This window comes from Astyanax mexicanus, chromosome 18, assembly GCF_023375975.1.
Source record: "Astyanax mexicanus isolate ESR-SI-001 chromosome 18, AstMex3_surface, whole genome shotgun sequence".
In the NCBI taxonomy this organism is placed as follows: domain Eukaryota; kingdom Metazoa; phylum Chordata; class Actinopteri; order Characiformes; family Acestrorhamphidae; genus Astyanax; species Astyanax mexicanus.
The window spans coordinates 20,770,209-20,974,386 of NC_064425.1; the positions used below are offsets into that span (position 1 = coordinate 20,770,209).

Here is a 204,178-nt window from a genome sequence, read left to right on the forward strand (position 1 = left end):
ATGGTTTTAGGTTAAATGCAAAAATAAAAAACTGATTTAACAACCCAATTATTTATTTCTTTTAATGTAGTGCAGTGTACAAGAAAATAGTTTTCATCTATTTTTCCAATTTTAGTTTTTTCATCTCTGCCCCCACAATCTGAATTTTCGGAAAATGAAAAAATGTATATTTTGTTTATTTTATGATGTTTTAGTTTTCACATCTTGCAAGTTGGGTTGTACCATCAGATTTGTGTTACAAAATACTGATATGGAAAAAATAGAAAATCGAGAGAAAATTCAACTAGATTATTGGAAAAAATAAAAACATATTTTCATCTTCACTAGTATAGTGAAGATGAAATGTGTTTTTATTTTTTTTTCCACATTTTGGCCCAGTCCCATTTCTAATTGTACCCCTACCCCTTGTTTTATTTAATTAAGTTTTATACCCAATTTTCTATTTTCAAATTTAGCTTGATACGGTCAGAAAATTAAACTGCTAAACGTCACACTGACCTAAATAGATGCTTTTATGAATATGTTGGTAATATAATTATGTACGATTCAATATGGAACACCCCTGCTTATGAGACATATTTCCATACATTCACTGCACACCAAATTCTGCAGTGTTCTGAATTAATAACCATAGCGTCGAACAGAAGCTGGGCTTGGGAAACTCTGCAGTTAAACTAGCTGCAGTCGTGTGAATTATTTATCAGCTGGAGAGCTCAGCCATGTTAGCTAACCAGGACCATGCAACCGTGGCTGAGTTATACGAGTTGTAGATAGGTTAGATTAGCTAGGTTACTATAAGCTTGTCTGTCTTGTGTTGTGAATGAAGAGCTTCAATGGCTCCAATAGAACTTTTATGGAGCTTTCAGAGTGACACAAACTCCCTGCAGTTAGGAGTTTGCACCACTTCCTTTCTTGAGGATGACCTTGAGGATGAAGAGCACTGTTAAATGGGTCACCTGCCAGAGGGGTGTATGTATGTATGTGTATATATATATATCACCTGCAGATGGACGGCAGCCTTCAGAGTACTAATGGTGGCGTCAAGACAGAGTTGGACGACATCCTGAGCCAGATAGCTGAGCTGGATAAATGGAGGGAAATATTCAACAGGAGAGGGTGAGGCATGGAAGGTGTTTTGATCTTGTTTAGCCTCTTTTGCTGGCTTGTACTCATCTTATCTAATGCTTATTTTTGTTTTGCAGGATGGAATTACAAGGCTGTTTTGGCATGGTAGGTTTAAGCAGCATATATTATTTATATTTATATTTATATTTGTGTGTCTTCCTTTTACAGGCCAGTTATGTATTCCTAGATCATCAGTGAGTAGAGAGGAGCACAGCTTTTGCTGTCATATCAAATGACTCTTGGTCAAACCTTGTGTGTATGTGGTTAAGCCTTACAATATGATAACTGATCCTTCAGACAGAGTGGGCTCAGGTAACTCAGTGACATTTCTGTCCAACCGGAGGGGCGTGTTTATATATATGTGTGTGTGTGTGTGTGTGTGTGTTTGTGTGTGTGTGTGGCTAGCCAACCTGATATCCCCTGGGTAGACCTGGGGCCACACAGCTAAAAGGGTGGACGTTCCTGCCGCTTCATCTCATCAGATCAGCTGCATTTCCTACCATCATCTCCCTCTGTACCAGTTTTTCCTCTATATCTCACTGAACCTAGTTCTGGAACTAGCTAGCTATGTGTGAGAGTGAACCTACATGCGAGCACCAGGTGCATGTAGCCAAAACAGTGGCAGATTATAAGCAGCTACTGCAGACCATCAGGACTCTACAGCCTTCCAGGCTCAGTTACATAGAGCTCCTTCAGGAGGAGGTGAAGAGGAGCCAGGATGTGAGTGATCCGCTTAAAGTTTCTTCTGTTGTCATGTGGCTGACAGAATCTCTCTGTGTTCTGGGTTTGCTTTTGGATTTTATTATGTTTTCTGTTGAAGTAAGCTGTGTAAAGTTCCTTGGGACGGCACTCTGGAATACTGAACATCCTGAGAGCATCATCACAGGACAGTGTGTGAATCTGTTCATTTATCTCACCTTGTTGTGTAGGTGTTAATGTAGGTGTGCTGGGTTAGTTCTGTAAATAAAACTAGTTCATTTTAAAAGTGTATTATTTGCTTCTACAGCTCAGTTTCAACCCCTTAACTATTCAATCGCTTAAAGAATGTTTTATATTCCATAGAACTAATTCTGACCTGACTTCTAGAACAAAATGTTAATAATAGTCAGGAAGTTGTTGTTGTGCCATGTATGTTACATCATGGTTTTAACCTTAAAATATCTACAGTCATATGCTGGCAATAAGAATCAACATAAATGAGCTTCTCACTGAATTAATCTAATTCAATTTTGAAATTGGTATCAATATTTATATTGTGATATTGTGCTTTTTTAAGCATTTGAGGCATAGTGGACTTACACAGTGTAAGAAACCTAGTGTTTTTCTAATTTGCTACTTTGCAATTGTGTTTTACCTATCAAGTAAAACTAAGGTATTCTGAAAGACATTTTCCGTGAGTGTGCCAAAAATGGTTTAAATATATCTGTATATATCTGTATGTATATATCTGTCTCTACTGTCCAGTTCTTACTACTAGGTTTTGGAGTATTGCATTCAGAAACAAGTGCACCACCCCTCCTCATCCTCAACTCCCCAACTCATCCAAGTGTACTACAGTATATTGTGCTCCATCATTCCAGAGTAAACAAATCCACTTTATAGAACAGAATACTAGAAGAGATGGTTATTGGTCTAGTATGGAGCCTCTAAGATGACCTTGTATGTGACCAAAATATAATATATTCTATTCTACATTCACATATTGTATTTTTATTTACCTCAAAATAATATATTAAGACCACAAGATGCTTAGGATATGAGATTATATTTTAAGATACTTTGATTAGATTTGTTTCATGGCCCTAATATAGCTCTGGACCATTTCAGTTTCACATCATGTCATTTAGAACATTTATTTGCAGAAAAAGAGAAATGGCTGAAATAACAAAAAAAAGATGCAGAGCTTTCAGACCTCAAATAATGCAAAGAAAAGTTTTAAAAGTTTTAAAAGTTCAGAAATCAATATTTGGTGGAATAACCCTGCTTTTTATCACAGTTTTCATGCATCTTGGCATGTTCTCCTCCACCAGTCTTACACTCTGCTTTTGGATGACTTTATGCCTTTACTCCACGTACAAACATTCAAGCAATTCAGTTTGGTTTGATGGCTTGTGATCATCCATCTTTCTCTTGATTACATTCCAGAGGTTTTAATTTGGTAAAATCAAAGAAACTCATCATTTTAAGTGGTCTCTTAATTTTTTTTCAGGAGCTGTATATTGTTTTAGCCACACCTTATTAAACACTTTATTGGGTCTGTAGTATTGAACTGTTGTCAGATTAGACACCATAAGCAAATATCATCATAATAACTAATCTAGTCTTGCATAGTATACAAACTTACAGCATGTATTTTTCTTATGTTTTTGTTTTGTAGGGGAGTAAAAGTGGTCAGTACTTTTGTTTTGTCCCAAGTAAAGCCCAAGAATAGAAAAAAATATTTATTTTAAATTTATTTTATTTCTTATTTACAGATCTCTTATGATGTTGTGATTTTCAAATATCAGCACAGTGATGGTGATGTTCAATGTGTTTACTGATTAATCCAACTTTTTTTTTTTTTTTTTTTTTACAATTTTGTAAAGAGCTGTTTCATTAGTCATAGTTTTTATTCTTTCTCTGCTTTAAACCCCCATTTCCTCTTTTCTTCAGAGACCTCTTGAAAGGCTGAAAGCTGATGACGAGACTGAGGATGTTTCTAGGTCTCCTACCAAGACACCCCAGGCCTACATCAGCCACCTGACAGTGCCCTACTCCATCCCACGCTCACTTGCTGTCTCTCAGAGTCTAGGTGGACACCCCGTGTCGTTTGAACAGGCCCTGGTGGGTCTGCCTTCCCCGGCTGTCTGCCTCACAGCAGATGTGTTTCTAAACTGCATCTCAAACAAAAGCATAGAAATACAGACTTATTGATTGGTCATTAGGCTCCAGTGAAATAGCTTCAATTAAGACTCAAAAGTACGGTAATTATAACAGAAATCAGTCTACAGCACAGTTAATGTTACTGTAATCTTTGAGGCCTGTTTTTGTGTTTTTTGTACAGAGTCTACGAAAGATTTTGTTTGGAAACACATTTCACGTTTTCAACTATGAGTGGAAGAAATCCTGCTTTAAGTTCCGGGAGCCTTACTCAAACCTGTCATACGCCCTGGAAGCAGAAAGAGTGAGTACTGGAGATACTGTTTCCGTATTGAGAAACCTGGAATAAACCTGATCTATGAAATTCAGTCCAACAGTAATGCAGTCATGTCTGTGGTCATGGCTATGACCTAGAGCTGCTAAACAGCAGTAACTCTACAAGATCAACAGCTTGTAAATATACTATTACAACACAGAAAGATAAGACAATAAGGCACACTGTGCCAAATTGTCTTATTACAAGTGACAATGTAAAGGAAAACATCTAAAGGTTTCAGATAGTTTGACTTGCCATCCAAAATTACAGTTTAAATATGTGGCGTACACTCACCCAGTACTTTATTAGGGACCTAATCAGCAATCAGCCAATCAGGCGACAAAGGGAGGCCCATCCCTTTTAGAATTAGATTTAGGGTGTATAATTATATTAGAGCTTCACTTTATTATGTTTTGCAATACTGCATCTATTCCCAAAAACACAGTATATAAGTTTATAACTTATAGTTGAAGTGTTGTGTTTAGACTCAGAAGGCTTGATAGCAGTTCAGATCCCACTGTTCTAATAAAAGTAGATTTTCTTATGCTCCGATTGTTTGCAAATTGTCAGTCATACAAAAACATTCTCCAAAATGGTAACTTTACAGGATAAAAAGAAAAACATTCTAAATGTTTTAACATTCTTAATATTTAATTTGCAGCAATTTTTGGAGAATTTCTTATGGGTATATGTGTTGACACAGTGTAAAGAAAACTGATCCCAATTATGTAAAAAAATAAAATGTTGATAATTTGGTCGATATGAGGACATTTTTAGGGATGCACTGATGTGGGAATTCTGGGCCGAGGCCGATATCTAGACACTACACATGTATATATCGCTATACATATTCATAATTTACAGAAAGCCTAGTCACCTGGTATAACTTTAGAAGCAGATTTTTATACCTTACATTTTAGCTTTCAACCAACAGTATGCTAATAATAAAATACAATTTACATTTTTTGGTTTCACATTTATTTAGCTAACTGGACTTACATAGAATGCTCACAGCTTAAAACTCTCTTTTTTAAATTAGCAGGTTAAATAAAACAATGGATATATTGTAACTAAAAAAAAAATAAAATAGTATAAATTATAATAAAGTAGCACGGCCAAGGCTGGACAATTGTAGTAGCATTGCCATCATCGCTTGGTCCTTTTTCAGCATATAATAGAAACGTCAGCAAGTATCATTTTAAAGCAATTGTCGGCGATACAGATATTTCCAATTTCACTGTTAATCCCTACAGTTTTCTAGAATATAACAATATATCACCTTGTATACAGCCCTAATTAGTAGTGCTAGGTAATATGAAATTCATTGTGATTAATTGAAAATATTTAACTCAATTCTGATTATAAAGATTTGGTAAAAACATTTTCTTTGGTACAAGCTGCAAGATTTACTCAGTTGGCTCAGTGTTCTCCATGTTACTTCAATGTTGCAGACTGGACAGGGCAGAATTACATGACTACAGACTTAGTAGTATGTTTAAGTGAACATAATAGTATGTTTTTAAGGGCACAGTACATAAACACACAGAGTGAGGAAAAGTATTAACGAAATAAAACCAAACAAATCGAGCAAAAATCGAGATAACCAGCTATCAGCAACATTAATACAGTTAAAGGTTCTGAATGTTGGTTTGGTTTGCTAAGTCGCTGGTGAGTAAACAGTAGGTTTTAATGTGATGAACTTCACTACTAATTAAAAGACAGAATGCAATTTTCCTAATCATGGCAAGACATGTCTTACTGTGACTATCAGGATGCCTTTTCTTATTATTAAATAGAAACTGAGATGGAAGGTCTTATGTCAGACTGACATGGAAAGTCATATGTCAGACACAAGCGCAGGTTCCAGTAATCAATCAGATAACCCTGTTCTTGGCATACTGCTAAATATATTGCATAAGAGATGTGAGGTTGTGTTGCACTTTTGAGTAGATCAGCTCTTCTCTTCTTTCCCTTTGTGGTTGTCTCTCCTCTTATCTTGATGAACTTAATCAAGTCCATCAAGAACCAAATCCTCCTTGGCTTGTGAATGTGGTTATTCATCTAATTATTTTTGAATGACGTTAATGTGCTACCTTAAAACCTAACTACAGATCAGTGGCATGCTTAAGCTGGGGCGTCTTGGTATTTTCCATTTCTTCAGTTAGCACGTCTGCATGGCGTAACAGGGGAAAAAGCTGTGATGATGCCAAGAATAAAGCTCACCAGATGTGGTTATCACAGAGAAGCATTTATCAAAATTAGTCTAGAGTCAGGAGCAGATGGCAACCCATAGGGTGAATATGTAACCATTTGTTGAAGAACTGCTATGATTAGAATGGAGTGAAAAGCTCAAGGTTTGATGTTCTAAACCTAGATTATGTTGAATGTTCTTCATGCCAGAGTCAACTGTGTATTTGACCTGGCAATTCTAGCCAGATGCCGCCGGTCACAATCATTACCACTATGGGTGGTAATGTCTTCTGTAATATATGCATCCTGGTACCCATATGACCCTTGGATTCAAGACATCAGTTTGCCATTAGCACTCTGCAAACCTTACTCACAAGATAACACTGCACAACTTATACAGGTGAGGGAGATTCCAAGTAGTCACCTAAGGAAACACATGCTGATCAATATGCAGACTGCTGAGAGTCCTAATGAGTGAGTTGGGTAATTGGCCTTGTAAATTGGGGAGAAAATGGGAAATAATTTACAAATTAAATAATTTAAAAAATGTTCAATGTGAATGCATTTTAGTACAATATAAATATATTAAAGAAGCTTAGTTGGGACATTTTGCTCGAGTTCTCTTGAGTCTCTGCACAGACTACATACGTCTGCTATGTTCTTGTGCGTGACGTGTGCAGGTGCGATGGGTAATCACGTATAAACCAACAGGGTGTCAGAATGCTATAAGTTTCCATCCACAATCCAACCACAATCAGATTCGCTCTATGTGGATGGAGAGATTTATCTGGATAGGGTTTTTTTAAACAATGACAAGCATGAATGAAAACAAGCTAAAATGAAATAGGAGTAACAATGCTATTCTTAAAGTGTAAAGAGCAGAAAGTTCAGATATCTGTGTGAAAATTTTAAGAGTAGAAGTAAAAATTTGTCTGAAAAATAATTACTCCTGTAAAGTATAAAACAACTAAATTCTACTTAAAGCCCCACTAGGTAGGATTTACTTGATTTTTTATTTTTTTAAAGAAGTAAAATTACAGCTTGGAACTCACTGCAGCGCTGCATTGAGGTGTAATAGGAGGAATATCGGTGCTCTTGTCTCTGTGTCGGAGCTCCCCTGAGCTCAAACCAGACAGTAAGTTTTCCGAGGCGGCCGCGACCAACGCTCACGAGAACTGCGACCTGCTTTCCGACCTTTAGTTCTAACAGGACAGGACTACTGGTTCATTCTTTCCAAACTAACATACAGACACTTTGGCAGAAGCTGGAAAGAGACCGAATATGTCTGTGAAACTAATCGGCCTAAAACATTTATTACACTCTGCAACTGTAGGGGGAGCCCACAAGCACAAAATCTCAATCCTACCTAGTGGGGCTTTAAGTAAGCTCCTGTATGCAGCTGTCTTAAATAAATTAATATAAAGCAAGATAAGGCTAAATAGAGCAAAGTGTTATGGATTACCTGTTTTTTTTGTTTAATTGTGGAAGTGTGTGGAAGTGTGGAAGTCAAGTTGAGGTTTAGAGAACCAGTAAAACTTTGGACGATAGTTGCTGATATGTAATAATGCTGAATCATTCACTTTCAGGGAGGAGCCCGTGCTATTCAAATGGCAGTCCAAGCCCACATCATCAAGTACCTGCTCTTCACACGACCAGCGGAAAGCTGCACGATGGAGAGGTGAAGAAACAGTGCCAGACTGGCAGCATTATACAATTTCAATTAAGTTTTAGCTAATTTCTTGAACATGTATATAATGTTTGTTATCCTCTGCTCTGCCTCCAGTTTGGGAGAGGTGGGGGATAAAGAGCAGGAGAGGGCGTTAGCTGCTGCTTTGGCTGATATTTTATGGACAGCTGGTGAGGAGCGCAGTGCCACCATCTCCTTGGTTACGTCTGAGCGCTGTTTTACCCCCCACCTGGACTACAAACTGGACAACTTCACAGAGAGGGTACTGTGAACCATCCAGTGTTCAATATCGTGTCTCTCACACAACATATGGTCCCTGAGTCACATAAAACCAGACTGTAATGTGCAGAATGGAGTGTACATCAATAAAGGAGCACATCGGGGCTTCTTTATGCAATCCCATAGAAGAACCAATTGTTTCCATGAAGTATCATAAAGCAGTTAATATTATAATATGATAATAATTATGGCCCCATGATTTCTGTGATGTGGAGAATATGGACGGAATAAAAAAAACAGACTTCAGATACATACTGTGAAGACTAGCTTCCAGTAGCCAGAAGCACTAAAAAATCTTAAAAAATCTTAACTTTAAAATTTAGGGCACAGCAGTATCCATGTGGTATATTTAAGTATTTTTCCCAATGTTTTAAAAATATATATTTATTAAACAAGGAACCTCATATTGTTAGGGGCATTGACATGTGGATTTATTCCACTTTTTCATTGTAAATGGAACAGACTGAAGCTAACTGAGTGCTACTAATAAACAACAGATGCATTGAATTTAGAATTTAAGTACATTACTAAAAGGATCTTTGTTTAAAAAAAATAGCTACAAATAGCACTTTTATTTCGTTAAAAAAAATTAGTTTCATTCATATGTTTTGCTAGTGCTAAATGTAATTGCATTAATTTAAATATATACTAAGTTACCATTTTCTATTATTATTATTTCTATTATTTAATTCTTTTGATTTTCTTAAAAAAAATGTAAAAACTAAGAATCTGAAGTGTGACGAAAAAACAAACAAAAATAAAATAAAAATTTGCTAATTTTTTTATGGACTTCATATTTATAGGAATTATAGGAAAAGCCTGAAAAGCCTGAAAAATTATAGGAAAAGCCTGAAAAACCTTATTATGAATATTTTTTAGATCTCATGGTTCTTTATGAAACCAAATGTGGTTCTTCTATGGTATCACTCAAAAAACAATTTGAACACTCTAAAAAAAGAAGATTTTAATATCTGTGATCTACAGTACATAATATCATTAATAGATGCAGATAATCTAGAGGAATAATCACTGCATAGAGTCAGGAATTATTGTCAGTGAACACAGCTCACAAATCAGTCCATAGATGCAGGTTAAAGTTGTCATGCTGTGTTGAAAAAAAATAGGCTGAAGCAAAACAAAAATCTTCTGTGATCATTTTGATTAATCAAAATCTCTGTATTTGTAAGATTCCTTTTTCCTTTTTTCCTTTACAGTTGCATTTGTTTACCTTCAAAAAGAAAGACGATACTAGGAAATTCATTTATGAACATATTCAGTGTGTAAGTATTTTTTTAAAATTCTTCTTAAGATTTGTTGTTTTTTTACTTGATTATTTTTTGCAGTATAGCTTTATATATTCAATTTTTCACTGATTAGCTTTCTTCTTCTTTTTCTTCTTCTTCTGCAAGTTCAATGAGGAGGGAAGCCATGGGGTTATTCTCTTTCTGTATAGCTTGATCTTCTCCAGGTCTATAGTTAGGTAAGTCCACAGTAAACATTTTAAACAATTTGGCCCCAATTCCACTACACTGAATTTAGCACCTATGACACTGTTGTAAATACATTAATAAACTAGGTTATTTAACATTTTGATGTATATGTATGTACAGTGAGTCCAAGAAGTATTTGATCCCTTGCTGATTTTCTTTGTTTGCCCACTAATAAAGACACTATCCTTCTGCACTTTTAATGGTAGATATATTCTAACATGGAGAGACAGAATATCAAAACAAAAATCCAGAATATAATTTTAAAGAATATATTTTAATTAATTTGTATTTCAATGAGGAAAATAAGTATTTCATCCCTCTTGCCAAACACACTCAATACTTAGTGGCAAAGCCTTTGTTTGCAAGCACAGCGGTGAAAAGTTTGTTGTAGTTAACCACAAGTTTAGCACACACACCAGGGGGAATTTTGGCCCACTCTTCTTTGCAGATCCTCTCTAAATCATGAAGGTTGGTGGGCTGTCGCTTGGCAACTCTGACCTTCAGCTCCCTCCATAGATTTTCGATCGGATTGAGGTCTGGCGACTGGCTGGGCCACTCCATGACCTTAATGTGATTTTTCTTGAGCCAATCCTTTGTTGCCTTTGCTGTATGTTTAGGGTCGTTATCATGTTGGAAGACCCAACCACGGCCCATTTTCAGATCCCTGGCAGAGGGGAGGAGGTTGTCCCTCAGGATTGTGCGGTACATGGCTCCATCCATCTTCCCAGTGATGCGGTGAAGTAGCCCTGTACCCTTGGCAGAGAAACACCCCCAAAACATTATGCTTCCACCTCCATGCTTGACGGTGGGCACAGTGTTCTTGGGGTCATAGGCAGCATTTTTCTTCCTCCACACATGGCGGGTGGAGTTGAGGCCAAAAAGTTCAATTTTGGTCTCGTCTGACCACAAAACCTTCTCCCAATAACTTGGTTCATCTTTCAAATGATCATTGGCATACTTGAGGCGCGCCTCCACATGTGCTCTCTTCAGCAGGGGTACCTTTCGGGCACTGCAGGATGTGAATCCATTGTTGCGCAAAGTGTTGCCAATTGTTTCCTTGCAAACTGTGTTCCCAGCTGCCTTCAGGTCATTTGCTAACTCCTGCCAAGTGGTTGCAGGACGATTTCTGACCGTTCTCAGCATCATTGCCACCCCACGAGGCGAAATCTTCTTTGGAGCACCGGGCCGAGGTCTGTTGATTGTCATGTTATACTCTTTAAACTTTCTGATAATTGCACCAATAGTTGTTACTTTCACATCCAACACCTTACTAATCTTTTTGTAGCCCATTCCAGCTTTGTGAAGGTCAACAATTCTGACTCTGAGGTCCTGTGACAGCTCTTTGGTTTTACCCATGTTGGAGACTTGAAATCTGTGTGATCTGTCTGATTCTGTGGACAGGTGTTTTTCACACAAGTGATTAGTGAGAACAGGTGGCTTCAGGTCAGGTAACAAGTTGATTGGGAGTGTCTAACTGGTCTGTAAAAGCCAGAACTGCTAATGAATACTAAGGGATCAAATACTTATTTCACTCTATGAAATACAAATCAATTTATATATATTCCTTAGATTTATTTTCTGGATTTTCTTTTTAATATTCTGTCTCTCCATGTAAGAATACATCTACCATTAAAAGTATAGAATGATCATGTCTTTATTAGTGGGCCAACGAAGAAAATCAGCAAGGGATCAAATACTTCTTGGACTCACTGTATGTAAGTGAAAATCAAATCTATCTTTAATTGGGCTTCGTCAGTAAGCAATGGCATAGGCCCATGTTTAATTTTAGTTAGAACAGTATTAAAGTATGAAAAGTACAAACGAATGTAGCTAAATAGAAGTAATTTATAAACATGTTCAGCATATTTATGTTCATATATCCAAGGATACAAGAAGACCTGGATATCACCAGTACTCATCTGTTACACTTCAGCCTGGGCAACTTCAGCTGTCGCCAGGTATGTAAAGTGTGTCTCTGTTGCAACTGTAAGTAACTTTAAGTGCAGCATGTGATATTTTTTAGTTTTTTTAATGATTGTTTTAATCCCCTTTAATCATGTCAGTATCATTGCATCTCTGTGTTCATTAGGCTCTTTTAAATCTCCTGCTGACTGGTCGTGCGAGTCCTAACGTGTTCAATGGGTCTTTGTTGTGTGATGAAGATGGAAACCCATTGGTTCAGCCTCTTCGTGGAGTTTTGGCCCGCAGTGACGTGGGATTCCTGCACTGGAGCCGGGAGCAAGCAGAACATGCCAAGCTGCCTGTGGTACAGCATTCTGTTTTCTGTGAATGATCTATATTAATACAGCATTCCAGGTATTAGAAACACAACTGTATAGATGAGATAATAATCCTGCTGATGGCATTTCTCTATTGCTTCAGGTAGGAAGCATGCTAAAGACCCCCAAACTGCCTATTTGGGTGTGCAACATCAACGGTACCTATGGCGTTCTCTTTAGTTTCAACCGGTCTCTGCTCTCAGACTGGAAAATGGAGCATCTCTTTCACCTTTACTTCTACAATGGCCAACCAACTCAAGGGACTACAGCAATCCTGACCATAGGTAATGCTATTAGACCTATTGTATGAATTTAAGTGTTACCTGTTCCAGATACTGCCTGACCTTGGTGTATAAATGTACTGAGTAAAGCTCTTATCAGACTGTATTAATTTTACATGGGTGGTTGAGATATTATAATTATTACCAGAGTTGTGGTAGTGATTTTAGTCATGTCTGAATGCGCCACAGACTGCACACTCCCACGTAAAGATAAATATTCCAGTAAAGATTCCACCATCTTTTAAGTTCTACTTCAGGTTATATTAATAAACTTTTTCCACATTTTTACTCAAGTATGGAGGCACTTAAAGAGGCATTTTGTTTTGTCATGCATGGCACGGATATCTCAGATTTTCAAGTCTGTTTCAAACCTCATTTAAATCCAGAAGACAAGATATTTAGGCAGGCCAGCCACTGTGTAATGTAATCAGTAGTCTACGTACAGCTCTGGACACCACTTCAGTTTCTGAAACAGTGTGTCTGATTTAACGATTTATAGGTTTATGTTTGAGTAAAATTAACATTGTTGTTTTATTCTATAAACTACGGACAACATTTCTCCCATTTCCATTTAGAGCATTTATGTGCAGAAAATAAGAAATGGCTCAATTAACCAAAAATATGCAGAGCTTTCAGACCTCAAATAATGCAAAGAAAACAAGTTCATATTCATAAAGTTTTAAGAGTTCAAAAATGAATATTAGGTTGAATAACCCTGGTTTTTAATCACAGTTTTTTTGCATCTTGGCATGTTCTCCTCCATCAGTCTTACACACTGCTCTTGGATAACTTTATTCCACTCCTGGTGCAAAGCTGTACGTACACAGCTGTATATGTAATGAATGTAGCTGTTTTTGTTTTTTTTTTTTTACTAAAATATCAATATTACTATAAGTGGATTATTCGATAAGTTGACAGCAGCACATAAAACAAGTGGCCACTCCCATCTCAGTCATTTATGGCAAGTTTTTTTTATCCCATTCAGACCAGTCCATAAATTTTACAAACATCCTGTGGTAGAATTAGATTACCCCACTCCTCATGTAAAATTAATCCCATCCAAAAAGCGCTAAAGATCAGTATCAGGGAAGTGCTGCAGTTAAAAGTGTCAGGCAAATGAAGACCTAGAATATCTGAAGACACATATTTTTTTATTTTATTTGCTTTTTAAATGTTTTTTTCAGACACACATTCACATCACTGGGAGTCTGGAAGCATAGACAACCAAGGAGATCCAGAGAAGAGATTCCCATCACTGGAGATGACCATCAGGACCAAGTGGGAGGGAGCTGCCATTGACTGGAACGGCACTGCGCCGTTTTTCTAAAAAATCATTCTAAAGCTTTGTAAAACAAATTGTTTTTTACTACAGTGAATACCAGACTTTTATTTTATAATGTAAAAGTAGGTTAATCTGTTGATCTTTTCATTTCTTACCATAGTTCTTCCTTCTTAGTTTACAAAAAGAAAGTGAGTTTTTTGTATACAGTTTAAAAGCAGTGACATTTGTACATATTTGTCATATTTTTGTTTACATTTAAATATGTACAGGATAAGGATATTATCTTGACATAATTAAATATTGAGTATTTATTAAGTATCAAGATATCTCACCTCTCTACCTACCTGTCTGTCGAAACCCAACACATGCATTATTCATGATGACATTGCACATTATAGTGAACTAATTTTAATATAACTTTTTGGTATGACGTCATGTTATCTGAGTGTGCAGAGTAAAAACTCTTCCCCACCAGGAGAAGATCAACACATTAATGTCTGTGTGCTCATTTGCATTGAATTTAAAATACATCATGTACAGTAATTTACTCAGTCGAAGTGATACCAGAAGTTCCACTCTGTATTTTGTGAGGCTCGTATTGAAAGACATTTTTCTCCTGTAGGAAATAGAAGTAGGTAGATTTGCATGACAATAGTTTATTGTAATAGTCAGTATCCAAAGGCTAAATTGACATCAAAGGATATGCACATGTATTACAGTCTTATAGCGCACTATAGAAAAGACTAGTCATAGAAAAAAAAATGTAACAGATTATAAATACAATATTAGCAACAGGACCCATAAAGGCAATTTCAGAAGCATTTGTTTGCAATTTACTGAGCCAAATAGTTTGAAATGAACAAATATGAATTACAGTTGACTCTTGGATCAGATTAGAGAAATGTATGGGAAGCTACAGTGCAGTTTTTTAAAGATTCTTTAACATATAATATAATACGTTGGACTTATAGTAGCTTTGCAGTTTACCACACTATTGTATTGTGGTAGAGCATTTGGGGGATTAGAATCTCTCAGGGGAGCTCCCAGCATGCTCAGCAGTCACCATTTCTTCTTTGCTTTGTCTTTGAATCGTTCTGGGAGTTTTGCTTGTTTAGACAAATATGATTTAGTTGTGTTGTTGGGTTGAAGGGTGGATGGAGGTCTCCACCAGTGAGAGAAATACTACTTGTTTTATTGCTCAAGACAATGACGAGATGAGACAATGGCCTGGCCTCATTACTCCCCCCAGGTGACACGACAATATGTTTTTGATACAGGTCCATTAAGAATTAATGACAGCATATACCTGTCTTTTTTCGATTCCTGGCACCTCTCATACAAAATTAAACCAATGCATTTGAAATATGATGCTGCAGATTTGCTGTTGGCCAGATTGCTGCAGTGTCACACTATACCAATGGTGACCATTACAGGATATAAGAGGATATAAATGAAAAAGGCAAATTTATAGTCTATAGTTTGTATTCATAATTCCCGAACTCTCCATCATTGCAGGAGTTTACAGTGCTCACTGAATTGCGTGGGTTTACAAAGTTAGATGTAGATACATACCATACTAATCAAGACCATAAATACTGTGACCATGGAACTTTAAAACAGACTACATAACATGAACAAAAGTATAACCTATGCATGATGATTCCTGTAATATATATATAATGTTGTCCACATAAATACAAATACAGCAGAATAATAGGACAGTTTACCAGAATAATAGCTTTATGAAATCTCCTATTTACAATGTCAGTCTCTTCAGGCTCTTGAAAAAAAGCTTCATTCATTTACTAAACCTCTTAGTAAAATAGCAAAATAGTGATATTGGATTTCTCACTTGTGCTGTTCGAGTCTATTGTTCACGAGTGACCTCCCAGAATCTCTTCTAGATTAATGTCTTTCATCCAGTCATCATTGCCTGAGCCGGACTTCAGCAGAGAGTCAATGAAGTCCGAGTCTGCATTGATTCCTGGAACTGTGTTATCCCCGTCCTGAAGGAAATCAAACGTCAGTCGAGCCACCCGGCTGTTCGGATAAGTCCCTGGGCTTTGGGCTGTGCTAATGAACGTGCTCATGCACCCCTGCGGTTCAGGAGAAGCCTGGTTCAGCCCCGTGACCCCAGGAAGTGGGGGTATGTGTGGCTGGCTTGATCTGGGAGCGGGGCCCCTAATAGCAGGGTTTAGGGGGATCCGTCCAGAGTGAGGCGCTACCTGATTTGGTGGACCAATAGGCCTTGGTGGGAAGTGACCCTCAGTTTGTCTCTTTACTACATTTAGTCCTGGCAGTCCACTGTTTTGCTTTGTAGTGCTCACCCAACTTAAGCTAGTCGCCCTGCCCGCTGTGGTGGTCATTCCACCTCCACCCAGCCCCTGGCCAAGAACAGCATCTTGGCTTGCTGCTGCTGCTGCACTGGTCCTTACATGTTGTGTAGTCGGGACAACGCCTGACGGAAAGCTAGAAATCTGGCTATTCGCTCCCTGAAACTGCGCCTTGTTTTGATGCATCACGATTTGAAGCTGGCCGTTAGACGGCTGGTGCAGTTGGTTTGCACAAGTTTGGCCTTCCACAGATCCTGAATGAGGATCTGATCTGGTGTGGAACCTCCGGTCTCCAGAGCCGGCCACCATTTTCGCTCCCTGGCCGTTGGGTATGTGGCAGGAGAGGGATGGGATGTCGCTCTGATCTGATCCGTTACTGGTCATCGGAGAGGAGGCCAGACCTGAGCAGAGAAAAGAGTTTAAAACGCAGTTAGAATTATAATAACCACTTAAAAAATAATACTCATTCAGTACAGCAACCCTGGTTAGTCTGTATGTCCCATATATCAGCAAAACAAAAGTGACCCCACTTAAAAATAAAGAGTTTCTTTGATTTTACCAAATTGAAAACTTCTGGAATATAATCAAGAGGAAGATGGATGATCCTAAGCCATCAAACCAAGCTGAACTGCTTGAATTTTTTGCACCAGGAGTAAAGACATAAAGTTATCCAAAATCAGTGTGTAAGACTGGTGGAGAAGAACATGCCGAGATACATGAAAACTGTGATTAAAAAACACCAAATATTGATTTTTGAACTTCACAAATTTTAAGAAAATGATCTTTCTGTGAACTTTGCATTATTTGAAATCTGAAAGCTCTTTTTGCATATTTTTTGTTATTTCAGCCATTTCTCATTTCCTGCAAATAAATGCTCTAAATCAAAATATTTTTATCTGGGATTTGGGAGAAATGTTGTCTGTAGTTTATAGAACGAAACAACCATGTTCATTTTACTCAAACATATACCCATAAATAGCAAAATCAGAGAAACTGATCCAGAAACTGAAGTGGTCTCTTATTTTTTTTTTCAGAGCTGTATATATGTATGTATCTTGTAAGTTTTTTATATAACATGAACAAATCCAAATGATACAGGTTAAATACATACAATGAAATGTGTGACATGCCGAATGTCAATGGATAACAGTATGAAAATTAATTATGAAAAGTTATTTCAGAGGATGGCTTTGTGAGAACACCCACACTTTTATTAAAAAGTTATAAGGTGTTCTCCTTGTGAACTAATCAGATATCATCACATCCACAGTAAATGCAGGAGACCCCACACACATATCCCAAATGCAAGTTTTAATGTTAGCTTCAATGGGGCATGGCAGGGCTCTCCCTCCTGACTCTACTTATTGGAGAGGGGGGATTGGCTTCCGACAACAAGGAGAAGCAACCAAACTCCAGCCCAAAGTAATCAGAGTTCTCCCCCCTCTCATCATTCTCTCCAAGCTGATGTTTCAAACTAGTGTAAGTGTTCGCTATAAGTGTTCATATCCTCCAACATTCAAAAATAATCTGCCAATATTCCAGTGATAGAGAAATCCATCATCATCTATTTACCATCTATAATTTGAAAGTATTTTCTTGGGCTCCTAAAACACATTTGCACTTCACTTTATGTAACTGAAGATTCAGTCTGGCTCTTGTGGTGTGGGTCAAATATCCTGAAGTTAGTTTAAGAATGATGGATTAGCAGAAGGAACACGTGGTTTCCTCATTAGATAAATACTAAAGCAGATGTGTACCTGGATACAGGGTTGAATGTTGCACTCCAGCTACACCTTGTGGTTGTTTGTAGTCTGGTGGAGGTCTTGACAAATGGCGGTTAAACTGATCTTGTGTGTTGAATTTCTCCTGAAACAAAAATGAAAGATCAAATAAAAGATCAAATAAACTCTGCATAGTGTTTTACACTATTGGTCTGAAATGAAATTCTTTTGAAAAAATTGCATTTTTTTCTTTTTTTACATAAAAGATCTGATTAGATTATAGATTGTATATAGTGTTAGTCTGCTGGAGTTACTCACTGTATCGCTGGTGTGGTGCTGCGGTTGGCTCAGATGTCTTTGGCCTTTGCCTGTATTTTTCTGCTGAGTGTTGGGAGCAGGTGACCGCTGCTGTTGGGGCTGCCCAATGTCAACCATGCATCCATTTGCTGATAAACGTGGGCCAGGAGCCATTGCCTATAGAGGTAAAAAAAAAAAAAGCAAGGCTTACTGTATATGCAGTACAATGTCCATAAATTTCATAAAGATCTGGGTACTACGCTATAATTTAATTAGATAAGATAATTCTTTATTAATCCCACAGCATGACAATTTGCAATGTTGCAACAGCACAGAAGACATGGCAGACATATCAGGAAATGTGTAAAATATATACTATATATATATATATATATATATATATAAACTATAATATCTCGATATACAAAGAAACACAAGGAAGAAAAAACTTAAAAAGCTATAAGATTAATTAGATTAATTACTTCAACATTAAATAAATAAATAGCAATTAGATGGTAGATAATTATTGATATTACACATACAGCTTTGGAAAAAAATAGGAGTCCGCTTAAAAATGATGAATTTATTTGATTTAGCAAAAAAAACCTCCAGAATAAAATCAAGAGGAAGATGGAGGATCACAAGCCATCAAACCAAACTGAACTGCTTGGATTTTTGCACCAGGAGTGGCATAAAGTTATCCAAAAGCAGTGTGTAAGACTGGTGGAGGAGAACATGCCAAGATGCATGAAAACTGTGATTAAAAAACAGGTTTATTCCACCAAATATTGATTTCTAAAATCTTAAAACTATATGAATGTGAACTTGTTTTCTTTGCATTATTTAAGGTCTGCAAGTTCTGCATCTTTTGTTTATTTCCGCCATTTCTCATTTTCTGCAAATAAATGCTCTAAATGACAATATTTTTATTTGGAATTTTTTAGAATAAAACAACAATACTCATTTTACTCAAACGCATACCTATAAATAGCAAAGTCAGAGAAACTGATTCAGAAACTGAAGTGTTTTCTCTTCATTTTTTCAGAGCTGTACAGTAGTGATACTGTACAAGGTATAATACACAGTTTTTAGTGCAAAAGTTTCTTACATTTGTTTAATACAAAATCTAGATTGATCTACGTAATGTGCTACATAATATGGATGAAATACCTCAATACATAATACCTAAATAAACATTGTGATTGCATATGTTGTCCACTAGGGGGTAAGCTTTATTCATTTTTTTGTGACTGTTCGACTGCATGAATGTTTGGTATGGTTTTCTGTTGATTTTTCTATACTTCTATACTATGTTTTAATGTACTGTATATTTATAGGCTTAATTAAAGGTGTTTTTTGACAGTACTATGATCACACAAAACCACAAACCTCAAGCACACACACACACAGAAATATGTGTCCATACATTTCCCCAACCACTGCATATACAGAATATGCTCATACAGTGTGCACAGCCCCTACATGTACAGTGTAGGGCTTTTGAAGAAGGCAATAGCTGTCAGTGAGACAGGTTTTTATGCTATAATAGTAAGGATTACTGCATGACTTTGAAAGCCCTGCAGCATTTCTCCTGTCATACAGCTCCTGTGGGGTACAACCCAATTGCTTCCAGCAAATGACAGATTTTTTTTCTCATCCACGCTGCAGAAACACACTATGATAGATCAATCTTAAAGGCTTTCATGTCTTTTTTTATCTGTCTTAAATGTGCTGACGATGTGATATTCAAGCTGATAAAAGCAGAAGTCTTTTATTTGCGCAGTTAAAGCCTACCGCATAATTCATGGCTGTTTAAAGCCCTATTCGGATGAGATTAGTTTTACACGGGGAGGTGGCATAAAGTAATTATTACCACAGTTTTTCATGGAAAGTGCCAAATCAGTCATTTTTCAATGACTAAAATAAAATTCTGTTTTCATGGCTTCCCTCAAGTATTAAGACGCTCAGGGAGGTATTAAGTTTTATTTTACATGGTCGCTTAAGTCTGTGGCAAACCTCAGATTTTAAATGGAATACATACCTCTTAGTGGCTTAGTGACAATTTTACAACAATGTACAGTACCAGACTAAAATTTTGACACACCTTCTCATTTCATTTTTTTTCTTTATTTAAGTTATTTTTTACATTGTAGATTAATATTAAAAGACAAGAAAACAATTAAGGAACACCCAACTGAGATGGTGCTGGAGCATCACAGCATGAAGTAAAAACAAAACTTTTGTTCAGCATCTCCAGGAACTCCTTTAAGGTGCTGAGAAAACTATTCCAAGTGAATCTAAAGTATAAAACATACTCTGGATTGTTTAACACATTTTGTTGAAAAATAATTCTGCATGTGTTCCTATATAGTTTTAATGTCTTCAATACAGAAAACACATTGAATGAAAGGAAATGAAAGTGTGTCCAAACTTTTGACATGTACTGTAAGTCATTGTGTAACATGGCATATAGCCTGCATATGTGTTTTAAACACAACAGCTCATTTTCATCAAAGAAAAATCTACTATCATTACTACTATAAGGAGGTTTCACGATTTTTTGGAGGTGACAGCAGTGCATAAATCAAGTAGCCACTCCCATTTGAGTCATAACACTAAGATGTCTTATCCTGTGCAAATCAATCATAAATGTTACTGCCATATAGTAGTAAAATTACTCTAAATTACTCCATCTCCCCATCTCTCCGACTTGAGATGATCCACAGTTTTCTAAATCTTGAAATCCATGAATAATGATCAAAGACATCTTGACTGAAGAGTTGAGGTGATTTAAGACTTGAAATAGCTTCTGATTTCATCAAAGGATAGGAAAGGCTCTCCTTTGCTTGATGGAACTGCAGAGAAACCATCTGAAATGTTCCTATAGTGTAGAAATTGGCACCGCTTTGCTATTTGGTTGTCTAAGATTTTCCATTTTCTCCTCACCAGTTACTGATATTGACCCCTGAACCTGTGCAGAATACCAATACTGACCAACTGCAGCTGGATCCTCTATTGCCTCCTGGATTCCTTTTCAAAAACACCATCCCAGCCTAGAAGTTCATGCAACTGAAATTTCTTTTAAAAAAACATAGTGGCTGAAGTAGTGATAATGGAACTCTGAACATAAGAAGCATCCTGAATCGTTAGGAGGAAGGTAGAGAAGAAGACTCCATAATTGTGATGGAATTAGGCCACCTTAAACATATCTGTACACACGTGCACACTAGTGGGTTAAGGGTTAAGAGCCTTCATGGTATAACCATGGTATGAAAAGATGCATGGTTATCGTACTGTATATGTGTGTTTATTACACAGTATTATGAGGGGAAAAAAGCAAGTGAATGAAAACTCTCACCTGTACATGAGCATCTCCTTTCTACCTCAGCTGCTCTCTACACTCAAACAGACAATATTAAGAAAAATACATAGAGAAGCCAAACTGATTTTACCTTCATCCCCTAAAAAATATTACTAAAATCAGCAGTATGGGATTACTTTGGACGCCCCTAAATTAACCAGATGTTCATTTACACATTTACACTATTACCAATTAGCAGCAAGTAATCCAGTGCGGCTAACATGTTCCAAGCCTGCTAACACTACTAAGACTGTTTGCTGTGTCTGTTTGCATCGCGACTTTAGCCTGGCTATTAGTATAACAGCATAACTTGCACTATCAAACCAGCCTTCAGCCTGTCAACAACTATCAGCAAAAATCCAGCTCAAAAAATCAAACAAAGATACCCAGCAAAGGTTTACTTGCTCCTAGATGTTTTATTGCATAGCAGCCATCCCGTGCATGTGTACTGGAAAAAATAAGAGACCATTTAAAAATGAGTTTCTTTCATTTTACCAAATTTAAAAAACCTCTGGAATATAATCAAGAGGAAACCAAGCTGAACTGCTTGAATTTTTGCAGCAGGAGTGGCATAAAGTTATCCAAAAGCAGTGTGTAAGACTGGTGGAGGAGAACATGCTGAGATACATGAAAACTGTGATTAAAAAACAAGGGTATTCCACCAAATATTGATTTTTGAACTTCACAAATTTTAAGAAAATGAGACAACTGTGATTAAAAATCAGGGTTACGCTACCAAATATTGATTTCTGAACTCTTAAAACTTTATGAATATGAACTTGTTTTCTTTGCATAAGCATCTTTTTTTGTTATTTCAGCCATTTCTCATTTTTCTGCAAATAAATGCTCTAAATGACAATATTTATTTAAAATATTTGGGTGAAATGTTTGTAGTTTATAGAATAAAATAACAATGTTCATTTTACTCAAACATATACCTATACATAGCAAACTCAAAGAAACGGTTTCAGAAACTGAAATGATTTTTATCAGAGCTGTATTTATAATTTTGTTTACTATTGCTTAACAGTAATTGTGAAATTCCATCATATTTATGGAGACAGTTATGGAGACCTATCAGTGACCCATCAGGCTTCTCAAACCAGGGTATCAAACCCACAGACCTGTCATCAATACACCAGTGATCTAACCACTGAGCCACCACTCCCCCATCATCTCAGATTCCACGTTTTAACACCAAAAGTCCAAATACCATTCCAGCCACACATGGAACAGTCTGGAGTGCCTGAGAGGTGTGAGCCAGTCCGGAGCTTTTAAAAACCTGAAGGCCTTTCCCTGAGCAAACTCCGCTCAACTACGTTATTCCATTCAGTCAAACACACATTGTGTATATACTGTCAATCACTGTGTTGACACAAAACATTTCCCAGGGTAAAATGGATTCAACTGCAGCGTAGCGAAGAGCCATTTCTGTGAGAACAGATGTCTAAATGAGAAACTGCCTCCAAAGCCCCACTCTGGAGGTCCCATAACGAAAGCACTGAAAAGACCTCTCCTGCCACCCGAGGAATTCCCCGCTTTGGCAGGCCACGATGAGGAGAGAGGGTGTGAGAGAATGTGCTTTACAGCGATAGGCACTATTCACAAGCAACACTATCTGCAGAGACACAGACGCCTCCATAGTGGAGCTGATGAGGAACTGGCTGAGGTCACATGCTGAGATGGATCAGCCTTGGGAAGTCCAGTAATTAATTAGAGGGCAAGTGAAGAGCGTTGTCTCCCTGCTGCGGGTTCTGATTAACTTCTTCTATGACGTGAGGACAAAACTCGTATAGAAATTAGAGATGACACAATACCATGTTTTGTCCAATAATGATCTCGATATTGAAATCTTGAGCTTTAGCCTAGACTAATCCAATCATAATTTTTAATCATAATTTTTAATCATATATTTTTTTTCAATCATAATTTACAACCATTCATTTAAATGTATTTTATTGAGATTTTAACTGATACACCAACACAAAGTAGCATAATTATAAAGTGGAACAAAAATGATACATTGTTTTCAAAATGTTAATCAAATAAAAATCTGAAAAGTGTAAGGTGCAAAAGTGTCCAGCCCCTCTTTATCAATACTTAGTTGAGCCACCTCTCGCTGCAACTACAACTGCAGGTCTTTTGGGGTACGTCTGGGTTTTGTGGATGTTGTATGAAAAGCCTCTGTGAACAGCAATTTTCATGTCTTGCCACAGAAGCTCAATGGGATTAAGTCAGGACTTTGATTGAGCCATTCTAACACATTACTATTCTTTGATTTAAACCATTTTATTGCAGTTCTGGCTGTAGGTTTAGGGTCATTGTCTTGCTGGAAGGTGAATCTCTTTCCCAGTCTCAAGACTACAGCCTCCAACAGGTTTTCTTCTTTTTCTTGCCCTGTATATTTAGCTCCACCCACCTTCCCATCAACTCTGACCAGCTTTCCTGTCCCTGCTGTATTAAAGCACCCCCACAGCATGATGCTGCCACCACCATGTTTTACAGTGGGGATGGTGGGTTCAGGGTGATGTGCAGTATTACTTTTCCGCCACACATAGCACCTCTTTGCATTTGCACAGCACAAAATAAAAAAAGTAGTGTCAAAGGTTGTAAACACTTTTCAAGCCACAGTATAAGCTACTTTTCATAAAAAAAACATGAACACATTTCAACATCCACAAATATTTGTGGACACTCCTTTCAGTGTAATGCATCTAGCTATTTTAAGTTGTACCCGATGCTGACACATATGTACAAATGCACACATTTTTTGTCTAGTCCCTGTAGAGAAGCTTAAACCTTTTGAGAGATATCAAATTTTCAATAATTGGGCCTTTGATGTTGTGGCATGGTGATTATCCAACAACCTGACCTTGTTGCTGAATGCAATCAAATCCTCACAGCATAGCTCCACAAGTCATGTACAAAGAATTCCCTTAATAATTTCTTATTTACTTCAAAAGACACAATGAATGAGCAGGTGTCCCAATACCTTTGCCAATCTATAGCATTATTCAATGATTCAAGGATTCGAGGAAATTTTATTGTCATTTCACATCACATGTGGTACATAAGATGGAACAAAATTGTATTATGTGAGTTTATGCAATAAATAAAATCAGAAGGCTCGTAAAACACACGTTTCTGGTGCTTCTGGGTGGATTGGAGGCAGCTCATTTTGAGTAGCAGTAAATATGAACAGAACAGCCTGAACCAAAACATTTAATCTGGTTGTTTTTCAGCATGCGATGCCAAATATCACCATGTTATATAACAGAATAATGTCTATGTCCAACTCTCAAACACTAAACCTGGCTGGAGAGTTTGGGCACCTTTGGTCTGTGTGGAAAGTAAACAGGTCTGAGCTCTGGTAAGATCATTTAATGGGAATGGAAATGGTTTTCATTAAATTCCTTGTGAAAAAAAAAAAAACTCCAGTTGGTTTATTTTATGCTGGTTCACATTAAAATGCCACATTCTCCTTGTACTGCTGCCTTACTGCTTCATACTGTTTCAATCATTTGTTTTGGACACAGATAGAATTCAGCATCTGCCTTTAGCCCATCTGTGCAGTGAACACACACAAACATATATAGGCACACTGGTTATATAGTGAGCACACATGCCAGAAGCGGTGGGCTGTCATCGCTGTGGCACCCGGGGAGCAGAAAGGGTTAAGTCCTTGCTCAAGGGCTTAACAATCACTGGCGTAGGACACGTCCCTACCAATATCAGAAAAAGGTGGATTTGTCCTCCCCAAAAATGATACTGCAAAAAAACAGAAATTGTTTTAAAATAAACTTTACAAAATGGCTTTTGGATAATAGACAATGGATAATAGATAATAGGGGTTTGGGTTATCTAAAGTTTATATTAACTGCTGCCAAAAATCTCTATGAAACGTTAAGTTACATTCTTTTTATAAAAGGACACCATTGTAAGAAGTGTGTTCAGCAGAAAAAAAACAAAAACACAGGACCCAACGCTAATGATGTGAAGTAACATGTTTAGGTTGTAAAGTGACCTTTATTTGGATTTAAGTAATAATAAACAGAAGTACAGGAATATTAAATTTCAAACCTGCTCCTACACCTATGCTAACAGTGGCAGCTTAGCAAACAAAGCAAACAAAGAACCATCCTACCATCAATAATGCTGAAAATATGCCGTCATATTAATCCATTAACAACAAGAGATGTGTTAGTCAACATGAGTTGTTTAAAGTATAATTTAAAACCAACCTGGGCCATAAAAAGCTTTCCTACATGGGGTGCTAAATCTTATTAACAAAAGGCTACAAGTTTTTATTCCAAGCAAGCCAAAGCACCCCACTAGGCACGATGCCAGTAGGTTCATGTTTATCTGCTCCAGGAAAAACTTCCCTGAACTTCACACCGCTGCTTCAGTAGAATGTAAGTTTGATATCAAAATAAATGGCACCAGGTTGTCAATCTGTTAATAATATTTCTCCTAATATGTTGATTTATCAGCTGTAAAAATCAGCATGTATTGCTGCTGTTGTTATCAACACACAAGTTCTCTGACCTATTTCAGGCGTCATTTGTTACAGGAACATATTGGATTCATCCTTTTTTCCCTCCCAATATCAGACACAGCATTTTCTGTTTATATCTGCCTACTATATATATATATATATATATATATATATATATATATATATATATATATATATATATATACACAATGCTACATAACAAAACAAACAATACATTAGCATAAGTAAGGTGGCAGCCATGACCTAAATGGTAAAGAAGCAGCCATGGGACCAAATGCTTGCAAATTCACTTAGTTTTTCTGTGCTGCTCAGACTTTTCTTAAGGCTTTTCCTTACTCAACTTGATAAAAATGACTTTTTTAAAGTGTAAAGTATCAGTCAATACTAAAGTCCTGATTAACTGTCTTAAACTAAGCTGGTAATAATTTGTCTGAATGCATTTTGCTTAACATCTAAGCAACTAAATGAATGACATGATCAAATTCCAAATAAAAATACTGTAATTCAGAGCACTGATCTGCAGAAAATGAGAAATGGCTGAAATAACAAAAGCTTTCAGACCTCAAATAATGCAAAGAAAACACGTTTATATTCATACAGTTCTAAGAGTTCAGTAATCAGTATTTGGTGGAATAACCCTGTGTAATCCAGTGATTTTGTCCAGTATTGGACCGATATTGATAATGAGTATCAGACTGTTACACCCCTACTAAAGGGTAAATTGTACAAATATTTAATGAGGTTATTTAGAATACTACACAGATTAGATCACCAAATACTTTACATTCTTCTTGGTTAGCATTGGTTAGCTTCTTGGTTACATTCTTCTTGGTTACATTCTTCTTGTGGTCAGTTAATCCATACCATATTTCTAAAAATATATAAAAAATTTGGTGACATCATTCATTTAATATTCTAAATAACCTCATCACATTCCAATTTCTTGCGTAATTCTCCTCTCACACTGTTTTAAACTGGCCAATTCTTGACTCATCAATAGTACGCATTCTGAATACACAAGCTCTCAGAAAAGGAGTTCAAAGCTGTATTATATTGGGAGAAATAGTGGCACACACACAGGGTCTTTATTATACACTGGAATGGGCTTCCACGGCCGGTATGGTCATTGTGTGGGGGAGTGAGAATGAGTGCGAGTTCTGTTAGTGTGTGGACGGCTCTGTAATCCGCTCTTTTGTCATCCTGATGTGTCATAAAGCTGTTTTCCATCTCTGCTCCCCTCTTCGCTCTTCAGTGCGTTGTTAAATGAATACCACATGTGGCCACGGACTCCATAAAGGAGGGTTTTAGGCTTCCATTCTGCCCCGCATTACAAGCAGCTGACAGGGCTCCAGGCCCACTGCCCAAGCCTCTCTCTCTCTCTCAGTCTTTCTCTCTCTCTTTTTCTCTCACTCTCTTTTTCTCTCACAATACTTCCTGCAGTCTGGAGGCAGGGCTACCATCCCCAGGGAAAAGCTCGGCATCTGGACTTGGCCCCGGATCGCTTTCCCAGGAAACAAGCCCTCGCCTCGCTCTGCAGCTCCAACAACCTGGCACCCCCCAGCCCCCCCAAACTTATATACACACACACACACACACACTTGAAACAAGAATCCAGAAAGGCGAGAGTGAAAATTAATGGGAAAACTACAAAATGACAAAGCGTGAACTGTGAGAACGGTGGCCTGTGAACTGAAGTTTAGTCTTTTTTTTTTATCTAAAACAAGTTTAATACAGAAACCAAGAAACTGAGATCACAAATAAATGATTAATTACAGGATACAAACTTTTTTTTGTCTGATGGTTAAGCAGTTATTAGTTATGCACTTCATAATATCAATAAATACTTATACATTCTTGTTACTTTTTATACCCCCTTAGAATAGAAAAAATAACAATATGCTGTAGCAACTATGGCACTGAAGAGGTGAACCACAATCTCACAAATGCCTGGTGTAGAGACTAAGTTCAAGCCTATCTAAAAAAAAAAATCAACTTCTATTCTGGGTTTATATAATGGCAAAATAAACAATGACTGCTAAAAATTAGATAAATACTAAATATTAGGAAGAGTGCATTAATATTATGGAGAGGTAAACATGCTAAAAGTCATAGCACAGTATTTTTTAATTGATTGTGACATGTTCCCTCAGGGGATGGCTTGTCAGGTGTTATCTTGCGAGTAAAGGCTAATTTATACTTCTGTGTCGAACCTAAGGTCGAACCTAAGCCTACACGTACCCTGCGCATAGCTGGAGATCCTACACAATAGCCTACGCCAAAGCCAGAAATGTAACTACGCTTCATGCGGCACAGACAGCAGCAGCTGTGATTGGTCCACTGAGTCGTCCATACATCGCTGCCTTTGTGGTTTAAACTGCAACGCAATGGAGAGATGCGGATGTATAGAGCACTTGCGCAGGCTACCCTGAAGACAATGAGTTGACTCATTGCAGAAGTATACTTTGGCTTTTAGGCTAAACATTGGCCAGCGTGCTCATGGCAAGCCGACATGAATTATCAGCATTCGAGCGAGGCCTGATAGTGGGCGCGATGTGGATGGGACATTCCATTACCATAGTGTCACATGTTCCATTTACCAGGCATATGTTATAGTGAGCATTACCACAACAGTTAAGGCTTGTGATCGGCACGAATAATTGTGTCTGGCTAGAAAAATCCCAGCAAACAGATAAGCGACTCTGAAAAAAATCATATCCACATTCATTGCAGGATGCCCAAACAAGCATATCCCACAGATCAGTGCAGTGTACACACTTGTATACAATACTAATTCCTGTCCCATGACTTTTGGCATGTCATTGTATTTACAAATTCTCAAATACGGTACTATCCAGTCAATAATCAATAGAACAGCACCTACAAAACAGAATCTAAAATCTACAGTTAGGTTCTCTATGTGTTTCCAGACTCTGGAAGCTGATCCATGTATATGAATCTACAGCTCCAGACGTAGATGATCAGTATTCACAGAGCGAGACTGCAGACAGAGGGTCTGTTTTGTGTGACAGAGATAAAGTAGAGAAAATGCTAGATCAGCACTGCTACTGTGAGAACTTCCGTGACCACTAGCCACAGTTCTCATCTAACCGAGGGCGTTTTTAGATAATTAAGATGAACTTCTTCTGTCGTTTCAAATGACAAAGAACTAGATCCCATCTGCATCTCGTATAAGTCTCAAACATTTTCAAACATTTGGTTGCCAGTTCATTACAAGTCATTAGATTTTTACAAATTCCATACTTGACTCAGATTAGTGCCATGCTAGTTTAATCCATTAAAAGGTGCAGCTGAAGTTCGCCCAGAGCCATGTCCTTTTATCACACATTTCACTCTGGCAAGAAAGTGCTCTCCCATCTCATCCTCAACCCACAAGCACATGAATCACTCATTCAGATCCCGACTAGTCAGCATAACTTGGCTTTAATCAAAAGTATCAAACGTGCCTTAAAACGTTGCCTTAAAAAAAGTAGTATTGAAGTTTTTAGGTCAAGCTGGACTCTCCATGTAATATATCACCCTGTCAGTGTCGTTTCCCAAGCAGAGAATGAAGCACACTGCTTTCCCTCAGGACTCCAAAGATTTCCATTCGATTTCCACCATAGGCCTGAATACCACAGAAAATATGGATCCCAGTTTTGACATACTTAAGCTGACGACCAATCACCGGGCTGTGAGAACAAGAAAACAAGAAACAGAACCCACATCTTGCTCTCTTTTACAGGCGTTCTGCGAGCTGCTCCCGGTGGGAGGAAGTTCAGCGCTGCTTGTGAGGGTTCCACAGGGATCGTGGCACCATTTCGGGACCTTTATTTCCATGGCATTACTAATTCAGTTGACTGTGGGAAGAGTCTCGGCTCCCCCGTTTTTCTCCTCATTGTAGCAGAAGCCTGTGCGCCTTTGTTTCCACTTCAACAGCATAATTAACCCCGTCAGTGCTGAATCATTTTTACACTCAGACACATTTCCCTCAGATTATTTAATTACACTCAATTATTCTTAAAGAATACAAACACAGGTCTTCAGATCTTTCAAAGAAGAGCTTTAAACAAGAGTCACTCCAATGCATGACATGGACGTGTCAGTAGAAGATTTTTTTATTGGTATAGAGCTTAACCATTTATGCTGTGACTGCAAGCAAAGCAATGCAAACTGGCTGAGTTCTGTGGGTTGCAATGACTTTAATAGGTTAAAATAAAAACGTTAAATTGTGATTCTTTATCATTTGAAAGAGTTCTTCATAGTTGCTCACTCAAACTTCACAAAAGTGTGTTTTATAGGATCACCTGTTGAATGGTTTACAGCCTCACTGGTTCTTCTATGACAACACTCCAAAGAACCCACCCACCCAGAGAGAGCAAGGCCAATTGTGCTCTCTTAGGACAGGCAAGCTACATGAACAGGATTTGAACCGATGATCTCTTAAACATAGTGACAGCGCTTAGCCCGCTGGACCACTCGGAGCCCCAATAAAAAATCATTATTGTCTGCAGTTTAGAAATTGGTAAAATAACCCTGTTTTTAATTACAGTTTTCATGCATGTTCCCCTCCACCAGTCATACACACTGATTTTGAATAACTTTATGCCACTCCTGGTGCAAAAATTCAAGCAGTTCAGCTTGGTTTGATGGCTTGTGATCATCCATCTTCCTCTTGATTATATTCCAGAGGTTTTCAATGTGGTAAAATCAAAGAAACTCTTTTTTTTCCAGAGCTATATTCTCTCATCCATGGCAGTTTGTACTTCTGTGCTAAACTAGGGGGTTTGAACTTGCCTTGAAGTCTGAAATATGAAGTACACTAGTCCAAATTTGCTGTACTTTGTATTGAGAATCAACTTGCATATATCTTGTGTTGGGGGTGTGCTCAAGTTTTGTACCCTTTACCAGCAGACCCCAAATCTGTTTTACAGAAGATATGTGAATGTTAGTTTCAGTTAAGAATTACTCGTCAGGTAAGAACAGCTGTGTTTACTTTCTTGACCTAGAAGGTGGGTGACACAAACTGATTTGACTGTATTTTTGACTATTGGCCAGGGAAGTTAGAGTAATATTTTTTTTTTGTACTGTCCAATTTGATTTGATTGAGTTTTATTTCATATTTGTGTATTGTGAATGTTTGTTGTACTTTAAATAAACTGCTTGATAAAAAAAAAATCCTATGCCTGTATATTATTTCCACTGCTGTGTTTGACCCAAATAAATGCCCCATGTTGAATCAACAGTACCCTAGAGTGAAGGTGGGGTTGTAATATGAATAAGAGCCAAAGTTTATTCATTCAGAAGAAATTACCCTTTGAGGATGTGAGGTTCTACATGTTTAAAGGGCTGAACTGGATTTTTTTGTGTGTAACATTAAATAAATACAGATATTGTGTGTTCATTTTATTCGTGTTTTTTTCTCTTCCTTTTACAAACTGAATAAAGCAGTACCAGATATACTGGAACAGGATACTGTGTGGGAAGTGTAGCAAATAGTTAAAGTTAAAGTTAAAATAGACCAGACCACTGGCATATGCACAAGAAAAAATAAAAAAATAAATAACCTAATAGCAGAAATGATTAATTTAATCACATGTTACTAATTTAGTACAATGACTCATCAGTATTCATACTCATCTAAAAAATGAAACTTTTAAACTGGAATTTTTTTTTGGCCTATAAATTGTAGGAGTTATGGAGCAATGCTGCATTTTTCACTACTACATATAAACCGCAAAAAGGTTTCTTAGTCCCTTTCTGAAGTGCCAACCCCCCTAAAGAAGTTTACTGGTTTGTATCCAGTTTGTGTGCCCAATCCCTTGGTCTACTCTTATGGAAACAATTTAGATGCCTAAGAAAATATTAGTTTAATCTAAACAATAAACCACCTAATTTATCAGCTTATAAACATTGCAGAGATAAACATACAAACTGATGAGAAGCACTCCTATATAACTGCAAGGACCATTAAAAATCTATTAAACAGGCATGAGAGCAACCCTGAAAATAAGATGATGCATGAAAGATGTGGCAACTTGCTGAGGAATAGTAAGGAATGGGAAGCATGTGGAAAAAAGTTGCCGCTAGCAGCTGTTCGGTGTTCGCTCAGCGCCTGCTTTTGAAAACGGGTTGCGAGCGAACCCCTCTTGTGTGGCTCATGTTATCGTTTCACACAAAGCCGAGCGAGAGATACTGTTTGTACTAAACTGAAAAGGGGGATGTTCTAAAGCTCCCCAATCATAACAAATCAGTGGTTCAACCTCCGGCACCAGGCTAAGCAGATTACTGTCATTTTCCACAACTTGTCCCTCGCAGCTAACAACCTCCAATTAGCAAATCCCGCTGTGCACATCTATGCCCTGGTGCTGAGCGACTGTGACAGGCGGAGAAATTAGAAGTCTTGCATGTTAATCCACCACACTCTAGCAAACCAGGGCCTCCGTCAAATCGCTTTGAGGGGATATACATATTCACGATGCCCTGCGAAGGCTGACATGCAAACAACAATCGTGGCAGAAACAACAGGCTAGCAGTGAGCTGGAGCTGCTCAGAGTTAAAGCCAGATTTATGCAGGCTGCTAACAGCTAACAGAAGACTCTGGCAGACTGCGCTGGATGAGCTGGAAAAGATGGCCACTGGAAACCCAACAAACGCAGCCAAAACCTGTTCACATCTTGTTCCCACTGTATGAATGTTATAGGTTAACTGAAAAAAGCAGATGAATCGTGTTGAATCAGAGCATGTGCTAGCTCTCAAAACCACAGGAGGAACCATTCTGGATATTGGGATTAATTAGGTGGTCCCATGACAGTATGTTGGCATTACTTGAAAAGCAACGGATACTGTTTTACAGTCTTCAATTAACATTAGTGATTTAATCATGTTTGCTTCATCCCTTGAGACAACCTACAAAAATAAACAGTCGAGGAGGAGATAGCCTAAAGGCCCCACTACACTTAAGATCCAGCAAGACACACTGATTCTCCTGACAATGTGCTAAAATAACATGCTTGACAGATAATGCTTAAGTGCAATAATCATTAGAGACTGTGCCAAAAATTATACTGTTTGTTAAATTCTATTTATCTTCTACCTCTGGCGCTGCTCGAGTGTCAGCATCTTTCAGAGACTGCTGCTTACTATGAGTTTTTCTCAGTACTTTTTTTACATTTACATATTTTTTATATTGTAAATTATTTGTATTATTATTCCCTGAAACTTCTGTTCTGTCCTCTGTGCTGGTGTAACAATGCAAATTTCTTGCTTTGAGATTAATAAAGGATAACGGTATCTTATCTTATTACTGCTTCCACTGAAGGTAATTCCATTGATTAAAAAAAAAATAAAGCTAATCAAATGATGAAAATGTAAAAAAAAAAAAAATCAGATTCAAAGGTTCAAAAGGTCAAATAACTGAAATGCCTCTGAAAGGTCCCCACTAGCTGGGTATCCAAACAATAACTTATAACACAAATACATTTTTAATGTGTAATAAGTCCATTTACTACAGTTATGTAAATAAACTTCAGAAGACAAAACCAAGGGATTTTCAATCAGTCTATACTTTAAAAAGACACATCTTTAAATCTCAGCTTTTGTAATCTTTTAATGGTTGTTTTGTTGATCTAATAACGACTGGAATCTCTATGCCATACAAACAACATCCACAAAATGTCAGGGAGCACAAATGCACCAGACAGTTCTGGGACAGCAGCAAAGAGACATTTTATCAGTCCAACTTTTAATTCATAATTTGGATTTTGGAATGTTGGATGCACCCTTTTAAAAGCTTTATGTTTTACATATATAGAGAATAATAAGACAATAATTATTACTAGCTGGACACTTGAGCGGAGTATAGAGTAGTTGGGAAATGTTTTTTGTAAGTGTAACAACAGTTAATTGTTTTGTATAAACTGTATAAAATGTGTAGAATAGGCTATTCAGAGGGCAAAAGGTAATATGAACATATTGTAATTTCATTTGATCGGCACATGCATTCATATATAATGTTTTTACTACTGTTTCTTTGGTAGTAAAGTGGTGGATGGAAAACCCACTAAAAATACTTTGCATTCAATGGTTATGTATATACTTCATACAGAAAACACACTGAGGTATAACACTAAACAGCTCAAGTCTGCTTTGGCCTTTAACTTTCAAAGTTTTCTTACCTGTCTTTGTTGAGTCATTTTAAAAGGAATTCCTGGACCATGCTGGTTGAGTGGAGGCCTCTGGCTTAAAGGTTTGGGCTGCAGACATGACGATGACTGCATAGACAGCTGGAACTGCATGTTCTGGCCTCCAGTAGACCGCTGCTGCTGCTGCTGGGTGGTCTGTTTGCTCTGTGATCCAGCCATGTGGGGCATCTGCTGGCTTGTGGTGGAAGATGGTGCTTTTGGGGTGAAATGCAGCATGGGCTTACTGCTGAGAACCTTCATGTCAGGGGGATTAGATGGGTTGTATCCACCAGGCTTGAAGAGGCAGTTGGGCATTCCTTTGCCCTGACCAGCACTCTGAGGACTGATTCTTGAATGGCTGAGGGAATTGGAGCTGGTAATTGGTTCTTGACCAAAGGAGCTGGAATTGGGGTGGCCACCACCAATGGTAGAGGACCAGTTCCTCACCCCTCCAGCTTGGCTCTGTTGTTGCTGGTGGTGGAGGAGAGGATTGGGCTGCTGTTGGTTGGCTGCCATTTGCTTGAGTGTCTCAGCATGGGACATTTCAGGCCAGGGTGGATGTCCTCTAGAAGGCGTTCCTGACGCCTGCGACACGTGACCGTGGCCCATCTGCCCAATGGGAGATGTTGATAAAGCAGTGTTGGCCAGAGAAAACGAAGGTCCAGCAGATGCTGGTCTAAGCTGGGGAGAACTTCCTGAAGCCTGGCAAAAGTCAGGTGAATACTCGGTCTTGATTGGTTTATCCAAGTGTGGGCATGGATGGGCTGCACCAGCGGAGTTCGGACGACCGAGATCTAAACCAAAGTCATCGTCCTGCTTCAGCATCTTCTCCAGTTCTAGGTCATGGAGAGGCGGCACTGACTTGGTGAGCTCATCAAACAGGTCCTGAAGTTCTGGGTCTATCTGTCCTCCACCCTCGTCCTTGAAGTCGAACACCATCATTGCAGGATCTATAGACGACTGGCTGCAAGGCGGGATATCGATGGGTTCTTTCTTCATGTCTCTGAGAGTAATGTTGAACAGATCACTCCCTACACCATGAGGCATCGCAAACGGGTCCTTACGCCTTAGTGTGTGGTCCAGAGCTAAGCCTGGAGACTGTCCTGAGTCCATGCTGCAATGTCCAGGTCGAAGAGACCCAGGGTCCATGCGAAGACGCTTGAAGTCTGGGGCTCCACCTATGCAGGAGAGGCCATTCTGTTTAGGATTGTATGCAGGAGGCTGTCCCTCGATTTTTCTCCTTAGTGAACCCTGGAGCTGTAAAGACAAGAGATGAAGTGTTAATTTATCAATGCTTTGACTATTAACCATATTTATAAGACTTTAGACCTCACAGAAATCAAATTTTCAGCTCGATCACTTTATAGTTTCACTTGCAGTTTTTTAACTTTGGTAAATTATTTTGATTACCTTAATATTTTAGAAAGACAGGATATCCACTTAAGCTTTAGCTTAACTGAATATGGATACAATATAAGGAATATTATATAAAATTAATATTATTACTTAATAAACATGCAGCATGTGTCTTAGATCACTTAAAAATAAAAAAATAGATGTCAAAGTGATGTCAAAGTGGATGACAGAGTGGACAGGGAATTCTCAGACACATAAAAAAAACCCCTAAATTTTACGCCCCCATTTCCCCACACACATACACATACACATAGAAAACTGCATAAAATGTATGTTTATATAAAACTTTAAACAACTACGCCCCATAAACTGCCATTATGAGTCTGAGCCCGATTTAAACCCCACATTTGTTTAGTAAGTAAAACTGAGCTTTTAACTACAATTCTGAGTTGTTTAAATGAGTGAATTCTGTTTAGAATGAAGATAATCCACAGTGCAGCACGGAAGAAGCACCGGCCTATTATTTCGAAAAACTCTTTACTAATAATGCAACTCTAAAGTGTAATGTGGATGAGTGAAGGAGCTGGCATGTGTGCACTGTGGAGCCCAGAGCTGCATGATTACAACATTTCTAACTTGTGCAACTGTTTTATGATCACAGTGCGATTTGTTACTTTTGTGTATTGTGATTATCACTCCATAGCTTTATATTAAATAAAAAATAACATTAAAAAAGGCAGCCTACATCACAGACAATTTTCTTGAGCCTGACCTCACATGGCCCGAGAAAAACGGTGGGACATCTCGGCCCGAGCCAGCCCGAGTTCTGATTGGGCTTCAGATCAGGCGCGGGCTCGGGAAGAGAATCTATAAATCTATGCTCCGGACACAAAAGGCACGTTATATTGATACTGACTCTTAATTTTTTTTTCTATGTTCACTACAAAGATGTTTAAGTACCTATAAAGGTAATGACTAGCAATTAAAGTGGAATAGCGAATAGCACCAGATCATTCTTCAAAAGCCTGTGGTCGAGTTCTTTCCACTTAAGACCCAAGCGAGCCCTTTTTGCGAATCCTGAAGATGCCTGATGAAAAATGCACATAATGTAACAAGACCTTCTCTATCTAATTAATGAACTCTTATCAAAACACTCTTTGATGTTGCAAACCAATTAAAATTATGATGAGAGTTCTCAATATTAGAGTATGGCCCAAGAACAAATTATCTTTATGCAAATTGATCCAATTTTGTAATTTGCTGCCAGACTTCTTAGCCTTGTTCACTTGACCGTTTTGAATGAAAGAGGATAACATGAGCGTTATTAATCTTCTCCATTTTAGGATTGTGTTTATGGATTCAAGCCTTCAAGCCTAGGCAGTGAGATAGCTGGACAGCTACCTGCTGGTATAGATTAGAACATATGCTGTAGGGAAACAGTACACATGGGACCCATATGAGATAATCTGATTTGTATTGCATTGTATAATCTCATTTCTATAGATTTGCTCCAGCAAGATTCAAGCAATTACAGTTAATCTTCCATTTTTTTTTTACAGTAAGACTGCTCACAGGTATCATTTACTGTCAAGAGCACACTGGAACAATTGAGGTTTAACATTAACAACAGCTTGCAAAATCAGATTTGAAACCCCTGCATTAGCTGAGCAGATAAATTTAGCCATCAGATAGACAGAGAGCAGCAAGACAAAGAAAGCCTTTATCTGTTTGGCTCATTTGCATGAATTATATTCACCCCCCCCCCCCCTCCTCACGTTGGCTCACTGTAAAGATAGCTGCATACTCCTTTGTGTGCAAGACTGTTCTCTTTGTCTCTCTCATTTTTTAATTTATGTAGAAGAGACTAGAACAATGACTCATGAGTCCCATTTAAGGACGGAAGCATCGCAAATTGCAGCCGAGGACACAATCCGACTAACTTCTAGTCCAGTTTTTATTTCACAAGCTCTATAACTTAATTGGTGTAATATCGAATATGTGCTTGAAAATCTGTAGAAATAGAAAAATGATCCAAGCAGCATTATTTCGGTCCAGCTGCAATTTTACCCACACACTGAAGTGCGTAATTATTCAAATGCAGCCTGACATTATTACCCAGGGAGAGATAATGTGTTGGATACAGCATTAAATATTTGTGCAGCAGGGATGGGGTAACAGAGGCACAGTTCAGTGTAGTGGCAAATTGGAGGCTTTTACATTTACTGGAAATATTACACGCGGTGGCAGGATGATTCATACCTTCAGGGCTGGGAGTGAGCACCATTCTCTTTCTGTCTCTCTCTCACTCTCTCTCTCTTTCTCACACACACACATTCAACCATCACATGTCTAATCATCTTCCCACTGTCTGATTCATCAGGTTAGAGATGACTAATAGTGAAAATAGTGTCAAACAGGTTCGCTGGAATATAGTAAAGCAATACATAGCGGCACTTCTAAAAGCGCTTATAAAGACAGCCTCGAGTGATCATACTGGCAGTGTGGTAAACAACCTTACATCCCCATTTCAGATTTTTTGTGATACTGATATCAGCTGCCCTTTAAACTGTGTATAAAAAACACAAAAAAGTCTTGAGGAAAGTGAAAAATTACTACGGTTTGAATTTGGTCATTTATTTATTCCCACATTTCAATTGTGTTTTACATGACTTTTGCCAGTGTGGTTGAATTTTTTGGTTGTGATTTCTGTCAGTGTTGCTTGTCTGTTTACATGTAAAAATCTACCCATCTAAAAAGCTAGCGTGGTTAGCGGGTAATGCTATTGTTGCTCCAGCAGTGCTAGCGTGCAGAATGTCTTTACTGCTCCTTACAACCTGACTGGTAAAATTTATACAAAAGGTGAACCAGATTGTAAAGCACAATGATAATTTTTGGGAAATTAAAGGATTTTAAATGCACCTTATAATGCAAAAAATATGGTAGATCAGATGCTGCCGGTCACAATCATTACCCCAGTACTGCACTGTCCACTGTGGGTGGTAATGACCACTATGATGTGCTCCTGGTACATGTGTGACCATGTGGCTGGAGAAATATTAAATACAGCAATTCAGAAATGGAATGTCCCATAAATTACGTACAATCACCCACTATTCTATAACTCTTGTTGTGCTTGATAACCACTATTTAACAAGATATCATCTGACAATGTATACAGTGGGTATTTCCAAGCCATTTCTGAGGTAACACGTCTCAATTATACCGCTATCCTATGACTTCTGGCATGTGTATATAGAACATAAGATATAAAGGTATAAAAATGTATTAAAATATTAACTGGACAAATGTAAAAACAAATAAAAAAATTGCACATTCCACAGAGACTAATTTTATAAAATAATTCCAGTATTAAATATTGAATGTAATGTTATACTTTTGCAGATCATTTGTATAATTTGTAAACTGTTCCAATAAAACGCACTAAAATTAAACACTTTCCAGCTAAATGTAATATTTTAAGAGCGACACTAGAGTGAGATTATCTGTGCATAAAACTGTCAAAAGCAAACAAGTTTAATGGGAAAATATTTACGAGGAGTTCCCTTCTTATGTAACAGAATAAATACGCCTTTGTCTTTCATGAAATTGAATTAATTTGTTAGAAACATTCCATTGATTAGCCTTATACTGATAATAATCAAAACATTACGGCTGTACTATCAATAGCTGCAGTATAATTAACAATTTCATCAAATAAATACAATTAAATGGCTCTCTTACCTTCTAAAGTTTTGGTGGTTTATGTAATATAAACAGTGTGTTAGGCTACAGCACTTTAAATCACTTGCTCAGCTGTATTAATAACTGGTCCAGTTTAGCCAGTATATTTCTATTTGAGTTTGATGGTTTAGCTTAGTACCAGTATGACCAGGTTTGACTATGCTGGTCAACCAGACTGACCAAGATTATTAAATCATTAATAAATAATTAAGCATGACCAGCATGACCAGGAATGAAGAAGCTGGTCAACCAGCATGGCTAAGCCAGTTGAATAGCCTGACCAGCATCAATAAACTGGTCAATACCTGGGAAACGGATTAGTAAAGACATGTAACAAGTTTTGGTGTGTTGTTTTCATGATTTGAAAGTGAAACATATGTGGTGTGCATGGATACTGCTGAACATGTGTCAGTCTGGTTATATTCTACTGTCAGTAACTAGTGGGAGTGGCCCCCTTAATAGGGATTCTGATAACAGTGTAACAAAACGTTTAGCTTTCTCAATTTTACGCTTAATAAAAACCAAGTTCAACTCAGACAAAGCCAATAAGTAATACAAAGTGTTTCGAGTCATACGATAAAATCTGTAAAATCAGTGTTTTGAGATGATACCAGCAGTACCAGGTTTTCTTGTATTTTTTTTACAACCCTTCTGTCTACAGAGAGCTGTCCATCCATCCATCCATCAATCAATCTTCTCCACTGATTCTTCCTGATCAGGGTCAAAATGGAAACACTGGGCACAAGGCAGAAATTTTCTCTGGACAGGGCAACATATTATAAGGCAAGCCCAGCAAACAGGAAAGGTTCACACAACTTTCTCTAAAGTTGTCCCAATGTAAGGAGCAAATGTTCCCCCATAACGTTGACAGAACATTCTTTCAACAGTTCCCCCAATATTATGAGAAAACTTTTTTTTACGCTAACATTAATGGAATGTTTTAAAACCGTTACACAGCCTCAGTCAAAATTCCCCCAACTAAATTAAACATTCCTACATTAATAGTACAAACTAAAATGTTGCATAACCTTGTTCAGAGTCCCCACAACGTAAAAGAAAAAGTTCCCACACTACCTTAAATGGATCATTTTATAAATGTTAAACAGCCTCAGTTAAATTTCCACCAGTTTTAAAAGAAAATGTTCACACACTACTGTTAATGAAACATTTTATAAACGTTACACAGCCTCCGTCAAAGTTCTCCTAATGTTAGGAAAAAACATTCTCACATTAAAAGAATGTTCTAAAAATGTTGCATAACCTTATTTAAAGTTCCTACAATGTTGGGAGAAAATATCCCCACACTAACGTTAATGAAACGTTTTCTGAACGTTACACAGCCTCAGGCAAAGTTCTTTCAATGTTAGAAGAAAAAGTTCCCACACTAACTTTCATGGAACGATTTATAGTGTTACACAGCCTTGGTCAATGTTCTTCTAATGTTAGGAAAAAAACATTCCCACATTAACGTTAATGGAACATTTTATAAATGTTACACAGCCTCAAAAAAAAAAAACATTCCCACATTAATAGAATGTTCTCAAAATATTAATTGTAGGAAAAAACATTCCTACACTAACATTAATGGAACATTCTAAGAAATAATTTTGTTAGCTGGGAGGACAGAGATATGTTTGATGTGTTTGATGGCTTTAATATATTTTCCTTTAGAGCTTAATTATTTAAATGTACAGGATGTTTAATAAGGCTATACATAGAATTTGTTATCTAATAATAAGTGACTGGCTAGTTTTTAGCTGATTACGTTATTAGTAAAATTATGAATTTTATGAACTCTGCACACACTTGCTTTGACCACACAAATCTAGTTGTATCTTAAGCAACACATCCTAAAGTGGTCAAAAGCTGGTGGAGCTAATGCTAATGCTAATGTAAAAACACAGCACAACAGTGCAGGCAAACCCAGCACTAAGGCCACAACCCATGCTGCACTTGAATTGGTCCCAAATGCCCTTAACACCTCTGACTGTGGGTTTATGAGAAATAGCCCAGCTATTCCCACAGCAGCAAGAAGCACTGGTCTGACTGGGCTTAAACTGGTCTGACTGCACCAGTCTCTCTTTTCAAAGTAACCATAAAGATGTATCAAATATTCAAGAGGAAAAGTCACAAATATAAAAAAACTGACACTTCAGGACTTCTAATCTAAAGGAGAACTGAGCGCCTCTGCTAAAGCTGGAGAAACAAACTGTGCTCCACTGCTGTGCTAACCACATATGAGATAATTCCAGTGTGTTCTTTTTGGCAGAGAGGTCGTGCAGAAACAGTGGCCTCTATTCATGGGAAATCCTCCTGACAGATCTACAAGTGATCTGAAAATAGATTTTCTGATTAAGCTTTAATGAGCTCAGAAGCTCAGGATCACTGTGAAAGTGACTCCTGGTGAAGAGGAGAGGAAATGGCTCTTAACACGTATATGGGTGTCTGTAAAAAATGCATTATGCTACATGAACTCTCTCAGGAAAGTATGAGATCTGACATTAAGCCTGAAATTGGTGAAAACTAGTGAAAGATTAAAAGATTATATTATGTGAGATTTGAACAGAATCAGTGGAGTTTATTCAGACATTTCTTTCTTCAAAATGTAGTTTTGTTTAATGACTAAAATTCCTTTACATTAACTTACATTAAAAAAAAAATAAAAAAAATATTTTTCTACTAAGTGCACCAGATTATAAGGCACGCCATCTATAAATGGCTATTTTCTGGTCTTTTGTCATACACAAGAAGCACTGATGTTAACGTGTTGTTAATGAAGCATGTTCTTTTTAAAGCCAAACGAGCGCTGGATGTCAATCGACACATATTTATCTCCTAAAAACTCTTCATTTGGGTGAGTTAATGGTTAATTTTGTTTATCTACAGTAAGCTTAGAGTAGAAGCCTAGTCAGAGTGTTCTGGTAACCCAGGGCGATATTAGCAAGTGTTTTGTCCCACATAGTTTGTTTTAACAAAGTAAACAGGAAAACTACAGTCCCAAATGACTCACCTCTGAGCGCCGAAAGATCTAACTAGCGCTAATAATGCTAATGCTGCTCCAGCAGGTGCTAACCGACATTAGCAGCAGACTACAGGCCGATAATACCCACCTCTGAACGGCATAAGAGCTAGCGCTTAGCAAGGTTAGCAGCTAATGTTAATACTGCTCCAGTCTCCTTCTGGAGATCTAAACTGTAGAACTAAACTATAACTCTGTACTTCAGCTGAGTGGCTTTACTGCTCCTTACAACCTGACTGGTAAAATTCATACATAAGGTGCAACAGATTTAAAGGCACACTGACGATTTTTGGGAAAATTAAAGGATTTTAAGTGCGCCTTATAATGTGAAAAATACAATATGTCTTTCCTTGAAAAAAAAAAAAACAGTTCAGTATAAAGGCAAATTGGGCTCTCAAGTCAGATCTGTTAAAATAACGGTCTGCATTGTTATTTGCAAGTGATTAAATTGGATTTGCATGTCCGGACATTACAAGTGTATCTGCATCAGTTTCTGTGGTAACAAGATCGGCGTCAGGAAACTAACCTCTGATACTCTCTTTGCACCCCCATATTGTTTGCTTCTCATTATAAATGACACAAAAGAAAGCACTAAAATGTGTTTGGGGCAACCAGAGCAGACTGAGACACATCTGTATAAACCCAACTGTAAAATTGCAACATTTCAAACAACCTCTAAATGGAATCCAAATTCAATCCAGATTCCATGTGGTTTGTTACCATCCAGACTATACAACAAAAATCAGTCTAAATACAACCTAAATATGCCAGAAATATGACACAATATGAAATGAATACTGAAATCTGTATTATATTTAGGACAAAAAAAAAAATTGGCCAGATGTTGCCTACTTTTGTTTCTGTACATGGGATTTTATGGGAGTAGCTGGTTTTGGACAAAGATATCAATTCTCAAATCAACTATTAAAAATATATGTGATATTGTGCAAATAGAGATAATCTGTTTAGACAGGCAGTGAGAGTCTTTTCCATCATAATTTATATTAAAAAAAAAGCCAGAATGATGGAATCTCTCCCAGCATTCAGCAACTCTCTCTCCTCTACTTGAAACTCTAACACAATATGCCGTTTTTGACAACAGCAGTCTTCCACAAGACATTTCATCATTTCATGCTTCAGGCCCCTCAGCTGCTCACAACAACAACGGAAACAACAACATGTCATTAGACATCACAATACACCCAAGAAAAGGGCTATCTAATAAGATCTGATCTAGCCCCACATCTGAACCCTGCTTTCACTTTTGTCCAGACTGGAAGTCCTTTTCAGGATCAGTCCAGCACATATTTACTGTATTTGTACATGAATGTGTGCATTTGTGGAGTTTTGTAAATCATCATCATCTCAAATGTAGGAAGTTAACGACTGTACATACATCAAGTTCTGATGTTTTGATATAATAGTTAGAACATGCTTTTTAATGTGTGTTATTTTAAACATACCGTCTATTAATCACTGTTACATACAGCTTAAACAAGCAAAGTGTATATGTTCATATATAAGTCAATATAAATATAAAATTCCCTTGTTTAAATTACATACAAATACTGTATTACACCACATGTATCGGTAATTGCTCTAAATTTACAATTGCTCTATTACAATCCTGCACTTTAAAGTATTATTTGTACATTTTTATATAACATTCTTTTAATGTGGGGTGTCACATCCTTGCCCTGTTATCTGTCATTTACCTTCTGTGCCTGTGTTGCTCTCTGTGTTTGTTTACCTTTCCTCCTCTGTGCCTGTCATTCCCCACGTGGCCCTGTGTGTTCCTCCCGTGTCTCTACCTTAAATGTTTTCACCTGTGCTCATTTGTAGCTCCGCCCCCTCATTACTTTCCTCAGGTGTTCCCTGTTTCCTTTCCCCGCCGTATTTAAGCCCCTGTGTCTTCAGTGTTAGTTTGTTGGTTCTTGTATGTTCCTTGTTTTTGTAAGTTCTAGCTCCTATGTTCTGTTTTGTTTCATTGGTTTGTTAAATAAACACCTCACATTTGCGTCCACCTCTGCGTCCTTTATCTGCTGCAACACCTGATATGGGGGGGGGGCCCCACAGCTATGTCCACAGTGCTGCCTGGCTAAATTCTTTAAAAAAATATAAGTGGATAAATAACACCATTAAAAAAAAATCTTTGAGTTTTGAAGATGTTTTTGAAATCCTTTTGCCATTTTATTGGGAATATTATTAGTTTAGCTATTTTATACAAAATATCAAGCTATTTAAAGCTATAAAACCACACGAGCACATTGTCTCCTGAAAGCAAATATAGTGAGAAGATTCTGTGTTCCAGCATGAACACGTTCTCACCACAAGCGAACCGCTTCAGAGTTTGTTTGGGACCGGACCGAGACCGGTCTGGTTCTTTTGATCCGCACCCAAGTGCGATTTTTACACCTGCTCAATCAAACTGCACTACAGTTACAAACAGACCAGAGTCTGTTTTAACCGGACCAGATAGTGCTGGTGTGAATACGCCCTAAGTCACCATGAGCAATTCAACATGTTTGCAACTTCAGGTCAAACACATTTTCATCAATTGTTAATTTTTGCTACAATTGTTCATCCTATCATGCATAAGAGGATGTAAATGTGAAACTAAAAAGTGATCAGGCTGCAAAATATGATTCCTGTATAGCCTGAATTCTTAAAAAAAATATGACAAATAGTCAGTAAGTCATTTTTTAAAGTTAGGAGTAGCCAAAAGGCACAGTATTCTGATAAAGGCCCATGTGTGTGTTTGTGTGAAGCACTCCTACTCCCTTTAATCTACTGCGCAGACCCTTCAGAAATGTAACTCACTCCTGTGAGAATCAGAAGCCTCCTCTCTAAAACGCCAATCTCCAAAAACAACATGTTCAAAATAAAGAAATAAATACTACTATTGTGTTCCTAGGGAGACATAATATTTGTACGGTTGCACGGGTGCCATGAGGTGGAATTTCAATCGCAGTGAAAACCTAGAGCTCTGAGCCCCGAGCCTCATAGAACCGCTCTCTATGTGAACTAATTACATTCAGACTCTGAATACAGAATTAGAGAGAGAGAGAGAGAGAGAGATTTATCACACTCATAAACAGGATAAAACACACTGTACTGATGACTTTTTGACCCCACACATGCTAATACAACAAACACAGTTTTTTCCCTTGTTTTTTTTTTTATATGACATACGCAGCATAGGCTTTAATGAACATTCAACCCTCTATGCTTTTGGTATATTGCATATAAATGTATATCATGTGCAAGAGTGCACATTGTAATGATTCACCATCTCTAACTAACATGAGAAGCCACTGCAATGCAACACTGATAATGCAGGATCTGTCATCTGTGCTGGAATATTTACATAATTAATAAATCTACTGTTATTCAGCCAATTGACTATATTCTTCTATTTATTTTCTATTTTCTACTGCGTTCTACTGCTACTGCTTTCTACTGCATTTTACATCCATCAACAAATCACCATCATTAACAACACGTTAACTTTTTTTCCATAGTCAATCTAGTTAGTCTACCTAAACAGGATAAGAATAACAAGATGGATGCATAGATCCCAGCTAAAAACATTTTTCTAATATGTTTTTGGAATGGTGTTAATTTCTATAGTTCCTACTGTCCAACTTTTTCTGAACATCTCTGTTTCAAGTCGTGTTTACACCAAGTACACTTTTAAATAATAAAGAATTTTTTTGTGTAAATGCCTCTAGAAAGACTCCATATCTCTTTCCTTTTTTTCTTTCTTTTCCCCTGCTATCAGTCTCTTTTTGGTCTATTTAATTTCCCTCCTCCACACAAGCTTTTATTAACGAGTGAAGCAGCTATAGTTCATGGTTATTTGTGGACATATGATGAGGATGCCATTGAAATCAAACTCCAAGAAAAAGGCTGCATAAAGTCTCTGCAAAAAACCTCACTGTCATTTCAGCTCTTTTCTGATATATATTTCCTGTATATCTTTTGTTTTCTACTATGAACAAGATGAAAAGAATTGTTTATATAATTGATTTCTAATTTTACCTTACCACTAGTAATGCCCCTACATTGCCAAACTGTCGCTGATGCTGCATCGCAGGGATATGGCATCACATCAATGTCAAAAGTCTAGGGCGCAAAAATGACAGGTGAAAAAAAATTAACCAGTGTGTTTTAATTTTGCGTGTGTAAACTAACTTCTTGTGAGCACAAATGTGAAATTAGCAAGCAAAAAAAAGGCAGTCGTGTGTGCGCCAAAGGAAATGTTGCTCTCGAGCTTCATTTTTCTCCTCTCGGGTGCTTTTTTCCTTGCGCGCTGTGCGGGCTGTTTGGGTGTTAACATAGTCAGCTAGCCAACTCTCCTGCCGTCCTTGTTTCTCCGCCCTCCTCCGGCTTGTGGAGGTAGGCGGTCCGTCACGAACCCTGGAGATATCAGCCAATAGCGTTCGCTGAGGGAGGTGACCCCGGCCCCGTCCCCAAACCCTTTCAAAACTCGAGCGCAAAAAACTCAGTCGAGCAAATACAAAAGCCGCAGGTAATTCACACAGCGCGAGAGGAAAAAAAAGCACCCGAGAGGAGAAAAATTAAGCTTGAGAGCAATATTTTCTTCAGAGCACACGATTTACTTTTTTTCACACTTGTTTTACATTTGTGCTCAAGAGAAGTTAATTTACACACGCAAAATGTTAAAACACACTGGTTAATTTTTTTCACCTAGTATTTTTGCGCCCTCGACTTTTGACATTAATGTGATGCCATACTGGGAAGCCAGCAAACTCAGATGAAAGCACAGTGGCCAAGCTCTGATACATCAGATACAACAGAAGCCTGTGCTGATTAACACACTCATTACACTGGAAGTGATGTGGGGAGTGAGTGCCACCTTCTTATATACCCAACCACCCACCCAAAGACCAATTTTTAAGTAAGGCCAATTGTGCTCTTTCAGACTCTGGCTGCTGATGGCAATGGCAATGACAGGAGCTTATTCAGCTTATACAGACCTGTGTGTTTGTTTTCACACTTGATGTGGTGTGAATATGCTTGTATTCTAGTAAAACAAAAAGTAACGTTTTATTTCATGCTTTTCTGGGCAGTTTTGCTGCTCGTAAAGCTGTGCAATTTATCTATTTTGCACGCCACAAAACCACCGTAACAAACACCTGCTACAGCATCATCTGTTACATAGAGAAACAGAACTGTCTAAATAAGAGATCAGGCTAAACAGCCACTAAACCACAGACAGTGAGGAAGGAATTTACTCACTCTTTGGTGAGACCGAGTCATAAACAAGCCTGTTTTCATGCTGCTTAGAGTGCCTTGGCATCAACAGAGGAAACAACTGATTTTGCTGCGCTTTTCACCTTTCATTTCATTCCTCCCACAGCAACAAACAGCACAGTCTATCAAATCCAATCTGCCTGTAATTCATCTCTCAGACTGTGCTGGAAAAACAGAGAAGCGAGCAGGCCGGACAAAGCAAGGCCGTCTGCCGAGATTTAGGACAACAATTTAAAATATCACTCCAATTTTAGAGCTGGTGGGACCACAAGCATCAGGCTGAGGCATATCTGCTGAGTCTGCTAATTGTCCTGGCGCTCTGCGTGTGAGTGTGTGTGTGAGTGCTTTTTTTCATTGTCTTTATTCTCTGGTTGTACCAGTATGTTCGAGTGTGTGTGCATGTGTGTGTGTGTGTGATCACATTTATGCATGCATGTGCATTGTTCATAAAAGTGATGTGCACTTTTAATAAAAGCGAAGTGCACTGCAGTTCATGCAGTTTGCACAGGTATCATCATCAACTTCATCAGCTTTCTCTCCCTCTCCCTCTCTCTCTCTTTCTCTCTCTCTCACTCTCACTCTCTCTCTGTTTCTCTCTCTCTCTCTCTGTTTCTCTCTCTCCCTCTCCCTCTCTCTCTCTTTCTCTCTCTCTCACTCTCACTCTCTCTCTGTTTCTCTCTCTCTCTCTCTCTGTTTCTCTCTCTCTCTCTCTCTCTCTGTTTCTCTCTCTCTCTCTCTCCCTCTCTCTTTCCAGGAGTCTGTAGTAGCAGCACCCTAGGGAGCAGAGAGAACGAGATGAGGAACAGAATAGAAAGATCAGCAGTGTATGAAAAAAAGTGAGGAGAGGAGGCACACACAGCTGAATCATGAGAGCCCTACAGGGAACAAGGAGAGACGGGAGGAGAGGGAGAGAGAGAAAGAGAGAGAGGGAGAGAGAGAGAGAGAGAGAGAGGGAGAGAGATGGAGGGAGAGAGATAGAGATAAGCTCTTTGAAGATGCCAAGCATCCATTATGTTTACTGGCGCACATTATTAAACTGTAACTTCCTTCCCTCAGCAAAGAGATGAGCCCAATTTGACAATACCACCCCTCTCTCTACAACTGGACCAGAATTCACAGCTTAGCTCAACGTATTCACTGAGCCAGGAGCAAATGTGTGTGTGTGTGTAAGAGAGAGAGAGAGAGAGAGAGAGAGAGAGAGAGAGACAGAGAGAGAAATAGAGTGTCCTCAGTCCCTTTGGTTCCAGGGTATAACTCAGACCACCACATAGAGACTAAGGAGAGCTGATAAAAAGAAGGAAATGTTTGGAAGTGAGGTCCTCAGTAAGGCTAAGTTCAGAAAAAGGGAACTATTCCAAAAACAGATCAGCCCTCAGCAGGGAAGCAATGATTTCAGGGGATAGTGAACAATGTTGGTTTTCAGCTGCCGTCCTGGGATAATTTCGCAAAGCTCAGTTATTAGGGCTGTAACAATTAATCAACATAATCAGCAACATTGAATATAGAATTTCATTGCTGATGCATCATTAATTAGTGCCTGATTAATACACCCCAGTACAACCCATGGGAGGGGTAATAGGCTCACACATGCAGCTCGCTCTCTGTGTCTCCAAAAATGTAAACACACCAGATAAGGGACAAGACAACACCCATACTTTGTACAGTACATCAGCTCACTATACATTTAAACACGTTTACAGTGTTTAAATCCCACACTTAGAGCCGTTTGTTGACTTTAAAGTGATAGAGAGAAAGCAGAGGGCAAGTTACTGTGAGCTGCAGCCAGGGTTGCCAGGTCCAGGAGAAAATCCTGACCAAAGTCTGTCTAAAACCCACTCATTAGAAGTATAATCTAGCCCAATATCTAAAGTTGCCACAGACGGTTTTCAGAACAATAGTTTTTTTTTTATTTTGAGCGGTTTGTAAAGAAAGATAGTTCTGGCCATACATATAAAAGTATCATCAACATGATTTTGAAAATGTTACTTTACAATAAAATGACCATGCTCCTTCAAAAGGTTACCTCTTTGAAAAATATGTAGAAAGAAAAGCTAGCATATTGCTGTAAACATCAAGTGTTTGGTCAGATCAACAAATATGACCAATGGAATAAACAAGATCAAGGTCAAATTTGCCCTGCTGAGATGTAGCTTAATTAAATCCACTTTTAAAGAGCGTGTTGAGGCTCACTGAGGAGCTCAAGGACACAGGCAAGTTCTCATATTCAGTAGCCCAAAAGAATAAACCTGTGAGAAAGAATCTGAGTGAAGTTTCATGCTAACTGACCCAGGTTTGTCCAGGGTGCTGGCTACAGACACACGCATGCATACGCTAGTCATAGAGGAGTCCATCAGCCTGGCCTTGACAGACTGTCACTTTCTATGAGCGTCTCTATGCTTCTCCTACTGCCTCTGAATATGACACTGCTGTCATCCTCGATCCACATGTCACTCTCCACCACGCAGACAGTCAATGTGAAATCCCCCCATGGCAAAGCCAATAACACAGCACAACCCCCACTGTGGGTCATGGCTGCTGCTGGATAAATATGTTCAAAGCACCTATTGCTTAGCTGACTTACTTCTTTCGCAAAACTAATGGCGTTCAGGGGAAGCGCTGACAAAAATGCCCCTTGTATGAGCTCAAATTAATCAATATTTTTCTCTAAGTCCATAGTCACTTTCCAGCTGGACCCCAACATCAAGAGATTTCGTTAAATGGTTGAATGTAAACTGTGATGGCAGGTGACCAAAATGAATACCAGGAAAACATCTAATGGCAACGTCAATTCGACTGACGTTGATATTTTGTTACTTTAACCCTAGAACACTAACGTTAAAATGAGTAACACCATCACTTCTGTTGGGTATACACTGTATGACAAGTTCTGGAACCCTTCTTGAATTTTACAATGTACAACATCCCATAAAATAAAAAAGGTACCAAGGATGACCCAGATATATATATATATATATATATATATATATATATAAAACAGAAAAAATATTGGAAAATCAGGTAAGCCTTAACAGGTAATGTCCTAACAAAAAAAAATAATGCTGCTGGGAACTTGGCCTCTTATCCACCCATTCCTGGGACACGTGAGCGCCTGATTTAAACACACCAACATCAGATAAATTACACCAATAAAACCTGTTACTCTCTATCACTAACGTCGGATGAAAACCACGCAAACGAACGCCTTATGAAAAAAAACACAGGTGGGAGAAGGAAATCAACCATTGATTGATTTTTATCAAATGAATAACAAGGTATGAATTGGAAAAGTAATAACAGGAAAAAAAAATGTATATATATATATATATATATATATATAAATTTTTTTCCCCTGTAGTTACTTTTCCAATTCATACCTTGTTATTCATTTGATAAAAATGTTATCAAATAAATTATGTAAAATTGATGTTTCTTAATGCACCAAAATATGTAAATATGTAACCAAAAAATGAAAACAAGAATCATTAAGAAGTTAGAGATATACACCTCTTAGAGATTAGGCTCCAGTCTCCAAACAGTGGATTAACTCCTCAAAGGAAAAGTAGCTGGTGTGGTATATCTGAACTGTAGCGCTCCATTGGCTCCTAAATGCTCTCTAATGTGGGGGAACTGGTGGACAGCACCTTCACACACAAAAGCCCCATGGTATCTCCTTTACAATGCCTGCCACAAAAGAGTAGTGTTCTCCAAGCTTAGTGGGCAGTTCCTGCACTGTCTCTCTCTCTCTCTCTCTCTCTCTCTCTCTCTCTCTCTCTCCTTGCCCCGGTGTTTTGTTTCATTGTTTCCTCTCGCAGACAACGGACGCAATTTCCACAGAGCCAACCTTTGTCCCTCTTGCTCTCTCTCTCTCTGTGTATATATATACATCTCTCTCTCTCTCTTCTCTCTCTCTATCTACATTTATTTTCCTTTACATCGCTACATCTTTTACCTTTTCTTTTTTCCACTCTCTACATCTCTCCAGCTCTCTGGCTTTACTTCTAGCTAAACCCTCAAACAATGCTATAGAAGAACCACTTTTGGTTCCATAAAGAATCGTGATTGTAATACAAAAAAGCCTTTCAACTGGGACTGTTTTCATTTTTGATGCGATTCATTTGGGCAGGTGTGAACACGGTTATCTCACTCGTATGCAAACCAAAACAACTGTATCGAGACCCTGGAGAGGAGGTTGTCTTGAGGAGGTTCCAAATTAATTCTGGAGAAATTTATTTGTGGTGACAATGAGCTCAGATCTCGATCTGATCTAAATATCAGATGTACAGAAATATGCGCTAATCCATAACACAGAACCTTCTTCCTGTATTTACTTTCTTGCTCAGCCCCAGACAGATCCAACCTATGAAGATGAGAGAACGATCTTAAGTGGTTTGTTGTAGTGCTGGGCGATTTTCCCGATTAATTTGGTTAGTTCGAAGTACAATTTTAATTTGATTTTCAAAATGGAGTAATCATGATTTTACATACTGTGGCGTGAGGAGGCGGGGGAGTTGTGGGTCCGCCCCACGCCAGAGCGCAAAGCCATGCCTGACAGGCATATATACTCAGCCTCCGCCATCATTTGGGAGGAACTTACACTGGGGAGCTGAGGGCTGAGGCTGCGCGGACGCTAAAACCTTAAAAACTAAACTAAAAGTAGTTCTACAGACTCTAGAGCCCCATTGGGCTGGGCTATGTTTGTTTAAGTTATTCTGGGTGTGGTGGAGGGCAGTTAAAAGCCGAATAAAGGTATGCTTTGAGTTTCATTTACTCCCCGTGTCTGTGTTCTCTGTGAGCTTCCTCCTTCCGGGTCACAGTGGTCACGCCCCCCTACCCCAGGGGCCTACCACAGTGGTGGAGAATGCGGTCACCGCCCCTTTTGGGCGGGGTCCAGTGACCTGGTTGGAAGGACTGTGGCGTGAGGAGGCGGGGGAGTTGTGGGTCCGCCCCACGCCAGAGCGCAAAGCCATGCCTGTCTCAGCTGGCCCGCATGAGGGCTGATTGAGCCGCCAGTTGAGACAGGCATATATACTCAGCCTCCGCCATCATTTGGGAGGAACTTACACTGCGGAGCTGAGGGCTGAGGCTGCGCGGACGCTAAAACCTTAAAAACTAAACTAAAAGTAGTTCTACAGACTCTAGAGCCCCATTGGGCCGTAGATGGTTATTTAAGTTTATTCTGGGTGTGGTGGAGGGCATTTTCAAGCAAATAAAAGGTATGATTTGAGTTCATTTAATCCCCGTGTCTGTGTATCTCTGTGAGCTTCCTCCTTCCGGGTCACAGTGGTCACGCCCCTAACCCCAGGGGCCTACCACAATACAGACATTTTATCTTTTTAATGTAAAATATCCAAAAACGCAAAGACATTTCTGAAGTGTTTATCCGTCTTATCTTGGTTACCGGCGCTTCCCACAGACCAAAGCGTGCATATTTTCTAACTATTCCTGAGCTCGTTTCAGTTTCAGCACTGTTCCAGCTCTTTCGACACAAACACCCGGTGGGATAAAGTATATATTTAGCTAGAAATAAATTCTACATTTTCTAAAAACTGCATCGGTAAGGATTCGTAATGAATTGTGGAAAACATTAATAATTGCTCCTTCAAAGTTTCTTTTGTGACTTGTTTAGTGCATTATGTCTCAATCTTTAATCACAAACCCGCGTTCTGAAGTAAAATTCAGCATCCATCAGTGTGTGAGTTTCTCCACGGTCTGTGTGTGATATGAATGCATGGGCTTGTAAACAATGTTTTGAATCATTTATTCACTCAATGATTCGACTTAATCCAAAACGTCTAAACATCAAACACCATTTTTTTAACAGGTAAACCTAGTTTTGAATCATTTCCTCGTCATCTGTAGTTTGATTTTTAGTAGGGAAAAAATGATCGATTATCAGAATTTTTTTTTTAGGTCATAATCGCCCAGCACTAGTTTGTTGTAACAAATTTTGGTGAGCTTGGATTGTTCCCAATAAGGAAAGAATTTAAGCTTGCAAACTTGTTAACTGATTCAGACCAGTGCAAACCAACTATAGGTGTAAAAATGCCCTAAAAGGTTTTTCTGTGGCATCACTCAAAGAACCATTTAAAGCACTTTTACTTTTGAGAGCATATCTCTGTCTCTCCAAAGCTTTTCTATGTCTCGATTCAAGTCTCTTTCTCTTTTTTTTCCTGTTCCTCCTCTCCCTCATTCATGCTGAAGAACAGGATTAGTTGAAAAGCGCAGACAGAAGGGAAGAAAAGAAAGACCTCCCACTATTCCACAGACTCTGAGCTGATGTTCTTGGGTTGATCAGACTCGAGCCGTACTGGCTTACAAAACTGCTGAACAGGTTTCAGTCTAATAGGGATGTTTTCCTGAAGGCATCTCAGCAGGCTTTTATAGTGGGGCCTAATCCTTTCCCTCCCACACTAATCACGGCAAACTCTACCCCGACGAACGTGTGAAAACGAAGTCAAACCAGGGCTTACGAGGAACTGTGTACAAATGTGAAGCAGTTCTGTGAAGCAGGTGTGTGTGTCCCTGATCGAGGCAGAAAAACAAGAGTTTTCTAGCTCAGACAGCTTGAGAGTGTGGGAGGGGGGGATGCTAATCATATTTTTACCAGCACACTGACAGAGTGTCTAACAGATTACTGGATTAAACCCGCAACTCCTTCCATGTGGGAAACCAGCAGGGGTCAGTGCGCCCAGAGCGTTGGAACAGACTCTCAACATTGAGCACTGACAACTCTTTAATACACTACAGACTATAAACCATTCACACAAAAAAGAGGATTACAGCTGCTTGATACAATCACAAAGAATAAGAGAAAAAGAGAATATTCTTATTTATGTGCTTTTAAACTGTGCTGTGTGAACGAAAAACAAAGAATCTAAACAAATCTCTTTCTAATATTCATTAAGAAAAGTGTGAAACTCCAAAGGGAAATGTGTTTCAACACCAAAACAGTGTTACTGTCTGGGGTGGAAAATGTGACAATGTGTTATCTTTATTGTGAATACACTGATGATAAACATAGGGAATTGTTGTAAACTGAGATGCTGGTGCTGTTTTCCTGCTCAGTGCATGTGATCACTCAGATTTGTCTACGGTGAAGTGGGTGGATGGCAGTGTTTCAGAGTGTCTTCGTGTCTATGTTACCTTCTGTCTCGCTCCCTTTAGTTAGGCTGTTTTATTCAGATCTGCCATTAGCCACACTCTGATAATGTTGCATATTGTCTCTTCTCCATGAATCCAATCAAAACTAATTCCATCTTTCTGCCTTCCTCCAAGTTACTGACTGCCCACCTGTCCAGCATTATACCGATAGATGTTGGACCCTCAGGTTCTCCTGTTACCTCTCGGCCAGACTGATGTAAGTCTCTGAAAGTTAAGATTTTCCCATCACCCACCAGTTTATGCCACCTGCCTTGGACTAGTTGCTCACTCTCCACTAAACGATTACATCGAAGTTTAAATAAACTCTAGCTAGGCATTTTCTAACTGCTTCCACATATTTGTAAAGCTTCTCTAAAACAACATCAGTTGCAAAAAAAATGATTTGATTTGATTTGATCAACCATAACATGATGACCACCTCTTTGTTTACACACACATTATCTATTACTTGGTGGTAGTGTGTTAGTGTCTTTTGTACTGGTACAAATGTATCAGACACAGCAGTGCTGCTGGAGTTTTTAAACACTGTGTGCAATAACTGTCCACTGTATTCGATACTCCTGTACATCCTGTAGATGTAACATCAGAGACAGAAACACCATCTAGACAAGGATTCAAGGCCAAACGCAGATAAAAACCTCTGTTTTTTTTTTGTTTTTTTTTTAATACCTGCATATGTGTAGTAGCTGGAAATGAAACTGCAGAATAACAAATGGATTAATGGATATACAACCATTGCACCAAATAATAACCAAACGGTTTTGTTTTTATGGTCCTGTACTTTCATTGAATGCTATAGTTTTCAGAGCCCTTTAAACTTTCGCATTGTCCTAATTCTCCACATTTTAACCGCTGATAAATCACTTTTCCTAGAGTGACCCCAGCATAAAAAAAGAAAAACATTGCCTTTGGTCATACTTGTCCACAAGCTTTCCACCACCATATCAGACAGATTATACAGGCCAACTGCTGCTGTTATTACTACGAAATTTCTACATATCTCTTAAAGTATGATAATGTTATGTTTTCTCCTAAATCCCACTATCCTTGATCAACACATTTTATGTGCCATTATATCTCATAACTACCGCTAATCACCAGTTCTGCTACCCTGCCTGCCCATACATGGTCATTTCCAGTCCTTCAGTGAAAAGCACCTCTTCCCAGCAGACGTCAAAAGCCCACTGCCCCCAACTCCCTGCCACGGGAAAAAGCCCATAAGCAGGGAAGCTGCCTTCCTGTTTTCAAAGACGACTCCTATGGCATGCCGAGCTACTTCCTGTGCTCACTCACTCTCGCTCACTCTCTCGTTCTCTCCAGTTTCACCAACATCTGGCTCTCTTCCAAGAGTGCAGCTGTGTCCTATAGTCAGATTTAAGCTTGCTTTAACTGTGCCACAGTCCAAAGTTGTGAGACAGAGAAAACATACGCGCATATACTCTTACAAAACACTGCTAAGCTCAGCCTGCCTTATTTTATACTAAATTTAGACTGGTTTTAGAGTTTGATACAAGTACAAAGGTCTCATTGCTTTTTTTTTTCATTCATGTTAAAATGTCTAGTTGTGGTCTTTGTTTTTTATGAAAAAAAATGCTCCGGTGATCCGGTATAACTGTGCTTTAGAATTTCGCTAGAACATGGCACTTTCTTATGAAGATTTTAACATGCAAACATATCGCTTCTGATTGTCTAACAGCATTGCGACACCAGCTGATACAGACAACAGTTCGAAATGTTTTTAAAAAATAAATATAAATACATTTTTACACTAATAACAGTCTTTTTAATGTCATGTTACTTTACAACAACTTAGTCTTAGAGTTTCAGTAAAACACAAAATCCACCGGAGATCCTATGTAAACACACAGAGGTGGGTAGCCTAGGTCCACAAAGTAAAAGTCCAGCCACCTAGGCAATTGAAACAAAACACGGGGTGGATTGTTACATAGGGTGCACTGCTGATTAATTAGTTCTTTACACATTCCATTTTGGATGTGTGTGAAAGGTGAATATATATTTAATGTGATGTGAAATGTATTTGATAACAAGTCACACAGATGAAAATAATCAATATTTGATCCTGTAGCCTCATGTGATTGTGATTAGCATTTTGCATTAGCACCTTGTAAATATATATATCATGTGTTAAGTACCAGTAGTTTGAATGGACCACATTTTTCATTTTAATATTAGGTGAACTGTGATCCCATGTGACACAATCTGAATTACCTGATCCTGTTTGACATGTGAATTGACATGTGACCACACGAATGTGAAATCATGTGAAATGTGATGACATGCAACAACATAATGTAAATTTCATAATGTGTAATTGTGTAAACGTGACCTCACTTTATGTTACACAACATAATGTAAATGTGATAGTACATGAATAATGTGATCAAATGACAGGGGAAATATGTGATCACATATGACACTAAGACAGGTGTAAGAATTATGAAGGGAAATAAAAATATACATCATGTGAAAAATGTGATATTTATATATAATGTGAAGTGTTTAAAAACGCAAATGATTATTATCAAGTGAACATTGCTGATTTTCCTTTAGTAACTCTAAACAAACACTGCAGCAGCTCAACTTGTATAATTTGAATGATTTGGCATAAGGTAGAACAGGACTTTTGCCAAGATCCATCCTACCTGGCAACAGTTGCTAGGAATTAACACATTTGTGGATGGAACATGAAAAGATCAATTACTGGGAAACTGATTACATTTCAACCAGGCACATCTGAAACATAAATGAGGCTAAGTAAGTACTTTACAGTGAGGCTTGACTGTGATTTAGAGCAGCCACAGCAACAGGAAATCAACTCAGGAGGTAAATAAATAGATTGTTATTAGATAATGCTGACAATGGCAGCTTTAGAGACTATTATATTACTGTTATGATGTTATGGGATATGTGCGGAATGTGTTCTGATACATTTTGGTCCCATCCCAATAGCTGAGGTGATTCTGCTAATGTGCCTGTAATTGCACACTTGCCGTAATGCTCCGTGCAAATCTGTGTGCGGTTAGTCTCTTGTGGGAACGGCACTCATGGGGGTTAATACTTGGCTCATACTCTGTTGTTTGTGTCTTGAGAGCTCCCAAAACATGTTTTGACAAAAAAAGAAAAAAAGACATGGCAAACTGCAGGGGAGAGATGAGCGCTGGAGTCTGGTGTGCATGTTTTATGTATAAATTTAAAGAGAAAGCTTTTATGATTTGTGAATGCAGGCAGACGCTTACACACACAAGCCCTTGCGAGATACCTCGAAGCAATTTTCAGCCATAAAAAAAAGTCTTCCAAGCTCCTTCTCAATACTGGTAAAAATGCTTACTCTCGTAATACTCAAGTTTACAGTGGAGTCAGCTCTCAGCTCCCCTTTGGCTCCTTTCCCGAACACAGCAGCGACTAAATCCAATTCACTGACTTCAGGAGAGCCGCAACAATGCTCACAATACATGCTAGATGGGCTAATTCTGAATAGGACACAGCTTCAACAAAGGAACGCATTATGAGATGATTTCACAATGAGGAGAAAGCGAGGGAGCAGTAGGAATTGTACCCCAGTCAACTCCCACACACTTCTTACATTCCGAATATGGGCTGTAGACCAATATTGGCAGCCACATGCACAGGCCGCAGTGAAGGTCCCACCGAATGCAGCCAAGAACATGGGAAAATAAGAGGCACACTCACAAAACAACTCCGAACCCCATCATCCATCAACCTGCTGACATTTACCAGCATTAAGCAAGCCCAGCTAATGAAAAAGATATTGTGTTTAGAGCGGTTTAATGTTTGTGACCTGTCGCCATCGTGGCAAGCAGGATTGTTAATTTTTTTTAAAGCTGTCAACATTAACACAGAATAAATATGAAAACTGAAAGTGTGTTCTTTTTTACACAAATGAATTAATTTAACAAATTTGGCCCCAACTTCCTGCTAGAATTCACTCTATTTACAGAGCCTGGTGAGGTGTTTTTTTTTTTATTAGTGGTAGTGGCTTTATTTAGCGATGTAAACATGGCATCGCTACTGTCAAGTTCAGAAGGTAGATTAGGTTTAATTTAGGATGCAATGTGGATTAAATCTTTTACTAATTCTCACCACTCTCCTCTCTGCCACACACACACCCATCAAAGTTTTACAGTCCGAGCTTAGAGTTGCACTGTAGTAACATTAACATTAAGTTGAAGAGAATAGGATTCAGCTATTTTTCTTTTTTTAATTTAAGACAATTAATTAAAAAAAATGTATGATTAACTCGTAAAAAAATGCAGTTGTTTGACAGTTTATTTTTTCTTTGACAAACCCAGAGTGTGATTCAAAAGGCTTCACATTTGAATGACTGGGAGAACATCAGGGCTGGGTTTTACCACAAATCTACAGAATGAATTTGATTCTGATTCACAAGGTCCCAATTCGATTCGATTTTCGATTCACCCTGATATTGATTAATTCATGAAGATTTCAGACACATTTGTTTTTATTATTATTTAACATATTCATAACGCAACAGTGTATATAATGTAAATATATACTTGGCTATGATTCTCACAGACTTCCACCAGTTTTAGTGTTAGAAAAGACCTCGAAAAAAGCTTTGAATTTATAATTAAAAGTGTCAGGATTTTTTTTCTTTGTTTTTTATGAATGTAACTGTTGTCGTATTTTAGGTGAAACTAAAAACTCGGTAAATGTGAGGGAGATATAAATGTACTAAAAATGAGACATCTTGTTTAACTACTCTAGCAGGCTCTTGTAACTTTGTCACTAAAGTTAGCTTTTCTAAATCTATGTCATGTTTTGGAACTGCTGGTCTAAAACTGGGCATTGGAATAGATATCAGATAGATATAATAGATAGATATCAGAGAAAATAATATATATGTTAATAATAAAAAAAAAAGTTCTATAGTATGTCCCTTCATGACAGTTTCAGCCACAAAAGGACTTTTACAGTGAAAATACAGCAGACCTGTATCTCTGAGCTTGTATCACTCTATTAGCACACGCTAACTATTAGCGGTGTTTGTCGGTTTTGTACAGCTGTGTTTACACTGTGCCAAGGGAGGTTCTGACAGTGGCACCGAGAGTTCAAGGTTGGAGCAGTTTATCAGAGCGTGTTTGTGCATGTGGCACAGCCCTCCCTCTTTTCCCGGCAGGCGGACGGGTGGCTGCGTGTGGGCTTCATGTGAACCAGTGTGAGTATGTGTGAGAGAGAAAGAGAGGGAGAGAGAGAAAAAGAGAGAACGAGAAATCATGTGATCCCAATGAGGGCAGTGTTCAGTATAACGGTTCAGTTCAAAACTATCCGTAAAACTTTTTTTGCTAAATATGCTAATCATGTTTTTAACTCTTAAAAATGACAAATTACACCCTTTTCCCACAAATGAACACAGTTTTATATATTTGATATTAATGAAATGCATTTCTTATGAAGCAACTAGAGCCGATTAGGGACCAGTTTCTTTAAAAGATAGTTAATCAGTTGCTGCAGGCATATGAAACCTTTAAGTCAGTGACAGAGCCGGCAGGGTTCAAGGGCCAGCAAACGATAGATTTACATTTATTCTTACTCTATACTCATTTAAATTCAATTAAAAAGAGCAATCAGTGTTATTTATCATACTCCTTATCAGTTTCCTGCTTCTTCAAAAAATGTCTGTTCACCATTACAAAAAAAAACAGGCTGCAGCTACAGGACTATGATAGTTAGCATTAGGTAGCTGAGCTAACTAAGCATTAGCTTAGCATTTCTTCTTGTTTGTTTTAAACCAAACCAGACTGACAGCCTTTCTCTCTGTAAGTTCCAGGTTAAGTAGCTAGGTTTGCTAGCTGTGTAAGTGACTAGCTAGAATAGCATTCCTAGGGTACATTTAGGATTAGAATAGCACTGCTCAGGTAACTAGCTAGCTAATGCTTTGTTCATTTTTTTGCTGAGATGTTGAATAAACATTTGTAACAAATAATTTATTCTTGTTATAATAGTTTTTATTTTAAAAGTAAGGAAAAAGGCTAAGAAAGTTTTTTTTTTTTTTGGTAATCAGTATTTACTCTTCAGCAGTGTTTCAATGTTCCTTTTGTCTTTTACAGTTTTGTTACAGGGCCAGTGCATATTTAGCATCCAGTATCTAGTGCCAGCAAATCCTAGCTACTTAAAATCCAGACTTCTTCATAACAACAAAACTCAAACTTCCAGGGCAGCAAACGAGAAGGGCTGTGAACAACACCTCAATTCTCCCACTGGCACTCAAGAGTGAGTGAACGGAAGCTAACACTAGCACAGCATGCTGTGCTAAGCTGGAGAATCTAGTACTGTTCCCAGAATTCAACAAAGCAAAATCCATGCCTGTCGATATATATTCTTTTTTGTGATAAACAATGTTATTTTCATTTTATGCCACTAATATGAATAATATAACGCATAATAACGCATTCAAGTAAACACATGGGTTATATTATGGTCAGGAAAAATAATTGGGGTCATGTCCACCTATTGTACAAAAAATGATAATGTAGTGATTGTGAGAGGTCTGGCAAAATCATAACTGGTAACTAATTGCATTACCTTAGTATCTTTGAGGTTGATTTAGAACTTGTAAGGTTATGGTCTGAGTCAAATCTAAAATCTTTGAGATTGAGGTCTAAGTCAAGTCTAGAATCTTTGAGGTTGAGGTCTGAGTCAAGTCTAGAATCTTTGAGGTTGAGGTCTGAGTCAAGTCTAGAATCTTTGAGATTGAGGTCTGAGTCAAGTCTAGAACTTTTACGGTTAAGATCTGAGTCAAGTCTAAAACTTTTAAGGTTAAGGTCTGAGTCAAGTCTAGAATCTTTGAGGTTGAGTTCTGAGTCAAGTCTAGAACTTTTACGGTTAAGATCTGAGTCAAGTCTAAAACTTTTAAGGTTAAGGTCTGAGTCAAGTCTAAAATCTTTGAGGTTGAGGTCTTAATTAAGTCTAGAATCTTTAAGATTAAGATCTAAGTCAATTCAAGAACTTTTAAGGTTAAGATCTGAGTCAAGTCTAGTATCTTTGAGGTTGAGATCTAAGTCAAATCTAGAATTTTTGCATTGGATGTCCATGTAAAAACCTGAATAATAAATAGAATGGTGAAAGTCCAAACTAAGTCCTAAAAGAAAAAAATGTCAAATCTCAAAAAGAGTCAAATATCAAGTCTATGGGGTAAAAGTCTGAGAAAATATTTTGGATCTTTGAAGTAGAAAGCCCAGGTCAAATTTTGAACCTTTGAGGTGAGTGTGTGTAGAGATCTGAGTCAAATATAAAGAGGTATATGACTAAGTCAAAAATGAAGCCTTTGAGGTAGAAGCTTGAAATGAGTCCAGGTCAAGTCCCACACCTTTTAGGTGAAATTCTGAGTCACCTTTCAGGTTTTTAAAGTTTGAGTGCAAGCCAAGTCCTTTGAATCTAGTCTAGTAGTTAAGTCTCACATTGCACTATAATGAATGTTTAGCCACTTTATTTAAATATGTATCAGTAACAGTATTTAATCAAAATGAAAGCCATATGTATCCTCTTTTGGATTAAAAAAAAACATCTGTTGCATTTTGCAATGTTTTGGCAATGTGTGATTCAGAAACACAGAGATGTTTAGGGGTCAATTTGTGCAAGACTCAATTCTCAGTCTACATCCTTCACAATCAAATTTGCAACAGGAAAAATAATGATATGAGAAATGACATGTTCCGCCATGTTACTGATACTGAAAGAAAAAGTAAATACATTATTATTTGCTGAAAATATTGTTTTATGTTTGATTGGCTACATATGCTGCATTTACTACTTTTAAATTAATAACAGAAGGTATCATTTGGCCAAAGGTGTCTAAACAATTTCATAAGGAAGTATGGCCACAGCTAATGAGAAGCAGCAGCAAAGCATTAAATCCTCATAATATAAACTCATAATACTTGTAACCTCCATATTTATGCATTGTATCATTCATAATTATGGTGTTAAAAAGTCTATATGTTACTACTGCAAATTGTTCAGGACAACACCTGCATTTATTGATCTTAAGGAAAGAGACGCACAATAATATAAGTGTGCGCGTAGCAACAGCAATTACAATACACCGACATGCCAGAAGTCATAGGATAGCGTGACTGTTTATAAACTGACCATGTGACCAATTGTTACATCAGGGGATGGCTTGGGAATACCCAGACCTATATCATTTGTGAGGTGTTATCTTGTGACTGAGACTAATCATAAGTGATACTGATAGACTGATAGATAAGTGGGTGCCAGATGCAAGAGACCATCTATTTCCAAAAAAAAATGTGAGCATTTAACATTCCTTGAGTCACTGAATGTCACATGTGTACCGAGAACACATCATAGATAGCATTACCACCAACAGTAGACAGCGCAGTGGATGGTCATGATGAATCATGACCAGCAATGTCCATCTAGAATTGTCCATGTGAATAGGTGACTGTGGCAGACGTTAACTTCTTAAGTATGAGGCAAAAGAACTTCAAAACACTGTTTAATTCAAACAGTGATTGATTGGTTTTAATGTGCCCTGGAAACATTCTATACAACTACATCACTTACACCAGGCTGAATCCATGGATTCAGGCTGTTGACACCAAATTCGGACCATATAATCTGTATCCCTTAGAAGAAATCAACATTCACCATACAAGGTTACATATTTCCAGTCTTTAACAATCCACTTTTGGAGAGTTTTGTGTGCACTGCAGCCTCAGCTTTCAGGTCTTGGCTTACAAATTGAAACTGACATGATCTGCTGCTGTTTTAGATTGACAACAGGTCTTTACAGATGCTCTATTTCTTAAGAAAATTGTTATAAAGTGTTATAGAAAGTTACTATAGCCTTTATATCATTACTAATAAAAAGAGGGCCTGCAGTCTCCCTGTCTTTGCAATAGCGGGCATTAAATATTTACGAATCCTGGCCTATGCCAATCTCTGAATATGAAATATTAATGAGTTAATGCCCGAGTCTGACCACAGGGTTTAAATGGCCATTATCACTTAAGAACAACAGCTACTCGCAAAGATAAACATAAGAGCCATTGTTAACTGAGAAAATCCCATTACGAAAAGATAACACAAGGGTATACCCTGATCCAGAGGCCCGTCTATCTCAGTGCTAACAGCACCAGACAGTGAGAGAGGGCAAGCAGAGGAGCGTTCATCTGTTTTATGAAAATATTTGATCATGCCCCTGCAGCCTTGAAACGGAAGAGCATGTAGTTAGGATATGGCACAAGCCTCTCTTTGTTGCCGGATGTGGGGAAAAAAACATCCAACAGATGCTAAAATAAGAACAGGAAGGAAACAGGGGGTGGGGTGGCAGCAACGAGCTGAGGGGGAGAACTGGAGTGGGAGTGAGAAAGGAATGTTCCTTTTTGACTCGTTCACACTCATGCAAACACATACATACACACAAACACACACAATCCCTTACAACAGTTATGAAAGGAATGCAACATCACAATTATTCACTGTTTGAATGGGAGGCTACAAGAACATCAGCACAGAGCAAGCTTAAAGGGCCCATATCATATATGGATCATGATATGGATCATTGCCTTTTTGAAACAACCAGTGTAAACACTGATAAGGTTTCAAAAAGAGATATTTAGCAAATAGAAACTAGACTTTAAAATAAACTATTTTGCATTTATTGTTTTTGTGATTTCACAAAAAAAGCAAAGAGCTACAAAAGTTCGCCTGACCCGTTTACAGTAATCTTATAAGGCTGAGATGTTTAGTCCTGAGATCTACCACCCTGTAGATTTCAGATCTAACACAGCTGGATCTAGAATCATCACATATCCCTGAAGGCCGTAATGGTCAGGTGTGTGAGATTAGGAGAGAAGTTAAATTCTGCTGGAAAAGGAAGATCTCCAGGACCAGGAATAAGCATCAACTAAAGCAGACAATCAGAATATTTATATTTATATTATTAGGGCTTTGTGTGTTGGACGGATGGACAGACAGACAGACAACTTTATTGATTCCAAAAGAAATGTAGGATCAATAAGATTATATTTAGAGTATATATATATATATATATATATATATATATATATATATATATATATATATATATATATATATATATATATAGGGAAATTACAAAAAAGGGCAGGGGTTTTCACCATAACACACCAGAAGTGTGTCATAATATTAACCATATTCTTATTCATTAAATCATGTGTGTCTAAAGTTAAATAAAAAGTTTAAAGGTTATATAAAAAATAAACAATACTAAGCAGATATGATATGTCTCAGGTAAATATGTATTGGAAAATTAGACAAATCCAAACTTTCCTTTTATATTAAATGGCAAAAAAGTTATAAAAAAAGAAATTTGACATGCATTAACAATGCAGTGTAATGACTATGCACATAATATACACACTACATCCCTTAAATAATAATCCTAAAAGTAATGGTGTAACAAAACGCACAGTTCTAATTAGACATGATAAGATCACGTTTTTTGAATCACAGAGCAGCATTTTTTTGGAAACAGCAAAAAAGAAGCAAGACAAATTCTATATTTTAGTTTTAAAATATTTTGAGTTACTGCTTCATTTGTTTTGGTGAGTTTTGTCAGGTGTGTTTGTTGGTGTCTTTTATTTTGACACGTGTTCATTTGTATTAGTGTCTTTTATTTTGACACATCTGTTCATTTCTATTAGTGTCTCTTATTTGTGGAGCAACTGCGTGTCTCTTGTGCTCCACATTTTCTTTTATTCTGTTCCACACTAAGTCAGTAGTGCAGTAATATCTGAGGTTGACTTACTTGAAGATTTCTTGTTCTTAAACTGCAAGACCCAGTAACACTCCTCACACTAATATAACTCTGCTCTCCACTCACGCACGAGAACGATGGCACTGCAGGTGTGTAGCTGTGTGTAGATGTGTTTTGTCTAATGGCTCTTGTGGCACAAAGTTAACAAAGTGCTGGTTTTATCCACATGTTTCTTTCAGGTGACAGAGTGCTGCTTAGTCTGTATGTTTTACTGCAGCTCTGTGTCCAGATTGTAGGGCCTTGTATGGGCAAGAGTTTACAAAAATTAACTGAAAGTAAGAAAACAAAAGTAATGAAAAATGCAGAATATATGCTCTTATTATTATATATTGATTGTGAGGTACTTAGTACTACCAGATTTTTTTTGTAACTGAAGACAAATACATTTCAGATATGTTTAAACGTATTTAAGGCCTGATTGAGACTCTGATGATTCATTTAGCCAAGGATCTGCTTGCTGAGTGGGATATTCATATTAGTATAGGCAAACCGCAGCAGTGCAGTCTCACTGGGCTGCCTGCAGACTCCTGGCTCCAGCCCCCCATCCGTTACAGGTCTGACAGCTAGACAGAACAAGTTCTTTTTTTTTTGATGAGTCAACAAGTCAAACTGACGCTGGGGCTCGGGCTGAGGGCGCAGGGAGAACACACTCGTTTATCACAAAACGCTCTGCCTGCTGCTGTTCTCTCCCAGGCAAGCCACTGTGCAGCTACTGATACACAGTGTACCTGAACAAACAGTACGGGGTGACTCGGATGACATGAACAGAGCTTTTACGTTCTGCTGCTGAGACACAAATGTCTAAATCAGAGGACTGTTCAATTCTAGAACAGGAACTTTTCAAGCTATAAAGGTACATCTGGAGTTACAATAGACCCATAAACTAAGCAACCTCCCCAATATGTTTTATATTTTATTGTTTTATTTATGTCAATGGAAAGATCCCACAGTTTTGCACAATGGTTGGTAAGCTTAATTTATATTAAGCCCTGTATAATGTATCAGTTCCTGTAGTGAAGTGCTACCAATACAATAGGACTCTCTGGAGCAGATAAATATGAACCTATTAGCACCGTGTCTAATACCATGCATGGGCCAGAAGGGTACAAAATGCTCCAGCATTAAGCTGTGGAGCAGTGGAGCAATTCTTGTTGCTAAGTGCAAACAAATTCCTGCATCAATGGTCCAAAATCTATAACAAAGTCTTCTCTATACAGTAACCAAAGCAGGATAAGCACTCCTTTTTTATTAACCTTCATTTAAAAAAAAAAACAGTGAATAGGCAGATAACTCCAATACTATTTTCAATACACTCTATAGAAGTATTTAAACACTACTTTTGCTCACTACTACTGCTTTAATCTTGAATTTATTGTGTCCATTACCTTGTTTATTCATATCTTATTTGCAATCAGCTCCTGTGGAACGGCTCAACAATAACTTCACTGAAACTGAGAGGCACAAACCACTAAAACAGCCCAGATCTCTTCACTGTTGGAAGAAAGGTAACAATCTCCTACATCTGCCAAATCTATATTTCACCAGATGGTGAAGCATGACTCACCCCTACAGAGTTAATGTAGTGTGGTAATATGGGTTACATAACTCCAAGTCCACGTTTGGCACTGACCTGCTAGTATATGCCAAGTGATCTTTGGCTTGTGTGTGGCTGCTTGGCTATCGAAACCCAATCCATGAAGCTCCTGACTGAGGTGTTGTTGATACTAGTCTTTTCTTTTTAAATTACATTTACAGCACTTACTATTGGCTGGGGAAGCTCTAGCAGAGCAGAAATACTGTATGATGAGCCAATATATTAAAAGCTATTTAGTACCAGTTTAGTTCTGCTGCTAGTGTTTCTCTCTGGACAGTTAATAGTTTAGTTAATAGCAAACCGTAAATTGTGTAACTATTAATCAGGGATGTCCACATACACTATGTTGCCAAAAGTATTTGCTCACCCATTCAAATCACTTAACTCAGATTCCAATCACTTCCATGACCACAGATTTATATAAAAAAGCACCTAAGTATGCAGACTGCTTCTATAGTACAAACGTTAGTGAAAAAATGTGAATTCCAGTGTGGTACAGTGATGCCAAGATTCCACTTGTGCAACAAGTCCAGTTGTAGACCTTTCCTCACTACTAAATATTCCACAGTCAACTGTCAGTGGTATTATAACAAAGTGGGGTGACAGAAAAAAGCAACTCACACTGTCGATGTAAAATGACAGAGTGAGGTCAGCGGATGCTGAGGCATATCGTGTGCAGATGTCGCAGACTTTCTGTAGAGTCAGTCACTACAAACCTCCAAACCTTATGTGGCCTTCAGGTTGGCTCAAGGACAGTCCGTATAGAGCAGCTCCATCTAAGCCTTACATCACCAAACTTGTATCTCTTCAGGGTGCCTACACACTAGAGGCTGATGGAGCATAAAAAATGCAGCTATGTTGGACTAGAAACATGCCTAAATGCTTAAAAGAGTTTTGCTATGGATGGGTGGGCACAAGCAGATTACTGATAAAAACCCAAGATGAAAGTCTGTGCTGTTAATTCTTTGCCAGTTCTGTAGGATGACAGATTGGTACATTATGAGAATTTACTTATAAAAATACTTGACATAAATAGGCTTGGCATTCAATGCTCCATATTTCTTTCAAACGGTCCAAATATCTTGTTTCCTGCTATATCTTGCTCTAGCCATGTACACACCTTCTAGATGAAGGGCATCTACCACTCTGTCCTTGCATTTTTTAGTGTGTAGGGATCCGTAATAATGAAGTGTGCTTTGTTTCATTGTGTTACTTAATTTTTATACATTTTTGATACATATTAGTACGTCCCATGATAACAGAAACCACATATATCCAAGTCTGCATGATATCTCCTGATCCCTCAAACTTTGTTAAGTTCAGAGTTTAGTGTGTAATGATACAGAGTTTATACAGTGGTACCTGGTGGATAAGATTTATTTACTGTTAGCTACTTTTGCTTTTAGCCTTAAGGGGCGAAACTGAAGTATTAAAACACCAAAGATACTTGTTGCAAGCTGAGTTATTATGGTGACCACATCTTTGCTTTCACAGTTAATATTTTATTGTAACACATCACACACCAATCCACTACTTATTAAGTTCAGACACGGTATCTTGTGGTTCATCTGTGGTGAGGATTCAGGAGAGAGAGAGAGAGAGAGAGAGAGAGAGAGATCTAGAACAGCAGAGGGTCTGTCAGGGCAGCAGGCGCCAAAGCTCAGACCAGCCAGCTGCCAGGAGCCAACACAGTCACCTCGCACACACGTGCACTCACACACACAGACAGACAGACAGACAGACAGACAGAGTATTCCAGCTTCTACTCCTCAGCCATCTTTTCATCTTAACCCCTTAAGCCTTAAAAGTCACAAATATTGGCAAAAACAGAAGCAGGCAGGACTTTGGAAGTGCAGACTTGAGTGTTTATGTTGTGTGTCAAATTAATCCATTAAAAATAAAAACATTATTTTAATTATGTTTTGGACATAAAACCTGTTCTGATAGATTAATCATAATTAGTATGATGAACATGTTAATGGAAAATGACTAATTTAATCTTTGCAACCACCCCCATTCCCCTAAATTGTTTGTACTACAAACATGCTGTTTGGGCTGACAGAAAAACTGAGAAACAATAATCTGGTGGCACCATGCATAATGCCAGGCATGGGCTTAGGGGTTATAAATCCTCCAGTACTGAGCTGTTTGGCAGTAGAATTTCACATTTGGGGAGTTGAGGATGTGGTGAAATGGTGACCATCATGTAAGTCTTTTCACTAAATGCAATCAAATTCTTACAGCAATTCCTGGACAGGATAAAGTCAGGATATACACTAATATACATGTATAGTAGCTTTGATTACATAAGAAACATTGAATGAGCAGATGCGTGTACTATCTATATAATGTGCATAGTTTGCCTTAACCTGACTTTTTAAAATAATGTCTTTATTAATATTTTTTACATTTGCATTACAAACAAAAATATGCAGTGTAAGAGGTGATCAAAAAATTATAATTAGAAATATTATTATTAGTTTAACTTTTTTTACTCAAAAAGTGAAAAGAATATAGATGTTTTTGTGGGCGTCGCCCCCATTAAATCTAAAGGGCACGTCTCCCCTTCACATTTCATAATTACTTGTTTGAACCCGCCCAACATTTAACATTAATGTTTTGTAAACCCAGAATCCATTCCATTTGATAGGGAATAACGTACCACTACTCTGAAATTTCCAGGTGGCCTACAACAACTCACCCTATGCAAGTGAAGTGAATGGTCAGTTCAGTCAGTGCATAGACAGTAAAAGTGCAGGCTGTTGGAAACTGGAGGAGATAACATCCGCCCCATTGCCATCTCAAAATGTTCAGCTTTTGCTAAAACCGTATCATTTTGTCATTTGCCCTCAAAAATAGTTAGTGGGAGTTTTAGTATTTTAGAGTTTTATTATTTTCTGCATAAAACAGTGCTTGGTTCATTGTTCTGGAAAATATAGTTCATAAAATTTAGATTATAAAATTAGGTGTTTAACAACCTGTTAAAAATAACCACCCCCCACCCTGCACAATAAAAATGCCTGTCACCTCTAAATAATTTAACAATAAAGGCTATTAGCCTATTTATTAGTAGTCTTAGTAAGTAAGTAAATGTTTGTGTTAATGTTCATTAATATACACACACACTTACACACACTCAGAGTGCCATGTTCCTACAAGCCAGGTCTACCGGAAGCCACCCCAAAAGAAGCTCCTAACCACAACAGACTTCTGTGTCTTCTTTTTTTGATAAACACAATATGTTCACGTAACTGCTAATTTAGTTAATGTAGTCATGAGAGTGAGGTCTGGTTGTAGTGTTTAGTAAGAGCATTTGAGTGAAGACTTCCTGCAACCCCCTCTCTCGTTCTTTCTTTTTTTCTCTCACTCTCTCTTACTCACTCTACTCGTCTTTTCTTCCCACCACCTCCCGACTTCCTCAGTTCCTTGAATAAGACCCATTGTGTTCACAGGCTTGTGCAGAAAAAAAAGTCTAGGCCTCACTTTGAACTAGTGAGACATTCGTACTGGCTACGTGTCAAGACCTGCTCTGAAGTGGTCAGAAGTGGTCAGATGATGAACGCTGATGAATGTGGTTTCAAAGCTAGAAAAACGTTGTGCAACATCTGTGACCTTCTGTATAACTCAGTATAGCATTTTTCCTTCCCTCTTATAATTAGTTCATGTGAAAACAGTGTGGTAGAGAAAGTGTGAGATAAATACAACCCCATAAACAGACCCTAAACATAAACAGGTGAATTAAGCATGTACACTTATCAAGCATAACATTATGACCACCTCCTTGTTTCTACACTTAGCTATTTTTTTAGCTCCTCTGAGCAGTTTTATTTCCATAATTATTCACAGATTGAAAAACTGTATCTGATTCTTTGCACAGTTTAATATTTTCCTTTCACCCTGTTCTCTAATGGTCAGGACCTCATAGAACCACCACAGAGCAGGTGTTATTTGGGTGGTGGGTCATTCTCAGCACTGCAGTGACGCTAGCAAGGTGGTAGGTAGTGTGTTAGAAAGTGTTGTTCTGGTATGAGTGGATCTGACACAGCACCAAAATTGCATCATCTTGGCATGTTCTCCTCCACCAGTCTTACACACTGCTTTTGGATAACTTTATGCCACTCCTGGTGCAAAAACTCAAGCAGTTTAGCTTGGCTTGATGGCTTGTGATCATCCATCTTCCTCTTGATTATATTCCAGAGGTTTTCTATTAGGTAAAAATCATAGAAACTCATCATTTTTAAGTGGTCTCTTTTTTTTCCATAGCTGTATGTTTAGCAATAGGTGCAACTTAGGAAAAAGGGGTGTCCACAAACATTAGTCTATGTAGTATCCATAAGTGAATGGTATGTTCTAAAAAAATATTACCATACCATATCAAACTGTTAAATTTGTTTTTCTGTAATATGGACTGTAAGGGTTTCATGGTGCAGTTATTTGCAATTAATCACAATCAGTGGTAAAGTTTACAAAAAAAAAAATCCGTTCCGCTCTGTGGCCGAATCTGTGGTGTAGCACTAAAATGACCAAATTAAATTAAATCTAATTTATAGGTATATGTTTACTGATAAATCAAATGCTGTTGTGTTATCACACAAATAATCATACCATATTCCTTAACTATAGCAGCTGGGTCATGCTGGGTAAGTAGGCTGTATTTTGTGGAGTCTTGAGCAGCTTGTCTCTGAATATTATAGCACTGGGGTGGAACTTTCCAGCACCCCGTAAAGAATCCCACGCTTGAGCCCATTTTATGAGTTGTTTATCCAACTATGATAGTGTTTTTTCTGTTTCATTTTGCTAGTAAAACACTCAGCATTACTGTCAGATTTACAATATTAAAAAGAATTCTGCATATCTGTATGTAACTGTTAAATGTCTTCAGTATAAAAGTTTACTGCTGTTACAGTTACCAGCATGCTCACACTGCTGAGCTTTAAAGCTATGAAAGGCTGATTCTCAGTGTGAAAGAATTCTCTGTTACTTTAAAGTGACACTCTATAAGTTTTAAACATTTAGAGACCTCTGTGGTGAGAATCAGAGCATCTGGAATAGTACCATATTTTTTGCACTATAAGGTAAAGGAAGGTAAAGTATTATACTAGCAATGAACGTCTATTTTCTGGTCTATTTTCATACATAAAGCACACTGGATTATAAAGCGCATTTAAAGAGACTCTAGGTATTGCTGCTGGGTGGTGGTGGTCGAGGGTAGCTAACTAAGTTAAGTAAAGCTAAGCTAAGTAATAAAAAATACTTTCTTTTAAAGTCAAACGAGTGCTGGATGTTAATCTACACAGATTTTCTTCTGAAAATTGTTAATTTGGGTAAGTAAAGTGCTTCTGTTTATTTACAATAAGCATAGATAACCGAATTTCTTCATTACTGAGCGTTAGCAGCTAACTGCTAGCCGGGGTTAAGAGCAGGCTACAAACTGATAATACTCATCTCTGAACGGTGAAATAACGAGCACGGTTAGCAGGTAATGCTAAGGCTGCTCCAGCAGTGCTAGCCAGGTTAGCAGCAGGCTACAGGCTGATAATACTCACCTCTGAACAGGAAAACAGAGGTTAGCGGCTAATGCTAATGCTACTTCAGCCCTGGTGCTGGAGAACTAAACTAAAACTCCTGTATAACTCTGGTGAAATCTATAAATAAAGCGCACTGGATTAAAAAGCACACTCCTTTAATTTTCTCAAAAAATGACAGTGCGCCTTTTAATCCAGTGCGCTTCATGTATGAATTCTACCAGTCAGGTTGTAAAGAACAGTAAAGCCACTCCGCTGAAGTACAGAGTTATACAGGAGTTTCAGTTTAGTTCTCTTTTAGTGCAAAAAATACGGTACTTTAAATGCAGATTGTAAATAGTGTGTGAAATTCTGTGTTTTTAATTATGTTGTTTTATTTGTTTTGTTATTTTATGAAATATTGTCAACATGTACAGAGCACTTACATCAAACAAACCTACCAGACCGTTCTGTTTTTGGAGTGAATATATTAGACATAGAACAGTAAACAGAAAATCTGTTTACTGTTTACAGTATATGGCTTCATCTATAGTACATGGTTTCCTGTAATTATATATATATATATATAAATATTATATATATATATATATATATATATATATATATATATATATATATATATATATATATATATATATATATATAAACTACTGCAATATATACACAATATTATTTTGTAAATAAATATTGCTCTTGTGTCGCCATTTGATGCTCTGCTGCCAGTTTACAGGATCGTCTTTACAGTGATGATCTTGCTACTGAGAAACTTTAAGTGGCAGTGAGGTCCATATCTGTAGATATGTTGTTTGCTTTTAGTGAAACTTATGTGGCATCAAAAAGTCATGTTTACACCTCAACTAAACACAGGCTTGACTCTTCATCCCACTGTTTAACACTATTAAGTTCTTCCCTGATTCTGAAGGTAATAGTAGCATTTACTCTGATGGATTTAATGGCTTGTTATTTTACAAAGGGGCCGACTGTTGCGCTAAGTGGCCCTTGTCCAAGCTAACTATAATTTTCTTCCTACCAGGGGTGTTTCTTCCTTTTTTTCTTTTTTTTCTCAGGGCATAGTTCACAGTGGCCTTGCGCTGTACCCAGACTTAAACATAAGCATGTGTTTAAAGTATGCAGTTTATATTAACATGACCACTTGAATTTCACACTGCATCTGGAAAGATTTCATTAGAAAATGTAATGTTACACAAAGTTTAGACTCTATAGTGCTCAAACTTAAAGCACACTAACATCCCTAAAACGTCTAGCTGGTGGCCCAAGACCAGGTGTGAATGAGTCATGAGCAACTGTGCATAACTCGCCATAGCAGTCATACTGAAAAATCTGAATTGTTGTGTTCACTCTATATTATATAAATACATTATTGTTCCATGAATGTCATATTTTACATTTTGTCCCAAAATTCTGATTCAGATAAATTGACAAAATGTTAAATCATAAAAACATCTTAGTCTTTTTGAAAGAAACTTAAAATAATGTGTCATACACTGACATGCCAAAAGTCATGGCATAGTAAATGTAGCATACAGTGTTACCTCTATGACTTCTGAGATTTTATCTTGTGAGAGAAACTGAACAGTGGCCGGTGTGTTCATAGTAAAGTGACATTAATATTCTAAGAGAGGTGCCAGATGGATGGGACATTCCACAGTGGACAACGCATTTCAAGGACGTTTTGCACTCATATCATTCTTTTACACGTATGGATCTGTATGGAACCTAAAAGTGGCATCATTTAAAAATCCATTTGTAGAATTATTATTTTAAAGATTATACCACATCAACAGAATATTTCCACTTGTTTCAAAGATAAATAATTAATAGCAATTTACATCATGGTTTTAATGGTTTTATTATTAAATAATTCATCAGCAACAGTGGGGAACCTATCAGGGCCTAAAATATTCTTAAACATTTGTTAAAAATGTCATCAATTGCAATCTAATTGTGTCTACTTACAATTTGTCAATCAACCTATAAATAATTACCTTGCCTATTTGGCTTGTGTTGGAACGTGAGGGGTTAAATTAAGTGGATCCTGTGTCTCCTCCTATCAGGATTGTGGTGCCCTACTTGGCAGAAAGTTGGTGATTGGTGGTCCAGGCAGGTGTAATTCAGTGGGAGACCTGTTTTAATCACAGTAAAACTGACCAATAATATCTTCCCGCTAAGTAGACGGTTAGGTTTTGCTATCGCCATCGCTAACTTTGGGTTAATTGCCGGCCACTGTTGAAATATGAAGCCACAAAAATGCTAATAGATAGCTTGTTGGGTCACGGCGGAAGCTGAAGGTGGTACTACCGCTTCAGAGAAGGACAGCATTAACATTAACTTTCAATGAAAAGTTGAAGTTTGTCAGCAAAGGATGACCTACACCAGAGCTACATGAAAAAACTGATGCTTCTGAGAGGCATTTCTACTCCATCAATTACATGTGATGTCCCTGGATGATGGGCTCGAGCATGGAGCAGAAGCTATGCTGCTGTTTGGGACTGAGAGCGGAACATGTATTTTTGTGATGATCCTCTGTATGGCTGTGAGGATTAAAGAGAGGTTTGTGTGCGGTACTGGGAGCTCCACTGCAGTGGCATTGAATGCCGAACGTGCAGACTTCCAACCGCTTTAGTGACCACAAAAAGCATGCTGTCCTGGAGCTTCTGGATCCACGTCAGTTTTGGGCATCGCAGAAGCCGTTTTTTTCAATACTGCATTTTCAGGTGTGATGGAGAGCCTTGTGCGTATTTTGACCACCAGCCCCGAATTTACTAGTTTCTTCTTAAAAAGAACTGAAAGACAGTCTGGCACAGGTGTACACCTTCACCTGCCTTACTCAGACCAACCCTGTGCTCTCTGTGGAGGGGAGAGGTCATTCTCATTAAAACCTTCTCCCAGAACTTCTCACGACTGTTCAGATCCCACTGTCAGATTTGGCCTTGATTTCCATTGAGAAAGAACTGTTGATTGAAAAGCAAAGTATCAGTTGTCCTGCTGACATCTTTCACCTCATTCACCTCATCCTAAAGGACAGAGGGAAGGCCTGTGTTTCAGTAATGCACTGCTGATGAAAAGGTAAGTTAAGAAATCACTATTCACTATACACCATGACCAAGCTCAAAGTATCTCCACACTTCAATTGTAAAACAGGTAGCATAGAAGGGAAGAGATTCCAAAATTATTTCTGTGGAAATACATAAATATTAATAGAGAGATTAGTAAAATGTTATCTTGAAATCTTAAAATTAAGTCATATGGCGACTGATGAGCATAAACGAATAGTTAGGATGGGAAACAGATTGCATGAACTCCAGCTGTTGCTGAAAATTTCTCTATAAATATACATGCATTTCCACAGAAAGGGGGCGTGTGAGAGGGACAAGGTTTAATGGTCATGGTTTGCTACTGATCAGCAATAACTGTGTCTTTTAAATGTTACAGTAAAGGTACAAAAATACGATTAAGACGAGTCAAGCCAGTCAAGCTGTGCACTGTAACTGGAGAAAGTATGTAATGGATAGATAACTAGATACACAAACTCTTCTCTGTATGTAAACCATGAAGAAAGACTCCCAAAAAAAGACAAAAACGGCATAGAGTTTTTGTAAAAAGTGTAAAAACAAACACTCTCTCAATGTCTTCTTATCCCATAATGGAGTGCAGTGAAACACACAGAGCTGACTGCTTTGATAGGGTATCCAGATACAGAGGCATGTCTGTCATAACAAATTTGACCTCACAGTGACCCCGTTTCTCTACAAGAAGGCATCAGCTTCCCTCTCTGTCATGAAATAAATAAATATTAATGCAATATGCAAAAGCAGCTCTGTTCAAAAGCACAGGAGGCCCATTCCCTTTACCAGTGCTGTCCTCATTCGTAGATGGAACTGGTAAACACTGTGATAGACTAGTGCACAATTCACTGAGCACAACCTCTTCCCTCAGCGATGGATGAATTTACTAAAAATGCTAAATTAATACTATAAAACACTCCCACTGAGCATGAAAGGGGAGAATCTACTTTAACCCAGAAATCTGGTAAATAAACACAGTTACAAAATATGTGTTCAAGCAACAGATTGAATTTAACAAACGAATATAGTAAAATATAATATGTAATATTTACAATAATATGGGAGTAATATATTTTTATTTTATTTTTAACTTATAAAATATGGCTATACCTTGTGAAAAGGAAGTATACCTATGAGCATTAAAAGTATGTTCAAATTAGATACAAAAATACTAAAAGTGCATTTTCAATTTAATATACTTTATGAGAATACACATTAAATATACTTTCTCTGTATTTCCATAAAATGTATTTTTAAGCAATGCTTTAAATTTTACATTGTGTTGATAGAAATTATATAGTGCCAATAAATACTGCTTAAAGCATAAAGGTGTACACAACATTTACTATATATTAAAAAAAGGTGTTTTAAGAACACATACCTAATGTCACATCTTTTGCCTGTTTTCTGTCTATTCTCATGTCTGTTATTCTCACGTGACCCGGCTTCTCTGTGTTTCTTCCCTGGTGTTTTTCCACTCACCTGTGTCCATTTGTAGCTCTGCCCCTCATTAGTCAGTCCCCAGGTGTTACCTGTTCTCTTTCCCGCCTTGTGTGTGTATTTAAGCGTCTCTGTCAGTGTTAGTTTGTCGGTTCTTGTGCGTTTACACGTCTGTCACGGCTGTGTTAATTCCGTCTGTTAGTTGGTCTCCCTGTGTATGAGTTTCTGTTTGGTTTATGTTTTGTTTTCAGTTCTTAAATAAATATTACTTGCATTAGCGTCCGCTCTCCTCGTCCCGTCCTTCACACAGCGTTACACCTAAATCTACTTACGTTTGCAAAAGTTGTCCGAAAAAAGCGCTCAAAGCACATCCTAATGCTTTGATGTTGCCTTTAAATATAGCTTTATTACAACTGAAATATACTTAAGTTGATATAAGTTGTTCCAAAATAGTACATTTAGTATGTATTTAAGTACATATTTTAATTTTAAAAAGTATACTTAATACACTTTTATTTTACAAGGTAGAGTAGATTTTTTTTTTTTTTTTAATAAGATGTGTTGCGCAGGTATGAGTGGATCAGACAGTTTTTAAACACATCAGTGTCACTGCTAGACTGAGAATAATCCAAAAGAATCCAGAAATACCCAGCCAGCAATGTCCTGTGGGCAGGAGCCTCTTGTTCTTAATATGTTAAGCAAGTCTAAAAACATTTGATTAAACAGATAAAAGAGATGCAAACAGGTATAAATGCGTGCCTCATTTCCTTAACTGCTAGAATAACAACACAACACAAAGAGAGGTCAATCTTGGACAGCAGAGCAGCAAACCGGGGTCAGATGACACAGACTCACTGCTGAGAAACTCAATAGCTGGACCAAAGAACAGCAGCCTGTGTGACTGATGACCAAACAATACAAACAAGGGAAAGCACGGCCCAGAGGTCCATAATAGAGAATAGAGAGCATGTTGTCATTTTCTACAGCACTAAACAGGAAACCCTGTAACATGATAACACACACTGCAATTGCTGTGTTTACACTGTCAGCATTTGTAAACACTGGAGTGAAAAAATTCATATTGTTTCCGCACGTGTGTAAATTGCATTGTGGTGTGATACAGAAACATCTACACAGAATTAGTAAAAAATATTGTTTACATGGAATAGTTTAACAACACTTAATCATGACTGTTCTTTATGACACAATCTTTGTTAATATATGTTTTTTAAGGGTATTTAAAAATGGCAACTTTTTAAATTTTCCAATTCCAGTGTGTGGATATTCTTGATAATTAATGTCTGTTGGTCTTTAATAGTGTGTAAATGCATTATTTTGCTATTATATTATGCTATAGAGAAAACTGATATATTGAAGTGTCACAGTATTCTATTTTTTATATTTAAAACACAGTGACCATTTTAATTAACGATGGTAGCAGTGGTTCATTTTGTGTTGTGTTTAATCCTATTTTGTGTTTAAACCGTCTGTGGTTAGCTCCCACTGTTATGAATGCATAAAATGATATACATCTCTGGAAAAAATTAAGAGACCACTTCAGTTTCTCTGATTTTGCTATTTATATGTTTCATATATTTTGCTTTGTATATGTTTGAGTAAAATGAACATTGTTGTTTTATTCTTTAAACTACAGACAACATTGCTCCCAAATTCTAAATAATAATATTGTCATTTAAAGCATTTATTTGCAGAAAATAAGAAATGGCTGAAATAACTGAGCAGAGCTTTCAGACCTCAATTAATGCAAAGAAAACAAGTTCATATTCGTGAAGATTTAAGAGTTCAGAAATCAATATTTGAAATTTGATTTTTTATATTTTTGTTTTAAATACATTTTTAATAAATAAGAGTTATCCTAAAATTTAATTTAAGCAGTTACAATATTGACTTGCTTATATTGCATTATATTGCTATATATAGAATTGAATCTCCTCTACTGTGATATGTATAATATCAACAAGTTCTTGTCAATACACAGCCCTACATAATAAGTCTTGAATATTAGAAAAATATTGGTCATTAAAATTATTTCTGTGACAATGTTCCGTCCACGAACATTTATCCTGGCAGACCTACATCTGATAATTGCTGATTCGTCATGAAGTGTCAGGCCTAGCAGGAAGCTGTAGCAACTGCATGAATGTTAACATGAAGCAGGCCCTGTTAGCAGCTCATGTAAATTTATGGACCTCCATGATGTCTGGACTGATAATGTTCATGCTGTGGTTTTGAAATAGCTCACAACGTGGTTCAGTTTGAAGATCCCTAATCAAATCTCTCCTGCACACAGTTCTTTGAAACTCATTGGTAAACCCGGCACACACAAGTTCTAGCTCACACACACACACACACACTGACACTCTTCTGTTTCTCGCCAAAAAAAGAGAAAAGTTTCAGTCAGAGCAGAATCAGAATCAGAATGCTTGATCATGGTAGCTGGAGTGTACAGTTAATAACGTCTAACTCACAAGGCTGCCTGCACCAAAGAGGAAAATCACTACAACACAAATGACTTTGACCCCAGAGGAGAGGGAGGGAGGGGGAGGGAGGGAGAGAACACGGGAAGGAGGGAGTGAGAGAGAGAGGGGAACAAGAGAGGAGGGAAAAGGAGAAAAAGAGAGTGCTTGTGCTCCTTTTCAGGGCCCTGTGAGGCTGAGAGCTGCAGAGCCTGGGAACGGCGAGCCGTTTGGCCGGCCTGCGAGAAATATCCTGAGTTGTAGTGTAAACAGTGCTGAACTCTGATCTAGCCAGAAATGCCATTGACATCAGGAGCCCACTTTCTCATTTCCTGGCAAAGGCCCATGACCTGTAGGTTGCGCTTGAGGTCCCCAAATTATCTCCTTTCCGCTCGTCCCTCATCCACGTCCATTGTCACACAGCATTTGGGAAATACCACAACAATGAGCAAGATTTCTAAATCTTCTCATTATAGGAAATATACAGTAAATACTGAGTACTTTCACCTGCATGTTAACATAATCATTCAGTTTGCTTTACTTTTGTTTTCCTTTTATTGGATAACAACAACGTTTCAATACTACTAAGCTAGGGCTGGAAGGTTAATCAAATTAGATTAATTTGATTAATTGAATTACTGTTTTAATGCAATTTTCAAATATCACTGCTGTCCAATGACAGACAACTATCTCCAAAACTCCAACTTTACAGCAGAGAGAAAAACATTCTACACAGTTTAAGGGACAATTTTTCTGAAAATCGACACAAATGGAGATCACTTAATTGGACAGCAAAGATATATTTACATAAAGAAGCTGCCAGAGTGAATCTAAGTAGATAGACATTTGTCTCTGTCGGAACCCTGACAGAAGAACTCTTTAATATGGCAGTGATTTTCATATTTTACACTTTTCCTTAACTGAAATATATAAAAAGGTAATGTTTGCACCATGTTTTATATAAAGCTGCATGTAAAGTTTTTTTTTTCCATGATAAAACATTTTGAAATTAAGTGTAAATGAACTATAACTTGCACATTACTTTAAATGGTTCTGTCTGTTTACAAATAAAAAAAAAATGTAATGTAATAAGTACAAATCGTAACTGTAATAGAGAATTGCTCTTATATTTAAAGAGTATTATGATTATTTTATATTTGATTTTATAATATCACCCAGCCCCAACTACACCCCTAAATCAAACATGGTTGGTGTAAAACTGTTTCCTATATTTACTTTTTTTTGTGAATTTTTGTGCACTGCCGACAGTATCTGTAACAGTCTAAACGGTCTGTTTCGCCTTCAGTCTGGAACACACTGCATCCAATTCTTCTAAAAAATGCTGATTTGTTTGATCACAATACATATTTCCACTCTGTGTTGACCTATAACAGATATATCAGGGTGCAGAGAAGCTGATGTAAGGCTACCGAAAGGAAATGTATTATTAGTGCTCAAATGTTAATTTTTGCTGACTCAAATACATTATATTTAGATAAACTGATCTGAGACCAGTGTAAGATTTTACTTAAATCTGTATTAAAACCTCAGAGGAGACACATAAGTGTCTGGGGTGTTTATCTTAGGAAACATATTTGAGCTGCAGATGCTATTTTGTCTTTCCATCTGATCTTAAGATACTAAAATGATTTGCTTTTTGATTTGTCTTTTCTATTTGATTAGCAGATGTTAACAGTTGATGTTAAGTTTGTTAAGAATCATATGAGCACAATCACTGAGCACAGTCAACATGCACAGTTTAACAGGGTTTACTGTAAATAAATTTCTTGGGTGTCAATATTGTACTCAATTGTTAACAGCTGATACAACCTCATATCAAGTTTCTGAGTAACTCAAGATCAAAGAAAGCAAGGATAGTTACTAAAGAAATTAGTGAAGGACAATTACCCAGATTTACTGTGCTGTATTTATGTGTTTTTGTGAAGATAAAGAGAGATTGACACCAGTTCTCCTGAACCGAGATTCAGAGATTCAATCAGGCATGCGTGAACACATACACACCTGAAGTTTCCCACAGGGGTCGGATTTCTGTTAAGTCCGACAAAGCACCCTGCTTGTCGAAGGACACAGTGAGCCAAACCCTCTTTTCCCGCTCTTCATCCCTTTTTTTTCGCGCTCCTTCCTCCAATCCATCCTATTTAGTCGAGCAGGAAAAACCTGACGGACCTCAGAGCACTCTCTGTGCTTGAGAAATCACATCAGGCATGAATGGATAGCTCTGCTCAGCGCCCCTTCCTCAGGCTGACATACTGAAACATTCAGTGCAGCGCTTTCCCCCTTTACATTCACAGCTTCACATGAATATTACAGTTCCGTCCTAAGACAAGGAAGGCTATGTTCCTTAGCTAAGCTAAAGTCAATGGCTTGAAAAGGCTGTAGGCATTTCAAATTCTTAGCACTTTTGAAAGATCACATGATCCCTAACCCATGCGTATCAGTTTATTCTGGAATCTAGTTGATCAACTACATACAAGCCACAGTCTAGCTTGTTGTTAGTATCAGAGATCAGCACATTCCTGCTGCTGTCCACAGCTCTGGCTAACTGTCAACCACAGTCTTATCAGATTTTCCACCACTTTAACCTTCAAATTCATGCACTCACAAAACCATTTTTGCTCTTATCCCTTAAAGGGAATACACAATCATAACAAAACTGAATTTTAACCTCTCTTAATCCCTCAGACTTAAGCAGACAATGTTATCCTGCCATTATCTTTGACAAGCTTCGAAGGTTCTATAGGGTTAATTATAGAGTCATTAGTACTCAATTTGATTAAGGCTCAATGTTAAGTATAGAAACAGATTGTGACTAAGGCTTTTATCTATACTGTCCGTTCATTTAAATAACTACCTCTTTTATCTTTTTTCTCCATCCAAACTAACTTCCAGTGGATGTATTACCAACATCCATGCCAACGTAAAATACGCATGACATATGCGGACAGTGACATTTGAAACAGACACATTTATTTTTGTTAGTGAATCGAGTATAATTGTGCCTTTAAAAAAACTCCATCATATCGACAATCACTATAGTGCTGGTCAACGAATTAGAATAATTTGAAATAGTGCAATCATGAAATTCTTTGAATGCATTTTTTGTGCAGAAAGCAAATCAGGTGTTCACCGCACCTGTCCTACTCGTTAGACTAATCACAGAACTCGTTACCTGGAAAAAAATTTGCTCAGCTGAGCTTTCCAAAAGGCCCATTTAGGCCATTTAACTGTGACACTGTTGTTTTATTGAATTAGAATAATGGAGAAACCGTTTCATTGAATTAGAATAATTTTTATTATAATCACAATCATGACTTTCTCAGTATTTTGTGGCTGCCCCCTTGGCTTGTATGACTGCCTGAAGTCTCCGCGGCATCGATTTGACCTGCTTGTCGCAAGTTATCGCACTCACAGCTTCCCAGGCAGTGGCGATGTTCTGCTTCAGTTGGTCCAGCGTAGTAGGCTTTCTGTCGCGAATTTTCCGCTTGACGATGGCCCAAAGGTTTTCAATGACATTGAGGTCAGGCGAGTTGGCCGGCCATGCCAAAACTTCAAGCTGTTTTTTAGTGAACCAATCTTTGGTCGACTTTGCCGCATGAGCCGGTGCAAGATCCTGTTGAAATATGAAGTCTTCTTCGCCGAACTGTTCCTCAACAGTCGGAAATCAGGAACGTTTCCAGAACATCTTTATATACGGCAGCATTGACAGTCTTCTTGAGGAAGGTTGTAGGTTTCGCCACAACGACGCCAGACACGAGGACCTTGGTCACCGAAGGAGATGCAGAAGCGTGATTCGTCACTGAAGACCACTTTCTGCCAGTCTTCAGCAGTCCACTCGCCGTGTTCTTTGGCCCACTTCAGCCGTTTCTCCATTTGTTTCTTGTTCAGCATCGGTTTTACTGCTGGAACGCGAGATTTGAAGCCGAGTTCGCGCAGACGACGGTAAGTGGTTGATCTGGAGACGTCAGCGCCGGTCTGCTTGTTCCACAAGTCGGTGAGCTCGGAAGTGGACTTGAACCGGTTGCTGACTGCGATCTTTCTCAGCTGCTTGTTGTTGCGAGCAGAAGTTTTTCGGACGCCGGAACAGTTGGTGCGCTTGCTGCAGTTTTTCTTGAGAGCTTTGCAGACGGAAGACTGGCTGATGCCGAGCTGCTCAGCAATTTTAGTTTGGGTCAAGCCTTGTTGGCGAAGGGCTTGAATTTGAGCCACTATTCCGGTTGAGAGGTCGCGCTGCTTACCCATGATTGATTTTACAACTTAGAAATTCTACTCAACCCTGACTTTATACTGCACAGTGAACACTCTTCACAGAAAACAAAAATTCGAGCATTTATTCTAATTCAATGAAACAGTTTCTCCATTATTCTAATTCAATAAAACAACAGTGTCACAGTTAAATGGCCTTAATGGGCCTTTTGGAAAGCTCAGCTGAGCACATTTTTTTCCAGGTAACGAGTTCTGTGATTAGTCTAACGAGTAGGACAGGTGCGGTGAACACCTGATTTGCTTTCTGCACAAAAAATGCATTCAAAGAATTTCATGATTGCACTATTTCAAATTATTCTAATTCGTTGACCAGCACCTGTAGACTTCAATAAACAGAAACAAATCCTTGACAATGCATTATTGGTTTATGCATTATTAAAGCATCAGGAATTACATGCATCAACATGCAGACTTCAAAGGTCAAAGCCATTTGGGTTCATTTTTTTCCCTTTTCGCATTCTTAATAAGCTAGACCAAAGGTAACTATGGCACAGCTGAAACTCTTGGACCTGAATCAAGGATAGCTACCAGATGTCCACAGGATAAATCTAAGCCCTCGAAACACGACTGGTATTTAAGTCCAGCCTCATGCTGTCAGACGAGGCGGACGACAGTGCCGCTCCAGCCCATATGAGACGGCCAGACTGTGCTGCTGCTGAGAGCTCGCTTCCCATTGATTGCTTTCCATTGTGTGGAGCTGGAAGGAATCGGCCTTTAATTCTTATCTGGGTCCGGTTTTATCATTCCTCTCGTAACAACAGAGTTTTTGCAGATTTTGCAGGGAGAGCTGGTCCTGAATCAGATTGAGGTAGGGAATCTCGACCTGGAGCCATTATGCTGTGCAAATGGAAGCGAGGGATGTATATGCTGAACAGTTTCAGTGCTCTTCAAAGCCTCAGCCATCTCACAGACCGTGAATAAAACATGAGGCGTACACAGGGGGCGCCTCACAAAGATGCCGCTAGGAAAGCTAGCACAGATGAGACCGGAATGCCTTTGATTTTGGCAGCGCGAACAATCCTGCTGGAGTTTTCCACCAAACTCCCCATATGCACGTTCCTGTTCCTTAGCGAACTTTTTTACTCCTCTTTTTTGAGCTTTAATCGTGCAAGCTGCTTCTGACTTAAACCTTTTTTTTGTGGTCCAATTTGTACCTTTCTCTTTGGGGTGGAAACGCTTGGAGGAGAGGCTGTGTAAGATTGCGTAAAGTGAGGAAAATGAGATGGAAACATGTGCGGTGCGGCTCTTTGCAGGCAGCTGACATGTTTCCTGGAGCAAAGGAAAAACGAACTTTAGTCAGAGCATAGTCAGAGAAGCCCCGGCTCTTGGTTTACGGTTAACGGAATAGGAAGTCTGGGATTCTTCCCAGGCTGATTGGTACTCCATTTGGACTAATGTTATTCCGTGTTGAGATAAAAGTCTACCGTGAGAGCGTTCTTGGGATCCACTCTGAGAAGCATAGCATGTTTCTGGGTTGAGGGTGGCCTCTCAGGACTTCAGGACTGATCGCTTCACGCCACAGGAGAGTTTATCCAGGGTCGGGCCGAGATCCAGCTTGCTCTTGTCGAGCTCCAAAGCCAAGAAGCGCCCCCAAACACTTAGGCATTTCCTCTTTCCTTGTATTATGCACATGCTTGCTATGTTGTGCTTAATTAGAGCCAGTCATTTTATCATTTTAGATATTGTAAACATCTTAAAGAAGGAGGAATTTATGTTTAACAGAAGCATTGACTAATTTAGTTCATGTTTACTCAACAGAGAGGCTTTAAAAGTATTAAAACCCTTTATACGACTGAGCAGTAATGGGTCTACACTGTAAGATGGATGTGTCTGAAATGCCAGGCTTGTTGAGGCATCGTTTCCAGTGGCTAATCCAAAGGGATTGCTGAATTGCTGGGCAGTTAAAGTGTCTGTAGTCTCCTATCTGAGCCCTATCTGCTTATCAGGTTTTGGATGAGCAAACACAAACAGTTCACAGCACTGCCGGTCTCCTTCCGTGAGGGCATGCTCCGTACGCCCCTCCCTCTGTTCCCAGATCTATCACTACCCTGAAATTAGGAAATAACAAAATCCTCCCGATGCCTACGCCGCTTAATCACTGGGCACCCCCCCACCCCACCCAACACAACAATTGCGCTTTCAAGGCCTGTTTGACTTGAGTCACACACAGTAAACACAGCCAGGAAATGTGTTCAATGGCTCTAAACATGTATGCGCAGGGGCGCGTGCTTCAAACAGTTTTATGGGCAGAGCATCATTCAAGAAGGTGCTTTGAGAGCAGTTTGGTCAAGCACTGATAATAGACCATGACAATGGATGGCACAGGACAAGGCCATTTAGTCTTGTGTTTGCTGAACTGCAACATCCTGAGGTCACTGCTTATGTCTTTATGAGGGCTGTTTATGTCTTTCATAAAACACAGAAATGAAAAAAAACTAAACAAAAAAAAAAACAACTCTATCTCCACAAAACACCTCAGTGAAACACTGTACAGCTGTACAGTATAATGTGTCACACCATGCCTGTGAAACTCTGTGAGTCGTATGTCTGTAGTTTTGAAAGGTGTCAAACAGGGGAAAGTAGCGTGGGAAATATAAGCACAGGGAACAAAAGTCAAGCACTGCCCTTTTGACCTCAAGGGTTTCCTCAAGTTCTCATACAGTACTTGCAGCAATAGAAATTAACTTCTGCTTTACTGAAACAGGGATGAAGGATATTTAAAGCTCTGGAAAAAATTAAGAGGCCACTTCAGTTTCTGGATCAGTTTCTCTGAAACTCCAAATAAAAATATTGTCATTTAGAGCATTTTTTGCAGAAAATGAGAAATGGCTGAAATAACAACAAAGATGCAGAGCTTTCAGACCTCAAATAACGCAAAGAAACAAGTTCAAGTTAAGAGTATAGAAACCAATATTTGGTGAAATAACCCTGGTTTTTAATCACAGTTTTCATGCATCTTGGCATGTTCTCCTCCACCAGTCTTACACACTGCTTTTGGATAACTTTATGCCACTCCTGGTGGAAAAATGCAAGCAGTTCAGCTTGGTTTGATGGCTTGTGTTCATCCATCTTCCTCTTGATTATATTCCAGAGGTTTTCAATTTGGTAAAATTAAAGAAACTCATCAATTTCAAGTGGTCTCTTATTTTTTTGCAGAGCTGTATATATCACAACATTTTGATAAAGGTAATATGGTTTTTAAATACATTTCCACTAGGGGTGGGTGATGTGGAACTAAAATAGTATGACAATATTTCAGAGAGTACACTACTGCAGCAAAAAAAATATCACATTTTATTTGGTATATTATTCCATACAATATGATATGAGAAATATCTAATTGATATTTTTACCAGATTGTCATGATACAACAAATAATGCACTCCATATATGCAGGAATAAATTGTAAAATAAATAGTATTGGGCATCTATATTGTATCAACCAAATTTTTAAAATATAGTCATACAGTCATATCATCCAGCCCTTCACTGAAACACTGTAAAAAATGAATGTAGCATGTCTCTATACGTTATCCCTTATATTTGTATCTCCATTGTAGAGAGACAAGATTTCTTCGACTGTATGCTGAAAAAAATCCACAAGAATGTGTCCAACAGTCTGAGGAAGAAGAAGGTGAAAATTACATCATCTCCACTAATGTCTATAGGAAAATGGGGCCAAGCTATGTGTTTACAATGCTTTAGGACAGCTTTATATAGTCTACAGCTGAATTAGCCTATATATACACACTATGTCCTAATGTTTGTGGACACCCCTGCTAAGGAACCGTGCATTAATGTACTTTAAGTTAAACATACTGCTGACAAAGATGTGCAAACGCACACACACACTCCACTTATCTAGTTTTAGTAGGGAACTACTGCCATAAACCTTTTGGCATCATGCCTTAATCCAGGCGTGGGCTAGAGAGGTACACTTCCCCAGCATTAAGCTGTGGAGCAGTGGAACTCTGTTCTCTGGAATGATTGATGGTGCTCTATCCGGTACTTCTGGGATGAGTGTGGGAGTTGGAAATGAGGTGAGGTGATCATCATCCAACATCCTGACCATACTATTGGTCATGCATTGAGGCACTGAATGAATTAAATCCTCACAGCAATGCTCTAAAACAGGGGTGTCAAACTCATTTTGGCCGAGGGCCACATTGGCATATTGGCTGTCCTCCGAGGGCCAGATGTAACTTATAAATGTAATAAAATGTAACCAAATGTAATATATGTAAATGAATGTAATTACTGTAAATGAATGTTAAATAACTCTCAATATATTATTTATTCAAATATTACAGTTGCATGGAAAAAATGTTTGCTTGTTGCTCTATTAACATAAATCCTTTTAATTTGTCATGTCATGAAATCCAAAAACTCCATCAATCAAGAACCAAACTATTCAAGTGAATAGAAATGACATCAAGTTATATTAACTTTGAAATTATTAACTGAAATAAGGCTTAATAAATATAAAATCAAAAATTGTGAGCTGTTAAGAACATAGCATTTCCTCAGATTTAGCAGTTCCTCATCCAACCACTAGTGGGAGCTGCAGCAGCAGCACCACAAGTCCGCAGTCTTTACTGAGTCAGAGCTAAAGCCCAGCCACGGGCTACAGGGCTCAGCTCAGCCAGTCTGGAGCGTTTTTAAATTTTTTAAGTTCTTCTGTGTATGAAATAAAGATTTTTGTAACCGAATAATACAGCTCTCTACAGTTCATCTTTCAGCCCAATCAGCTAACAGCAGCCGTTTAGAGCATGAGTCACTGCTGGGATTACATTATAAACAGGTCAGTTATCGCGCTGCTAACCTCAGGATGTTTATAACTACGGAGTTTAGTGGACACACCACGGCTGCAAGGTTAGACTGTTGAAGGCTACTGAAGACTATTAAAGGCTATTGGAGGTTATTGAAAGGGTTATTGAGGGCAGAAATCAGTAAAGGCTGGTTAGATAAGTGATTCACGTCCTCGTACTTTGCTGCGGTGAAACTGCGACTAGCGCTGTCCCAGTGATGTTTATTAACGTCATTAAAACAGATTTTGTCAGCTATTGTCTTATAAATATTTACACAGAACTTATATCTCTCATAAAAAGCGTTTATTTTGGTCAGTAACACTCTTCGTAACACAAAAGGCATACCGGTCTTTCGCCTTGAAGCACAGCCGTCCGTCTGCATCAACTTCTCTTTTTCTGGACATTATGGGATAAACATTTATATGTCTCAATTCCACCCGCGAAGTTACACCTTCCCTCCGGCAGGGTTTCCACATCAATGACTACACTGCCGTGTAGTGGCAGTAAGCCGTAACTTTGCGGGTAATACAATCGACAAGCATTGTGGGAAATGTATTTTTTTGTCAAAGAACGCTTCTGACTTATTTATTATAGACACTAAGATCTTACAAGCTCTCGCGGGCCACATAAAAAGACGTGGCGGGCCACATTTGGCCCGCGGGCCTTGTGTTTGACACATGTGCTCTAAAAGCTAGTAGAATGCCTACACTGGCATGATGCCGGTAGGGTCATGTTTATGTGCTCCAGAGAGTCATATTCTACAGGCAGTGTTTCTCTAAAGGGACTAGGCAAGCTGTGTGTGTGTGTGTGTGTGTGTGTGTGTGTGTGTGTGTGTGTGTGTGTGTGTGTGTGTGTGAATTTGCATGTCTGTGTCAATGGGTGCAATGGGTGCAACTTAAAGTGGCTGAATGCATTCATTAAAACAAGTGTCCACAAACAGTTTTGACTTATAGGCACACTACACAGCATATTTTATAGCAATCAATAAGTAACAATACATTAAAAATACATTTTAGTCTAAAGCCCTATCCAGATTAATTTCTCATGGGGTACTGGGGTAATTTTCTCTTTAATGGGGGGATCCTCTGTGATTTTATTCCAGTCCGGAACGACCATGAATGTGTTTTTCTTAGATGACAATTTCTCTGAGAAAATTACAGGCTAAAATCTGTGGTCCTTCGGTAAATTTAGTCCCGTCCAGATGGAAATATCTGAGTTTCATCACCTCGTGTTTAATAAAATAGCTATTTGTCCACTGCCACGCACCAGAATTACACTTTGGGCACACGTTTCAACGGAGATCGATGTAAACACAACATGGAGTGGAAATGGAGGAGCTACTGAACTACTAAACGCGATGTCATGTGACCGAGAAAGCCAAAAAACTTACTGGTCCCCCTTTTTTTTCCATTGCAGTCTGGATGCAAGAGATTTATCACAAGTAAAAAGAGTAGAAGTGTGAAATATTTAAATATCCGTCCAGATAGGGTTAAGACTAGGTTTAATCTCTGTATGGGAAAACAGATCCATGATTAACAGGATTTGTGTATATACTGTTTGTTCCCAGTGGTCCTGGAGAACCCCCCCCCACAACCCCCCACCCCATCCCACAAACATTTAGTGCTTTTAACACACCCTAACAGACCCACCCAGCTCAGCTGGTGATGACGGGCTCATTAATGGGCTGAGTGGCTGGTGTGTTCCAGCAGATTAAAGACCATGCACAGATCAGACCAGCCCTGTGAACCCAGTGGTGTGTGAACCCAGTGATGTGTGTGAGTGTGTGTGAGCGAGCGTGTGTGAATGTGGTTGAACTCACTGCAATCCTGGTGCTGGCTTTGCTCTCTGCCTCCCCTCCAGCGCTCTGCCCCTTGTGCTCGTTGTTGGCCCTGCTCTGGTCCAGTGCCCGGCTGTTCTTGCCCCTCCTTGCCGTGCCACCCTGCTGCACAAGGCTCAGCAGCTGCAGGGTGCTCTCGCGCTCACGCTCCGAGCTCTCTGCACGGCCACGCTCGTAACGCCTCTCGCACGTGGAGTGGTGTCGCCGGCACAGTTCGATGCGTGCCCGCAGCCGTTCCACAATGGCACTGTGCAGAGGAGGAACCGCCGCAGCCGCCACAGCTGCTACAGATGTCCTGCTTGGGGCTCCGGGAGGCCCGGGGCCCACCATGCCGGGGCCCATCAGCGGGAATGGAGCAGGCCTGGTGGCGGCATGACTTGGAGCTGCCTCACCCATTTCGAACAGCACCTTGAAACTTCAAGCGTTCATATAACACGCTCAGCACGCATCAACGAGTCTTCATCCCTGACCACTGTCCACTTACAGCAAACACTGAACACTGATCAGATTAAATGAAACTGGATGGTGTTTCGCTTGACAGCCACAAGTGACCACTACAAGACACTCCCAGCCCCCAGCCGAAGTGCTGTCTACGGCTCTAATGTTACCATTAAATGTCTTCACTAGTGCTGCACGATGTTCTTTCTTCTATATTTAATTTAGACAATATATAGGGATTTTTTAAATCAGATTTCTCCTTAGTTTTCAATGAGTCACCATGTCATGCAACTAAATGCCCTCTATTCAATAAAGACTTAAAACAAGCAAAAAATAAGCGATACCGAGCCAATATGATAGTAGTTATTAATTGATATAATCAACAATGTTGAATATAAAAAAATCCAAATTGGTCCAAATTTTCTAATTTCAGTGTAGACTAATGGTTAATTTGTAAAAGGGCATTTAAATCCCACATTCAGATGTTTCCTTCATTTTAAAGTGATTAAGAGCATGCAGAAATAATCATCAGATTAGTTGACTGTAAAATTACAGTTGAGCTACTTGCAGTGTTAATATTAACAAAATATATGATTTTTTTTTACCTGATTTCACCAGAATTCATGATATTATACTAAAAATACACCCCATGTATTGTCGATTTGTGCAAAACAAATACTGATAGGCTGATATAATCCGCTTTGTTAGATATTAGATAAGTATTAGTAGATTCAGTCATTAAAACAGTAAAACTGAGAAACTTCCTATTTGTATCAAGCAGTTGGTAGCATGACATGTATAGTTTAATTTGCTTTACCTGACACTGCCTTGGATCACCTTTGATTTGTGATGTTAATATCGGATACGCTCACTCTGAATCGATATATCGTGCAGCACTAGTCTTCCCACACAGTCCGGGTCCAGTCCATACAGTGCGGTCCAGAACCAGCTCCATCCCCAAACCTCATCCTCCCCAAACCTCCAGCATGTTCTCTTCCCCTCGCTTCAGTTCTCCAAACCCAAACAAACAAACAAACAAAATAAAAAACCCTCCAAACAGGATTAAACAGGGCGCTCGAGCTTCACAAGTCACACGGGCTCCGGGCGCTCTGTGCGCGCGCTCCTGCCGCTGCTGCTCGCGGGACTCTCTCTCGTGTGCTCGCGCTCTGCTCCGCTCGCGCTGAGGACTGTTCGCGGGAGTCCACAGAGCTCGAGAGAGAGTGCGAGAGCGGGAGCGCTCGGGCGGGCGGGCGTTTGCGAGCTCTGCTTCACATTCCTCCGCGTTCCTCAACTTCAGCGGTTGCGCCGCGCACTCTAGCGGTGCTGAGAGGCAATATAATGAAGATTGATGATCACAAGCCATCAAAGCTGAACTGCTTGAATTTTTGCATCAGGGGTTATCCAAAGCAGTGTGTAAGACTGGTGGAGGAGAACATGCGAAGATGCATGAAAACTGTGATTAAAAACCAGGGTTATTCCACCAAATATTAGTTTCTAAACTCTTAAAACTTTATAGATATGAACTTGTTTTCTTTGCATTGTTTGAGGTCTGAAAGCTCTGCATCTTTTTTTTATTTCAGCCATTTCTCATTTTCTGCAAATAAATGCTTTAAATTACATTTTTTATTTTATTTGGAATTTCGGAGAAATGGTGTCCATAGTTTATAGAATAAAACAACAATGTTCGTGTTCAAAGCAGAATCAGAGAAACTGATTCAGAAACTGAAGTGGTCTATTAATTTTTTTCAGAGCTGTATTCATAGCCACTTGGTTCTAGCTGATACAAATTGTTTGCTTTCAGTGTTTTGTGTTTCTGATAATTTAAATCCTTTCAGACCCTGCATCCATTACAGTTGACATCATCTATTTTCTTGATATTTTTCAGGAATAATTCACCTAAGACCTTATATTATGTCAGTACTTAGTAAAATATTATTGTAAGTAAAATATTAAGATATTTAAAATAATTTTAGAAAATCATAATACCAGGTTTTCTAAAATTGTCCATGCATGCACAAAATAGAAAATAAATGAATAAGCTTGACAAATGAGTTCTGTTTGTTAAAACTCATGAATATGATGAATAGTGATTTTCTGATATTCTGATGACGACTCTTGTGGAAAATTTGGCTAGTATGGCTACCTTGTTGGCAATGTCCATATCTGCCATATTAATAGAGTCTTGAGACTTGATTGGAGGTGCAGAAGATTTAATATAAGCAACACTAATAAGTTCTACAAATAAAAAGCAATTAAAAAACATCTAACACAAATGATCATCACAATAAACACTCTCTCTTCCACTTAAGATTATCTTAACCTTAAACAACCTGCGAAAAAAACTATAAGCAAGAGAAGTTAAAAGTAAAAGTGAAAACTTGCTTTGCTTAACAAAACCATTAAAAGCAAGCACAGCTCCCCAGCACCACCTGCTGACTTCAAAAAGCCCAAGCAGAGAATGGGAAGTAAGACAAGGGGTCCCCCTTGAGGCCTTATGCAATCCTGCACATCCTGCAGAGCTCGCTGTTCTCTGTTAGGGACAGCACTAATCTGATATATCAGATATCCATATCAGACTGAAGTCAGCAGAAAATGCTGCACTGGATACAGAGGAGGGATAAAAAAAGTATCTATATCTAGTATCTATAATAAATCCAGCCTTAAATACAACACATGATGTGATATGTTTTATTTTTTTGAGTTTCTTTCTGTAAGTGAGTTAGTAGAGTGTTTAAGCAGTCTAATAGTCTACTTTTCATATCAACCCATTAGAGCTTATGGTGACATGTATTACATTCCCTTTAAAATACCAGTTTAGAAGTGAAAAGTTCCCTACAGCACTTTGACTTTTAGTTACATGCTGAACATCTTGGATACAGTCATATGACACATTCTCAGTTTATTTTTATTTCTAGATCTAAATTATAAAATACAATAAAATGTGTTACATCGGGATTTAACCTTTGTTTAACCTTTATTTACATGTATTTATATGTCATGTGTCCTCTTTATCACAAAAGAAATACATATTAATATGCTGTTCAGTTAAATTAATGTATTCACTTGTTTTAAATCAACGTTTAAATTAAAACTAGGTCTAAGTTCTTATGGTATATTGTAAGTGAAGTGTTCCCATTAAAAACATCTGTAGCCTAGATCAGGTTTTAACTGTCACTCACGACCCGTCGTAAAATCCATTTAGTCTACATGATGTCTTCACCACTACATTGCACCATTATACTTTTTTTTTTATATTGTTCTAGACAAAACTAGCTCCTCTATTTGCGTTGCATTGTGGGATAAGAGTTATTGTTTTCGCAATAAAAACGCATCTCATTTTGAAAACTTTTATCTACACTACTGGACCTGGGAGGGATGAGGGTTAATGGACCCCCTGCCCTTTTAGGAATAAAAGGATGTATCTGGAGAGGCGAGAGCAGGTGAGCTAATTAGTGGGAGAGTACCTGGGTGCCATTACGTCCTTGGACAACTCCAGCCAGAAAAAGAAGGTAATTAGTTTTTATATGTATTATTTTGTAGCAGCTTTACCCTGTTTGGTATCTTGGCTGACTTCCTGCAGTTGTTGTCGTTTGTAGGTGCTGCTGGGTAATGTAGTTTTAATGATTTGAGCCGCTGTTTGTGTGGGAGAGGAGTGGAGACGCAGAGCAGAGAACTGCGTTGAACAGGTGCTGCTGAGAGTCATACAGTGGAACAAGACCGGTATGTTGTAGTAAATGTGCATGAGTTTATAATTAATAGTTCTTGTTTTACCACACCAACTGCTAGAAATTGCATATGTTATGGTTATAAAACTATTTTTAACTTATTTTTAGTATTAATTGTCCAAGTTGCACTAGAATGCTGGGGCCCTCCTGATTTCCTTTCCTGCCTGTGCAAAGAGGATGTGTTCGGGCATCAAGGGGATCGTATTTTTTAAAGAGTGCATGTAATAAATGCTAATAAATTAAATAAATATTAGAATAATAATTTGTGTTTTGGCAGGACCTGCACATGGCTAAAGGTTGAAGATATTGGCCACAGCTTCTTTACTGTTTTTTGCATTTTTTCTGTATTGTTTTCTATGTTGATCTCTACTGTTTTCCTAGTTATAGTTTTTCTTTTTGTTACTGTTTCTTTGTTTCCTGGCAGTTTTTTCTATTCTTTGATTTAAGTTACTGTGGCTTAAGTTTGTATTTAGTTGTTTTTTTTGCGTTTTCAAAGCCTTACGGGTTGTTAGTTTTATTTATTGTTTTCTGTGGATGTAACTACTAACACTTAATTAGCTGTTTCCTTTTTTGTCCTGGTAGTTTGGGCTTCTATTTTGTGATTTCAGTAATACTCAACTGTTTTGTGCTTTCTTAATCTATTGTGCTTGGTAATCCATTTTATTTTTATCTGTATTAAATCTGGAATTGTTTAAACTAGCACTTTATAGTACAGAATGTTATTTATTTATGTTATAGTCAATAAAAGTGTGTTTTTTTTATATCAATCTCAGCCTCATTAGATTGTTTAATTACAGTCAGGATATGGGAGACAGGTGGTAGCGGCGTAGTCTGATTATTAGTGTAGTGCATGAGTAACATATTTAATGGCTAATTAATGGAAACCAACACTCATAGCTGCCACAATACATACTCAAAAACTAGTTAGTATTAGTAATTAGTTTACAATTGCCCAGCAGCAAGACCCGGGTGCACGCGATAGGTGCGGTATGGTACGCGGACTCCCACGGCATTCAATTGTTTCTCTAGCGGTAGAGCGTTTTTGCGCTGCGCTGCGCGGATCATCTTTCGTTTCCCCGCCCATAACCACGCCTCTATCGCGGTCAAGGTGCTTACGGTACGTTCACATTGCAGCGACGTGGCATCGCTCCCAATCGCGTTCTCCGCCTCTCTCTCGCCGCTTTGGGGCGTGTCGCCTGAGAAAGCAAGCAGTTTATCTGCCACCAGCAAGAATGTGCAGAGTTGTAGTTCAGTGCTGTATATGAACGAGACGCTGTTCTTTTTTTTGTGAACCCTACTAAAACATCCAGCTCAGGACCAGCTGGTCCTCCGTCTCTTAAAGCACAAAAAAAGCCTGAAAAAGCTCATAACCACGCCTCTACCGCGCTACTTCTCACCGCGGTCAAAGTTCCACATGGTTCAACTTTGACCTCACGGTAAGCGGTACCGCGGCAGAACTTACGCGACCAGAGAAAAACTGTAGTCCAAACAACAATAAACACATAGAAGAGACTGATATTTACTATTAGTGAACACCCTTAGCTGTACAACACTTCTCTACACTCATAGAGAGATAACAGGAGGAAGAGTCTGAGCTTTATTCTAACGCTGAGAGACTTTTTTTCCACCAGTCCTCCTCTCCTTCGTGACCCGGAAACTGATTTCGATTATTAGAGGAGTACTAGCAAAAGTTTCTGGACGCAGCCAGAAGCTGTAGCCACTCAAAACTACAAAACACCGGTAGCAGAGGTGACGAGTTTCAGGAACCCCCCTTCTTTAATCAGCAGGAGATGCTCAGCGTCAGCAGCAGCAGAACGCAAATGTGGAATGCAGCAGGTTAGCGCGTTCGAGCACCTGTAGGCGGAACGAAAAACGCATCGCGTCGCTGCAGTATGCCGCGCGACATTCCGCTGTGCTGCCGGTCTTCTGAACGCTGGTCACTTGTGGGTGCGTTGTGCCTAGTGACAGTGCCGCCTGCTGCTGATGCGGAGCGTCGCCTGCTGATAACAGGCTGGGTTTTCAAACACCCGTCACATCCATTACCGCTGTTTTGTAGTTTTGAGTCTCTACAGCCTCTGTAGATCTGTATCTGTCTCTCATCGTCAGAATAAAGCTCTGATTCTGAGCTTCCTCCTGTTATCTTTATATGAGTGTAGGGAAGTGATGTACAGCTGAGGGTGTTTATTAGTCGTTAATATTAGTACCTGGCCTGTGTTTATAGTTTTTGAAACTAAAGTTTTTCTCTGGTCGCGTGAGTCACGTCATGCGTTTTTTGCCGCGGTAGCGCTTGCCGCGAGGTCAAAGTTGAACAATGTTGAACTTTGACCGCGGTAGAGGCGTGGTTATGGGCGGGGAAACGCACCGCATTCCGCTCTGCTACGTGGCAGCGACGCATCACTCTAGAAACAATTAAAGGCGCGGAGCAGTGCGGAACGCGGCGTGTTCCCCGCCCAAAACCACGCAAAGTTCAACACGGTTCAATTTTGACCTCGCGGCAAGCGGAACCACGACAGAAAACGCGTGACGTGACTCATGCCACCAAAGAAAAACTGTAGTTTCAACAACTATAAACACACTGATATTGACGATTATTGAACATCCTTAGCTGTAGGCCTACATCACTTCCCCACACTCATATAGAGATAACCGGAGAAAGAGCAGAATCAGAATCTTCAAAAATAAAAAAAATCAACATGTGGTGTCTGGTGGGAAACCTTTTTATGACTGTCAACATTTAATTATAGAAAAATCCAGCTTCCTATAATAGTTCTCTATAGCATAGAGAAAAAAGCACAAATTCCTACTTCAAAGAAGGTAAAGTGTACTGTATTTTCTACTCTTTTGTAGCTCACTGCAGACCCAAAATGTTGTATTGATTGAGTTCCATGTAGTCATGCATTATTTGTTTTGTATTGGAAATCAATAGCTTATTTGTGTGTGTGTGTGTGTGTACTTGTAATCTGGTCATTTAGCTTGAACACATTCTAAGTCATTGGCTTCATAGAATTATCAGCTGATCAGCTGAGAGTATCAGTATAACGGAGTAAGGGCTTGGTCAGAGCTGACCGGCAGAAGTGAACAAAAGCATATTCTGGTGAAAACATGTTGACATGGTGAAGATCTGAGTCACAGAACAGGGAGATGTTTTGTAGGACAGATTGAGTCATGGCTGCGGCTGCCAGAAGAGGTCAGTGGGGGGCCAGTGATCTTGTTCAGACAGGGAGTGGCCCACCGCTATCTGCACCATCATGGACAAGGGGAGTGTGTTTACACCAGATTTGACATCTACAAGTGTTGAATAAAGCCAGATTCAAGTGTTGTTTTCTTTCAGTTGCTTGGTTTTCTCATTTAAATACGACATATGTATTGTTATATTATATGTGTTGGCCTGTTTAATTGGTTCTGCAGACTTGTTGACTTTGGAACCTGATTTGATACAATACAAAGCCATCTCACAAAGGGTTTTCTGTCAATCTGAAGAACCAAAGAACAATTTAAGCTAATATACCCACTTCATGTACTATCTGAAATAAATATACAAATAAACAAATTAGGGGTGTGATTAGAATTAGATTATTTGTTGTATATGGTTATTGTAAAAAATATCCTGATATTATTTTAGGGCCATAAATTTTAGCTGTTTGTAGTAAAAGAAAAAACTTACACTGTTCTCCTTTCCTATTGAGTATCTACTAGAGACAGATTTTATGTCCAGTATGATTTACTTCAATTCGAGATATATGGAGTGCATTATTAGTCATGACACATTGAATCTGGTACTTCTGTTTCAATCTGCTAAAAATCTCATTTAGAGGTGTGCCATATCATATTGTATAAAATAATATTGGCAAATAAATTTTAATATACATTTAGTTGCATTAAAGAATTCTTGAAATTCTTTTTTTATTATTATTATTCAGTTTGCTGTCATATCACCAAGAATATAATTATCCCAAAAATTCCCAAAAATATCATATTATTTTATATCAGCCACCGAAAATACAAGTATATCATTATTTTATGTAATAGCTTTTAGTGAGGTAGATTTTTACTGTAAATCAGTCTAAATTACCTATTGTGAATGTTTATATATATATATATATATATATATATATATATAAAAATATATATATACTTCATTTGAATTGTCCTTCCTAATCTTTCCATTGACTTTATGGTGATAAGCCTATTTATCAAGAAATATGGATTTTTGTATAAGAGACAGAAATGATAAAACGATAAAACCTGTTGGTTAATATGTGCATGAACTTAGAATTACTGTATATTTTTTCCCTTTAATTAAAGATCTTAATACCCCTCACAACACACTCTCTGACAATATTTTGTTTTGCACTGCAGTTTATTTCTGTCAGCATTGGGAGTATATAATATCATGGAATAACAAAAATGTATTGTGTATCCCAAAAGTACCACATTTGACCATTTGACTGGCTTTACTTGGCATATTGCTTCACAAAATCCAGACACATAGCATAAATTAATGTTAGTAGAGCCACAAACTGTCATCCGTACAGGTTTCCTTCCTGTGAACACACAATAAATTAATAAATTAATTCACAAGCGGTCAGAAATAGAAATGCTTTACAGTAGTAGTAGAAATAAGACAAAATGTACATTACTCAAAAGTGAATTCAGTAAATGAATCCTTTTTTTTTCTTTGTTTTCTAACATTTTTTTCCAAACAACAGGTCTTTCAACACACTACAGCATACACTCTACCACAACACAGATATTCAGTTCACTTACAAATACTCTCCTAGCACAGCACGTCACGTTTCATATTCATCATCGTAGACAAAGGCATGGAAATAACCCATTTCAGTCATTTAGCCGTTCAGTAGAATCACAGTTCAACAAGGGCAATGCCAGTGCAATGTTACCACAGAAGTTCATCCACAGAAGTGTAAAACATACGTGTTCTGAAAACCCAGGCCCATAAATCCACACTGACAGCTGGTTCTGATCCACATATATGGATATATGTAATGAGGGCAACTCATGAGTGGCTCAGAAACCCCGCTCTCCTTCACATGAAGTGTTCAACAATCAAAAGCCAACAAATAATAAATAGAAAATGGCTATTAATATTGTGAGCATGTAATGGCATCTTTCAAAGGCATAAATAATGTCTTAAAGAAAAAAATAAAACAAATTTATATTTCGGAGGTCCCAGCCTACCAAATATTAAAATAAACCTGACTGAAATGACTAAAAAATATTAAAAATATATATTTTTTCCTGATTGAAAAATTGAAATTCACCCATATCATGTGTCAAATGTGATTGTAGCAATCCATATCCTTCTCACGCCAGCCTGAGCTCAAAGCAGAGGGGGTTACAACAGCAGTTTTAATAGGAGCTTTTAGACAGAGGCCCCATTTATACCTGGTCCCAGTTTCCCCAAAGCATCTTAGCATTAAGAACTTCTTAACATTAAGAAGGAGAGAGAGAGCTCAGTGTGATGCACGCTTGCCCATCTTAGACTCATCTTTGTTCTAAGAAGCTTTTGGGAAACCCACTCCTGGTCACTTCAACATGCGTCATGAGTATCAATCAGGGTTATATCTGGATAAAACTAAGCCACATGAAAATGCATCCAAGTGTGAAAGCACCAAAGACACATTTAAGACAGTAACAAATCTGATTGCACAAAGCACTTTGATCTGAGGTGATCTGAGACACATTTGAGCATTATAGCAGTGTAAAAACGTTTTTTTACTCTAAAATAACTGCAACATCCAAAACTCCTCCTAGTCCAACTAAAATCCTGCCCCATGCAGTACGGTATTGTTTAGTTATTCAGTCTAAACTGGTTGCCATGTAATTAATAGATTCATAGATTAATAGAATCAATTCATGAAATTGATTTCAGTTCAACTAACTGGAGACACATTTAACTATCTTGTGTAAATATAAGTGGCTAAAATCTTATCAGGATACAATCCAGAAACTAGACAGATGAAGTGGCCAGTTGTAAATAGTCAGAATACCTCTAAAGAGAAAGCAAATGCCAAAAGCATTGCTTATACAGGAACTTCACAAAATTGGCACTGCTCTCTGTATTTTCCTGTGCAATGGAAATGTGACCCAGACATCAACTTCACTGTAAATATACAGAATTAAACTTTAATCTTCTCATCATAGCCTCATCATAAAGCCATTAAAAAACCTGAATTAACCTTCTAGTTTCTAGTAATTTTGGATGTTTTTAACAGCAGTGAGCCTCCAGTACTTGCAGACACACACAGCCTTGATATCTCCTGATCAGCTGGTTAGACATAAAGCATTAGAGCTGCACCAAAATTGATTGATTGGAGTGACAAGTAGGTCAGTATGGCTTTATTTCTGGTCCAGTACGATTACTGTGCTGGACTGGAAGCTGGAAATGTGAGAAATGCTTTTGAACCTGATTTAACTTGAGTCCCATTGAAAAGAAATATATTGTTTTAAATAAATCAAGTGTATTTCATCGCTATCTGTCAAAAAAAAAACTTTCATCTCCATTTTTGCCTATTTAGAGAATGTGAATCTAACAGCTGTCACAATTGTATGATGAATAGACCAATAGAAATGTTCCAAAATATCTTGATAAAACAAAATCCAAAATCCTTTATACTGACCATTCAATGTTAAACAAGTCATTTGCCTCTCTGTTAATCTGATATTGTGAAAACACAAGGATTTTGTATAAGAGTGATGATATATTACGAAATAACTTTGAAAACATGTAAATTAATGCATAGGTCGCATTCAGACGTTTCTTTGTACTACGGTATGGGACCAGTGTGGTCTAGCATATAGTTTAGTAAATGGCCCACTCATTAGGTAAGAGAAAATATGCATTACCTGGGCACCACATGCTCAAGAACCACTTTAATATTAGCTATATACTGTATGAGCCGTGTCTCTTTCATATTGTATCCCGAGATCATTTTGTCCATAAGCAAACATTTTGGCAAAGACAAGAAACCAACCTTTCCAATTTATTGCTGATCCTGTAAAGTGGGAATGTTTCAGCTAACCTAATCTCTTTATAGTCTTCCCCAACAAACATGCACAGCTAAGCTAAAACTGCACGGGCATCTGCATGACGGGAGACCTCTTAATGCGCGAGCTCAGCTGAAATGCTCTACTATACTATAATGAATCGAAAAAGCTTGTTCTTCACCTTAAACACAAATGGGTTTGAGTCTCCTGTTTACTGAACCAATGCTAATCTTATTCAGTGTTCTTCCCCTCGCGATCGATACAAGTCAGACTGCAGCTCGGTGTGACCGGCGAGTTGTCATTGTGAACTCACTCTAGTCTGAAAAGAACACGGCCGTTTAAATTCGCTGCAACACAAATTTAAATTTCGTCAATATTAACAGCACTTGCAGCTCTAAAGATGACTTTCCACGGGCTGATTATCTCAGATACATCCTGCACTCTGAAATGAAGCTGTTCTCATGCAACTACTGCACTAATTAAGATTCATCCTCTTGTGTTTTCACGTTGAAAAACCAGGCAATCAGCTCACAGAGAGATTCTGTTAGATTTTGCACAAGTGAAATCACATTAACGGAGAGATGCCAGTTATCAGGCAAGGCAAGTCTATGATGATTAATGGCTGTTTTATTCTCCTCAGAGGGCAGAGAGTGTTTGTTATGGCTTTGGGTTCCATCCTGTTCCAACTCTGTTCCACAGAAACGTTCTGCTGTTTCTTTAGTCCTTCAGTTTTGAATTGTTCAGTCGGTTCCTAAACATCATGGCACACAAGTCTACTGGGAAAGGAGGTGATGAGGCCCACATGCAGTGAGTGTCGTCTTGCTGCCAGCATTAAGCACATTAGCACATCGCCATCGTTCTGTCAGGACTTGATGCCTTTGGTTGGTTCGCCGGATTGCCGCACGTCCGTCCATTCCTGCATGGTGTTCTGAAGGGCCTGTGTCTTCTCCTTGTCCACTTGGACATAGTCCACCTTCTCATCTGACGTGGCGGAAGAGGTGGAAGGCTGTAGGAATATTAAGGAGAGATAAAAAAAACAATAATGTAATATAGTTTAAAGAAAAGGCAACAGAGCAGAGCAGATCAAAAAAAGAGCGAGCTCAATTACAACAAACAGCAATAGACTTTTTTAGAAGATATAGAAGATTTTATGAGAAGTACCTTTCTGTGTGGACCGGGGGAGCCAGGCTGGAAGTCCAGAGCCAAATAATCGACATTACCACATTTTCTAGGAGCAGGGCTGCTGGTACCACTCACTGCCGGCGAGGTAGATGCTGGGTTTTGCTACAGAGAGACAAAAACAAAACCAATGCATTCAATACATCTGTGGGTCACGATCCCCAAGGGGGTACTGATATGGTCCCTAAGGGTTGCAAGATTATTGCTAATTAAGGGATGCTGTCTCTGATATAAATGTTTTTATAATCATATCTGAAATGATAGAAAGAAAAAAAAAAACAATAAAAAATGATGAAATATTATCGAGTTGTTCTTGTTAGCAACATTAGTCATTTTAAGCTGCAGTACTTCTCACCATTGCCACATAGTTCTCCTCGCTGTCTGCAGAATCAGTGCTGGTGATACTCTGGGTGGAGATGGGTCGACAGTGTTGTGAGGAGATGGAGTTCATAATAGGCCTGTGCATTAAACAAACAAGAAAAACAGCTGATAAGTAAATCGATATCTTCTGAGAATATAAACCGTTCCTATACATATTCCCTGCTAATTAAAGGGTATGGTACATACTGAAACACTGCCAGATAAATCACATAAAGGGTCCTTTATATAAGCTGCATCTTATACAACAATTAAGCATAACATTCTAAATCCATTATCTATTTTCCACTTTATTATGCTCCTTTCACCCTGTTCTTCAGTGGTTAGAACCCCCCAGGACCACCACAGAGCAGCTACTATTATTGTTTTTTGTTTCGTGGGTCATTCCCAGCACTGCAGTGACACTGACGTAGTGGTTGTGTGTTAGTAGTGTGTGTTGTTCTGGTATAAGAGGATCAGAAGCAGCAGTGCTGCTGGAGTTTTGAACAGTGTCACTGCTGGATTGACAATGGTCCACTGAAAACTGATGAAAGATCAAAAGATGACCCAACACAAAAAATGCATAATGGGTATAGAAGTAAAAGTAATAATGTTATGCTCTATCAGTGTATACAGCTCTGGGGAAAAAAGAGGCCACTTCAGTGAATCATTTTCTCTAAATTTAACTATGTTTAGGTACATGTTTAAGTAAAATGAACCTTGTTGTTTTATGTTATAAACTACAGACAACATTCCTCTCAAATAAGAATATTGTCATTTAGAGCATTTATTTGCAGAAAATGAGAAATGGCTGAAATAACAAGATGCAGAGCTTTCAGACCTCAAATAATGCAAAGAAAACAAATTCATATTCATAAAGTTTTAGGAGTTCGTAAATCAATATTTAGTGGAATTACCCTGGTTTTAATGATAGTTTTCATGCACCTTGGCATGTTCTCCTCCACCAGTCTTGCACACTGCCTTAGGATAATTTTATGCTACTCCTTTAATGGCTTGTAATCATCCATCTTTCTCTTGATTATATTCCAGAAGTTTTCCATTTGGTAAAATCAAAGAATCTCATCCTTTTTAAGAGCTGTATATTTCACAGTAAAATTTTAAGATGCATATCTGATTGTGTAAAAAAAACCAAAAGCTGAGAAACAGAACATATCTAAATACAATAAATGAAGCGTCAGTTTGAAACTCACATGGGTCTGGTCCAGGACAAGGTTACAGGGCTTTTGAAAGGAAGCTCATCTATGATTCCGTTGTTTCTCAGGTCCAGAGGTGTTGGCTTTGCTTTAAATGAAAAACAAGCAAATACAGATTTAGAACTGAACATGTAACACTGAACCTGTTGCTATGAAGTTTTAATTATTCAACTGTACTCTACAAATAAACATGATTAGAAGCTTTCCATTTAAAACTGGACAGTTTTAGTAAATGAAAGTGGAAATTCTAGCCAGATGCCACCGTTCCCGATCATTACCACCCACAGTGGACAGCACAGTGGGTGTTAATGTCTTCTATAATGTATTCCTGGTACACACGTGACACTATGGATCAAGGAATGGTGAATGCTCACTCAACTTCGTAATGTGGCACCTACTATCAGAACTCAGTCAGATTCTAAGAATTTATGTTGCCATGTGATGTAACACTTCATGATCAATTTATATTTTGCTATCTGATGACTTGAGAATTTTTTAACAGTTTAAGTAATCCAAATTCACCACCAATATTTCACCTTTTCTGTTGGGTTTAAGGTTGCGGTTGATTGGTGGCGGCGTGACATCACTCAAGCGGCCCGGCCGGTGGCACAGTGATGCTGTGCTGCCTTTTCTAGCTGGCAGCGTGGCAGAGAACCCTGGGAAATCAAAATGATGCGGGCCAGGACTCATGGGAATGTAGTTGTTCTTAGGACTGTCTGCCAGAGCAGCGTTGAGAGGGGAAGAGGAGGAGCCAGGGTTCATGGGGACGTAGTTATCGTCTGAATTACCACTGTCTGAGCGGGTCAACGGAGCTTTCGCTCTCTGCCAAAAGAGTCATCAGAGGATATTGTTATCAGTGAACAGTCAATAACAGTTAGATTAATGAATGAAATGGTAAGAAGTCAGGAATTAATGTAGGTACAGAAAAAGCTTTACCAGGTAGGAGCTGAAGCCATCGTTGACCGACTCAACTGACTGACCAGAGTTATTGAAATAGATGGGACGCTGATGACTGCTGGTCTCAAATGAGGACCCTGGGAGATAAAAAGACCAGAAATAAAGATTTCTCCATTAAATTACAGTAATTACAATTATTATTGACTTAGAGTAGAGTATACGAACATGACTTTAATTATTGTTGTTTTAGCTAGGCATAAAACAAACAATTAAACAAAAAATGGTTGAAACCAAACCAATCACAATCAAATATTTTTATTGAACGTTAAATATTTTTACCATCCCAGCAGACACAACAAATCACATTATTGTATAATCTAAGTATAAGTCTTTTCCTTTCCGCTAAACCCAAAATGCTTTTTTTTATATTTTAGGATAAATAATTTGGGTTGCTAATTAGCTAATTATTAAAGATTAAACTCAATAGTTTAAGTTTAATTATGCTTCAGAAACGAAAGGGAAACAATAAGAAAGAGAAAATTAAATATCTGAATACTTCAGCAAATAATCACTTTTTTGGGAACATTGTTGCCATCTTGAAAGCCTCCACATTCTGAAATCCTCACAATTAATTTCTGAAATAAAATGTTGTCCTTTGATGTTTTACTTACCTCTAAGTATTCTTAGTAATTAAACCTTTTTTTATTGGGCTTTTAAGAAGATGTAACTGCATTAGTATGAAATTTGTTATTATATTAGTGGCATAAAAGTATCTAAAAATGACAATAATATTGTTTATCGCAATATTTTCATGGACAATATATCGACCATTTTTTTATTTTGACAAGCCTAGGTAAAATAAAACACATATTTTGAATTGGGTACAAATAAAACAACCTGTTCTAGGAGTCTTATTAAAATACATGCGTGTGAGTCCTGGGCTGCGGTATTTAAAAGGGATTTATTTGTGCAAAAAACTCAACTTAAGTGCCATACAAGCAGGATAATGCATACAACTATTCCATCATACACCCCATTGCTTTCTGATTAGCGTTTCTTGGAATATGGCTGCCAAGCACAGGTGCACGAACAGACTGTGACTGAGCCAACAGGGTCAAAAGGTCACTTCCTGTTACTCCAGACATGCTGGCCTGGCCTGACTGAGCACAGAGCCACCATGGAGGCCCAGAATGAAGCTGCTCATCTGTTTTTTTTCACTGCTTATCAGGCCGGAACGAGCCACTCTGGGACTGCCTGCATGGTTTGAATTTCATTAGCCTCCCAGCAGATCAGAGCAGGCCATGCCAGATTGCCTCTTTGTTTCAAATCTGATGCAAGCATTCAAAAGAGGAGGGGAAAAAAAACTGAGAGGGAGAGTTATAACAGCCAGCAAGCATGAATGAAAGTCTATGATAGAGGTGCAAGATATGGACAAAAATGTAATGTGTGATAATGCTGTTAAATTTATCGTCATTAGTGAGAAATTAAAAAACTTCTGTACTGTTTTTTCAACACTTTTTCTTAGCTTGATGGTACTTTTAAGACTAGAATAGTCTAATGTTTATGTTCACTGTGCAGTTTTAGCCCTGTCTACCTCCAGCCTACTTAAGTAAGCCACATTATCAGTCATCAGCATGAAGCGCTCCCTTTGCTGATACAATTTTATGCATTTTGCTATTTTTTGTTAAAACTCACATTACAATAATAACAAAATTAAGTAGTCGCACAGACCTTGTCTGATATCCAATAATGAGCAGTAAATTGTTTAATGGAATTGACGGAATGAGGTGAATTTTCAAAAAATACAAAAAAATATTGCAAGAAATTTAGTAATTTAGAAAACAATCTGTACGTTAGTAGTTTAATACCTCTGGGAAAAACTAAAACAAGAAATTTTAGTACTTTAGTAGTTCAGTACATCTGTGAAAAACTATTGAAAGAAATTCAGTTGTTCAGAAGTTCAGTACCTCTGCATCTGAAGTACTGAATTTCTATTGCAAGAAATTCAGTAGTTCAGTACCTCTGTGAAAAAACTATTGGTAGAAATTCAATAATTCAGACATTCAATACCTCTGTGAAAAACTATTGCAAGAAATTCAGTTGTTCTGAAGTTCAGTACCCCTGTGAGAAACTATTAAAATAAATTCAGTAGTTCAGAAGTTCAGTACCTCTGTGAAGCCTGATGTTCTCCACAGCTGGAAGTGTGTTCCTCCTTGGTATGACTGACACATTGGACACTTCTCCATTCTGCCCCCCGAGGGACTGAGGGCTGCCCCAGCGTGTCTCGGAGCTCTGGTTGGGTTTGGGTGGTCTCGGCGGAGGGCCGCCAGTCGAGTCTGCGCTGGACGGCGTCAGGGCGTTGTGGTTCCTGTCGAAGGTGCGGGGGATCTGGTAGAAGGACCCGGGCGTGGTGGGCAGGTCGTAGTTGTCGGGAGGGCGCTGCTCGTTGAAGTGCGAGGTGGCCAGGGCGTTACAGGGGGTCTTGTAGGTGTAGACCTCGTCAGAGTCCAGCTCGGAAGCCCCCTCTGAGCTGTAGCCGCGGGGCAGGACGTAGCAGCCGTCCCGGGGGGATCCGAGCTGCTGGCTCTTGCTGGGTTTGGGCAGACTGTAGGTGCCCGTTCCGTTGAGGCAGTGCGAGAGACCGTGAGTGAGGCGCTGAACAGCTGAGTCACTGCCCACCAGCAGGCTGCCACGCGAGGCCTGGGAGAAGCTGGCACTCCTGGTGGAGAAAATACATATATATATTAAAAAAAAAACATTTATAAACCCAGATTGCACCAGTACAGGCAGGGTGTGAATTACGGGGGCTGTTGGTGGGGGGGCAGACTGAACCAAATTAAGACCTTAACCCCCCCTAAAGGGGTAAAAGCAATAGTTTGTGGGTCAAAACATTTAATTATACTTCTTACATATCACGTTAAATACTACAACAACAACAATGCAGTATCTATGCCTGGAAAAATATTGTGATACGATTTCAGGCACCCCTAAAGTGGATCATACCATTCCATGTTATTGAGCATTCCTCATTTCCCTACCTGGATCATTATTGGTCACGTGGCTTCCGTCTAACTGAAGGTACGCACGCTGCTCAAGCTACTGCATTACGTGTAAGTAGCTGCTATCTACTTAGCTTTCTTAAGCGGTTCTTAGCTTTTTCCTTACATAAATAACTCACATGAACGTGCTATCCCACCTTAAATGCTGCTAATTTACCATTCCGCCTTAAATGCTGCTGTGGCGGCACGGCTTACAGGCTTCAGGCTTTTTGGGGCTTTTAAGGTGGAACAGAACATTCAAATGGGAATCCATGTTCTGTTTTTTTAATATGGACTGTTTGTGATTTCTGCACACCCTCAGCAGAAAAACACTTAAAACACTTTATCATCTACTACAGTATAAAAAGGGAACTGTGTTTTAAGGTGGAATGGAAATGTGTTTTAAGGCAGAATGGAATTGTAAACAAGAAATAAAAGCTTCATACGCTGCAGTAGACCTAGTGAGGAATGATGATGTTACTCAGATGAGTAGTTTTACAGTAAAGTGGTTTATTACAATTTTTTAAGGTAAGACCCATTTTCTATCTGTTTATTAGGCTACTTTGATAATTAACAATCACCAAGCTTTTTGAAAGGCATTAGCCAAGGTATATAAATGCATTCCTACATCTCCCCTTAACATTGAAGTTAATATTGTAGTCCTAGTGTCAAAATATGTGGATGATCTGGGACAAAATCCTTATCTACAAAGATTTTCAGCTAGACTGTTATTTTCTATTTATTTAGAATTAAATAACAAATGATTCCTGCTGGAGAGATCCAGTAGAATATGAATTAAAATTGAATGGCGTGAAAGCTGATGAAAGATAGCAGTTAATAGCATTGTGTGTGTTTTTGCAGGATTATCTGTGGATTTTGCTGTATAACATATTATTTATGACTATAAAGGTTATTGTGTGGTCTGTGTAATGGGTTTATTATTTACGTGCTGTAGACATTAAAGTAAGGAAGTGAGACACTGTAAGGATTGTAAGACTTCACTTTACACCATTTACACCCCGAAGAAGTACTAATAATAATACCCAATTATCATTGTATAATTCGCACCCTGGGTACAGGGTGTGTTTGTGTGTGTTTGTGGAATTCTGTGCATACATTCTACAGGTCTGTGTATGAAAACCAACATATGTACATAATTTCCTGGAAATATTTACTTGAGGAATGCTGAGAAGTGCCCAACCCTAGTTCCAATTAGTTCCATGCCCAACACACCTGCCTTCAGAGAATTGTGAATAGCTGTAAAAGGTGTGTTGGAACTACAGGTCTGGAACTATACGCTTCATTACTTCAGGGGCATAATCAAAATACGGTGCATTTCAGACCACAAAATGTTTAAAAATATGTTTTTGACTATTTCATCATATCATATTTCTAAGACAGATTTCCTCAGCTTACTCACTTTATGCGTCCAACCTGTCATGGCAATCTGCTTGACAGGGTGGGTAAGTCCTCGTGGAGAACTGGCATTAAATGAGGATGTGAAGATGAGTGATTGACCCAGAGTAGCAGATATGTTGTATTATTAATGGTGACCTTGTTCAGTTTCAAAGATACATTTGGTTTTGTAAAACTATTTTAATTATTGTAAAATGTTACCACAACACAACACTGTAAAGATAGAAAAGGAAAAAAATATATATCAAAATTTCATGACAACTTCCTGCACTAGATTTTTGGGGCCAAAACTCCAACACCACTTTTACCAACTAGAAATCATTAGTTAAGATAATTAATTTTTCATAGATACAAAAACATGAAAAATAAATCTTACCAACTTAAAAATTCACTTTATGTTTTTAGCTGGCCTAATTTAAGCTCTACGAAATGTGTATTGAAAGTTATACAGACTACATCTTGTGCCAATGACACAATGCCCTAAGCCTATATTGTTTGTTAATTTAAGTTAGAATATGGGAAAACTGGGAATATGGTGCAATTCAATATTTTTTGTTCCAATGACTTTAAAATCATATTAAGGAGAACGATTTTAAGTTTTGTTTTTCCAGGAAAGATGGACAGATTAAGTTTTGCTTCAGCCACATATGGAGACAATATGATAATAAATATTTAGTTAAATCAATATTAGTAATTACTGAACATAAAAAGTAAAAAAAATGGCTGCGCTCCCAAATACTGAATCCGCAGTAGATAATCAAAAATTGAAGAGGATCAGACAGCACTGTGCACTGTTTCACTGTTCAGGTGAAATGGTGGACAGGTAATTATCGGACATAAAATAGACCTAAATAGACATAAAATAAAAACCCACCCCACAAATCAAAGAAATCTATATAAAATGTCTAAATAGAGTAAAACTTAAACCTGTTTTGTAATGCAGTGTTTATATAAATAACACAAAAGGCACATTATATTGATCTTGTCTCTTAAATGTACAATGTATTATAAAGTAATGTTTTTTATAGTCCACACGGGGCAGTGTTTCCCATTCTTGTTCACTTTAAACTGAATGGCAAAATTTTGAGATACAATGTTTGCTACATTCCTTCAAAACACACACCTAACACTACATTAATACGTCAATACATTAATATATAATACAACAGTACATAACATGATAAGCTAAAAGACATTTAGCAGCAGATCTATGGCTCTGTGGCAGAAAAGGGAGTTTAGGTCTGCATCCAGGCGGAAAAGTGGGTGCCTGAATTTTCCCACAGTAAAATGGGCAGTGCCTGCACCCGTGGGACCTGGCTGGGTCAGTCTGCTCACACTCACTCCTCTGTAGGACCTCAGCTAACTAGCTGTACTCTTTAGACCATACAGTTAGTTCACTTTATTTTTGTCACTGAGTCCCTGTTTTGTAAAAGCCTGTATGTGGGACAATACTGTTCCTCACCCTCAAACCATACAAATAACACATTTCATATTAGTTATATTAGTTAATGAATAAATTATAATAGTTACCAAATAATTGCAGTTACTTTACATACATAAAAATATGTAGACAATACTAAATAACATCTAGAAGATGCTAAAATAACTTACATTAAAGTTCAATGGATAAGAAGGCAAATATATTAAAAACTGAATTCCCCATAATTTTCATATACAGCTCTGAAAAAAAATTAAGACCCTGTTTTTTAATTATAGTTTTCATGCATCTTGGCATGTTCTCCTCCACCAGTCTTACACACTGCTTTTGGATAACTTTATGCCACTCCTGGGGCAACAATTCAAGCATTTCAGTTGGTTTGATGATTGGTGATCATCCATCTTCCTTTTGATTACATTCCAGTTTTCAAGGTTTTTAATTTGGTAAAATCAAAGAAACTCATCATTTTAAGTGGTCTCTCATTTCTTTTTTTTTCAGAGCTGTATACTGTATTATTTCCTGTGATTGCAGTATTTGATCACTGTTAATATTAACAAAGTATTAACAAAGTCACAAAATCTCATAAATGTTCTAAATTGGCATCTGAAGGGGAAAAACTCAAAAACATAGAAGAAAAAGTAGGATATGTGCCGTTTAATGGATTAATGAAAAAAATAATGTGAGACAATAGGATGAATGAGATCAAATAAGGATGGATGCTGTGCACATCCTGTATGTGGATCCCTCTGCAAACATTACTCTACATCACTGCTCACGATGCCAGGATGTTCCTAACGCTTTCTTAGGAGTTTGTTTAAGGAAATATATTCTACCTGAAAACATAATCTGTGTAAATAATCTGAAGTTACTATGTGTACACTCTGCTGAGTATGACCTAACGTCTACTCAGCGCAGTACAGGAATGTCTCCACACTGGAATTTCTACTACTAAAAGCCAACAGTGCAATCTTCTTACACGCCATATGATCATTTTCACAAAATAGCTCTATCCTGAATATGATCAATGTCTCTCATACGCTGCCTTCTGCTCGCACACAAAAGGGTCTGGCCTGAAGTCAGCAACATCAGCACATCCTTCACAGGGTAATGATGAATCGATATGTCAAACAATATTCATTATGCTTCCCTGATCCATGCACTGCTCTCTGAAGATCATTTATCAATCCGTGATAAATCCCAAGTCTCACTCTGACGTGATGGATGATGCGTCAGTGAGCAGTGGGGATGAAAACGTTGGGAGTGGAGTTGGTGACAGAAACATCAGGGTCTGCATCGGGTTAGATGTCCAAAAGTGTTAGTGTTTTGCAGGACTTCACCCAGAGTAGTGAGAGTAAACTACTGTAGGGAAACCTGCTGATACAGTTCAAACTGCTTCTAGCAGAAAACTCTTATCTGCCCTCCTCTCCTTTACCCTGGACAGAAACAGAGCCATTTCAAGGCATTTGGGTGGCCCATGCAAAATTAGTATGTTTACTCTTTTCTTTTTCTTCCTTTCTCTTCTGTCTTCCTGGTAAGTAACTCTGCTTTATGATTGCAAAGGTTTCATATTTTGCCGGCTGCACGAATCACCAACCTGGCTGGTTGGTTACTGTCAGCAACTAATGAGAGGGGCCCACTTAGGGAGATTCAGATTTTTCAGACTCACTGATTAGCATCACATGTGCATCACCTTCGTGCCACAAGATCAGGAGGCTTTATGTTTCCAGTACAGAGACTATATTTTGGTCTGTGGAGGACACTCTAGCTTCTGTTCCTGCCTCTGTTCAGCATTTTTGGAGTTTAGTTTTTGATGCTTTGTACACAAAAAAAGAATTAGCCTGAACAATTCAAGCAATAAATAACTCACAATTCCATTTCTTAATTTTGCATTTAGTTTGTATATCCTGTTCATGCTAGCTTATTCTAACTTGCTATAACTTGTCCTGTCTCACATTTCTATCCTGATTTCTCAGAGATAGCAAGTAATGTGAGACCGGTCGTGTCTGTCGACAGCAACTGTCCCACAATTATCATGAGATGCCATGCACTTTCTGATCCTGATTAAGAAACTGGTCTAACAGAACCTTAACTGCAAATATATGGTCTTAGTCTTAGTAACCATTTGGCCCAGCAGTGAAAATTAGGCCTAATGGTACTTCACAGGGTTCTGTGAGCCACACAACAGAAGAACCATATTTGGGTCCCCTTAAAGAACCATGTTTTCTGGAGATGTGCTAGTCTTCCCCCCTCTATGTGTTCTGGTAATGGGGGATATACGACTAAGTAGCAGCATGATGGGGGAGACAATTGGCCTAGCTGAATTGGTAGAAAAATGCAGTAGAGACGTGAGTGGGGACTTTGAACTGGCAGATAATCTTTTAAACATAGTTCTTTATGAAGCTAAAAGTGTTGTTTTTTTTTTTTTTACAGTACTGCTCAAGAAACCACTTGAATCACCTTATTTTTTAATATTGTGATATATACCTATCACAGTAAAACAGCAAAAGCTATAATTTTCCTAATGTCTATTTATGTTGGCTGCTATTAAAACAAAATGGCATTATCAGTTCAGAAATATTATATTTCATCTGTAATAACGTTTTAAAATATTTTGGTTGGTGCATTACAGTAGTGTGTAATTCCATGCGTCCTTCAACATTATACACGTTTCAAAGCAAGCTTGGTTCCCATCAGTTACCAAATCTTTGGGTGTAAACAAGGCATGAGTAACAGAGTTGATGTAAGCAGTATTTCAGCAGAGCCGCCGCAGATCTCTGCACATGATGACAAAAACCAAACCATGCTTGAAGAGCATGTTGCACCCCTGTGGGCACATTATGTCCTGACTCAAACTGGCATAGCTCATATTTCACAAACACTGATGCAGTTATTTATGAAAATGCTTGTGAACTGAATGCAGATCAGAACTGTCTGATAATAATGCAGGTTTATGCTAAAAGGCTGTGAATTGAATCATCCTTCTTTGATGGGCGGGACCACCACAGAGCTGGTATTATTTGGGTGGTGGGTCATTTTCTGCATGGTGGGGGTGTGTTTGGTGGGGGTGTGTTTGTGTGTTGTGTTGATATGCATGGCTTAGTCACAGCAGTGCTGCTCGAGTTTTTAAACAACCCAATCTCACTTCTGGACTTAATCCATAATCCAACTATTCAGAAATATCTGTTCAACAGCTTCCTGTGAACAGCTGCCCATCGGTGATCACTGTTGAACACAAACTGCATCTGCAGCAACAGATGAACTTCTGTCTCAGACTTTTTACTTTATCTAGAAGGTGGAGCAGCTAGGTAGAATTGTGAAATAGAGTGGACAGTGAGAGAACACGGTGTTTAAAAACTACAGCAGCACTGCTGTGTCTGATCCGCTCGTATTAGAACAACAAAGACTAACACACTAACACAACACCATCATACTATCTATTGTGTCCCTACAGTGCTGTAAATAAGAATACTTCACCAGCCAGATACTATCTGCTCTGTGGTGGTCCTGACCATTACGGAGAACTAAAATTGACTTTTGGTGTGGTAAAACTTGATACAAAAAAAATGACTTTGTTGAATAGCCCACAAGATCCTGCAATTTTGTTAAAACTGGCTAGAATGGGTTTTAACAGGGCATATTTTGCCCCTGCAGATAAATCGCTTTTTACATTGTTATTCAGGCTCAAAGTAGCTCCACACCTCATTGGTAGAATCCAGAGAGCCCTGACATTTAAAACGAGGCATTTAGAACTTTTAAAGTGCACAAGAAGCTTAAAATAAAAAAAAAACACTCTTTACAACCTATAGCGTAACCTAATCTCCGGGCGCCCCCATCACTGTACTGATTATCACTTTACTTTAAGATGGCATGTAAACTGTGTTTTTTTAATAAGCTTCTTGTGCACTTTTAAAGTTCTAAATGCCTGGTTTTAAATGTTAGGGCTCTCTGGATTCTAACAATGAGGTGTGGAGCTACTTTGAGCCTGGATGACAGTGTAAAAACGAATTTATCTGCAGGGGAAAAATATGCCCCATATCATTCATTCTAAAGCATAGTTGGAGAAACTGCACAAAAAGCTGCAGGAGAGTGGAGATGGGCTATTTAACAAAGGTTAGTACTCATGGTTAGTATCATGTTTTACACACAATTTCTGCTTTAAAGGACAGGGTGAAAAGAGGGTAATAAATTACGCTGAGAAACAGATACAGGACTTCAGGATTTCTGAATAAATGGATAATGAGTGTCTAAGGCAAAATCTCGTAGTATTAACTGCATGAACTACCCTTCAGTATCCTCAAGGAACATGTTTTAACAATTTAATAGCCTTGTTAACATGTTCTCTGTTCACACATAATAGAATGAAGCCACCTTAGAGATCATTACAGGCGTCTTCAGGAAATTTACACCATGACGTTGATGTTAACATAATGGTTTTGCAATGACCATGCAAGCAAGGTCTACTAGCACTATTGTTGTGCGGCCTACAGCATGTGATCTGAAGGACCTCGTCTTGTTTGAAGACCACAGGAAGCCCACCAAGGGTGCCTCCAGGGATCGTGACCCTTACCGAGCGCTCTCGCTTTTCCGGCTCATGCACTGGTGAAGGAGGAGGTAGTCCTGGGGGGCGCTGTTGGACAGGGAGCCGTGGGAGTGGCGTACGGGCATGTCGAAGGTGAACAGCATTGGCTGGCTGGAGTGGGAGGGTGCAGAGGTTTTGCGTTCACCAATCAGAGGAGCCATAGAGCCGCCGAGGTCCCCGGCTATGGAGCGCAGCATGTGGGTAGTGGATGGCCTCTCGTCTGCAGTGTTGGGAAAAAGGGGAAAAAAAAAAGAAGAAACGTTGGAGAAAGATTTTTTTTTTTAAGAGACAGTGCAAACAAATAACGTCATCTAAAGCAACAGAAACACACTCAGCTTTCATTTTCACTATGTGAGGGAGTCCCCAGACCTGATTGTCAAGTTGAAAACCGAAGCTATTAAACATCTCACAAACATCACGAGGTGGCAGGAAGCAGGATGTCCTGAATGCTAAAAAAAAAGCTGCTCAACTCCAGTGACCTCACCATTTTGGATTTATTGACCTTAAGTGATACAGCCCCCTTTTTGCATGTCTGCATAAACAAAGCCGGAGAACAGCGGCCAACTTGTCTTTTCCCGCCGTGATCAATGAAGTCAAAGGACAGGGAAAATTCAATTGAGCACTTTAAGCCGTAACATCCATGTCGACGACTCGCATTCAATAGCTTTCAGTGTGTGCTCCAAACTCAATCACTGGAGATGGCCCATCCGTCTTTTTTTGGTTGGGGGGGATAACAAAAGAGGGAATCTTTAGAGCTCTTTGTTTCCAGCCAAAGGTCATTTTTTACAGCTTTACTCTCCCACTGCCGCTTTACCAACGAGCGTAGAAATCGCTTTTGTAGAGCTTCTGTATGAGGCCACCTAACTCTAAGTCTAAACGGTCTGAACCCTCTGGACTAGTCTAAGCCTTTCAGACACTTCTGGGGAAGTCTGACAGGGATGCCTTGACATTTTCAAAAACGACACCTAGGCCTGTCAGGATAACAATATTTTGTGGACGATATATCGTCCGAGAAAAAAGTGTGATAAACAATATTTTTGTCATTTTAACACCATTAAATGCCACTGACATAATGATACTAGAAAAGCATAACAAAGCAATTGTACAATTTTAAAGATAAAACAGGTTTAACAAGTTTCTTTGATTTTACCAAATTAAAAAACCTCTGGAATATAATAAAGAGGAAGATGGATGATCACAAGTCACATGCTTTCATTCAGCACAGACTCTGCTACAATAAGCAGTACAAACAGTAAACATGTCATTAATCTAAGACTTTGCAAAAAAAACATTTTCAAATTTGAAAAAAAAAACACATTATAAACATTTCTAGCCAAGACTTTTGAGCTCTGATCTTTGTAAACATGGGTGTTGGCTACATTTTGGCCATTTCAGCTTCCAAAAAATTGATGAAATTCTCTGTGGGTTGACTTCTAAAATGTCACACAAAGCTGTGTGAACATCATGGCCTTTGCTTTCGAGCTGTTTCTCTGCGACGTCTCCCGATTCCTGCAGCACGGGTCTGCAGAGTGGATGCAAATCTCAGGCCACGCAACTCAAAATAGACTGGGCAGAGTGCCAAACACCAGGAAGTGCATATGACCCCTTTTTCCCACCACCCATCATCCTCCTCACGATCAGCAAGCTTGGCAGAAATAGAGATTGAGACAGAGTGAGAGCGAAAGAAAGGGAGAGAGAGAGAGGGAAAGAGAGAGAGAGAGAGTGGGCGGAGAGAAGTAGGTTTACTACGCTACTCCACAGAACTCCAGAGTACACTTCTGTGTTTTGAGTTGAGCTGCAGTGGGTGGTAGAGTGAGACTCTTCATATATGCAGAAAGGTACAGAGATCATCTCGTCTTGGAATTTTAACTAAGCTGCCTATTAAATATAATAATCGCTTCTTGTATAAACACCAGCAGGTAATACACAATCCTTCCACCTACTATAAAGGTTTACATCAATGTGTTAAATCAAGAAAATGACAAATTTAGAATAAAAAATGACAACAAAATCAAATATTTGCTGTTTTTTGGATATTTATATGTTACCATAAGAAAAACAAACTAACAAAAACCTTTAGAAAATAAGCCAATAAACAAATAAGCCAATAACACAAATTAATTAGGTATCTTTCTATTTTTTATGAGTAGTAATGCACCAAAATAATTATTATCGGCACTCGGTCAATATTTTCAATTTTGAGTAAATATTTTAAATGAGAAAAATTACAAGACAGGATTCATAAAATACATTTATGGAAAGATATATGAAATTAAATGTCATAGGATAACAATAACAGTATGTTAACGAATCATGACCTGTTATGTTAACTTGTAAGTGAGACTGACCACTGGTCAGTGTGCTCATGGCAAGGCATTGTGAATGATCAGAGTTTAAAAAGGGAATATTGAAGTGGCTAAACTAGTGAATATGAATTGAAGTAAGTAAGTGTGCAGCACAATGCTGGGCAATTCTTGAGGTAAGTAGTGGATAGCTAATAAATAAGAAATCAATGTAGTATGTCAATATACAAAAATACACCTAAAAGAGATTTTAATGTTGATATAAAGACACACACTTTTTTCATTAAATAAACTTCAAACGTATTACAGTATTAGGCTATAGGATATAAATATGAAATCCAATTTCCTGACAAAAACACCAGCTGGTCACTAAAGGCAAAAAATAGCATCAATCCTTCCATATACACTCCACTTTCAGTTTGATACGTGTTTTCTTTTGGTCCCCTAATCTAACGCTAACTTTAAACCTGTGGCTGCTGATGACATCAGCATCTCAACAGGGGCTTTCCATCCCATTTCTGCTGCTCTACTGTTTTTGCTCATCAAGCATGATGTCATGTTTACAAGTGATTTTAAACCTGTAGTGGAAGTTCATGAGTGTTGTATCCTCTCGAAACTACGCGTTGCCAGTGATTTCAGATGGCTTATGTAATGTCCCTTGTTGAAACCTTGAAAACGTTCCATGGTGTTTCCATGGTTGATCTGCTGTTGCTTATAAATGCTCTAACAGATCTGCGCTGAGCAGCGTGGGAGAGTGAGGAGATACCATTCAAATGATTTGTTAAACACAGATGCAGCTTTAGTAAAGCCATTCTGCTGTGCAAAACACTGCATATTTTTTGTTATTTTTTATGGTGAAGAACTGCTTGTCTTTGTGCTTTGGATGTGTTTTCTCCAAGTAACATCATATCTTCCCAGAAGCTAATATTTTCAGACACACAACACACTGTGGTCTCTTCACAATTGTACTGGTGAAGCCGAAGACGATATACAGCTCTGGAAAAATTAAGAAATCACTTAAAAATTATGAGTTTCTTTGATTTTACCAAATTGAAAACCTCTGGAATATAATCAAGGGGAAGATGGATGATCACAAGCCATCAAACCAAGCTGAACTGCTTGAATCTTTGCCAGGAGTAAAGGCATAAAGTTATCCAAAAGCAGTGTGTAAGACTGGTGGAGGAGAACATGCCAAGATGCATGAAAAATGTTATTTCACCAAATATTGATTTCCGAACTCTTAAAGCTTTATGGATATAAACTTGTTTTCTTTGCATTATTTGAGGTCTGTAAATAAATGCTCTGAATGAAACTGATTCAGAAACTGAAGTGGTCTCTTATTTTTTTTCCAGAGCTGTATCTGCCTCATTATATAGTGCTAACTGCACTTTGTAGCTTTGGACATGTAGGAAGGATAACACTCACAATAACTGTTGAACACTGATGAATGCTGTAAAACCGGGAAAATAAATAGTGTACCACAACACTTCACATGCTTCTATCACTCATTGACAGTTATAGATCTTTCAGCTTGTCCAGAAAAAAATAATGTCTCCTTTATGGTATCTCAAAGCACATATTATACATTCTGACTGTAGTGGAAGCTCAGGAGTAAGAAATTACCATGTTTCATTGTCATTGTGTTGTTTTTCAATATTAGTATTGTACAATTTTAGTTCATTGTTTCACTTTTAGTTTTAGTTCGTTTTTTGCTAGAGAAGGGGGTGCTGGGGTGAAAAATGAATCCCTAATGATGACAAAGCGATGACTGGTAGGCCTGAGTTATGGGCATTACAATCACTCAGAACAGGGAGTGGGGGGGGCTGTATGAGGTCATATACATTGCCTCAGGCTGAGGAACAGAATGAGAGAAACACAGAGAGGGGGAGAGAGACAAATATAGAGGGAGAAATAGAGAGAAATAGAAAGAAATAGAGAGAGACAATGATACATATATATATATATAGAGAGAAACAGAATGATATATAGAGAGAAATAGAAAGAAAGAGAGAGAGAGAGATGTTCCTCACTTTTCTTGTCCACTTGGACGACAGCGACTTGCCCAGGCCACAGTGTCAAGGGGTTCAATCTTAGCCTTCAATTAGCCCATTGTTCTAAAGCTACACTACCTCTCCTAAGGCTAGTTAAGCGAGCACTCTTGCAGCAGCAGCCTGTGAGCGCTGTACCAATGCTCTGAGCTCACTAACAGCCATACATGTATTGATTTACTGAGGGAGCAGACTCCTCCCCCCGCCTCCCCCTCCCACCCGGGAGAGAAGATACACTAGTAAAGCTGACCACAAGTATGATTTCACACTTCTTACAAAACCTACTGGCCTCAAACTAGATAGAGGAGAAAATGCCTCGAAGCGTTTCAGTCGCTCTATATCTGAGCAGTAACATCACTCCACGGTACAGTGTAGGACTGTCTGTCTCAATCCAGCACACGGTAGGAGAAAGGGAAAACAGCATGACATGGCAGCGATGAGGCGACCCAGCCCAGAGAGCAGCCGCGATGGCTCATCATTGACACTAATGGGATGTTTGATCAATAGGCCTCCTACAGTAAAGTGATTTGTACAAGACAGAGAAAACCAATGGTTATTAAAAAAGGCAAGAGCTTGGAAATCCAAATAAAGATTCCTTTGACGGCAGATTAATGGAAATCTTCATAAATCTCCTTGGCTTTTTAAATATTCTAGAGAGGTATTTACCATATTTTTCTTGACGAGAAGGGAAGAGGGAGGGCCAGTCGATGCAACAGCCAATGCAGCATTGGTATAGATTACAACCACAGAGATAATGCAATAATAATAATTATACTATAAAATAAGATAACATTTTGTATTGTAACAGGTGGAGTAACAAGACCAGACCATAGTTCAGTTGAGCACATTTTAATTTAAATATGTGATAGGATGAATGACTGGCAGCTCACAGGTGGAGACCCTTATCCACCTTCCAATCCAACATCAAAAGAGTATAATTCTCCATCGGCTACAACTAATTCCTATCTATATAAACAAACAAACAAACAAACAAACACCTATAACCCCCATCTGCCCGCCTCAAACAACATAAAGCTCCCCAAATAATCTTAACAATGAAGAAATGGTAGTCGCAGAGTATGCTGGGAGCTCCCCTGATCCCAAACCCCATCCCCCCACCAACCTAAGTAAGTAGGTAGGTGAGACATATTTTCCTTAGATCCTCCATACGCCACTCATAAATAACTGTTATAACTATATTATTATTATTTTTAAATAGTGTACACTTATCTGAATCTTTAAACTGGGGTTCCACTGTATACTGTATAACACACGCAGGTGCAAGGTCAAAGAGCATCTCAGTCCATGCTGTAATGTTCCGGCCAATGATACATTACCTACTCTCTCACTGGCAGGGCTGCTATCATCTAATAAAATTAGACTGTTGGGTCTCAGGAGTCCAAAATTAGTAGGCCCGGTATGGAGAAAGGGATAAGGAGGTCTTTTATCAAGACCTCATTTCCTCCCTACGTTGGGAAAGTCAAGCAAGGACAGGGCATAATATGATTTATATCTTGCACAGAAATAGAAATACGGCATATTCAACCTAATGTTTAAATCAGATTAGGATGTATAAAGGAGAAAAAAAAGCTAAAACAGGAAAAAGAAATAGCAGCCTATATAGATACCAAAGAACTATTTTGAATAGGTCTTTTGAAATGGGGTTTGATAACGGGCGCTAACTCTCACTCTCCTACCATCTATTAACAGTACATTTCTGTGGGAAAATCCCACTCATATCAAACCAACCAAATACTGTATGTGAACACCTTGCAAAGAACCTGCTGTTGCAGCTTTTCCTGTGGCGAGTTTTCATAGCTGGCCACTTTAAAGTCATTTCCTTAACAGTATCAGGAAAAAAATAAAAGGCAGAGCTTATGGAGGAGTGCCTTTAGGCTCTGAGAAATTGACTTCGACTACAGCCTCTCTCATACAGCAGACTCCTGCCCAGCCAGACAGGACAAACTGCTTTTGTCTTCTGGGTCCCTGCGCTGCCGCGGCTAACACCCGCACAAAGATAATGGTGTATCCCAAATGGCATGCCAGAAGGCTTTTGCGTTCCTGCAGTTGGGAGACTCCATTTGCCTTAATGAGACTGACGTCAGCGGATAATGACATCTCTGGCCATTCCAGGGCTACTCTGGAGGCTAGTCAGAGGACAACAATAGAAGGGGTTATGTTATGATGGGATGTGCTGTGCTGTATTGTGTTTGGGGATTTTGAGATCTCTCTGGTGAGAATGTGTGGAAGTACTTTTAAAACGTGTATTTTGGTGCAGTCTCCTTTCAGATCGCCCTCTCTTATCTTACCAGGTAATTTCAGTTCTATAGCTGTGTTTCTTTGGGTTAATGATGTTTTAATGGGCATTATTATCTCCATATTGGCAGCAGCTCTTGTATCAGCACTATTTGCAATGCCACAGTTAATCAGGTAATCATTAAAAGCTGTCGTCACCAGAAAAAACATCTGAGAAGACCTACCTGATCTATCAGGCCTACCAGTTTCCCCAATGCATTTTAGGATCTAATCATGTGTGTGCAGATTTTTTTAAAAACAGGAATTTGTCTGTTTTGCTGCAGGTCCACGTTAAAATGCAGTGCGATTTTGTTTTTATTTTTACATTCTTTCTGTTTTTTGACATCACAACCTGTATATGTTTCTGGCTAAATCTTAAATATTACCCATTCTTACTCCCTATATAGTGAACTACATAAGACATCAACCTAAAACAACTGATAGCAGTAGATTTGAGATGACCACAATATAAATAAAGGTAAACTGTTTTATTACAAAAATAAAATGCTCTATTTAGATTTAGAACCTGTAATTTCCTGAATAGCACAGTACACAACTTGAGAAGTGGTATGTAATCTAAGATTTTATAATTATTATTATTATTATTCAGTAATAGTGATGGACAGTGGTGTATATATTAAATACCAAATAAATAAACAAATAAGGAAGTAGACTTCGAGATCAATATTTTTTTAAGGATAAAGTGTTTTTTGCCCTACTTATGTGCAATATCTTGAAAATAAGTAAGCTATTAAAGTTGCATAGAAATGGAGGTGGAAATCTCTTTTTTTTTTTTAAATATCCAGCTACATTTTAAATGGTACAGAGAGAGTTTTCAGTGTTATGCTTGCTCAACCATACACATATAATCTTTGCGCAAAGCTGTTTTCGTTAAGTCCAGCCCTGGCGGATTTGCATACGTTGAATAAAAAGCCTCTGAGCCGAGATGGTCAAGAAGGCAAGGTCTGAACGCTAAGTAATTAGCAGAGTGACGCAGCACGATGAGGGCCATGTCCCTGGAGCCGCCCTCTGATCACATTACGCACAACGCCCTTCTCCACAGCCTACATCATGTGAGCACTGCCTGCGACCACACAGCAACATCAATTAGCCTCAGAGCAGCTTGGACTGATCAATCTGCGAGAAAGCCCCGCTTTGTCAGGACCAATGAATCACCCTGTTTTGGTTGATTTCATTTGTTCAGAAGGGAAGGGAAGGTTATAGCGTTGCTCTCCTGCAGCCTACATCCAGGATCCAGGCTCAGAGATGCTGCATAAAGCAGGCAGGACTGCAAAGCTCTACACAGTTGATCATCCATAATCAGGGAGGGGCAAAGACAAAGAAAAAAAAAGAAAAGAAAAAGAGAGGGAGATGAGTTCACTGTGGAGGATCGGAGGATCGCATTTCATTTTCTCGGTGGAAAAAGTGAGAGTAATACCTGGAATAGAGCACATCAGCTCCTTCAGCCAAGGGTGTGGAGGAGAGGAATCTATGTTCGGGCAGATATTACACTGCGGCTGATAAAAAGGTGGAAATATTGAGGTCACGCTCAAACATTCTTAACAAACATTTGGTTATTTGGTTTGGACAAATGTTATAACAGAACCACTTTTGGGTTTCCTAAAGCAGTGGTTCTCAAACCAGTCCTCAGGGACCTCCCAGATGGTCAGATGTTTTAGCTCCATTGCTTTGTTTTGTGATCTCTGTGGAAGCAAAGGTCTGGACCTCCCCTGGGTGTCCCTGAGGATCAATAAGCAAGAAGCACGACCCTAGAAAAACCTTTCAGAGTTCAGTTTTTCGTCAGTGAAGAGCCTTTTTACATTTTTAAGAACCCTCAAACAATGTGAAGGTTTTATAGCATTTCATAGAACTGTTGTATTTAAAGCAACAGTACCTAAGATTTGTCTTTTTAAATTAAAAGCAGTAGTATTTCTTGGGAGAGGTACTGTAGGACTGGTAGGCTTGTTGGATATAATCGCTCTCTGTACTTACTTGAATCTGTAAAATGATCTGGATACCAAGGAGGGATCAAGACATTGGGATCAAGACATTCCAAAAATGGACTATTGTATATAAGTGATTTAACATTACAATACTGACTAATCTATTCGATACTGATCAATGGCTAGCATTGGCATTGGCCGATACTCAGTATTAAATTAATTAAATCAGATCGGAGGCTAAAGTAGGATCAGGACATCCCTAAAATAGACTATGGCATGAAAGTGACTAGGCATGCGATACTGATTAAACAAAAAAGGTATTAGCCAATACAGAGAAATATATTGGGATCATACTGGAAGCAAAACAGGGCCTCATTTATTTTTTTCACCCTGTCTGGCACGTTGATGTCCAACCACATCTACTTGTCTTAAAAGCACAGTCCCCCCATTAACCAGTGAGTGGCGCAGTTTCCATTCTTACTGTTACAACTTTTGAAGCTCCACATTTGACTGACATAGGGATCCATCAGCAACAGTTATTGACCCATGTCAATAATATCGCCAACATTTGTAAATATCGTGAACGATATTAAACCCTGAAATAACGTGCCAGATCACCCACCCGTAATTATCACATCAGGGTGAGATTTTTTGCTGTTTTTAGCAAAAAAAAAAAAAAAAAAAAAAGGTTTACACTGTTCCTATTCCCATTAAATATCTACTAGAGACAGATTATATCTGTCCAGTATCATTTGCTTTACTGCAGCACTTGATATATTGAGAAATATGGAGTGAATTATTAGTATTGTGCAGAAGTGTATTTAAAAAAAAACAAAAAAACAATTGTCATATTGTCAAGAGTATTGTTATCGCATTATTTTAGGGCCATATCGCCCATCCCTAGTTTGAATTAGATAATCCCTAAAACAAACAACTACATATAAGTGTGCAGATTGTGCTGATGAATAATAATAATAATAATAATAATAATAATAATAATAATAATAATAATATGTTGTTGAAGACACTTTTTGCACAATTTTGCACTCATACATGTTTATTTTCGATTCTTTCTTTTTTTTCTTGATATATTTTAGGATTGTGTCATGGTTCCTTGCTGAGATGATTTTGTTAAAGAAAAAAGTTTTATTCACAAAAAAAAACAGCTAAAAGAAGACCTTTCAAGGAAGAGAAAAGAAAATTAATATTAAAATAGACATTCAGCCTTGAGGAAAAAGGCAGAAGCAGTCATATACTGACACACAAAAAAAACATACTGAAACATTTAAAACATGGTAGAAAAACTTTAAAATTGTTTGCAAATGGAGGCCTGTTGTTCTGCAGCAGGGCATTCCAGCCAGTAATATGACACGCCCTGTGTTTTCGCATCCAGATCATGAAGACTTTGATTAGCTGCATCAGCTGTGTTAGATTAGGATTGGAACTAATCTCTGCAGGCCTGCTTCCAGGAGGAGGTTAGGCATCCCTGGTCTACTGGGACTGGATACAGACTAGTCTCAATTTCAGTGGAGATGATTTGCAGTCAGGGCTGGGTTGGTTGAAATTCGAGCATGGGGGGGGGGGGGGGGGGTGTGGAATCAAATCTGATTGTTCGGGCACCACACAGAGATGAAACAGACCTATCACTCCACATTAATCTGACTTTATGCTTTACATGAAAATAGCAAACTTCTGTTTAATATAATCTGTCCTTCAGGTGCGGTCTGATACGAATCGAAATACTTAAAATGCAACTAAAAAAATGGGTAGTTCCCATTAAGAAATGTCTTTAAAAGCTTCATATTTCATTACTCTTTAGTTATTGGAGTTACATAACTGTACCAAAATACACCTTTCCAATGAGAAAGTGAATGTAGTATAGTTTATTTATTTTAAACCCCAGCCACTTTAAGACCATGCATTAGATTTAAAAGTATTTTTCCATTGGTAAACCTTGGGAGACGAGAATGTACAAATGTGTACAGATGTGTACATCTGTACATGTTATGAATTTAATAGCAAACTACCAAAAACAATTTGAAAACAAATTTTATGCTTAAATAGTAAAACAAAAGCAGGGGCGCATTTTAATTCTTAAATAGAATCTTAAGGACTTGTCCACATGCATATTGTCGCTGTCCAATAAAAAAACAAGTCTCCAAATCTTCAAAACTGCAACTTTACAGGACAGAGAAAAAACCTTCTAAACATTTAATGGAAACTTTTAATGTAAAAAAGAGTTTATTTCAGGTCATTTTTAAAGTATTTTTATTGCTCCATTCATCAATGCATTTTTGCACAGTGTATTGTTCAAATTATATAGTAAACTAAAAATCGACAAAAATGTAAATACTTGTTTTTCATCATATACTGGATTTAGGCTTCCTGTCCGAAAAAAACAAAAAAAAAAAACATTTTTCGAAAATGCTCTCCAATAAATAAACAAATTGATTAATTAATAATTATTTAATATATCCAGATACATGCAGACAGGGTATATATATATATATATATATATATATATATATATATATATATATATATATATATATATAGACCGTTTCAATGAGGAAAACAATAACAAAGCTACTGCGCATGTCTGTTCCTTCGACGCTTCCGGTGGCGCTATTTTCAACTATACAGCTGTCAGAACGAGAGCGCATATTTCACAAATCTCCCGAAAACAGAGCAAACATATGGTCAGAAATTAGTAAAAAGTGATCAAACCTCTTTTCCTGATCCTTTTGATAAGGATTTAAGAGGGAAGTTTTTTTCCTCTGATTTAAAACGCTTATGACGCATATAATTAATTTTTCAGTGGAAAAGTTGGGAATACATTACATTTACATTTACATTTATGGTATTTAGCAGACGCCCTTATCCAGAGCGACTTACAACAGTGCTTCAAAGTTACTTAAGATATCCAAAGCTAGTTTGTAGACTAGGATCAAGAGATACATAGAACTTAATCATGTTAAGAACCCTAGGAACCTTTTTTTTTTTTATTATTATTAGTTTAGGAACTCTTTGAAAAGATGTGTTTTCAGTCGACGTTTGAAGACCGTGAGTGACTCTGCTGTTCTGACATCCAGTGGAAGTTCATTCCACCACCTTGGTGCAAGCACAGAGAAGAGTCTGGATGTCTGTTTTCTGTGTGTTTTGAGGGATGGAGGTTCGAGCCGAGCCGTACTGGAAGCTCTAAGAGCTCTTGGTGCAGATCTGGCTTTGACCATCGCCATCAGGTATGAAGGTGCTGGTCCGTTTTTTGCCTTGTAGGCCAGCGTCAGGGTTTTGAATCGGATGCGGGCGGCAACAGGAAGCCAGTGGAGGGAACGCATCAAAGGAGTCACATGACTGAACTTCGGAAGATTGAAGACGAGTCGTGCTGCAGCATTCTGAATTAATTGTAGTGGTTTGATGGCTCGCAGTGGAAGACCAGCCAGTAGAGAGTTGCAGTAGTCAAGTCTTGAGATGACAAGAGACTGCACAAGCACCTGAGTGGCATCCTGAGACAGAAACGGTCGAATTCTTCGGAATATTTGTTCCTGTAGTAGAGAAGGCATCACTATAGTGTATGGTGAGGTTGGAGCAAGTCAAACGCGATCCAAAACGTACTCTGCATGGTTTATAGATAAGAAGGAGGGAGAAGTTGTGAGCGGACACTGTAACTGCATGGCAGGTTAGCAGTGTGAAAAACAAAAGCAGGCGTGTTTACTATGGAGGTCCAAAAATGACATAAGTATAAATAAATAAATGTTGAAATGAATAAATGAATAAATAAATAAATGTTTAAATAAATAAATGAATAAATAAATAAATGTTGACATAAATAAATGCACATATAAATGAATAAATAAATATAAAAATAAGAAATGTATTTATTAATTATTTTTTTACCTATACAATTATTTGTGCACGTATTTATTTATTTATATATACATTTATTTATTTATACATTTATATGTGCATTTATATATATATATATTTATTAATTTCAACATTCATTTCTTTATTCATTTATTTGTTTACATATTTATACATTTAGATGTGTATTTATTTATACTTATGTAATTTTTGGTCCTCCATAGTTTACTTGTTTAAAGAACAATTTGACCTAATTTTCAATGTTTGTGACTCTCAGATTAGGTAAAGTTTGCATTCATGTTAAATAAAAAAGTTACGTCCACTGTTTTGAACGCTGTTTACCGCTGAACGGAAGTGTCCTAGGAACAGCGACGTCTCTTCCTACGCTCATGAATATTCCTCTAAAATATATATATATGTATAAAGAAATTTACAGTTCACAGGTATAATCACCAAGATACTGTTCAAGATACATAAGGAGGCTGATTATTCCATCAGCACAAAAAAAAAATAATACTTTTCTGACTAAAAACAAAAATTGGAAAAAAGGATTTATGCACTTTACCTGTTTTCAAAACAACACCATCCTGTTGCAGTTGAGCTCAGCCTGCAGGATTGTGGTGGCAGAAGCATGTGAACATGAGAAGATGAATACTAATCAATTAGCCCAATAACACTTTCCTTACACTCCATCTGTGTCATGAATGTGATATCTGGGCTGTCTGGCCTATTTTTTAACAAATGCTCCTATTACAGTACAGCTTATTTCTCAGAAAAAGGTTCCGCACCCTGTAACCCTCTAATCTCTGATCTGGCTGAGCACAGCGGTGAATACGGCTTATATAAAAAGGTCTTTCAGAAAGAGGGGAACGCCTGAACTCACGTCACAAACATTGGAAAATGCTCTTTTATTAAGGTGCCGATTTTTCAATAAAGGCAATATTTCTGAGGTCACGAGATAAGAGAAGGCAATATGAGTTTACTGGTCCAGTGCTGCAGGGTCTGCGCTGTGCGTTGTGTTGTGTTGGGGTATTCTGGGATGTTTTAGCGGCAGCAGTCCGAGGCAGACAGCTGAGTGGCATCAGCAATTTGACCCCCCAGCACCATGGCGTCTCGTTATTTCAACAAAAATCGATAGATGTGAAGGGCACTTTGCGTGTGTGTGTGTGGGACAGACACAGAGTGTGTGTGTGTGTGTGTGTGTGTGTGTGTGTGTGCATTTGGAACGGGTACAGGGGGTTTGTCTAGGCTGCCCTTGCATAACCTTGATGTGTGTCCCAGGAGTAGCTCGCCCCCTCCCTTCCTCATGCAGCCTAACCTTGCGCTGCGAGTCTAACAGACAGATCAGAGCATCGATACCAGCCTGCTGCTGCTGCTGCCGCTGCCATACACCATCCCCCACCATGCTTCTATTACACACCACAAACACACACACTTTCCCTGAAAAAAAGGCCTAAAAGCCCCCTACATTTCTTAAACAACAAACAGCCATAAGAACTATATGAATACTGTGCCATTTGCCCCTCACAACTTTCAGAAAAAGTCTGTTTTGACTATTTATCATATTTATAAGACTTCAGACTAGACAAAAAAAAAAAATGTTTTTTTTGCTTTGTTCCTTTTATTTTTACTTACATGCATTTGTAGGCAGTTTTTGTGGAAATTGCCATTTAATGAAAACTTGGTTTATCTATAGTTGCAAACTTTTGAATCTTTAATGGTGATACAAAGCTACATTTAGATTTTCTAAAATTATTGGAAATTTCTTTGAATTTTTACCATTTTAAAGTTATGGTGGACACCTTAAGCTTTATCGTATTTTAGATAAGTATGGATAAATTAATATTAGATCAAATTAATATATCTGATTGCTGAACATGCAGAAACTGTCTTCAGTCATAAAAAAAAAAACAAATCAGTGTGATTACTGTGATGTCACTTTTAAAGGGGCGGGGTTACGCCAAGATGGCAGGGTGGACAGGGAACTCTCGTACAAATTTGTAAAAATAGCTTAATGAATCAGTAAAATGTCTAAATTATTACAGAAAACACACTTTTATCAAATAAATTGTGTATTTTTTTAGCTATTATTGCAAATTAATATATTATAACCTTGCAGCAAAAACACACCTCCACATCAAAGTAAACTGTATAAAAGTACTTTTAAATGAAGTTAGCATTCCTATATATTTGTAATAATGTGTTCATTCAGAGTAAATACTGAAACATGTATTGTTGCACAGTGTTTGTGTGAAATGTGAAAATTATTCAGAGTTGAAAAGGCACATTATATTGATATTGATATAAAGTGTGCAGAAAATAACTAAATATATGTGCAATCTGTTTGCTCGGTTGTGGGAAAAATAGTACTGTCTGAATCAGAGTTTAAAAAAAAAACTGGCCAAAGGAAGCTCTAAAGAAACACAGGCCAAAAGAAGCTCAGACAGAAGAGAGGCCAGTCAGACTCTTAAACCACTGCTGAGGTCTGAATCATTGTTTTGACTATGCTTGAGGCACAATGCTGTTCTCCGTCTGAACTTTCTGGGCTCTCAAAAATAAAAACTAAATCATCAGCCAGCATCGTCATCCCTGGAATCCCCCCACAGCTGTGAGATTGACGGGCCAAAATTATTTTTTGTAGTATGCAGAGTAACTGGAGCTAAACCAAACCCCCTGAAAACAGGTGCAATAAACAGAGACTAGTGTTGAGCATGCTGCTGTTGGTGTTGTTATTGTTTGTTTTCCCAGAAGATGTCTGACTGCTCTTACAGTCAAGTCTAGACAAAGCATCTCTGTTTGTTTACAGTGACACGTCTACAGACTAAACCAGACTAAGAGACAAAACATTACAGTAGAGATGTGTGAAAAGTTTTAGTTTTAATGTACAGATGAACTAAGAAGTCTGATTACCGAGCTACAATCCAGCTTTCTTTATCAGATTTCTAATTATAATTTCAATTACTTATTCTAATCTTAGAACTTTGACTATATATACGTAGTCACAAAGCAAATAACTGCACAAATCTGATCATGATCATATTATTATTAAGTGCATATAAACACACGCACTATTTCTCTAAATAATCTTAGTAAAACTTTACTACATCTAACCCCAGGCTGTACCTTAGTGAAGTTTTTAGATTTCTTCTGTCTCTCAAAGATCGTGAAAATGCTGTTTATCTAAAGGGACAACTAACCCCATAGGGTGGAGGCTGTATTTTAGAATGGCTGGCATTGACTGTAAGTTGGTTATATGCATCAATAGAATATATTATTTGACAAATACAAAACTTTTTTTTAATAGAAAAAAAAAAAACAAATTGTGAAAAACATTTTTTTATTTCTAATTTGTATTGCATTTTCTCCCCAATTTACACGGCCAATTAACCAACCCACTCATTAGGAATCCCCCTATTACTAGTGATGCCCCAACACCAGGAGGATGAAGACTAGCACATGCCTCCTCCGATACGTGTGAAGTCAAGACTCCACCTCTTTTTCAAACTGCATTGCCGAGTAGCATCACAGCTCACTCGGAAGAAAACACAGCGACTCAGTTCTGAAGACAGAGAATATTCTATTTGAAACATGTCTCTTTTTTCTGCATTATGTTTACAACATTAAAATTCATGCTTCATTAAAAAACGCTTTATCATGTCTTGAATGCCTTGTCTAACACAACCATAAACACACTGGAGCTGTCACAAAAAACAGATTACGTGATCGACACTTACAATACAATATAACTTTATAACACTTAAAATATTCTCAAGAAATTGGTCATGACAACTTGACAATTTGAATGTAGATAAAACAAGACTAACCCTCCTATTAGGCTACAGGTGAAATTCAATAACAATTAAACTTTTATAGTATTTATTTTATACTTTTTGGAGCATGAAACTTTTCTGCTGGGCTTAATAAATGTAATATAGATACAAATGCACTGTATTGTTACCTTTGGTGCCTAAATATTTTCCTGCTAACTTAACTGTCGTTATTGTCGTTAAGATTTTTGTAAAGGCGTTTTACTCTATCAAATTTAAATAAATAATCATGCAAACCAAAAAAAGTCTTTGATTGTGTTTAAATGATGTGTGTCAAAATTATTTTGTATTACACACATGTTGTTCTAAGTAGACTAGTAGGCTAGTCTACTAGGTTTAGCCCAGTAGTGACAATAGAGGCTAAAGAAACAAATGACCAAAACAAAGACTGAGTATTTTTTTTCTTGTCTTTTTCATCAAATTAACATAAGGCCTTAAAATAAAAGGTTTAATCTTGTAAAAACTACTGTTGCTGTTAAAGCTAGGCAAGTTTGTCTTGCATGATCTTAAAACTGTAAAAAAAACTGATTAGCCCTGTATAATCAGTAGTGACAACTTCTAATACACAGACACTTCTCAGTCTTCACATCAGAAATCCCCAAAATGTCCTGTGCACACAGTATTTACTGTAGGTAGACGAGTGAATAACAGTCAGTGCTGTCGCTCTGAGGCAAACTGCCCCGTCCCATTTTTCATGGCGTACAGTGCCGCTGACAACTTGATACTAGCTGGGGGAAATGAGAGGTCAACCACAGCATTCATCTGGAGAGGGAGGGGCAGCGAGAGAGAGAGCTGCTCTGATCTACATTGCAGTTCTGCTCGCTGTGTGTTTTATTCTCTAGAGAAGGCGAGGAGGACTGCAGCTCATAAAAAAAAAAACACAACTCTGCTGTAAGTTGGAGAATCAGACTGGGGAGGTCACTGGGACAGGTTTGTATAAGGAGAAGGAAAAGCAGCAGAATGACCTCTGAAAGCTCCTTCAGCGAAAGGATGCTGTAAAATCCCACTCAAGTCATTTAAGCACCATAAAAGTGAAATAACTGCGCAATATGGAAAACATCTCATACGTCTCATACATCTTTAGATTGCAGTACAGTGTGCTGATGCAGTGTGATGAAGCTGCGGACCCCTGCTGCAGTATAATTAAGACAGCGCTGGGTGTTTTTGAACTAAATTAGGCACATTTGTTCAACCAAGTAAACATTTTCATATGGCTGAGTGCTCATAAAACTTCTGCTATGTCCTTTTAAAGCTCTCATTAGCACAGTCCCGCTGTTTGTTTGCATATTCTAGAGGTACATAATGCGATAGCAATGGTAAAACACATAAAACACAAGAGTTTTTGCATACATAACCACGCAGAAACAATACAATTATTTCCCTAGAGGTGAAGGGTATAAAGAGATTTTATTGGTATGATGATGCATTTTGTTATTGTGATATGCTTTTCTGAATATATTGTGGATTTTATCGATATTGTAAATTCTAATACAAAACTACACGTATAATAGTGGCATAATAAAGGAGCATAATTAAGAGCATACTAGTGGGGTGCAAATTAGTAAACTTGAAAAAAAAGTGAAAAATACTAATAGAAGCAGCTGTACAAGTCTATCAGAAACAATATATCATTTAGAGTGCTTATTGGCACAATTTAGCTATTTTGTTTGTATATTTCAGAAGTAAATATTACAATTAAAAATATATATTTTTACATCACTATTTTTAGTGCAAAATCAAAAAATAATCTGTGCATTATTTCATTTCCAATCAAAATGACAATTAACTACATTTAATAATATCAGATGTTTATAGTTTACAGTTTATAGTGAGTCCACAGCACAAGCAGCACATGCTAATTTCCATATTATACTCAGCAAGTGGGGTGTTGGCACAAGTGGCGCGGTCTGATTCTCATATTATACTCAGCAACTTGAATAAAAGAAGCACTGACTTTTTTTTTTATGTTTTTTTTTTACATTTTTAAGATGCTAATTGAAACGACCCCATTGACCTACATGACATTAGATTAACATGCAATGAAATCCAAAGACATTTCTGCTTCCTACATTAAGGATTCTTACCACTTAAACGGGTTTTGTTACAACAGTAACTATAGCTACAAAGACATGGCCTGAGGGAAGGTGAATTAGACAATACAAAAACATCTACTATAGTTAAAACCTACATCACACCCGAGGCCTATAGATCACAGTCATAGCTCTAGGCTGAGTCGTTGGCTGACTGATTCACAGAGCAGCATCACAAGTGTGATGTTCTTACTTTTTGTGATTTATACAGTGCTTAAGCTCTCTCTAGGCCTGTCATGATATCTATTTTTGTATGGACCCTCCATTGTTCCATAAAAGACTGTGATAAACAATATTGTTGTCATTTTATTAAGAATTTTCAATGGAATTAAAATATAACAAAGTAAAACCACTAAACACACAAATCTCCTTAATTTTGAGGTCAGCAAAATTATAATTTTGTAAGATAAGTCAATATCAATTACTGTTACAGGCCTAGCTCTTTCTATCACAGTCAGGAGATCTGAGTAGCAGCCTGGGACTACTTTTAAAAACATAAGTTCGCTGTTAAGCTACTGTCACGAAAGCTGTTAAGGAAGTAAACTTCACTTGAGGGACCACCCATGATTTACTGTGTGATGAAAGCGCCGAATACATCCGTCAGTAAAACCCTTTTTTCCACACGTACATGCAGTGTGTTCAACTCCACAAACCCCTACAAGAGATAGCCACCCAGTCCTGACATGAAATAACACAGCAACAACTTACAAATCATCCACCCCCCATTAAAAGGCAAAATGAAGCAAAGCAGCTGCATTTTTTTCCATGTGTGTAAATGTGTGTGTTCTGAAAACATCTGGATTTGCTATATCCTACATATGTATCAAATCACACATTATCAACTGCCATAAAAAACACTCAGAGCTTCCCTAAACGCTGAGGGAAAAACATGCTAAAGTGCCCAAATTATGCTTTCACAAGCAAATCATCCATAGGAATAAAAAAATAAGATAACATAATTTCTTTCACGCAAATACCATTGTCTCCGCGGAAGTCTGCCATTGGTTCTTTACGCTGTGTCCCAATTTCATGATGAATAGACCATTTTATTATGAATGCTTCAAAATAACCTTGAGTTACATGTTGAGTTGGGTTGAGGAGGGTTGCTATTTTGGAGATATAAGGTAATGGCATTACATTGACAATATATATTTTTAATCATTATTCATGGCAGAAAACAAAACCTTGGGCTTATTATGGTAGATGAATTTCTTTGAAGAAGGAAATATGATATTTTTTGCATTGTATGGCAAAAGCAGCTCAGATGAAGTTTTACAAGCCTTTTTACAAAACCTTTTTTTTGCATTTTAATAAAATATAGTAAAGTTTCTTATACAATGAGCTTGAGAAGAAAAACAAAACAATAAGATCCATTGCAGATCCCGAGACAGATAGTGTTACTGTCTTCTCTGTCTTCATGGTGTCTTTTTGATCCAAAATACTCACTGTAACTTTAAGTGCTGATAGTGCTTCAGAGTGCTGATTCCGATAATATACTTGCCAACCAGGGTGTCGGGCGCAAGCGGTGTGGGAAGTTTCCTATATTACAATCTACAAAGTGGGTGTTGATATGAGCCGAGCATTTGGCAAGAATCGGGCCTACATTTAATTGGGAGTAGGACTGATGGAAGTTAAGCTCTTGTGTGGTATTAATTCCATAAATTGTCTGAATGATTTTTGCTGAGTACGGTTTGAAAATATAGCAAAAGTCACACAGCTAGCTTTAGCTTTTAGCCTTGCATGGATACCAGCCCTCATTCTTTGCTTGGTCTCATGTTGCTTTTGAGCTGCGTTTCTACAGGCACTGGCACAGGTTTGTGCAGCAATTCAACTAGAAGAGTGTGATGGTGATGAGCTGCTCTCCAGTATCAACAACAAAATATTTCCTCAACAAAATGACCAGTGTAACTTCAGGTGTTGACATATTTTAAACTATTCTATACAAGATTCCATTATTGCCCAGTCATATCTGGACATGTATTGGATTATCATGGGTAAATAAAATGAGACAAAGTTGCCATGTAAACAGCTTTTGGGTTTAGAATTTGGTCTGTTTAGCAGCTCTGTTTTAGTAGAGGTAGACTTTATTTACAATAAAGTGTCTTCATGTTTTGCTTCAATACAATTTTCTATTCAATTTAAGTAAAATGAGTGTACTAATAAAACATTTTTTTAGATAGCAATATATTGTAAAGCATATCTGATACACATGATACATGATAAATGCTAATGATAATGCTATCTATGATAATGTATTGTGAAAATGTTCTTATTTTTAAAGTGTAATATTTTTGGCATATTGCCCACCCCAATTTCCTTAGACATGTCATTTTAATAGTTATCCAGTACCTCTCTAATATTACAGCATAAACAGGCTCCACTGTGATCATTCCTGGTACAACACCTAATAATGACCAACGACATACTCTGTCGGACATGCCAGTAAAACACAGAGCACTCCGGAGCTGTGCTCAGATACATGCTGTTTATCCCGTATCTGAAAGTGCAGGCTGAAATATGCGAGCTGTCACAACGCTCCAACACAAAGTTCTCTTTATGCCTCCCTGAGGCAGCGTTAAAGACTGTCTTCCTTATAAGCACTGCCATTGTGCCGGCCATGATGGGCAGCAATCACTGCCTTTCTTTAACAAAACAAAGAGAGAGAGAGAGAGAGAGAGAGAGAGAGAGAGAGAGAGAGAGAGAGAGAAAAAAAATCAATAAACCTTTCAGATGCTGCATCCATTTAGCACGCTCGTTCCAGCCCAACTTTCTCAAATAACAGAGACGAGGAGCATTTGGGGGGAATAATAAATGCAATAAACCATGATATCATGTTGCCTTCCAGTGTATTCTATCTGACTTTTTCATCAATTCAGAGAGAACATTAGCATGAGTCTCCAGACCAGGGAATGTCCCCATTAAACCCCAGCATACATGCAAATGTCTTACTATTTTAATATCGCCATATATCTAAAGATTAAATGTGACTAGGACAACAATGGGTTGCCTTTCTCTGGTTTAAAGGAGCAGAGGAACAGGATTATTATACAAGTGTTGCTTTCTACAGCCTTAAAACGAATGAGTGGTCGGATTCACAACAGTGTCTTGGGAAAGAAATTTGTCATATAAAAGCAAAATTATCATAAATTGTTAATAAACAAAATAAATATTTTCTAACATTGTAAGAACAATTATTATACTTAAAAAAATAAATATATATTAAATATTTGTTAACTTTATGTTGGCCTCTCACCGACCTCAGACTGGTCAGTATAGAAAGGTATAGAAAAGGTAGAATAATTAGATTTTTAATTTTAGTTTATTTGTATTTTAGCCCTTTTGTTTATTGTATCTTTGTTTTATGTTGGGCTACATAGTTTAATAAATTATTTAGGTGATTTATTTTACCTATATTTTGGTTGTATGTATTTATGTGTAGTCGTTTTACTTTTTATGTACAGCACTTTGGTCAGTGGAAATTACAAATAAAGCTTACTTACTTACTAATAATTAGATTTAAAACCGGGACTTTGTTTCTTCTTCCAATTACACACACATCACTTTTTACCTTTTATAATTATCAGTATAGTTAGTTAGCAACTAGTTTTGCACCTTAATAACACAGCTTTTAGGCACACGTTTGCACATGTGAATATCTAGTGTATTTATTGTATTTTGTACTTATTTTTCTGTACACACTGTCTCATGTCTGTCGACTGTTCCTGTATTATTTTAGCTTGTCTTACCTATATACTGCAGCAGAGACATTGTATTAAACTGTATTGAACTGAATTGAATTAAATGTATGCCTAATTTTACTGGATTTAGACATGAATTTGTTGACACAGACACTGTTAATGTCCAAATACTTGTCTTAACGTATTTGGACATTAACAAATACCCTGCTGTTAGTCTACAGATCAGCTTCAGACAGAGACATATAATATTAATTTAACATAAAGAGGATTAAAATGACCTCTATTGATTTTATTAATAATACAGTACGACACAGAGTATCTACAAAACATTATGACGATTAATCAATCAATTAGACATTATAAACAAGGCCAAACAATAACAGATAGACTTATCTGAGCAATAACAAACCACTCACAGATAGACTTATCTGAGCAATAACAAACCACTCACAGACTTTTGAAGTTGAACATGTTTGTATCTACTTGGATTTGGAAAGATATAATCAATAATTTGATTAATATTATTAATTGAATTAATAATCAAAAAAGTAGCAAAGTAAAAATAAGAAAAGAGAAAAGCAGTACAGAGAGTCATGGCCATGATTTAACTCAAGCAAAAACCCAGTGAAGCACAAAACGACCTGCCCAAATTCGGTCACACAACATGCCACTTTAATGGCTTGTATACAGTAGTAAAGTTTTTTTTTTTTTTTTTTTTTTTAACCAAGGAATTTCAGTAGAAATTTGTCATGACCTTGTAATACATTACACAAAAGAACAGTTCCACTCTACTGGTCAGTTTATGTTCCAGTAATCAGCACACCTGACTTCTGAAATACCACAGAAATGTCTATATCAAAATCTGCAGCCATTGAGATATGCACAAAGATAGTACTCAAAAACTAATGAATAACCTCTACTCCAGAAATACGGTACAGAACTACAGCTTTGTAAGAAAAAAAATAAATAAAAATAGACCACTTAAAAATGATGAGTTTCTTTGATTTTACCAAATTGTAAACCTCTGGAATATAATCAAGAGAAAGATGGATGATCACAAACCATTAAACCAAGCTGAACTGCTTGAATTTATGCACCAGGAGTGGCATACAGTTATTAAAAAGCAGTGTGTAAGACTGGTGGAGGAGAACATGCCAAGGTGCATGAAAACTGTGATTAAAAACCAGTGTTATTCCACCAAATATTGATTTCTGAACTCTTAAAACTTTATGAATGTGAACTTGTTTTCTTTGCATTATTTAAGGTCTGAAAGTTCTGCATCTTTTTTGCTATTTCAGCTATTTCTCGTTTTCTGCAAATGAATGCTCTAAATGACAATATTTTTATTTGGATTTTTTGAGAAATGTTTTAGTCTGTTGTTTATAGAATAAAACAACAATGTTAATTTTACTCAAACATACAGTACAGGCCAAAAGTTTGGACACACCTTCTCATTCAATGCGTTTTCTTTATATTCATGACTATTAACATTGTAGATTCTCACTGAAGGCATCAAAACTATGAATGAACACAAGTGGAGTTTTATGTACTTAACAAAAAAGACCTGGCCTCCACAGTCACCGGACCTGAACCCAATCCAGATGGTTTGGGGTGAGCTGGACCACAGAGTGAAGGCAAAGGGGCCAACAAGTGCTAATAAACACCTCTGGGAACTCCTTCAAGACTGTTATAAAACCATTTCAAGTGACTCTTCACCTCTTAAAGCTCATTGAGAGAATGCCAAGTGTGTGCAAGGCAGTTATTAGAGCAAAGGGTGACTATTTCAAAGAATATACTAGAATATAAAAATCTTTTTTTAGATGTTTCACCTTTTTTTAAGTACATAACTCCACATGTGTTCATTCATAGTTTTAACGCATTCAGTGAGTATCTACAATGTAAATAGTCATGAGAATAAAGAAAACGCTTTGAAAAAGAGAAGGTGTGTCCAAACTTTTGGCCTATACTGTAAACCTATAAATAGGAAAATCTGAGAACTGATTCAGAAACTGAAGTGGCCTCTTCATTTTTTTTCCAGAGCTGTATGTGGATAAATACATGAGACACCTGCTCATTCATTGTTTTTTTCTGAAATCGAATAGAGTTTGTCCTGCTTTTGTTGATTGTTGTAGGACTTTTGCTATGAGGAATTGATTGCAATGATCAACAGGAGCTTTAGAAAGGTCAGGCTGTTGGCCAATCACCACCCTACCTTATCCAACTCACCAACTCATCCTAAAAGTATTGGATGGAGTACCACCATTCCAGACAACACAGCTAGATCCACTGCTCCTAAACTCAATGCTGTGGCGCTTTATACTTCTTCAGTCTATGCCTGGCTGTAGTTGTAATGAGCCACATAATTTACTGTATGTAACAGGAAATTGGGTCACCTTTTGTTGGTTCATTGGTTATAAAATGTTACAATATTTCAATGGTCACTATCTGGCTAGAGGCATAATAATTCGCTCTAAGATCTAAGATCTATTCAAAATACAGTTCTGGAAAAAATTAAGAGACCACTTCAGTTTCTGAATAAGTTTTTCTGATTTTGCTATTTACAGGTTTATGTTTGAGTAAAAAAAACATTGTTGTTTTATTCTATAAACTACAGACAATTTCACCCAAATTCCAAATGAAAATATTGTCATTTAGAGCATTTATTTGCAGAAATTGAGAAATGACTCATCACAGGTTTTTAATCACAGTTTTCATGCACCTTGGCATGTTCTCCTCCACCAGTCTTACACACTGCTTTTGGATAACTTTATGACACTCCTGCTGCAAAAAGTCAAGCAGTTCAGTTTGGTTTGATGGCTTGTGATCATCCGTCTTCCTCTTGATTTTATTCCAGAGGTTTTTAATTTGGTAAAATCAAGGAAAACACCATCATTAAGTGGTCTCTTTTATTTTTTCAGAGCTGTATACGTGAAGGGTTGCACTTCGGTCTGAAAAGCAAGTAATCAACATATCAATCTGCTTCATTCTGCTTCATAAATTAAAACAATGCCACAGTATACTTTTGTTTCACTTTCTGAAAGTATGCAGTTGCACTTTAGCTTGTGCTAGAGTTGCTGATGAATGCATCCTATCAACCTATATGTTGGGAAGTTCTCATACATGGCTTTCTTACCGTGGTTGTCCTCAGACTGGTTGAATCCGCAGAGCTGGCAGATGGAACGAACCCACCGGTTCATCTCCTCCTCCGTCTCTGCCACCAGGTAGAAGGTCCTTTCAGCTGTTTTGATATCAAACACAAAGCTGTCCTGGAACTCCTTACGCTTGAAAGTAAGGCCAGCGTCCACCTGCTCGCAGCAGTGCAGATCTATGATGCGGATGGGCTTTTTGGCATGGTCGCTCTTGTAGTACTCCAGAACATCTGGGTCTCCACTCATGCGTCCACTGCGGAGGATGAACCAGCGCTTCTTCCAGGCCTGAGGAATGCAAGAACAACAGATTAGTAGAGAACAACAATGTTGATGCCAATAACTATTACCACATTACAGGAACTTCACACAGATTTCAAGATACTCTTCTATAAAGCGTTGTTAATCTTATTATGAGACCAAACCAAAATATTATAAAGTTAAATTACAGTGAAACATATGAACTAGAAAATCAAAACAGGCTTATATAATACATATTGAAACCCTAATACTAAAAATAAAGACAACTTAATAGTAACAACATTAATACTATTGTTGAAAGGAAACTAAAGTGCTAACTAATATTCTAATCTACATGCTATATTGCCAAATGTATTCCCCCACCCATCCAAATCATTGAGGTCCAGTCACCTCCACGTCCACAGGTGCATTAAACTAAGCACCTACTGTAGGCATGCAGACTGGTTCCATACACATTATACATCATACACAACAGTCATTCAAAAGTGCTTTACAAATTAGACAATACAAAAATTTCAAGGATTCAAGGAGATTTTATTGTCATTCGCATCACATGTGGTACATGAGGTGGAACGAAATTGTGATCTCACGATCCAGTTTACACCCAAGAGCTGTTGTTAGAATAGATAATGTAGATAAAATAAGATAACAAAATAAAGAACACAATAAAAAGAAAATAGAACAAAAGTAGATAAAGATGAATATACAAAAAAAAGAATAAATAGGGAGAGTAGACAGGTAGCAGCAACATGAAATCCAGAGTGCAAGTTTTGCTATAGAAGCATGATAACGGAATTAAGAGCAGTACAAGATAAAGTGACTCAGTGCGGTTTAAGGTGATATTGTTTGTAAAAGAAGACAAATGAACAAAGATATAAAAGAAAAACAATAAAAATGGAAATAAAAAAAATAAGAATAAAGCTGAATAAAACATGATTTAAAAAAATAACTAAATGAATTCAAATAAAAGTGACGTTACCAAATAAAAGTTTGCGGAGCTGCAGTGTTTCAGTAGGATGCCACCTGTGCAACAAGTCCAGTCGTGAAATTTCCCTCTCACTACTAAATAATCTAAATATTCCACAGTCAACTGTCAGTGATATTATAACAAAATGGAAGCGACTAGGAACTAAACAACTCACTCTGTCAAGGCAAGGCAAGGCAAGTTTATTTATATAGCACCTTTCATACACAACGGTCATTCAAAGTGCTTTACAAATTAGAAAATACACAGAGAAGTAAAATTTAAAAAACATGTAAAAGAATAACAGTAAAAATTGAAATAAAAACTAAAATAAGAATAAAGCAAGATTGATTCAAACATGATTAAGACAAAGAGAAGTAAAATTAAAAACATGTAAAAGGACAACAAGGAATTAAAAATAAAATAAGAATAAAGCATGAATAAAACATGATACAAAAGTGCCTTTTCAGAATAAAAGTGGGCGGAGCTGCAATGTTTTAAACTGAGCTAAAGGCCTGATCAAACATGTAAACACTTTAAAAGTGTTTATTGTTGGGGCTCTTCTAATTCTCTCTGTTAACTGGTTCCATTTAAGAGCAGCGTAGTAGCTAAATGCTGCCTTTCCATGTTTAGTTTTTACTTTAGGCAGCACTAACTGACCAGTTCCTGATGATCTGAGAGTTCTGCTCGGCTCATACTGCTGGAGCACATCAGATATCAGATAAATACAAATAAAATAACAGAGCACGGTTAGCTAATGGTGAGGTGCAAAGTTCGCCTACTTTTTGGAAAGTCAGTTACTACAGACTTCCAAACTTCACGTGGCCTTTAGATTAGTTTAGGAACAAAAGAGTTTATAGCAGATGCATAAAAAGCCCTACATCACCAAACACAAGACTGGTGAGCAGATACTTTTCAAAATATATATTATAAGTTTAATCTCATTTCATCACCTGACAGAAATTCTTACTAATAGGATAAGTCTGGCAAAAAAAAAGTCTATGAGGATCTGAACAATATGATTTTTAACCTGGAATGGGAGATGCTAGGCTAGCACTGCTAACATACACTGTATTTAAACTGTCACCAACATCACCAACATCTGTAAATACATCCAGATGTTCTGTTGTTTAATTGAGACAAATAAATGTGATTTAGAACACAGTATAACTAAGTTTAAAAACTCCAGCAGCACTGCTGCATCTGATCTGATCCAGCACAACACATACTAACACACCACTGTCATGAGACCGTGTCACAGCAGTGCTGAGAATGGGATTTATCAACCACCCAATAATAGCTGCTCTGTGGTGCTGTCCTGATCAGTGAGAAAACGGGTAAAAGGAGGATAGTAAAGTATGCAGAGAAGGGGGGCTCCAAGCACTGCCACTATGATCAGGAGATCGCCGGTTCGAATCCTGTTCATGTAGCTTGCCATCGGCTACCGGAGCCCTGAGAGAGCACAATCGGCCTTGCTCTCTCTGGGTGGGTAGATGGTGCTCTCTCCCACATCACTCCAAAGGGTGACGTCGATCAGCACAAGGTGCCTGTGAGCTGTTGTATCGAAACCGAGACTGTTATGCTACTTCACATCTGTCGGAGGAGGCATGTGCTAGTCTTCACCCTCCTGGTGTTGGGGCATCACTAGTGATAGAGGGAGTCCGGGTAGTTTCGTAAGTCGGGTAATTGGCCGTGTAAATTGGGGAGAAAATGGGAAAAAAATTAGAAATAAAATTATTTTAAAAAAGTATGCAGAGAAACAGATACAAGACTGCAGTCTGTTATCCTTATACAGACTGTTATATTATACATATATTCAATATATATTATTCCTATATGGCTATGGATAATCATATGGCTATGGATCTCATGATGCTAAAGAAAAAAAAAACAACAACCAAAAAATATAACTTAATTATAATACTTTTTTAATACATGTATAATTAGTTTCTGCGAAAAATCCATGTTTTTCCAGTACAAAATTATATTAAAACCCAAACTGTAGCTGCTTTTTTGCAAAGTAAGCTAAAATGACACTCCTCAAGAAGTAAAAATACACAAAGTCGGTTAAGTTAGTGAGTAGATCAGACTGATGGAAACCTAGATTAGGTTCTAAGGAAACGTGTAGTGAAGTGTAGAAGTGTGTGTATGTGTGTGTTACACACTGCATGTGGCTTATCTCAGACAGGTGTTACTCCCCCATATTGTTTCCTGTTCAGATATAGCTGAAGAGGAGGTAAACACACACTACAAATAGACACACACGCACATACACACACATACAAACACACGCCACACGGCCATGGCAACTGCGTCCCTGGTAAACACACCTGCGAGGTTACAGTCTGACTGTGAGCCAATCAGATCGTGTTTGTAGTAATCGTGCGCTCGGCAACACAGACGCGCACGTTGGATTTGGTTTAATAACAGGGGCGGAGGAGGAGGGGGGACATTAGTAGTAATGTAAATAAACACATGCTTCCACCACATCTGACACATCCACGGCTACCTATCAAAGAGCGAGACAACGTAAATATAATTAACAGAAATAAGAGTGTGCCACACCCACCCAGCGTGCCACAGTTAACCCTTCAATGCACTGTGGTCATGTTGAATGTTTTCTGGAGGTAGATAAAAAAAAATATATAGCACACAAGAATTGATGTAAGCTGAGTCTGGCTGATGTTTTGACCAGTAAACATTTAAAATTTTAATCCCAGTAAACATTTTATTTATGCTTATTTAAAGTGGCAGTCCATATTATTTTGTTTCTAAACTAAAAGCAGAAGCATTTCTGAGTGGAGAAGAGCGACTGGTGGAGCAATGGAGACTTCAGAAGGGGGACTTCAGAGCTCAGTAAAACATTTACTCATAGAGAAAAAAAGAAACGAAGGAGTGAAGATTATTACTGAGCGCGCTCTCTCTCTCTCTCAGACTGAACATAACCTGGAATCAGATTCATCTGCTCTGAAAGGCAACACACCCACCCAGTTAAAAATGATTCTTCCGCATGCTCGGTGCAATTGCCCATTCTCACTAGAGAGGGCCCTAAATCCCAAAACTTAGGAACATCAGCTTTAATGATATTTCTGAGCACATAACCAACCTGTACGACACCCATAAATCATTTATTCATAGTTAAACAGAATAGTATTTATTTATTTTTTTTTAAAGAATACTGGCATCACCATCTTAAGCTGCTTTAAAGTTAAAAATGCTACACTAATACTCTTTCCACCAGTTTAGACCTAAGTAGTAGTTTATATAAATTTAAATAGACATAATTCATCAATTATTCTAGATTCAGCCCATTAATCATGTTTCATATCTGAAGTTTACTTCTCGAGTTAAAAACAGGACAACTTAGACCATCTCCAAACCTGTCGATGTAAATAGATGAAGAAATTCAAATTTATTAAAAAAAATAATAATAAAAATTAAAAATATAATAGAAAGCTGTCCTAGACAAAAGAGTCAGTTACGTCAACAAAAGCAGAAAAAAACAATTTAAATAAATGGTTTGCATCGCAACGTTATTAAAACATTTCTCACAGAACGTTCCCAGCTAGATGAATACTAGCATTATGGCAATGTTAAAAGTAACATTCCTAAAACTTAAAATTAAAACATTGACACAAAGGATGTTGCGGCTACGATCCCAGAACATTTAGAAACATTAAACAAAAACATTCTAAGTACATCCAAAAAAAACTTACAACACATTCAAAGTAACCACTCATCCTAACTTGATACCAACCACCTGGAATATTATAGATACTACATAGGAACACCACAGCAACCATCCAGCAGTATCACTGAAACCACCTAGAACACCACAGAAACTACACAACAGACTAGCAACTGCCTGGAAGTGATAACCACTCTTCTAGTTCTAATATTAGAGTTTTATTCAGCAAATAAATTAAAATTAAATGTCTACACAGTACTGTATACAAATTAAATATCATTTAAAATGTCTAATATTTCTCTTTAGGGATCTTTGTCAATATTCTGTAAAAAAGCATTTCTTTCATGATTATAAGTGAGCTAATCTTACATTAACAGCGTCTGTGAGGAGAAGAAAAGGCCGCCGAGTCCGAAGGTTAAAAAAGCTTTTTCTCAGACTTAAATATTTGAATGTTTGAGATGCCTGGTGTGGGGAGTAGTGTCTGAGACTGGGCGAGCGAGGAATGTTTTCTGCAGTGGAGAGAGAGAGGGAGAGAGAGAGGGAGAGAGAGAGGGAAAGAGAGAGAGAGGGAGAGAGAGGGAGAGAGAGAGGGGGAGGAAGGGAGGGAGGTAGAGACAAACTGCTAGATGATGGAGAGACACTTTCTGGCCCACTGCCAGCAATCCACTTCCATCCAGTCTCTTGCTCTCTTTTTCTGACACACACACACACACACACACACATATATAGACATACTCACTTCTGACATAGTATCTGCTACAGGCCTCAGTCTCCATCAACACACACACTCGCACTCACAGGGACCTCCGCCACCAAAACAGGGAACCAAGGACACTCTTTCCACTGACCCCCCACCCTCAGCACACACACATACACACGGACGCCCACTCTCTTCCCCTTCCTCCATTCAGTCCCACTGTCCGGCCTGCAGGAAGCGGAAAAACGGATCCCGCTGCACATCCTGTGTTTTCTCAAGCCTGCTGTTGACCTCCCCTTCAATCGCTGTTCTCACACCACGCTCCTGCCCGCACTGTCACAATAACTCCATTATCAAGTGTCTCTCAGCAGCAGAGATGGGTTAACTGTCTTACTGAGCAAAACAATGCCCATCGTCCACACAACGCCCTGTCTGTCTCCCATTATCTTGACATCACCCTTCACTGCACTGACAGAATATAAGAAAACATGCACATGAGGATCTGACCAAACACTACATGGCTTATTGTATGGTGAACAATCAGAGTAATAGAGAATAATTTGTTTCCCAATTTCTTCCCAATTTACACAGCCAATTACCCAACCCACTCATTAAGACTCCTCCTATCAGTAGTGACGCTCCAATACCAGGAGGTTGAAGAACAGCACATGCCTGCTCCAATACATGTGAAGTCAGCCACCGCCGCCTCTTTTCGAACTGCTGCTGATTCTCGCATTGCCGAGTAGCATCACAGAGGGCTCGGAGAAAAGTGCAGCGACTCGGTTCCCATACACCAGCTCACAGACACAGCCTTGTGCTGATCGACATCACCCTTTGGAGTAATGTGGGGAGAGAGAGCACCATCTACCCACCCAGAGAGAGCAAGGCCAATTGTGCTCTCTCAGGGCTCCGGTAGCCGATGGCAAGCTACATGAACAGGATTCGAACCGGCAATCTCCTGATCATAGCTGCAGCGCTTACAGAATCTCTCTCAGAAATGTGTATGTTCTACAAAGGAATCCTAGAGCAATGCTTTGAACAATGTTTGGTTCCATAGAGAACCAGGTTTGAGCAACCCTAAATCAGAAAAGGTTTGGGTAATATGGGAAATGAAAAAAAAAAAGATATTTTTAGTTTAGTTACTTTCATTTTCATTTCATCACAGACAGACAAACCCAAGAACTTCACTGTGCAAAACAGAAGGCTTATGTTGACCACGTCCAGAAGCAGCATCAATTGCTTTGGGCTCAGAGGAGTAACACACATTGGAAACATGTACTGTGGTCAGAAAAATCAGTATAGCAGATATTTTCCTAAATAAATGGATATAGTAAGCTCTGGAACAAAAACGACCGTCTAGACTGCTATCAGCATCAAATCCCAAATTCAGAGTCTGTTACAGTATGTGGTTGGGTTAGTACACTTAAAGCTTTGAAATGATTTATGAGAGTTTCAGAATCGGTTTCTCTGATTTTCATATTCATGGGTATATGTTTGAATAAAATAAAGATTTCCCCCAAATTCCAAATAAAAATATTGTCATTTATTTGCAGAAAATGAGAAATGACTGAAATAACAAAAAAGATGCAGAGCTTCCAAACCTCAAATAATGCAAAGAAAAAGTTCATATTCATCTTGACATGTCCTCCTCCACCAGTCTTACACACTGATTTTGGATAACTTTATGCCACTCCTAGTGCAAAAATGTCTGTCTACAATAACTAATACTGTTTTTACAGTGCTTTTTGCATGTTTTATATTGCTGCAACCTTTTATCGTATTAAGCCATTTCACACATTTACAGAAGGTGGTGTTACACACTGACCCATATTCTCAGTCCTAATTGACACAATGACAAAATGACAAACAGTGTGTTTATCAGGTCAGTCAATAAAACACCAACAGACCAAAAAACAACAGAATGTTCTGTATATTTTATCCCAGTTCACATAAATGGGTTGAAAGTACAGCAATGGTTAGATGTTTTCTTTAGAATTGACTTTATCGTTCTTCTTCTACCTGTTAATAAAAATCATTTGTGCTCTCTTATATCCACCTCAGTTTTAATTTTCAGAGTGATAAACAGTGGCTTAGGACAGCCAAAGGCTGCTGACTGTTGTCTGCTTTAAACAGCAGCTTTTAAACACTCTGATGAGATAAACTAAAGAAGCATCTTTCATAGATGCAGCATTTTGTTCTCTCCCAGCTGCCAAACAAACAGTCAGGGCGGAAGACTCGAAGCTAAGTAATAGCGTCTATGCGTTCCTGCAGCAGTCTGCCAGGATGTTTCTCATTTCGGTTTGTGCCCGGCTGATAAATGACGGCTACCAGAAGCCACGCACGCCGCTGATGGACCGAGGACGCGGAGTGAAGCAACAGTTTATCACTGCTGACAAAAACCAACCCCACTGTTCCCTTCAGCACTGCAGCGGCAATGACAGCAAATTCCTCTCCGTAATTAAACAGCAGTTGGAGCGTAAAAGCCTTTCAGATTCGGGCCAGACGTCACTTTGCTTTTGAATAACTACGCAGAATTCCTAATGAAATACACACATCTAAAACCCATAATTACCGTCGCCGGAACTGACTTACTGCAATTTGCCATTCTGCCTATTGCGAGATATAAACCAGATTTGTGCATTCAAGCTTGGCGAACGTCTAAAGGCTGGGTTCCTCGACTCGGGGTTTGCCAAAGCGTGGATTAAATGGGATTGTTAATGATGAAACATCAGTGACATTGCAGTTTAGTCCAAGACTAGGCTTAATGCTTTTCCACTCAGGAACTCAGGAAAGGCTGGATAATTAGCTGATGAGCTTAAGCAGGTGGTATTACATCAGGGGAAAAACTGAGAACCACCCAGGTACTAAAAGCAACAGTCTTTGTTGGTTGTTTAGGTAACGATATGCCAATTAGCTGTATCATTAAACCACTCAGAGAGTAAGTAAATTGTTTATCTGGTTGATTATCTGGTTGAGTGATACGGGGCATACCTTTGCCTCTGAAGATACATCACTTTTTAAACACTTTTTAAAAACACTGTTTACATAAGCTAAATCTCTGGGTGCTGTTATCTTAAAGTAGAGTCATAATCAGTAGAGCGACAGTGGTTTTTAATAAATTCTACTGCAGTTTTAAACTTCTTAATGCCTTGTTTTAAATGTTAGGATGATCGGACTCTCCGGATTCTACCAGTGAGGTGTGGAGCTACTTTGAGCCTGGATTACCATGTAAAAAGCGATTTATCTGCAGGAACAAGAATATGCCCTATATCACTTAGTCTAAAGGGTGTTTGAACAAATCGATTAAAATTACTGGATCTCAGAAAGCTGCAGGAGAGCGGAGGTGGGCTTTTTAACAAAGATTACTAGTCTTTATCGTGTTTTACTACACCCAAAGTCAATTTCTTTTTCCCAAAGTCGAGTTCTTCTTAAAAGGAACTGCTGCTAACTTCAGAGGTCTTGTAGAGTCCATGTTTTAAGACCAGAGCTGTCTTGGAGACAAGAATGAGACTTATACACAATATTAGGCAGGTGTTGTTATTGGTATGGCTGATTGGATGAAGATGCTCTGTAGTAAAACGTGATGGTCAGACAACTAAACATCCAACAGGTCAGTACTTGCCAAAATTGGAAAAAGAAAGGACAACTGGAGAGCGTATGATGGGGTTATGGATCCCTAAAGCTCATTGATGCAATCCAAGAAAAGACCCTGCCTCACAAATTAAAGGATCTAAATTGTCTGTTTCTAACATCTCTTTGCCAGAAACCACAGGACACAATAGCTGCATTAGCAGCAATGCTAACAGTCAGCATTGACAGGCTTTGAGTGTTTTAGCCATAATGCTAACAGCTGACTTCAGTGCATCTAGTGGGATCTACATAATACTGGGCAGGTGGTTTTAATGTTATGCTGCTATATCTGCTATTTCTGACCTGAGCTCAGTCACTGTAGTAAGTACACTACATTAGTCACGGGGTCTTTGTTGTCTAAACACATCCGTAGTAGATCCTTGTTAGTGCTTTGTAGCCCAGCAGCTTTCGAAGCCCCACCCCTAAATGCTAAGGTCCACTCCCATTTCAAACCGCCACAATGCACACACAGCAAACACAAAGACATAAGACCCTCACACACACACACACACACACACACACACACAGCCTTAGCCGTGAGGCGCACAACCGGCCTTCTTCTTTTGATCTAGATCTTCTCTATAAAACAAGGAAATGAAGCGAGGAGAGAGAGAGAGATAGAGAGAGAGAGGAAGAGGCAATCACTTTACTGTTCCTATCTCTCATTGAAATAGTATATGGCAGTCTCACAGCTGGAACATGACTTAATGAGATTTGGAGCACTGCCCAGTTCAGAGGAGGGAGGTCACCATGACCCGTGTTGTGTTGGTTCATTCCTGCTGCACTAACCACTACCATCACCACCCAGCCGACATCAGAGCGGCACTGGATGCTTTAGATTAGGCTTAGGAATGAAAGCAGGAAAGAAGGATTTGCATTAACATATGACATTCCAGAGACGTCAGCCTGCGTGTGCACTGAAATTTATAATGCCATAGAAGAAACACTTTTGGTTCCATGAAGTACCATGTATACAACTTTTTTAAACAGGATTAAATGTCTAAATGTCTAAAAACTCTTTACTATACGAATAGGCTTGCCAAATGCCCACACATATCTGAACATAAAGAACATAGTTCTTTATGGAACCAAAAGGCAAATAACCAGTACCGGAGTTAGGCCTGTCACAATAAATACAATATTGACTTATAGTACAATTAATGGATTGTCTACTATACTATACTTTGTATGTTTGTACACATATATAACAATTAAGAGCTTTAGCCAGCAACTACAGACCAATGCTTTAATAACTAAGACTCTATACACACACTGTGGACTGCAGTAGGTGAAGAAAAATTATTTATTTTCAAAACTATGATTATTAAAATGTTTTCTTTAAAAGGCTATGATTTATTTTTTTGTTATAATATTCTATTATCATTATATCAGTGAAAATAAATAGTCTTTTTTTTGTTTGGTTTTAAAATGACAATAATATCGATTATTGCAATAATTTCTGGGACAATATATTACCCACAAAAAAAATCCTATTGTGACAGGTCTAACCGGAGTGTACTTTCAATATTTTACTAAGCTTTTAAAGATTTTCTTGCATTCAGTTTAATACACATTTGAAGCCAGTTTCTTAGATTCATTAGGGCTGTAACGATTAGTTGATATAATCGACAATGTGGATTAATTAAATTTGTGCTGGGGATAGAAATGGTTTACAGTCAACTTGGTCTGTGTCTCCAAAAGTGCTCAAACACAACAGATTACATATTTACCCACTAAATATCAGAATCAAATTTCCACATTTAAACAACATCTGGACATTTAAATGGCTTTTAAATCGCATGTTCAGCTGCAAAGAAAACAAGTTCATATTCATAAAGTTTTAAGAGTTCAGAAATCAATATTTGATGAAATAACCCTGGTTTTCATGCATCTTGGCATGTTCTTCTCCACCAGTCTTACACACTGCTTTTGGATAACTTTATGCCACTCATGGTGCAAAAATTCAAGCAGTTCAGTTTGGTTTGATGTCTTGTGATCACCCATCTTCCTCCTGATTATATTCCAGAGGTTTTCAAATTTTGTAAAATCAAAGAAACTCCTAGAATAAATTTAGTCCCAGAACCGTTTCCCTATCTTGCATATATTCTACAATCTACACATGCAAGTCAAAAGTCCCAGTTCATTGGCAGGAGTTGTGTGTTTAGCTGTGCTTTGACTGTCCAATCAAGTCCACTCAGACCTGAGCGCCATGTTTACCTTTGTTGGCCTTCTCTCTCTAAAGCTCTCGTGAGACCCAGGTCTGGATCAACAAAACGGACAACAAACAAGCTAATCCTCCTCCTCACCCCGGATTCATCTATCAAAGTCAGCCAGGCAGAGAGAAGAGTGAAGTAAGGGTCTGAAATGGAGCTTTGACTGCCCCCGCATGTCCTTGGGCTTAGCTAGCCGCCCATGGGAATTCCTGGGCACTGGGGGCAAGAAACCTGATGAGAGGACATTCAGCGTTTGTCAAGGTAGCAATGCTCGGAGGGACAAAGCATTCCAAAGGGCTTCAAAGTCTTTTAAAGAGAAGAAACATCCCATGTAAGGTTTTACTCTATTGCTGTTACTTTTTCTCTTTGGGATAAGCTGCTGGCAGGCAGGGTCCAATTTTATATTTACTTTATATTTGCTTTTACACACTGGGTCAGAGTTCTTTAAGCACTGCTGATATCCTCCATATGCTTTAAAGAAATATACTGTCATTACGATGAGGACATTTTTCTTTTTTTTGTCATTTTGTTTTAAAGAAAATAGCTCAGCCTAAGGCTATAGCCATGATGTTTGTGAACAAAACGCCCTTTACAACCTGACTAGTAAAATGTATATATAGGGCGCACTGGATTAAAAGGCGCACTGACAATTTTGGGGAAAATTAAAGGATTTTAAGTGCGCCTTTTAGTGCACTTATTTCATGATCATGCTACTGTATTATTATTACATTAGTGGCATAAAACGGTCTAAAAATGACAATACTAGAGTTTATAAACATTATTTATGGAACAATATATCCCAAAAAAAATCAGCATTCAAAACATAAATACTTCGGGCGTTGAGTGGTCCAGTGGTCTAAAGCGCTGCCACTATGAGTGGGAGGTCGCAGGTTTGAACCCCCGCTCATGCAGCTTTGACATCAAGCTGCCGACGCTCAGAGAGCAAAATTGGCCCTGCTCCCTCTGGGGTGGGTAGATGGCGCTCTCTTCCCACATCACTCCTAGGGTGATCTCTGCAGCACAGGGCTTCTGTGAGCTGATGTATCAGAACCGAGTTACTGTGCTTTCCTCCGAGCGCGCTGGCTGCTCGGTAATGCTGCATCAGCAGCAGCTCGAAAAGATACGGTGGCTGACTTCACATGTATCGGAGGAGGCATGTGTTAGTCTTCACCCTCCTGGTGTGTTGGAGCATTACTAGTGATAGGGGGAGTCCTGTCAGGAAATTGTACAGTTGGGTCAGAGTTCTTTAAGCAGTTCTTTATAGCTCAGTCAAAGGCTTTAGCCATGATCTTCGTGAGCAAACGCTAATTGGAAGAATTTAGCTGTTAGCATGCAGATCAAATCCTATTGACTTATTCCTTAAAACCTAAAATTTACATAAAAACAGATTCTATTACAAATAAGTCGAGCTCAAGTTTTAAAAACACAGTATTAATGCTCTCTTAATAGATGTTAAATGGTTCAGCACTCCTCAATAATAGCTCTATGCTTTTTTTTTTCCCCACTGGAGCTTCTAACATATTTCCTCTGTACGTCCTACCAAACACAGATGTTATCAGCATTTTTAAATATAACTTTCCTCACAACTCATCCATCTTCCAGTCCCTAAGAAAAGCGTCCTCCCACCACAGAGACATCCATAATCCTTAAACAGACATTATATTCAGCACGACGGTGCTAAACTCTGCGAAACTGAATTACATGAATTCTAGCCCCAGTCTGTGATAAAGCACTCCTCCTCACAGCAATCTGGGAGAAATGGATGAAGTGTCAGCTGATGCCAAACCTGAGACTAATGAGTGGAGAAGATGTAAGACCATGCATCCTCATCACTGGTTAGAAGCATGTGCTCAAAAATCCCTACTCCTTATTTTTGCATTATTGCTTTTTTTTTTTTAAATAAATCCTTCATCTCAGGCTGTTACATAGTGCTAAGTGGTGTGCAAAGGTTTTGGCACCACTGATAAATCATTTTATTACTGTAAATAATTAAGTGAGAGGAAGATAAACTGATATCTAAAAGGCATAACAATAAAAAACAGAAAGAAACATCACTTTTAAGGCTTAAAGCAGGACTAGATATTAGCTAGCAGTGTTTTAACATGGTAAACACGCAGGCTACAGTCCGATATACTCCCCTCAGAACAGAGAAAGAGCTAGCGCTTACCGTGGTTAGCGGGTAACGCTAAAGCTGCTCCAGCAGTGCTAGCCGGGTTTAGAAGCACACTACAGGCCAATAATACTCACCTCTGAATGGGGAAATAGCAGTTAGTAGCTAATGCTAATAATGCTGGAGCTGTATAACGCTGTACTTCAGCAGAGTAGCTTCACTGCTCCTACATAAGGCATTTAAAAAAACAAAAAAAAACAAACATTTTTTGGGACAGTTAAAGGATTTTAAGTGCACCTTATAGTGCGAAAAATACGGTACTATGTTATTTCATGTTCATGCTACTCTATTATTATTACATTAGTGGCATAAACGGTCTGGAAATTAAAATACTAAAGTTTATAACCATTATTTATGGCACCATATATCCCAAAAAATCAGCATTCAAAACATACTTCCAAATAGGGCTGGACAATATGGCAAGCATTTATATCACAAGATTTTCATTTCGGTTGATACAGTGTAATTCATATATAACGTACATGAATGTAATCACATAATTATCACCATATTTAAAGACATTTTCACTAAACACTGTATTTATCTCAGTTTTCTTGTCACACAAAAAAGTGCATCAGCAGTGGCAGTATTATTATGAGTTTTTTTTTATATTATTTTGCTTCTACACTTTACCAGGCTTTTTACACTCTCTGTAAGGACATGTCCATTAAGTCAGTGTTCTTTAAGCACTGGTGATATCCTCAATATGCTTTTAAAAATATACTGTTGTTACAATGAGAAAAAAATCCAAAATATGATAAATATTGACATAATAATCATATTGACAAGCTCTCCTTCCAAATATTTAGCATGGGGACAGATTGGACATGCTTTGGGTTTGTGTTGCAGCCAGTGGAATTTGGGACATTTCACTTGCAAAATGGATTCTGGAAGTAAATATATTCGTCTCTGTAAAAACAAGCAAACAAACAAACCAAAAAACTAAAGAAAACAAAAAAAAGAACAGCTACTATTACTGTTACTATTACTTATACAGCTCTGAAAACCTCTAGAATATAATCAAGAGGAAGATGGTTGATCACAAGCTATTAAACCAAACTGAACTTCTTGAATTTTTGCAACAGGAGCGGTTATCCAAGTTATCCAAAAGCAGTGTGTAAGACTGGTGGAGGAGAACATGCCACGATGCATGAAAAAACTGTCATTAAAAACCAGGGTTATTCCAACAAATATTGATTTCTGAACACTTAAAACTTTATTATTATGAACTTTTTTTTCACTATTTAAGGTCTGAAAGCTCTGCAACTTTTTTGTTATTTCATCTATTTTTCATTTTCTGCAAATAAATGATCTAAATGACAATATTTTTATTTGGAAATTGGAAGAAATGTCTGTAGTTTATAGAATAAAACAACAATGTTCATTTTACTCAAATATATACCTATAAATAGCAAAATCAGAGAAACTGATTCAGAAACTAAAGTGGTCTATTACGTATATTGTTGGTGTATTTTGTGAACTATCCAGTTAAACATAGTTTAAGTCTAGCAACCAAACCAAACTGATTCACAAACCATAACAACTGACAACAACAACAATGTCTATTTCAGACGAGGAAACCATGCACAGACAAAGGAGATGATCGTTGTTTTGAAGGAATTGACTTCTATAATTAGATGTTGTTGCTCGTTCTCTGGTCAAACCCTTTTGACTCTCCCTTTTGATAAGTCAACATGAGTCCTATTCTTAGACAGCACAAACAATGATAGAAGAGCAACACACAGAGATCAACTCCTTCAGGGCATCCAGAGAGGAGGAAGGACTACAGAGATGCTCTTCTGTAAACTGTAGGCTCAGACCACAGGTCTAACCACAAGCCCCTCTCTCTCTACAGGTGAGCTGAATGCAGTTTTTCATAACAACAGTGGAAACATTTTTATAATATGAAGGTGTTTTGTTAATCATAAAGAAAAATATTTGATTCACACAAAGAAACATTTTTTTCATAATTTTATTTCTAGTTTTTATCCAATTTTCTCCCAATTTACATGGCCAGTTACCCAAACCAACTCATTAGGACTCCCCCTATCACTGTTGATGCCCCAACACCAGGAGAGTGAAGACTAGCACATGCCTCCTTTGATACATGTGAAGTCAGCCACCACCTCTTTTCAAAATGCTTGGTTGGTTGGCTCGACTTGGTTTCAATACATCAGCTCACAGACACTTAGTGCTGATCAACATGACCCTTAGCAGTGATGTGGGAAGATAGAGAGTGCCATCTACCCACCCAGAGAGAGCAAGGCCAATTGTGCTCTCTCAGGGCTCCGGTAGTCAATGGCAAGCTACATGAACAGGATTCAAACCAGCGATCTCCAAAAAAACGGTAACATAACTAATAACCAGCGCCAAATGCAGTTAATTAGCCAAGATAGGTTTGGTATCTAAAGCAGGTAAAAGTGGACACAATCTGAACCATTTTTAATAAATGTCACTTTATACACATTACATATCTCAATATTCTGATTGCACATAAGACTGCACATAATTGGGACAAAATTACATTGTGATATTTTGTTGTTATTGTTATGTAAAATGACACCAATTGAGACATGTTGTCCATCAGAACAGACCGTGAGTCAGCCAATGAAACAGCAGCTTAGCCCCGCCCACTACACTGAAAAAAAATCCTCAGCAACTCAGACATTAGGGCATTACAGCAATAGAGCCTGTGAAGCAAAGTAAGGGATTATTTGTGAAACACAACCCTCCAATGCAATCAATATTTTTTTTCTATTAATTTTTATCATTTTCTTACAGAATATTAGCATATTCTTTAATGTGCATTAGGAAACAGAAAACTGCATTCTTTTAATCACCACAACACAATTCAGGTCTGAAAGGGTTAAGATGCTAAACAGCTCTTTAATCTATGGGTGATATCATGACTGTTCTCCAGTCCTTATTGTGTTCATGCGGACTGATATTAGCCCTGTTTGGCCCTCCTTAAAACACGTAAAAAAGTTTCTGCAGCAGAGAAGCTAAACTGAAAGACAGAAAGAAAAAACTTCACCCTTCACCTTCATTTGGTTTCAATTAGCCAGCGGCAGTTATAGCCTGCAACAAAAATGAAGAACCGTGCTGGCGCGCGCTATAATAAACAGCAGGGAGATGGGTATCAGTCAGCATGTTTTTGCATGCAGATTGAACAAATACGCTAACCAAACAGCGCCGTGCAGCAAGCCTTAAAGAGCACAGGCGTCACAGTCAGCGTGCTTGTGTACAAACACCATAGCCACTTTTAAGAGAAGGAACATGATTCAAGTTGTGCTTAAAATCCCCCCCCCTCCCTATCCTGCCAACGCACACACACACATTTACACACACTTACTCACACGCACACTACCTGCTTTATACAAACATACACACGCATACAGCTGAGCAAACACAATTGCAGGCTGAGGTTAAGCTGGGTATCCAGACCCGTCCTATTTATCTACCTGTAACAAAGCCTGTTGTATGTAGATTAGGCCTCACTACAGTGTGCAGTGTGAGGTGGTTGAGGGCTTGTGTTTTGTGGTTGGAGAAACGATGAGCGAGGTACAACTAATGTTTTTTTTGGTAGTCGACTAATCTGATGATTATTTCTTCGATTAGTCGAATAGTCGATTAGTCAACGATTATTTCTGCCATGTCCTCCACCTCTAAAAATGACAGAAACAGCTGAGTATTAAACATGAGTATTAAAAAGGCATTTAACCCTCCTATTATCTTTGGGGTCAATTTGACCCCATTTAATGTTTAAAGCCTCTGAAAAAAGGGTTGACATTATTTTTGTGATTCATATTTTTCACCTTCTCTCACCTTCTAATTTGATAAAGACAATAAGTAAAACATAACATGTTTCAAATATATATCAACTTCAACGCCTGTTTTATTAGGCTGTTTTATTTGCGTAAAACATAAGAAATCTCAATATTTTACACATATTTGTGTGGTAATAATGTGGAGTTTAAGGGCGCCGAGTGGTCCAGTGGTCTAAAGCGCTGCCACTATGAGCGGGAGGTCGCAGGTTCGAACCCCCACTCATGCAGCTTTGCCATCAAGCTGCCGGTGCTTAGAGGCTCTGCTCCCTCTGGGGTGGGTAGATGGCGCTCTCTCCCCATCACACTTAAGGTGGCACCGGGCGGCACGAGGCGTCTGAGAGCAGATGAATCGGAACCTAGCCGCTGTGCTTTCCTCCGAGCACGCTAGCTGCTCAGGCAATGAATCATCCGCAGCAGCTCGAAAAAAGGGGTGATTGACATCACACGTGTCGGAGGAGGCGTGTGCTCATCCGCATCCGAAAATGGGGAAAAATCAGAAATAAAAATAAATAAATAATAATAATAATGTGGAGTTTACTATTACATTCACTTTTATTATCGTTCTCTAAACTTACCTTTAGTTTAGGCCCTGACTTAACAACACAATACTTATAATACTTATATAATAGTAATAAACCACTTATAATAATACCAGAACCGCTAATAATTGGTCGAATAAACATAAAAAACTGGTAAGTAAAATTTCCTAACATGTTTAATTATCTGGAATTCTAATAATTTTTTTGGAGTTAAATTGCTGGGATCATATTGACCCAGAGAATAAAGGGTGTTACTAAATTGGATGATAGCAGGAGGGTTAAGTGTCAAGTTGTTGTTTAAATGTGGAGAGTACTGATTATTTAGAGTAAATATGTAATATGTTGTGTTTGGGCACTTTTGGAGACACAGACTAAGTTATTTACCCATCACCCTTTGCGCTTCTGTCCCCAGCACCTTATGTAATGTGGTACTGTTACAAATTAACGATTAGTTGACAATTCTATGCCCCTCCCAACTATTTCACTGTAAAATGACTTGTTTTTGTTTCCAGTCACTTCCACTTTGTTCTGATATCACTGACAGTTAACAGTTAATTGTGGAATATTTAATAGTGAGAAAAAATCACAACTTTAAAACATAAAAAATTAAACGTATTTAACTTTTTTTTTCCAAATAACACTCTCCAGTTTTAGTTGTTTATTCAACGAAACTCAATAAAACAAATTTTATTTTAGCTTTCTCAGCCTGCCTGCTACTAAGCTCAGTGATTCATCAAAAATGACAGCTGCAAATCGTGACTGGCAGGTCACATCATCATCTGGGTTAAATGGTTAATGTGCAAATTCTGTGTTGAAATAGAGTTCTTGTCCGTGACGAGACTCACGCTGCTCAGACGAGCTGATCTCACTGACAAATAACAAGCAGCAGAGTTTATCTGCCGGTACACACACTCACACACTTTACAGAAACACGACAGAGAAACACAAAACTTCCTGAAAGCCTCTGAGCCGCTTGCTGTTTCAGGTTCTTTAGTTCTCAGCAGTGGTTATGATATCTAGCAAACTGTGAACGATTAGAAACAGATGTAGATTATCTATTTTTAGTTTTCCTGTTCTTGAGAAATTGTTAAGAAAAACAAGTCTGTGTTAACCGAGCTCAACCACAAAATCTCCACAAACATGCGAATTCAACCGAAATCACTCTGAATTAATAACATGATCAATAACGAGATAAACGGAAAAAAAAACTAAAACTAATACTGTTAGAAGTGTAAATTGTGGGAGGGGGTTCATTCTAAACTAAAATTTCATTTCATTTTCATAAAAAAATAACATGTATAAAGTTATATAAATACAGAACCAGTCAAAAGTATGGACACATCTTAAATTCTGTGTTTTTTCATTATTTTTTACATTTTTTTGCATTGTAGATCATCAGGACCACCCCAGGAAATGAAGACCAAGAGTTACCTCTGTTGTACAGGATAATTTAAGCATCAGAGTTACCGGCCTCAGAGACTGCAAGTTAACAGCACCCTAGATAAAAGCACCTAAATGCTTTTGTTTTTGCTTTGTTTAACACTTTTAAGTAACTACATGATTCCTTATGTGTTCCTTTACAGTCTGGATAATTTCAGTATTCTTTTAAATTGTAAAAATGGAAAAAATAAAAAAACATTTAATGAGAAGGTGTGTCCAATATTTTGGACTAGTAATGTATATGGAATGTAGACAATCCTTTAAGTAAATAAAAGTAAATTATTATTTATTTTTTAGTTTAACTTTATATTCATGCTGTAAAGTAGATAAAACAGAAATTCTGCTTTAAAATGTAAAAAAGTGTGTTTTTACAGGATGACAACTTTTTTACATTATAAATACACATATAATTTGACCGGTGTTGCCTGACCTTTTACATAAGCCTGTATTTAAGCCTTATTATACTTAAAGTTTGGGAACCCCAGTTATATGACTTTTTATTGATTTTCTAAATGAAATGTAAAAACTTTATGGCAGGTTTTAAACGTTTTATACTGTTTGCCAATACGTTTAATTGTCTCTTGCTCTCTCTCAGACTCACACACTCACCTACACACACACACACACACACACACACACACAGCTGTGCCGATCTGATCCAGACAGTGTCTGCAAGGCTGGTTCCTGCTTATGGTGCAGGTGTCATCTCTCTGTGTTTACATAGGTGACATGAGTTTATGTCATCAGGGGGGTTAAATAAACTCTGCACCTATTGGACATGAGTGTGTTCAGTCTAAAGGGGGCAAAAAGGTTTACATTTTGTTAATAGAGACAATGGTGTGAGTGTATATATGTATGTGTGTGTATATACAGCTCTGGTGTGTGTATATCAGTTTCTCTAATTTTGCTATTTTATAGGTATACTTTGAGTGAAATGAAAATTGCTGTTTTATTCTATAAACTACGGACAACATTTCTCCCAAATTCCAAATAAAAATATTGTCATTTAAAAAAGATGCAGAGCTTTCAGACCTTAAATAATGCAAAGAAAACAAGTTCATATTCATATTCAAGTTTTAAGAGTTTAAGAAAAACCCTGGTTCTTAATCACAGTTTTCATGCATCTTGGCATGTTCTCCTCCACCAGTCTTACACACTGCTTTTGGATAACTTTATGCCACTCCTGGTGCAAAAATTTCAACTATCTTCCTCTTGATTTATATTTCAGAGGTTTTCAATTTGGTAAAATCAAAGAGACTCATCATTTTTCAGTGCTCTCTTATTTTTTTCCAGAGCTGTATTTGTATGTAGCCGAGCAGACAGTTGACACACACACACAAACACACGCACACGCGCACATGTGCTTCCTGATAAATTAACACCCCTCACAGCGTTATCGCTCAGACAAACAGTGGGCCAAGACACTGGCCTCATCTCTCGCTCTGGTTTTACAGCTCTCGTGTGTAATCCTCCTCCTGCTGCCTTGAAAAGATCCAGAGCCGCTCTGGTTGGTTATGGCAGCGTTCCATCTCACGTAGCCCAGGAAATAAACAGGAGAAGAGATTACGCAGAGCGGCGGAGGGAGCAGGGACGGAGAGTGCTCGCTGGGCTGGATGCATTAGAGTCCCACTGCAGCTCCCATTAAAGAGACCCTCTGCTTCCATGATAGTCAAAACACAGCTCTGGGAAGAGCAGCAGCTGCGTGTTGTTTGACGTGAGGATATAAAGTGCTAACTACCCCACACATGTACACACAGACTCTCTCACACACGTACTGTACCTACATGGATACACAGTCAGCGGGTCCCACACATAACTGCCTTCATATGGCCAGGCTATCGTGAGCTTTTACAAGGATGCCGGCTGTATATAGTGGAGCCTGCTGCTTTACTAGTGCAGGGTCTGAAGCATGCAGGGTATGCAGAATAATATGAGGCAGCTCCATACAGCGACGCTGCAGGGAATACCTTAAGGAACAGGCTTTAGAAACAGACTGCAGTAAGACGCCTATGTAGTATGTAAGCAAAGTAAATGCCAATTTTGAGAGAGATGAGAGAGAGAGAGAGAGAAAACAAAAGTTGTCACAAAGCAAATTTACAGAGAAAAACGGTCCACGCCTCTTATGAGCAGCACCACAGAGATGCCAAATTTTATGGTGATACAGTGGCAAGGAAAATCTCCCTTTAAGAGGCACCGAGTGGCACCGAGTAGCACCTTGAGGCACCGAGTGGTCCAGCGGTCTAAAGCTCTGCCTCTATGAGCAGGAGGTCACAGGTTCGAATCCCCGCTCATGCAGCTTTGCCATCAAGCTGCCGGCGCTCAGAGGGAGCACAATTGGCCCTGCTCCCTCCGGGTGGGTAGATGGCGCTCTCTCCCCACATCCCTCCTAGGGTGATGTCCACATCACAGGCACCTGTGAGCTGATGTATTGGAACCGAGTCGCTGTGCTTTCCTCCAAGTGCGCTGGCTGCTCGGCAATGCTGCATCAGCAGCTTGAAAAGAAGCGGTGGCTGGCTTCACATGTATCGGAGGAAGCATGTGCTAGTCTTCGCCCTCCTGGTGTGTTGGGGCATTACTAGTGATAGGGGGAGTCCTAATGAGTGGGTTGTGTAATGTTGCTAGGAATTGGCAAGAAAATTAGAAATAAAATTATTAAAAAAAAAAAAAGAGGAAGAAACCTTAAAAGGAACCAAGATTCGGTCAGAAGAACCCATCCTACTCGGGTCGACCCGCTCAGTACAATCCAAGAACAAAACAACAGTACAGACAAATAATGTGAGCTATAGCTAATGTAACAGGTACTAATTTATGAATGTAAAACAACTGTGTTTTCATGCCATTAATTTTATTTGATTATTATAATAAAACAATATAGACAGAATTATTGAGACACATTTCTTTATAATAACTGAATTGAAAGGGGGTTTCACAGAGTCCCACTGCCACAGGTGTATCCCAGCATCAACTTAAGAGTGGAAATGTTTAGAATGGCCTTTTCATGGCCTTTTCAACCAAAATAACTCCTTTTTGTTTCTGTAACTGGTTCCGGTCAGGCTTATAAGAAGCTCACTGCCAGCCCATGCTTGCACCAGTTTTAGTGGAACCTAGGATACCTTTGGTTCCAGGATGGAACTAACCTTTCAGGCTCCAGAACCTATTTCTGTTGATGGAAATGCACAGAGCGGTTTAAAATCACATGTGCTAACCAGAATCCAACCCATTGTATGTTGGTGGAAAAGAGCTAAGAAAGTTATAAAGCAGGGTCTCCAAGTTCTGAGGAGCACTGAAAACATTTGCCAACACTCTGCTCAATGACTCAGTAACTGAATGGATGGGATGGGATGTCATAAAAGCTCCTATACGTGCAATAATGTGGAAAAATGTAAGTTAAAGCATTAGGTAAAAGTGGAAGACAGTAGCTGTTGGGAGTCAATTCCTAAAATGAATAAAAATGTTCTGATTCTCAAGTAATTTTGTAATCAAAAGTTGGCTGAATGAGTGAGGCCTGATAGTAGGTGCCAGATAGTAGGTGCACAAACAGTAAACAGTGCAGTGGTGGGAATGATGATGATTGACGCACAAATCTAATCTATCCATCCATATTCAATGCAGGTTGGTGCAGTGTTCTTTAGCATCCACGAGACAAGGCGAAAAACCTAGGACTAGTTTTTGTTCCATGGACCGTAATGAAAATCCAAATTTTTCTTAAGGAATAATTCAGGAACCTCCATTTATAACTCAGTAAATTGACTTTTCAGACTATCTGACTTATGGTCAGGTTATGCTTTATGCATGTGGATCCTAGTCCTATTAATACATTTAAAAGTTTTTAACACAGCTCTATAAACATCACAGTCCTTAGACTTGCCAATATTTTCAGGAAGCTGTGGGCAATGACATCTAATCATAACTATATACAGTTCTTCGGAACTGAAACTGACATCAGTGCTTTGTTCTGTTTGCACCTCACCATAGACACAGCCTCACACATCACTTTCAGGTTTCACTCGCTCCCAACTGTTTACATGACAAGGCCACCACGGGTTTTTATAAGCATGGCAGCTGTATACAGTGGAGCCTGCTGCTTTAGTGCAGAGTCTGAAGCATGCAGAGTATGCAGAATATGAGCTAACTCCATATAGCGGAATACTGCAGTACTGAATACCTTAAGAAACAGGCTTTTGTATCAGACTGCAGGAGGGAGGGCGCAAAGCAAAGGCAATAAATAGTGAGTGAATCTTCTGAGATGGAAGACAGTGAGAACGAGAGAGAGAAATAGAGAGAGAGATGAAGTAAAAAGCTGGATTAAATGCAGCAGATCTGAGTCCTGTTCCCTCAGCTTGATGAATGACTCGGAATGATGCAGCCAAAAGCTGAGAGTTGAGTCCAATCAGACCTATTTTGCAGGCCGCCACTTCCATAAAGGGGAAAGGAGCGTAGCTGTGAATGGGCGCTCTCGCGTTCATTCATAAAGCTGCTCAGGCTAGCGCTGTGAGTGACAGCACCGCATTCTGGTTAATCACGACTCTTTGTGTCGCTTCCTATGCCACCCTGCCATCTGTGCCGCCGCTGGGTTTTTGTTCTAAAACTGTACTGGAGTCAGTGGGGCACTGGGAGGGAATGTCAGTGAGTCTGACTTTGACGGATGGGAGATGGAATCAAACAGCAGTTTTTCTCTCTTTCTTTCTTACACACACACACACACACACACACACACACACACTGATGCAAACACATGCATACAATAGAGTATTCACAAGTAGTGAGATCAAAAAGGATCACAGTGAATTGAAGCATGTAGGAACCATGAATCATGTTCTAATCACCATCACTCTGAGACATAAGGTGGTATAAAAAGTTTAGATTTTTTTTTTTACATTTTTCTTTCCATGAAAAACAAAAATCCATCAGAACCACCTGCAGATCCTGGCTTTTTCCCCTACTGGTATAACTAAGCTAGTTTCCAATGCTTTACACATATTTACTGAATAGTATTGCTTAGGGTATAATAATAAGAAATTAAAGCTATAAAGAAATAAAGGTTTGGTGGAAAGGTTCTTACTGCAAGGGGTGGGCGATATAGACTTAAAATAATATCACGATATTTCATGGTATTTTCACGATAACGGTACTCTTGGCGATATGACAAAAAAACTGAAAAAAAAAAAAGTACAATATGATATGGCACACTCCTAACTGAATTATTAAAAAATATAAGAATTTTATCCGATTTGTAACAGAAGTCAATGATCCAGAATGTCATAATAATAATACTAATAATTCACTCCAAATATCTCCATACATCCAGAATTAAAGTAAATAAATGATACTGGACAGATATAATCTCTAGTAGTCTCTAGTAGATATATAATGTGAATTTTGCTAAAAACAGCAAAAAGTAGTACCCTGTTGTGATAATTAGGGGTGGGTGATATGGCACGATATTTCAGGGTATAATATCGTTCATGATATTCAAAAATGTTGGCGATATTATTGTGTACAGTTCAATATGGCACACCCCTAGTTACTGCTAAATGCTAATTTAACATTGTTTTTTTTTTTTTAGACTAGCTGAACAAAGAGGCTTTTTCTATTTTAATGGATAACAAATGAAATGGCATTGGCATTTTATATATTAGATTTATAATATTTATTACTAGATTTTACCAGAATCAATGATCCAACATGATTTTAACTACGCAATCTGTGTATCCAACATGAAAAAATAATAATGATATTAGGAGGATTAATGGTGCCTCTTGTTTATGGGTGTGCCAGTTTGTATCGTATGTGATAATGTCGCCAAAAAATTTGAATATTGTGAACGATATTATACCCTGCAATATCGTGCCATATCACCACCCCTAATTATTGCATCAGAGTACTACTTTTTTGCCATTTTCAGCAAAAGAAAAATTCACACTGTTCTCATTTCCTATTATAAATCTACTACAGACTATAGAGAGAGATTATATCTGTCCAATATCATTTATTTTACGTTAATCCTGCATATATGGAGATATTTGGAGTGCATTACTAGTATCATGACATTCTGTATCATTGATTACTGTTACAAATCTGATAAAATAATTTTTTTTAAATATCTCAGTTAGCCATATCATATTGCATGCAATAATAAAATTCTTCTAATTCAGTGTTTTGTCATATCGCCAAAAGTATCGTTATCGTGAAAATAACGTGAAATATCGTGATATTATTTAAGAGCCATATCGACCACCCCCTACTCTGGTGCACATTTCATTAAACAAGAATGTTTAAGAATGTTTAACGTAACGCTTGATTATCATGCAACCTCATGCTTTTAAAAGCTACACAGTCAGTCGTACGTGAACCGTTGAACTGTGGATTATGACATTTTTAACAGTCGTAACAGACCCTCATGTTCCGCATACTCAAACAGCACGGTTACAACACGCCACTTTATGTAACAACATTACGGGTCTACCAGCTGCGTAGGAGCCGTGCTCACAAACACACTCACGTGCTTTCTCTTCGTAAGTCTGACGTGCTGAGTTATTCAATTACCCAGAAAATGTGTTCATAACATTCTGAACCACAAATCCCCCCTTTTTTTCTTCAGGCCTCCCTCCATCTGGTGTCTATGTTCACTCACTCCTTCACACATGGAGAGGATTTACAAACACAAAGTTCAGCAGGATCTCCCGCTGATGACAAACGCATGAGTGCGTTCAGAACGCCTGCTCCTGGACTTTTCACCAGGCACCTGCATTTCAACATGTGGGTGATTCTGGAACTAGATTATGTGTCCTATTGTTTGTGGACAGCCCGTTTAATTAATGCATTTAGCTAATTACATACTTACTTACATAAGTTGTATTAAGCTTAAAAGCTGACATAAGTATTTGAATCAAAATTTTAAATGTATGCCATATTAATATAAATTCATCCATTTGGATTTCAACAATGCTTTTTTGTGAGAACCTGTAAGGTGTTGAAATACATGCTGTGGAAAAAAAATACATTAAGTTTCATATAAAAAAAAAAAAATCTGGTCTAAAAATTCAGCAGGAAATTTCACCACCTCACAAGATCTCACAAAAATAACACTGTTAAAAGTTATACTTATCAATCACACAATTAAATAATTCAAGTTTAATAAATGTCACATACAGTACCATTCAAAAGTTTGGACACACCTCCTCTCCTTTAATGATTTTTTAACTTTGTAAATTTAATACTGCATACATTAAATTATACAGGAATATATTCAGAATTATTTTGAAAACAAAAAATGCACACACTTGATATTTTTTTCAATGTCTTTATGAGGGAGAGTCACCTGGAATAGTTTTCTCAGCGTATTGAAGGAGTTCCTGGAGGTGCTGAACAATAGCTAATGTCTTTTCTTTATGCTGTGAAGCTCCAGCTCATTCCAAATCGCCTCAAATCACCATCTCAGTTGGGTTTAGGTCGGGAGATTGTAGAGCCCAAACACTTTTTTTGTTTACTATGTAATTACATATATAGAATTCCAATTCTATGTGTCCCATAACTGTTTTCCTATCTTTAATGGGAGTCTACACTATAGAGAATGCATTTAATAAAGAAATAAAGAAAAACATTTAATGAAAAGTTGTGTGTCTACACTTTTGACTGGTACTGTAGGTTAAACTTAAATATACAATTTTGTCAACATTTAAGCAACTGTAGGTTGCCTCTGTTGCTGACACATACACTACAACATTTCTCCCAAATTCCAAATAAAAATATTGTCATTTAGAGCATTTATTCGCAAAAAATTACAAATGGCTGAAATAACAAAAAAGATGCAGAGCTTTCAGACATCAAATAATAACCCTGACTTTTTTTTAATTACAGTTTTCATGCATCTTGGCATGTTCTTACACACTGCTTTTGGATAACTTTATGCCACTCCTGGTGCAGTTCAAATGATATTCCAGAGGATTTCAATTTGGTAAAATCAAATTAACTCCTCATTTTTAAGTGGTCTCAATTTTTTTTCCAGAGCTGTATGTGGAGCAGATAAACATGAACCTACTCTTAGTACCATGCCAACGTCCTAAGTGTGGGCTAGTAAAGCAGTATATAGTCACCCAGCACTGAGCTGTGGAGCAGTGGAACTGTGTTCTCTGGAATGATGGTGCTGTTCCATTTAATACTTTAGGGATGAGGTGTGGATTTCGGATAGTAGAAATCCTTCCCATGACAGTAGAGCCAGATACTCTAATAAAAGCAAAATCTTTTTTTTTTTAATAACGCGGATTTCAAAAGAAACAACGAATAAGCAACAGCGCATGAATGAACAATGGCTAAAAGCTCAGTGGCTATATGTCATCATGTAGACTTGAAAAGATCTGGTAGAAAGTATGTGCAATTGTATCCCATCAAACTGCAATCTACAGTGTTCTTACTGTATGAGACCAGTAGGAGATAAAAGATGCATTATTATGCAAATTGCAACAAGTAACTGCAGCTTCACTGAGAACACAGATTTGAATCATTTTCTATATGGAGTGTAATCATCCCTACTTTGCATACACTACGGCAAGTCATTCTAGAGCCCAAATGCAAAAAAATAAACAGTTTTTACTGTCACTGACCCCAATAATCAATAATTCTGTATAGATTTTTTATTAGTTTATAAATTGTTAATCTTCAAATAAAATAACAGGAGATTATTTGGATTATTTTTTATGAATAATGCACTTATGTATTGTAATATATTTAAGACATTTTTTGTCTGCTTCCACTGTCTACTTGTGTCAACATTATGACACAAATACAATTGACTGATTGATAATTACATCATTATTTTTGCTACCTGATTTTTACATTATTACACAAAAGTCAAGAGTCTTGGTAAATTACTCTTAAAATTAATTAGTTGGTCTAAACTAGACCAAAATTATTTTGTTTCTACTAATTTATACATTTTTAACATTGTTGCATATTGTTGCAATAGTATATTCTACAAATTATTTTTTTTTTAAATTATAATATGAAGTTTTACCATATAATGAAGTATATTCCTAAAGTAAAAATGCCCTGAAATATCTTGATTTTATTTTAAAGAGGACATATCAACAAAACTCACTTTTTCCATGCTTTTTTCTGTATTTCCACTTGGGTCTCTTGGATGCACCCTTTTTGTGACACAGCACAATAAGAAAACATGTATATAACCATTCCGGCATTAACTCTCACCAGAGCCCCACCCACTAGATCCGTGGAAGAAATGCGATTTCGCTAATTTTGGTTGAGAAGGATTATCCAGCAGACTTCATCTGAAGGAGGCATCTTTACCTACTCAGTATATACATGGCATGGCATAACAGTGATAGAGCCCTTAAACGGCGCATTCTGAAAGAGACTGAAACTGACTTAGTATAGAGCTTGTGAGATATCTTTTTATGAGAGTGATTTTGTGCAAATAACCTAATGAACATGTTTAACTTGTGCTAACTTGTGTAAAATATGTATAGTATGTATAGTATGGCCATATTGTCCAGCCCAATTTTATTCTGCTGTGCTTACACTTGCTTTTGACACGTGCACACATTAAGATTTAACCATTGTGCAATGTCCCTGAATTACTTTAATACAATACAATTGTCTAATTCTTAAATATACAAATCCAATCCTCCACAAACACAGCCTTACCTCACACACAGACAACACGGCCTTGCGATGGAGAAACAACAGCTTAATGTGACAGATCATTACAAGCTCAGTGAGAATTATTCATGACAACAACAACAACACCGGTCCAAGTCTGGTCTTTATAGAGTTAGAAAATATGTATTTATACGTGTGGTTTAATGTTCTTGATCTTAATCTGTTTTGCTGCATTACTGAGCAACTTCTCATGGTTCTACTGACGCCACTTAAACGCAAACCTTTCCCCAGATTGTTCACACCCTTTTAAAGCTGCGGTCGGGCTGAAGTCATTTGCTAGAAACGGTAATTCACACGGGCCTGAGATAAGTGCCTGCAGGAAGATGGGGCTTTGTCTTGGACGTGGGGCTCGGGGAGAGATGGAGCTAAGCCAAGGCGACTCTGCCTCTCGTCATGAAGAAGCAGCATGAAGCACTTTTAATCAAGCAAGGCCCTCCTGCTTAACAATCTGTCTACCATGTGACCTCAGTCATCTGCTGCGCACGTACTGACACGCATGCGCCTGACCACACACTCGCACACACACACACACACACACACACTGACACAAGCACACATCTGGGCTTGTCCAATACCATATAATAGGCTCAAGATGACATCACCTGTAATAGAGCCCTCGGCTGTCAAAACAGGCCAACAAATCTTCTGTGAGTCGCCCTCAATAATATGCATGTTCTTTAGGAGAAACACGGCACCTCCCAGATTAACCGGTTAATTCACTGTGTTGTGGTGCCTCGTAATATTATAAAAGAAATATATATTAATAGTGGTATTTAATGACTACTAAAATACTGAAGTATTTTAACACTAAATTGATACATTCAGCATATTATTAATATTGTTTTTAAAGGTCTTTAAATCTCTAGTTGTGATCTCTAGTATGAATGAATCACATGTGAGCTGTTTTAAAAAAAAAAAAAATAAATAAATAAGTGCTCCGGAGTTTCTGTATAGCCTTGCTTTAGATCACTAAATAAGAGGTCTTTAAAGAAAGACAGGTTTTGGCTCTTGCTCATGAACATTCATACATTCAAACATTTTGCCTCTGATTGGGTAACAGCACTGCGGCAGAGAATGCCTACCTGCCTTCCGCCCCACTGTCAATTTTACAGCTCTAAAACTCAACAAAGGACAAAATGTTTTCAGAGATACAGACTTAGTTATAAAGGTATAGCACTGAGTGCTAGATAACGTTAACCCCTAAACTTCACCTAACGTCAGACAGAAATTTTATCAATGCCGTAAAATCCGACGTAACGGCGCCCGCTTTGACTGGTGTTCTACCAAGTTAAGCTGCCTTGTAAAACCGTTCCTCCCTAGTGTAACATCTCTCTGATCAACTTGTATTTCTGAGGATTTTCTTTTACTAGCTACTGCAGAAAATGAAGGCTGAGAAACAGTTTCATATTCAGCATGCATATACAACTCAGAGAGACCTATAGTATTCCACAAAGAACAAGAAAAAGTTGATTTTACCTTTAAAAAACATAATAATACTGGTTTACACAACAATAGATCATTGCTGTCAGATAAAAATCTCCACTTTTCCCACTTTTGGCTTTTTGACATAATTTGAATCTGGCAGATATTCTTTACATTTGTTAAACATTTCATGATTATTGGATCAATTAAAATGCTCCAAAAATGTACTTTCACTAAAGTTTCAGTAGGTTTTTTTCTTCTCCTGTAAAGTTTTCATTTTGAGAGGAATATGTCACAACAAAACCCATGTATCTTTAAAATATGGGTTTTTGTCCAACACTGAAGACAGCACTGATACATCATCGCTGTCCTGAACAAACACTGTATTTCTGAAATGTTAAAATTATATGAGGAAATAAACCTTCAGTCCAAGTCCACTTAAGAGCATTTCTACTGTTCATCATGACATTTTGATATAATGCAATGGTGGTCACCTTCAATGCATACGCAAGCAAGTCAGTTTCCTCTGCTGTGACACAGTGGACACATCCAAATGGCTAAGTCACTAACACACTGATTGTTTTTTACATGTTATGCCAAAAACACATCCATAATTAATTAAGAAAATTAGTACATGTCTTTTGCGCATTTCGAGCCGAGCAAGGTGTACTTTTTCCTGTCGTTATGATAGCAAAGACAAACTGACATGCCTCAAATCAAGTTGTGCAGCACATGGTTGGTGGCTTGTCTATAGATCGCTAAAATAGGGCCCTTATCGCTTGTCTCTTATCTGATAAAATGTTTCATGTTGCCAACAACCCAAAGTATGCGCATAAGGGTTAGGGGCAGATTTATTTAAATGCATTTCAAGCTCAAACAGAGATTTTCCAAAACAATATGCTACTGCATTTTCCATTAAAAAAATCACACTGCTCCCAGGAAGTTCAGTGAGTATAGGACTGTTAAATCTACTGAAGGATGAAATATTTTTCAGGTACGACCTGTAAAATATCCTGAACTTTCCACATAAGCATTTCCAAGTAATTTTTACTGGATCACTTTTACGACACAGACAGCCATTGAAGCATGAGCTCAGATCTCGAGACCCATGCTTCAATGTGATATTTGTTTAGCCGTCTAAGGGTTGTATAAAAGCGGTCAGGGTGGTGTGACGTCATCGTGCACCCTTACTGTGAATTCGGAGTGATCCCATATCTGAGAAAAAGAAATGCTAGTCTTTGAAGATCATCAATCTTCAAAGAAATATTTCTGTTAAAAGTGTAAAAAAGAATGGAAGCTCTTGAGGGCCAGTTCTCGCACGCATTCCTTCCAGTCTCCTGCCCAGCTTCCACCATGTAACTGATAGATTTTGATATAGTGTGCAAAGAGCGAAGGCCATGCGAGGTCGTGACCTAATTTAGATGAGTGTCATGAGCTCGACGTAGTGAAACGTCCACCGAATACCCATCTGCTCTGGCATGATCAAATTTTCCGCCTGCCATTTATAGCGCCGGCGTGGAACAAATATTGGTTTGTGTCAATTTGCTCCGAATCTGTGAGCGTAATAATAAAATACCTAGTGCTCTTAATTTAGCTCAATCGCTCCATAATAAGTCAGCATACCTCACAAATTTGGAGACGGCATTCTCTGGAGACCTTCCCATGTGTTAAATGAATGCCACCCAGTTGTAAATTAGCCTCTAAAAAAAGCACTAGGACAGCTCAAAGCAATACTGTGCCAGTTTTGTCTGTACTGTGCCATAACAACCTGCTTCTACATTCAAACTGATGGTGGCTCGATATTAATATAACATGATTATAGTGTAGTTGTTTACATGCCATACAAACACTGTATTTTGTAACAATACATGTTTTAAGATTTATTCTGAAAAGAAAAATACATTATTGCAAATATAGAGAAATGTTAACATTCACTTTAAAATATGTTTTTAACATTTTATACAGTTTTCTTTGATATCTGCTTTTTTTCTTTATTTGTATTATTTTTTACATTGTAGATTAATATGAAAGACATCAGAACTACTAAGAAACATGTATGCAGTTATGAAGTAAATAAAAAAAAGTGTTAAACAAACCAAAATATTCTTCAATGTAGCACCTTTTGTTTCGATGCCAACTTTGCCCACACTTGGTATAATTCTATCAGTCTGCTTCATGAGATACAAGGAGTTCAAGAGGTGCTCCACCTTGTTCCAAACCATATTGGTTTGTTTTTTTCTTTTTTTCTTTACAATATACAATACAAATAAAGAACAAATATTAATGAGCATTCTGTCCAAATGTGCAAACTTTGACTGGTACTGTATGTATTTTCCTACACTTTTGAAGACATTTTTAAATAATTTTGGCATTTAAGTTATACATTTATCTGTTTTCATAAAAATATTTAAGATGTATTTATAACATTCAATGCCCATCCTGCTTTCTCTTGATATGAACGCCCCTTTAAGAAAGTCATCAATGACATCTCAACCTCCATAAAAATTCATTTAATATTTCTCATATCATCTTTATTCTTAGCTGAGGTAAAGCTTAAGCTGTCCACCCTGTCGTGGTATTTTTCTAAAATATTTTAGAAACTCAAAATGTTCACCATAAACAATGAAACATTTCTGCAACTCGAGGTCTTTATGCTTGTCCAACGTGGGCCAGCTGGGACAGACCAGGGCTACACATCATGGTGTATATTTATGTATATTATTTATGACTATAACCTACTTTGGTTCAAGCTGGGAGCTTTCCGGGTTCCAAAATTAGGTCCGTGAACAGAAATGGAAAGTTTATTGTAATTAAAAGGGTGCTAGTCCTTTAATTCCTATTATGTTATCATTTATATTAGTGCCGTTTAATGGTCTTAAAATGGCAAAAATATTGTTTATCGCAATAATTTCTGGGACAATATATTGTTCGCAAAAACTGTAATCTTGACAGGCTTATGTTCTGCAGCTTGGCATGACAGAGTGGATGCATGCGTAATAGAAAATAAAAAGTGAATATAAAAAGTGATTATTCGGATAATGACCCTGGGACAAAAAGATGAATGAGCTTTCAAATTAGCATTTTTAATTATGATCGGACGCTCCTTCTTCGTGACAAGTTTCCGCCCTCTTAATGTGAATGTGATGACAGGAGATCAAACCAGGCCACAGCTAGCTTTCTGTTCCGAATCACGAGAGCGGCCATCAATGAGGAGCTCATTTCCTACAATTAAAAGCTGTCTGCTCCATTCAGAGCTGGAACAAAGCAAACGAACAAACAGCGAGAATTAAACTCTGCGTCTGCTCGGAACCCCGGGTACGTTTTCTCTCGTTTCCCTCCCTCTGAAAGCTCTGCGCTGCAGTGTTTCCTGTAGGTACCATCCAGAGGAAGTCTGGAGCCTGCTACCGCTGCAGTTCAGCTTCGGCCAGCCGCACAAACAGGTACGGCCGCAAGGACGCGCTGAAGGACGGGCTGCGTGCTATATAAAGATCAAACATGTCTGCTGTCACATCCTGGTTGGAGTGGGGTCAGGGAGAAACTGTGTCAGGTCACAGGCCCAGCTGAGGATGCTCATTTCCTTACGGCGTAATAAATAAAACAGGTTAAACGTAAACTGATATTTATCTAATAAAATTCACATTTTTAAAAATTCAGCCAATAGAGCTAACTCATTGTACTGTGTCAATGGTGCCACATCATCTACGCACTTTAAATGCTTACAAACCACAGAAACCAAACTGTTGACCACTGAAGTGTGCTCACAAGTGATGCATGAAAAAAGAATCAAAGTGCCTTTTTTTTTTTTAACAGTAATAACCACAGCAAGTCCTCGGCTTCTCTGATGTAGCAGAACAAGGAAAACGTCTGTGTTAGCGCAATGTTGTCTGTCAAAGCAGGAACTGGGAGGTGTTCGCTGCTGACCTCCAGGGGTAAGACCTTCCCAGCGACCCTCAGCAAAACAAGAGCGCAGGCGGCAGCTGCCACGGACAGCCCTGTTGCTTCTGCTCGCTGTAGAAACTCGCTGACCCCCACCCAGACACAAGTATGTACACACAAGGGTGTGGAGGGGTGATATGACAAGAATTATAATAATATTGTATAATAATATATTCTTTATGGTCCACAAAACATAATAATTATAGAAGTTTCTACAAAACACTTTCTACGAATGTCATCTTTATTAGACTCTATAACTACATTCATAAAACATGGCTATAAATATTTATAAAAATGCATAACCTGTTTTAGCCATGTTTATTAAGCATTATGACTTGTGATCAAAATACATTATAAGCAGTGCTTATAATATGTACGTTAAAATAGCATATATCTATCATTAATAATCTAGTCCCACAATGAAAAGTATGTCACTTTACTTGAAACGCACTTTGGAAGACCTGTTATAATACATTATAATGGACTATAACTAATAATATATTTAAGACAAGTGTAATTAATGAGCGGTTAAAAAAATTAAGAGTATTATTGAGAAAGTGTTATAAGCTTTTTAAGTCCTAATGCATTTTCTGCAAATTCTGCAAGCTGAGTTTCTTGGTATTGACGTATGACGTTATAAACACAGCTATTAATGCATTATGATGACAATTTATGATGCATAATAAACAAGGCTATGATGGATTATCCATTTTTATAAATATGTATAGCCATGTTTAAAATGCCTTATTAATGCATTATAATGTGCTATGAGTATGTGTATAGAGTCTTATAGAGATGACATTCATAGAAAGTGTTACCGAAGTTTGTATTGTGTTTTAATTCTTCCCTGAACAAAGCACGCAAAAACTAACATGCCACAGAATAGCAGTATGTAAACAATAACGATTACGAAGAGTTACCACCTCTATAAGTTTTGAGGTGTTATCTTGTGAGTGAGGTTAAACACTGGTCAGCGTGTTCACGTGGTCGAGTTATTGGAGGTCCAACAAGGGCCAAGGCCTGATTCTTCGATCTGAAAGTCTGAATAAGTCATAGAAGGCATTACCACGCACAGTGGACAGCACAGTGGAAAGCAATGATGATTGTGACCGGCAACATCTGGTTCGAATTGTCCTTGCTTACACACAAGAGATTCAGGTAGAAAATATATTTACATTCAATACAGAAGGCTCCACACTCACATATTCCATATTCCAGGTCAGTATAGTGTTCTTTAAATTTTATAGGACATGGCAAAAGTCATGGGACATGATGCTAGTTCCTACTTCCACTGCACTCTCACCCCAGCGAGGCAGTACATTACAATACCACACACACACACACACACACACACACACACACACACACACACATAGCTGTATATTAATGCTATATATTAGAGGTGTGCCAAAAAATCGATTCACATAAGAATCTTGATTCTCATTTACTACGATTCAGAATCGATTTAAAATGTCCCAAAATCGATTCTGAGGGGCGGGTTTTAGACTGATTTTGGGCTGGGTATTTTTGTTGGACCTGGCAACCCTGGGGATAGCGCTTGTCCTTTCAAACAGAGATCTTCCAGACACACACAGAGCGTAGGTGTTTGAGAATCACCGGTAAGATGGCAGAACAAGCACTATATTACATTAGATTAACGTGTAGTTTCAATGTTTTATGGCAGAATGCTTCATAACAAGCATAAAAAAGATCGCTAGTAGTTAGTTTCAGTAACTGTTAGCTAGCTAACTAGCTAACTTTCCAGTTCCACCTTAAATAACGCTACAGGTGGCAGCGGGCTGCAGCATTTAAGGTGGAACGGAAAAATACAATAAGCTAATCAGAGCTAATTTCAGCTCCTCATCACAGAGGAATTAAGGAATGGACCATATGAATTAATTTCTCCACCTCCTGCCCCCTTTCTGAAGAAATACAACGACCTTAAATTAACTAGTTAATCAGCAGCTGCTCCTGAACTTTAGCGCTCCACTGCTATCATCACATCAGCCCAGCAGCGTCACCTACACACCACCGCTAGTAGCCTGGTAATAAAGCAGTGTTATTTATTATTTATTTATTGTTCATTAACGTCATTGTGATATCCCAGTGATTCCTCTGTCACTGAGGACCCACATTCCTGCACATTTTATTGTTTTTGTAACACATTACCTGCTCCAGGACCAGTGTATATTATGGAGGGTTTTTTTTTCAATAAGATTCATAAGCCAGAAGCAGAAATTTTTATAATTCAAATCGTTTTGAATCAAAAATCGATTTTGAATCGAATCGTGGCCCCCAAAATCGGAATCGAATCGAATCGTGAGATAGTAAACGATTCCCACCCCTACTATATATACACTGTTTCAGCACTCTAGAAGGACATAACTCAAAGCAGAGAGAAGATGGGCTACGTTCACCTTGCCCCGATATGATCGGGCTGGAATGCTGTGATGAATTACGCAAACAGACGTGTTTGTGAAGTGATGTCAGTAGAAGAACCAGGAGAGTGGGCGGCAGCCGCTAATGCTAGTGCTGCTGCTGGATACTCAGGTTACACACTTTCACCGCCTGCTAGTAGGGAAACGCATTAGAGGCTTCTCTCAGAGACCCATCAGGAACGGCTGAGACTGGATGATCTGGATAATTCGTTTTCAGAACCACAAAAAGAAGCTCTTAAACTATTTCAGAAATAGTGGTTTTAATAGCCTTTTAGTAACACACTAGAAATAGCTATGTTCCAGTTATTCATATATAATATACAGCTCTGGAAAAAAACGAAGAGACCACTTCAGTTTGTGAATCAGTTTCTCTGATTTTGCTATTTATAGTTTTTGTTTATGTAAAAAAATGTTTTATATTTATGTAAAATGTATATTGTTGTTTTATTCTATAAACTATAGACAACATTTCTCCCAATTTCAAAATAAAAATATTGTCATTTAGAGCATTTATTTGCAGAACATGAGAAATGGCTGAAATACTACTACTAATAATAATAATAAAAGATGCAGAGCTTTCAGACCTTAAATAATGCAAAGAAAACAAGTTTTAGGAGTTTAGAAATCAATATTTTTGGTGGAATAACCCATCTTGGCATGTTCTGCTCCACCAGTCTTGCACACTGCTTTTGGATAATTGTATGCCACTCTTGGTGCAAACATTCTAACAGTTCAGCTTGGTTTGATGGCTTGTGATCATCCATCTTCCTCTTGATTATATTCCAGAGGTTTTCAATTTGCTTCAATCTCATTTTTTTCCAGAGCTGTATATATATACAGTATTTTAAACATTGACGCGTACAATTATTTTAAGGATTTACGTTCGGATCAGTCAGACAACAGCTCAAAAATGATATGTAGTATGTACAAGTATGTACACACAAATGTGTGTGTATTAGGGGGGTGATATGTCGGGAGTATGACAAGAACTGTAATAATACTGTGATATTTGAGAACCTCTTTATAGTCCTCAAAGCATATCCAGATATGATATATGAGTTAATTCTTCCCTGAACAAAGGCACTCAATCTAAAGTGCATCGGTTTCAGGCTGACATGCCACAGGATAGCGGTGTGTGTGTGCAATGATCACAAAGTGTAACCTCAGGGTATGGCTTGGGAACACCCACACCTGTATACGTGTATATGTGAGGTGTTATCTTGTGAATGATATTAAACTGGATGATTTCTTTTCAGAACCACAAAAAAGAAGCAAAGTATGGTTTTAAGAAAAGAAGCCATGATCCAGTTGTTCATACACATAAATACATAGCACAGATTACATTAATTTCATTTAATATTTATATCATATACAGTATTTTACCTATTGATGTTTACACTCATTTTAAGGGTTTACATTCACACTGGTCAACAGCTCCAAATGATAAGTGCTTTCTCACTGGACAGGGCAGGGTGTAAAGCGACAATGGCGTTAGGAAGAGGAAATGGAGAGCTGTTGTTGTGGGAAATGCCAGCACTGTCTCTCCACTTCCGATCCCTGGTTTTATTATAGCCAGTGTGGCAGCAGCGCTGTCCGTGGCACAGCTTCACAGAGTTAACCTCTAAGCGAAGAGAAGGGAATCAACAGATACTGTTTAAAGAGGCCCTAGAATGGGAAAACTGTATTTACCTTGGCATGGCTGAACAATGAGAGTTTGGTACACTGAAGTAACAAACCACGAACCTCAAACACTCCTGTGTTTCCTTCTTCCAAAACAAAATTCAACTCAAGTAAAACAAAACTGTGAAACAGGCCAGTTTACAAAACTCTAAAACTGTTAAGTAGAAGTCTGTTAAAGCTTTTCAACATTAAACATGGTGGGTTAATCAGGCGAATACAGAAGCTATGCTAATAAGGCTAAAAGCTAACACTAATTGACAAGGTAAACTCTGAGGAGGCTGACTGGAGGATGCGCTGCTACAGGTGTTCACATGATGATTGCAGAAGAGCTGGGGAAGTGAGGCTGGAAAGGCTAAAAGCTAAAGCTAACACTAGCTGACTGGGTGACGCTCCACTCTAACCCTGTTTTCACACTGGCAGGTGACAGAGTGACAGGTGACCATTCATTTCCTGTTGGAGGGGACGATTTTTGGCTGCAACAAACACAGTTGAGATTTTCTTAACTTTATGCAAATGAATTAAATACCTGTCAAGTTTTGGATTAAAAATAAAGCCTGCTTCGAGCCGTCCCACTAGCCCAACCAAGTTTCAGTATTCCTTAAATTTTAAGACAGATTTACAAGAAATCAAAATTAACCAGAGACACTAAAATGGCAGTTACAAATCTTTCAGAATGCATAACCCCATCCAGCTTCTCTTTAAATAGGTAAATTATACATTCCATTTTTCTAGATATTTACATGGAGAACTGCCACTTCCAGCGAGGTTAGTGACATTTCAGTTTGGAGAGGCAAAGGAATGTTTTTTTTATTAGTATTATATAATACGGGAAATCAGGATCTGAGCCCCCCTTCTTCTGCTCTGTGAAGTTTTGATTCCCACCGTACTTAATCAATAACCTCCTTTCCTGTATTATATGATAATTATTTGCACAAATACACGGGCAATTTGAAGTATGGAAGCAAATGGTAGCAAATAGTCAAATATATATCTTGCCAGATTAGCCTCAGTGCTAATCCGCCACACCATTAAAAAATGCCCATATGTGATGCCTCAAACGGCAATGAACACACCCACAAAAGACAAACATAAGGCGAAAGCAGGGTTAGGATGAACAACCTGAGGATGCGCGATGGTTTCTGGGGAACTGGGGAAGTGAGACTGCTGGTCTCATGCCTCTAAGACATGATTCCAGACCCAGAGGAAATTCTGGTGTCAAAGAACGGCCGACCACAGAAAATCCAGTTGCTAGGCTAAAAGCTATTTCTGTCAGACAATTCTTCAGTTTTTGAGTTAGCTAATCACACACTGAGCCATATACACACGCAAGGCTAGGCTATGCAGCTGTGGGTCATCATGGTGCATCAGCATCTTCAGAGTTTTACTCTGAAGCAAAGTAACAGGGTGGTAACAGGCTTGTTAAACCACATCTGAGCATGTTTTCACCCCAACCAAATACACATACTATTAATGTATCGAATCAAAACCTTTAAGTGTGACAACATTATCTACATACCATGTGTTTTTGCCTTTTCATTACATACTTTATAACGACAAAACATGCACCAAATCTAATGCTGTATGGCAGCAGATGAATACAAAATACGTAAAGGTATTTTGAATTCATCCCAAGTGAGTCAAATACTTACTGTTTATACTGTACATCCAAGAACAATTGGCTTGATAATGCATGATAATGATTACTAATGCGTGGCAGTAGCATGATATTAGAGACTACGTTAGTCATGGAATATAGTCACAAGTTCACAGTGTACTTTGATAGTATCTAGAAAGGCAAACAAATGCATCATCTATGTGATGTCATGCATATACTGTATGTCATGGGAGGGAGAAATCTCATTATGTGGAAGTGACCTATAATAGCAATCGTAAGCACTAGCACTAGCACAAACACCAACACTCCTGCAAATAGGTTTTCATTGAAATCATCAAAACTACTAGTATATTGTCCTCATAATTGTTCTAATAATCATATACACTAAATAGTAGGGGTGCTGCTGGCCACATGCTTCTGACAAATGATTCCAGACCCATCGCTGATGAGTAAATTCCTCTGATGCCATGGCATGGGATGCCACAAGATTAGTCATCTATTTTCAAGTTTCCACTGCTGATACTGGAAAAAAAAAAACACACGCACACAAAGAGGCGGGGTACGATTGCACTTATCACTCAACATTTCCCACTCTGAGCACAATCAAAAAGTTACCCCACCACATTGCACAACCACAAAGCATACATCACATTAGCACACACACTCAAACAAATACAAAATACACAACAGCTCCTGTGATTTAGCCAAAAATGCTACCACAGCATAGCATAATAAATGCTGTGAATGCGAGCCATGCTCAAAAAAGCCAAGTGAGGTCATGCTAACTGCTATGCTGTCACTCACTGTTAGCATGTTTAAGTGAAGTGTTCCTTTAGCAAACAGTCCTGCTGCTCAAGACAGCACATTCCTCTTTTTTTCAACTGGTTGCTACAGGGCACTAACTGACAAAAGTGTTGCGCTGCTGATTTGCATGTTGTTTGCATGGCACGGCTAAAGTTCAGGTGATTCCTTATGTAATACAATGTGATGTGACGTGTAGGCTTAATTTGCGTACAGTGTACTGCCAGAAAAAGCATGTTTTAGACTGATAAATGGGAGTTTTTGAGATGGTAAAGCCTGGAGAAATAGTATCTCTTCAGCTGAAGCCAAAAAAACAAGCAGATTCTAGACTCAGTAGAGGTTGTATTGATCGTACCCAGCAGATCAAAATTAAGCATGACAATGCACTCAACGAATACGTCAAATATATGCAGAGGGTACTAATAAACCAGCCAGAGGGAGACAGTAGTTTAGGATGAGTCTGTGTGTATTTATGGGGCAATATGTACAAGCTTTAAATCATAACACACACACTGCATGCAGATATAACACAAGGGGTTCTTCATGTTACTTTAGTAAAAGTAAAAGAAAGTCATAGAATAGGAACTAGTATCCTAATATCTTGTCCCATGACATTTGCCATTTTGCCATGATGCCCTCTACTGCATTATGCTGTCCACTGTGGGTGGTAATGCCTACATATATTGATGTTGTTCTATGGTCTATGCTGTAATACATGCATGCCATTGTTCAAACACAGCCATAAAATAACACCTTACAGCATGCGTGTGTGAAAGGGTTTCCCAGCCATTGCCTGATGTGGATTTGACAACATGAACAGAAATAGACCAGGTCCAAAAATACTCAGCTTTTGTATGATTTTTTACATTGTGACCTTGCAATCATCGCAAAATGATGTTGAGTAAATGTAAATCCAAGGTACAGTATGTGAGAAAAACAGGCAGGATGTTATGCAGATGATAAGTTACTTGTTATTAAGCTAAATGTGCTATTTTTATGATTTTATGATTCTAATTTTTACACTTACATTTTATGAACATACTTTTGGGGCATGCATAGTCAATACAAAAATAACTGCAATTACATCTACCTGAATTGAAATGTATTTAATTATAAAAATGCAGATATTGTTGGAGAGTTGCATACATTTCATTGAATTTGTTTCCCGTTTTCTCCACACTTTACATGGCCAATAACCCAACCCACTCATTAGGACTCCCCCTATCACTAGTAATGCACCAACACCAGGAGGGTGAAGACTAGCACATGCCTCCTCTGATACATGTGAAGTCAGCCATGTGTGCTGATGCAGCATTACTGAGTAGCATCTCAGCGTGCTTAGAAGAAAGCGCAGTGACTCGGTTCAGATACATTAGCTCACAGACGCTTTGTGCTGATCAAAATCACCCCATCTACCCACCCAGGGAAAGCAAGGCCAATTGTGCTCTCTCAGGGCTCCGGCAGCTGATGGCAAGCTACACAAACAGGATTCGAACCAGAGATCTCCTGATGACTTTCTACATTCTGAATGATACTAAAACCTTTACTTTTCTTTATACAGTCAGTAGAATGAACATGTCTAACGGGTCCTAGCTCTAGCTGATTGCCAATACCTCAGTGGTGGAATGCTGAAGTCCACAGCTGCTTAAAATATCTCCCTACATTAGGATGTCAGCAATGTCAGATGACAGCAATCCCGTTTGCTAAATGGCCTGCATTGTCCACCTCGAGCCGTCCAAGCCCATTTAAGTGGAAGGAATTTTGAGATGGGACGATTAGTGCTGTTGATGTTGCCAGGCTCTGCCTCCATGTCTGCTTTCTGCTCTGTTGTCTTGTGCTAAGTGGATGAGAATCCTGCCCTGTATTTTTATGAGTGTGCTGCACCTCCGCTGTCCCGGGGCTTTTGTGAGGCTGCGATGGGGGACCGGCGGTGCTGGCATTTAGCTCGATGGCGCTGTAATACTTGCTTTCCTCTTGACTGCAGCTGGTCTGTTTGTTTTGACATGAGCAGTTCCTGAGCGGCTCTGCACTAGACAAGGAAGCTTTATATGGAAGACAATGAGGAAATGACCTAGTATCTGTGAAGACGTGAAGATACAGGCTTCTTCCCAGTGAAACCAAGAAAGAGGACAAAAAATAGAAGAGTAGAGAGAGAGAGAATATGAGAAAAAGAGAGAGAGAAAGAGGGGGAAGGATGACATCATGGCAAAGTTAGGCAGGAGGATGGAGAAGGTTCTGTAACGTAACCCTGTAGATAAACACTGGACAGCTGTATTTATGAGAGCGGGAGCTGCAGGCCTTTCCTTGCTTTTGTACAAAAAAGACAAGAAAAAAAAAGAACAAGAGGGAAAAACATTATCTGCTCTGGCAGAAACCGGAAAGCATTAACCAAAGTTCTTCAGCTAGTCAGTCCCCAATGTCCACACACCAGGATGGCAGGATGAATGTTCAACAGTCTACATGCACTTCACCTTACCATTACCCCCAGCTTTACTTTACTACAGGTCCTGCTTCTACAACAGAGGAACAGTTGTAAGGCCAGCTGTCCCAAAGAGAATTATAGCTGGGGGACAGACGGTGGGCTCCATGGCATCGTTAAACCCTGTTGTGCAAACCACTCCAGCAATGACGCGGTTAAATCCAGATAATACAGTAACACAAAACGCATCTCTACTAGCTAGCTAGATAGTCATGTGCATTCCTGTTGATTAAAATAAGGAACTTTAGAACCGGGTGGAAGAGGAAGAAGAGAACATAGGATGCTGTAGAGTGCACCTGCTATTGATAAAACCAAAAGGGCACAAAAAACAAAACCAACGAAACACAAAAAACACCACCAATCTTAGAAACTCATCCCTGCAATCACTTAAATTTAATCCTGAATCAGATTTCAAGGTGGTAGCTACTAATCAACAGTTGAAACTAGGACTAGACATTTCTATATCAATATTATGGTGAACTATATAGACAAATATTCTAATGATTTAACATCCCGGTATCGATGTGGAGAGCAATCAACTCAAATGATTTTTTTTTTTTTTTTCTAACACTTAGCTCGGCTGCACTCACTGTGCACTCACTCTACCTTGCTGTGCCTCACTCTGCCTCCGGTCTAGTTATTTATGACACAAGATCACAGTGAGTCTGCACCTTTCTTTGTTGCTGCACGTAAGTAATGCAGTTTAAGTTTGGTGTCATTCAAGGCATTATCTCAGCACTTTCAATGTACATATTGTGAAAACTCATATGGTGATAACAAAAGGAATACAACATAATATAATTTATCATACATTCATAATCAATACATACATATCACACATCACATAGAAAAATTTTTAAATAATGGTGATATGATTTGATATGATAAAAACGTATGTGATGTTTCAATATACATTATATTCTGACATTCTTTAAAGAGAGAGAACACTACATAATTTTGTAAATTATTTAATTTTACATTAATTTCATTGTAGTTTTATCTGAAGTTTTATCTGATGTATATGTATAATCCAAACTGATATAATATAACTAATATTTTGTGATATGGTTCACTGCAGCTAAACAAATCAATAATTAGGCTATGTTTTGGGTTACAACCACCTAACAGTATAAACAGGTTCTGGTTTCTCAATCTCATTAGAACTGTCCGTAATGTATGTCTGTATGTAATTTTGTTGTTTTTGTTGTTGTTTTGCTGCTCCTTACAATATATAATTTTCTTATTGTTCTTTTTTCCCTCATGATTTGTTAAGTTTCCACTGCTTGGTTGTTTGCATATACATATATAAGCCCAATAAACAATTGATCACAAAAAATAAATAGTCTATATTTAGATTTTGACATTGTGAAACTTAATAAATGATTTAGACAGCATTAACAACACAAATATGACGATAATCAATTATATTACTATTTAATTCTTTTTTTATTATTGTTAATTTGTGATTTTTTATTTTATTTTGCTATTTTCTTTCAGTAGGGTATTATTATTATTATTATTATTATTATTATTATTATTATTATTATATGTTTTTACTGGAGAGTGTATGGCTATAAACCTACTAAACGAACCTGCAGCATCCCTGTCACTCAAACAGCCCACTGACCATCAGCCTCAGTGACAGAAAGTGACAGAAAGAAAACAGCAGATAAACAGTAAGAACACTCTTTAAAAAGCTCTTTAAAGAAGAATTAAACACGTTATTGTCTTACATATCGGCGGAGTTTCTTCTCGGGTGGAGACTTCCTCAGCCAGCCCTGGCAGATGATCTCTCCTCCGCTCATGTTCAGCAGTAGTAACTGATGGAGAAAGGCTGGTTCTCCTCCGGTCGGTTCTCTCACTCTCTCTCAGACTCGCTCTCGGGTTGTTAGTATCCTCCTCATCAGGCGATGCGCTGCCGGTTACTCAGAGCCATCTGCCGCCGCTCACTGACGGAGTATCAGGAGAGCAGCACCGCGGCTCATCTCTCTTCTCTGAAGTTTCTGTTAAACTCAGTGCTGTATCTGCCCCGCTCTCTCTCTCTCCTCTCCGCTCCGGGAAAGCTGTGGCGGCGGACGGGCGCGCGCTCGCTCGCTCGGCTCGAGACTGGCTGTGTGGGAAGCAGCGTAAAAAAGTGATTTGTTTTTTGTTTCACACCCGTTTTTAAACCACGCCCCCTCTTCGTCGCCCCGCCCTCCCCGCGACACGATTGGCTAATAGTTCCAACTCACAACCCGGCCAACTTCTTATTAATCTTATTAATCTGAACTACTGGCCAATCACAGAGCTCACAGCTTGAAGGGGGCGGGGCCATACGAAAAACGGGCGTGAAATAAACTGAGCGCACGCTGGTTTTCCCTCGTCACGCCCCGCCCAGTGAAGTAAAAAGATGACCCGGACAGAAAGAGGCGTGGCATCATTGTAGCTACAGAGATTAGCAGGGAAATAATTAAATACTGACTCAATTAAGATTAATTAACTACGTTGTTGTTTTTTTTATTAAACTTACATTTAAGTAGTCTGTGATTTTATATATAAAAAATAATAATTAAGAGGAAGATGGATGATCACAAGCCATCAAACCAAGCTGAACTGATTGAGTTATCCAAAAGCAGTGTGTAAAAACCAGGGTTATTGAGCTCTTAAAACTGTATGAATATGAACTTGTTTTCTTTGCATTATTTGAGGTCTGAACGCTCTGCATCTTTTTTTATTATTTCAACCATTTCTCATTTTCTTCAAATAAATATATGTATAAATGAGCTGTATATATAATATGACAGGAGGTGCAAATGACAAATAAACATTGAAACTTACAATAAAAAAGCTTGGACACACTTTAAAGTCAGTGCTTTTTCATAGGGTGTAATTGGAGATAACCACACCTTCAATGTATTTTAGAATATATATATATTTTTATATATACATTCTTTTTTCATACATCTTAGTAAAAATTATAGCAAACTTGTGGTTGATAACTTTTACAAGAATGTAGTTATTAAAGTTAAAGCCGCCTTAATTTTACTACCTGCCTTTAAAAACTATTAACATTTGCTAGCTCTTTTTTTCCCTCAGTATGAACATTATTGAGGGAAATCACTGCAGAATATTTATATTTAAAGAGGTTTTAAGCAAATCAGTTAAGCCATGTGAGAATTTATAGTATAATATTACAATTAAGTTAAACATGTATACAAATGAGATACTAATAATCTGAAACCAAAAAACACGGAACAATTGGTTAGAAAAAGCCACCATCTAGTGGTAAACTAGAGTGGTGTTTGAACTGATCTACACCTTTCTGGGTCAGAATCATCAAGTTGTTCCCAACAGAAGGAAAATTACTATATTACGCTGTTTCACAGTGGGAATATCCTTCAAACATAGAATTTAGTTTGATAGCAAAAAGAGCTTCAAAATTTGCTAACAACCTTTTTATATTATTTACCTGCCTTTTTCACTCCTGGATATGAACATTACTGGGAAAAATCACTGCAGAATGTTTAGCTATATTTAAAGTGTTCCAGGCAAATCAGATAAACCACATTACAATTTATAGTATTGAAATAAAGGCAAATGTGCAGTATACAAATAGACTACTAATCAACTGGAACCAAAAACCACAGAACATTACCAGTAGGTTAGAAAAAGCCCCCATCTAGTGGTCAACAACTGTAGTGTGGCTTGAGTACATTTACCATTTTTTCTGGTGCAGAATCTTCATTGACTAGTTGATGACGATCTGAAACACTCTCTTTTATATTACAAGTTTAAAAATCAATCATATAAAGCCCACTAATCTGGCTATACCTCTCCTCATATTCATTCACTTGGATATTTTCATGTTTACAACTTTTAAAAACAGAATCCTGGTCAGTGTACTTTGGCTTTATTGACATGAAAACATTGAAAAGTTTTCATACCCAGTCACTAGCAGGGTAATGACCAGTACACACCTTTTCAAAACATGTAAAGTCATCCTCTATCTCTAAAACATCAGCATTTAGACACAAATAACTTTAGTTTGGTCAGGCACTAATGTTGGATCTTCACTCAATGCAGTGGGATTTATACCCGTCCAGCCAATGAATAATTCACTTTGGGTTTGGTGGCCCTAGGCTCATATGAGACTCCAGCTCCAGGTTAACTTGTTAAACTTATACCTTATACACTTTTCTATAGACACTAAATGAAAAACTGAGTGCCAAGGTCAGCAATAGGTCCACCTTAAAGGGGCGCTAACCCCCTAATTAGATTTTAGTTAAATTTGAAAATGACAAAAAAATAAATAAATAAATATATAAAATATTACTGTGTACATTTGTTTGCAGTAGTTCTCTTCTTTTAGGGCTGTCCCAATCACATTTTTTTCCTCAGAGTCCGAGTCATCTGATTTTGAGTATCTGCCGATTCCCGATCTGATACTTCAGCAATGCAATAAAAAAAAAAACACATCCAAGTTATCCCTTAATTATTATTGAAACAATGGTATCAAAACATACCATTTTTTATAATGAAATAAACTAGTACTAATTAGCTATAGAAATTATTTATATTAAATGTGCTTGTTTTCTTAAATTAATGAACTAAAAAATGTCACACAACAAAAAAATTGTGATTAATCATTATTAAAAGCATAATTTTTTTTTAAATGCTGGTAGTGTCCAGTTTTTTTGGAGGGGGCAGTAATAATAGAGTAGTGTGGTTTAGGTTTATCAGACTAGATTTACATTTTATTGTATTATAAAATCTCAGGGTAGTTTTGATGCTTTTTAAATGAGAATATTTTAATGTTCTGAGTTACTGAGTTTAAATGAGAGCTTTAATGAAGGTAGTGTAGCTTCATATATTGCATTTTTTATATTTCACAGAGAGAGATGTGATCACTGTATCCCAGATACAGTGTGCTGGGAAGTCCACTTTCTTGTGCTTTTATGCTTTGCTTTTGCACCCAGAGATGTACTTCACCAAATTTAATACGACTGAAAGATTGGAAGGGAACAGTGATATCTTTACTACTGAACTAATTAATTATGCTAAAAGCTGAACAGAACTTTGTGCTAAATGTACTTGGGAGGATTGAATGTCCTCAAATTCAAGAACATGACCATAACGGGTACATAATGGGTTTTACGTCTACCTTGCTTGGTCTGGACCTTTAGTCATTTAAGGTTTATCCAAACTTAAATAACAGGTGTAAAAGGTGCCATGAACCACGGTCCAGATGATCCAATGGATCAGCTAAAGCATGCTATATTAAAGCACTTTTAAGAGTTGGAATTTTAGGACCAATTTCAGAAAGTTTAGGCAGAATAAAATCAACCATCCAATGCTTTGAATGTAATACTTTTAACTCTGCTTGCAATCCATAGGTTGTATTCAAAATCAAGGAACGTAAGGGGTTAAAAAAAACATAAATCGTACATAGTAAAAAAAAAGAAGCACTTGACTTACCGTATCTTTGGTTCAAGTTTGACCAATTAAAAAAAAATCTGCATATCTTATAAAAATGCTTCTTCTCCTGACTGCGCACTGTTGAATTAGGACATATGGTTTGTGCTGGAGATCTTGATTGTTTCAGTCCCACCGATTCCACAGACATATTTTCCACCCCATTTTACAAGAGAGGGTGTTTATTGCATATTAAAAGATGTGTCAGGGAGCTTGAAATTCCTCATTAAAATAAACCAACACAAAATTCTTAATGAAATCTGAAATAATTTACTATCTCTCACCATCTGCTCCTGTGCATTAGGAACTCATTATTCAAAAAACGCGACTCTGCCTCACCATTTGGCCACATTAGTCACTCTATTAGGACATATGCAACAATAACAAATCCATTCCATCATTTTATTACGAAGTTCCTTCTAGACTCCTTCATAGAAGGCAGGAGCGTGAAGAGCGTGCAAAGGGAATAGTGTCTTTGATGTTGTCGACTCCTAAAACACACTGCAGGTATCTCTCGAAGCCCATCCCAAAGCCACCATGAGGGACTGAACCGAACTCTCTCAGCTGCAAATACCTGAAAGGAAGAAATACATAGGAGAGACAAAGTGTGTAATTCATATTTGACTTACACTGATCTTTGAAATGTGATCTGACCTCATCATGAACATACCATGCATAGGTCTCCTCCAGTCCAGCCCTGAAGAGAAACATACAAATATATTAAAAAGTGATGAAAAAAATGCATATCCATAAATGCAGACATGGTGCACAATGAAATAAGTCTAAAAATAATGAAATAAGTTCAAGAACAATTCTTATAATGGCTTGAGGTACTTGTTAAAGGGCGGGACTTTATTCTTGAAGGGACGCAATGATTTACATTGTGAAAAATCCCATTCATACTGCAGTCAGTGGCTAGGAAGGGTGTTTGGGTAAAAATCAAGTGCTCTAATTGGCCAAAACATATCTGACCCAAAGCTGTATGAAGTTGTGTGTGTTGGCATGTGATAGAGGGTTCTCACTCACACATTATTTAGAATATAAAGACCACACCAAGTGGAGTTTCCTATAAATACACATATAATATTTCTGCTTTGTGTTTTCTTTAAGAGGCATGGCAAAATTATGCTAAGTTATCTAAGCATTATATTTACAGCAAGCTAAGCATACTTAGTTAACTGATTTAAAGCTGCAGACACACCTATAAAAATATATATTTTTTAAGATTTATAACGCAAATGCAATGGTTCTATATAGAACCGTGATAACTCGAAGAACCATTTAAATGATTAAACAACATTTTGTCTGGCTAAAAGGTTTTCACACTATTAGAAACTTTTTTTCGATGGTATTAATATGTTTTTAAATCGAAATGCCAAATAGCTTTGCTGCTACATATACAGCAATTCATTACACAACACAAAACACTTCTCTTACCGAGCTAGCCGTGTCTTCAATAGCTCTGGTCTTTCCTCTCTAAGAGAACCGCCACACAGCTCCCCCACAATGGGCACCAAGAGGTCTACAGCTGCTGCCTGGAAACAAAATCATCACAAATAACTGCTTTATTAAAACGGTCAGGTAAGATATTAGGTAATTAACTATTCTGACTACAAAAAAAGTATTTAGTCCCATAATTGTTTCAGTAAGAATGTCACAATATATTTTTCTTCTTTATGAAGATATATTGTCTTAAACATTATTGTGATAAATTATATTATTGTCCAAGACCATTATGCCACTGATGAAATGATAACAGGATACAATGATAACAGTTTTTTGATGCAATTATAACCTTTTATAGAGCAATGAACATCGGAACTAAAATAAGTATTTTAAAACATCCTAAATAGATAAAGCTCTTTTTAAACATCCATCAACTATTCCCCTGAACTCATCCCCTCAATTTTAGCTCCTCAACTCATCCCCTCAATTTTAGCTCCTCAACTCATCCCCTCAATTTTAGCCCCTCAACTCATCCCCTCAATTTTAGCCCCTCAACTCATCCCCTCAACTCGTCCTTGCAACTCAGCCCATCAAACTCGTCCCCTCATCTTACCATAACTCATCCCCTCAATTAAGTCCCTCAACTTGTCCCCTCAATTTTAGTCCCTCAACTCATCCCCTCATCATGTACCCTCAACTCAGCCCATTAATTTAGCCCATCAACCCGTCCTTGCAACTCAGCCCATCAACTCGTCCCCTCATCTTACCATAACTCATCCCCTCAATTAAGTCCCTCAACTTGTCCCCTCAATTTTAGCCCCTCAACTCATCCCCTCATCATGTACCCTCAACTCAGCCCATTAATTTAGCCCATCAACCCGTCCTTGCAACTCAGCCCATCAACTCGTCCCCTCATCTTACCATAACTCATCCCCTCAATTAAGCCCCTCAACTTGTCCACTTATCATGTCCGCTCAACTAAGCCCCTCAACTTGTCCTCATCTCGTCCCTTCATCTTACCCCCCCAACTCATCCCCTCAATTAAGTCCCTCAACTTGTCCCCTCAATTTTAGCCCCTCAACTCATCCCCTCATCGTGTCCCCTCAACTTGTCCTTGCAACTCAGCCCATCAACACGTCCCCTCACCTTACCATAACTCATCCCCTCAATTAAGCCCCTTAACTTGTCCCTTCATTTCATTCCCTCATTTTAGGCCTTCAACTCATCCCCTCATCTAGTCCTCTCATCTTAGCCCCTCAATTCATCCCTTAAAAATGCTGGATAAAACACCATAATTCTAGACAACACAGTTCTCTACTCCACAACAATTCAATGCTTGGGCTGTACACACTTCTATACTTCTAGCTCAACAGCTTCATGTTCATCTACTCCAGAGTCCTATACTTTTGGCAATATATAAAAATAATAAAACATAAGACAAGCTCTGTGAATGTGAGTAGATCTGCATTTGTGTGTCAGCACTGAAAAGAATACATCCATCCACACCATAAATGTTCAGATATCTGTATAGTATACACACAGTATACTTCATGGTGAACACTGCTAATGATATTCAGTTCACTTCACCTGGTACAGACAGAATAAAAGTGTCATAGCTTTTAAAACCTCTCTCCCCTGGTGGTGTGACAGGTCTGCGGATCGTACTGAAAAGCTCAGTGACTCTAAATACGGCACAGTCACAGGATTCCTCTTTTGCTGCAAGTCAGTTCATGAAATTTCCGGCCTGCTGCTTCAGCCCCAGTGAACTGAAAGTGCTCTTACTGTGAAACAAAAGCATTTCCACTGACATTTTCAGCAAATCACTGGAACTATGCTCTATGCACTATGCTTAAAGTTTATTGAAAGTGGGTTAATGACATGGGGTCATTTTTCAGGGTTTGGACTTGGCTCCTTACGTTTAAGGAAGGATTATTTTTGATGCTTTAGCACAAAAAGACATTTTAGACTGCACAAAATAAAGTTCATAAAGAGTATACTGTGGAAGAACTCCAAAGAAGCCTGACTTCCACCCCACTTAACACCCATGGGATGAATTAGAACATCGACAGCAAGCCAGGCTTTCTTCTCCTGCATCTTTTGCATGACCCCACCAATGTGTTCTATTCTAAAAATTTGTGGAAAGCCTTCCAAGAAGAGTGAAAGCTATAGCCACAAAAATGTCAGATGTTTTTTTTTTTTTGTCCAAAATGTAACAGTCAGATTTTCAGTGACTTTAGTCACAGTTAGCCAATACAAAAACACAAAATACAAACACGATGTTACCGTGTGCTGAGGCTGATCCTGGTTGTCTCTGGCGTAAAAAGGCTTCAGGTCATAGGGGTAATCAGTTACAAAGACTGGAACATCCCCACAGTGCTTAACTAGGAACTTCTCATGCTCGGTCTGAAGATCACAGCCCCACTGTTGAGAAGAAATAGTGGATAAATACAGGAGATTAAGGTCTGAATGAGATATGCACTTTATTGTGTAAGAACCAATAAAAACAGCTTTCAGAAGAGTTTATGATCTGATTTACATTTTAGTGGTAAACCAATTAATGTCAGCTAATTATTCAGGCAAATTAATGCCATTTTGGGATTATCGGCATCAGCCAATTCCTGAGCTCATAAGACTCATAATCAAAGAAATGTGTGGCTGCTGCTGTGGAGCAATGTTAAAGCTTCTCCTTGTGAATATTTCACCATTTTACAGGCAGATGTTCGTGTGCTTGCCTGGATATAATGTTTCCTGAGAGAAAATGGAGAGACTTCAATCTTTTGAAGCTTAGTATATTTAATTGATTAAACTTATGTGCACAATGTAATGTGAACTGAATAAAATAACTATACATAACATATATATTTTTAACCCAACTAGTGACCTTGTATTGATATTAGCATAATGTATCTGCAATTGGTCGTCCTGCTCTCTACAGCATCTACCATTAAAACTCATATTGGTTGACCACTAGGACATTTACTTGCCTCTGGTTTGTAGATGAACTGCTGGGAGCTGCGCTTTAGAATGTCAATTGCCTCTGTATAAGATATTCTGCAGAACACAAAGCAGTAATTAAATATTAAACATCAATTCACACTTTTCAGTTAAACATTTCTGCATGTACAGAGGTGAAATGAAAATAAAAGCCTACTGAACTGCACAATTAATGTAAACATGGGTAAAATAAATTATACATACACGTTAAATTTTCTCTTCAGAATGAGGTCCACTTTTTCCTGTGACAAGAGACAACATTAAAACACATTTCTGATATTTTAAAACCATTACATGACTGCAGCTGTACACCACTGGTAAATATTCTGTGGTATGAAAATTGATGGTTATTAAAGTATTTACACATCATTATACTAGTATTGGGGAAAAAGTGCAACCAAACAGAGAATCCCACCAATTTGTAAAATGGTTTGTGAAAAAAAAAAAAACTAATTAAATAAGAAAATCACCAGATTGATCCATAAAAAAAATAGTTTCTTGATCCAATAGTTTCAGATTTTTATATTTAAAAAAAGGGAGACATTTTAATATACTTCCATTCTTTTCAGAAATTTCTGAGAGTCAATTTATAATAATAAAAATAATAATAATAATAATAATAATAATAATAATAATAATAACAAAAATGGTAAAACACTGTAAACTGTGATAACAAAAAAGTGCTATTATACCTTAAAGTAAAAATGACATACCACTGCAACCCTAATTAATGCAATCTAACAAGAGACTCATACCCTGTGACCAGGTGAGACGTATTTATGGAATAACTCCACATCCTCAGCACAGTGAGAAAGCAGATGTTCAGTGCTAGTTTTGAGCAGATCCTCCATGAGCTTAAAAAACAAACAAACAAACAAACAAAACAGAAAGAAACACTTTATAATAGCAGTAACAATCCAGACCCAAAAACTCAGCATTTCCAGAAAACATTCATAACAATATATAAACAGAAAATGAATAATAGCAAAGGGAACTCTTAAATAAGTTAACATGGCTAATAATGGATGGGAGGTACTAGAGGCCAGTTAGCAATTATGCAAATGAAATGATAACTAGTCCACAGTAGCGTTCATTAATTTCTAGTCCTATTGGCCTTTTAATGTTTAATATTTCCTCATAAGCTGAGGAAAGTTCACACCAAAGTCTTGTAATGGTGTTGTTTATACACTAAGACTTCCTTAAAGCTCAGAAGCTGACCTTTAGAAGGTCCTCCAGGGACTCAGTGAAGGAGATCTCTGCCTCCACCATATAAAACTCGGCCAGGTGCCTCCTGCTCTGGGAATTCTCCGCTCGAAACGTCGGGCCAAACGTGTAGACGGCCGGAAAAGCTCTACAGTATTCAGGAGTGAAGTGAGCAGAAACAACAATAAGAAAGGAAAACAATACATGCACAAAAAAACTATGAAATCTCAGGTCACAATTTCCCACATTAACATTCAATATAATTGATAAAAAAAAAAAAAAATCTCCCTCATGAAGAGAAGACACTTAAGAAATACCAATTGTGCGCAGATTGGTCTTCAAAGCTAAATGTGAATATTATAAAGAATCTAACCTTAAAAAAAATATTCTGGTTTGTTTAACACTTTTTCTTTACAAAATAATTCCTGTATAGCTTTAATTTACTAATAGCTTAAATTTACAATGTAAATTTTACAATGTAAAAAAGAAAAAAAGAAAAGAGAACACATTGAATAAGAAGGGGTTTGTCCAAACTTTTGACTTGTACACTTGAACCACAATATGGACTGGTAATCACCTTCATAAAAAAAAATGTATATTGAAAGTTTTTACAAAAGACGTAAAAAAAATATCTTCATTTTCAATGAAGCATTTCTATTGGTCCAGTTATCCTAACAATGTTAATGATTCTGACACAAGCTAATTTAGAAAGAACAGTTTTAACCTACCTTAAAATGTGAAAAATGCAAAAATGGAGACTGGACACCAACATGCCAAACGTCATGGGACAAAAGTATAGAAATTATAAAATCATTAATTGTTACCTTGTTAGTGAGGCTGAACACTAGTCAATGTGTTCATGGCAAGGCAATATGATTGATTATAGTTCGAGTAAGGCCTCATAGTGGGTGCCAAAAAAAAAATGGATTGAATATTTCAAAAAAAGTTATTACCGCTAATGACTGTGAAGATAAAAAAAAAAATCCACTGTCTCATGACATGTGGCATGTTAGTGTAAAAAGCTATGATCCAAAAAATTAAGAACAAATTCTTCTGCAATTACAATATCCCTAAATTCTATATCTTTATCTTTAGCACCTTCAGAAGACTTCAGAAGGCTAAAACACCTGTGGATAAATCAGCAAGCATCCATGCTCAACAAATAATGTAATTCATACCAGTTTGGTGTTCTTATTTATGTTGTATTGCTGGTGGACAGTAGCTTTAACAGCCAACATTACCCAATCGTTTTATTGTTATAGCCTTTTTCAGTTTTTGCAGTTGTTTCAGCCCATTCTTCTTCCACTGATTCAATTCTAAGTAAAACTTTAGAGCCTAATAATCCTTACCCTGCCATTACTTCCAGGTGCAGCTGCCCTGACACAGTGAGATAGGAGGGCACGGAGAAAAAATGAGGATTTTCTTTGTCCGAGCTGTGTTCGTTGCCTGCAGGCTTCAAAGAGAGCACATAAAATGTTCAACTTAGGGTGAGTAGAGAAGAGTTAAGAGGATAGATAACATCACAGAAACACCAGGCAATATACAGAACCAGTAAAGAAGAATAGCACTATCTATTAGCAAAAAGACTGCGTTTTGTCCACATAAAAGCTTCAAGGGTTCCAGGAAGAAAAGCTCCACACCTTCTAAATCATTTCTGGAAATAAATTGGACCATTCATCAAGAAGGACAGGCTCACTGTCATGCTGGACAGATGGAGCCAAAGAAAAATTCATCCAGTGCCTGAAGTCATAAAGAACCTCAGTGCTAACCATGGATCACAAAGCCTTTCTGATGTGATTTTTAGTTATTTTTTGCTAGAGAATATAACATTCTCACCTTTCGAATATTAATAATATATATTTTTGAGATTTTAGGTGTCAATAGGATAAGGTTAATCTGCTCCATTAGTTTCTCAGGGGGATGTCTGTTAAAAATATTTCACACTTCTACTCAGAGATAAACTCTTGCATCCGGACTGCAATTAAAAACAGGAGGACCAGTGAGTTTTTGGGCTTTCCCAGTCACATGACATTGAGTTCAGTAGCTCCTCCATTTCCACTTGCTACTGTTGTGTTTACATGGATCTCCGTGGAAACGTGTGTAAAACAAAAGTTTAATTACAGTGCGTGGCAGTGGACAAACTAAACATGAGGTGACGATACTTAAATAAAATAAAAAATTTACACAAAGGACCACAGAGTTCAGGGAAAAACAGTAGGTAATTCAGCCTGTAATTTTCTCAGCAGACGTCTAAGAAAAACACATAAATGGGACTAGAGAGCTATAGTTTTCAGTGGCATTGAGTGGTCAGTTATTGGCTATGCAACATTGTTCAAATCAGATTTGTTGCTCAGATCGGATTTGGCCATCTTGACGGTTCACATTCACAAATGTAATTGACCTGTATCTGTGTGTAAAGTGAACGAATCTGCCCCTAAAACGCCTCACATTCGCACATTGATATGTGTATAAATGTCACCTTCTTCACCAACAACAACAAAAACGTCATATTTGAGAGACGACTCGTAGCTTTATAAAGGGAAATGGATGCGTTAGCAGCTCATATGTGGAGCATCCTTTGCTGGAGTAGAGGGCAAACAGTTGGTCTGTACACGCTCAGGTCGAGGAGGAGAAAAAAGGCCAGGCGGTTTGCTTTTGCCGTTTTGCAGCTATAGCTGCACAGCTGCACAAAGAGATGCATTTATGTCCATGAATCGGATATGTATCCGATTTAGGACCACATTTGAAAGTGACTCAAATCTGATTTGAAAAAATTGGATTTGGCACACAGCCATGAAAAAATCTGATCTAAGCCACATTGTGCAAAAAATCTGATTTGAGTCACTTCAGCCTGATAATACGAAGGTAGCCTACAATAAATCAGAATGATGAACCTGCTTGGCAAGTTCTGTTGGCAACTAAGTGCATGTAACTGCATTAAATAATGGTTTCTGGCAAGTAGAATCAGATCAGTGACAGGAAACAGCAGTGCAGTAGAAGACTTACTTCGACTTGGAAGAGTTCTCCTGCTCCTTCACAGTCGTTTGAAGTAATTATGGGTGTGTGGATTTGAACAAAGCCATTATCCTACAATAACAAGAATAACAAGAATGATTATAATCAGTTTAGAAACAGTAACACTGCACAGGTGGTAAACTTACAGCCACTAAAACCTGCTTATATATTTATTTTCCTTGAGAATGTATTTTCTCTTGTAGTTATGTAAGGTGCTAGTTTGAAAAAACACTGACCCTCGTGTCTGTATTTTGTAGTTCTATAATTACCAACGTGTTATGTTTATGTTTCTCTGCATACATTGATATCCTCCACTCCACCCTGTTCTTAAGGGTGACTGGTCATTCTCAGCAGTGCAGTGACACTGATAGACATGGTGGTGGCTGTGTGTTGTAAGTGTGTGTTGTGCTGGTACGAGCAGTGGATCAAACACAGCAGTGCTGCTGGAGTTTTTAAACACTGTCTCACTCACCGTGCACTCTATTAAAGTCTCCTACCCAGCTGCTCCACCTTGTAGATATAAAGTCAGAGATAAAAGCTTATCTTATTTGTTGGTCGTCCTCTAGTTCTTTACAGCAGTCACAGGACCCCGCCCACTGGATGCTGCCCACAGGATGCTGTTAGTTGGATTTTTCTGGTTGCTGGACTATCCAGAGTTGTTTAAAAACTCCTACAGCTTTGCTGTATCTGATCAACTCATACCAGCACAATACACACTATTAACACACGACCACCATGCCACTGTCACTACATGCTGAAAATGATTCACCACCTAAATAAAGACAACAAAGTACACAGAGAAATGGCAAACCTACAGTCTGTAATTATAGAACTGCAAAGTTATCTCATAACATAAGTGGAGTTGATCAAATGGGCGGTAAGTGTAGAAAAAAGAAGCTGGTGATGTATTTAAAAAACAAATAGACAAAACTTTACCCTAAAATAAGAATGGATGGCAGAAGTGGCCTCACTGCGTATCCTGAGCAGGGAGCTAAAAGCGTTGGTTCGGCATCTCAGGTGAGGATACTGTCTGATGTACTCCAGGGAATGCCGTTCCTTAATCTTAAAGGGGAAGTCCTGCAAAAGAAACTGTGTTAGTCCCTATATTGTGTTTGTAATCATGGACAATTTATGAATTCTGAGTAATTACTCATATAGAGATTTTTTAGGGTCCAGGTAGCCTTCACATTTGTGTCAGTATTCATGAGGGTCACAATGGGCTTCAGCAAAACTGCCTTAGCCCTGGTATTACTTTGCTAGTTTTTACATGCAAAATTAGCACTAGCACATCTATATTAGAGGCCATGGTTTTCAGTAAGAAACAGATGGATTGCCAACTTCTGGTGGAGGGTGAGCCTTTGAAAGATGAGATTGACTGGAATGAATTGGCTGAAAGAATGGGATCACAAATACAAACGGTTGAAATGGGTTTGCTCAGAAGGGAGACTAGGAGCCTATGTTCCCTTAGACATAGGCTGAGAAGCTCAGTCATCTTTGAGGGATTTGGAGTAGAACCAACGCTCCTTTGTGTGAAAGAAGCCAGTTGAGATGGTTTGGGGTTTTATCTGATAAGGATGCCACCAAGGCGCCTCCCTAGGGAGGTGTTCCTGGCATGTCCAGCATTGAGGAGACCATGGGGCAGGTCGAGGAGTAAGTGGAGATAGTGTTATCCCAGTGAGAGTTAGACATGTAGTCAGGGATAAGGAAGTTTGGGACTCCCTGCTAGAGCTGCTACACCTGCAACACGACCTTGAATAAGCTGAATGGAAGGATGAAGTGGTGAAGAGATGGAGAGATGGAACTTACCACAGGATTGCACTCCCCGATCACTTTGACATGACTGGCTTGTAACTCCACACTCTGCTTTTTGCTGGGGCTCTTTTCCAAGCTTCCAATGATGTCAACAGCACAGCCAAATGTTAATTCTCTTGAAAAAATTAAAAGACACAGAAACCAATAAAACCAGCTTCCGTGAAGCTCAAGAAGAAATATTACTGAAGTGTAGCTGTTCATAACATGCACAAAAAATGACCTTTTACGAGGGGTGTGCAATATATTTTTATACCCTGAAATATTGTGACATATCACCCACCCCTAATTATCGCATTTTTGCTGTTTTTAAGCAAAAGAAAAATTCACACTGTTCTCATTTTTAATCATATATCTACTAGAGACACATTATATCTGTCTAGTATTATTCATTTTACTTCAGTTGTGGATGTATAGAAATATTTGGAGTGCATTATTAGTACCATGACATTCTGGATCACTGACTTCTGTTACAGATATTTAAAAAAAAAATTGTATGTTTCAATATCTCAATTAGTGTTGTGCCATATCAGATTGTATGCAATAATAAAAATATGTTTTAATTTTGTTGCAGTAGTGTATTCTTGATAATTAATTTTTTTTCAATTTTTTCCCCATTTTCTCCTCAATTTACCCGCCCAATTACCCAACCCACTCATTAGGACTGCCCCATAACTACCCCATAATTAGGATGCCCCAACACCACTGATGCACAGTGCGCTCGAAGGAGATTGCAGCGACTTAGTTCCGATACATCAGCTCACAGATGCCTTGTGCTGTGGACATCACCCTTTAGAGTGATGTGGGGAGAGCGAGCGTGTTGAGAGGGGGCCATCTACCCATCCAGAAAGCGCAAGGTGAATTATGCTCTCCAAGGACTCTGATAGCCGATGGCAAGCTACATGAACTGGATTCAAACCGACAATCTCCTGATCATAGCGGCAGCGCTTAGCCCGCTGGACCACTCAGAGCCCATATTCTTGAAATATATATACATTTAATTAATTGCTTTGTCATGTCGCCAAGAGTATCATCATCACGAAAGTATCATGAAATATTGTGATACAATTTTAGGGCCATATCGCCCACCCCTGCCGCTTACCTTGTATTTAGGTCTGAGCTGGCTACCACTTGAAGAGGCTGCAAGGAGCTTCCATCACTCACATGCAGAAAGAGGTTGTTCTTCTGTGATCGGACAGAACGAACCCAGCCCTGAGGAAACCCATCAATCAATCAACAAAATATATAACTCCGTGATGATGAGCTGATCTAATCATGGGCTTTAATTCCCAGACAGCTCCAGCCGCACGCTGTTACCTGTATTCTGATACTGGATCCGGTTTCCAGGCTGGAGAGAGCATCCCGGACCCTGGTTCTCCTGGCAGAGCTGCAGTAGAGCTGTTTACTGAGAGAGATACACAGACTGCAGCCTGGAGCAGAAGCAGCTCTGCGGATCAGCCGTAACCTGTTTAATATCATTGTAGCGCGCAAAGGGGGAGGAGTCAGCGGCTCGCCGTGTGAGTAAAGTGTAAACTCATAGTTAAATATGCTGTTATACTGTGAATATAAAAATATCGAGCTTAAAAACTAAGCTAAACTGTAGAAATCTGGTCCCTGGGCTGTAGGACATGCATTCACGCTGCGCCGAAAACAACTTCCTGGTCACACTCCGCCCTATTGGCTGCATGGTGTCACGCGCTTGAGATTAGCCAATCATAAAGAGCTTTGAATTCTGGGATTTGTAGTTCATTTATTTAATGTTATTTTACAAGGTTAAATGAACTAAAATAATCCAGCGATTCATAACTGGTGGGTAGGGACCCAAAAGTGGGTCGCGGAGAGCATGTAAAAAAACCAAATGAATCTGATTTTTTACTTGTATTTTATATTGGGAAACAAAGAGACAAAGAGAGTTTTTTAGTACATACTCTGAATGCAGAGATATGCAGATAATTAAATATACATTTTTTTGGCTTTAATTATTTTGTGCAGTTTTAGTTTTTAACTTTATTGAAGTAAATGTTATACATGTAGTTCTTGTTACTCCTTAGTTTATTTTAAAAATGATTTTAATATAATCAACATGTAATATTAATGGTTCATCTCACACACAGCTCTGGGATTTTTTTTTTTTTGTAAATGATGAGTTTCTTTGAAATATAATAAAAAGGAAGACGATGTTTACAAGCCATCCAACCAAACTGCTTACATTTTTTAACTTGAAGTAATCCAAAAGCAGTGTGTAAGACTGGTGGAGGAGAACATGCCAAGATGCATGGAAACTGTGATTAAAAACCATAAAAACCACCACATGCAGACAAATATATATATTTAAATAAGTAAGGGTTAATCTTCCATAATCTTCCATTTTTAGTCTTGATTTATGCAGAATGAACTTTAATGCGTAAGCACAGTTTGCCCATGTACTTGCTATTCCATGCTTTACCACACGATGTCACTAATTTCCTCTCTCTCACAGTCTTTTGAAGGATACGGACTAATCAAATTAATGCAAAAAATAACGTCACTCTTGCAAAACGTGTGCTTATTAAACTTGTTTGTATCAAAAATAACACTGCACAATAAGACAAAATAGTGCAAAATAAAATAACTTAAAAAATAAAATGACTTTAAAGTACTACCTGTGTTAAAATAGTAAAAATATAAACACTACATTTAAACAAATAAATAAATAAACAAGAAAAAGAGAGACTTGGTTTGAACTGGCAACCTTCAGTGTGCAGGTTTAACACCTTACCACGACAACACTGAGGAAGATTCACAGCAGTATACGAAACGCGGCCTATCTGAAGATCAGAGCTGCAGGCCTTATAGGGCCCATAAACCTGCAGGGGGGCGGGACTTACCTTTAGTCATGTGCTCAGGTGTTGGCTCTGGAAGCTAATTAACAGATCCGTCGACGACTCGAGCGCCGCCCCGACTTCAAGATTAATAGAGAACACAGTTAAGAAGACAGTGGAGAAGACAGAGCAGCCAGATCGTCCTCACGTCTCTCATATAGCACACCTGAACACAGCCACGCAGCAGAGCATGCAGCTCATTAGCTCATCAGCCGCACCTCGACTAGGCAAATCCCTTTTTATCATTATGGGGTTTGACTCGCACTCCTTTATTTATCCTTTTATTTTCATCCCTCGTTCCTCCCATCCACTTCCATTCATTTTTACCCATACAACTTGGCAACACCACAACAACTGACTAGCAACCATTTAACAACATCTTAGCAAGCAACAGCTATACCATAACAACCACCTAGCAACTACTTAGCAATCACCTTGCAATTACATTGGGCACATTAGCAACCACCTAGCAACCACCTGGAAACATCTTAGCAACCAACGGCTATACTATAGCAACACCATAGCAACCACCAAGCAACCACTTAGCAATCACCTAGCAACTAGGGGTGGGCGATATGGCTCTAAAATAATATCACAATATTTCAGGGTATTTTTGCGATAACGATATACTTGGCGATATAAGAAAAAAGAAAAATAATTAATTAATTTCAGGAATATAGTATAATAGTATAACAGCATAATCATAATGTGGCAAAATAAATAATATAGCATAAAATAATATAATGCAGCAAAAATATTGCAGAATATTTAGTGCCTGCATATAAACTGCAA

General features: G+C 38.1%; 4 protein-coding genes and 1 long non-coding RNA gene across 5 annotated transcripts; 2 read left to right on the forward strand and 3 right to left on the reverse strand.

The window, feature by feature from the left end:
• Positions 1–572: 572 nt before the first annotated feature.
• mindy4b (MINDY family member 4B) lies at positions 573–14,274 on the forward strand. Its single transcript, XM_022675621.2, has 12 exons — positions 573–1,116; positions 1,203–1,230; positions 3,778–3,948; positions 4,169–4,288; positions 8,077–8,168; positions 8,274–8,439; positions 9,671–9,736; positions 9,866–9,936; positions 11,832–11,904; positions 12,036–12,212; positions 12,329–12,509; positions 13,691–14,274. Exons 1-12 carry the CDS (start codon positions 980–982, stop codon positions 13,831–13,833), a joined length of 1,425 nt encoding a protein of 474 aa, XP_022531342.2. The 5' UTR covers positions 573–979; the 3' UTR covers positions 13,834–14,274.
• A 150-nt stretch (positions 14,275–14,424) lies between these two features.
• Positions 14,425–92,285, reverse strand: zmp:0000001236 (mastermind-like protein 2). Its single transcript, XM_007236774.4, has 5 exons — positions 90,609–92,285; positions 34,191–35,453; positions 18,161–18,316; positions 17,879–17,987; positions 14,425–16,522 (listed from the first exon to the last, which is right to left on the reverse strand). Exons 1-5 carry the CDS (start codon positions 91,020–91,022, stop codon positions 15,663–15,665), a joined length of 2,802 nt encoding a protein of 933 aa, XP_007236836.3. The 5' UTR covers positions 91,023–92,285; the 3' UTR covers positions 14,425–15,662.
• Positions 92,286–94,222: 1,937 nt separating this feature from the next.
• LOC111194239 (uncharacterized) lies at positions 94,223–95,526 on the forward strand. The gene is made up of 3 exons (XR_002650999.2): positions 94,223–94,573; positions 94,661–94,784; positions 95,067–95,526. It is a non-coding gene; the product is annotated as an uncharacterized LOC111194239 (long non-coding RNA).
• Positions 95,527–102,404: 6,878 nt separating this feature from the next.
• Positions 102,405–186,727, reverse strand: gab2 (GRB2-associated binding protein 2). The gene is made up of 10 exons (XM_007236775.4): positions 186,341–186,727; positions 141,117–141,417; positions 115,904–116,135; positions 107,613–108,163; positions 105,484–105,581; positions 105,084–105,369; positions 104,545–104,635; positions 103,332–103,434; positions 102,959–103,081; positions 102,405–102,803 (listed from the first exon to the last, which is right to left on the reverse strand). Exons 1-10 carry the CDS (start codon positions 186,410–186,412, stop codon positions 102,660–102,662), a joined length of 2,001 nt encoding a protein of 666 aa, XP_007236837.2. The 5' UTR covers positions 186,413–186,727; the 3' UTR covers positions 102,405–102,659.
• A 3,495-nt stretch (positions 186,728–190,222) lies between these two features.
• nars2 (asparaginyl-tRNA synthetase 2, mitochondrial) lies at positions 190,223–202,198 on the reverse strand. Its single transcript, XM_007236776.3, has 14 exons — positions 201,843–202,198; positions 201,628–201,737; positions 200,523–200,643; positions 199,653–199,793; positions 198,708–198,788; positions 197,051–197,154; positions 195,717–195,849; positions 195,254–195,352; positions 194,703–194,740; positions 194,489–194,555; positions 193,788–193,925; positions 191,496–191,593; positions 190,729–190,755; positions 190,223–190,632 (listed from the first exon to the last, which is right to left on the reverse strand). The coding sequence occupies exons 1-14, from the start codon at positions 202,002–202,004 to the stop codon at positions 190,488–190,490; spliced, it is 1,464 nt and encodes a 487-aa protein (XP_007236838.3). The 5' UTR covers positions 202,005–202,198; the 3' UTR covers positions 190,223–190,487.
• Positions 202,199–204,178: the final 1,980 nt, after the last annotated feature.

Bases quoted from the DNA above. Each gene is read 5' to 3' on its own strand.
- mindy4b (XM_022675621.2), top strand. From the start codon at position 980: ATGTGTATATATATATATCACCTGCAGATGGACGGCAGCCTTCAGAGT. The intron at 8,169-8,273 runs GTGAAGAAACAG...CTCTGCCTCCAG, and splicing joins GAAAGCTGCACGATGGAGAG to TTTGGGAGAGGTGGGGGATA. The intron at 9,737-9,865 runs GTAAGTATTTTT...TTCTTCTGCAAG, and splicing joins TTTATGAACATATTCAGTGT to TTCAATGAGGAGGGAAGCCA.
- zmp:0000001236 (XM_007236774.4), bottom strand. From the start codon at position 91,022: ATGGGTGAGGCAGCTCCAAGTCATGCCGCCACCAGGCCTGCTCCATTC. The intron at 35,454-90,608 runs GTGAGTTCAACC...TTGTCTTTACAG, and splicing joins AAGCCAGCACCAGGATTGCA to CTCCAGGGTTCACTAAGGAG. The intron at 16,523-17,878 runs GTACACATCTGC...TTCTCTGCTCAG, and splicing joins ACATTCAACCCTGTATCCAG to GTCTGGCCTCCTCTCCGATG.
- gab2 (XM_007236775.4), bottom strand. From the start codon at position 186,412: ATGAGCGGAGGAGAGATCATCTGCCAGGGCTGGCTGAGGAAGTCTCCA. The intron at 116,136-141,116 runs GTAAGAAAGCCA...CCAACACTGCAG, and splicing joins CCAGTCTGAGGACAACCACG to ACGAGAGGCCATCCACTACC. The intron at 104,636-105,083 runs GTGAAATATTGG...TTTCATTTAAAG, and splicing joins CCTTAAACCCAACAGAAAAG to CAAAGCCAACACCTCTGGAC.
- nars2 (XM_007236776.3), bottom strand. From the start codon at position 202,004: ATGATATTAAACAGGTTACGGCTGATCCGCAGAGCTGCTTCTGCTCCA. The intron at 201,738-201,842 runs GTAACAGCGTGC...GGGTTTCCTCAG, and splicing joins GATCCAGTATCAGAATACAG to GGCTGGGTTCGTTCTGTCCG. The intron at 198,789-199,652 runs GTAAAGTTTTGT...TTGTTATTGTAG, and splicing joins CCATCCATTCTTATTTTAGG to GATAATGGCTTTGTTCAAAT.